General features: G+C 47.2%; 7 protein-coding genes across 15 annotated transcripts; 2 read left to right on the forward strand and 5 right to left on the reverse strand.

Moving 5' to 3' along the window:
* Positions 1–7,155: 7,155 nt before the first annotated feature.
* Positions 7,156–16,964, forward strand: MAFF (MAF bZIP transcription factor F). Its single transcript, XM_073326263.1, has 3 exons — positions 7,156–7,412; positions 13,281–13,350; positions 13,977–16,964. Exons 2-3 carry the CDS (start codon positions 13,315–13,317, stop codon positions 14,388–14,390), a joined length of 450 nt encoding a protein of 149 aa, XP_073182364.1. The 5' UTR covers positions 7,156–7,412; positions 13,281–13,314; the 3' UTR covers positions 14,391–16,964.
* A 5,513-nt stretch (positions 16,965–22,477) lies between these two features.
* TMEM184B (transmembrane protein 184B) lies at positions 22,478–64,196 on the reverse strand. Of its 3 annotated transcripts, XM_073326289.1 has the most exons (12): positions 63,958–64,196; positions 60,138–60,261; positions 47,528–47,654; positions 45,266–45,525; positions 38,531–38,696; positions 35,002–35,092; positions 34,305–34,380; positions 30,583–30,674; positions 30,047–30,216; positions 28,998–29,192; positions 28,016–28,039; positions 22,478–26,031 (listed from the first exon to the last, which is right to left on the reverse strand). In XM_073326289.1, exons 4-12 carry the CDS (start codon positions 45,464–45,466, stop codon positions 25,790–25,792), a joined length of 1,257 nt encoding a protein of 418 aa, XP_073182390.1. In that variant the 5' UTR covers positions 45,467–45,525; positions 47,528–47,654; positions 60,138–60,261; positions 63,958–64,196; the 3' UTR covers positions 22,478–25,789. The 3 variants fall into 3 exon arrangements, with proteins under 3 accessions (XP_073182390.1, XP_073182379.1, XP_073182400.1); XM_073326278.1 differs by lacking the exon at positions 60,138–60,261; XM_073326299.1 differs by lacking the exons at positions 28,016–28,039; positions 60,138–60,261.
* A 6,440-nt stretch (positions 64,197–70,636) lies between these two features.
* Positions 70,637–98,116, reverse strand: CSNK1E (casein kinase 1 epsilon). 3 transcript variants are annotated; one of them, XM_073326320.1, is made up of 12 exons: positions 97,896–98,116; positions 94,608–94,742; positions 93,526–93,613; positions 85,143–85,253; positions 84,166–84,314; positions 83,213–83,441; positions 75,861–76,031; positions 74,924–75,072; positions 73,386–73,578; positions 73,133–73,272; positions 72,655–72,720; positions 70,637–72,016 (listed from the first exon to the last, which is right to left on the reverse strand). In XM_073326320.1, the coding sequence occupies exons 3-11, from the start codon at positions 93,599–93,601 to the stop codon at positions 72,688–72,690; spliced, it is 1,251 nt and encodes a 416-aa protein (XP_073182421.1). In that variant the 5' UTR covers positions 93,602–93,613; positions 94,608–94,742; positions 97,896–98,116; the 3' UTR covers positions 70,637–72,016; positions 72,655–72,687. The 3 variants fall into 3 exon arrangements, with proteins under 3 accessions (XP_073182421.1, XP_073182413.1, XP_073182431.1); XM_073326312.1 differs by lacking the exon at positions 94,608–94,742; XM_073326330.1 differs by lacking the exons at positions 94,608–94,742; positions 97,896–98,116 and adding an exon at positions 93,707–93,856.
* Positions 98,117–123,650: 25,534 nt separating this feature from the next.
* KCNJ4 (potassium inwardly rectifying channel subfamily J member 4) lies at positions 123,651–148,741 on the reverse strand. Of its 4 annotated transcripts, none has more exons than XM_073330446.1 (4): positions 148,378–148,741; positions 147,352–147,570; positions 128,041–128,226; positions 123,651–125,501 (listed from the first exon to the last, which is right to left on the reverse strand). In XM_073330446.1, exons 3-4 carry the CDS (start codon positions 128,076–128,078, stop codon positions 124,172–124,174), a joined length of 1,368 nt encoding a protein of 455 aa, XP_073186547.1. In that variant the 5' UTR covers positions 128,079–128,226; positions 147,352–147,570; positions 148,378–148,741; the 3' UTR covers positions 123,651–124,171. The 4 variants fall into 4 exon arrangements, with proteins under 4 accessions (XP_073186547.1, XP_073186519.1, XP_073186527.1 ...); XM_073330418.1 differs by having other exon boundaries at positions 123,651–125,507; XM_073330426.1 differs by lacking the exon at positions 147,352–147,570 and having other exon boundaries at positions 123,651–125,507.
* LOC140906443 (endosome-associated-trafficking regulator 1-like) lies at positions 131,011–132,165 on the reverse strand. Its single transcript, XM_073330404.1, has one exon. The coding sequence runs from the start codon at positions 132,163–132,165 to the stop codon at positions 131,011–131,013; it is 1,155 nt and encodes a 384-aa protein (XP_073186505.1).
* Positions 148,742–166,626: 17,885 nt separating the features above from the next.
* Positions 166,627–177,959, forward strand: KDELR3 (KDEL endoplasmic reticulum protein retention receptor 3). Its single transcript, XM_073326364.1, has 5 exons — positions 166,627–167,168; positions 169,096–169,196; positions 170,346–170,504; positions 171,250–171,502; positions 175,501–177,959. Exons 1-5 carry the CDS (start codon positions 167,078–167,080, stop codon positions 175,539–175,541), a joined length of 645 nt encoding a protein of 214 aa, XP_073182465.1. The 5' UTR covers positions 166,627–167,077; the 3' UTR covers positions 175,542–177,959.
* Positions 176,606–207,563, reverse strand: DDX17 (DEAD-box helicase 17). 2 transcript variants are annotated; one of them, XM_073326344.1, is made up of 13 exons: positions 207,253–207,563; positions 202,078–202,216; positions 192,492–192,591; positions 192,030–192,163; positions 190,463–190,528; positions 189,990–190,131; positions 186,800–186,960; positions 186,543–186,715; positions 186,072–186,182; positions 185,511–185,572; positions 185,060–185,119; positions 180,623–180,862; positions 176,606–179,874 (listed from the first exon to the last, which is right to left on the reverse strand). In XM_073326344.1, the coding sequence occupies exons 1-13, from the start codon at positions 207,294–207,296 to the stop codon at positions 179,372–179,374; spliced, it is 1,935 nt and encodes a 644-aa protein (XP_073182445.1). In that variant the 5' UTR covers positions 207,297–207,563; the 3' UTR covers positions 176,606–179,371. The 2 variants fall into 2 exon arrangements, with proteins under 2 accessions (XP_073182445.1, XP_073182455.1); XM_073326354.1 differs by lacking the exon at positions 192,030–192,163.
* Positions 207,564–216,579: the final 9,016 nt, after the last annotated feature.

Here is a 216,579-nt window from a genome sequence, read left to right on the forward strand (position 1 = left end):
TTTGATAGAGCCTTCATGACTCTCCCGTTCAGTGGCAGGGGGAGGGCTCTAGATTCTGTGATGGGGAGACCAACCTCCTGCCACCCCTGATTTCTCTGATGGGACAAGAGTCATTGCATGGCAATGGGGGCTGCACAGCACCCCCAGCCCTGCACCCTGATGTGCAAAACGTCCGGGGGAGAATTAATTGTCCTTTCCCACCCAGCTCGAAGCACCGAGACTGGCCTCCTTGCCAGTCTCATGCTTTGAGCTGGGCAGGGCCGGGAAAGGACAATTAATTCTCCCCTGGATGTTTTGCAAATCTGTTTTTTACTTCCTTACAATTTTCTGTGAAAATGTTTCAGTTTTGGGTAAAAAAAATGTCCAGTGTCAGAAAATGTTTCCATCTTAAAACACCCAGAACCGGAAAAACAGGCCCCCTTCCTACCACAGATAGACCTTTCCACTGAACATCTTTCAGGTTTTGTATTTTGTCAACCACAATTAAAATGCTCGTTCTGAGACAAAAGCCCCTGCTCTTTAAAAAAAAAAGGGGGGGGGGAGCAGTTAACTAAAATATTTCAATTACCTTTCCTAAAGTCATAGATTTTAAGGCCAGAAGAGGGGTCATTAGATCATCTTGTCCAGGGGTGGGCAAACTTTTTGGCCTGAGGGCCACATCAGGGTTGCAAAACTGTATGGAGGGCTGGGTAGGGAAGGCTGTGCCTCCCCAAACAGACTGGCCCCGACCCCCTATCCGCCCCCTCCCATTTCCCACCCCCTGACTGCCCCCCTCAGAACCCCCGACCCATCCAACCCCCCCTGCTCCTTGTCCCCTGACCGCCCCCTCCCGGGACCTCCATCCCTAACTGCCCCCCAGGACCCCACCCCCTATCCAACCCCCCCTCCAGCTCCCTGTCCCCCCTCTCCTGGGACCCCCCAACCCCCTGGGACCCTACCCCCATCCAACCCCCCCTGCTCCATCTCCTGACCGCTCCTCCCCCGAACCTCCGCCCCATCCAACCGCCCCCTGTCCCCTGACTGCCACCCCAGGACCTCCTGCCCCTTATTTAACCACCCCTCCCCCCACCCCCTTACCATGCCGGCGGCAGGACAAGCTTATTGGAAAGCTTGGGAGGTGGGTAGGCACAAGCTGCGTTGCCCGTATGGCGGTGTGTCTCGGGAGAGGGGGGACAGCAGAGGAGGGGCTGGGGGCGAGCCACCCCATCCGGGAGCTCAGGGGCCGGGCAGGATGGTCCTGCAGGCCGGAAGTGGCCCGCAGGCTGTAGTTTGCCCACCTCTAATCAAGTCTGACCTCTTGTAGATCACAGGCCATAAAATTTCACCCAGTCACCCCTGTACTGAGCCTAGCAACAGGTGTCTGACTAACGTATATCTTCCAGAAGGACATCCAGTCTAGATTTGAAGATAACAAGAGACGAAGAGCTCTAGTCACTGTGCAACAACATGATGTCCTTTTTACAGAGTTGCCAACTCCCATGATTTTGTCATGAGTCTCAGGATAATTACAGTTTTCCTTAAAGCCCCAGATCCTGTAGTCAGGTGACTATGTGATGATTTCAGCCTTCATTCTAAAAGAAAAAGTAAATTTCTAGCCCTCATGGCTGTGGAGAAAGCTTCAAAATGTGACTCCAGTGCCCCCTAAAGCAGCGGTTCTCAACTAGGGATACGGGTACCCCTGGGGATACACAGAGGTCTTCCAGGGCTACATCAACTCCTCTAGATATTTGCCTAGTTTTACAACAGGCTACATAAAAATCACTAACGAAGTCAGTACAAACTAAAATTTCATACAGTGACTTGTATATACTGATCTGTATCCGATACACTGAAATGGAAGTCCAGTATTTATATCCCAATTGATTTATTTTATAATTATAGGGTAAAAATGAGAAAGTGAAAATTTTTTCAGTAATAGTGGCTGTGATACTTTTGTATTTTTATGTCTGGTTTTGTAAGCAAGTACTTTTTAAGAGAGGTGAAACTTGGTGTATGCAAGACAAATCAGACTCCTGAAGAGGGGTACAGTCGTCTGGAAGATTGAGAGCCACTGCCCTAAAGGCTCAAAAAGCAGAAGGCGAATAAAAACAACACCAAATCTGTTATTGTTACATAATTTCATGATTTTAAAACCAACCTCATGATTTTTGGTGAGCCTGACTCACGATTTTTGAACATTTGGAGTTGGCAAAACTGGACCCATGAACGACAGGACTGGCCTAAAATGAGTGGAAGGATGGCAAATGTTGTCCCTCTTTTTTCCTCAAGGACTGATACCTGCATGAACGCAAAGGAGTCTCAGCAAATGCTATGTCCTGGGGCACAGAAATCACTAGCTATGTAACCCATATGACTGAGTTTCTGGACAAGATGATAGGAAGCTGTGCCCGCAAGGGCTGGGGGGGAAGATACCAGCGAAAGGAGGACACTCAGGCCTAAGAATAGTAAACTATGCTTTATTGAAGGAAGGAAGAACTTACGCTCCAATCTGCGCGGGGAGCCCCTAGGACGCATGGAGGGGTTGCAGGGGACTCTGGCCATTCGGGACAGCTGACCAGGCAGGACTCCGCTGTGGGGGGGAGTCCTCTGCGGCGCTATATTCTCCATGCTTATTTCGGGGTTACATGAGCTCAACAGCCGGTTACATTCTTACATATATAATTTATGCTTATTACATAAACTGACTTGTTTACAGGCAAAAATATGCTGAGCTATGCTACAATATCTTTTGGCAGGGTCTGTCGGATAAAGTTCATTGAAACTGCCTGCATCCTCCGCTTACATCTAGTCACATACTCAGTCCACCACTTAGCTCCTCGCCAATCTTCCGCAACCTTGCCCCTACAGAAGCCCTGGTAAAAAAAGAAACACAATACTACCCTGCAGTCCTGGCCTAACGCTTCAGTAACATCATTGTCATCATTGAATCATTACTACAGGTTAATTTTGTAAAGGAGAGAAAAGCTAAACCATGATGTTCTGATGGCTGAAATTAGCCAGGAATCATCCCCTTTACAGTTCCTTCCTTTCTGTATTTGTCCATGCAGAACTAAATGCTGTGTTGCAATGTTTATCCCCACCCAATGTAACATGACAAGACCCCAAATAAATGCCAAAAGATTCATTCATTGTCCTCTAAACTTGGAGGCAGCAGGCCAGATGTTGGAAAATTGCGACTGCTCAGTAAATTTCAGGCAAGTCGTGTGACCAGATAATCTCAGTACCCCATGACTGGTGCACTAAATGGTAGAAGGAAGGCGTGCTGTTAGAGGCAGTAGGAAATTCCTTTTTATAGTAATCTTAGACATGTCATCCCTATATGATGTGTCTTTCAACACACACAACATATTGATATAACAACTCCAGAAGGGATGGGTGAACCCTTCCATTTTTTGGTATGGATTACGCCTGCCTCTAATTAAAAATACTTTCCTGTCATTATGCAAGGCACTGACTTTAGCCGTATGGAATGGAAATCCACCAACTTCATGAAAAAACTCGTACAGACACAGACAGACATCATCTTCCTTTCCAAATGCAAACAGATGGACATCATACCAAAAGGACTAAAGGTAAAAAATCCATTACAATCTACATATCACATAGACTATGCTGAGAGATTGTGCCACATACTTTCAAAGAAACTGCAAAACCACCTGATCAACATCCTATACAGCAAACAGGGAAAGATTAAGAATGAGCTCTCAAAACTGGATACTCTCATAAAAAAACAACCTTCCACACAAACTTCCACATGGATAGATTTTACAAAAGATAGACAAGCCATTTACAACACAAATTTTGCTTCTCTACAAAGGAAAAAGGACACTAAACTATCTGAACTGCTACATGCCACCAGGAGCCACTACAGTAGTTCCCTTAACCCACCCAACAATATTATTAATCGTTCCAGCTATACTCTTAGCCCGGCAGAAGAGTCTGTCCTATCTCGGGGCCTCTCCTTTTGTCCCTCCAGGCCCACGAATATGATTCAGTTCTGTGGTGACTTAGAATCCTACTTTCGACATCTCTGACTCAAAGAATATTTCCAACACACCTCTGAACAACATACTAACCCACAGAATCCTTCCTACCAACACTACAAAAAGAAGGATTCTGTGTGGACTCCTCCTGAAGGTCGAAACAACAGACTGAACTTCTACATAGAGTGCTTCCGTCGACATGCACAGACTGAAATTGTGGAAAAGCAGCATCACTTGCCCCATAACCTCAGCCGCGCTGAACACAACACCATCAACAGCCTCAGGAACAACTCTGACATCATAATAAAAAAGGCTGACAAAGAAGGTGCTGTCGTCATTATGAAATAAGTTGGTATATGAACACGAGGCTGCTAGGCAGCTCTCTAACTCCACATTCTACAGGCCATTATCCTCTGAGCCCACTGTGGATTACCAAAAGAAACCACACCATCTGCTCAAGAAACTCCCTGAAAAAGCACAGGAACAGATCTGTGCAGACACATGCCTAGAACCCCGACCAGGGGTATTCTATCTGCTACCAAAGATCCATAAATCTGGAAATTCTGGATGCCCCATCATCTCAGGCATTGGCACCCTAACAGCAGGATTGTCTGGCTATGTGGACTCTCTCCTCAGGCCCTACGCTACCAGCACTCCCAGCTATCTTCGAGACACCACTGACTTCCTGAGGAAACTACAATCCACTGGTGATCTTCCAGAAAACACCATCCTAGCCACTATAGATGTAGAAGCCCTCTACACCAACATTCCACACAAAGATGGACTACAAGCTATCACGAACAGTATCCCTGATAATGTCATGGCTAACCTGGTGGCTGACCTTTGTGACTTTGTCCTCACCCACAACTATTTCACATTTGGGGACAATATATACCTTCAAGTCAGCGGCACTGCTATGGGTACCCGCATGGCCCCGTAGTATGCCAACATTTTTATGGCTGACTTAGCACAACACTTCCTTAGCTCTCGTCCCCTAACACCCCTACTCTACTTGCGCTACATTGATGACATCTTCATCATCTGGACCCATGGAAAAGAAGCCCTTGAGGAATTCCACATTGATTTCAACAATTTCCATCCCACCATCAACCTCAGCCTAGACCAATCCACACAAGAGGTCCATTTCCTGGACACTACTGTGCTAATAAGTGATGGTCACATAAACACCACCCTATACCGGAAACCTACTGACCATTATTCTTACTTACATGTCTCCAGCTTCCACCCAGGACACACCACAAGATCCATTGTCTACAGCCAAGCTCTAAGATACAACCGCATTTGCTCCAATCCCTCAGACAGAGACAAACACCTACAAGATCTCTATCAAGCATTCTTAAAACTACAATACCCACCTGCTGAAGTGAAAAAACAGATTGACAGAGCCAGAAGAGTATCCAGAAGTCACCTATTACAGGACAGGCCCAACAAAGAAAAGAACAGAACACCACTAGCCGTCACCTTCAGCCCCCAACTAAAACCTCTCCAGCGCATCATCAAAGATTTACAACCTATCCTAAAAAATGATCCCTCACTCTCACAGATCTTGGGAGACAGACCAGTCCTCGCTTACAGACAGCCCCCCAACCTGAAGCAAATACTCTCCAGCAACCACACACCACACAACAAAAACACTAACCCAGGAACCTATCCTTGCAACAAAGCCTGATGCCAACTCTGACCACATATTTATTCAAGTGACACCATCACAGGACCTAATCACATTAGCCACATCATCAGGGGCTCATTCACCTGCACATCTACCAATGTGATATATGCCATCATGTACCAGCAATGCCCCTCTGCCATGTACATTGGCCAAACCGGACAGTCTCTACTCAAAAGAATAAATGGACACAAATCTGACATCAGGAATCATAACGTTCAAAAACTGGTAGGAGAACACTTCAACCTCTCTAGTCACTCAGTAAAAGACGTAAGGGTGGCAAGTTTGCAACAGAAAAGCTTCAAAAACAGACTCCAACGAGAAACTGCTGAGCTTGAATTAATATGCAAACTAGATACGATTAACTTGGGTTTGAATAGAGACTGGAGTGGCTGGGTCATTACACATATTGAATCTATTTCCCCATGTTAAGTATCCTCACACCTTCTTGTCAACTGTCTAAATGGGCCATCTTGATTATCACTACAAAAGTTTTTTGTCTTCTTCTGCTGATAATAGCTCATCTTAATTAATTAGCCTCTTACAGTTTGCATGGCAACTTCTACCTTCTCTGGATGTATATATGTATCTTCTTACTATATGTTCCATTCTATGCACCCGATGAAGTGGGCTGTAGCCCACGAAAACTTATGCTCTAATAAATTTGTTTGTCTCTAAGGTGCCACAAGTACTCCTGTTCTTTTTTCTTCAAAAAACAAAACAAAACAAAACAAAACAAACCCCCCCACCACCAAGCAACAATGGTTCCCCTTCTTCTCCACTTTTAATATATACTCATCCAACATTTTAAAAGAAGCCATTTAAAATTCATTCCTAATCTTGAGCGCTTTGAAGTCCTCAGATGCAAGACACTGTTAATAACACAATAATAATAATGCCCACTGCTACAGTGCTTTCCACCCAAGGAGATCAATGCACTTTGCACAGGTTAATTAATTTAGCCTTACAAGAAGTCTGGGTGGCAGGGGGAACTATCAATATCCCCAGTTCACAAAGGGGAAACGTGAGAGGCTAAATGGTTTGCCCAAGTGCGACAAGGTGGGTTTGCCCAAGTGCGACAAGGTGAGGTAATGCTGTTAAGTTTCGCTTTTTTTCTTCTTCATGTTGTGGAGTTTCCATTTTGGATGGTAACATTCGATGTCTTCCATTGTTGTATGCAGTGCAGTGCAGCCCTGCTGGTGCCAGGCTATGAGAAAGACAAGGCGGCTGAGGTAATATTGCCCAAACGACAAAGTCAGGACTACCACCTGCATCTTCTGATTCCCAGTGCTATGCTTTAACAGCAACAAAATCATCTCTCCCTAGAAAAGTACACATATCATTATTAATTATTAATGCCAAAAGTCATAATGGTTATTGATACGCAGAAGAACAAAGGGACTTGGCCCTTTAAGATTAATGCCCAGCACCAAGATGGCCGCTTCCTGTCGCTTCCAACGCTTGTGCTGTGCCCTTCGCTAAGATGGGGAGAGAGGGAGGGGAAACAATGATGTCATCGCATGACTGTGTTTTTATGAATGAAAAGAATCCTGTGAGTGAGTAATTCCAGGAAACTCACATTACAACTCAGCAGATCTCAGCCCAGAGCCCAGCTCCTCGCCAGACAACAACTTCAAACAAGCAGGTTACAGAGCAAAACCATAAAGAAAAAGGATCTCCAAGGGGATAAAGAAGGGAGGAGAGCACCAACAAAGACTCGAACCAACGCACGCACGCACGCAGTAAGTGAGAACTCTGCTTATCTCTTTCCCAGCCCTCCATAGGAGGGATGTTTACAGTCTTCAAAGAGCTTGGGGTGGTGTGTTTATGTTCCTGGCTGTGTATGTGTGCATCCCACCAGTGTGGGCTTTTTGTTTTCCTTGTGCCCAGAGAAGGATAAAAAGCCTGAATGATACAGCTCTTCTCTGTGGCGCGTTTATTTTAGGAGTGCGTGTGTACAGCTAAAGGGAGGGTTGATGTCAGCTGAAATCAAGGCGGGCGAAAGTGTGGCTGGTGAAGGACATAGTTTTATCAGGTTGGGATATTAGGGGTTTATCTTCAGAGAAGCATGTGGGGAGAGGTGCACTGGAGAGGATCAGAGTGCTCAAAATGCTCAAAAGCACAGAGTGTCTCTGTGAGTGTGCATTCATGTCTGTTTTATACACACCCATTGCTGAGCTTAGACAGCTGTGAAGGCAGGAAATCTCTCAATAACAGAGAAGTTACTCATGGCGCAAATTAACTGTGTGTGGGGCATGTATGTGTGTGAGTGAAAGAGAGGTACAACTGAGGCCCTGATCTATTGAGAATCCGCTGGCACATTTAATAAGACTAGAGATGTTAGCCCTTCCTTCTACCCTGGCCAAATCTAGGATTGCCGTCTGTCCAGGTTTTCACAGGATGATCCCTTTTTTAAGGTAGTTGTCCTGGGAAATCGGTATGGGTGCTCAGTACACACTGCCCACTGTCCAGTTTTATGGGCTCAGGATCATCCCAGATATCCCATTTTTTTGTACCTCAGAGATACACAATCACAGCCAAATGCCACCTGGGGTAAACCACAAGGACCCCATCTTGTGTTCTTTGCTTCGTCTTGAGCTCCCATTGACTTCAGTGGTAGTGTTAGCTATGCAACAGTTGCAAAATTTAGCCCCTAAATTCCCTTTGAGGTTTCGGTTGGATAGATATTGTTCTTCGTTTGCCTTCTGTCCTGAATTATTGTGTAGTACTGCTGTGCACTGTTGAGCAGCTGCTGTGTTTGGGCCCAGAGGTGACTGCATTTCAGTGGCAGGCGGAGTGATCATCCCTGTGTAAACAGCATAGCTTGGAAATGAATTTACAGAGCACTTTGAATTCTTGGGATAAAAGGCGCTAGTTACATTTGCCAGCAGATGCCATACAAGTACCAGGCTTATTTCTTATTCTAAGGATATCTAGGGGGGAAATGACACTGTCACACATGCCAACATGTGATGACTTGTGGGCAAATGCTGCATTTTTAATGACTATCACTGAGTATACATTAAGCACAGGTCATACTTGTGTGGATATGTGTGTACTGTTTCTTTAAATCTCTAGCAGGAAGCCAGGCAGGAAGGGCAGGGGAAAGTTCGAGGCAGAAATTCTATAGGGAAGCAGAGAGAGTAGCTTAGGATTAATACTTACTTCATGTTCAATGTTAGAATTAAGCGACTCATTATCACATGACAACTATTATATCACATCCCACACAAATACTTGGAGGTAAGGTTGCTAGGCTGTGAATCCTGCTAATACAAGCCATAAAAAGCAAGGAAATAGCAGTTAAGGCAGTCACACCCTCCCACTTCGCTACGCTCATTAGTTCCTCTTCTGAACCTCACGTACCCCCTTCTACCACCCACAGGTCATACACTGGTATCTCCATCCTCCTCCAGTGTTTGGGATGCTGCTTAGCGCCCAACATAATCAACATTGCTGGGATCTGCCTCGACTGAGGTAGGTTGGGGAGGGATTCCCTTTGGAATTCTCCCTCTCCCACAACACTGAATGGAGGTTTCTCCAGGCAGATGCCTCCCTTCAGGTGCAGCTATTGCTCACCCTTCAAAACCTGGTGCAGAGTGAGGGGAAAAGGTCCAGTTTTCCCCTACTAGGACAGTCTAGTGCACCGTCCCAATGGGGAATCACTGCTAGAATTAGATGCTACTCGCAATAGTTTTACCCCATCCCCACACATTTGCCACCATTGCCACCTCCTCCCACGCAGTGTCAACCAGCTTATCTGCCTACTTTTAGTACATCCATCACAATGGTATCGAGGCACCTTTAGGTGCCAGGTCTCTTCTCTCCCCATCAAATCACAGAATTACAACTCTCCCGCCACCTCCAGATGGTAGTAAGGGAAGAGAAGACACTACCTAGGAAACCTCCTTTTCTCTGGGGGGGGACCTTTTTTATTTTTATTTTTTATTGCCTTATCCTAAGACCAGTGGAGCTACATGCGACAATGCTGGGCATGAATCAACAAAGTGAGCCCAGTCTTGTACCCAGTGGAGTCAATGGAAGTTTTGCCCCTGAGTTCAATGGGAGCAGCGTCCAGTTAAGTGGGGTTGCTGCTGGAACCATGAATATTGAAGCATGGGAGTTTGGCAGCTAACTACCTTGGAGGACTAGGCCTGAATTCCCTGTCCCTTGTGTGTGTTAAATCACGCCCCTAAAGCAGGGCAGACAGGAGATAATTTATAGTCATTCCAAGATGTGGGAAAAGTCAGGGACTGAAAAACACTGATCAGCTAAACATGGTGTTTAATGTTCTGCGTTAGCGTGTGAGGCACAATGTAGCTGAGTTAATGCCACTGGGGTACCCAGATAATTGAATTTCCTGATGTGCACGAGGTATCTTAGCTTTAACACCTCACCCAAGCTTCTTAAAGTAGCAGAAGACTGACTCTGGACAGACTCTGATATCCACGAGTGGGGGCCTGCTCCTGGTCTCTGATTCCATCTTCGCCAGATCAGGGAAGTTCTACACCTGTCTCCAACTCCACAGTCTCCTGTCTCTGACAGTGGGCATCTCAAGTTGCGCGTCTCAAGTGACTATTCTTGTGAATCTGAACTAAAGTCCTTTCACTTGTGACAATGGCAGACTGAGCCCGGACAAGCATTTCCGTACTCAGCTGCAATGAACTCAGGTTACATGAGGCTCTGATTTTTTTGTCTTAGTTACTGTAACGTCTTACAGTTTGGCCTCTGCCTCTAACAGTGCCTGCCCCCTCCAGACAATCAAATATTGCACTGTCCACCTCTCCTGTTGCTCTGACCATGTCACCCCATCCATGACCCCCATTTTTAGTGTGTCTCTTATTGTATCTGATGCCAGCTCCTCACCCACATGTCTAGGGGCCCTGCATACTCCACCCCCTGCTTCCAACTCTGCTCTTATTTCCCCTTCGTTCTCCCTCACTCCCTATACTTCTCCCAACCCTTTCTTCCTTAGGGCTCCTTCTCATGCTCTTGTCTCTCCACCTTCCCTTGTTCTGCTCCCTGCGGTTGGAGCAGTCTGCCTCTTCTCAACCATCAGGCAGCCTCTCTCTGCCTTCAAGTCCACCTCTTCCAACACCACCTCCTCTTTCTCTTATCACTAGCCCTCACACCCTTGCTTACCTGGTCTGTCGCCCCTGTCCTGTCTAGCTTACACTGGAAGCTCATTGGGACAGAGAACATGTCTTGCTGGGTGAATTCACAGCGCTGTATGGCTGCTGTTTCATGATAATCATGGTCACATTTCAGCCTTGCAATCCTTCCCCTCCCTTCCACCCTGCCGCAGGGGGAGAATTACGAGAAGGGGGCATGTATAGCCTTGGTGACCTTGCTGCTCTCTATGCTGAATCACAGTGAGATGGCTTTTCTCCCTCCCACACTCCTGCTGCCTCCCTCACTCCTGCTCCTCCTCCTCTGGGACTCTCCAGACATGTGATTCACTCAGCCACAGAGCAGAGGAGTCTTTGCCACCTACCTGTTCTGCGCCAGCCTCCAGCATGGGAGGGTGGGGCAGAAAGCATGGGGTGTCCATGAAATGAGGTGATTCCTGGCTCTGACACTGTTTCGTTTCTTTCCGTGTGTGTTTGAGGATGGGCTTTGTCAGAGCCCCTGGCTTCATGGCTCTGCTCACATTTCACAGGCAGGGCAGGTGGCAAACTTGCGCATGATTGTGCAGGTACATCTGGGCACATCCTTGTTCTGTATTAGACCCATGTGCATGTAGGTGGGACAAAAAAAGTGTCCGTATTTCTAGTGCCTTCTATCCCAAATGCTTTCTAGATAGGGCTCACTCTGCCCCGCCCCCCGAGATGGAAGGTGGCTACTCTGCAGCAGTTTAGGGCAGGTAAAGAGAATGATACCGCTCAGCCAGGTGGAAATCTGGATGGTGTTTCTACATGCAGGCCTACGTGAGCGCCTGTATTTGTATCCTCATGGGGGTGGGGGGGTGTCACAGTCTTACTCTGGTCCCCAGAAGAGGTCCCTGCCTGCCACAGGGCAGTCAGAGCAGCCCCTGAGGGAGCTGTCCCATTCCTGATGTGCCCTGGCAGTTGTTCCTAGCTCAGAACTGCCTCCTCCATTCCCTGTGGCATCTACATGAACCCCTGGGGTGACGTCCTGCTTGCTGCCAGGGCTCCGGTTGGCATTCAGGAGTGAAAGGGACGTGCCTCAGTCCCCTACCACCTCCAGTGCTGGGCCCTTGTGGAGAGTGTTCTCCATGAGCCTGGTTTGCCCAGGTCGTGGGCTCAGTCGAGTATCATGTCTGGGCATGTCTCAGCAGAACAAAGCGAGTGACTCCTGTCCGTGGGAAAGACCCGTGGCTCACCTCTGCCAGCTCAGTCCCCAGAGGGTGGGGGAAGACGGCTCAGAAAGACATGTGCACCCTGAATGGCTCTTGAGGGGTACTGGGGAGGCTGAAAGAGCCCTTTGCGCTGCTTGTGACAGGGACTCCTCTGAAATCCTCTAACTCTAGGGCACAGGACTGGGGTATTTCAGACAAGTTTGTAAGTTTTGAATGGCCGCCTGGTCTCCCCCACTCCTCCTGGCCAGACTCAAACACTGATTTTGGGTCCCCGGCTTGGGTCCCCTGGTGCTTGATCTTTTAGTGGGGCTGCCCTTCAGTTTTGTGGGGGCCTGTGCCACAGCAACACGCACAGCTCCCCCAGTGGATCCCTTCTCTTATGCCTGCCCCCGACCCCCAAACCTGCCTTCATCCATCTGCCTCTTGCCTTTGTCCCCGGCCCTCCCTCTCCTACACTCATCTGTGGGGCTCTGTCAATCTGTCAGCAAAGGTCTCCTTCCCAACTCAAGATCCAGGGAGGGAGTTTAATCTCTTCCAGGGCCCACTGAGCCAGACAGGGCAGGCCAGGTGCCTACAGGTGAGAGGGGGGCCTGGAAGAACAGAGTCCCCAGGCAGTTTTATGGGTTATGCCACAACCCTACCAGCCAAACACCCCTTTCCCCGGCCTCCCTGCTGATCTCTGGTCCTGCTGCCTGTGTTGCTTTTACTTTCCCTTTAGCCCTCCTTTCCAGGCAGGGACATTTCAATGACACTCCCACCAGCTGCCTCCCTACCACGTTTCCTGTCAGTCAGGAAACTTCTTGCCCTCCTGCAGTTTCTGGTGAAGGCAGGGCCCATCTATTTCATGGACGGATGGCGTGGGGCAGAGGGGAACCTGTCTATAACCTGCATTGGTGGGTGGGTGGGGGCTCTCAGAGGGAGCCCTGGGTTCTGGTTGCTGCTGGTCATTTGGGGGAAATAAGGGAGAGGAAGGAATTTTGGAATGTTTTGCTTTTAAAATGAAATAACTGATTAATTCAGTGCTGAGTCTCTGCGGTTCCCTAACCCCCATCTCTCTAGCGGGACAGAGGATGCACCCACACCCCCGTGAACATGTCCTTGGGGAAGGGACCAAGTGATTTATGTTCCAGGCTTGTGGGGCTGGGGCAAGAAATGCTGGGGAGCAAAGAAAGGATGTGGGAGGAATTTGTAGGGCCAGGCTGTCTTCTCCCCTCCCCCTACTAATGGAGCCTGAGGCATGAAATGAACAGGGATAGAGGGAAGTGACATGTTGCCTCTGGCTTGTTTGCAGGGTCCTCGTTTGGGGAGCACGACTGCAGGAGACAATGTCTACAGACAGTTTATCGAGCAAGGCCCTGAAGGTACGAGTGAGTTCGCACCAAAGAGCACAGCCAGCATCACCTCCTCTCTCCCTGCTCCCCCATCCCTATTCCCTCCATTCCTCTCTCCTACCCTCAGGAGCAGAGGAAGGGCCCTAAAAGTGGGGGGGACACTGGCACCTGAACCATGGCCCCAACCCCCACACCACCCCTTCCCTGAGGCCCTGCCCCCACGCCGCCCCTTCTCCCCGAAGCCCTGCCCATGCCCCACCCCTTTTCCCTGAAGCCCCACCCTCACCTTGCCCCTTCTTCCCGAGACCCCGCCCTCACGCCGCCCCTTCTCCCCGAGCCCCTGCCCTCATGCCACCTCTTCTCCCCAAAGCCCTGCCCCCACACTGCGACTTCCCCCAAGGCCTCCTGCGCTGCCTCTCTTCCCCCCCAAGACCTCAGCCCCCTGTTCGCTCCTCTCTGCCCCTCCCCCCATCACTCCCCCTTACAGCCAGTAAAAATGGGGAGGGCATAGCCCTCCCACTTTTAAAAGTGATGGGCCATGGCCCCCTTGTCCCCCCTTCCAGCACCCCTGCCCACCTTGTGCTCTCTTCTGTTCCCCCACCCCTCCCCCTCTCTCCAATGCACTCTTTGCTCACCCGCTGTCCTCTCGTGGCCAGATCAAGCGCGAGCTGGGGGAGAACACGCCCCACCTGTCAGATGAGGAGCTGATGGGGCTGTCAGTGCGGGAACTGAATCACCACCTGCGGGGCCTCTCCAAGGAGGAGGTGGCGCGGCTGAAGCAACGCCGGCGCACACTGAAGAACCGCGGTTACGCAGCCAGCTGCCGGGTCAAGCGGGTCTGCCAGAAGGAGGAGCTGCAGAAGCAGAAGACGGAGCTGGAGCGGGAGGTGGACAAGCTGGCCCGCGAGAACGCTGCCATGCGCCTGGAGCTGGACGCCCTGCGGGGCAAGTACGAGGCGCTGCAGGGCTTTGCCCGCACAGTCGCTGCCCATGGCTCTGCCGCCAAGGTGGCCACCGCCAGCGTCATCACCATTGTCAAATCTGGCACCAACCAGGCCACATACTCCTAGTGCCCACCCGACCCCTCCACGAACTGCGTCCTCCCTCCATGGCTGGGCCCAGCTCTTTACCCAGAATGGACAGCGGCTGCCCTGGCTTCTCCCACAATCCCTGCAGGAGACAGAATTGACTTGAAGACCTTAAAACAAGTGGTCCCTCGATTTCTCCCCACTGCTCCCATCTTCCTTGAACCAAGCAGTAGTTCAGCCCCCCCCATAACTTGGCAAGCTGGGTGAAAATGTGCCAACAGGAATCTCCTAGCTTAAATATTCCCTCCCTGACCAATTATGTACTGTTATAAAAAGTTTCCTCTTAGCTACTCCTGCTCATCGGTGCCTCCTCCCCCCGTATTTACACAAGGGGCTCAGAGACTGCTCCCATTTGTTATTGGTAGGGGTACAGCTCCCACTGACGCCAAGGTCTGTGAGATTGTGCAGGGGGAGAGAATCAGGAGGCAGGCCAAGGACCTGTTCTGCTTTGTCAAGCACAGAGCAGGGGATGGGATACCCATCCAGAGAGTAGCCAGGAATTGCCAAAACCCTGCTGCCCTCTTTCCCTAACCCTGGCCCTTCTATTTCAGATTTTCTGTTGTGGCCTCCCGCGAGGGAGATAAACTGCAACCCTCCCTGCCCCCTTGTCAGTTGCATTCCGGGGGTCTTCACTTCCCCAAGCTGCCACAGAAACCCCTGGATCTCCTCCCCACACCTTTTCAGGAAGGCCCCGAAACAACTGCTATTGAGAGCAAATCGCAAAGGCTCTGCTAGCTGAGTTAAGCCTGTCCTCCAGGGATTGGGTATTAAGAGGAGCTAGGGTAGTGCTGGGGGAAAGAGAGGTTGCAGTTTAATGGAGAGGAGGGGGGGGGAAAGAGAGGACAAGCCTGTGCGTGATGGAGAGACAACAGGCTCTCTGTAGCACGTGTCAGGACTGGCTCAGCTCCTGGCCATTACAACTCAGCTCTGGGCTAGACATCAGGGTGATGAGCACACTAGAAATACAAAGACTCAGCTGCAGGGGTGAATTTAAGTTTAGCAGTGGGGCTAAATTTCCAAGATCTCCTGCACGGCAAGGAAGTGAGTTTTGAGAGAGAGAGACCAGGATGGGAAAAAAAGAGGGCGCGAGAGAGAGAAGGAAAGAGAGGGAGAGTAGAGACACTAGAAAGAGGAACAAAGCAAGTGAGGCAGTTGGATAGCAGCAGCACTAGGTTTGAAATACAGGAGGGAGGAGAGACTGTTTCAATCACGTTTTGTGACCGCAGCATTTAGAAGACCTGAAAAGAACAAAGGAGGCACAGCGCGTTTCGGTCCTGGTTACGTAACTGGGAGCTGGCACAATTGCCAAATGAGCTGCAGAGATAAGCAACGCAGAAGGAAGTTGTAGGATCAATCTGGTTTTTGCTGGGCGGGCTCCATTCATACAAAAACCAGCACAGCCTGAAAAGGCAGATGGAGCCAGTAACCAGTTGAAATGGGTTGGCCGCTCACATTTGATTCTTTAGCTTTAAAGATGGAATTTTAGGGGTGGGGGGAGAGACAGGGGGAGGAGAGCAGTGTCCTTTTATCTCTGCTTACACACATGCTCACACCCTTTCCTTCCAATGGTGACATTTCCTCCATGGCATGGTGGGACTCTTCAAAAGGCCAGCAGGAAGGAAATAAACACAGCTGTAGTGGAGATAAAATTACTAGTTACATGACAGTAGCACCTGGACATCCCCACCAAGACTGGCACCTTGTTGTGCTAGGCACTGTACAAACAGAGGGGGAGCGGGCTCCTGCCCCCAAGAGCGTACCCTCTGGGGGGGAGGGGGGGGAAGGGAGGGAGAAGCAGAGGCACACAGGTGAAGTGACTAGCCCAACGTTACCCAGCAGGTTGGGGGCACGCCTGGGAATTGACAAGCCAAGTCTCCTGACTCCCAGTTCGGTGCCCTTTCCCCGGAGCCAGGCTGGCTCAACCCCTTAGTTGAGGGAAAGCGGGAAGGTGGAGAGCCCAGGTGGTGGCTCAGGGAGCGGGGGATAGTTCCCCGCTCCCTGCCAGTCACGGGCACCTTTTCCAGTATCATTCAAATAGGAGCTTGGGCACAGGAAGGAGGCGGATTCATAAATAAACACAGACAGCATAGAGGTCAGTAAAGGTAATGCCAGGCAGTCGCCATTCTGGCATCTGCTAGGTTAGGTAATTAACCCCTTCATTTCCCCCACATCGGGTTGGTGGTCCCTGCAGCTTGCCCTGCCACCCACCACAGTGCCGCAGCCAGCTCCAGAGAGGTGTGGCCAAACTTTCCCCTCCCCGCCTCAGTGTACTTTGTGAGAGGTTCCATGGTTAGCCTCTCCCTTCCCCTTCCCCACCTTTGGTTTATTTATTGCACGAATGTAAGTTATTTTCACGTCCTCTTTGCCATTCCGCCTCTCGGCACAGCCAGGATGTTGGTACAGAGCCGTACTTTATATTTTATATATGCAAATCACATTTTATCTTATACTTATATAGAGCAAAAAAAAGGTATTTATTTTCTGACGTACAGTAAGTGATCTACCCGACTCCTCTGTATTTTGTAACTTTACAAATAAAGCAAGTTTTTTTCCACAGCGAGGGTGTGAGTTTATTAAGCTGTAGAACAGATCTCTGGCCTTATCAAACTGAATAAGTATTGCCAGCTCTTGTGATGCTCTCGGTTGGCTGTTTTTTGCAAAGCCCTGCTTGTTGGAGTCAAGAGCTTGCGTGGCAGATATCATTTTCATTAAAGAAGTTACTAGCCCTGCCAGTTGGCCAGAAAAGATTTGGTACATGAACCAGCTGCACCCAAAGTGCTCAGAACCTAGAAGATGAATAAAAAGAACTTGGGTTCTGTGCAATCACATGATTTGGGGGTCTGAGGTCTTTTAAAACACTTGGGTTGTAGATACTAGTGAATGTGGATCCTAGTGGCAGGAGTCAGAGTGACTGGCCTCAGGGTGGACTTCACTTTTATACACAGGACAGGTCCAACATGGGAGGCAGCAACACAAATGCACACAATGCCTAGACAACATGTCTCAGCCCTAAGGTTACCACCTGGCTGGTATTCAACCAGCCTGGTCATTTTTTTTTTTTTATGGATTTGCCATTTCCCAGAAAAATAATTTAATCTGTCTTTTTTTTTTTTTTTAATGTGGGTCTAAAGATTTGCATTATCATTGCAATACACTGGGATAGCTGTTAAAAGTTTCTGTGTCTGGCTAAAGATGCGGCAGTGTTCCCACCTCTGCAGTTTAAGTCATAACAGATCAAAACTGGTGAAAATACAGCAGCTGTCTGCCCATCAACATGCAAGCATGCCGCACGTGTGTGCGAGAGAGGGTTTGAGTCACGTGAGAGTGAGGAGACTGGTATGTTATCAATCTCTCCAGACCAGCGGTTCTCAACCCATGTGGCCCAATTAGCTCAATGCTGCGGCCCAGCTGTGTGGTGGGTCTGGGTTCCCAGCTGCCTGATCGCCCAGCGTGGCGGGGGTCCAGGGCTGCCAGCCGTCCCAGGGTGTCCAAGGTCTGGGGCTGCCGCCCGACCCTGTACAGTTTGGGGTTTGAGGTCCAGAGCTGCTGGCCAGCCCTGCTGTGTCTGGGGGCTGCCCCGCGGGGTTGGGGCTGCTGGCTGGCCCTGTGGGGTCAAGGTCCAGCCTGCCACCCGGCCCCACAGAGAGGGACTGGGTCCCTGCCACCGTGCCCAGGGCTCCACTCTGGGCCCCACTCTGTGGAGGGGTCTCTGGGCAGGAGGCGCTGGGCATAGGGGTCCACCTGTGAGGGGAGGAGTGCACTGTGGTTCTCAACCTGAGGTCCAGCGGCCCACAATGTTAAATGTGTTAAGAACCACTGCTCTACACACTGTAAGTGGCAGCTGAAGCGGGATGAGGGCATGTTGCAGAGTTACCTTGGGGATTGGGGTTGCGGCAGGCTTGCCTTTTGTGTGTGGATGGGGGGAGGGGGTGCCTTTTTTAATTTAAAAGTGGTAACCCTACTCAGCCCTGTCCTGCAGCAGCCACCCCTAGGGGCAAGACGACAATTTGGGCTCCTTGCCCCATTCAGTGCCCTTGCCTTCCTGCTGATTGTGCCAATGAAGGGGGCAATTAGTGCCAAGGGCTGCCAGGGTTCTCATCCTGCTAGGGATAGGCTGGAGCCTGATTGCAGCTAGGTAGCCTCTGGAAAATACAATCAGGTCGCAACAACTTTCAGTAGTTTTTGAGGTGGAAGGATCTGGATACTAAGACCATTGGCTGGTGTACATAGAGTCATGGGGGCTGCAGGGAGGGAAACACTGTGGGGTCCATTCTGCTGCCTACACAGGAGCCTTGCAGCCAGGAGACTACACTGCCTTACTAATTGACTAAAGAGTGGGGGGTGGGGATGGGAGAGGGCCCTTCCTGATGGGGAACCTACAAGGAGCTAGGAGGCCCCTGTGGCGGGAATGCAGCAGGAAAAGCAGGTCCAGGATGGAATTCCAGGAATGTTACCTAGAGGTCAATGACTGCTTGGTAGTAGGTCCTACCTGTTCCACATTCCACAGAGCTGCCGTCACCACAGGAAAACAAGGATCCTCTCAACCTACATGGACAAACATGTGATGACTTTTGCTTGCCAGAGCCCAGGTGGGATGGATTACTACAGAGCTTTGCAATGTGCACAGGTAAGTTCCCAGCCTCCAGGCAATGTTGAATCCATACACCTGTTCTGCATTTGACATCCAGTCTCCATCTGCTTCCCACTGCAGCAGCCTCTAGTGCACTCCTGCCAGAATTCATGTTCTCAGCCCCCACCAGCCTACCAGGATCCCTCCTCTAGTGTCGTCTCACTATTGGTTGGGGCTGCTCCAATAAGTAGCATCTTGTTTCTTTGGGGATGCATCCATACGAAGTAGAGAGGGGGCCCCCTGTAACCCAGCTACCACATTTATCACCAATTTCACGCTGGCTAGAAGCGCATGGCAAAAATACATCAGTAAGCCTATAACCAGAGCGCATAGGATTTTAAACTAAACTCAGTTAACCTACTGTAATATGTTGCACTTATATTTCCCTTTTCCCATAAACAGATAATCTCAAAGCGTTTCGCATTATCATCCATTGTACGAACAGGGAAATGGAGGCATCGGAAGGTTAAGAACTATGTTTCCACATAGAAGTGTAGGACTGGAAGGGCTCTTGAGATGTCATCTAATCCAGTCCCCTGCACTCAGGGCAGGACTAGAAGTACTATCTAGAGAAACCATGATTTGAGGACTTCAATAGCTCAGACATAGGTTAGAGGTTTCTCACAGGAGTGGGTGGGTGAGATTCTGTGGCCTGCATTGTGCAGGAGGTCAGACTAGACGATCATAATGGTCCCTTCTGACCTTAAAGTCTATGATTCTATGAAGTCACCATTAAATATATTGCAAGCAACAAAGAGAAACTGAGCGATTCATACCTAATCTCCTCATACTTATACACAACTAGAAAATATTCCCATTAGGTTTGATTTGGTTTTTAATGCAGAGAAGACCTGCAGAAGGAATCAATCAGCTGTTTGTGATACCTTACAGACCATGCAGGCTAGAGATAGTATTTAATAAGGTTAATGAAAAGGGAGAGGCAGGTTAGAGCTGAAGTATTGTTACTCCTGTGAAGCCACAGTTATAGAGGATTAATTTAATAACTACACCTAATGTTGCTTGGTACCTGAATTTAATTAAGGGCCAAACTCTGCTCACAGTTATATGAGTGCATATCTGGAGTAAGTGCATGGGGATCAGTCCTTATCTACAAGGATGTGCCTGAGAGCAGACTTTGGCTGTACGTGAAAATGGCTGTAGGGATTGGACCATGTATCTGCACTAATCATATGCGTCTCAAGGGCAAAGAGAGGTCTGGCCTCTGGTATAGCATAGAAAGCTGGGTGCCGCCTAAAGATCCCACCCTTGGCATGCCCCTCACAAGGGGCTTTCACACAATCCTCCCCTCCCCCAGAGACACACATTACCCCACAGGGGGTAAGGAGGAGGCAGGGCCATGGATCTGACTCCCCGCTGTGCCAGCCTCCCTGGAGTGTAATCCAGCTCACTGCTACCTCTGGGACAGTGCTGCACCTCTGCACCGCCCCCCATAGGGCCCAGTGCCTTGAAGGCACGATGGAGCCCTTGGTACATAAGCAATTTGACAGCAGCTACCTGCCTGAGGACAGTAAGATGCTGTATTCTAGACCATCCCTGACAGGCGTTTGTCTAACCTGCTCTTAAAAATCTCCAATGACAGAGATTTCACGGTCTCCCTAGGCAATTTATTCCAGTGCTTAACCACCCTGACAGTTAGGAAGTTTTTCCTAATGTCCAAACTAAACCACTCTTGCTCCAATTTAAGCCCATTGCTTCTTGTCCTATCCTCAGAGGTTAAGAAGAACAATTTTTCACCCTCCTCCTTGTAACCACCTTTTATGTACTTGAAAACTGTTATGTCCCGTCTCAGTCTTCTCTTCTCCAGACTAAATAAACCCAGTTTTTTCAATCTTCCCTCATAGGTCATGTTTTCTAGACCTTTAACCATTTTTGTTGCTCCTCTCTGGACCTTCTCCAACTTGTCCACATCTTTCCTTGGACACAAAACTCCAGTTGAAGCCTAATCAGTGTGGAGTACAGCAAAATAATTACTTCTCATGTCTTGCTTACAACACTCCTGCTAATACATCCCAGAATGTTTACTTTTTTTTTTGCAACAATGTTACACTGTTCACTCATATTTAGCTTGTGATTCACTTTGCCCCCCAGATCCCTTTCCACAGTACTCCTTCCTATGCAGTCATTTCCCATTTTGTATGTGTGCAACTGATTGTTTCTTCCTAAGTGCAGTACTTTGCATTTGTCCTTATTGAATTTCATCCTATTTACTTCAGATCATTTCTCCAGTTTGTCCAGATCATTTTGAATTTCAATCCTATCCTCAAAGCACTTGCAATCCCTCGCAGCTTGGTATTGGCTGCAAACTTGTTAAGTGTACTCTCTATGCCATTATCTAAATCACTGATGAAGATATTGAACAGAAGTGGACCCAGGACCAATCCCTGCAGGACCCCACTCGATATGCCCTTCCAGCTTGCACCCACCTTATAGTAAGCCTCATCTAGGTTGTATTTCCCTAGTTTGTTTATAAGGTCATGCAAGACAGTACCAAAAGCCTTACTAAAGTCAAGATATACCACATCTACCACTTCCCCCCTATCCACAAGGCTCATTACCCTGTCAAAGAAAATTATTAGGTTGGTTTGACATGATTTGTTCTTGACAAATCCATGCCAACATGTTCACTGATTTTGGGAGCCAGGTCTGGCAGCATGATTCTCAGAAGGGCTGACCTCCTGCAGCCCCCAATGCCTTAAATAGGACCTGTGGGTGCTCAGGATATCTGAAAATCAGATTCCACCTGTTTCACATTGGGCACCCAAAATTAGGGTCCATTTCTATTCCAAATGATTTGCCCAAGGAAACACCAGTCCCAGTGGCAGAGCCAGGAATAGAAAGCAGGTCTTCTACCATCCAGCCCTGTGCTCAGCTTGTTGAGGTACCGCTACTCTTCAGCACTTGTGTTTAGACACACACACATCCCCATCATATCTGGGTGCTGCCAGGAGGAAGCGGAGATGGATGGATGCAGAGAGTGGTGAAGAGCTTTTGTCTTATGAAAGAGACTGACAGGATAGGAACTACTGACTGAGGCCATATCTACATCAGAGAGCTTACAGCTGTACCCCTGCAGCTGCGCCACTGTAAGATTGCTCGTGTAGCTGCTCTATGCTGGCAGGAGACAGCTCTCCTGTTGACATAATAAAATCACCTCCATGAGTGGTGGTAGCAGCTCTCCTGTCACCATAGCACTGTTCACACCGGTGCTTCTGCCAGTGTAACTTATGTCGCCTGGGGTGTGTTTTTTTCACAACCCCAGAGCAACACAAGTTACACCGACAAAAGCGGGAGCGTAGACATGGCCTGAGTGGCTCAGGCCACTGCAAGGGGCAAAAAAGAGGTCACAAGATCAGCGCAGGGAATGAAGGGGGGAAATGGAGGGGGAGGGGTGACTCCACACACCATGAGGCAGAGGCAGTTTAAGTACAATCTATATTATCTATATATTTTTATTTGTCATTGTATTTGCTTGTTTCTGCAGAGTATTATAACATCACGAAGACCAAAATAGAGAGCGGCTTGTTGCTGAGCTCACATCAGTTATACACGATAAGTACAAAACTAGGTGACTCTGTCTTATTTATCATACATTTTCCCCCCAGCCATTTATATACAAAGAACTACTCTATATGGAAAAATAATAAACAAATCCCATGGGTATGTTACATGGTAAAAAAGGGAAGGGGAGAGAGAGCAGGAGAGGGAGAGGGCAGCATTGAGGGCCTACTGATGGGGCTGTCCTGGGTGCTAGGGTTCTGGGCTACCATTAGCTGGATACATGTGATCACTGGGCCAATTAGCCTAGACCTCCAGCACTGAGTTTTATTGAATATTGTTTCTTATTAGCCAGCCAGTCATTGTCACGTTCCGTCACTTGCCCATCTTGAAGGAGAGCAGCAAGCTTTGCAGAGAGGTTTTCGTATAGTGCTAAAAACAGATATATGGCAGCTGGCTGTGAGGTGGCTCAATTGTCTACCAAATTCCTCGTTTTTTTCCAAAGGCGGCTAGTCCCAAAAGTGTTATACTTTAAACCACTAAGCACAGGAAGCTTCAAGAATATCCAGATCCTAAACACAGCATATGCAGCATCCGCTTTAAAATAAAACGAAATAAAAAACCACCTGTCCCCAAAGCTGGAACATCTCAGGGTCAAGGGCACCTCCCCAGGCCACTCCAAACTTCAGCCACCTCCTTCCACCCAAGGGATGGACATCAAGAGACTCACCACAAATAAATTAAAGTGGGATGGGGGGTTGGGGACATGTGGCAGCTGGAAAAAGAGGGACCGGACAGCCCCGCAGAAACAGAGGCGGGGATGTGTGCGCCCAAAAAAGAGTTAATATAAAATAAGTAAGGAGAGAGATGAGGGGTGGCTGTGAAGTGAAGGTCGTTGGAAAGAAGGCCTGTGTGAACTTCAGCCCTGCATGACAGTAGGATTGCAGGTGGAGAAAGGCCTGAAAATTAGTGCGTGTTTTGTTTCAGTTTAGCAATGACTGATTTTTTTTTTTAAAAAAAAGCAGCACACTATATTGCATGGGACTAAAGTTGAGGGGAACCTAGCAGTTACAGAAGCCCATTTGCTTTTAGACCTCCTGTTCCCATCTCCCACCCCCTCAGAGAACCCACCCACCCCACATTGTCCCCAGGCCCTTTGGCAGCTTTGTGGTAGGGGAGCGGAAGGTGTTGCACTGAACAGACCCACCTCTCCTCTAGCATATTCTCAATAGCAAAAAGGGGAGCGCAAACCACCCCTGCATTGACATCCCAAGGAGAAACAGGCTCACCTCCAGCCCGCATCCATTCTCCCCCAACCAGACAGGCCTCTGAATTGGTTGTTTCCGAGGGTGCTGCTGCTGGGGTCTTTGCGTGTGAAAATTAAGGCACAGACGAGAAAGGGAAGCCACATGCAAAAGAAGTCAAGCCCTAGTTCCTCCCATCAGGCCTCTCCAGCTGAGGGGCTAGACACACGATAACAGAGCGGGTGCTTGCTGACCCCAACTAGCCAAGGGGCCTCAAGCCATAATAGCAGCTTAGAACTGGTCCTAGCGATAGCGGAAGGAATGAACAGAGGCCCAGCTGGGAGAAAAGCAGCAGCTTAATGTTAACCTCCTGGTTTCAGTTCCCTTTCGGTGGGCTGTTTTAATGCAGGCACATGTAACCACAGCAGAAGGGAAGTCCAATAAGATGCATTTCTTGGTGCCAGGCAAGATTTTTGGCTCTTCCGGGGGACTTTTTCTCCTCACTCTTGCTGGACCTTTAAGGCCAGAGTCACAGCCCACTGAAGTTAATGGAAAGAATCTCATTGACTTCAATGGAATTTGGCTCAAGCCTTTACTGCATCAGTTACGACAAGGATTATAGCGTGTGCAGTAGCAGCTCCACCCTGAGGGATCATGGGAAACCCAGATGCATGACAGACTGGCCGCAGTGTGTAAACAACTCCAACCAGTCCAGTTAAGCCCTGAACAACAAAGAGGAAGATGAGGAGGGAGTATTTAACATCCCATCCTAGCAGCAACATGCCTTCAATTCACAAGGCAAATCAATGGACAAGATTGGCAGAAGGCTATCTGTAAGAAGAGTGGGGAAGGTGCATGTTCTGGAATTTAACTGGAAGATACAGCTCTGGAAAGAAGAGATGGGGTATCTAAGAGAGAGACTGTTCAGAGTTAAAATATCCCCACTGCACAGAAATCCAAGAGGAGGAAATGAAGGGCCAGAATTCTGCAAATGAATATATTATATTAACTTCTAACCACAAATATTTAACTTCAGTTACTGAGTATGGCTGGTGCTAAGACTCACTAGGAGGGACAGCCAGACACGCCAAGGAGGAATCCTGCTTCTATAATGCAGGAGAGAGAGACGGAAAGCCTGACCATCCATGCGATCGTAGAACCCCTCACCCATAAAAGGAAAAAATGGCTCAAATCAGCCCACCCTGCAGGACTTACTCCCCCCACACCTCTAAAGTACAATATTGCATAATCAGGTGCACTGGGGGATGGGAGGGGGTTCCCTTCTGAGGCCTCCAACAGTGGCCATAGAGAACAGAGAAGCAGATAGGACTGATGGTCTGATACGGTCATCAGGAATTCGTACAGGTGTCTCTCTATCATGCTGCCCAAAGGGTACAGAGAAATTAATATTGAGGAGCTGGTAGAGAGGGGAACAATGGGGGCAGGTTGTGTCCTCATCAACCACTACGGAAAAATGGAGCACAAAGTAATGTCGTTGTTCAGCTAGAAAGAAGCTTTTTTGGCCACTTCTTATTCCAGCCAATCATGTTCCACAAAGCTTGCCCAGTGGTGGGAGGATATGACCTCACTTCCTGGAGTTTTTCCTACACCCCTCCCCCACTCCACAAAAAAGAAAATGAAAACAGGGTCCACTCTTTCATAGGGCTCTGCTCCCCCTTCGCCACGTGTGTTTGGTGCTTTTTAAACACTTATTTGTGAAGGGGAAAAAACCTAGTCCAGTTGATCTTTGCTTTAGAAAATGGTTTGTGAGGATGAAATCCCAGCCAACACCCCCCCTCACCCCCAGTCATGACACTCACACCCACAAAAGCTACTGAGAAGTGGGGAAGTGCCCCATTCTGCACTGAGCACCATTCAGGAAGTGACATGACCTCTGATTCTGGTTCAATAAATAGAAGGAAGGTTCCAGGCTGCGCTGGGGTGGTTACAGCCATTGGCCTCAGGGAGGAACTCCGGGGAGGGGGCCTCTCTTAGAACTCGTCGTCAGAGCTCAGCAGGAGGGTCTTCTCATTGTCCCGGGCACCCGAGCAGCTGTGGGAGCGCGAGATGATGTGGCTGCCATTACGCCAGGGAGGGCCGTGCTCCAGAGTTGACTGCTGGGTGTACTGCTGGTAGGCGGGGGAGAAGTTGTGGATGGCATCTTGGACGATGTCATGAGGGTTCATGGTCTCCTTGAGGCTGCTGGAGATGCTCTTCATGGGGGCGCAGCGACCTGCCGAGTAAGATGGGAGAGTGCAGTGAGAAAAACAAAGCCTTAAACATCAGAGAAGGGAATTTTCACACAGTGACCCACAGCCCCAGACACCCTAGCACCTTTTGCACAGGCTGTCTTCAAGTGGCTTCAAAAGAAGTGCCGTAAAAATGGTACAAGCTTTCAGGGGCATGCCCCCAGCATTTGGAAGAGGATTGGTCACAACTGGCCAAGCAATTCCACTTCAAAACAGCAGACTGGAGACATGCAGTAGGAATGGGCTACATACAAATTGCTGACAATCCTACCTTGCATCCTCACCCTGGCTGGTATGGGGGGTGTGATTGCAAGGCACAGATTGAGAAGCGTTTCTGTAAGGGACTTGGAGACGGCACAAAAGAGCAAGAGGAAGGTTCTAGGAATTCGGGGGAGATATGGGGCTTGCATTTATTAGGAAGGACAGTGGCTGCAGACAGGACTGAGGGTTCACCGCTGTGATGGGAGGCAGAAAATGTTTACAAGGAGAAGGGAGATGGGAAGGCAGGGAGGGAGAAAGCAACAGAGAAGGGCCCTCTGCATGGAGCTAGGGATGTGTGTGTGTCAGACAGCAGCAGTGAGGGAAGCTGCAGCTGGGCCAACTCCATCTGGGAGTCAGTCAGGCCTGAGCTATGTGGGGAAATTACAGGGTGCAAGACAGACAGGTACACAGTGAAGGTGGTTGCCTCCTATCTTGGAATGCTACTAATCCCATTCCTCTCTGAACTGCCAGGGGCGTCAGCACCCACATGAGCTTCTGAATTTGCTCCCTGCCTCAAAGGATGAACTCCCCAAACCACCAAGGCATGATGCTTATTTTTGGCGTTAAAAGGGGGACAGTCTCATATACGTGAGGCTGATTGCTTCAATATACACAGCCCCATTCCCACCCTTAGACCTGTGTACAGAGCACGTGGCATTCTTCACAGGGCCCATGGTTTTAGCTAGACCTAAAACAATTGTTTCAACGTGACTGATAAGACTCTCAACCTGCTAGCCCCACCAAAGGCACTCCAGGCTATGAAGTTATGCCACTGCCCTGTTAGGCGACCTATGATACAGGCAGGGCCGTTTCTACCCATACGCAAAGTACTCAGCTGCGTAGGGCACCAGGAAATTTGGGGCACCACATTTCCTGGTGCCCTACACAGCTGCGTGCTGCTCCAACCACTGATCCTCTTCTTCCCCATGGCCCCCAGCCCTGCCTCTTCCCACCCCTGCTCTGCCCCAGCCCCACCCCCACTCCACCCCTTCCCCAAAGCCCCTGCCCCTGCCTCACCTCTTCCTGCCCCTGCTCTGCCTCCACTCCGCCCCCACTCCAGCCCTTCCCCTGAGGACTGCAGCAGGGGTCAGGCGCCCTGCACTCACCGGGCAGCAGTAAGTGGAGGAGCGACCCAGCCCCTGCCCCTTCTGTGCCGCTGGCTCCCAGCTGCATCTCCGATGAGTGCTGGGGAGGTGGGGGGGAAGAGTTTCCCCTGCCCCACAAGCCTGGGAGCCGGGGGAGCAGAGTTGAGCAGGCTGGGGCTGGGTCACTCCATTCCCACTGCCCCGTGAGTGCAGGGTCAGGCCTGCCCTGAAATCACCAGGCGGCAGGAAGTGGGGAGACCTGGCCCCAATCTGCTATGCTATGCTGGCTCGTACTGCGGGGTGGTTTCCTCCCTGCCCCCCAAGCCTGCTTCTGCCCCCCTGCAGAGGCCTGGGTCCCCACACAGTCCCCCCACGGAGGGGATGCTTAGGGCACCAAAATGGCTAGGGATGGCCCTGGATACAATAATAATAAACAAATTGTCTAACTCTCAAGAAGCTGCATTGAGGAAGGCAAGTTCCAAACACGGGATGGCAGCAGGAATCTGCCAGCTAGTGCTTCGTAGGGAAAGGTTAGCATATTGGTGGAGAGAGGTGGGAAACCAGTCTGAGCAGTATCCCAGATAAGAGTGACTGAAGAATACACAGAGAGCACGGCACCTACCGTATGGCCCATACGATGGAACGGCTGCATCAGAAACCAGTAGCCAAAGCAAGGGAGAGAAAGAGAGAAAGGAAAAAGAGAGAGAGAGACAGAAAGATGGGAAACAACAGGCTGAACAAGCAAGTTATTCTCAGACCCGCCACCAAAACATCCCCACAGTGCTGGGTAGGAATTTAACCATTCATTTAACACATGCAGGCTCTATGGCTGCGGAAGGGCAGGACCCTTCTAATTTCCCCCCCAAGCCCCCCTATTGTTGGAGTGACCTGTCCTACCAGAGCCTCTAGGCTTGCTGGGATGGAGTGGTCATGCCATGACCTTCGCATGCCATCTGTGCATGATGCGGATCCCGTCTCTAAAGGGAAGGAAGCCACACCCCTTTATTTAGGGAAGGAGGGAAAAAACACCATGACAGACTGGTACAGCAGTGGGCACAAGAACATCCTCTCTTTACTGGCCAGCTTCCAAGTCCCTCTGCTGATGCCCTTCCTCTGCCCAAGAGCTGGGTCTCTGACCCCTCTGTCCTCAGAATGTCTCTGCAGGAAGATCCCCCCCCCCTCATGCCAACGGCACACACTTCCATCTCCCTCAGTCTGAGGGAAACAGGAGCTTCCTCAGACCTCTCCCCCGACTCCCTTGTATCTGCTGCCCAACCTGACCATGTGGTGTTCCCGCACAGGAACACAGGAAAGAGGCCACTATGCCATCCTCTGACAGGAGACTAATTCTTACAGCCCTGAAGTCTGCAGCGAGCAGTCCTGGGTGGAGTACTGGGGAACTGAAAAGGAAACACTGAAGATCAAATTATGTTCTGCCCTGTAGGGCCCTTGCACACCGTGTCTGTGCAAATGTAACTGGGGAGAGAATACTTTCCTGAGTATCCAGAGCCTAGGACCCAAAAAAACAGCTAGGGTATTGATTGCCGCCCCCTCCTTGACACCAAAGTGTATGCACGCCCTCCCAGGGAGGCTGACTCCTATACCTTGTGCGTCAAGACGCTTGTCTGCATAGACCTTGTAGGTGAAGGCATGGCGCAGGGCGAGGGCTGCGAAGAACATCTCCACGCAGATGATGAAGTCCTGGTAGCCGGCGGCCACAGTACCTTCGCCCACAGACACATTGGCTGAGTGGATCTTGGGAATGGCACCACACTTCTCAAGAATAGCCAGCAGCATCCCTGAGCAGGGCAACAGATTCAAAAAAAAAGTGAGGGAAAAAAAAAAAAAGCTGACCTCACAACTCCCCACAGAAATAAGCATCGCCAGTTGTCTGTGCACATGTCCAGGCAAACTTGTTCAACAAAATGACTGCTACAGGAAGTTAGCTGGATGCTCCCATTTATCCTGTTTTGTAGTACAAGAGAAAAGCAGCACCTCGTGAAATTAAATAGCAACAAACCTGAGCACAGATAGCACTTAAATAGATACATTTTTCTAATGACAACCTATAAATGAATCGCACAAGCATCGCGCAAGTACATTAATTGAGTTTTCTGCTTTCTCTGTAGCACGTGACAACGTTGCTAATGCCACAGCAATATAGTAGACTACACACACTATTAGTTTGTTCTAATGGAGTATCTCCTTGTTTCTATGTATCTTGCCCTGATCCACTGGGGGTTCTGAAACTACATGACATGTGTTTCAGTTTGTGTGTCATTTAGCAAAAAGGTATAGGAGCTTGTGACTGAAGATTGTTGATAATCTTTAAAGGAGACCCATGATTTCAGGTTTTGTCACAATACAATTGCAATATGCAAATGAACTCATGCCAGCTGCATCTTGCCACTGGCAGAGCTGCCCAAGGCCACCATGAAACAAGCAGCTGGTTTGTGAGGCAGGTGTGTGTCAAAGACAGTGGGGGAGGTACAAAGATGACAAAGGGGGAGAGAGTTTCTCCTGGGACGATCAACAACATACTAAAGGATCACAATAGAGACTCGGTGGCTACTCAACAATTGTTTCATCAGCTTTTACTTCCCCGGGGGCCTCTCTAATGAGATCTGCAGGGTAGGGAGAGGAGGTGCCTCACCTTGCCAGAAGGACAGGAAGATGACGGACTTGACCATGAAGAACTTGAGAACAGGGCTGTAGGGGCTGAGCAGCTCGCGTGTGGCAAAGTAGAAGAGGAAGAGGGCGTAGAGTGCCAGGCTGACTGAAATATTGTAGATGATCGTCACATAGAGGTAGCCGCGGGTGACACTGAAATGAGAGGAAACACAAACCCTCTGCAGTTCACAAATATCCTCCATCCCTCACCTCTTTGAGACAAGGGTACAACCTTCCTCTCCCATCTGGCACCCCCACCCAACTCCCTTCCCTGAGGTAACATGAAACTCATCTGCTCCACTCTTAAATGCCTCTTTTCCCCTCCACGCTGCTCTCCCTCTTCTCATGCACAGCCCAAGAACCCCCTTTCTCCACACATCCCCTCGCCCCACCATGACCCTGTGCAGTCACTCAGGCCCCAAGGCAGCCAGACTCTTTCCTTCACAAACTCATGGAACATCAGGCATATGACAGGCTTGCTTGCTGAAGAAATCCCACGACGATAAACAGTTTGCTTACTCGAAGTCACCATCCCGGTACTTGCCAAAGGCCTGGAGGATGACGGTGCTGATTGCCATAAGGGGCTTCACCACACAGAACTGCAGGGTGGCCTAAGGGAAAGAGGAATGAGATGGAGAAGGAGAGAGAACAAAGTGCCACATACATACACACAGGCTTTGATCCAGAGGCAACCAATACCATACATCAGTCACCATCAGAGCCGTTCAACAGCATAGTGTGGTTCCAGTCCTAACAATTACACTGGTCCCACTGGTCCTTAACTGCAGTTCTCCAGGAGCAGAAGGTGAGAAAGAGTGAGATTGTGTGCATCCATCTGGCTGCCCTTCCTCCTCCACAACAGGTGAAGCCCACCCCCAGGCTGGAGGTGGCAAGAGACTGCTCACTGACGGAGTCAGTTCAGAGGCTGGGTTGCACCAGAGGTAGGGAGACCACCCATCCTGCATTTTAAGTGAAGGTCCTTAACTGGGGCCTAACGTTCCATGACCAAGTCCAATGAGGAGCTACTGAGAAACGTTTGATCAGATAAAAATGCACGTTTCCACGTGATACCCACACATGATCCTACCCTGGGACATGGTACACACACGATTCTGTATAATGAACAAAATGTGTCCTGGGATATAGGCAGGGAGGGGAAGAAAGGACTCTGGTCCATATTTTTCATCACCATATTCTCTGTCTGCTTGCGATGCAGGTGGTCACCTTAGATGGGAAAAAAGAGGAAGCAACTCCAGACTCTTCTTAGAAAGGGATATCTCAGCAAATGAAACTGAGTAAGGTGGTTTCAGATACCACAGTGACGAGGGCTGTCTAAATGCCTAGCTAGGTTAGATTCGTTCTGCTTTCACTCGCACGAGCTTAGAGTCAATCTGGAAGGGAGAATCGCCCTGGAGGCTCTCTAGGACTTGAGAGCAGTTCTGTCTGCTCCATCAGGTGTCCCAGGACTGAGCATGGCCTCTGAACCGCCACCCCCTCATAATTCCCTCCCACCCCAAACCTCACAGTAAGAAACATTTAACTTTGGTGAGAGAGACGAAGCTGAACTTCAAACCGGTCAGAGGTGGGGGGAAAGGGGAAGACCCTAAAATTTTCACTGGAGTCTCCCTAAAATAGACCAGGTAAGAGTTTTGCAAGGTGCTGAGGTGGGTAGAAGGAAGGCAAAACCAAAAGGAAGGTTGCTGTTGGTAAGACACAATTTGCTAGTGGTCATAAGACTTCAAGGAGATAAAAAACCCAACACAAGCCAGTGGGTGAGTCACCAAGATGAGAACTGAAAAAGGTCAAGCTAATTGGTATACAACAAATCTGTGCTTCCTCTCCCTCCAGTCCAGGGATTGTTTAACTATTTCCCTGCAATCCAAACCACACACTTTGTTTTTAGGCACTTCCTGGGGAAGAAAGCATTAAGACATATGGGAAATGCACTAAGGATGCATGACCCAGACATCATGAAGGTCACTGGGCACAAGTCGGGAAAGAACCTCTGCATAATACCCTACTGTGAAGATAAGTGTCTGCCCAGGCTTTTAGACCACACCCACCGCTGTGGCCTCTGAGGGTATCTACAATGCAATACAAAATCCACAGCACCAAGTCTCAGAGGCCAAGTCAACTGATTTAGACTAACGGGACTCAGGCTGCGGGGCTAAAAATTGCAGTGTAGACATTTGGGCTCAGGCTGGAGCCCGGGCTCTGAAACTCCACAAGGGGGGGTGGGTCTCAGAGCCTGGGCTCCAACCCAAATGACTACACTGCAGTTTTTAGCCCCACAGCCTGAGTAAGCTGCATCTGTGCCACAGGTCTTTTATTGCAGTGTAGATGTACCCTGAGTGCTCAAGATACACATGGCTGATACAGACGGATACAGCAGACGCCTGTCTGAGAACAGCCCAGTACAAGAGAGGGGAGGGGAAGGATAGTTGCGCAGTGAAGAGGCCTTCAGCACTAACAAGGCTGACGAGAACCGACAGGGCGACACCACTACCAGACAGGCTCAGAGTGGAGCTGAGAACAGCCAAGGTGTTCCTTTTAACAGGGTTTCCCCTCAGTGGGTCATCAAAGAGATAAACTTGGCAGTCAGGTGGCCCTGGAAGTTTTCCTGCTCCAACCGTGCTGGAATCCCAAGGAGGTCCCAGAGGCTGGGCTTGGTGCCACAGACTGCCCATTGAGCTGCCGTCAGCCCAACTTCCATGGAGTGAGAGGGAAGTGCTTCACATCCCTCTGGCAGGCTAGAAAGCGGTGCCACCAGTTTGCAAAGGGCAGTCTCATCTGGAAGAACTGCTACCACGTTGCGGGGAAGTGAGGGAGCCTAGAAAAATATCCATCCAAGACAGAATTGTCAAATCCTCGGCCCGCTTGATCCATTTGTGAAACCTGCGCAACATACTCAGAGTTTGCAAAATTTCAGCTTTCATTAAACAAACCAAAAAGTTGCTATTCCTCATGGTTGAGAAGAAAACCTTCCAGACATGAGCTGAGTGTTACTCACATAGTGATGTCGGCCTAAGTCTGCAGACGGACTGAAACAATGGCGCTAAGAGGAGTGAACTACCCTATGCCCTATCACTGAGGTGTTACTCGAAAGCCAGTTGAGGACACTTTAAATGTCATTGATCACAGTTTTAATGGGGGAAATGGAGAATGGGGTGGGAGTGAAGCCCAGGTGAGGAAGGACTTAGGAGTTCCTTAGGGAAGGAAAAAACAGAGGGAAGAATGGAAATACATAAAGGCAGGAAAGAGCAAGAGGAACAAATAAAGGAGGATAAGGAAGGAAGAAAATAGCCATAGCCCTAAAGGTCACTAAGCTTCCCAGGGGGTAATGCTGAATGCAATAATCACGCTCTTTTCACTCTTGATCTTAATGCAAACTTTTCTTTGAGATCAGCTGGAGCTCTGGTGTGGAGTAAGGGTAGCAAATGGGCCTAAATTCATAGTGAGACCCGAAGACTATAATTAAAAATGGAATTCAGCCCTTTTTCAGAGAATGAAAGCAATGCCCCAATCTAACCAACCTGTTTCAGTCACTATCTACAGAGAGATCCTGCATGTCACTTTCAGCAGCTTAGCAAATCTCTACCTTTACTGCTACATTGTGACAGCCAGCAGTGACAGCCTCCTGGACCCCATAACCGAACGCATGATGGATTTGTCGTCATTTATATTTCTCTCTCTTCCTGACATAACCACTTCATCATGCACCCCCCCCACAACCCCGGAGTGAGCAATATGCTGGAGAAGTTCCTCCTGCAAAGTGTTGTGTCACGATGATCAGACTCCAGACTCCCACTCCTAACCACACTGACAAAGCTGGGAACTCAAGAGACACTTACACAACTAATGGGGGTGTCTGGGACCCAAGAAGGCACCAAGTTCTCATAGGGGATCTGGGACCTGCCCATCCCAGGAGGGGAAGAGGAAACAAACATCAGCTCCCAGGAATTCCTGGGGCTTGGAGTAGATCCTGTAGAGAAGACATGTCATTTCCCTTGCTAAGAGCCTTTCTAGTTTTTGGGTGGGCAGAGTAACATGGTATATCTGCTTCAGCGCTATTACAACACGATAACAGATTTATTTTCTCCCAGCCTTTCTCAGCTTGATCTCATAAACCCATTGAACAGAGGTCGGCCCAAAGGAACCCTCATCTCAGAAACTCCACGGGCCAGGCATTACTGCCTCCTCTCCCGCTTCTTGCGCACAGCCCAGCTTTCCTCAGCCAGTACCTGTTTGCAGAACCTCAGGAATCCGATGGAATACGTCTTCCCCCACAGGCAGCAAGTCCCATACATGCAACTGGACCTGAAAATGCAACATAGCAGGACAGCCAGAGAAAGAGGAATCAGAGGGCAGAGCTCAGGATATGGCAAGCAGTGAGATGCAGGCCCTTGCCTGCCCATTGTCTTCTGATGAAAATGTAAGAGTCTTCCTTTCACCAGGCCAAATTAGTCATTGCCATAGCGACAACAGCCTTAATCTCCTTCAGAGATGCAGACTGAACAGAGATGTGGTTTTGCACTCCTATCTCTGCCCCCCAAAACCGATTTTTGGCAAGGAAGTCGTTGGCTAGCATGGTACGGCACGAGAAAAGGAGAGCAGGCAGCCACAACCAGCATGGGCTAGAGAAAGGAAACACATACTGGGGGAAGGGGAGAAGAAACTACGGGGGAGCCAGATGAACATGAAAGCTCTACATAGGCTCGGTTCACACGTGATGATCTGAATGACAAGCACCCACTTACACTGGATGAGGCAAGTCCATTTGAGGCTTCTGTGTAATGAGCTAGGTGGTATCATCCAGTTCCAGGGTACACTTGTTGCACCACACAGTTTCCAGTGGCAGGGGTTAAAACAAACCCTGTGACACACAAGCCCCTGGGGAAGGATGGGTTAGAGTGCTGTAAAGAGACTTGGAGTACTCACTCGATAGATTTCCCTCTGATCTCAGACATGATGGAGCTCTCCCCCCCAAGGTACTCATAGCAGAGGCTGAGGAAGTTGTAGATTACGAAGGCTGCAAAGACAGATTAACCAGATCAAAATCTGACACTCACTGAATGGGGACAAGCAGCTGGGGTGCAGGGGAGAAGCAAAGCCAGCAGCAATGACGTTCTGTTTTTACAGGGTGCACTCCTCCTCCTGCTTCAGCAGTTACACAACAATCTGCGTCAAAACCCAGCATGGGCACCCAGGCTAATGCCCCTACTCGTCCCCAGAAAGTGCCATGGGACCTTTAGCCACCATCCCTCTGGTCAAGACCTCTGTTTTATATCTCCTCCAAGACCGGGATAGCTCAGTGGTTTGAGCACTGGCCTGCTAAACCCAAGGTTGTGAGTTCAATCCTTGAGGGGCCATTTAGGGATCTGGGGCAAAAATTGGGGATTGGTCCTGCTTTGAGCAGGGGGTTGGACTAGATGATCTCCTGAGGTCCCTTCCAACCCTCATATTCTATGAGATGCCATTCCCAGACTTGCAGCGCTCCCTCGCACTATTCTGGGGCATGAGCCTAGTACTCACTCACATGGAAAAGCATCCCTAATGAATCATCCATCTCACTTCTTTCCGCACCTTCCATTCACCTGGCTCTCAGGCACCCCTGCCCAGCCTGACTTCTCCATTGCTGCTAGAGCTGGGTGCCTGGCCAGCAGCCGCCAGACTCTCTGCTCTGCCGTCAGAGCTGGGCAGCCAGAGAGCAGCAGCTGCTACGGGGTGGCTACAGAGGGGTAAGTCAAATTTTGGGGGTGGCTATAGCCCCCCACATTCCCCCTCAGCACCGCCCCATAAATGACTGGTAGGGACTTTCATTTATCATAGATAATGTAATAAATAAATACATGACAACCATTTAGCAATGCACATGGTTAGCCTACGTTAACCTGTTCTCATTCCCTTATTCTAGTCCTCCCACCTCTCTACTACTGTTACAGCCACTCTTGTATCCTGATTTAAATTAGACTGTGAGCTCCCTGGGGCAGGGTCTGTCCTACTCTATGTTTGTACAGCACCTAGCACAATGGGGCCCAAATCCTGACTGAATTACGGTAACATCAACTTGCCCTGAACAAATAATAAACTCAGGAGAGAGACACTGTACCCAAGGAATTTCAAGACAAGAACAAAACAAAATCAAATGCATAAAGCCAAGAATCTGACCTCAGCAAGGAGCTGGATACCAGACATCAAGGAGGTTATCCCACTTGAAAAGACATCCATGATCGGAGACAGCTCATGGACTTTTACCTCCTCTGGGCCCTTGTAATCACCCAACTATGCCCTTACACAAAGGGATACACAGATCCCATGAGGAAACACCCCCCAAAGATCTAACAAAAGGATTAGACACAACGGAAGCACTTCCAGACATTTCTAGCACAACAGAATAGCACAGTGCATAAATGGCCATGATCTACTTGCTTCTATTTATACAATAAGGCAAACTTGTATTCCACCTGTAATCCTGGTTATTGAACAGGCCCATTGATTATATTTGGGTATTGGTATCAATGAAATATTAAAAAGACACAACACAAAAAACATTTATTAAAAAAACCTGTGGTAAATTACCTGGTCTGCAAACTTCCTGCATCTTCCTTAACTTTAGGCCTATGGAGGCAGCTCTCAGCTGCTGGGGGAGGAGAAGCTTAGCTTCTCATATTGTTCTCCAGTGGTGCCCTCCACTACTCTCCGATGCAATCACTGCAACACCAGCTGCCCATTCAACAGCGCTGGGCAGGAGATGAAATCAGAGGGAGAAGAATGGGGACATTTGCCCCCACTCTCCCCCTACATTCCCCAAAAGAAACAAGTGCTAATTATTAAAGATGGCTGCGCTAGAATAACAGCGCTTCCCCTCCTAGCTCATATTTGCCTTTGTCATCAAAAGTGCTTATTACACATCACCACAAAAGAACACAAACTCTTATGTCACAGACTGAGGCCCCAGATTTCATGTGTGTGGAGGCAGGATAAAAGAGCAGGACCAAAAAAGTATACCCCACCCGCCAAAAGACATACCACAGAGAACCACCCACGATTGGTACAACACAGATTTGAAGTTTAGTTATGGATTTTTTAATTCGTTACTATTTTTATTGTTTTCAAGTGGAGCTATTCCCCAAGAGTAAAAATCTCCACTGAAAGCGAGAAAGATATCCCTCCCGTCCTCTCCAATCTCCTGCTTTTCCTAGGCATAGTTTTGAAATTGTTCAGAGAATAGACGGGGGCAAGGGACGCACCTCCACACAGCACAACAAGTGGGCCAAGCAGGTGAACTTTAGAATGCAGGCTGACCCCTTGAGCAGATGTTGTGATGTTTGCAAACTCCCTAGGCAAGGCCGAGGGGTAAATAACCGTTGCTAGGAGAAGAGTTTCTCAGAGCAGCAGGCTTCCTGCTAGGCCTTTACACACAAACACAGGGAGAGCAGGGGAGAGAAAAAGTGGCCTCTGGATTGTGTGCATGAGTTTGCCATCTGCTATTGCATCTCAGTGCATTGTCACTGGTCCCTTGAGCAGATTAACTTGTTGACACACTCAGGGGCCTCTCTCCCAGAAACACAGATCTCACTAACAACAAACCCTACAAACAAGGAGCAGTTTAGTCAGGACAGACAGACAGACAAACACACACAATAATAGTGATCCAACACGATATTCTGCCACAGTGTAACACAGGATGCTGTTGGGGGCAGGGGGGAGAGGCTCCTTTTTTGAATGGGGTGAGGGGGCAGATTTTAGGAGAAGTGTTTATTTCAGAGACTGACCGTTTCTTTCTCATATGCCCCAAGGGTGAGTTTTCCTTTGCTAGCCAGGTGGGTCACATCCTTAGAAAAGTGCAATAACTAACCGATACTAATCCTCACTCCTTTCTGCCAGTGGGATCCTAAAGCACATTCCAGCTCTCTCACATACCAGGACCACAGTGGCGACTGTAGTGGAATGCAGCAGCCATTCTGTGCCAGGGAAACGATGCAAACAGTTACCGGATAGGAAGAGAGTAAGTAACATTGCCAACAGAAACTGCCATGGGGATTTAGGGGCCACATGAGGAGGGGCAGCATACAATTGGCCTGCCTGAAGTCTGCTCGGGTGTTTGGGAGACCTTTGGGACCTTTAACATCGATGGGTGTTCAGACCTTCGGCTTTACACCTCCTCTGAAAGAATGAATACAAGTCTGCCACGTGAGAAAATCTCTTCAGAAGCTGCATGTCTTTCTAAACCTATCCTAGGGGAATCCCAATATACCCTGCCACTCCTATAGCAGCCAGGAAGACAGAAGACCTTGTTCCCCAGTCACTAAGCCAGGCTTCAAACCATGGATCTAGTTCGATATCAGAACAAATCATAGACATATGACAGAGGTACGCCCTCCACACTTCCTGTCCACATGCAGGACCAGTCCCTGCACTCCAGCCTGCAGCAGAAAAACCCCATACTCCGCCATCCCCGCCTTACCTTCGTAGCAGTCCCGGACAGTGCCAAAGTAAACATAGTACTGGTCATTGGTGAAGAAAAGGAGGCTGAGCCATGAGTCGAAGGCATAAATGGGCACAATGAAGAGGATCCGGACGATGTAGCGCTGCTCATTGGGGCAGCTGTAACAGCGCAGATGCATGTAGATCTGAATGGGGGAAGATGGAGAACAGGGTCAGTGACAATCAAACAGAGGAAAGGGTGGGACTGGATGGCAGCGGGGGACCGAGAATGGAACACAGAACTCCTCACTGGAGCAGGTGATCTAACGCAGCCTTATGACGGCAGGAATAAAAAATTGTTTCTTTCTTATGGTCACTCGCAGTGGCCTGTGTGAAGTGAATTGGGGGCTGCAGTCCAGTTTCTAATGATATGGGATTAAATTCATTTTTATTATTTTTTGCTAATTACTACCAAGTGTGGCCTCATGTTCTCTTGTTCATACTTAATTCCCAGATAGCAGAATCTTGGGATGGACTATCTCCTTTCAGGCACTTAAGATTCCCAACCCTGCAACCTCCTCTTTTCCTCAACCATACAGAACTGAGCACATCAGGCTGTCACCATGGTTAAGGCCCTCTTTCCTCAGAGCAGTTTTATATACTTTCCCATGACTTTTTCCATGAAAGAACCCCAGAAAATTCATTCATATATGTTTTAAGTAGATGGATAAGCCCCAAACCCCACTGCCTGCTGGCAAGAGTCATACTACTGCTTTAACAGTAAAGCCATAAAATGCCAGCCTCCTGCCCTCCTACCAGAGCAGTACATCTCACAGCTCTGAAATTGGACTCTCTTCTGAGCAATAAAGTCAAAAAACGTGTGCAGCCCGATAACCAATAGAACTGCAAATTTTCTACTCACCCAGGAACATGGGCTGAGACAACTATGATGTCACAATCCTACCCACTCCCTCCAAAAATCAGGGCGCTCATTAATCATCTCAAAATTAAACTGTCATACCCTTAAAAAATTTCTTCCCCAGAATATCCATCTTCTAACAACAAAGTTCACCTTTACCAAAAAATACACACCGGGAACACTGAATTTGTCAACTTGAAATATACAATCAACCTTCCTTAATGGCCAGGACAATTAAAGGACTCCAGGCAAAAGCCTGCATAAAGAAAGAGGCCTGACAGCAAGTCCTGATGGTCAGCGGACACAGGTTTGGTTGAACCAGCAGGGAACATGTTCTCCAGAGGCAAAGTCTTTTACATGTAGTTTTAATTTACACAACAAAAAACAGAACACACAACCAACCGGCGTGATTTTTAATTCTTACAATCCAGTTACACTCCTTCAAATTCCTCTCCTCCCATTCCATATCTCACCCTCTCCAATGTGGCTCCCACCCCTTGCACTCAACTGAAACTGATCTCACCAAAGTTTTTAATGACCTCTTCCTAGCCAAAGCTCAAAATGCATCCTCATTCTCCTTGACCTGTCAGGCACCTTCAACACAGTCAACCACACTCTTCTTGAAATCATGTCCCTTCCTTGGCCCCCGTGACTGTCCTCTCCTGGTTCTCATCCTACCTCTCTAATTGTTCCTTCAGTGTCTCCTCCTCATCCCTCCTTCCAGCTTTCTGTAAGGGTTCCACAGGACTTTGTCCTTGTTCCCATCTCTTCTCCCTTTATACCTTGTCTATAAGCAATCTCAACCAGAAACTCAAACTGAACTACCACTTTCATGCAGCTGATTCATAGATCTACCTCTCTACTCCAGACCTGTCTCCTTCTGTCCAATCAAAAATCTCAGCCTCTCTCTCTGACCTCTCCTCATGGATGACTAGCTGCCAGTTCAAACTCAACAGGGCTAAAAGAGAGTTTTTCATCTTCACCCCCAATCCCTCCTTGCTACCTCCTTTTTGGATGATTGCAGACACCACTACCATGCTGCCCATAACTTGGGTGTCTGTCATCTTTGACTCAGACCAACACCCTCACATCCAGGCTATTTCTAAATCATGCAGATTCTTTCTGCATAACATCTCAGATACGGCCTTTCCTATCTGTCCACATGGCTAAAACTCCTCCACGTTCTCATCACCTCATATCTCAATTACCGCAACACCCTTTTCTCTGGCCTTGACAAATGTAATCTTCCCCATTCATCATGCTGCTGCAAAGATCATTTTCCTAGCTCGTCACTTGGACCACGTCACCTGTCTCCTTGAATCCCTTCCCTGGCTCCCTCTTTTCTACCATATCAAACCATATGCAATTTGCATTCACTTTTGAGGCTCATTTATGACCTAACCCCACCCCACCTATCATCTTTCATTCAGTATCAAAAGGTAAGCTCTCACCTCCAGCCCCCACTTGTTAAATTCTGAAACAAGCACCTTCGTGGCTCTGTGCCTCTCACACTTGGCAGAAGCTGGCCATGAACATTCACAAAGCTACCTTGTTATCCACCTTCAAATCCTTCCTCAAAACTCTCCTCTGCTATGACACCTATCAAATACTTGATGGTGAGGAAGCTGGTGTGCTAAAACCACTGCCTGTCATACTGACCAACATTGTCTCATTGTTTCTTGTACTCCCGTCTCTCATCTTATACTTAGATTGTCAGCTCCTTGGGGCAAGGACCATCTCTTTGTTTGCACAGCACCTGGCACAATGGGGTCCTGGTCCAGGGCTGGGGCTCCTAGGCGCTATGATAATACAAATGATACATAATACCTACCCACCCCCAGGGATACTGAGTGTCACAGTTCAAGTGACTCCAGGTTTCCCTCTCAAAGTTACAGGGATGTCCCTAGAGCCTTTCACTGTGTGCACAATCACAAGACCACATCAGGCAGGGAATGCCATATGGCAGACCAATGACACATTTAATCCAGTCCCCTGCCTCTCACATTTAGCAACACTGGATTCTGAAGAGCAGCAATTCTCAAACTGGGGATCCCTGAGGATACCCCAGGGGGTCTGCAGGCCTCACTGATCAACTCTTTCCCCTCCCTCCACTCCTCCCGCTCCCTCCCAGTGCCTCCTGCATGCTAAAAGTCCGGTGGCACAGCGGGGCTAAGGCAGGCTCCCTACCTGCCCCAGCTCCGTGACATTCCCAGAAACGGCTGGCACATCCCTGTGGGGCAAGGGGTCTTCGCACACTGCCCCTGCCCCAAGTGCCAACTGTGCAGCTCCCATTGGCCACGAACTGCTGCCAATGGGAGCTGCGGGGATGGTACCTGCGGGCAGGGGCAACGCGCGGAGACTCCTTGATCTGCTGCCCACCTAGGAGCCTCTGTCAGAGAGATGTCCTGGTGGGTTTCGGGAGTTGCCCGAGGTAAGCGCCACCTGGCTGGAGCCCACACTCATCACCACCTCCTGCACCCCAACCCCCTGCCCCAGCCCAGAGCCCACACCCAAACTCCCACCCAGAGCCTGCACCCCAACTCTCTCCCACAGCCCACCCCCAAATTCCTTCCCAGAGACTGCACCCGCTCCTGTACCCCAACCCTCTGCCCCAGCCTGGTGAAAGTGAATGAGAGTGGGGGAGAGTGAGACACAGAAGAAGGGGGGGATGGAGTGAGAGGGGATGGGGCCCCAAAGAAGGGCTGGGGCCTCAGGGAAGGGGGCATGGCAAGGGCTGAGTGAGGGCGAGGGGTGGCGCGCTGGGGATCCTCAAATTTTTTTTAATCCAAATAGGGTTCCTCAGGTTGCTAAAAAGTTTGAGAACCGCTGTGGTAGAGAACAGCAGAAAACCCTAGCTGTGCAACGCTATACCAGGGAGAAGAATTTTTCCCTACTCCCAGCAGGTGATCAATGCGCACCCTGAAGCAGGAGGATGATAGCACTTATTGTTCCCTAAGCTAGTGGCACTACAGGTCTTACTCTTATTCATCAGTGACTAATCTCTTTTCAAACCCCCCTAGACTATTTGCCTCTGCAATACACTGTCATTTTCCAACTCCTACTCAGCTCTCTGGAATCCAACAAGACAGAGGTACGGAACACAGGTTGATACATTTCAGGGCATGTATTTCCCACTGTGTTACAGTCCACATGATGATTACATTAGAGAAGAGGATGTTGGATTGGACTTGTGCTGACACCCAGAGAATACTGAATGAGATAGGGTGGCCAGGCGTTGCCCCAGAAAGAAAAGGAGAAAAAGCAAAACAAACATTTCCTGCTACTCCTTTCCGTAGCAGAATTCAGCTAGTGGAATTCACTGGCACGGAAGGTCATCAAGGCAGGTACTGTAGGCTGGATGATTTAAAACAATAAATAGCTGATCATTTAATGAACTAACAGCTGACATAACTATAAAATGGCCAGCTAAGAATAGAGAGTAATTAAGCCTCATAAATCATGGCACAATCTCATCACCTACATACCCTGCCCTGTGATGGGATGTGAACCCCACACTGGCCCTGCAAAAGAGCTGAGTTGGACCCAACCAGCTAATTAGGCATCAAAGGAGGGGGGAGCGTTAGGCTGGAGGCAGCTAATTAGAGAGAAGCTCACCTGTGAGAGACAGGCAGCGTTCTTCCAAAAGACAGGAAAATGGAGACAGAAAGAGCAGTAGGCTACATCACTTTCTGGGAGATGTGTTTGAGTAGCTGCAGAGTTGCCTACAATTACTCCCTGGGAGGAGAAAGTGAAGAGACTGCCAAACCCAGAGGAGTGGGGAGGGCAAGGAGGTAAAGAAGTAGCTCAGGGAATGGACCTTGGCTGCTGGGTAGAGGGTCCCTGAGCAGGAACCTGGAGTAGAGAGTGGGCTGGGGTTTCCTGCCAGCCACTGCAGTAGTGGTACTGTGAGGCAGTGAAGCAGAAGACTGCCTAAGCCTGCTGGAAAGCAGGAACCTTGATGCACTCCACTTGTAGAGGGGAAACCACAATCGTGACCTGACTGGAGGGCTGAGTCAGGAAGAGGACAGCTGTGGCTCCTGGGAGCGAGAGAGGAGCTGAAGAGGAGAAATGGATGGGGGTGTAACAGCTGGAAGGGCCTGACTGAGCTAATCTCCAGAAATTCCAGGAGGTGACAGTATCCAGTGGTGAGCAGAGCCCACTATCACATGCCCCCACCTCCACTTGCAGCACTACTCAAAAGGCCAAGTGTATTCTTGAGGGGGAGGTGGGTGTTCACATGCCTCTGAAAGAACAGGTGTGATGGATTTGGAGCAGCTCTGTAATAACTTACGAAGACCATATGGTGGTCTGGTAATTGGGGTGTTTTCTGTGTGATTATATTGGTTTAACACAATAGAGGCTGTCAGAAAAACAGGCAGGAAGGAAAACAGCAGCTTGGGATAAGCCACCTCTCTGCAAACACTTAAATTGTTAAGGGACAATGGCAGACTACTTGCTTTGACGATTTTGGCTCCTCTCCAGGTAGCCATATAAAACAGGCCTTTTCCTCTCCTGATTCAAGCCAGCAAAACACAGATTGATAGGACTCTAGCAGGTTTAAAAAGGAACACTCGAGAGGGCAGGATTTTGTCCGGCGTCTTAGTCTGTTTCTTCTGAAAAACTGTTGTAGGTGTCTGAAGAAGTGTGGTTTGCAGGAGGTGGCAGGCCAGTAGGTAAGAGATGCATGAAGACTGTTTAAATCCTTGTTCTCTAAATTCCTTTTTCTGTTAAACTAAACAATACCTTCACTTTAAGAAGCTGACTGGTCACAGACTCTCCAAGTGAAGAACTGCAGGTGCCAGAACTCCATCAGACCTCCTAGGCAATAATGGTAAGGAGAACCTTTGGCCTAAGAGTAGGAGAGTTGCAGAATTCCTCTCCGGAACGGGTAAGGCATGAAGGGGTGCACTCAGAGACCAGAAGGGGGACAGATTTGCAGCTATCCCAGTAACTGTGACGACAGGTATTAGCTGCTGCCAAAGGCAGGATACCAGACTGACTGAGCTAATGGCCTTACCTGATACAGCTATCCCCTTGTGCCTCTGCTAATGAGAGCCAGGCAGAAAGGTGCTTGATCCTTTATAATGCCCTCCCTCTCCTCACCTGCCAGTACCCTGGGGCTCCTTGCTAGGCAAAGTTTGATTATTACAAGCCTGAAGACAAAGGGAAAGATGTGACATTGTGTAAGCAGCTAGCTGGCCACTACAATCTTAGGCACAGAATGGTGCCATCTGCACCAAGCCTCAGACTCACATGTTTCTCTTCCCCAAACACACACAAACACTGCTCCTCTCCAGGGAGGTGGAGTTCTGTTTCTCCTGATGCTTCCTCCCTATATATTCGCCTACTCTCAGGGAACAGAGCTGATCATTAAGCAACAAGGAGTAAACCTCTCCACAACTCATACTGCCCTTCTACCAAACCCCTGGATCCACCTGAAGCAAAAGAACCCCTCAAACATTCCCTTGGTACAGTTTTGTGCAGTACTGAGCACAGCTCCCTTTATTGAGTTATAGGTGGTGACTAACTTGCTAGGGTGACCAGACAACAAGTGTGAAAAGTTAGGGGTGGAGGGTAATAGGAGCCTATATAAGAAAAAGACCCTAAAAATCAGGACTGTCCCTACAGAATTGGGACATCTGGTCACCCTACCCCTCTCCAAGATGCAAAATTAGCTCACACTGCAACTCCTCAAAGTGGAGGGGTGAGAGTCATAAGCTGAGCCAGTGACAACAGCAGGAATGATTCTAACAAACCCGCACAGCTGGCAGAGACACCCCTCACACCATGTGTATTCACCCAGTTTGGGGGAGGGGGGTAGACGGTTACAGGGATCAAACACCAAGAGATTCTTACCTGATGGCAGGTGATGAGCAAAGCTGTCCACACAAAGAAACCTGAGATGGCCTGAGCAGCAGTGGTCATTAGGAATATCGGCTGCTCCATAGCCGTGGGGCTGCCATCATCAGACATCCAGGAGAAGTTTGGGGCTGCAACTGGGGTGGTGGCAGTGGAACCCAGCTCGGGCGCTGACATGACTCCAGTCACCACTATCATTGTGCCTTTTGGGAAGCGGTTCCACCTGGGTTAATACAGAGCCGCCTCCAAGCTGAGCCCTGTCAAACCCAAAGGGGAGATACAAAAAGGCAGATTAATCTCAACCAAATGGATGCAAAGGTAAGAACATTCTGCATTTATACCATGCCTTTCACGTGGGATTTTAGAATGCTGTCCAAATAGAACTCGGTTAAGCATTCATAGCACCCTGTGAGCTGGTTAGGTAAGGACACAAGGATCACTCTCACCCACCTGTGAAACACAGCCACCTCTAAGGTGAAACCCAGCAGTTATTTAACAGCACAACACCACCACCCTCCTCCTACAAAGCAGCTTAGGCAGGAAGTGAAGAATACTGCATCCATCGGGCACTACAGAGGAATTCAGGTAGGCAGAATTTAAATTACCCAGGTTGGAATGTGGCCTGGACACCCCAGTTTAACACCCACCCTTTAGAGAGGTGTCTGAGTCCTTTTACAGGGAATGGCCAGAGCCTTAGATTTACATCTGAAACAACACCACAAGCAGCCCAATATGTAGTAATGCAGAGGGGAACTTGTTCAGCACCAGCTCCAAAGGCAAGTGTCCTTTATTAATTACCAACACCACTTGGGGTGTGTGTACACATGCCAAATGCACATACTCCTAGGGTCACATTGCTAAGGCCACACTGCTTCCAAATCAGAGACTTGCATGTGTGACCAATAATGTTCCTGATGTAACCTATGGCAATAATTCTACCTGCTTTCTTCCCACTTTGCAAGGAGAAGGAAAACAAGGTAAGTTGGGGGAACTTTTAATTAGTTTATTCATGAATATAGGTCACCAACATTTGCAGGAACTTTAATTTATTAATCTCTCTAATGAAATGCACCGACCACTGGCTGAGAAGAAAATGTAGTACATGGATCTGCAGAAGGGCTAGAATTTTTTTTTTCCCCCCCTTCTTCCGGTTGCTGCACTTTTTCTGACACATTCCCCTTCTGGGCTGAAATTTTCTATGCTTCGTCTCTGCCCAAGGATTTTTTTTTTTTTTTTAAAAGGGAAAAACAGTTCAGCTATTTTTGAGCATGAGAACATACTGTGTGATTATGCCCATTTATTAAAAAAAGAAATTCTTATTACTTGTTCAAACAACCCTGCAGGAAAAAATGGCCAAAGGTTTGAACACAAACTTGAATGGAAGCTGTCCTCATTAAGCAGCAGGGCCGTTGCTGATTCTGGAGGAAACTGGTTTCGATTTGACAGTGTTCTAAGCCTTTGATAAGCCCATATGAAGACAAGCAATAAATATTTCTACAAAGCTCATAAGGTGCCTATCTAGAAAGGGTTCACAGCAGATGGTTAACTCTGTGAAAAGTCCCATCAGCCATGATATTGCAAATCTGGAGGGACAGAAGGGGCAAGTACTTCTGCAGATGTGAAGGGGTTGAACGAGGGCTCCTGCACACCAGTGCAGTCTACGCTAGGAAACTTGTACCAAAAAACTCCTACCCTAGTTAACACTGATGCAGCTGCACCAGCATTAGCAACACTGGGAATCCTAGTACAGATAAGGTTTTAATCCCCCTCCCCCCCAGCCTTTTAAAAGCCCCATGTCTCCTGCAGGGATCAAGTTTAACCATAATGGTACTAAAAACCATATTGGCAGCCTTAACCACATCCATGCTAGGGATTCCAACATTGCGGCTAACACAAGCTCAGCTGTGTCAGCATTAGCAGTGTGGAAGTTCAGACATTCACCTAGTGTAAAAGGACAACTGCAAAATGAACTAGGACCACAATAAGAACTGCTGCCACCCCTACAGACCTTAAGCCATGCAAGTGTTGAGGGAGGGTCTGTGGACCTCATAAGTTGTGAAGTAGGGATCCTTGTTCCAATGCACCTCATGGGCTCTGCAGATGAGGAAGATGCTAAGCACCCTTCCAACCTACAGCACTCCTAAAGGGCATGGGACTGGCTCTCCATTGTGGACCTTGAGGCATGCAGGAATGGGGGCAGGGGTTTCTATTATCTTACCAAACACAGAACCATTCTGTGATCTGCAACACACTACTTACAATTTTTTGCAAGCCAGCAGAAGTTCAAAGGCCTGGAAAGTGAAAATTCTCCTTTTGATTTCTCTTCCCCCCCCCCAGCCCGCCCTTCTGTAAGGGGGGAGGGAACGGAGTGTTTTCCTCAAATTTCCTATTATAACAGAATATAAAGGTTGTATAGTTAAGCACTCAAAAGTCAGGAAAATGCTCCAGTTGAGGCTGTATGTGCAATCTTAATACTGCCCCCTTGTGATTATACATTACAGCACAGTCTAATTATGATTAGCTACTATTTTTCAAATTGCATTTTGTAATCCTTTTTTCCCTACAGCTTTAAACACATGTAACATTTTGGAGTAGTATGTTCTACTGTGTAGACTAGAGTCCAGGAAAGTCATTTATATGAAAAGTGTGCAGTAAGTTTGAGAACTGACTACAGATTAAGAAATAGTACAATGTTGATTGCACATGTAGGTCCCAAATTTGCAGGTAAATTAGCTTCACAGCTAACTTTATCTCTACTGAAATGCACCAAAGGCAGGCTGTGCTGCTGGTTGAGAAGAAAACATAGCGTATGGATCTTGAAAAATTAACAGAATACATAATTTAGAGGGAAGAAGTTTATCCTAACTTAGTAAAGGTATAGAGGATTGTTACAATGACATTAGCATGAATAGAAAAGAATGAGAAAACCACTATCAGTCTGACGCACATATTTGCTTGTAGCAAAAATTGATTACATTGTGTTTGAGAAGTAGGAGGTGATCATGTAATTCAAGACTTAATTGTAATGTATACATGAGGGGGCAATCTTAACTTTGGAACTACTTCCAAAGTCTGCTCACTCTTCTGCTCTTCTCTGCCCATCCTTCTGTAACTCTCAATCACTCTGGGGTGAAGGGGGGCAGATCTGCTCTTGTATATTCTGGTCCACCTATCAGGAATTCTCCCCCATTTCCTGCCTCCGAGTCACTTCCCCTCTTTAAATTTCACCATAAAATCTTCTCTGTTTTCAATTCACAGCTACACTCTCCCTGGAAAGTGTCTTTGCAATACAATGCATGATGAACACTATAGAAAAATATGTACATTTCCTGGTGAATGGAAAATCCAATTTCTTTAACAAGAATTCATCTAGGTGGATGTGTGGGCCTCAGTCTAACAGGGATGTAATCTATAATTCCTAACCCTCATACAGGATTCTTCAGACAACTGCTCTGAGACTCACTGCCACGTAACTATCTAGGAAATCTCTCAAGCAGCACAAGGGGGGGGGGGGGGGAAGGAGTAGGATGTTCTCTCCTGGACACCATTGCCCTCTACCCACTAATGTATTCTTTACAATGGGATAGGAACCATTTCACTTCTCAGGCACTGGTTTAGATACAAACCAAATTGGTAGTGCCTGAAGTTATCATCTAACATCTACATGAAGTCAGTTTGGGAATATCTGGCTATGCCTTCACTAAAGGAAAAGTGGGTTTGCATCAATCTCACTGTAAAATCCTACTGGAAACAATGCAGTGTAGTTTTACCTGCATGCAGCTAACAAAGGTAAATCCCAGGGTGTGTGTGTGTGTGTGTAAATATAGGGGTAGAAGGGATCTTGAGAAGTGATCAAATCCAGCCCCCTGTGCTGAGGTAGAACCAAGTAAACCTAGACCATCCCTGTCAGATGTGTGTCCAACCTGTTCTTAAAAACCTCTAGTAATAGCAATTCCACAACCTCCCTTGGAAGCACGTTCCAAAGCTTACCTGCCTTTATAATCAAAGTTTTTCCTAATATCTAACCAATTTAAAGCAAGAAAGCTTTAAGTCCATTAATTCTTGTCCTGCCCTCAGTAGACATGGAAAACTATTGATCCCTGGGGTCTTTATGATATCCCTTAACATAGTTGAAGACTCATCAGGTCCCCCCGCCTCAGTCTTCTTTTCTCAAGACTAAACATGCCCAGGGTTTTTGTTTTTTTAATAGGTCTTTTTTTAATACCTTTTATCATTTTTGTTGCTCAAGGGTTGACTTTGACTGACTACACGGAGGTAAAACTACCTGTTCCCATCTACACTAGGATTTTACATCAGGATAACATGTCAGGGCTTAGGAACATATACGCTTTGCTACTGTCAATCCCACACCATTTCTGGAAACAAGGGGGGCCTTCACTCTAACACCATTAAACCAGCATCTTTCACCAAATGCAAGTTTAGAATTCAAAACAGTTAACTAAAAGGGGCATTCATTACACAAAGCGCACTTCTAGTGCAGCAGCCTAGCAAAACAAGTGCAACAGGAAGGAGGAATCTGAGCTCAGACACACGTCACCCAGCAGACTTCCTCAAGCCAACCAGGCATTCACAGGGTCCTGCAGAACTTAACTCTGTCCTTGTAAGTATCTATGTCCCATTTGCCCTGCTCTGAACTGGACACAGTTTGTACCAAGAGTAGCTGTATTCTGATCACCATGGAGAGCTAACTTTGCCCCTGAAGTAATTAGAAAAAAGGGAACAGGGAATTATATGTGGTTCTTTGCCAACTGCAAATGCAATCTGTGTTTTTAAAATAGATAGTCTCAGCTGAGGTTAAAGCACTTCCCCCTCAAGGAGCGATATTCAAAGCTAGGCTGAAAAGGGAATGCATTAGCTAAGCCTCCTTCCAGCAAGCGAAACTTGATCTAACAAGATACTCCCACCCCATCAATATTATTATCCTGGAAACTCTATATGGGATTCCTTGTGGGTCAAATTCCACATTTCAATCTTGCCCATATTATAAATTTGGGCATGTCTGAGTATACACACAAACACCTGTGGTGATGTTGAGGGGACAAACAGAACCTCTCATGCACTTGTCTCACCTGTCCTCTGCCCACTAATCCATCTCCACAGCATTCCAAACTTCTAAGCAGCTTCAAACCACCATCACATTTAATTTTTGTTTAAATTCACCTGCCACAAAAAATGTTTCCTTCCCTCTCTCCTTCCCGCCCCAGCTAGTGGGATTTCTCCCTAAAATTACCCTGGTCAGTGGCCCAGGAGAGACCATACTCAGTCCAAGGTCTGAATTCTTGCAATTAACCTAAAACTGAGAACTTTATACCACTGGAAAAGGGTGCTTTACAGCTTCCCAATGGGGAGAGTGGATTGAGTTACATCAGGGTGATTTAAATCACTGATTTAAAAATTATCAAGTGGAAAGCCTTGATTAAAACTGATGATTTAAGTCAACTTTTCCATTTGTACTTCAGTTACCTTAAAAGGTGCATTCTCATTAGTTGATATAACCGTTAAAACATGTTGATTTATAGTCAAATACACCTTTTATTTGAGAATTGATACACCTTTCTGCTAGGAGGGTACATTAAAGATATACATTTGAGCAATTTTATAGCTTAATATTTTCAGATTCTTATTAATTGCACATTTTAGTATGTTAGAAAATGGTGAATGATACATTGCTTATTTACTAGATCATTTTTGCTCGTGATTTGTGTCAAGCTGCATTAGGATGGTAGCTAGAATTTAATTAAACACACAACAGCATACATTTATTTTTATTAAACAAAACGAGCTCTTAATACATAACATGACCTACTGTGCCAAATTTATAAAGCTTGATCTCAAAAGTTAGTTGCATCCCTTCCCCGATTCTTTCTTTATACAGAAAAACAGCCTTTAACTCAGTTTTTGATAAAGCCTTATGGATTTAGCATTTTTAAAATTTAAATGTTTCAAGAGAGTACGTTTAGCCTTAATGTATTTTATATTATATTCAGATTTCATTTCAAACAGATTTAAAAAAAAATTTTTTTAATCTACCCTGCCAATGGGTCACACAATCCACTTTTACCTCTGGATGATCCTCAGAATTTGGAATTTAAAAAGATTATTTTTATATAAATAATTAACTTCTAAAAATTACCTAAGAGGTATTTTTATTTTCATTATAGTAGTTGCCTAGAGTTGCCCACGGGTATCAGGGCCTCATTGTGCTAAGTACTGTACAAATACAGAGTAAATGACAGTCTTTGTCCCAAACAGCTTACACTTTAAAAAGACAAGACATAATCAGTGGATCAGACAAATGAGCAGACCGGAAGGAGGGAGGAAAACATAACAAGAGGAGGTTTTAGTACAAACTAGCTGTGTGTACATTTCATAGGCGGAGGCCTTGTCTACATGGCAAGTTCCTGTATTGCTAGCCAAGGTGTGAATCTATAATATACCTGCTTGCCACGCAGTAACGGCTGGGACTTTCACTGTGCAGTGTCAGTGTCCACATGGGATGTTTACTGCAAGGCAAGCTGGTACACTGTAGATTCACCCTCATAGACTTCAAGGTCAGGAGGGACCATTATGATCATATTGTCTGACCTCTTCCATGTTACAGGCCACAAAACCTCGCCCTCCCACTCCTGTAATAGATCTAGGCTGACCAGATGTTCCCTGTAGACAAGCCCAGAGTCAGCCAAATAGATAGCAGCAATCAAAGAAATCAAGAGTTTTAAACTTTACTAGTTTTAATTTTTCTCCCTCTGAGACCTGTACAACTGGACTCACAACAAAAGCACCTGGCTTTACAAGTGGTGAGATACAAGACAGTCTCAATAATATTACTTAAAACTCTCTAAAATAGTGTCAGTTAAATATATGGTCTATGCAGACTACTTGATCGCATGGTATAAAAGTTTGATTGGGATGACCCATGTAACTCAGTCATTGATTCACCACTCACAAGAAATAAAGCCATTCGAACCTCAGGCCAATAAGAGTCATACCACATCATCTATTACACATACTTTGGAATTCACAGGTGTCCGAAAATTCAACACACACACACACTGAACTCCACCCAAGCATATGTACTTAAATACATAACTTGCATAAACATATAAGAATTCTGTGGTTCCAAACTGCTTAACAAATAGATGTCCAAATGTGGCTTTTTACATTGTTAGCACTCTGGGAGACTGAACAGTCTGAATTCTCATGAGATTCTGTCCATTCATCATTTCCTTTCTAAACAGCTATCAGTACATGCAGTAAAACAAAAGACAGAAAATACATGGTTGGAACATGAGCATTTTTTCTGTAAGGGTGAGATGAATGAGCAAAACATTAACCTTAGCAGAGAGAACATACAACTGTTCAGTCCTCTAAATGCCAGACTTCAGGTAGGTTTCAGAGTAACAGCCGTGTTAGTCTGTATTCGCAAAAAGAAAAGGAGTACTTGTGGCACCTTAGAGACTAACCAATTTATTTGAGCATGAGCTTTCGTGAGCTACAGCTCACTTCATCGGATGCATGCCGTGGAAACTGCAGCAGACTTTATTTATACACAGAGAATATGAAAAAATACCTCCTCCCACTCCACTCTCCTGCTGGTAATAGCTTATCTAAAGTGATCATCAGGTGGGCCATTTCCAGCACAAATCCAGGTTTTCTCACCCTCCACCCCCCACACAAATTCACTCTCCTGCTGGTGATAGCCCATCCAAAGTGACAACTCTTTACACAATGTGCATGATAATAAAGTTGGGCCATTTCCTGCACAAATCCAGGTTCTCTCACCCCCTCACCCCCCTCCCAAAAACCACACACACAAACTCACTATCCTGCTGGTAATAGCTCATCCAAAGTGACCATTCTCCCTACAATGTGCATAATTAAGGTGGGTCATTTCCAGCACAAATCCAGGTTTTCTCACATCCCCCCCACCCCCATACACACACAAACTCACTCTCCTGCTGGTAATAGCTCATCCAAACTGACCACTCTCCAAGTTTAAATCCAAGTTAAACCAGAACATCGGGGGGGTGGGGTAGGAAAAAACAAGAGGAAATAGGCTACCTTGCATAATGACTTAGCCACTCCCAGTCTCTATTTAAGCCTAAATTAATAGTATCCAATTTGCAAATGAATTCCAATTCAGCAGTTTCTCGCTGGAGTCTGGATTTGAAGTTTTTTTGTTTTAAGATAGCGACCTTCATGTCTGTGATTGCGTGACCAGAGAGATTGAAGTGTTCTCCGACTGGTTTATGAATGTTATAATTCTTGACATCTGATTTGTGTCCATTTATTCTTTTACGTAGAGACTGTCCAGTTTGACCAATGTACATGGCAGAGGGGCATTGCTGGCACATGATGGCATATATCACATTGGTGGATGTGCAGGTATACGAGCCTCTGATAGTGTGGCTGATGTTATTAGGCCCTGTGATGGTGTCCCCTGAATAGATATGTGGGCACAATTGGCAACGGGCTTTGTTGCAAGGATAAGTTCCTGGGTTAGTGGTTCTGTTGTGTGGTATGTGGTTGTTGGTGAGTATTTGCTTCAGGTTGCGGGGCTGTCTGTAGGCAAGGACTGGCCTGTCTCCCAAGATTTGTGAGAGACAGGTAGTGGCATTATTCCCGCTAAATGCACATTCACGGGATGTTCCCATGGCTATGCACATAAACCTAGTACATTGTACACAAACAATTTAATCTTCTACAAAGTGACAAGCAAATCCTACCTCCCTCCACCTAACACACTAAAGTCCCCCCCCCCCATTTGCCTACCCTATTGGTCGTACCTCAATTACTCTTTCTGCTATTAATCTCCCCCCACTTCTTACTAATCAAATACACAGTCATCCTGAAAAAGAGCTCCCACTACTCCCACCTCAGAAACTCAGGATCGACAATAAATCCCTTTTACCCGAAGCCACGCTCTCATCCTCCCACAGAGTTTTTTCTGCTCTATTAATTTCTGTTGTCTCTCTCCCTGCCTTTTTTTTTTTGGTGGACTGACCCACATTATAATAGGTCAGCATCCCACAACCAGTCCCCTTTTTGGAAGGAGACAGGAAACAAGAGAGGAGGAGGAGGAGGGGATATTCCCGCAGCCTTCCAGTCCCTGTTTTCAAACGCGATAAAAACCACATTTGTGTGGTTCGGATATCCCCCCAGCCCCAACCCACATATACACTCCAGTCCTGTCCTCTCCCCCCGACCCCCACAAGGAGACAACAAAGTGGAGGTTCCATGATAGCAGGTGGGAAGACTGAATTCAAGAGGGTGGTATTTGAAATGAGTATTTACAAAACATGACAGGAAGTTTCTGTTCAATTTTCCAAATTCTCACAAACAAAAGATGTGACAGGAACTTGTAATCCAGATTTCCTTTCACTTGTATCATATCCCCTTCCACCTTGCTCCCATTCATTTCTGAGAAGCAAGATGAAGGGACCGGGGAGAAGGTTGAATAAAATGGTCAACTGCATTTAAACAGGCTAGTGCACTATCAAAAGTGAAACCGTTCAGCAGCACGCAACTAGCGGCAGCCACACATCAAGTTGCACAAGGCAGTAACTTTTTCATACTAGACCAGGCGTTTACTCCAATTGCCACACAGGATCTGCCATATGAGATCCAGCCATCATTTTATCAAACAGCTTCCGATGCCTCAGAACAAGCTGGACACCTCATTATGCACCTAGTCAACTGTGTAGTGATGTACATGGAGGAGAGCAGGGGCACGAACACCCCTTCTGACTTCTGTGGCATGAGATTCCCTGATGCAAAGATGCTCAGATACTATAGTGATATGCACTATAAACATACCTACAAATAAATTCAAATGCCCTTTTCTTAGCACACATAGCTTCAAACATTACTACTAACCATAAAATCATCTTGTTGTTTTTAATTCAGCATTTGAGGTGGTTGAGCTCTGTTGTCCTAAAGTCCTCAAGAGAAGAGTACATCCACTCGGTAATTCCCAGGAACACTGGGCTCCACCAATTTCTTCAGTCCTGTCCCCCCCTCCTCCGTCTCTCCCTCACTTGATCAAGAGCAATGAAAAAGATCAAATTGTATTATAATCCATGTAAGTTTCTAATAGCAGAATCAGGACTCACTGGGCTCTTAGACGGGGAGTTCTTTCCCCTTAGAGATGAACAAGGCTAGATGTGTCTGTGACACTTTAGCTATTTAAAAGATAAGCCAGTGGCCCGTCACTGTAGGAGGTCATCCTTTAAATACTTAAGTTCAGATGTTCAAAAACAGAACAACTCTTGAAGGCAGAAGCTATTCTCATATCTCAACAAGGAAAACAGAGAAAGACAGCACCAGTGGGCCAACCACAGCCAAACATTCAACAAAAAGTCCTAGGCCCAACCCCTCCTTCCCAGGGCTACTTGTGCTGTCTGAGTGGCTAGAAGCAATTTAATCTTTCCTGCCAGCCACAGCACGGGAGACTAGAGAGGTTGCAGATCTGTGAAAAAGTCAAACATATTGTTTTTCAAGCTGACAGACACCAACAGATAGAGTAATATATTCCAAAGCAATTCTACATCCCCCACTATGCCAGACTTAAGTAATAATAATCCATTTGCTAGCCACAGAAACTATATGCTGGGACGGGGAGACATTTAAAAAAAAATTAAGTTCAACATTTTCAAACATGGGTGCCTGATCAGACCCCCCCCCCTTTGATGTATGCACCTAAACAGGAATTTAAGTGACTAACTTTAGGCAGTCAAATTTGAAAATTTCAGCCTAAAGTTATTGCCATTTGATAGTCTGAGCGAAAGTAGCAGGGCAGGTGGCCACATGTCTAAACAACCCTCACAATTAGCATTAACTTATACCCTTGTTGACAAAGGCAAACAGAGGCAACAAGGACTGGATAGGCCATGAAGTCAGAAACACCTGCCTCATCTGTCATAGGAAATGCTTCATCCAGAGCCATTTGAGGTGCACTGGCTGGAGGCAACTTGGGCGTAGCTTACAGATAAACAGACAACTGCCACTGTAGACTTTTGAGCAATCAACCCAGCAGCTTCAAACAGTGCTAATTTCAAGTTTTTAAAACCCCACAAGTGGAGCGGAGGGCATCAGTCCTTAAGAAGGAGAAGGGGCTGACCAACATCCTAAGGCTTTACTGCAACTCTAGACAACACACTGCAATTATTCATTCATTCCTAAACTGTGAAGACTGCCCTTTGCCACCAAATCCAGGTGGGGATGCTATAACAACAACATCCCTAGAAGGAGGGGAGTCTCTTTAGCTTGGAATCAGGAAGTCGAGACAATGACACCGTCACTCCGTGCTCTTGGTCACCTTCTGTTATTCAGCAGTTCCTGCTGGCTGATCATAGAAAGGTCATCTACTCCACCTTCCCCTTTCTCACCCCCACATGCTGAAGCAGGACCAAGTAAACCTAGACCATCCCTGACAGGTGTTTGTCTAACCTGTTCTTAAAAACCTCCAGTGATGAAGATTCCACAATCTCCCTTGGTAACCTCTTCCAATACTTACCTAACCTTACAGCTGGAAAGTTTTTCCTAATATTTAACCTACCTCTCCCTTATTGCCAGGGTGGATTGATTTAAATCACTAAGAGGCAAGCCTCAAGTTAAAATCAATTGTAATAAACTTTTCTATTTGTACTCATTTTCTAAGAAAGGTGCATTTTCATTGGTTGATATAACCATTAAAACTTGATGATTTACATTAAAGAGAGCCTTTTAACTAGATTTTGTAGATCTTTTTGCTATCTCAAAGGGGTAGCTAAATATAACTGTTTAAATAAACGTATAGCTTAATATTTTCAGATTCTTATTAATGGTACATTTTAGTATGTTAGAAAATAGTGAAAGATATATTGCTTATTTACTAGATAATTTTTGCTCATGATTTGTGTCAAGCTGCACTGGGAACATAACTGGAATTTAATTAAATATTATATGTTACAGTATTTAATTTGTTTTTTTTATTAAATGAAACAACCTTAAATGTTTTAGCTACATACACTTCTCTTATGAAAAGATGTTCCACATTTACAAATAAATGATTTATTAAAGGAACACAGGGATTAACTGTAGTCCATGAATTAAACTGATTATTTCAGGTCATCATGGGAAAATTTTCATATATATCTAAGTGAAACTGACTGGAGTTTAAGTTCCTACTTGCCTATATCTCTTGAAAATGAGACAGTCTCCCGAATTACTTACGCTATCCTTCAAACTTTAAAAACTAACAGATCTCATTCCCTCCCGCCTCATTTTTATTCATTTTAAACAGGTCTACTTTTAAAACAGAAAAAATTATAATTTAAACAATAAAAAGATTGATTTTTATCCACTCTGATTAATATTAAGCCAACTGCTTCTAGTAATACCTTCTGTGGAAATGAAGAACAACTGATCCTGTCCTCTTTATAATAGATCTTAACATATTTGAAGACTTATCGAGTTCCCTGCCTCAGCCTTCTTTTCAAGACTAAATGTGCCCAGTTTTTTTAACCTTTCCTCACAGGTTAGGTTTTCTAAACCTTTTATCATTTTTGTTGCTCTCCTCTGGAGTCTCTGCAATTTGCTCACATCTTTCTTAAAGTGTGGGGCTCAGAACGGGACACAGTACTCCACTGAAGTCTCACCAGTGCCAAGCAGAGTGGGACAACTACCTCCCATGTCTTACATAGCACACTCCTGGTCCCTCAAATATTGCTGCTGTCACTGCTGAGTGACAGCCTTGAGTGTGTGTGGCGGGGGAGGAGACAGGGAGAAATAAAAATTCAACACCACCCATTGTGTGGCTTAAAGAACATTCGATGCTGCAGGCAGAATGTGTTAGTTATTCTCCCTTTCAAGTTTCCTGTAAATTATGCACCTCAGGGGTTAAAAAGGCATTGTCATGCCCAGCTGCAGTGAGGTTCTCAGAGACTTGTCTGCACAATGCATCATCCCTGGATACAGGTTGCTCCATTGCCTACTCAGCCACTTCACTTGCACTATAATAAAAAACATACAAACAAAAAAACCTAGTTGGTTTTTAAATAGTGAAAGACCTAGATATAACCAAGATCTTCTCCTTGAACCTCATCCCAACTGATACTGGAGGGTGTTATGAAACACTGCTTACTTTTCAGAAGTCCCACTATCATTGCTTAAACTGATTGAGTTCATGCTGCAATGACCTTCAGGGGGTGGAACATGCAGCATCTAGATATGGGCCTCAAATTCTCCCTCCCAATTTTTAGACTATAACTGGAAAAGCTTTACTAAGTGATGGTTTTTAGTCACAACTGCTGTTTTGTTTTAATGGCTATTTTAGCTAAATATTTTGTTTAACCTATGTTATGACTATAATCAGTTTCAGATTACTGTAACCAAGTCCCAAGTGCTTTGGCAGAACGCTGGTCTTCTAGCACAGGGCTCATGAGAGACGAGATGTAGCACCTAAAGTCAACACAAAAGGTAAAACCAATGGGTGGGCAAGACAGTAGAACACGACTCTCTAGAACACCCAGACCTTCAAGAGGCTGATATCAGAGTGCAGTCACTATAGCCCTCAAGAGGCAAAGAGGCTTTCGTTTCTAAACCTCCACGTACAATTACACACAGAAGCTTCGTTATAAGAGTAGTCAGTGGTGTTCATATGCACAAGCAAGCTTCTATAGCAGGAGTGGCCAAACTGTGGCTCCCAAGCCACATGTGACTCTTTTACTGTTAAAGTTCAGCTCACGGCGCTCCCCACATTCTCCACCCACCAGGTGGGGAGCGGGGGGTGAGCTTGGGACCTCTGCCTTGCAGTGGGGTGGTGAGGTAGGGGCTTCTGCCCTGCAGGCAGCGGGGGTCTCAGGGCTCCTGCCCCGCAGGGTGCACCTGCCAGGGCTCGGGGCTTCAGCACGAACAGGGCTGAAGCCCTGAGGCCCATCAGGTGCCTCCCACGGGGCTGAGGCTCCAAGCCCCAGCAATGCACCCTGGCTTTCGAACTTTTTAAGATCGTTGTATGCGGCTCGAAGGCTCAGTAAGTTTGGCCACCCCTATTCTATAGCACAGCAGCAAAGTACAATTACTCAGTGAGGGGATGCTATGTAATCCATGCTTGCACAGACCAAACTGAAGCCTCAGACAAGAGAAATAGGTAGTGCTTCATAGCCTCAGTGCTATGAAACATTCACAGAGCAGTCAGAAAGGAGGTGAAGGGCAGCGGGAGTGGAAAAGCAGCATTCACATTTCACTTTTTGAAAGGTCGTCTTCGTCATGCCACTTTTCCTGGTGGGGGTCGCGGCAACAGCATGGAGTTGGAAGGAACAGACCTCCCTTACGTCCGCAACAGGTTCCAGCTCCTCCTGGGGCACTCTCAGGCCAGCTGGGAGATATAATCCCTCTGGCGAGTCCTGGGTCAGCCTCGGGGCCTTCTCCCAGTGGGACGTGCCCAGTAGAGTTCCAAAAGAAGCCTCCTTGTCAGGTACCGGAGCCACCTCAGATGGCTCCTCTCACTCCGGAGGAGTATGGGCTCTACTCCAGGCTCTCCCGAACAGCCGAGCCCCTCACCCTGTCTCGGAGAATAAGCCCAGCCACTCTGTGGAGAAACCTCATTTCCACCATTTGTACCTGCAATCTCATTCTTTAAGTCATTACCCAAAGTTCATGACCACAGTTGAGGATGGGGACATAGACTGGCCTGTCAACAGAGAGCTTCGGCCAAGAGTTTCTACTTTACCACCACAGATCAGTACAGCGCCTGCATCATTGCTGCCACTGCAGCAATCCGCCAGTCAATCTCCCATTCCCGATCACTTGTGAACAAGACTCCTAGATTCCTGAACTCTTCCACTAAGGGCAGTTGCTCCCCACTCACCTGGAGAGAACAGTCCACTTTCTTCCGAGAGAGGACCAAGACCTCTGATTTGGAGGTACTGATTCTCACTCCAGCAGCTTCACACTCAGCAGTTAAATGTCCTAACTTTAAATGAAACAGATTCCTTAAAAAAAAAAAAAAAATCACAGGTAGGTGGGAAAAGGCCGATTGTCAGTGTGTCATTTTACCCCCCCTCCCACACACATACCTAACTGTTCCATGCAGCACATTCTCCAGTGCTCAGTCTAGTCTTAATGACTTAAAAGACATTTGAGAAGCAGCCACAGTAGATTCCTGCATACCTGACATGTGAGAATGCTTGTCTTACCTGACTTCAATATATAACCATTACAAGGATAGGGTTGTGGGTTATGGCACTGACCAGAGACTTGGGACACCTGAGTTTAATTCTCTGCTTTGCCACAGACTTCCTGTGTGATCCTGGTCAAGTCACTTAGGGCTTCTCTATACGAAGAATTAATGCGCAGCAAGCTGGGGTATAAATCTTCCTCACACTAGTCTGCTGTGCACCGTCAGTGTGGACCTTGCTGCCATGCACTAAAAGCTCTGGAATATGCTTTGCTCTACTCCACTTCGAAAAGTGCACAGGCAGAGGGTGGCTATGGCTAGAGGCGGCTCAGCCCTCCCCAATCAATCTCTGCATTGCCATTTTCTGACCCACCCAGGTTGGCAGACGAAGTCCCACATCTGGTGATGCCAGAGCCAGGAAGGGGGCAGAGTGGGATGGGGCAGTGGTTCTCAACTAGGGGTCCATGGCACCCTGGGGGGCTGTGAGCAGGGTTCAGGGGGCCCATCAAGCAGGGTCAGCATCAGACTCACTGGGGCCCAGGGCAGAAAGCCAAATCCTCACTGTATGGAGCTGAAGCCCTGGGCCCTGAGCCCTGTCACCTGGGGCTGAAGCTGAAGCCTGAGCAGCTTAGCTTCATGGGACTCCCTGTGGCATGGGTCCCCAAGCAATTTCCCTGTTTGCTATGCCCTAACGCCGGCCCTGGCTTTTATATGCAGAAAATCAGTTGTTGTGACGACACATGTGGGCCGTGGAGGTTTTATAGCATGCTGGGGGGGCCCTCAGAAAGAAAAAGGTTGAGAACCCTCAGGATGGAGCATTGCAAAGGGAGGGCCCTGCCTGTGGGCTGGACTGCCAGCGAGTTCAGCTCGATACCTCAATCCCAACAGGGGGTGCTGGCTCCTGGCTCTCAGCAGCACTTCCCTGGAAGGTTGAAGTTTCAAGAGTGCCATTTGCAGAAGGCTCTGACAGGCAGGGAGGCTCAGGAGCAGTGTCTGGATCAGACCAGGAGGAAGAGGAACTGTGGTGTCTGGGGAGCCGCGGCAGGTGAGCCGGAGAGACCTGTGCAATGGGATCCTGGGAGGGGGGGCAGGGTTCAAAGAAGAGGAATTGGGGGTTGGCGTGGAGTAGAGTCCCCTGTTGAGGACTGGAATGAGGTTTGCTGTGACAACGCAAGAGTCCCACGGGAAGAGGAAATCTGAGGCCCCACATTCACCAGCAGGACCAGGGTGAAAGGGGCAAGGTGGGTGGGATATTGCTGGGGAGGGGTTCTGCCTGCATGCAAATTGCACGTCAAGTGACACTGTTAGGCTCTTTCAAACTTGCGAGCAGTGAGAGCCAATGGGTTGAAACGGGGAGCTGGACCCAGCCCTGTGGGACAGGAGCTGCCACTGTGGGTGAGTGCAGGCAGGCAGGAAGCCTCCACCAAAAAAATATTTTCACAAGCTGCCTATGGAAACTGGAGTAGATCAAAGCGCACTAGAGAACTTTTAGTGTTCAGCAGCAGGGTTCATACAGTCAGTCACTGCATGGCAGGCCAGCATGATGTAGATTTACATCCCAGCTTGCCGTGCACTAACTGTTCATGTAGACAAGCCCTTACCCTGCTGTACGTTAGTTCCCCATCTGTAAATGGGGATACTCACTCTCACCAGTCTTGTGTATTTAGACTGTATACTCTTCTGGGCAGGGACTCTCTCCCTTGCTATGTGTTTGTGCAGCTCCTAGCAGTGGGATCCTGAACTAAGCTGGTGCTAATAGCAATAAAAATGCAAAATAAAATTCATTTCTCCTACCAGCAATTTCTGTCACTAGCAAGAGCTTTATGACTTCCTTTGAACTGCTGGGAATAGAAACAGACCTCTCTACTAAGAGGAATATGCAGGTAAAGAAAGGGGCCCATCTCCATATCCATCAGTGCAAATATAAACTATTTAAAATGAGGACATGAAATGAAAGAAGAATAAGCCCCCCAATCACAGAACTCAAAAGGCCACTGGTTTCAGACTAGCATAGCTAGTAAAGTGCTTTTCTAAATCAACAAAGAAGAACGGGGCGGAGAAAGGTAATTCCACTTCACAGAGGACTAGCATCTTGAAATTTGGTTTTATTCTGATTAGGAAACAAATATTTCAAAATTCTCTGCAAAAGGGAAAGAAATCCTGGCCCTGTAGTAGTCTGCGTGGCAGGCAGCTCCAGTGCCATAGACCCTGGAAAGCCCAGGCTCCCCACACTGCTAGGCAGGTTGCAGAATAGCTGGACAGGCCGACTGGCAGAAAATTTGGTGAAACTGAACCGTCTCCACAGTGTGTTTTGATTTTTCCAGCCAGCTCCACACACATCATTTTCATTGCTCCTCTCTTGAGTCCCCTCTATTTTTACTGTGTCCTTTTGTTAGTATTCCATATGATCACGTATATTGATTTATACCAGCACTACATTTTCAATGTTTTTCTTAGTTATCCCAGCTTGCCTTCTTCCCACACCTGTTTTGCTGCATGCAGACTAGAGGTTTTTATGGAGCTGTCCACAGTGCTCAGCTCCTTTTCCTGAGTTACAGTTAACACATGAGTTTTTCAAATTATTCCTTCCAAAGTACATCACCTTGCATCGGCCAGCACTGAATTTCATCTTACACAGGAACCGAAGTCCTAAGAACACAGTAGTGCTCCACTAGATTTGTTACGTTACACAGGCAATATGAGTACCATTACCATAGGTCCATACTACTGTTTCTCTAACTGCATGCTATAGACCAGACAGCACACATACAATGCATTCTCCAATGTTTGTCACATTGTATATCACCCCCATATGCCACAAGCACACCTCACACTGTATAGTGTACACTACATAAGCTACATACATACACAGCCCCCTTATTGTTCTAAATACACACCTTCTAAATCTACAACTCATCATATAAACATACACGTGACTAATAATACAGTTTACATCCTGTTCCACAGACCCCTCCGCGTGGTCATGCCACACTGCCCCATGCCTCTAGACACAACTCAGTGCATTTCAGAACCAAGCTGTGCCACAGAGCACCGTGCTATGTAATTCAGTGTCACCCCGCACCACGCCATGGGTCACCCCACGGGCCAATCGCTGCCACTCAGGGCCAACCCAGTACCACACACACCGTGCCACCCAGCCCCTGAGCATCCAACACCACGTTTTGCAACTCAGCACCCTGCGCCACACCAACCACTACCACACTGTAGCCCCCAGCACCACTTCACACGTACTGTTCCGTACCATGCCACACCACGCCATCCTGCGCCACCCAGCACCATGCCAATCGGTGCTACACAGCACCACCCTGTACTACCCAGCAGCTTACCAGCCAGCACCCGATTGTGCCACGCAACACCACTCTACCCCGTGCCAATCAGCCCCGCTCTACACCCCCCAGCGCCCCGCCACAGCGTAGCGCCCAGCCCCGTGCTACCCGGTGCCCTATGGTGCCAGCCGGCGCCGCGTCCCGCCCGCAGCGCCCCGGCTCACCGTGCGGCGGGGCCGAGCTCCCTCCGGCGCCGCCGCGCCCCGCGGGGCCGCTCTGTCCCGCTCGCTGGCTCGCTCGGGCGGGGGGGCGGGGAGGGAGGGGAGGGGCCCTCACGAGCCCATGCCGCGGCCGCGCGCCCCCGGTAGGTCCCCGGCTGCCCCTGGCGCTGCCCGGCGTCCGTGTCTGTGTCTGCGCCGCAGCCCGGGGGAAGGTGGGAACCGGGTCTCTCGGGGAGGCAACACGGCGCAAGCGCAGAGAGCGCGCGAGGCCCCGCCCAGCCCGGGGGGGGCGGAGCGAAAGGATGACCTAACCAGCGCGCTCTTAAAGGGGCAGCGCCTCCTTCCCCGCGCTCTCTTTCCCCTCTCCTCCCCACCCGGGGGCTCTTAAAGGGGCAGCGCCTCGTTCCCCTGCGCTACCCCCCCCCCACAGCCCCCCAGCTAGCGGCGCGAAGTGATGGGGCCCCCTGCCTTCCTGACAGAGGCGGGACGGGTTTGTGTTCACACGCCCAGGGCGAGTAAAGGAGGATCCCAAGGTTCGAGCCCGACCCCTGGGAGGCTGGGCCGGGCCACCCCTGCCCTGCCCCCCCAGGGGAGCCTCACGCGGCTGCAGGTCGCGCTCCGAGCATCCCCCCCCCAGCCCCGGCGCTGGGCCAGCCCGGGCTGCCCGCTCTCTCGCGCCAGAGAACCCGACCCCTTGGCCCGCCCCGAGGCTCTCTTTGGTGCAGGACACGAGAGCGGGCAGCAAAAGAGGCCAAAGGGGTCATTTAAAAAAAAAAAAAAATTTCACACAGCTTTTTAGGATTCTTTCCCCTCCCCTCTTCCCATTTTTCATAACCAGCTTCATGGTTTTTGCTCACGAAAGTTATTGTAATTGTAGGTGGGCTGGAGGGGGAAGAAGATGGGGCTGGGGGTAGAGGGGAGAGGAGGGGGAGGGAAAGAGGCCAAGGCCAAGAGCAGGGTGAGGAAGGGGGTAGGGAAGGAGAAGGGGTGCAGTGAGGGGGATGGGAGTGCAGGGGGTTGGGACAGGGAGGGATGCAGTGAGGGGGGTGGGGGGGGGTGCAGCTCCATTCCCAGCACTGGACGACAGGGATACACATACCTCCAACTCCTGGGTGCCAGCGATGGGGCGACAGGCCGCGGTTCACAGCGGGGCACAGGCCGCAGCTCGAGCCCAGGCCCCGCGAGGAGCATAGGGCCGGGCAGCAGCAGGAGATGCACCCCTCAATAGCTGCCTGCTGAGTGCTTGCCTGTGGCTCTAGTTCCTCCCCTGCCCTGGCCCAGCCCCTGGAAGCTGTGCCTGAGGGCAGGGCAGCATGCAGCCCCCCTGGCAGCTCCTAAGGCTAGCAGCCGGACGTGCTGTCTGCTTCCAGATTTGGGAGCAGCGGCACGGGGCACGGTACTAGTAGGGAGCCCGCCAGCCCCACTGTGGCACCGCAAACTGGTCATTCAATGGCCTAGTCAGCAATGCTGACCAGAGCAGTCAGGATTCCTTTTCAAGTGGGTGGTCCAGTTGAAGCATCACCAGGACAAAACCGGACACCTGGTCACCCTAGGTCCAGCAGCCCTCACTCCAGCAGCTTATTTGCAAGCCACCAGTCACATACTGGTTTCCAGCCACCTTGGTTACTAGTTGCAGGGTTATTTCAATGTACTGTCACGACTGGATTTTCCCCAGCCCTCTTCTGGACGGTCTGGATATATTAGGTCTGTTATTCCTAAAGGAGTCAATATACAAACAGTCTGCTACCCTAAGTGGAGTTACCCACATAATTCTACATTTGTAAATTCAACTTTCATGACAAAGAGATTTCACTACAGTACTTGTATTAGGTGAAAAATACTATTTCTTTTGGTTTATTACAGTGCAAATATTTGTAATAAAAATATAAAGTGAGCACTGTACACTTTGTATTCTGTGTTGTAACTGAAATTAATACATTTGAAAATATAGAAAATATCCAAACTATTTAAATAAATGGTATTCTATTATTAATAGCACGATTAAGCAAGATTAATTTTTTTTAAATCGCTTGACAGCCCTAAATTAGATACAGGTTAATACAAAAATGCCAAGAATTTCAAGCAGTCTGACTAAGATTCCCTACCTCTCATCATAGCTGTTTTAACTCTTAACTCTTGAGATATCATTGCACTACTTCTGTCAAGTTAATTGTCCATCCTGACCAGGAGCTGAATTTCTAATATAAAACAAGCAATCGATAAATTAAAAACCCTTCTAGTTTCTATATTTCATAAAGTACAAGCCCAACTTTTTGTAAGTTTTATCTTTAAAGAGGCAGTTCCTCCTCATGCCCTGGGCAACCAGATGACCACAACTGCTGCTTAAGAGGGACATCCCCCTAAGTACACCCTGCAACCAGATGTCACCAGTGGCTTCACTATAAAAGGAAGTTACCCCAATAACTCTCTCTCTCCAGAATCAGCCGAGCTATTATTTGACTACACCTTGGTACCTCTCTCCCTGCAAAAGCAGGCAGCCACTACTTAAAGAGCCAGTTCACCAATTCCTATTTTAAGAGGTACCCTTCCTAATCCATTCAGCTGTAAACAGGCACTTCTTAAAAGGATAGCATACCCTTCTCCCAAGACTACAATACACGAAATACCTCTAGAGTTATTTTATCCAAACTTGTCCAGATATCAACACCATCCTCCGCCTGCTGAAAACATGTTTGGTCCCTTATCTATTTCTGTTCATGTCTCTCCCTTTGACAAAGTATTTTGAGATAATTTAACTCTGTACAAATTTTTTTTTTTTAATATAAAACAGCTGTGTCTCAAGAGACAATAGGATCCCCACTAACCAAATACTCCCTCCAATCCACGCACACATAACTAGCTGATCTTTAATAAGGCGGTGCACGCACCTCTATTTTTTTATTTTTTTTTTCCATATTCACCAACCAGAGAAGGAATGTGCAAGAAATACCTAAAGAGAAACTCAGCCATGCTGGACACAGAGCAAGAATGCAGTAGTCTCCCAACCACTACAGCATCAAAGGCAGAGGGAACAAGCAGAGCACAAGCTGCTGGGCCTGAAGATTTTGGGAAGGGAACATTTAGCTTCATGGTCTGAAATCAGCATTGGTTATAGCATGTGCAACTGAATCAAGCATCACCTAGATGTTGGATTCTTTTGAGATGTGTGTGTTTTAATGTCTAGAAAGTGTGTAAAGTGTTTTGGGATTCTCCAGAAAGAGACTGGATTTCCAATACGTCATGCCCAAGCTCTTAGCATATAGATCCTCTCTTTTCCCACCCCACCCAATCTAACGAAGATTTACTTCCAGAATAATCCATCAGAATACCTACTGCTGGATTACTGGGATAGCACAGGCATCAAAATACACATACATGAAGGATGTGACAGCGTATACAATTTCTATAAAAGAATGTAAATAGTGTGCGTGTGTGTGCACGCACACACACACTTACTTCAGATGCTCTTTACACATACCATCAAGTAATAGAATTACTTCATGGAACTCCTTACTAGCCTATAATAAACCTGTGGAACTCACCACCACATGAAATTATTGAAGTAGGATTCTAACAAGGATTAGTTGTTTCTTTGACTAAGAATAGCATTGGCAATGATACATGACAGGATAGCAATTACAAAGGCTATTAATCCACCCATTCCATGGCATACACTGATGAGCAGCTGATGTCAGGAAGAAACTCACCTCCTCCACTTCAGCAATATAACATTGCCCTTTTAGGTGTGTGGAGACTGGAAGTAATTTTCCTCTGAAGCAGTCTGCATTGTCATCATCAGAGACAGGCCAGTGGACTAGAAAGATCATTGGTTTGGTCTCATGTGGTGTTCCCTATGTTCCTAATAAACTTTAAAAATTAAAGCTAATGTTTAAAATCAAGTTTACACAAGTTAAAAAGGAAGGTACTATACATCTGGGATCAGGCTTGAGTTATAAGAGATTACAAGTATCAGTTACAAGGTTCACAAGATACATACATAGTACATAAGCAGCATAGACCTAGCTTAGGGTGGGTGCTGGAGTTTACTACACAAATGGGAGACCATTTGCCTGTCTCGCCATCTTAGCCTTCCCCTGCCACCTTCAGTTGTTTTTACTCTTAATACATAACAAAGAAAAGGAATAAATACTGTCTCACCACTAAGCCCTGCCCTCCCTGATTTCCCTGCACACATGTGAATTTTTAGTTAGAAATAGCAGGTCTTCCTTCCTGTTTGCTAGAGGACCTTGGGGATATTATTGGAGGACCTAGATTGTGAGGCCGCAACGTGAACCACAGCTCTTGCACTACAACCAAAGACTCAGCATCTGCTCATAGCTCAGTGGTTTGAGCATTGGCCTGCTAAAGCCAGGGTTGTGAGTTCAATCCTTGAGGTGTCCATTCAGGTCAAAAATTGGGGATTGGTCCTGCTTTGAGGAGGGGGTTGGACTAGATGACCTCCAGAGGTCCCTTCCAACCCTGATATTCTATGATTTTATGATTCTGCCCTCAGCTAGGAGAGTGGCAGCTTCACTCCAGGGGCAGCCTTGGGCCAAACCACTATTCTCGTCCTCTAAGGATCTGACCAAGGTCCTTCCGGCAAAGAGAGGGATACAAGAACCCCACTGTGGAATTCTACATCTTTACAGAAACAGTAAGAGAAAACGTTTTTTTCTTTGCACTTAACCTTTAACACTTTCCGCAAGTTCTCCACTAACAGAGAGAACCAAACCCAGCCTAGCTGTTCCCTTACACCAAATTGCAGGGCAAAAGCCAAAGCTGATTAGCTGTGCTTTATTGCTGGCGAGAGCAAACAACCCCAGTTCTAACCTAGTCCTCTAACAAGGATGATAGATCCCTAAGCAAATACTGTGGCTGTGTTTATTTTTGATTTTAAATTGCAAATTGGTAAGCAATTCAGGGCAGCAGCTGGCCCTCAGCTCCCTACTGTCACAGAACTCTCTCAGCTCTTTTGTACAGCGGGTGACTACTACAGACATCTAGGTAATTTTAATTAAACATCTGTAAAATTTACTAGCATTTATTACACTGCTCTAAGTTTCAGTTACATTAAGAACGGCAACCTCTGAGTGAGACCTTCCCATTTGCGTCAGATTAATTCTTTCCACGAGCAGGTGGGAGTGGGCAAATCTGAAAGACAAAGTTATAAGAGAACAGTAGGAAAAGAGGATCCTCCACCCAAGCGATAAACACATTTTGATCCATCCCTGTGGGAAAAAATAAACGTTGCTGGGCCCCAGGACTGGACTAGCAGGAAGTGCTCCACGTCAGGACTGAGGTGCAGTGACAGTGCTTTCTGCTGCTGCTTTTAAAGATTGGTCCTTGTCACCAGCAAGACAGAGGTGAACTTTACAGATATATTCTTATTCTCCAAATAATTATCTGAAAATTGGAAGTGCCCCCACAGAATGAGAATTGTGATTATCCAAGCTGCGGCACTGCCCTCCAAGCCATTCAGACAAGATGTACCACCACATGTCCAGGTACTGCTTTTCATCGGTAGATCAAGGGACTTCACTGAGGGAGGCAAATATCATTATCCCCACACAGCCTCAGTTTTCAGGAATAGAGGACACGCAGAAAGGCAGCAGTCTAGGGCTAAGTTACTTCTAAGCCCCCACCGGCCTTCCACAGGAAACAGAAGGTAGAAAAAGAAGGAGACAAGTTTCACTCCATTACCTTGGAAAGCACAGGGAGGGATGCTACAGGGGTTCCAAAACACACTTGTGAGTCTCCTGATTTTGGGGATGGGTTCTAACACTCCATGGCTACCATGCACAGACGCTGTCGGAGCAGGCTACTACATGGCCCAACAAATTACAGGCTTTTAAGTTGAAGGTGCAGCTGTCTTCACACGGCTAACAGATGAAGCTGGAAGGATTCATGAGTTGACAGTCATTTATTCCCAGGTTTGTTATTTTAAAAAAAAAAAATTTAAAAAGTTTTATGACTAGCAGGAAATTGAACTCTCATCTGGTTGTTTATTCAGAACGGTGTAACTGTAGGAGTCAGTACTTAGAAATAAAATATTTCAATATTAAAATTGACTCACAGGGAGAGCACCACAGAGACCAGATGAAGACATGGAAGAATGAACTTCAAGAGCAGTTAGTCCCACTTACACCAGGTCCAAATTTGGATCTCAGTTGTCTGGAACTACAACATGGACTTTCCCCTTCCCCATACATTTATATTTATGACAACATTTTTCAGGCTGGAGGGAGAAACTGACAGATTATCGACAGAATGATTTGATTTTGATGGATCAAAGCCTTGACAGAGACAAATCATGTTTAAACAGGGGACAAAAATGTGTACATAACTGCACAAGGTGGAAACCTCGCTATCTTTCTTTCCTGGAGTCAGTCAATCACGCCCTCCCCTGCAAACTTCTTCAGTCCAGGCATCAAAAGACCCCCCGAATCATATTTCTCACAGCTCTCCCAACACCAAGGCCACAGTGCTGGCTGCACCATGACTCTGAAGACCAGATCAGCTTTATTTTTAGGTGCTCCAACCATGTGCTTTTTTTCCAGTAATTCTAATCAAACATGTTCCTGGAACTTGGGAACATAACCAGCAGCAAGATGACACTTCCTGTCTGTATATCACATCACCAGAAAAGCAGTGGGGAGGACAGAAGAAAGGACAGATACTTGCATCACTTTATCATTTTCTACTTTATTACTTCAAATTAACAACCACGATAAAGCTCAAAAAAGTCCAATATTTACACAGGAAAAAAGTACAAAATCCCCCCCCACCCCCAAAGTTCTTCAGGTTTTTTTTTTTCTTCTTCAGTTTTTTTAAATTACAAAGTAATAAAAAGTTTTGCTCTTTAATTAAAAAAAGAGAGTAAGAGGGGTAAATAAATTAGGGAAAAAAAACCAGTGTTAAATAGAAAGGAATAAAACCAAAAATGAACCCCCACCACCCCCCCACCGGCTCCACATTAGTGTCAGTGCGCCAGCTACAGGCCATACGTCGCAGCGGTGATCATCGCATTTTAAAACCCAAGAACCATGTGGTGTCTTGAGTATTCCTAAAATACATTTAAAACAACTAAAGTGGGGGGAAAAGGAGGTGGTCAGGGATTGTGCATACGCACTGGGATATCAGATCTTTTATTTGGGGCGGGGGGGGAGCTGGAAGAGGAAAGCCATCCCCTAAGTTTCTGCACACCCCTCTCTTCTCCTCAGATCCCACACTTTCCCCTCAGTAATTAAAACAAAACAAAAACAAAACCTAACATCACATGCAGCCTGATGTAAAAGACCCCACCTCCAGTATGGGAAGCGGATTACAATCTCCCTGTCCTTCAGCTTCACTTTCACCTCCTCCGCTCAACCGTGCACCCCCTCTGAAAAGAAACCCTTGGCATGCCAGGACCATGTCTTATTTATCCATGCCTGGTGCGTCCGCTACCTCCCCACATGGTGTGGAGGTGCCACTGGGGAAAAAGGATGCCTGAATAAGTGGCAGGCCTTTCCCGTGACTCCTCTCACGGCTTGCTATTCATTTCTTTTAATGCTTGTAAACACACAATTTCTACCACCAGCCATGACTGGAATAAGGGATTTCCTACCTGCCCAGGAGATTCCTGCAAAACAAGTGCAACCCCTCCCTCAAAAAGAATTTAAAAAAATTGCATTAGAAACCACTTGATCTTAAAATCAACCAAAATTTTAAAAAGACAGGAAGTTGTTTTAAAAACAAAAAACAAAAACAAGAGCAGAGTTGAGGGAAGGTGGGGTGCAGTCAGCCAGGAAGACGGTGGGCTTGGGGGAAAGCTGCACAAAGGCAGCAGAGGCATTTCTGCAGGGTTCCCGCGTCGTCGGCTTCTCGTAGGCGCTCGTGTTGGGGAACACAGGCGGCGAGCTCAGAAACGTTTCATGCCGGCACGGGGGGCAGCTCATCTCCTCAGTGTTGGCAAAAAAAACAAACAAAAAAAAGCTGTTTTGTGGGGTTTTTTAAGTTTTTTGTTGTTGTTGTTTTTGGGGTTTTTTTGTTTGTTTTTTAAAAGAAAAATACAGTGAAGACACTAAAAGAAAGAGGGGGAAGAGAGTGTTAAAGAAAGGAGGGCTCCCTGGCCATCTCCTATGACGAGAGCTTGATACCCCAAATTACAAATTTCTTTTTCCCTCTCCCCATCCTATAGAGAAGCCCTCAGAACTATTTCCCATTTAAAGATACACGCACCGGTTTCAAAAAAAAGAAAAGAAAAGTCTACAAACAGATCTTGCCTCTTACAGTGCATACCCTTCCTACATCCCCACTCAGCACTATCACACTGCCTCAAAGATGAATCAGGAGAGCACGAACTGGAAAGCAACAAAATGGCTTTATGGACTTACAGCCTCCCCCCCAACCCAGGCACGGGGAAGTGGCTTTTACAGCATTCCCACCCCCCAGGAGCAATGGAATGAACTTCCAAAACCCACACCGCCACCAAGCGCTGCCACTGAACCAGCCGTATGGATCGGAGCACCACAGTGTTGCTCTCCATCCCCAGCCAACGAAGCTCAAGCATCCCATCCCCAAGACCAAAGGGCATCCCCCCAAAGATAAGAGAGGGAAGGGAAGTGCACTGACCCACTACAGCGGCACTCAGGCTTCAGGCCAACAGCTGGCACCAGAGTCTCAGGGCACCAGCAACCGGGCATTGGGGAGAGCACTCACCTAAGCAAACACTGGTCCGGGGGCATCTTCTCCTCACTTCCCAAGGTGATCAAATGGCACGCTCGTCTGGGAAAGAGCAAGAGAGTATGAGTGGACACAGGAGGCAGAACCAGAGACAGGGTTGGGGAGAAAGCAGGAGACAAACGTTCCCCTACCTCGATGTGTTTGTTGGTTCCCGCCTCCCTCGAAACCATTATTGCCCAGGAGCCAGCCTGAAGGACACTTGCTCCAAGGGAATCCTGAAAGCTGGGCTAGGAAGATTTCATCAAGTACTAGGCTCTGGAACCACAGGGGGCAGGGCAGGGGCCTTACATAACAGTGTCCTTCTTGTGGGAGTAGAACAACCCCTTAGTGGCTGAAATCCAGCTCAAGAGTTCAGCCAGCAGCTCCCGTGGCCCCTTTTGGGTCACTAGAACTGCAGGTGATCTGGGGCACGGTGTGGACAGGCCGAAGCCATGTGCAACAGGCAGGGACTCACCTGTGACGCTGAAATCCGTGACACCTCTTGCCGCCCTGTGAGGTCGGAGGAAGAGACGTTGGCAGGAGCTCCCCTGTGTAACCTCATGCTGACCTTCCGCTCCCTGTCCACCCGTGAGATCGCCCTGGGGGACGTGTTTCCTGTCAGAGGGAAAGAAGTAGAAAATAAGAGAAATGCGTTCAGCACCCTCAGCTTCCAGTTGCTCCCAACACACCCTGGGTTCGCACGCGCCTTGGCTCCCTGCCCCACTCACCGGACTGTTGGATTCGGGCAGCGGGCGTGGAGGCCATGGGCTCGGCAACGTTGCGAAGGCGGTTGGCTGTGGCTCCAGCAGGGGGGCCGGGTGGCAGCGCCCGTGTGGCGGAACCCCGGAGTTGCCCCATCCTCTCTTCTCGCTCATGCTCTCGCCGCTCCCGATCCATGTCCTCAGGATTTCGGGCTGCTCCCTGAAAGACAGATACCGCCCCCCCCCACCGCAACAAGCTCAGCCTTCAGGGCAAGTCGGAAAACCCTGTGCCCACCCATGCCAAGAAACAGGCCTGGCCCAGGGACTAGCCAAAGAAACAGAGGGGATCCCATCTCTCTAGAACCTTCCATCCCATGGGGAGGAGGCTTCTATCTCCTCCTTAAGGAAGCGAGCGAGGGGGAGATGCGTGTTACTGTTTAGACTGCAGTAGCAGCTACAAGGTGCTAGGTCAGAGGTGGGCAAACTTCAGCCTGCGGGCCGCATCTGGCCTGCCAGCTGTTTTAAGCCAGTCCTCGAGCTCCTGCTGGGGAGCGGGTTCTGGGGCCTGCCCAGCTCCAGTGCTCTAGCCAGGGCGCAAGGTCAGGGGCCGCTCCACACAGCTCCTGGAAGCTGTAGCATGGCCCCCCTCCGGCTCCTATGCACTCCAATGGCTCCACTCCAGCGGGAGCTGCAGGGGCGGTGCCTGCGGATGGGACAGTGTGCAGAGCCACCTGGCCACGCCTCCGCATAGGAGTCTGAGAAGGGACATGCCACTGCTTCTGGGAGCCACTTGAGGTAAGCGCTGCCCAGAGCCTGCACCACTGAGACTTTCCCCACACCCCAACCCCCTGCCCCAGCCCTGATCCTCCTCCCACTCTCCGAACCCCTTGATCCCAGCCCGGAACACCCTCCTGCACCAAAAACCCCTCAACCCCAGCCCCACCCCAGAGCCTGCACCCCAACCCCTTGCTCCAGCCCCAATCCCCCTCCCACCTGCCGAACCCATCAGTCCCAGTCCAGAGCACCCCCCTACACCCCAAACTCTTCATCCTCAGCCCCACTCCAGAGGCCGCACCCCCAGCCGGAGCCCCCACTCCCCCTCCCCAGCCTGGAGCCCCCTCCCATACCCTGAGCTCCTCATTTCTGGCCCCACCCCAGAGCCTGCACCCCCAGCCAGAGCCCTCACCCCATCCTGCACCCCAACCCCAATTTTGTGAGCATTCATGGCCCACCGTACAATTTCTATTCCCAGATGTGGCCCTTGGGCCAAAAGTTTGCCCACCCCTCTGCTAGGTACTTGCCAAACACAGACAGAGCCAGAGTCCCAGCCCCGAAGAACGTACAAGGCTGCAATGGGAGTATCAGACCTGATGCCCCAGGGATAGCAGTAGTGATTCCCAATTAATGCTGCTGAGCGCCCCTCCTGCTACCCAGGCTGCACGCCTGTCCCACTTACTGCTCACTAGGGACGAGCACCTGATGTGCTCTCAGCGAGCGCCGTCAGCTTCTGTCCCCTGCCCTCCCCAGGGAGTACCATGCCCCTCGCAAAGGCCTGTGCCACTCACAAATTTGAGCATGTTCCAGTCAAAGACATAGTCGTAGGAGAAGCCCTGGCGGTGGAAGAGGTTACGGAAGAGCTGCCGCAGGTACGAGTAGTCAGGTTTGTCATCAAACCGCAGTGAGCGGCAAAAATTGAGGTAGGTGGAGAACTCAGCTGGAGAGAGAGAGAGAGAGAGATAATGACTGATTGTTAAACAACTCCACCCTGACGAGGCACCTCCATTCCCCCACTCCGCTCTCCCTGCAGCAAGCCTCAGGTACAGCCACAGGACTAGGGCCACCCCCCAAAAGCATTGCTTCAGACCAGAGGGGCATCAGTGCAGAGCCACACAATATGCACCTTCTCTGCTAAGGAACGCTCTGCTTTGGCCATGGAGGACAGCCAACCAATCCTTCAGGGGGAAATCCTTGCTCGCCTCCCCTCTTTGGCTGCTTTTCAAGCCAGAGGTAGCATGCAGGTTGTATGGGATCCCCAGAGGGGAGAACAAAATAGGCAGAACGGAAATTTGGGAAGCAGGTCCCATGTGGGGAAAAAGTGGCCACAGCAGTCCAGAGCAGCATGGGCTGCACACTGGCATCAGTATCCCCCACAGATCCAAACACCTCAGTGTCACTAGACATCAACAGCATGAGCCCCGAACCTTCTTCTCATCGCAGCCTGCCTCTAAACTGGGCCACCTCAAAAATACCAAGACCACCCAAACCCAGCTCCCTAGGGATTTCTGTGCCAGGACTGCAGTGCCACAGTTCTCTCATCCCTTCCAACTGTTACCATTAGCAATGCGCCGGGTTCCTTCCCCGCCACCCCCTGTACTGCAGTGACATGTGCCATGCCTCCCGCTGCTATAGGGGGTCAGATTCTGTAGGGTTCCAGCAGGAGACGAGGAGCATACATGCACAGGTGTATTATGAAAGTACCCATCAGGAGCGCACAGCACTTACAAGGGTACCCTTTGCAGAGCACCTCAATGGGTGTTGACATCTTCTTCTCACTGATACGCTCATACTTTTGGCGCTTGGTGGCAGCCTTGAGGCCCTGCCAGGGCAGCGAACCCAGGTTGAAGTACATGAGCACGTAGCCCAAGCTCTCCAGGTCATCACGGCGACTTTGTTCTGAAGGAGGAGAAGGAGAAGAGAGTTACACATGGGCAGGGAAGTGAGATGTGCCTGGAGTTGCTTAATTAGTCCCTGTGGTCAGGGGCAAGTAAGAGGAAACAACAGACCACCTCCTTTTCGCTTCCAATACACAACCAATTGCCCACCTGCTTCAGGCTCAATTTTCTGTGGAAAGTTTAACCAAAATGGTTCAGTCACTTCAGAGAAGGAGCTTAGGGCAAACCACCACATTATGTATTTTTTTTAAAACAAGAGCAAAACCACCTTCCAAGCACTTTTTCTGAGAAGCCTCCATAATTCAGAGCAGGGACCTGAAATTTGGTATTGGCGGGGGAGGTTCACCCTGGTGTCAAGGATGTGCCTCTTGCCATCCCATGACAATTTGCCCAAGTTTTCCAAGTTATAAGCCTCTGAATAACTGCAGTTCACACATTCTCAGTAGAGACCTGGTAGAGTTTGGCAGCTAAATTCTCAGAAGATTCTCTGCACTGAGCAGGTTCCTAACCCTGGGCTGCTGGAGTGGAACAGGACTTTCCCTTCGATGGCTCCTCTCGGCAGCTGGGGACCACTGTGGCATCAGGCACAGTAACTGAAAGTGGTGAGACCACCTCTCCTAGGCTCTCGATCCCTGGCTGTCAGCAGCGAGAGCAATGAGGAAGAGAAGGCAAAAGTGGGCCAACTAGAACGTGGCGAGGTGAGGAATGGAGGGGTGGGTGGAGAGGGACACAGGGAACAGAGTCAGGCTAGGAACAGAAGGGTCTGTAATCACTGACGCACACGCCCCCACAGTACCCGCAACAGAACCCTGGAACCCTCAGACTCTACATTTCTCCGCTGTCGGGAAGTAGCTGTGAAACTCACTGGCAGGGTGTCTCTCATCCCCCACTAGTGGGTGGTCCGCACAGAGGATAAGAACCTACTACTGCTACTATTTACTCTGAGAGTTCAAGTGGTGGAGGTCTGGGTTGTGGATCTAAACCCTGCTGATGAGCCAAGCTGGGTGTCAATATGGTAACATGGATGGAATTCCTGGTTTTTCAATTTGTTTAAAACAAAACACCATGTTAAAAAGATCTAAAATAGAAGAACATTAAGGTTGCAAAATCAAGCTCTCAGGCATTAAGAAATATCAGAATTAAGGTTGCCTGTACAACTTTAATTTGGTCCTCTTTGAGTATGCCTTAGCAGACCATCTTTAATGACATGATCACATACTGCTTTTTGCACAGGGCCCCTGCCCAATTCAATGTTTATTTTTGATCCTCTACATTTAACATGCAGCCCAGGCCTTACTGGCTTACTTACACAGCATTCAAACCTTACAAAGTTATTTGTTTCCTTATAGGCATTTCTATGGTGTTCTCTCCATGGTATCTGAGTATTTCGCAAACATAAATGCATTTATCTTCAAAAACGCTCCTGAGAGATTAGATGGTATTATGCCTATTTTTGTGTGTGTGGGAAACTGAGGCGGAGAAAGAGTAAGGCCCAAAACTTTTTCAGAGTACTTCACGCCTTATATGTTCGAAACACAGCTCCCATTGATTTGCAGGAGTGCAGAGTGCTCACAGCTACAAGTGAAATCAGGCCTCAGCTATCTTTGGTTGGGCACTCAGAAAATGAGAAACACACAATACGTGACCACCTGTGAAAAATTTGGTTTAACAATCACTTGCCCAGTATTTCATAGAAACTGTGGGTCAGAGGCAGAACTAATTTTCCCAGGGTGGCATTCAACTGTCTAGCACATGATTCCATCCTCTCTTCCTGAAATCCCCAGCTTAGTTCACTGCACACCTTCCAACTTCAGCAACAAATTAAGCAGGTGAACTACTGACCAAGCCTCCTTCCCTACAATTCTGATTCCTCCTCAGAACAGATCTATCCTGTGCACTGAGGGGGGCGGTGGTGTCCTCAGGAAAAACTATAATACAGTCTCTAATTATATGATCATATACTAATGCGGACATACCAAGGACTGAATTAAGGTTGCACAGGTAATCTTAATACTGGAAATTCTCAACTCTTGAGTGCCTGACTTTGCAACTTTCACATTAAGAGAAAAAAACAACAAAAAAGCTACATTATTTTTAAATTGGCCATGTGAAGTGAGGCCCACGCACCGCTTGATGGCATTTAACTTTTGTTCAGATGCAGCGTTCAAGTCCAAAATTTCAGGGAATGTTCTAAGCATCACTGGACACAATCTTGTTGGTTTTGGTGTGTGTAAAAATCAAAAAAACCCAAAAGGGAGAAATGGAGGACACATGGAGACCACTGTTCCCTCTAAGCTGTGCGTGCGCACACACAGATCATAGAATATCAGGGTTGGAAGGGACCTCAGGAGGTCATCTAGTCCAACCCCCTGCTCAAAGCAGGACCAATCCCCAATTTTTGCCCTGATCCCTAAATGGCCCCCTCAAGGATTGAACTCACCATCCTGGGTATAGCAGGCCAATGCTCAAACCACTGAGCTATCCCTCCCCCAAATCCTTAACCCAGTGCACACGGTGAAACACCGCATGCACAAAAATTTGCACAGAAGAAATTTTTTGCACACACAGCCTGTCAGAAATTAGAGGGAACATTGATGGAGACCCTGGCACATGGTTAGAAGAGCCAGCAGCTTCAACCACCTCTGAAAAGGTCTATAGCTCCAACAGATTGATGGCTGCCATTAAAACATCTTCCAGGATATTGGTACCTCCTCCCACCAACGCACAGTCTTGGCTATGCCCGTACAATTTAAAATGTTGACCTCCTGAATTACTTAAATAGTAATGGGGAGGAAATAAATGAGGGTTCACAGAGCCCCTGGCATGGGGGCAGAGAATGGAATATATAAAACCCTGGCATAAGAAGAAGGGGCAGGGAGTCTACATAGGAGGATGGGAGAGAGTGGTAAGGAGCCCCCGGTGAGTGCAATGAGCTAGGCCTTTCAAAGCAACGAAGTGTGCAAACCTCTAGTATCTATTATACCAATGCATCCCCTGCCCCCTTAACCCTGCCCTGAAGGGGCACCATGATTGGGAGAAGTGGACGGAGGGCAATATGAAAAAAAGTCTGATTTGTCTTTAGAAAACAGTTTAATTTAATTTGGATCCATAAACACTAAAACCACCGTAATCATAATGGTGGGATTATTTTTTGCGTGGTGTCACCAGAGGGCAGAAGAACAAATTTTCAGTTATGAAGAACAATGGAGAAGTGACCATTAATCCTTAAAAGTACACCTGTATCACTTTAAAGCCTGTGCACAACATTTCGGTGAGTTTTAATTCCATGGGAAGTTTGAAGAGGCTGACAGGGCAGCCCTAAGGTTGTTTTGGTGCCCTGACCGCATTTCAGTAACTTAACATGTTTAGATTTCTTTTAAGTGTAACTTAACTGTGAGCTTCCTGGGTTTATAACTCTTGGTTGTGGGATAATTACAACAGCCCTATAATGTATATCACCCTAAACTGACAAGTACTCTCAACGTTAACAGTTTCTGCCTGGGAATATATATTAAAAGAACAAATAAAATATAAATAAGATTGAACAGTACATCAATCTGACAATATAAGACAGCTTCAACCTTCGCAATATCCTCATTCATCCTAGCCAACTGAGGACATGGGGGGAGGGATAGCTCAGTGGTTTGAGCATTGGCCTGCTAAACCCAGGGTTGTGAGTTCAATCCTTGAGGGGGCCATTTAGGGAACTGGGGCAAAAATTGGGGCTTGGTCCTGCTTTGAGTAGGCGGTTGGACTAGATACCTCCTGAGGTCCCTTCCAACCCTGATATTCTATGATTCTACACACTCTCAGGAACATTTCTTAGCAGGCACACTTTTAGTGTTTACAATAGTCACTTCAGCCTCACAAGATTCTTGAGAGGTAGAAAAAAAAATCACATCTCCGTTTTACAGGCAGGAAGCAGTGGAAGAGAAGGATTTACTCATGGTCTCAGAGGGAATCAGTGTCAGAGCTCACATCATAACTCAGGAGTTCCTGGTTCCCAGTCCTGTGTTTAGCCTACTACATCACACTTCCTCTCTGTGTTTTACTCATCTTCAGCTCCTCAGTCTTCCCTTGGACACCTGGAACAGCATCCACACACTCTCCAACCTACTGATCCTCTTCCTCTCTACAAAATAACCTCTTCCCCACACCCCCAGAAAGCCCCCAAAGCCAATCTGTACCTTGGAATGAAATATTCTTTCCGTTCCCATTTCTAAGATTGCTATCCTACTTCCATGCCAATTCCCTCCCCCTCACAGACACAGGCTCCTAGTCACTCCTTCCCTCCCCGAGATGGTGCCCAGACAAAGGCTGGGTCAGGAATTGACAGCAGGGAGACCAAGTGCCTGAGCAGAGGGAGGCTATTTAGGACTTGCAGCAGATAAGATTCATGAGCTGACCTGCTTCCCTGCAGCCACAGAGGCTCCCCAATTCCCAGCACACTGCTACTCACCTGACTCTTCCAAAAGCTATGCTACTTCCATGCGTTTGTGACTGGGATAATCCTTGGGAAGGGAGCCAGACTCCCCCCAACCCCTGTTCATTCCTCACCAAATTATGTTCTGATTACAAATTTGTATCAGATTTTGTGAACTCTGAGGTTGCACAGCCCAGAACTAGTGTCTTTAATAGTGCATGAAGCTGGAAATAGTGCCAAGGACAGAACCAGCAGAAAAACAGGGCCCAGTCTGATGTCATCTATAAAAGGAATTTAGGGTGGTGGCGGGGAGAGTTATTACTCTCATGCTTCCCATACTCACTATTCAGACAGAATATGCTAGGCCCCTTCTGTGTCTGTCTCCTGGGCACCCTGGGTGTCTATTTCAGACGTTACACGCTCTGACGGGCACAGGGGATTCTCATCCCCAGAGCATGTGAAAATTGATTGGAATGTATGAGCCAAGGGCCACATAGTCAAACGACTCCCCTGGTAACCGTGGAAAACCTCCCAGATCTCCCCACCCACGTTTTCACCCCTAGTCTCTGGGAAGGAAAGGGGAAAAAAAAAAAAAAAAAAAAAGCACTCCATACACTGGAATGTATGATCCTTAGCTTGCAGAGTCAAATATAAGGCTCTCATTTGATTGCTATTCCACTCAAGGGTTCCTCCCTTGCCTCTCAACTACATGAAGGCAATGGTAAGACCAAGTATTTAGTAACCGAAACAGTCAAATTTCAGAGTGAACCCCTGGCAATACTGTTAACTCAGAAACATATGTCAGTTGTCCAGTGGAGAGGTCTCATGGACTGGGCACAGCACTGGGAGCCAGGAAGTGCAGAGTTTTGATTGTTGTTCCGACACCAACTTCCCAGGCAACCTTGGGCATGTCACTTACCCTCTCTGCAACTCCACTTGTAAAATGGACAGTGATTCTGGGAGTTGTTGCAAGGATTAATGTTTTCAGCTTCAACATTTTGTGCAGAGTGCTGTGTGAGAGTTACAAGTTTATAGCATATGCAATCTGCCCTTTGAAGAGCAAACAAGATCTAAACATTCAGCAGGATAGGCAAGCCAGACTCAAGAATCAAAGGCTAAAGATTTAAGACCATGGTGGAAAATTAAATAAGCAAAACAGACATATTAGTCCCACATTCACTCAAGTCTGACAGAGCAGCCCAAAAACCCAGTCCCTGACAGACACAGTACATGAAGCACACATGAAGTAATCCCAGTGTGGCAGTTACCCTGGTTGTGGGAACCCTGAGTAAGCAGCACACTGAAATTATATCACACACACGCACACACACACACACAGGTGGCCAAAATATGGTCCATAGGGTTCTACCAGGCTGGCTATATTTTTAATATGGAGCGGAAGCCAGGAGAGACCTTCATACTCCCAGCTATGGCAATGCTCTCTGTTTTGATACATAGCCTTCAAAGGCTGCAGCTACATATTATTAAAGATGAAGGCAATCAGAACCTCCTCTATTTCTGCAGAATAGGTCCAGACTCTATGGCTTCTAGAAAATCAGTGCCAGTGGAGAGGGGAAAGCTTTCCCCGATGACTTTGGGGGCCCAAGCCTTCAGTTTCTGGAGGATTTAAGTTCTTAGCTCATAAAAAACTGGAGAAAACCTTCCAAATATGAATCAAATGTAGCCAACAGCTGCCTTCCCGAGCCTGCAGACAGATAGCTTCAATGCTTCTGTTGCTCACAGCTTTGCCAAGCAGCATCAGCATAGTTAAACAAGAGTCTGATCATTTTTATTGCGGGTATTCAGAATTCCATGGCCAGCTGTGAAACTGTCAAAGAATCATGTCAATTTCACTCTGCTATTGACTGACAAAGTTATGCCTAAGGCTGCAAGTCTGTCATGGAGGTCACAGAAGTCACAGGTTCCATGACTTTCCGGGACCTCTGTGATTTCTGCATCAGCCAGTGCAGCCTGAGCAGCCCCCTGGGGCCAGCTGCACCAATCGCTGCTGGGAAGGTCTTGCGCCACCACGCCCCTCTCCCACCACCACCAGCAGGAGTTTGGGCTGAAACAGGGGGGTTGGGGGGTGCGGAAAGGGGTGAGAGCGCTGGGCTGCGCTTACCTCAGCAGGTTCTCCCTGGAAGCGGCAACATCCCGTTGGCTCCTAGGTGGAGGCTCAGTGCGCTGTTTCTGCCCGCAGGTACTGCCCCCGCAGCTCCCACTGGCTGCAGTTCTTGGCCAATGGGAGCTGTGGAGCAAGTACTCGGGAAGGGGCAGTGCCTGGAGCCCCGGTGACCATGCCTCCGCTTAGGGGCTGCAGGGACATGCCGGGAGCCACATGGAGCTGGGTAGGGAGCCTGCCAGCCTGACCAGCAGGGGCCCTGGGCTGCACAGCCCCCCCTCCCCTCCCCCAGCAGCAGCAGGGGTCCTGGGCCACCCATGTGTCGTTCCCCGCCCCCCCGCCAAGCACCCAAGTTTTAGTCAGGGGTATATAGTACAAGTCATGGACAGGTCACAGGCAGTGAATTTTTGTTTACTGCCCGTGACCTGTCCATGACTTTTACTAAAAAATACCCGTGACTAAAACGTAGCCTTAATTATGAGCAACTGAAATCCAGGGATTAGGAAGGAAACCACTATGCAACCTTCACTATGGCACCTGCTGCCCCTCCCACGATATTGCAACCTACAGCACATGGCACACACAAAAAGACATGCAGAATCCCCACAGACATGGGCACATGCCACAGCAGGCTCACCAATTCCCAAGTGGGTGTTGATGGAGGCGTAGCGGGCCGTGCCAGTCAGGTTCTTGTTTTCCCGGTAGGGGATGTGCTGGTGGGTCCGGGCGTCTCGGTACTTCTTGGCCAGGCCAAAGTCGATTATGTACACAAGGTTGCCCTTTTTGCCAAGCCCCATGAGGAAATTGTCTGGCTTCACATCCCGGTGGATGAAGTTCTTGGAATGAATGTACTCTATACGGCTGATCTGGAGCGGGAGGGTGAACACAGCAGGAGAAGTGGGAAAGAAGCTTGTTATGACTGTATGAGTTATAACCCTCACCCTTAAAAGAGAGCATGGTCAGATGGGCCTGGCAAGTATCAGCCATGGGAGTGGGCTTGAACTGCTAGCTTTCTGGTGCTCTGCAATGAGGGTCACTGCCCAAGAAAGGACTCTTCTCCCCAACTCCTGGGAACTGAAAAGCAGCTGAATTTGGAAACATCCATTCCCACCAATGCTCCCCCCCTTCCTCAGAGGGGAAGTTGCCATTAACACTCCAGGGAGGGAAGGGAAGAGAGTTTGGCAGGAATATTAAGCTTCAGGGCATTGAGCCAATCTTTAACTATTCAAGACCAGGATGAGACCTAACTGGATGGTGAGGGGCATAGATTATCCTACATCTGCCTATTTGAGGGTCTTAACCTTCCTCTGGGACTTCTGGTGCCGACCACTGCCAGAGGCAGGATACTCAGCTAGATGGACCTCAGGTTTGATCCAGTCTGGCAACTCCTATGAGTGGGTGGCCTGGTTCTCCATCCTCTTCAAGAGCAAACACCCTGGAAGCCACTTGAGCTCCCTCTCCATCTTCACTCAGACAAATAGCCCGGGGGTACAGCAGCTCAGAACTGCTACCGAGTGGAGTGGGCAGGAAAAGCCAAAAGTAAGGTATGGGGATGGAGCTGAGGTGCTGACACCTTTGGAAGAAACTCACCATCTGGTCTGCCAGGAGCAGAACAGTCTTGAGACTGAACTTGCGGGAGCAGAAATTGAAGAGATCCTCCAGGCTGGGTCCCAGGAGTTCCATCACCATCACATTATAGTCACCCTCTGCCCCACACCATTTAATGGAGGGAATACCCACTGCGGAAAGAGAGACCAACCCCATGAATAAGAGGTAGACAAGAGACATCCAGTGATTCCCCACCTCCCAGAGTATTCCTTGCTGAGAAGGGCATATCCAACACTGAAGTACCCAGCAATAATTTCTCTCCCTCCTCCCAAAAATACCCTGGAACAATTTCTGCTTTTACTTTCTTTCTAATTCAGCTGTTTTTTGCTTTTCCAGCAATCGAATGTCTGCTAGTTTCTGTTCATGCTCAAGTTGCAGTTTATTTGCTGCCTTTTGCATTCTAATTTTTTCTGCATCTTCTGTAGCCTCAGGTAGGGCTGCGCTCCTGCCTCCTGATCACTGGCCATTAACAGATCTCTCAGTTCTTGATTTGTAGCTTTCTTTCTAAAGCTTATCCCCTTTTCTGAACACAAATCTTCCAGGGCTTTTTTTGGTAAGGCCCTCATATGCTCTTCGCTCACCCATTGCAACTGCTCTTTAATAAACCAAACTCTCACTACCAAAATTCAAATTTGGATAGCGTGGGGTTCTGACCCAAAGTTTAATTGACCTGGTTCTGTGGATCCTTGCACAACTATGCTACTGTGATGGTGCTGCCTGTGGGAGCCAGCTGAGGTCACTCAACCAGGGTGAGCTGCAAACAGAAGGGGCAAACAAACCCCAAACACTGGTGGATATTCCAGTACTTAGATTTACCAAGTCAGCACAAAACAGCTTCTATTGTACCTCACTGGTTACTCAGAAGTCCAAATAATGCAGTTCCCTTAAAGTACCCAGCCTCAGACCTCCATCCAGACATGCATGTCAAACACTAGGCATGGCAACCTCGCTGATCTCACCTCCTCCCTGCATCATCTTGTAGAACTTGCTCTCGATGTGGAGCTGGGGGTGCTTGGTTTTAACACATTCCAATTTGATGGCAACTTCTTCCCCAGTGGCAATATTGGCACCTGGCATAGGAAAAAGGGCAAAAAGCTTAGAAACATGCTTGGAATTAAGTGAGACACCCATGATGAGCTTTATGCAAATTCTACGCTGCCACCACTGCAGAATTTGTCCTGGAATCTACTCTTTGACACAGAATTGTGTGCCACAGTTTAAACTTTCATTTTAAAAATTACAGAGTGTCTAGCTCTTATGTTTGCAAAGAAAATTTTAAGGTGACAAAATAAAAGGAAGCCAGTGCCGACAGCCTGGAACAGCAGTTCTGAAAAGTGCAAACTGCCTCACTGTATCAGCAGGTTAAGTCTACAGTGACAACGTGTAGGTCAACATGGTTAAAACAATCGAGACTGAAATAATTAAACATCCAACTAATGTGCATATCCCACAATTCCAAACCGCCTATCAGCCCAGGTGACCCCCCCCCACACTCCACAGTGTAATTATTGTTCACCAATACAATTTGGGATATGTCAAAGACTTTTTCATAAGTGTGAAGAAATAAAAGGAATGCAATAGCAAAATAAACCACACAGGGACTCCTATATTGAGGGTATTTCTATATTTCTGATGTAAATAATTTTTAAAAACACTGTATTTTTAAATTGAGGCTAGCTGCCACAGAATACAGGAATCTTGCTGCGGAGTACACCGGGCCATCAGCTGAGATGGATTTTCTGTTGGCTGTGGGAGGAGGACTGAAGGGGAGAGGGACATTCCACCCCTTCCACATATTAACAGAGGAGGGGTTCCATTTGTTTCCTGCCATCCTACAATGGCAAGAACTGAAAGAACTGTGCATAGGCCACAAGAATGACACCCCAGACCTCTCTCTAATCCCAACCCACCCCTGCACTGGAATTAGGGACTACTAAAATTTACACAAACTAACTGCCAGTTGCACAGGGGACTGGCAGTCAAAACTTTCGTAGTGATAATCAATGGGGTTTTTTTCCTCCTGCTGATAATAACCCATCTTAATTGATTAGTCTTGTTACAGTTGGTATGGCAACACCCATTTTTTCATGTTCTCCGCGTATATACATCTTCCTACTGTATTTTCCATTGCATGCATCCGATGAAGTGGGTTTTAGCCCACAAAAGCTTATGCCCAAATAAATTTGTTAGTCTCTAAGGTGCCACAAGCACTCCTTGTTTGTTTGGTTTTGGGTTTTTTTGCTGATGCAGACTAACACGGCTTCTACTCTGAAATCAGACGATGGAGTCAGAAGGAAAGGGATGGTAGGGGGAATTTATTCAGCCATAGGAATAGAAGAGACATGGACAAGATAGTATACCAAGTTGGGGCACAGCAAAAAAACAACCCAAACAAACCTCTGGCCTTAAAGCTAGTCTTGGCAGATAAAATTAATTCTTGCCCTCCACTCCAGGCTTCAGAAAATACAAAGTCCCTGGTGAGGGACACAGAAAGAGCACCTTTTATCTATCCATCCACCCGTCGCCACCCCTCATCCGAAACTGGGACCAAGTAGGGAGAAAATGGTCGAGAGAAAAAAGCACCACTTGATTTCCTCTCCCATCCTAGATCCACAAGATAAAGCAAATGCCTCCAGAGTCCATTCCCTTTGGGGCAGTTGTGGAGAACACCAATTAGCTTGAGGCAGCCTGTTAGCAGAAAGGTGTCGCCGAGACACTACAGTATCAGGGCTGAGACAGACAAGTTGGTAGGAATTTGTGAGAGACACAAATGTCATTAGGGGCCAGGAGGGACAGATTTATGAAGAACAATTAAAAAGAGCTAAATACATATCTTGTCAGAGACAACTAAGCAGGGTGGGGAGGGAGAACGGGACATGACAACAGCCTGCAAATATTTGCAGACTGTAAACACCAAGGAGAGCGAGGAATTATTTCTGGTGCTCTGAGGGAGTGGAAATAGGATCAACAGGATGAAATTAAGAAATATTTGTACTCAATATCAGGGGTTGGGGGTGTCGGAGGAGAGGCCTTCTTGAGACTCATTCGGCCAAGGGTCATTTTTGGACACAGACAAATTCCATGTTTAAATTATGGTCTGTGAGCCAGGTGTAAGTTTAGGACCACGTACTCCCTACACTTCACAATGGAACCCCTCCTACTAATTTCAGTGGGGAGTTTGCTCAAAGATCAAGGTTACAGCATAACTGTTGCATAGTCACTAAGGCCTTGTCTACCCTTCAGATACTGCAGCAGTGCATCTGTACCCCTGCAGTGCTTCAGTGAAGACATTACCTACACTGATGGGAGGGATCGTCCCATGGGGTAGGTGATCCACCTCCCTGAGAGGCAGTAGATAGGTCAACTCGAGAATTCTCCCATCAACCTAGCACTGTCTAGGGTGTTAGGTGGGTTTAGCTGCATTGCTCAGGGTGTGGAAGTTTCACACCGATGTAGTTATACCAACCTAATTTCCTAGTGTAGACCAGGCTTCAGCTTTTAATTAGTCATTGCTTGTTCAGTCACTTAAGGCTTGTCTACGCTACCAAGTTTTGTTGACAAATCTTATGTCGACACCCAAAAGTCGACAAAACAAAAATCGCCAAAGGGTGTTGACAGTTGCTCCCTCTGTTGACAGACCGTGTCCACATTGGGGACACCATCATCAACAGGGTGAGCAATGCTCTGTGGGTATGTATCCCACCGTGCGGTATTGTGGGAAGGAAGAGCTGATCGCTGCGCATCTTGGGAGGATTCTCTCCCAGTTCTCCCACAGCCCCCTCAGCTGCCAAGAGCAGCATCACAAGGAGCTCGGTGAGCTCTCCGTGCTGAGGAAAGGCAAAGCAGCACAGCAGCCGTCTGCCTGCTGCTGTGTTCCTAGTGCCGGGCAGAACAGGAGCATGCCAATGATTTGCTCTTTGTCTGTCCCCCAAACCAAGCAGCACACAGATACTTCCCGCAGCTTTGAAAGGGGAGGGGCACATCCCAGCAGGGCAGCAGAGATCAAAACACTGAGCAGAGCAGTCAGGCATTGTGGGATACTGGCAGAAGCCAGTTCTGTGGACAAAACAATTAGCAGCGTCTACACTGGCTTTGTGTCGACAATAAAGGGAGGGGAAAAGATAAGTCTCTCGTAGGGGTGGAAGGTTTGTGTCGCCAAAGCCGGACGTTTTTCGCGACAAAAGCCTATTGGAGTGTGTATGCTCTTGCTGTTTTGTTGCCAAAAGGCAGTTTTTGGTGACAAAACTTGCCAGTGTAGACAAGCCCTGGCAGATTCATTATTACCCAACGGGAAAACACTTAAGGCTATTTCCAATTTGTCTCTCTCTGCCTTCACCTCAACTCTCTTCCTTTCATTCCTCTCCATTTCATTCCCTGCAGCAACTCCCTGTTCCCTCCCAACTCCACCCACTAACACAACGAACTATGAAAGTTAATGCTGACACTTTAAAAAAAAAAAAAAAAAACATGACAGCTTAGATTCTGCAAAACCTGGACATGCCAGTTAGGCAAACATCTCAAGAGGGCCATACCTGGCCTTCAGGCCCAATGTTTTCTAAAGACTGCTCCAGAGGTGTCAGTCTCCCATGGGAAGTAGAAGCAGCACCACTGCTTGGGGCATTTTAGAACTAGACTGGACAAAACACTGGAAAACGTGCAGCAGGGAATAATCCTTTACTGATCAGGATGACTGATTAAACGCTTTTCACTCAGAGCCCTGTACATCTTCATAGCACTCTGTAGGCATTGGCTGATAATCCTCACTGCTGAAGTAGATGCATATCCTTTCCCAGACACAGGCATGGAGAGGCTACATTACTTGCTCAATGCTAGAGAGGGAGTCAGCGACAGACTCAGGAGAAGAATTCAGGAGTTCCTGGCCCTTTGCTCCATGCATTAACCATGCACCCTCTTTTACTATCTGATAGACTTGTGGAAGTTGCAGGCTGCTGACATCTCTGATTCTACTCCTTCCCCAGAGGTTGCTCCTAGTGTTTCAGACACAAATGCTATTTAGACTTCTAGCTTCAGCCATCAGAGAGATTTAGGAATTATCCACAATCCTACATAACATCCACCCCCAGTCTCGCTCAGCTGTAGGGGCTGTCTGAATTCAGAATTCATTTGTCTTGAGCTTTTTAAACTGGGTAGGGAGGGGGGAGACATCACCTGCAGAACAAGGAGACATTCTCCACAAGGGGTCCTTTTAGAGAAGGAACAGATGTAAAGAACTAAGATACAACGCCCATTGAGGATGGTGTTTATTAGCTACATTCTTCCCTCTCCCCACATCCTTCCCCTTCCACCACCTTCTTTCTTGCCAGCTTAGGGTGGGAAGAAAGGATGGCCGCTGAACAGATGGGAGAAGTCAGCTAGGGCAAGAGAGAGTTAACAGGCTGCGAAACAAAGGGAACTCCCTCCATGCGAAGGAGGGGCATGCAACCAGGAACTGTCCAAGCACACACCACCAGTGTCCCAGCATGCTTTGCCTGCCAGTCAATCCTCAGCTCATACTCCTTTCTATGGTTCCTCTCTGAAGCAATCCAGTCCCTTCACCACCACAATCTCACTGCTGACTTGCGATAGCTCCTGTATTCCAGTCCTGGGCCCCCAACCCCAGTTCTGCTAATGCATCTCACTTCTGACTCATACAATCAAAACCACTTCCTCACCAAGCCCATTAAAAAGCAAACTGCACGTTCTGCAGAAACGTTTACACACCCATTGAATTACAGAACCATGGAAAATAGTTAAGGCCCACTGGATTGTCTGGGCCATCTCCAGCCAATGTAGTGCTGTTCCCCATGTCCTCAAGATGGGGAAGGGGGCACCATCATTTGAAATCACTCAGTTTAAGATATATGTATGTGCAAGAGGAAAAAAATATTGCCCCTCTTCCAAAAAGTGATCCATGAAGTGCATTTCCCACAGCACCATTGCTTAGGAGAAAACACACTGCTGCACGTGTGGTCAGGTGAAAGGGGAGAGGTCAGGAGTTTAGCTGTACAAACCCAGGCTCTTCATCTCACACCAAGACAAAGTTTATTTGTTTCACTTCATTCCCTCTATCTCCAGGCCACAAAAGAGAAATATTAGGCGAATCTAGTGCAGCACTGACAGAGATATTCGTTCATGAGGGGAGGGCCTGGGTACACTACAGCATGCCTGATCCCAAGTGGAGGGATCACCTAGGCTCCAACACAGCCAGCTAACACTGCTTAGTGTTAAGCAACTTGATTGAGTGAAAAACAAATTTAAAAACCATTCCCCTTTTGCCTATCAAGACAGGGCATCACAGCCTCCACTGCCTTGCCTAGCTGTTACCACTCAGAACAGAGATCTTGGAGTCATCGTTTTCAGTGAACTATCCACATCTGCTCAATGTGCAGCAGCAGTAAAAAAAAAAAACAAAAAAAAAAACAAAAACCACCTAACAAAACGTTAGGAACCATGATGAAAGGGATAGATAATAAGACAAAGTATCATAATATCAATATTTCAATCCATGGTACGCCCACACCTTGAATACTGCATGCAGTTCTAGTCACCTGGTCTCAAAAAAGATATTAAAAATGGAAAAGGTTCAGAGAAGGGAAACAAAAACGATTAGGACTATGGAACAGCTTCCATATGTGGAGAGATTAAAAAGACTGAGACTGTCCATCTTGGAAGAGAGACACCTCAGGGGGTATTATAGAGGTCTATAAAATCATGAATGGTGTAGAGCAGTGGTGCTCAAACTGTGGGTTGGAACCCCAACGGGACCCATTTTAAGGGGTTCGCCAGGGCTGGTGTTAGACTTGCTGGGGTCCAGGGCCGAAGCCTGAGCCCCACTGCCTGGGGCCAAAGCCCATGGGCTTCAGTCCTGAGTGGCAGGGCTCAGGCTTCCGCTTCAGCCCTGGGCTGCGGGGCTCAGGTTACAGCCCTGAAGCCCTTGTGGTTTGGCTTTGGCCCCCTGGCCAGGGACAGCAGGGCTTGGGCGGGCTCAGGCTTCAGTCCCCCATTCTGGAGCATGTAGTAATTTTTGTTGTCAGAAGGGGGTCGTGGCACAATGAAGTTTGAGAACCCAGGTGCAAAGAAAGTAAATAGGAAAGTGTTATTTATCCCTTTACATAACACGAGAACCAAGAGTCACCCAACAAAATGAATAGGCAGCACATTGAAAAAAAACAAAAAACAAAAAAAGGGAAGTACTTCACACAACACACAGTCAACTGTGGCTCTTGTTGCCGGGGATACTGCGAAGGCCAAAGTATAACGGGACTCAAAAGAATTAGGTTAGTTCATGGAGGAAATAACCATCAATGGCTATTAGCCAAGATGGTCAGGGATGCAACCCCACGCTCTGGGTGTCCCTAAGCCTCTGACTGCCAGAAACGGGGATAGAACAAAAGTCACTCAATTGCCCTGTTCTGTTCATTCCCTCTGAAGCATCTGGCACTGGTGGAAGACAGGATGCTGGGCTAGATGGACCATTGATCTGACCCAGTATGGCTGTTCTTATGTTAGTCACTTACGCCTTGCAAAGTGGGCGTGCAACAATTCCAGAATGTTTTACACTCACTTTGCACAGGTGCAGGTGACTACACGAACTCCAAGGGAGTGAAGGATCAGAACCATTATCTCTCTGTATCGTCATCTCCTCACCCACATACACACACGCTCCTGATCTACAGCAGGAAGTACTTACCTAACGCAAAGGGGAGGTTTAGATTGTGTAACATGCTTGAAGGCAAAAGGTATTATTGCCCCTTGTTCCCTGCTTCACTTGGTTACCAACACCATCACCTGAGTTGGCAGCTAACTAGAGGACCACAAACAAATGACATACAGCCATATATTGAGGGGGAGGTAGTGTGCAGGGGGATACAGCAGGGAATCTTACTTTGCTTTTACCCATCATCTTTATTAGAGACCTGGGCAAAGGCAGTAAATAGCCATTCGTGACATTCACAAGACACTACACATGGAGGAGTTGCAAACACCCATGAGGACAGAGAAAATAATAAAAAGGGAATGGAAACATGGGCAGAATATAAAAACTGAGATTCATCTTGGAAAAAGGAGCTGAACACAATATTCAACAGGAGGAACTGAGGAGCAGTAAAGCGGAGAGTGATCCTGTGGCAATAGTGGACAGCAAGTTAGAGCGGAGTTTGCAATGTGATACAGTAGTGGTAGTGCGGGGGGAAGCCAAGGAGATCCAAGGAAGCCCTCTATGCAGAGGCATCACATTACAGAGCACTCATGAGGAGAGCCCTTTGCTCGACCACATCTAGAATACTGTACTGGTTTCTGGACATCTCAGCAGGTCAACAAAATGGAAGGAATTCACAGAACAGCAACAATACCGACAAGTGGCTAGGTGGACTGATTTATGAGGAAAGCTGGAAAGAGCTAAACATGTATCACCTGGCAACATGACAATTAAGGGAGCGCATGATAATCACTTACGAAGTATCTGAAGGGTGTAAATATCAAGAGGGAGGGGAATTGTTTAGGGTGGTCTCTAGAGGGTCTATAACTCGAAGTAATGAGAGAAAAACTGAGCAAAGGGTAAATTATGGCAGTTCTGAAGAAGTTTTTTTTTTTTTTATCAGAGGGGCTCTATTAAACTGTGGAATAGACTCGCAAACAAATCCCTATTGTTTGGGCCACTAAAAACGGAAGTGGACTGGGGGCAGCATAAGAGTTTGGGAGAAGAATAGACAAGACGTAAGCTAGTATTGGAGGGTCTCTCTTCTTCTTGGGACCCCTCCCCGCCTTCGTCCCTGAGCGACAACAGCAGGAATCATAGCACCGCCTGGAGGTCTTCCTGGTGGCCCTGAACAGCTCTGTGCTCCGACACCCCAGCTGGCGACTGGAGTTATAAGTATCTTTCTACTCAACATGGAGCCAGCAAACCTCCACTAAAGAGATTTTACCAGATCAGTCTCTCTGTCCTGGTATAACAGACCATCCCTTCGCCAAACCACCGCTCCCACAACCAACAATCCCCACAGGTTAACAGACACAAGCTTGTGAGAGGAGAAGGGAATGGGGTGGGAGTCTGACAAACACGATCGATACAGCCCACTTCGTAGCCAGTCTGGCCAGAGACCCAGTTCCTTTCACCACTCCCTAGCCTGAACTGGCTCTTGGCACATCTCAGCATCCTCACTTAAGGAGACCGCCAGTAGCAGGGAAGGCCAGAGAAGCAGCCAGTATCCGCAGCATAATCCTTGAGGATCGCCCTCAGAACCTTCCCCACACAAGCCAGCTTTGCCCCATTAGCAGGGAAGGAGCATCACAGAGTTTAGAAGATACATCTTGATGGCTAGACGGGCTAACAGAGAGACTCACCCAGGTAAATGTCTCCAAAGGAGCCACTGCCAATCTTTCGGCCTAGCCGATACTTGTTCCCCACTCGGAGCTCCATGGTTCAGTCGCACTGGGGAGGAAGCAAAGGAAATGCAGAGTCAGAGCAGAAACAGGAACTTAATCTGTACCCCACATGCAACTGCACAGGAGATCTGGAGCTTACTGGCAGGTCCCTTTCCCCAGGGCTGCAAGTTCTGCAGGGGGTCAGGCTTGGTGCCCTAGGGTTTAGTCTCCTGAATTGCCACGTAGGAAAACGGGGATCCATTTCCTGTCCCAGCCCATTGGCTGTCCAAGGCCAGCAGAGCCAGGAATGCTGCAGGGACAAGACCCAAACCCATTTACTTTAGCAATCTGCACAGCCATGTGGGAGAACCAGAGTGAATCCCTGCTCCATCATTTCTTCAGAGATGTGGGGGGGGAGGGAGGGAGGAGGGGGGAAGGGAACGACACTGGAGTGTTTAATGGTGTGGAGAGGTACCCCAGAGAAGCAGCATTAGCACCAGGACCAGCCTCACACATGGCAGCCTAAAGTAACCTGAACCTGGAAGAGTTCTGGTCTCCAGCATCAGAGACCAAGCTGGCTAGGTACGAATCCCATAGCAAGGAGTCCAAGCTGAGCAAGGAATGGGACCAGCACCCCTGTGGCAGGTGTACTTTGGAACGTACAGCTCTGAGAGACCGACCCACTATTACTAGCAAGTTGTTCCACAGGGGGCTGGGGAAGGAGGAAAATAAATAAATAAAGGAAACGTTCCATTAAAATGATGTCAATCTATGCATTACTTTCCTATTTTAGTGCACTTCAAGGACAGACTGCAGCCTCCATTGCCCTATTGGCTCCCTCTGTCTGCACTACAATACGCCACAGTGGGTGTCCTTTACTGCTCCCTCCTCCCCCTCACCACCTTGGCATGGTCTAGGAACACAAGGCTTTTACCTGCTACCTCTATAAATGCACAGCAGGACACCAGACTCAACCTAGTCACTTTCCTTATACTTCGCTCTAGGTGGAAGGCCCACAACCATGGCACTCATTCCCACCAGAGATCCAGCCTGAGCCTTACCACCTTTAGGGTGCACTGCAGGACCCATCTCTTTGCGCAGGCCTTTGCCAAATGGAGTTCTGGAGGCTCCCCGGCAATGTCACCCTGGATGGCCACCACCTCGAGCTTTCCCCTGTTCAAGTAATGTGGCTCTGTCTAAAGGAGGGGAGGAGAGAATGTGGCTCCTTTTAGAGGATTCTGCTGTACAGTTAGTTGACGTAATGCCATATTATTAGTGTACAGAACGCAAGACGCTGGGTGTATTGGGGATGGGCACCTTGGAAAGGGAGGGAATGAGTCAGATGTTCAGAACAAGGTAAGAGGAAACTTCCTGTGCATTGTGCCCCAGCAAAGGAAAGATCTTCGAGAGGGGAATGTCTCCTCTGGCAGAGACGAAAAATAATGCCAGTGACAGGGGTTCTCGGCACATGATAGACCCCAACCCAGAGTTGTTTCTCCCACCCCGGGAGAAGGGATTACAGAAAGAGTAATGGATGAGCTGCATTGACCCACAGGAAAAGTTGTCCCACCAAGGCATTCAGGGGGCATCACAAATCCTGAGAGTGCAGCCACTAGAAACCACACACAAACACCAGGAGGTGGAGTCCTCTTGCCTAATATTTACCTAGGTGCCTGGGCTTCTTTATGCTTAGAGACTACAAAGCCCCATTACTATTGAAAACTTCTGCTGAATGAGAAATAGGCACAGCCCTGGGAACAGACCTGCGAGGCAGGTCTGCCTGCGCAAGGGCACAACACCAGCCTCGGTTTTATCCACTGCCTGCTATTCCGAGACTATGACCACAGGTACATACACCTGACTCACCCTCCTGCTCCAGTATAGGAGCAAAGGCACAAACTGCACTAATGACACCGTGGCACGCTGAACCCAGCATCCACTGAGGCCGAGCTTGGCCAGGCCTGGTGCCACGAAGGGTTAGCGCTCTGCTCAGGTCCTGTTCCCAGCGCTGGTCAGCAGGCCCTACGAACACTGCAGAGGCTGGGCCCCATGTCTTAGTGTGTGGAGCACCACCTACTATGCAGGAGACCCAGGTTCCAGTCCCTGGCTCAGACACTGGCAGCTTACCAAAGGCTGTGCCCAGCGGTTTGTGCCCATGCTCAGTTGTGGTTCCTCACTTCCTTGGACAGACAGGGGCAAAGTTCAGGGTCTATTGCACACAAGTGTGCAACAACCCCCGTGCTGACTAAGGAACAGGGTCAACAGTCTCTAAAAGGGAATCCAAGAAGGAAGAATGGAGGCACCCACGGGGGCTTGGGGGAGGGAGGGTGTAGGGAGAGCAAAGAAGGATGGATATTTCCTCCTGTAAATGCATCCCTTCCCTTCCCCCCCCCCCCCACTGCAGCATTGGAAACAGAGTCTTACATGGAGGGTACACTGCAGATGGGTACACAGACGGTAGCAGGATGAACTCATGCCAAGGGCAAAAACATACACTCACCCCCTGGAACTGCTCCAGGGGTTAGAAGATTTACTAGCTCACCCCCACACGCCCTACAGTTTCCACTTTCTTTTGTAGTCTGGCCTCCAGATCTGTCATAAAAAGACACCTTTGCCCCTTTCCCTCCACCCTGCCAGCACTCTCCAATCAAAGCAATATTCCCAAGGTCCAGAGGACAACCATTTAGTTCTCCATTTAATTCACAGCCCCTTCCCCATAAAAACTTAAAGCAAGTATGCACTCTGCATGAGTGAATGTGTAGAACATATTAATATCCTCATTACACACATACACCTACAGCACACTATACAACCCTAGAAATACTATATTCCCCTCAGTGTTGCATACCCACAGATAGGTTCCAATCCCATTTATGTAATATAAATACACATGTACATACACACACAGGACATTATGTAAACACATGATATGCACACACAAGCTGCAGACCCCTCCCCCCCCCACTTACATGTCAGGACAGGCTATCAGGAAGCACACAAGCCATTTACAAATAAAACAGATAAATAAAAATGACACTACCCCCACCCCACCTGAACAGCTAGGAGACCCGAATGTACCCAGGGATACCACAGGCCAGAGAATATTAAACACACAGTGAGAGTTGACCACTACATAATGGAGGCTGCTAGGCTGAATCTGGCATTAAGGGGAAACTGGGGGGGGGGGGGGGGGAGAGAAGAGAAGAGAAGCTGGCTAGTACACAGATCATAAAGGCTTTACATAGCTTTTTCTTAAAAGGGAGGGGGGATAAGGAGAGAGGCAGAGAGAAAATAGAATTTAAATAGGAAAAAATGACATTTTTCTTTGCATACAAAATGTCAAATATAAATACAGGTCCCTCTGGCCCCCTTTCACAGTTACAAAAAAAAAAAGCAAGAGGGAGATGGAAGAAAACACAACAAATACAGGCATTAAAATAAAATAATAATAAAGGGAGAAAGAAATAAACAAGGTAGAAAAATTCCTTGTCATGGTTCTCCACAGGCAAAATACTAAATTAAGTCAGATTCTAACACTGGATTTTTTTTAAAGGCACCAGCCAATTAAAAATGATAACAAAGTAATATTTTCTATCCATTCCTAGCCATGTTCATTTCAGAAGGTGAAATAATTCCAGATAAACAGTTTCTCCCCCTTCCCTCCCCCACGAATCTTTTCAGTGCACAAAAGGAAATACTTATTTTCCCAGCTGATTCTCAGCACCATTCCCCCTCCAACCTCAAAAACACACCCTGTTTGTCAGACATAATACTTTATAAATATACAATGCAGGGGCCACCACTATAGTTTATGGCCACCCCTAAAATAAATAACACCCAGAAAAGCAAGAAGAAGTATCAGTTACTCAGGGCAAAATGTTTTAAAATTATGGACAGATGTTATTAAGAGAAGTAGAAATGAGCAGATTTCCTTGCCCCCTTCCCCAAATACAACAGCCTAGTAACATACAAAGATCTAATCCCACCCCCCCACACACAAAAAAACCCAACAAAAGAGAATAAATTAGAGCCACTTCAACATGCAGAGAGCAAAAAAACCCCTTCACAGCTCTGAAAGGGGGAGATCAGGGCCCCTAAAATGCCCTTGCAAAAGTGGGGAGCAGGGGGCTCTGTTGGGTGTCCCCCCTCGCTTTGTCTCCGTAAAAACGCTTTTGTCCTCCTTTCTTCCAGTTTGTCTTATTTGCCTGTGACACATTCCCCCAGCCCTGTCTCCCTCCCCTCCCCCAGCCTCCTCCTCCTCCTCTCTCAGCAAAAACAAAGAGCCAGAGGGGCTGCCTTTCCCCCCGGATTTGCACCCCAAGATAGATACAGATGCTTGCAATATTTACCCTGTCTGGAAGGGGCCTGTGTCCGGCTGCTGCTCCGCTGGCTGTCAGGAAGGCAGGTGGCTGGGATGGGAAGGATGAAGGAGGATTGGGACAGGGTGTTCGCGGCTGTCCCCGGCTCCAAGCCCGGAGCTCCCTCCTTGTCTCTCCGCTCTGCCTGCCGAGCGCCCCCCTCCCTCTCGCCTGCCCCTTCAGCCTGTGTACGCTGAGTGCTCGCGTCTCTCATTGAGTTTCCATTGAGGCTCAGGGCCAAACCCACTGATGTCATCCTGCGAAGCTCGGGCCCGCCCTGTGAGATTTAAAGGGGCAACGCCGCGTTTTCCCGGCGGGGTCTGGGTTTCTGCACGAAGTAACACGCGCACCCGCCAACGCAAATAGACGAGAGCACACACACCGTACCGTAGACCCCAATGTGCAAACACAGCTGACGCGCACACTCAAATAAACACGCGCATCTTTCTACACACCAACATCCACAGTAGCACACATACCCACCCGGATACATTTAACACTTTTCAGCGACAGCTCTCATTTTACAGACTCTGTGCACTTGTGCTGGTGTACATGACTCCACAAGGCACAGAGTAATGAAAAAACAGACTCCCTGGGGCCTGGGCCTGGGGCCTATGTACTGCAACCCACTGTCTTTCATAACACATACACACAAATCCGAAATATAAACAAAGCTGCACAAACACTGACCCAAATATACAAATAAATACATATATACAAGCATGCATGCATTCAAAGAAACACAAACACAAATAAAAGTACACACACACATATACAAGCTCACATAACCATACACTTAGATAGATGGTAACAGAGACTCTCTCTGTAGCGGTAGGCATCTGGTTTTTGGAGTCAGAGGATCTAAGTCCCATCCTTGCTACTGTGAAGCTCCAACACACCATGGCATGCAGAGCAGTGACAGATGTGAAGTTCTGCCAAGACCATGGATTTACAAGATAGTTACAAATATTTACTCTTAACCATAAACATTAGGGCTGTCGAGCAATTAAAAAAATGAATCGCGATTAATCGCACTGTTGAACAATAATAGAATACCATTTATTTAAATATTTTTGAATGTTTTCTACATTTTCAAATATATTGATTTCAATTAGAACACAGAATACAAAGTGTACAGTGCTCATTTTATCTTTATTTTTTATTACAACCTAATACAAGTACTGTAACGCAATCTCTTTAAAATTAAAGTTGAACTTACAAATGTAGACTTATGTACAAAAAATAACTGCATTCAAAAATAAAACAATGTAAAACTTTAGAACCTACAAGTCCACTCAGTCCTACTTCAGCCTATCTCTCAGACAAAAAAGTTTGGTTACAATTTGCAGGAGATAATGCTGCCCACGTCTTTTTTACAGTGTCACCTGAAAGTAAGAACAGGCTTTCACGTGGCACTGTGGTAACCGGCATCGCAAGATATTTACATGCCAGATGCACTCAAGATTCATGTGTCCCTTCATGCCTCAACCACCATTCCAGAGGACATGCATCCATGCTGATGATGGGTTCTGCTTGATAACAATCCAAAGCAGTCCAGACCGATACATGTTCACGTTCATCATCTGAGTCAGATGCCACCAGCAGAAGGTGGATTTTCTTTTTTGGTGGTTCGGGTTCTGTAGTTTCCGCATCGAAGTGTTGCTCTTTTAAGACATCTGAAAGCATTCTCCACACCTCCTCCCTCTCAGATTTTGGACGGCACTTCAGATTCTTAAACTTTGGGTCGAGTGCTGTAGCTATCCTTAGAAATCTCACATTGGTACCTTCTTTGTGTTTTGTCAAATCTGCTGTGAAAGTGTTCTTAAAACGAACATGTGCTGGGTCATCATCCAAGACTGATAGAACATGAAATACAGAATGTGGGTAAAACAGAACAGGAGACATACAATTCTCCCCCAAGGAGTTCAGACACAAATTTAATTAACGCATTTTTTTTTAATGAGCATCATCAACACAGAAGCATGTCCTCTGGGGTGGTGGCCGAAGCACGAAGAGGCATATGAATGTTTAACATATCTGGCACCTAAATACCTTGCAATGCCGGCTACCAAAGTGCCGTGTGAATGCCTGTTCTCACTTTCAGGTGACATTGTAAATAAGAAGAGGTTTCAGATTAGGAGCCGTGTTAGTCTGTATCCGCGAAAAGAACAGGAGTACTTGTGGCACCTCAGAGACTCACAAATTTATTTGAGCATAAGCTTTCGTGAGCTACAGCTCACTTCATCGGATGCACACAGTGGAAAATATAGTAGGAATATTTTATATACCATTGTTTCATGTTCTCTGTGTATATAAAATCTTCCTACTATATTTTCCACTGCGTGCATCCGATGAAGTGGGCTGTAGCCCACGAAAGCTTATGCTCAAATAAATTTGTGAGTCTCTAAGGTGCCCAAGTACTCCTGTTCTTTTTGTAAATAAGAAGCAGTCAGCAGTATCTCCCATAAATTTAAACAAACTTGTTTGTCTTAGCAATTGGCTGAACAAGAAGTAGGACTGAGTAGACTTGTAGGCTCTAAAGTTTTACATTGTTTTGTTTTTGGGTGCAGTTATGTAAGAAAAAAATCTACATTTGTAAGGGCTAGTCTACACTGGCAACATTTTAACGTTCCTCGTGGGGTTGTGGTGCAGTGCTGGGAGAGAGCTCTCCCAGTGCTTTAAAGAAACCACCTCCACAAGGGGCTGGTGCACTGTCTACACGGGCACTTTACAGCGCTGAAACTTGCCACGCTCAGGGGGGTGTTTTTTCACCCCCCTGAGCGAGAAAGTTGCAGCGCTGTAAAGTGCCAGTGTAGACAAGCCCTAAGTTACACTTTCACGATAAAGAGATCGCACTACAGTACTTGTATGAGGTGAATTGAAAAATACTGTTTCTTTTGTTTATCGTTTTTACAGTGCAAATATTTGTAATAAAAATAATAATATAAGTAAGCACTATACGCTTTGTATTCTGTGTTGTAATAGAAATCAATAGATTTGAAAATGTAGAAAAACATCCAAAAATGTTTAATACATTTCAATTGGTATGCTATTGTTTAACCGTGCGATTAATCGCAATTAATTTTTTTAATCGCAGTTAATTTTTTTGAGTTAATCGCGTGAGTTAACGGTGATTAATTGACAGCCCTAATAAACATACAAAAAACCTCACATAAATACACACCAATATAGTCCCACAAACATGTCACAATAACATTTTACAAAGCACAAAGAAACATGTACACAAATGCAATCCTTCTCTCCTGCTTTACTTTATTTACTTGGCATCCAAACCCTGTAATCACAAAAATCAGTCAGAATACCTCCACCCACTGCAAAAGGGAACCCAGAGGTATTCTGTAAGGGTGGAGGGTAGCTGTAGGACAGGAATACCAGGAGGAGCTATGTGCTAGAACTGAGGAGCGCTGGAAGAGCTGAGTGTTAATTTCAGGTTTGTGATAGCAGAGACCGGAGAAGGAAACTTCTGAGGTGGCTTGGCAGAACTACTGTGTAGGGGCCACAGGAGTGGAAGACCAGGGGTATTTCAGATCAACATTGGATTGCAATAGCAGAACTGTGTGGGCTATTCTAGGGCTAGAATAGAAGGGATTGTACAGATAAGACTTGAGGTGCATTGGAAGAGGAGTGGGGGGGTCGAGACTGGAAAATGGCAAGGAGTATGACTGCAGGGAAGGACTGAAGTGCAACGGTAGATTGGTGTGGGGAGGCAGGACTAGACTAAGAAGGGGTGTTGCAGACAAGGACTGAAGTATTTTGCTAGAGCGGTAAGATTTGAGGACAGGAATATTAAGCCAAATGAGGAGTCAGGTGCTTCGGCAGAGCGACCCAATAGTTGCATGCGTGGAAGTGCATGGGAACAGGTGTGTTGAGTACCAATACAGTGCTCACTTGGATTTTCTTTACAAGGCGGAACTTCTATTAAACACAAGAAGAAAGACTCCCAAGGAATCTTAAAGAATAAAGAGCAGCCTCTGTTACCAGCACCTCCTGCACCTATGCATGCAGCCTATCCCAGACTCAGACTAAATTACTTGTACACACAACTGCGGACTAGAACATGCTGTAACACCGCACTGTGTTACCCTTGAGTACTCCCAACCCCCTGTCACCAATAGGAACATAGGAACTCACACAAACTCTGCAACTCATTTAACCCTTTCATTATTGGACTAAAGCATTGTGCAAAATACCTGTCTGACGAGGTGCGTCACTAGAGCTATGCGGCTGCGCCAGGACTGATAGACGCAGTGTTGCAGGTCCGGATTGAGGCGCATTATCAATGCGTGAGTCAGCAGGACTGGACTGGCAAGGGGCGATGTCGGTAAGAATTCAGGTGCACAGGCAGAACGGTGTGAGGTCCCAGTGTTCTGGTTTTGAAAGGTCAGACTGAGGTATATTTATAGAGGTGGTCAGAGGGCCCAGGAAGGGAATAGCACTGTGGGCTGCAAAAGAACTGAGGTGCATCAGTGGAAGTACAGGAGGGTGCAGGGGGTCAGCAGAGAGGTGTGTTAGCAGAGGTGTGGGAAGGGCTGGCGTAGACGTGCTGCAGATCAGGTTTGAGATGCATCAGCCGGTGCAGATGGCTAGGGGCCTTAGAACAGCACGTTCACATTAGGATTGAGCTGCATGAGCAGAACTACCTGGGAAGCAGCGGACTGGAATTGTGGGGAGGGTCAGATTTTAGGGTGACTGGGCCAGGGCCTACTGCTTTCAGGCTAATTTAATCTCTGAATTTTTTCTCTGCGCTTAGACATTAAACATGTTTTGTTTTTATATTGATGGCAGTTTTTAAATAGCTTTACTGAACATTGACAGTTTTATGGCTAATGTAACAGTAAATGGATGGAAATGCAAATTATAAAATGTATAGCTCCATGCAAAAGCCTGGGGGCTCAACTCAACCCAGGGTATTCCCCAATAGTTTGAAGTTCCTGGCAGAAGAAAGTTAGCCGGGGTGAAGCTGCAGGAGCTTAAAATAGCTACAACTGCCCCTTTGCTGGGAAGCTTGAAGAAGGCCAGCACAGACAAAAAAAAGTGGGTGGCACTGAGTAGAAAGGGGATGGGGCCAGGGAACAACCTGATTCATATCCCAGCAGATTCTAAAGCTGCCCATGCAGGAAAGCAAGCAGTGTGAGTATCATTAGGGAATTCTCCGACCCGTGCGGCTCTGTCGGTGCCAATGGCAGGCGGAGTGCTGGTGTTTCTCTCAGGTTCAGACAACTCTGTTGCATGCGTGCTCTGAGCAGGGTTGGAGGACGCTGCAGCTAACTTGCCTACAGTCTGTCTACATTAGCTCTTTCACTGTCACAAGCACTGGTGGCGTGGAGGCAGTGCTAGAGCAACCGGGGGAGAATATGAAGAAATCCTAAGTGTAGACGCAGCCCATTGGGGAGAATCCCCCTCCAACGCTGAGAACCAGAGGGATGTAATTTACCCTGTGTCAAGTTCAGTGAATCTGGCCCTAAATCTTTCACGTTAATTAAAGATAATGCAATCCATACGTGTGTGCGGACACTTCAGTGCTTTTATTTTAAAGGCTTGAAATAAATGCTTTAATTTTTAAAAAAATCCTCTAATTGAATCATAATCAAGCTGTGCATGCAAACCCTGTGATCTGATCACTGCTGCCCTCATTCTCCCACCCCTGCTCTCTCCTATGTATCTGTCTGCTACACCTACTTGTTGCATCCTGACTTAGATTGCAGTGTTAGTTCCTCTGGGCAGGGACCGTATCTTGATTTGTACTTGTTCCACACCCAGTACAATGGGGACCCTCTCTTGATTGGGGCTTTAATTGCTACAGTAATATACATAATAATAAAAGGAGGACTTGTGGCACCTTAGAGACTAACCAATTTATTTGAGCATAAGCTTTCGTGAGCTACAGCTCACTTCATCGGATGCATACGAAAGCTTATGCTCAAATAAATTGGTTAGTCTCTAAGGTGCCACAAGTACTCCTTTTCTTTTTGTGAATACAGACTAACATGGCTGCTACTCTGAAACCATACATAATAATAATAATTAATAATTAATGGCTGCCCCAGTGTCTAAAATAAAGAGGCACCTGAATAAAGGCAGCTTCTCAAGCTGAACCCACGCTAGATGGGCATGATAGTTATAGAGAAAGGGAAGCGTTTAAAAGAACTGGCAGAATCCATGACCACATCCTCTAGCAGGGGCATCTCCACTTCCCCCCAGTTGTCAAACTGGGGCTCAGTCTTGTAGACCTATTTCACTCATCACTAAAGAATGGCACCTAAAGACTAATGGTGACCAGAAATGTATTTTGCCATGTACACAACCCTCCAAGGATACTTGGATCCCCAAGGACACCGGGACAGCTTGCACAGGTTTAAAACAAACAAAAAGAAGTATTTTTTCACACAACGCACAGTCAACCTGTGGAACTTCTTGCCAGAGGATGTTGTGAAGGCCAAGACTATAACAGGGTTCAAAAAAGAACTAGATAAGTTCATGGAGGATAAGTCCATCAATGGCTATTAGCCAGGATGGGCAGGGATGGTGTCCCTAGCCTTTGTTTGCCAGAAGCTGGGAATGGTCAACAGGGAATGGATCACTTGATGATTACCTGTTCTGTTCATTCCCTCTGAAGCACCTGGTATTGGCCACTCTTGGAAGACAGGATACTGGGCTAGATGGACCTTTGGTATGACCCAGTATGGCCATTCTTATGTTCTTATGCCCAAAGTGCATCTCTCAGCCACTTGGGGAAGGATCTGGGATATACAGGAGGTCAGTCAAGATGATCCGGTGGTCCCTTCTGGACTTAAACTCTATGCCATTTTTGGAAGAGGCTCCCCAGCTATGGAACCCTCTACCACCTGAGATCAGGATGATCCCATGTCTCTCCTCTGTTAGGCCTGGTCCAAAACCCATTGAAATCATTTAAAAGACTCTCATTGCCTACAATATGCTGTGGATCATGCTCTCAGAACAAAATGCAAAACACACTTTTCCTTCTCTGGAGGAGTCAGCACACACACACTCAATTCTGTTCCCTCCCTCTGGATACTGACACGCACAAGATGCCATAGATGTTTCATATATTCTCTCCATCCTGTGGGAACAGCAGAGTTAATGGCCTGTTTGCAGACTAGCAACTACCAATTCTTTATAATTACTTTTTAATTTTGGCTGTCTTATTTATGCAGAGTAGCATGTTATTCCACCCGTGGCCCCATTGGAGCCAGTGAGACCACCTGTGGAGTAAGGTGCTATTCAGAATTCAAGAAATCTGGTCCTGTATCAGATGCCAAGATATTATGATGAAGGGCACATTAAAAGTCCTAAAATAGATAGACAGAGTGCAGTTGTTGAATGCAGTTAGCGGGAGGATGGGAGGAGAGAGGTCTGTGTGGATGTGTTGATCTGCTTCTTATTTTCATGGGAATGTCTTCAGAAAGAGACCAGTATTTATACTCTGAAGGGTGTAGATTAAACCTAGGATGTCTACCTGGACTGGGCCAGGTGAGAATGTACTTAAATAGAACATTCTTATGAATGAGAACAGCTCAACCTCTTCTTTTAGAATGGAGTTAAATGATGTATGAAGGGCAGGGACAACTAATTTTCTTTTCAATTTTTCTCCTTCTGGGATAAAATGAGTTTCTTAGAAAAAGCCAATGCTGTTGGAAGAATATTAGATCATTCACAGGAATTATTTAAACCTCTCACATTCCAAAAGACAAATTCAGAGAGATCCATCAGGTAGTGAAATTAAGAAGTCTAACCGGGTTGTCTCCGTTTAATTTTGGAGGCACGATTGCATAAGAAGGAGCTACAGGATGATCAAGCACAAGCAGGGCTTAGATTGCATTGGTACGTGGCAGTACAGCATGTAAAATATGGCTGCTATCTTGTTCTCCACAATCTCAACTTTCATTTTTAAAAAGAGTAAGGCTCTAGGTGTTATGGTTGCAAAGAAAACCTCAACAACGTGACTCAATGCGGACGTGTCTAGCTGAGAAGCAAGCCTGGAACAATAGCTCTGAGAAGTGTGAGCTGCCCTATTCATCTCAGCGAGGTGTTAACACATATGCCCAGTGAGTCATTCTTCATGTAAGGAAGGAGAGGGAAGCTCACAGATCTGCACAAGTTACTGTCAGTGCCACAAGTTAGTGGCATTTGGGAGATATCAATTATCTTTTTTCCCCAATCAAGCAGGATCTAAGCCCAAGAAGCCTAGCGGCGCCGATGAATATATTCAGGCCACAGTGAGGGTGAGCCAAGCTTAAGGAGCTTGATATTAGTACAGATCAGAGTGCTGCAAAATCATATTTTGAACAGCTGCATAATCTACAACGAGCAGCATCCCATTTCATCCACTCTCTTGGGAGCTTGGAAGAGTAGCACCACCTGTTTTCCCCCAATTTGACCCCTGAGTGAAGGAGAATTCAGTGTAGAAAGTATGAGAAATAGAATGGAAAACTTCAGAATACGTTGTGAGAGACTGATAAAGAGTAGATTTAAGTGATAAGGATGTTAAGTGAGATGAATCATAGACTTTAAGGTCAGAAGGGACCATTATGATTGTCTAGTCTGACCTCCTGCACAACGCAGGCCACAGAATCTCACCCACCCACTCCTGTAACAAACCCCTAACTTATGTCTGAGCTATTGAAGTCCTCAAATTGTGGTTTAAAGACTTTGAGGTGCAGAGAATCCTCCAGCAAGTGACCCGTGCCCCACACTGCAGAGGAAGGCGAAAAAACCCCAGGGCCTCTGCCAATCTGCCCTGGAGGAAAATTCCTTCCCCACCCCAAATATGGCGATCAGCTAAACCCTGAGCATGTGGGCAAGACTCACCAGCCAGACACCCAGCAAAGAATTCTCTGTAGTAACTCAGATCCCACCCCATCTAACATCCCATCACAGGCCATTGGGTATATCTACCGCTAATAGTTGAAGATCAATTAATTGCCAAAATTAGGTTATCCCACCATATCATCTCCTCCATAAATTTATCAAGCTTAGTCTTGAAACCAGATATGTCTTTTGCCCCCACTGCTTCCCTTGGAAGGCTGTTCCAGAACTTCACTCCTCTGATGGTTAGAAACCTTCGTCTAATTTCAAGTCTAAACTTCCTGATGGCCAGTTTATATCCATTTGTTCTTGTGTCCACATTGGTACTGAGCCTTAAATAATTAATGAAATAGACATGCCAGAGTGAATTCAAGAAGAGAGGTTCCCAAAGAGGCACAATAGCCTAGACCTCTCCCACCGAGGGCTGCAGAGCAAGATAAACATTTAGGAATGACAAAAGAGGTGACTGAAGTCAAGCCTTTGCAGTTTCACTGATATATGCCTGCTCAGGATATGGCTCTGACTCAAGGTCATCAGCAGTATATCGGATTACAATTTTGGATCAGACTCCCATCACAAACTTTGTAGAAATGGTGTTGTCCACTAAAAATCCAGCTTTGGGAGATTTAATTTATCCCTATTTAAGGACACAATATTCATACAAACAATTTCAAAGATCGTCTCAGACTACACATAATTCATCAAAGGCTCTCATGGGAAGCTCTCAAAGCCACTATCAGAGGGATGTACATTAGTTCAGTACACACAATACCAGAAAGAAGCAAACCAGTCTTCTCCAGCAGACAAACTTGGGGAATGAGATTAAATCTGTGGAGACCCAGACAATGACCACCTGCAAAACAGCTTAGTAAAACTGAACTATGATTTAAACTCCCTTTTATCCTCCAAAAGTGAGCGCTATATAAAAATGATATAACAAAACTGTTCCACATATGGGCAAAGAGCACGCAAACAGGATTGAAAAGCAGCAGACTGTTTCCATGATTACTTCAATCCTCACTCATCAAAGGCCTTAAAAGACATTGCCAAAGCCTTTGAAAACAATTTACTGGTCCTGAGATGAAATGCTTACCTGCTGTCCATTGGCAGCAAGAAGGCATTTCACGGAGTCAGGAGGCTGTGCCTACTTATTACCCTAAAGGAGTTTGGATTTGGTCAGACCTTTTTCAAATAGGTTTCAATAATCTATAACTAACAGCTAAGACACTGTTTCTCAAAGGGAGGTGCATGTCCTCCCTCCGCTCCCCCACCCAGGAGTGGGATAGTGCCGGACAAAGCTCTGTTGTCCTCTCGAATCTCAGCTTTCATTTAAAAAAAGGGTCTAGCTGGTATGGTTACGAAGAAAACCTTCCAAACACGAAGCAAAATGTCGGGCTTAGTGTGCAGAGCACCTGAGACTATAGCTCTGAGATGTAAACTGCCCTGGTCATTTCAATGGATGTTAACTCAGACGCCTGCTCCTCATCTAACATCCCACTTTAGAATAACAAGGCAAACGGATGCTACTCTAACTTAACTACACTAATTCATAATATACATTGCTTAGGGGACATGTTTACAGAAACCAAACTCGAGGGCTCTCATGCAAGTGAATGAAAAATATCAGCTCCATGACTCACATCTCCTGTTTGTCAAGTATTACAGCCATTTATAGAATCAAATCTTGGAAATCAGCTTATCTTTAGAAGACATGGCTGCCAGTTTTGGGGACTCAGTCAACTCATTTTGTTGACAACTTCTACCTTTGGCTCGATAATTACAGAATATGAACTTACCCCAATCCAGAGAAAAATGAGATGCAAAATGTAGCCTTATTGTGCCAGAAGATTGGGCTAAGATATTGTGAAAGACTCTCACTCTCTCTCTCTCTCTCCTTATTCCAAAACTAAATTTTAGAAAGATATTGTCAGATTTCAGCAAGCTTATCTTGTTGTCAGCTAAGCTAATAATCTATGCAAACTGTTAGAGATGACAGCACTCCCTACCATCTCGTTCACAGGATGGCCAGGTGTCTGGTTTTTGACTAGAAAGTCCAGATCTACTGACCGGACACCCAAAGTACGGTTACTGTGGGTAGGGGAGGCGCCAAGTCATCACCTGCGCCAGCCCCTACTCAGCCAGGGTCACCTCCTACCTACGTCAAGCAGCTGCAGCTCCCAGCCCTGGCTCTGCAGACGACCCAGGCCGGCAGTGGGAGAAAGAGGAGCGAATAGGGGGCAGATCCTCAGGAGGAAGAGGCGGGGCAGGAGTGGGGCCTGGGGGGGCGGGAGGGGAAGAAGGGGAGATTCTAGCACTCCTGCTGGAGTGTCCTTTTTTAAAATATTACAAAGTTGGAAACCCTACTTGTTCATTATGTGACCGGCTCTGTGACAAAGATATCTCTGGGATATATAAGAGAGTTAATCTGATGCATCTTCAGAAGAGCTCCATCCTGAATGTGGTTTATTTACCTTTTCCTTGCCCTTTGTGCTCTGCACACAGGTCTTAGGGATTGTGTCTGGCCCTTACAGTTCGGGAGATTGCCAAATAGAAAGCAGCCAACACAGAAAGAGAGCTTTTCGAGGTGGAGCCAGGGAGGCCAGATCTACAGTATCAGAGACTGAGGCCTCATCCAGCAGACAAAATTGCTCACTTCTCGCATGAAATCTGTAACCTTTCATCTGAAGAGCTAAACTCTCCCACCACACCACAGCCCATGCTGTTGGAGGCCTAAGTGCAGACATCCCTACTCCAGAATAGGGGTTCTCACCCTTTTTCAGAATGTGGATTACCTCATAAAAACAGCTTGTTATGTTCCGCTCCTCCATGAGGTACTTCATTTAGGAAGATCCAGGCTCTGACCTCACAAGTGGCTTAAGTCCCAATGGTAACTCCTGGCGCTTCTCCTGCTGGTGGACATTGACTTATCTCCCCAATCCTTCTTTAAGGGCTAGTCTACGCTTGAAATGCTACTGTAGCACTTCAGTGTAGCCACCATTACAGCGACGGGAGGGGTTTTCCCGTCGACATAGGTAATCTACCTCCCTGAGCAGTGGTAGCTAGGTCGATGCAAGAATTCTTCCACTGTCTACGTGCCGGGGGTTAGGTCGACTTAACTGCATCACTCATTGCTGTGGATTTTTCATACCCCTGCATGACATAGCTGAATTGACTCAACATTTGAGTGTAGACCTGGCCTTAGTTGCTGGAGCCCTTAGTGGAGGCTGCTAGCACCTCACCTGCTTCTACAGCCAACCAAACTCTTTGGCCAAAATTTTCAAAAGTAGCCTCAGATTTCGGTTGCCTCCCTTTTGAGTGCTCAGCTTGAGACACTTTGTGCCGGTCTTTCTGAGGCCCTGAGCACCCACAGCTCCCATTGATTTCAGGTAGAGCTGCAGGTGCCCGCTGCATCTAAAAATCTGGTCAAAGGTGTCTCGTCTGGGAACCAAACCACTAAAAACCCCAGAACGAGTGGCTTTGATGAAGTTCCTGGATGCTTGCAGGGGCAGCTGTAAAAGGTAGAGTCTCCTTCACATGACTCATACGTGCACTCTGCCAGTGTGGGTTACACAAATGCTCCACAGACTACCAGTGGACTGTGGACCAGAGTTAGGACCACTGTCTTAGAAAACCAGCCTTAAACCTTCCTATGCCTCTGGAAAAACAAGATCCTCCCTTTTATGTGAATGGGAGTAAGTCCTCACCTCAACATTCATCATGAAGAAGATTACTTTTTCAGAGACCATTCTGGATCAATTTTTTGTCTCAGAGTGCGTCATGCACATATAGTACATTTGTGAGGAATGTGTCTTGTAAGTTTGTGGTGAGTGTGTCATTTGTACGTGTGGTGTATTTGTGAGGACTTGGTGTAGTAAGTTTGCAGTGAGTGTGTGTACATGTGGTATATTGGTGAGGAACGTGCTTGTCCTGAGTACGTGTGGTATATTGGTGAGAAGTGTGCATATCATGTCTGGGTATATATGTGTGGTGTATTGGTGGTGAATGTGCTTGTGAGTTTGCAGGGAATATGTGTATCGTGTGAGTTCTGTGTGAGCACGTGGGTACGGTGACTAAATATGTGTGCCATGTGCAGGTACTGTGTAGGGGTGCTGCTGTACATGTCGTGTGTGCTGTGTTTGCTTGAGCTTGTTTTTCACACCATGCTCAATGCGGTTGGCCTTAATCCTGGAAAGACTTCAGTGTGTGTGCTGCCCCCATGCGGCCTGAGGAGGACAGGCGGTTATGAAACCAGCTTTCTCAGGATAATTCACATACTGTACCTCCTCCGTGGGAGGGGCAGGAGCGATAAACAACACGTGGAGAGAAGGGAGGGCAGAGAGAACAGCTTTAATATGCGGCTTCCCACCATGCCCCAATGGATTAGTTCAACATCTCAAGCCAGCTTCACTTTAATACTTATACAAGGGGCTTCTCCGGCAGGGACAGCTTGTCCTGGCCAGCCAAATGCCAGGCACGGGGCACCGATTAAGAAAGGGCATCTCAACAGCCTGCTCACACAGCACAGGGTGGGAGGTGGCAGGGAATTACTTCCTGCAATAGCTCAGGAGGGTGGGTTTTTTTGCTCAGCTAACACGCCTTTTGAATGACCAGTTCCCAAAATAGAAACACATGGAGGCCTTCCCCTAGTTGTGCCGAATAGGCCCCGGTCAACTCCAGGACTAACCTTGGATTAGTGCAGTCCTCCCTACAGGGGCCTGCGCTTGGCCACTCAGAAGCCCAGTGTAGATTGCAGCTGCCTCCTTGCGTTGTGCTGTCAATCAGGAAACATACCCGACCTGTTCTCCAGAGGCTGCAATGGCCTCCTGTTCACTTCTAGATATAATGCAAGGTGTTGATTTTTATCTCTAAAGTCCTATATGGTCAGATGGCTGATGGAAACCTCCTCTCTTCTCAAGAGCAGCTGAGGTATTTTAGCTAACAGTCCCTGGATCTGAATGGCTGCAGGCAGGGCATTCTCAGCACAGGGTCTCAGCCTCTGGAATATGTGCCTCGCCTTTGGTTCATCAAAGCTTGTTTGGTTATCTAGTTAGGGGCTAAAATACTATAATGTAAGGCTCACCTTTTCCTTGAAGCTTTTGATTGAAGGGAGGGCCGAAAACTATATTTTGGAGGAGGGGGCACTTAATTAGTATTCATGAGTTATTATTTTATATTTCTTGACGTGTGTATAGTTTGTTGGATAAACTCAGGTAGACTGAGACTCAGGAGACCTGGGTTCAGTTCCTGGCTTTACCACTGACCTGCAGCAAGTCACTTCACTTCACCGTGCCTCTGTTTCCCCTCACATCCGTTGCCTGTCTTGTCTATTTAGATCAGGGTGGGCAAACTTTTTGGCCTGAGGGCCAAAATTGTATGGAGGGCCGGTTAGGGGAGGCTGTGCCTCCCCAAACAGCCAGGCGTGGGCTGGCCCCCGACCCCTATCCAACCTCCCCTGCTTCTCGCCCCCTGACAGCCCCCCCCGGGACTCCTACCCCATCCAACCCACCCTGTTCCCTGATGCCCCCCCCCGTTCCCTGACGCCCCCCCCCAGGACTCCTGCTCCATCCACCACCCCCTGCTCCCTGTCCCCTGACCGCCCCTGGACCTTCTGCCCCTGACTGCCCCCCACCGCCCCATCCAACCCCTCCTCTCATTCCTGACTGCCCCCGCAGGACCTCTGCCCCATCCAACCACCCCTTTTCCCTGTCCCCTGGCCACGCCCGGAACCCCCGCCCCTGACTGCCCCCTGCTGCCCCATCCAACCCCCCTCTCCTTCCTGACTGTCCCCCCTGGAACCCCTACCCTCATTCAATCCCCTATTCCCTGCCTTCTGACCGCCCTGACCCCTGACCACCCCCTCGAACTCCCTTGCCCTCTATCCAACCCCCACGGCTCCCTGCCCCCTTACCGCGCTGCCTGGAGCACCAGTGGCTGGCAGTGCTACAGCCATGCCGCCCAGAGCACCAGGTCAGCCCGCGGCTCTGCAGCTGCGTTGCCCAGCCACCCAGTGGCGCGGAGAGCTGAGGCTGTGGGGGAGGGGGAACAGCAGGGGAGGGGCTGGGGGCTAGCCTCCAGGGCCAGGAGCTCAGGGGCCGGGCAAGAGGGTCCCGCGGGCCGGATGTGGTCCACGGGCCATAGTCTGCCCACCTCTGATTTAGACTGTAAGTTCTTTGGGGCAGGGACTGTCTCTGATTATGTGATTGTACAATAGCTAGCACAACGGAGCCTCAGTCATGGCTGGGGCCTTTAGGTGCTATCATAATATAAATTAATAGTGTAAATAAATAAACATGTGAGCCTGGAAAATTCTGTGGGTGGCACAGACTTGTTCCTTCTTTTTTAGAAAGTGCTACGCATTTAGAACTTCAATGTGATAATGTCAATGCTGCAGAATAGACAGAATCTGAAACAGAGCAGACAAGGACCATGCATTTCCCCCCTTGCACCACACAATCCTGCCAATGCCCCTCACTCCTGATCTGCAGCAATCTCAGCTATTGTAGCCCAGGGAACCTCTAATAGCTCTACCAACATGCCTCAATCAAGGATAAAAAAAATTTCACTGGGATAGCATTCCCAGACTTGCTATTTTAAGTCCTGGGATGGAGCCAGAATAGTCCTGCTAGTTCAAGGGGCCAGTGACTATTTTAACATCCAATGTCTCACAACTATTCCACTGGAGCATTCATTTCCATCCTGGATTTCATCACAAAGTACAGGGCACTGAACTCACATCATTCCAGTTAGCAATGTGCCTTGCCTCCTCCTCGGATTCTGCCCTGATTTTAGTAGCTGCTATCCTGACATCTGTTTGATTGAGAGTTAAGACTGTACCTTCTCAAAGCTTGCAAGCTGATATCTCGAAGAGAATATAGCCCTCTAGGGGGTATTGAGACTATTTGTTGCTATAATAATGTACAAATTAAAGTATGGGCATGAAGCAAAACTGTAATCAAAATGACTTGACTTTAAACCCCATGTTTCTCCATTTACTTCATTGGTCTTCTCTTGAACGTGGACACATTCAAGCATGAGGCTGAAACTGCTTCTCAGACTCACCTGAGAGAAGGAACCAAGTGGAAGTACAAACATTAACTTGTTAAAAGTTACTTTTACTTTGTTAGTGAAACTTTGCTTTAGGTTTTTGCTGCAGATGCATGGACGTGATTGGAGCTACGTACAAACTTCCGGTATCCTGATCTGAATGATCTCCCATTTGCCCTTTTGTCAAGTCACGCTGTTAAGCACATTGAAATAGTAGCCATATAATAAAAGTATTAATTTTAAATAAGCCAATCTGGTAAAAAAATCAATCCCAAAATGTCAGTGTTTAAAGGTCTAAAGTGTAAAAGAACAGTGACTTCATTTAAATATGGATGGCTGGATGAGACTATAGAGATGATTACACCGAAGTCACATAGTGTTAAACTTTGTGAAATATTCACATATGATGAGGACAACAGAGTGGTTTGTGTATATTGTCGAGATGCCAGAGCTTTGGGAGAATTTTCAACAGGAAGAATGTGGAATGATGTATGGAAGTTGGATTTCTTAAAGCGTCATCTGTCAAATCCCTATGTTCAAAATACAAGACTTCCTTGCTGAAGAGATTGTTATAGTCAGCCAGTACAATGACTTCAAGTTTGCAGTAGCCGAAAGAATCAAAAGCCAATTGGTTTTAAGTATCCCGGAAATGGTGACATTTGCTCACCAGAACGAACAGTTTCAGGATCTTGCGAAGTTGATGGATATGGGAGGAACATTCCTAGTATCAAGTGCAGACTATGAGCGTGGCTTTAGCTTAATGAACACTCTAAAAAACAAACTACGGAATCGTTTACAAGTAAAGTAGATTATATGGACATGCTGATGTGTATTAAGAGTTACCAGCTGGATGGAGGACTGATAGATCTGGACTGAGTTTATATTGAATGGGCAAATGAAAAAGATCGTAGGGAAAAATAGTAAGGTTAGTTTAGCAGTCTTTGACATTTCGACCAATAAGGAAATTAAAATGCATTTTTAATTACATATCTTATTCTTGGCTGATAATCATTTAAATTTAAAACACAAACTCTTGTTTTTCTTTTTTTACTTATGATGTCTCTATCTGAAAACCCATATAAATTGACATAATGGCATACTTATTAAATTGTCTTTATTCTATGTTTATCAAAATCTTTTCAGACATGTGTATAGAATGAAAGGTGAAAGCGGACACCAACGGGCAGAAGCCTATGGACTGATAATGATCATGATTAATATGTGCTTGATATATGCTCGTGATTGTCTATAAAAAAGATCATAAAACATAATGCTTAAAACTAACTTCTGCTTCATGAAGAATGGTTAAATTTCCTTTTTCTAAGTATTTAAAAATGACATTTATAAAATAACATGGTGTAAAACTATTATCACAAATTGTAAATTAAAACTTTTTAAATGTATAAGCATTTTACTCGCTTGGGCGCATTTGCCTCATGGCACACAAATTTGAACTCTGCTTCAAAAATTTGCACAGAATAAATTTTTTGTGCACACAGCCTGTCAAGCAGTTCAAATCTTTGCAGTCAAGAAGGCACGGAAAGCACCACTCTGATTATTCAAACAGATAAAAATGCCAGTGTTTACTATGCAGACAAGAAGAGTTACATTTGCTGTTCAGGCATTTGAAAGTTACATGATACTTAAAATTTTTGAACAAGGCATTTTAAGTTGTTAGTTCTCCTTTATTGGGGTAGGTAGCAGAGCAGTACCATGAGTAGAACAGGAAGATGGCAGAATTGAGACCTTTCAAAGTTTTGGCCCAAGCGAGGGGGCATGGGGGCATCATTTGAGCTCCCTGCCTCAGGTGCCAAAATATTGTGGGCTGGCCCTGCTCTTAAGGTCTCTTCCAGTCCTATGATTCTACGGTTTTGAGCTGCACTCTACCCTTTGGTCCCTAGGTGGTGCTCTTAGGACAAACAATGGGCCAGGTTTCTTCAGTAAAGTGTTCCAGTCAAACCTCATTGTAGTTTCTCTCCCCTCAGGGTGTGATTTAGTCTCCTGGGAGTGGGGAAAGCAAGAAGCAGCATCTAACTGTAAGGGTGATTTCTGCCTTGCTAATGAATTTGGCATCTACGTGAGCAGGGATAGAAATTTAGGTTGGAATGGAGAAGGCAATGGGCTGAGTGAGCTGAGGTTGTCAATAGTAAAAGCCAGGATACAATGTTCACCCCTCCATACCCAGGGTTCTTCCCACCTCTTGCTTATTTCCATTTCCTTACTGGAATTTTTAGAAACACCCATTGGCACTGGGAGATCACTGCATAGATCTCTGGCTCTAGGAGGGTTCCTTCCTGCAACGCATCCTCCCTACTGGGCGTTTTCTTATCTCCTCCTCCACACCCGCCCCCCCAACCCCTCCATCCCATTCAACTGAGTAGCAACACGGACTGGAGCCCTTTGCAATGCTGTAACAGTCTGACCAAGGCCATCTCCAGGCCTGAATGAGGAATTCAACTCCCCAGTGCCAGATTCCTCCCTAGCTTAATCCCCCCTCCACAGTCTGGAATAGTTAATCCCAACTTCACAGATTCAGTGCACAGTTGGTGCCCTGTGGGCTTTTCCAATGCTGTCACTATTAGTGGCAGTCCATTAGGGCCTAATTCTGCTCTTCCTGAAGTCAGTGGCAAAACTCCCATTGACTTTAATGGGAGCAGGAGCAAGCCCTTAATAGCTTGTGAAGGCAGGTTCACTCTTTCCCTGGCCCCTATAACCATGGCCACCTAGTATTTCACATGGACAAGTAATGAGAGAACTCAAGACCTCTGCTGCAAAAATACAGGATCTCTGGAAGACCTGAAGACCCGCTGTAGAAGGCAGCGACCTACACCAGTACAACGTGTTAACAGCCCCTGCCCAGACGTGACCCAATCAGGGGCTGGTTGACAAAATAGTACATTTGCTTTTCAGTGTGAAAGAAGTCAAATGTGTTTCCATTTTGCAGAATTCAAATTGGACCCATTTTTTTCACTATTTTGAACCTTTATGCAAAAAATGTTTTTTAGTCAACACTTTTCATTTGCCGGGCTTTTGGTAAATTGCAAAATGCTGAGAGTGGTTTCAACAAAAAAAAGATGTTTTTTTTTTTTCATTTTGGCGGAAAAAAGACCGTTTCTCAAAAATGAAAAAATGTTCCTTCAGCAAATGTCAGCGAAGGCAGTGATGCAGCTGTTACAGCAATTTTCCTTAAGCTGTGGGGTTGGGCCCTGAGTCTTGATCATGAGGTTAAAGGTAGGATGAAGCCCTTTGTTTGCTCCCTGGGCCCAGTGTGGAGGGGCTTAACAGTAAGTTAAAAGAGGATGGGGGAAGTACCCACAGAACGGGGGTGGGGGGGGTGGCGGCAAGCAAAGAGAGGGAGAAACCCTCCAGAGCACTGGGGCTTTAAGAGATCCTGCCGAAGGGAAGAAGTCCAATATTGTGCCCTAGGAGGTAGTAGGACCAATCTGCTTTAGTCAAAGCTGGGGTGAGGTGGTGCGGAGTCTGTTATGGAGAAGCAGGTGTAGTGCTCTGAATGTCACATACACAGCACCATCAGCACAACTCCACGTGTGTTGAGTGTATCTATGAAGTTTGACTAGGTGGCATCTGTGGTGTGTGGGTACGTCTGCGATGGGAGTGCGCGTGTGTTAGGAGTTTGTGGTGTGTATGGGGACGCTGGGTGGTTTATGACAGGTTTCAGAGTAGCAGCCGTGTTAGTCTGTATTCGCAAAAAGAAAAGGAGGACTTGTGGCACCTTAGACCTTAACTAAATTGGTTAGTCTCTAAGAGCCACAAGTCCTCCTTTTCTTTGTGTGGTTTATGTATTCGTGGTGGGTGTGTGTATGCTAGGAGGCTATGAAAGGGTAGTTTGTGTTTATATCTCTAATTTATGTAGCTGATAGGTGTTGCAGTTGGGCACCAGTCCCCTTAGCTAAGGGGGCGGAATCACTGAGCCCAGGTTACTAGTGATTACAGGGGCCAACAAAAGAGAAAACAGGAGTAGAAATGGAGTAAAGGTTAATAACGAGGGATCCTGAGGGGGATACCGAGGAGAGCCCCTCAGATGACACCCACTGCTACACAAAGGCATCTAAGCAGTCAGCGGACACCATCCAGAGGAACTCTGCCCAGAGACATGATGTGAGAAGGGAACAGAAAGGGGCCCCACTGTCACAGAGCGCCCCACCCCACCCAGCTTCCTCCTGATGGACAGCCGAGTCGGCCAGCCCCAGGAGGCAGTTGCTGAGGAGGTCTCGCAACTTTGTGGGGCCACCGATGGGGCGTGGGTAGAGCAGGAGCTGTGGGGAGAAGTGCAGCCAGAACCGCAGTTGGAGGTTCTGAAGGAGCCGGAGGAGGGGCTGCAATCTGATGCACTCGACGTAGAGATGCGCTTGTCCTCTTACCGCAAAAAGGGACAAGTGTTTGTGAGCCATGCCCATGCTCATGGCTCCGTGAAGGACCAGAGTGGAGTACAGACTGGCCTGCCGGGGTTCCTCACCCTCCTCAGGTGGCAGCAGGTCCCACCACCTGGTGTCAGGGCAGGACATGAGGGCAAGGAAGCGGATGGTGTGAAGCACAAGCACATACAGATGTTTCCTGGGTGCAGTTCAGAGGCAGACCATCTGTTTCTTGTGTAGCCAATTTAGGTTGCATGTAAGGGGCAGCCGGGGAGGCTCGCAGGACGGGCCCAATGACAAAGTCTAGAGGGCCAGAGATGAGAGGCAGGTGGGAAGCACTCTCCTGTGGGACCTGCTTCAGGAAAGCAAGCATCCTGGAGCATATGACAGGGGACATGTGGGCTGGACAGCCCCATGTGCTGTATAGTAGTGTATGCAGAGGAGATTGTGGTGTCTGCATGTGTAGGGAGCGTTTGTGTCTCGGTGTTTATATGTCTGTGGGGAATTGGCAGTGTGTGCGTGTGCTGTGGGAGTGGATTTGTTCTAGGTGATTATACATGGTGTGAGTGATGTATCTTTGTGGAGCTTATGGTGACAGTATGTTTGTGGGAAGAGGTTGTGGTATGCCTGGGATGTGTTAATGTATGTGTAGAGTAAGTGAGTGTGGTGTACAAGTGTTTGTGTGTGGGAGAGTATGTTCCAGCAGGCTTTGGCTTGTCCTCTCCTTCTTCACCTGTGGTTTTGCTGCTAGGTGCCTGGGGAAGGCTGCTGTGAGGACTTGGCTGGAGAGCTGGGGAAGGGCTTCACAGGGAGTCCTCTTTGCAGAGGGGAAGGGAGCAATGTGTGACAGGTATGCTAGGGGGGATACATTGTTCCTAAAGTGCACACACTCCCAGCCACACCAGCCTGTCCTGAATATCACCCACTCAGGCGGCCAGTCTGCAGGCGTTACACAAATCACTACCAGACAGTTTTTGTACAGGCAACAGGGACAAGCCGTGAAAGCAACTCCAAGCATGGAAGTAGCATGAGTCAGGCCCCACAACATCTGAAGATTTAAAAAAATAATAAATATTGGAGATCTTTTTATTTGCCATCTTGTTTCTGAGTCTCTAGTTTTCAAGCTTTTCTTTGCAACTATGCGGGATAGAAACGTACTGTACTTTGTTTTTAAAATGAAAGCAGAGACTCTCAGGTATTCACAAGACTCCAGGAGCTGGGGGTTTAAGAAATACAACAAATTGTGGGAGTTGGCTGCAACCCTGGGTGACCAGGGCAAGGCCTGGAAACAGGCACCCTCCTCATTTTTAGGGACATATGGGAGCCCTTCTCAAGGGTGTCATGCCCTGGTCTAAGAGTTCTCCAGGGAAATAATAACAACTCAGTAAGGTTTTGGTTTCCATGGCAACACCATAGGCCAGACTGCAGGGTTTCCATATATTTACCAGGCCACAGGGCTTCAATGATGCCATTTTCACTGGCTTTGCACTCCCAGAGTTGAAGTTGAGTTGTGACTGTGGTTATAGTGTTTGGGGGTTAGGGGGCAGCAGATCTTATTTCTGTCTTAACTCCATATCACTCCACCAGAGAGAGCACTCACCTCACCATTGGGCATTCAGTTTCCCTTTTTTCCCCGAGAGAAGCACTCCCTCCCGTGGTGCAATGGAGGGGCTGGAGCAAGGCAGGGTGTCATGTGAAAGCAAAGGGAAAGAGAGGAAGAATTAGGAGCTCATTCTCCTCCTTTCATCTCTCTACCATTCCTTCCATCTGTCTCCCTCAGCTTTCTCTTCTGTTCTTTCTGTACGTGTGGCAATGTTGCCAGCTCTCACAGTTTGATTGCGAGTCTCTCAATATTTGGTGTTTTTTTCCTTAAAGCCCCAGCTGCTCGGATCATGTGATTCAATGAGACTCTCAGCTTTCATTTTTTAAAAAGTATATTTCTAGTCCTCCTGGTTACAGAGAAAATATAAAAACAGAAACCAGAAGACAAATAAAATGATCCCCAAACCTACTATTTTTTAAAAGTCTCACGATTTGTAGCCGATCTTATGATATTTTTGAGGCCATACTCCCAATACCTGAATGCTATGAGTTGTCAATTCGGGTGTAGAGCCTTGTTTACCTACCCCATCTCTACATGTTTGCTTGTACACACCTCTGCCTCTGCGTGCTTGCACATTTATTGCATTGTACACACCTCATCTTTACACATCAGAGTATTGCACACTTTCCCCATCTCTATACATTTGCACACATAGACCTTTGTGTGCATGCTTTCTCTGTATGTGTGCACATGGATAGCTGTGTGCACAGGCCCAAACCAATGTTTGCTCAAGCTGAGTCCTGTGCAAAGAGCACAGGGCCCCATATTGATGTATTTGCCCACGTAGACCATTTTCACATTCCCCTAAGGCTGCATGTCTGCATGCACTGAGCATTGTACACACACTCATGTCACCATGTTTGCATGTGTACGTATTTGTGCACATCCTTATGTCTGCATGTGCAGAGTCTTGTGCACATGCAGACACATGACGATCTTGTGAGCATCCTGTGTCTGCACACTCACTGCCTTATCTCTGGTGTACACTGCTACATGGCACACAGGTGCACAGCTGTGTGGGTTCCTCTCCCTGTGTACACCTCCCCAGTCTGTGGATGTGTGTCCTGGATTTCTGTGTCCTCACACAGGGAGTCCTTCCTTCTCGGTCCATTAGTTGTTTCCAGTACAGTGCCCCAGCGACAGGCACAAGCCTCTGAAAGCTATATTAAAAGCCAGGTCAATACTGAGCCTTGTTTATGCCCTCAAGGGGAAAAACAAACAAACAAACCCCTTCATTAATTAGCAGCTGGGAGAGAAGAGAGGAGAAGTAGGGACAGGGACACACATGGATCAGCAAGTGGTACATGAGGGTGCATGTCATGCTAGCGATGGGAAAATCCATTAGAGACACAATAATCTATGTGGCTCCTACGCACATTTACTAATATGTACCTTCCAAGGGGGGAGGTATGAATGAATCATTGCTGACCTATTTAGGAAGGTGGGTGAAGGACCATTTACACATCTACCCTCGTTCCTCCTCCTCATTCCTGGCGGTTCTCACCTACTCCCCCTTCCTTTCTCCTCCTCCTAACTCTCCTTTACCTATTCCCTGATCCCCTCACAACCTCGCTCCCTTCATCTTTCTTATTCCTTCATCCCCCCCACTTTCACTTCATCCTTCTCCTACTCTTGCTCCCTAAGCTTCTCCTTCTCATCCCCTCCTCCTAATCTCCTCTCTTCTACTCCCTGTGCTATCCATTCCCTCCTTCCCTTCCCCCATTTTGTACCAGTTACAAATGTTGTCATGCTACGTGTGTATTTTGTTCCAGTTTCCTTGTGTCATAGGTGCCCCAGGAGATGGGGTGGGAGGTCATTCTCTCATGTAAAGCAGCTGCTCTCCCATGGGGTTTAGCTGTATGGACCAAGAGCAGCTATTCCGTCAATCTGGTTGTTTTTTCTCTCTTGTATTTTTTCTCTGTAGTTTTGAAGGACTGTCTCCACGGCTTCCATTTCCTGGGTGGAAAGCATCTCCATAGTTCCCGTAGGCCACACTGAACCACTAAGCGGCAGTGCAGGGCACTCACAGATTCCTCACTCCCCACCCCCCCTTCTCTGCACATATTTTATATGCCCACTAATGGAGGAGTTTTTGCTATTGTTAATAAAACCTACCAATAGTTGCTGTAAACCCCATTTCTTCACCTACCTAGTAAGCATGCCTGTAATATAACTGGTGACCTGGAACCCTTTCTCAGGCAAAACTCCCCTTGACTTCAGTGAGAATCTTATCTGAGCAAAACTTGAGTAATGACTTCAGGCTCTGGCCTAGTGAGAAGAGGAAAATACATCTCCTTGGGCTGGGAAGCTAGTGAATGCTTAGAACCAAGGAAGAGACAATTAGTAAGGGGAGGATTTCCCTGGCTTCCTCCTGTATAAATAAATCACTGGGTGGCAGTAGTGGGATAACTTCCAAGACAGTCTCTTTTAGACCTTGTCTTCACGACCAAAAAAAGGTGTGTTTGAGTTAATGAACTTGAGATAAAATCCTAGTGAAGACAAAGCAGTTTGTAGTCTTCTTCCAAGTTTGCAGGTTGAATTAAAGAGTATGGCAGGGGTGGGCTTTAACTCAACCTGCCAATGTGTGTGACAACTATAAAGTGCCTTGTGTTCACTAGGATTATACGTCCAGTTAGCTAACTCAAGTTAAGAGCACACCACTTTACTGAAGTAAGAGAAAGCTTTAGATAGATCTGGTGCTTTGGCCTGCTGCTCACTAAGGTTCTAATTCTGCTGCTGTTGACGTCGCTGGCAGAACTCCCATTGGCTTCAACAAGAGCAGGATTGATCTCCTCATGGGCATAGCTGACACTTCACGTATCATAATTTTTAAGCAAAGGTATGTACATGTATAATACAATGAATACATCTGTAACCCTGGGTGGGCTATTGGCAATATGATTGAACCTGGGACCTGTGGTTCTTAATGCATGAACCTCTCCTGCCTGAGCTAAAAGACCCCGCTCTCCCCTAGGAGGCTCATCAACCTCTAGGTGGCCTTGCCCCCATCCGAAGGGCACCGAGTGCTATACCAAGTGGATATGTTTATGTGTATATAACGGGTGGTATCCCTGTCCCAACACTTTTCATATGCCACTTGTGTTCTTAGACTGCAAACTCTTTAGGGTAGGGTCCATCTTCGTATGGGCATCTCCAGGACCTAGGCCAATGTGGCCCTGATTGGGGCTCCCGGGCATTACTGCAATATAAATATCAAATAGATCCTAGCAGTAATAATACTGCACACTACCTCAGCCATGGGGTCTCTTTCTCTCTCTTCTTTCCAGACTTCCCCTGGGGCATTATACTTTATTAAAAATAAATAGGTTTCAGAATAGCAGCCATGTTAGTCTGTATTCACAAAAAGAAAAGGAGTACTTGTGGCACCTTAGAGACTAACCAATTTATCTGAGCATAGGCTTTTGTGAGCTACAGCTCATGTGAGCTCTAGCTCACGAAAGCCTATGCTCAGATAAATTGGTTAGTCTCTAAGGTGCCACAAGTACTCCTTTTCTTTTTAAAAATAAATAGTTACAGCTGTTGTACAGCAGTTGTACAGCTGCTCACAGAGGGAGGAGGACAGAGGAGGTGGAAAGAGTTTGTGGAGGAACCACTGTCCTGAACGAGTCATTTGTCTGTCATCCAGACACTGCCCTAGTTAACATTTCCTCTGCACACACAGAGCTCTGCCTCCTCTGGTGGGTGTCTCTGGGAAAAGTCGGGAATAGTTTTTAAAAAGAACCAAGGGAGACTTGGGATGGGTAGGTGGAGTCAACCTGCCTCTGAGAGTCAAGGATGCCAAGGGCCAGAGAGAGAGTCAAGAGGGCTACTGAGTCCTTGACTCCTGATCTAGGATTTTAAATGGAAGAATATGGATTTTGGTTCTTGATCTGTTTTATATACAATAATATCATGTACAACAAGCAAAAAACATGCAAAATACACCCCACTTCCCGGATCCTTTTTACTCTTTCCCCATGACCCCCAGATTCTCCTGGCCTCCCAGTTTGGTTGGCATTTATAGCCTACTTCGACCCTGGTAACAAGCTGGACCCATTTAGTGGCCAACGGTTGTACTGAGGTGATTGCTTTGGGTCCAAGCCTGTCTTCCCATGGTTCCAGCCCCAAACAGTGGTGGGGCTTGTGGGGGCATTCCCTCACATCAGCTGTCAATGTGGGAGTTCAAAATACACATATTGCTCTCCCATCTGGTTGCAAGAAGTCTGTTCCAGTGTGGGTTGTGCCCACTGGAAACATGAACATGTCTCACACTGTACATGCTCAGGGGCTGAGACATAGGCAAAGGAGGTTCTCTGGGGAATAGTTCAATTAAGCACTGGAATGAAAGGGAGAAGGAGATGGTGGGCAATAGATGTGGAATGGAAAGGCAGGAGGAGTCAGATGGCTGACTCTCTGCGGTAGGAGATGGTGTCCAGGGGGATGGTAGCCTGTAGCCGTTCCAGATCCAAATGACTCCCAAATTCCGTCATCTGGATGACTCCTCCATCCTTCTTGGTGCTTCCTCCTAACCCAGGCCCCACTTCCACCTCATCCTCATCCTCATCTTCATCTTGGCTGACTAAGGCCAACTCGTTCTCATAACAGAAGGCACTAGGAGGTGGCGGAGAAGACAGGATAGTGATCTTGCTCTCTTGCAGCTCCCGGGCTGAGCAGCAAGGGGTGCCAGCCACCTCGTAGGTCTTGTGGAAGTGTGAGTAGTCCACTTTGTAGCGGTTCTTCTCCTCAAAGACCACAGGCTCGAAACGGTGGCCCCAGAGGATCTCACTGGCCAGGTAGGAGCTGCGAGCCTGGGTGGTCATGGCTGTGGCCTCCACCATCCCCTCCAGGATGACAACAATCTCAAAGTCCTCCATCTCAAGCTCCTCCTTGCCCATTCCATAGAGTGGGCTCTCCTCATCAATCTCATGGACAATGATAATGGGGGACACCAGGAATATGCGGTCAAGGCCTATGTCATAGCCCACGTTGAGGTCCCGCTGGTCCAGTGGGAGGTACTCACCTTCCTGTGTCATGTAGGGCTTGATGAGCTGAGCCCGGACATGAGCCTCCACAATGTGACTCCTCCGCAAGTTTCCCACTCGCCACATGAGGCACAGTTTGCCATCGCGCACAGAGATGACAGCATGATGGCTGAAAAGGAGGGTCTGGGCCCGTTTCTTGGGCCGCGCCATCTTGGCCATGATGGTGCCGATCATGAAGGAGTCGATGACACAGCCGACGATGGACTGGACCACTACTGCCATAATGGCCAGCGGGCACTCCTCAGTCACACAACGGAACCCATACCCAATGGTGGTCTGTGTCTCCACCGAGAAGAGAAAGGCTCCTAGGAAGCCATTGACATGAAGGATGCAGGGTTTTGCAGTACTGGGGACACTGCCCACCCCAGTGGCACCCAGATCACCATGGAAGAAAGCAATACACCAGAAGAGGAAGCCGAAGAAGAGCCAGGAGACCAGGAAGGCTGCTGAGAAGATCATAAACATGTAGCGCCAGCGAGTGTCCACACATGTGGTGAAGATGTCGGCCATGTAGCGTTGAGACTTGTTGCTCAGGTTGGCAAAGTACACGTTGCACTGGCCATTCTTCTTCACAAAACGGTTACGGCGTTTCCGCCTGGGGACATGTCCTTTCCCATTCCAGCTGTGCCCATTCATGTTGCCCAGAGCAGAGACCTTGTGCCCATCCTCTTCAGTTGAGACAATGCTGTACCTTTCAGAGAAAAAAAACTGCTGAGGTATAAACAAAAAGAGTGTGTGGGGGGGGGAACCTGAGCACGTACAGGGTCACTGGCTCCCCAGGAGGAAGCTCATGCTCTCAGAGACAAAGCCCTGCTGTGAAGAAGTGGAAACAACTGGAGTTGTGGCTAGCTGGGCACTGCCAAGGGAAAGCTCTGAGGAAGAGCACGAGTCCTCCTCTGGCACTGTCTGGGTCCTCTGTGGCATTATCAGGATGCTGCTGTGAGGAAGTGTTAGAGTCCTGACAGGGCACTGTCATGAGGAAGTTCACAACACTGGATTCCCCAGCTGGTTCTACCAAGACACGGCAGTAAGACTGGTAGAGCCCTGCAAATCCACAAGTTTCTGCTTTATGTCCATGGACAGCAGCGCGGATGTGGATGCAAATGTATCCACAAAGGGCTCTGACGGTAAGAGCCGGGCGAGCAGCTGTGAGGAACTGAGTGCAGGGTCTGGGGGGCAGGGACCGGGTGCTGCTCAGGCCCCCCACCCAGGGCAGGTGGAAGGTCCTCTGCGGCTGCCCCCCTGGCTCTTACTGTGGCTGGGCTGCGGTTCTGAGGCCCCCCGCCCGTTCCCCCACTGGAGCCCGGTCTGGAAGAGCCACACGGGCAGCTGTGGGGAACCTGGGTTGCCCCACCTGTCCTGGGCGGGAGGCCTGCGGGGCAGGGACAGGGGCTGGGGGCTGCTTGGGCCCCTCGCCCGGGGCAGGTGGAGGGAGTCAGCTGCCAGCTCAGCTCTCTGGCTCCGGCCAGCTCGGAGCAGCAGCCCGGCCACAGTCAGAGCCAGGCGGGGAGCTGCGGGAAGCTGCGGCGGATCCTCCACCTGCCCTGGGCTGGGGGCCCGAGCACCCCTCGGACAGCTCCCCAGGTCACCCCCCTCCCCAGGCCAGGCCGCGTGAAGCCCAACTGGGGAGCCGTGGCGGACCCTCCACCTGCCTGTGATGCGGGGGGGACCTAAGAGCAGCTCCCGGCTGTGGCCCCGCCCCTCAGACTCCCCGCCTGGCCAAGGGCAGGTGGAGGGTCCACAACTCCAGGCGGGCTCCTCACAGCTGCCTGCGCGGCTCTCCCCGACTGGGCTCCGGTGGGGCGGGGGGGTGCGGTACCTCAGAGCCTCAGCCCGGCCCCCGGTGTAGAGACCTGCAAATCTGCGGATATCCGCAGATAAATTGTGCGGGTCACAGCTTGGATGCAGATACACGTGTTTGTATCCACGCAGGGCTCTAAAGATTGGTGGATCCCTGGTTGGACATTTTGCAGAGCATTGCTGCAAGGAAACTCATTCTACCCAAGTCCTGACTGAACTCCACTGTGAGGAAGCTCACAACACTGAAATCTTGACTTGCCTTAACTCTGAGAAAATACCTCAAAGCCCCGCGAGTCTTAATTTACAATGAGGTGCAGATGCAGCCAGCAGAGAAGACTAAGCACAAGGGCCTGGGATCTTATAACATTTTGGCCCTGAATTATATAAGGTTGGAAGTTTCTATTTTCTGTTGCCTTCTCCTCACTGATCTAATTGTGCATCTGTGACAATGTTTATACACTTCCTGAGTTCAGGACAATTCTGTTGCCACAGCAACGAACATGGCTCCCAGCATCCTGTATCCAGAGCCAAAGGTGTAATTTAGAGATCAATAACAGCCAAAGTGCTGGCAGATTCCCTGTGAGAAACTCCCTCTCTCTGAGAGCTGCTTGTCCCGCTCTCACGCTCCCCTCTCCCTCAGAATATCCCAACCACTTCCCTGCTCCCTGTCAGGAAGAAAGCTGCTACTGTTAGGTCACATAAGGCTCTCTATGACATCACAGTTGTTCCCTGATCCCATAATCAGAGTGGATGCTCTGACCATTGGTAGAATTAAGTTGATAGACTTTCAGGAGGAGGGAGCCCACAGGGGGCATCCTGGCTTTCAGTGCCTCTCCTTCAAGGACCGTCTCTGTACTCCATTGATCTCCCTAGGTTAGCATACCATCTGGAGTTCTCCAAGATGGCTTCCTTGACCCTGTCTCTAACTGTTCCTGAGATGCCGCATGAATCAAACATGGGGGTCTCTTCAAGGCGATAATAATCATCTCCCAAATCATTCACCCTCTTCCGTTCATTTGGGAAGGGCAAAGTGAGGTCTAAGGAAGGTGGGCATTATCTCCTGATGATTACAGGCAGAAATCTGTAATTCATCTCCCCTCTTGCTGGGCAACTGCCTCAGCCCGTCACCTTCCCCTCATCTGCTTCCCCTTTCCACTAAAGGGACTGATCTGGCTGAGAACTGGTAACTCCTCACATATGTGTGGCACATTCCTAATAAGGTGGGAGCAGGGGAAAAGGGCCATAAACTTGGAGAGGAGAAGCAGAGCAGGTGTGGCCTGGCAGCCATTGACACTGTGGGGAGTGATGAGGTGTAGTTTGGAATAGATTTAAAGAGACACACATGCCGCTGAGGGGAGAAGGGGTTGGGCAAGGAATCCCATAATCCCAAGGATGATGACAGCCTTTGAGAAAGGGTCACTCACCTGTTAACTCGGACGCTACCCATGGCTCGCTTTATCATCAGGGTATCTCAGATCGTGAAATGCAGTGGGAGTTGTACGTGTCACGAGTCTCAAACAGCGGAGCTCACATGGGACCAGGTGAGGCTGGGACCCACCCCTGATGAGCTGTGGCTCCAGCCATACCTGTGATTGGTGCTGAGCACACACCTTAGAGACAAACAACAAAGGAAAATCCCATCAACATGACAACCAAAAAGAGCAGTCCCTGGCCAAGCGAGCAGAGCATGGAGTTCCCAGGTCTCTGTGATCACTCAGGAGAGGCCTCATAATGTTGCTCTATCTCGCCAAGACTTGGTCTCAATCCACTAGTTGTAAAAACAGGTATAAAGAACTGATTTATACAGACAGTACAGCAGTTCCCAGCAATCACCATACTGCAGCCCCCTTTGCCATACCACAGCCCCCAAGGCTCCCGTGTACCTAACCCAGTCTCCCCTCCCAGTTAGCAATATGGGAAGGGCAGGTCAGTCATAACTCCCAGGTCAAGAACCCACGATTTAGCACTTTTCTAAGGCACCTAGCATTATGTACTACAGTAACATAAAAGCTTACATGGTGATTAGAGATCAGATGGTCAGAATACACCAAAAACAAGGGCTAAAGGAGCTCAGAAGCCTTCAGGCAAACCACCTCCACCACCCCAGGCAAAAGGGAACGCTTCCTAGTGAACACACCCCAAAGACAGAGAAGGAAAGTGGTTAACGGATACAAAAAAGCAAAGTGATACGCAGGAGGTACCCAGAGATAGGGACAAGGCTGCAGTAATAAACAGGCCTTACAACATGCCCCCAAAGCAGCCAAGGAAGGACTCTGGTAGACAACCAGCTGCAGAGGGTTCAGTGGACTGAGAAAGCCATGCCCCTGGCCTGGTCTTGATTAAACCAAAGAACCATGAACCCGAAGGACCAAGAATCAACTTGTCCTGGCTGACTGGAGCTGCAGTAACATACTGCAAGGGGTGATGACTCTTAGATGAGGAAGGGCTTTGTGGACCAGTGCTAATCCTGCACTGTACTCTTTGGGTTCCTGGCAGCCATTGCAGAATGCAGGCATAACCAGCCCACTCCCATCATCAGGAGCAAGTAAGCAACCATTTTTCCAGGGCAAATTCAAGGAAAGCGCGATTAGGAACACATTACAGTGGACTAGCCTGGATGTGAGAAAGGCATGGTGGATGATTTGGTCACGGTCTAAGTCTAAGCGAAACATCTGGGTTTCTAAGCCAGGGACAGTAATAGCCGCTTCTGATCACTGGTGCAAAATGGAGTTCCACGCTGCTAAGGGTGATCCCCAGGTTCTGCTTCTGGCTAACTAGTGGTGGACACACTCCCTGAATAATGAACATGGACAAACCACAAGCCAGCTCCTCAAAACACTTCCTCCTACCTCTGGCTTGGCTGGGCTGAGTTTCAACCAGCTGCCTCACAGCCAGATAAAAATGTTGCTCAGGCACTTTGGTATCTGAGACCATCCATACATGGCCACTTGAAGAGGAGCATGGACAGAATGGAATCATGAGTGAACAGCAGTGAAGACATGATAGAACCTTGGGTACTCTACTGGCTGGGCTCAAGGTGAAGACAAATAATTGTCCATAATTACCCTCTTAGCCTACCTGGGCAGAAATAAACACAGCCACTTGAGAGCCACCCCACCCAGCTCCATCAGGGGCTGGAGACTTGCCACCCTTCCCTGGTGGCCAAGAGCATTAAAGGCTGTTGAGAAAATTCTAGTAAAATAGATGAGGCCCTCTGTGTAAAATGCAATTGTGCAGTTGCATAAATTGCAGCAGAATTGTGGTTGATAATCTAAGCCTAACAGAAAAGCTAAAGGGTGATGGAGACTATCCCCCCTCATCCCTGGAGATGGTCCCACCAGAGCAAGGACAAGACTGCCTGTGCTGTATATTCTTTAGCAAACTGCAATAGGTAGGAGATTCAGAGTTAGGGTTGCCACATCAACACACGCTGGTCTAGCAGTGGGAGGAGGAGCATCCCCTTCTTGAGATAGTACAGCTACCGTGATGGCTAAATCTCAGCACTTTCCCTTTCTGCCATGGGACAAGGACATGGAAATCAAAGCATTTTCACACACAATTAGGCCGCACTGGAGCTAGTAGTGTGAAGAAAGGGACATTGTCTCAGCTCACACTTGGATATTTAACAAATTCATAAAGGTTACTGAGCAAGTCTCTCTCGTCCTTATCCATGCATGGATGTAAAGGTTCCAGGGAGAGGAACCCTCTGCATCTAAAGGGACAGACTGTGATTGACCCTGAGTTCAAGGGAAGTGCTAAGAGGGTATAAGGAGCTTTCCCTTTGTTGTAACCCTATGCAAACGCCCAGAACTCTGGTTCCTTCCATTCCCCAAGCCACCAACGGGGGCAGGGGGAGAGGGACAGGTGAGATGTGCACAGAGTTGAGGCCCAGCCACCTTCTGTGCCAGCCAGCACAAATAAGCCAGGTGGGAGTGTAGATTGCTATCTGATAAAGGATAACACAGCCCCCTCTGGCGTGCTCTGCCCCAGCTCCCGTGAAAGAACTCTGGTTGAGTTAGCCAGTGCATCTGCAGGGCCTTCTGCTGGTACCGAGCCTCTGTGCCACCACCTTCCCAATGTGGGCTCTGGTTTGTAGCCCAAAGCCTGTAAAATACCTCGACACGGGACCTCTGTCGAGGACAGAACAAAGAGCTGGTTCTCCCAGCCTGTAGCACTGCACTGTTGAAACAGAGCACCGGAGGCTAACACTCCATTAGTACATGAAATTCATATTTAATTACAATAAAAGTACTTCTGGGAAGGATAAAGGCCGCCTATTTGAAGACACGCAACATTTCAGCATGTGAAAGCAAACATTGCATTACTGATTGCAGTCTGGGAACAATGTGATCTCAGTCTATACACTCACAAGTGGGAGCACCCTAAGTGCTGTTTCATGCATCATCTTCCTTTTTGACTTCAGAAATCTTGTCTATGGATTTCAGGAGGTCAGCCACAAAATGCAGCATTTCCGTTCCTGAGACCAGCTGTTTGATTGACAAGTGTGCATTGGCTATAACCTGGCAGAGGTTCTGCAAGGCAACGTCTACATTTTGTTGCACTGCCCCCAGGCTGGCAGACTGGCCTGCACGCAGCACATCATTCTCTGCCTTGAAGCTCTCCAGCTCCACCTGGAGAAGGGACATCTCCTGCTTCAGCTTTGCAGCCTTACTTTCTGCCTTCAGGGCCCGTTGGGCCATCCCCTGCAGATTCCGTTCTGCCTGATGGACAATGGATTCTAAACCCTGAGCCTCTTTTTCCTCTTTGACCACACTGGCTCTCAGTCTTCTCTCCAGGTTTCTCACCATGCGTGTCTGACTTGCTGAGAAGCTCTGGATACTTTTGATCTTCCTCCTGAGCATGGAATTCTCCTCTCTGAGTTCTTCATAGCTCAGCTGCAGAGATGGATACTCCCTGTCTCCTATGGATTCTTCATGAAGAGCACAACTTTCAGGTGCCTTGTCATGAGCTGTGCAGGAAACATACAAGTTGCTGGGATGGAGGCAGGGAGCAAATGTCTCAATTCCCAACTGTCTGGCTGTGTTGTGATATAAAGAATCATGCGGGCTACAAGGTGACATGCTGGCAAACCTGGACTTACGGGCTTTTTCAAGGGCAGGGTGATGATAGCTCCCACCCCAGTCATCATCCTCATCATCTGATAAGGTATCACACATCTCCAGGTCTTTGTAAAATGGTTCCTGAAATTCCAAGCTCAAGCCCAGTGCTTCTGGAGATAAGGAGTCATCTTCAAGGCCTAGATTGTGTCTGGCCAATTTCTTTGCGAACATTCTATTTTTCGACTCTTCTTCTTTTGCTGTGCCACGAGTTTTCGTTTTTACAAATCCCTTTAAGGAAAATGGAATGGCTCCCTCTGGATCTTCCAGATGATTGTCCCCTGGGCTGATGAGGCTCTTAGTATGGTCTGGAGGAGGTGGCGGGTGATGCGGGTAACAGCATATGGGTTCCTCCTCCTCCTCATTAGCTAGGCCTTGGGACTGTGGACAGGCCCTCTCCAATGTTCCTGAGGGGAAAAGCGGCCGTGGCATTTTTGAAGTGCTGTAGACTCCAACAGAAGTGGCAGTCTGCAAATTAGCTCCAACACAGGTCACATCTCTTCTGTGACAGGGCTGTCTGAGCCGTCCACTGTTGTGCCATCCTCTGTAGCAGTTGTCTTAGCCTAGGCACCATTCAAAGTGTGACAGTGAGTTACAGAAGTATCTGTACTTAAATCATCTCTGGGTGTACATGTGTCTGTAGCTTTAATAATGGAGGGAGCAGAAGTCACCTAGGTTTGTGATGTCATCAGACAACTGCATTTTATGTTGTGACTTCGCAGCCAGGGGAAAGAGAAACAGCCAGATCAATGTTCACAGCATTTCAGCCAATGAGACTGAACTATACAAATAACTGTCAAGCGTAGGATAGGCCAGGTCAGTTCTGATATCCCAGTCCCATACTCTGGGCCTCACAGCCATGGGGTTGTTCATTAATAGCCTTGACATGCAAATGAGTTTATGCAAAGCAATCTGAAATCATAAGAACATAAGAATGGCCATACTGGGTCAGACCAAAGGTCCATCTAGCCCAGTATCCTGTCTTCTGGCAGTGGCCAGTGCCAGGTGCCTCAGAGGGAATGAACAGAACAGGTAATCATCAAATGATCCATCTCCTGTTTTGGGATCAGGGCAGGGGGAATAGAGTAACGGGGAGGAGGAATTCAAAGCAGGAGCCTTAAGGCAGAGGGGATCATGTCAATGGGCTATTGGCAAGACTAAGGGTTAGCCAGGGGATCATTGCAGAAGGATCTCATGGCAGGAAGATAAGGTCACTAAAGGGTACATAGCATGGGAATTTGGACCAGTAGGATTCATGCCAGGGTTGTAAGGCATTAGGTGAGGATGTTCATGGTAAAGGAATAAGGCCACAATGGTGGGGAGGGAGGTTCATGAGGATCAGGGCCAGGGGAAGAATTTGGATCTGATTTTAATAAAAACATGCATTGTGTCAAAATCTGGTGATGAAAACCTTCTGTTATAAACAACCACAATCCCAGGAAACTGTGATTGACTCAATTTATCTCTCCCAAGGCTCAGGTGAGCTGAGCTTTGTTCTCAGGATTACAGGATGTCACCAGAAACCCTCAATGTGTGTGGATAGCTCAATCACCCGTGTCTAAGGTTGCCAACATTTATGTAAAAAATAAGGGACTGTTTTCTTAGCACCCCCACCCCACCTCCCAATATTAATTATTATCATCATTATTAATAATAAATATGCAGTCCTCACCTACATTCGCCAGGCATATTTCTTGCTGCTTTTGTAGCACCCAGCAACTCCTGATCTTGTTGTATGGAAATTAAGTACAGGACAGGCAATTATCTATTTAAATAAGGGACATCCCTTGTAATACGGGATTGTTGAAAACCCTACATGCGTCCTAGGCTTAACACACCGGGTGTGTCATTGTCCGTTGATAGGATTTCATTGGTTTACTGGGACAACTCGTCTAAATGCATTTATGATGCTGCTTCCTCTGAGGGGGCAGGGACCGTGTCTTGGGCCAGCCCAGAGGACCAGAGAGGAGACCGAGTGGATTGCCAGAGTGCTATGTGACTGCATGACCCACTGAGAGGCTGGCCAGGATAGGCCCAGAGAGGTGGTGTGGCAGTCTGAATCAGCACTCCCCTGACTGGAAAAGGGAAGCCGTAGAATCACAAAACCCGGAGCTACCCAAATCAGGAGCAAGACAGAAATAAACTCGTTAGCTGTTTCCATCTGGATATGCCCCCCCAACGTCTATCATAACCTGGAAGAGAAAGAAACATACCAGCGACTAGTCCAGGGATGGGAGGCAGCTGTCGCTCAGTGCCTTGTTGCAGGTGCTGCTTCAGAGTCTGCCATGACACTACCCCGTGGTCAATGACCAGCTTCTCTATGTCAGGGCCACCTCAGAGATCTCTGTCTTGTCTTCAGAAAGCACCATGTGATCCACTTTAATCTGAATCTCATGGGCATTATCAGATCTACGATTTATTTTTAATGGTATTACAGTAGCAGAAGAAAGAGCCAAATGGTTCCCTGGAGACAAAAATATAGTACATTTAATCTCTAAAGGCTTTATAGCTCGGCAGAACCACCGAACCGCAGTCATCTCTGGTGTAGGAGGGTGGTAGCCAGCTGGCGTGCAGTGCGCTGCACCACAGTGAAGGAGAGGGCATACTGCCTGCGGGCACAGACACTGAAGTCTACTCATGCAAAAAGTGCCAAGGGGTTTACTGCCCATGGAGAGGAAACAGGAAGGTCTCATCTAAAACACTGCCCCGCCTCCCCCCATCTATCCATACACACCCACCCACACAGGGTTTATTTACCTCAGAAAGATGAAGGGCTGACTCTAGCCTGATAGGATTCAAACCAACGGTTATGGAGGGAAAATCTAGGAGATTCATACCTGATGCCTCTGAGAAAGACAGCAATCTCCTCTCTGCTAGTGGGGATTATAGACTTTGCTGCTTGGGGCTGCTCATCTTAAGCCTTTGAGGGCTATAGAAGTTCAAGCTCCACATTGGGCATTGCTCTTGTAACCTTCCCTATAGGAATGGGTTACAAGAGCAATGTTACCTCAGCCAGGTATGAGCCCTAGGCCTTCAGCACCTAAAAGCATGATCTGCTACCATGTGAGCTATAGGACTGACTCCCCGGATTTAGCTGACCCACTAACCTCTCACGTGTGCCATCCATCAGAGGGGGACAAAGACCTCACTCTCCTAGTGTGGATAACACTTAAACCACTAAGTCACCCTCTCTAGCCCTGATTTCATCAGCAGCCTGAAACACGCCCCCCCCCGCAGCTCTTCAAGTTAATCCTCTCCCTCCTAGGCCTTGTATTTGGTGATGCCAATAATGTTGTAACAAATCTGTGGCCACCAAGGATTTCCTGGTTGCCATTTTGCTGTGCACTTTGGCTATGCCTGCGCAAGGAAACTTCATAGCTATAATTCACCACTGGTGCACCTCCATCAGTGACTGCAATGGTGACAGCACAAGTGTGTACACGGCCCAGACATTTTCACCACTGTGTTGTCTAACTCTGCTCTGAGCCCTGCATTCCATAGTACTCCTGCCATTGCTACCACGGCTGGAGCTGCACAGCAGGTGAATTACGGATATAGAATTTGATCATGTGGAAAAGATCTATGGTTCTTTCGACCGTCACAGAAACAGCGGGCATAGAACTTTGGAACTGCACATAGAACTCAGATCCCTTAGTATTATTTATTATTTGATCCATAAATGATCTGGGAAAAGAGGTAAACAGTGAGGTGGCAAATTTTGCTGATGACACAAAATTCCTCAACAAAGTTAAGTCCCAAGCAGACTGCAAAGAGTTACAAAGGGGTCTCACACAAAACTGGGTGACTGGGCAACAAACTGGCATATGAAATTCAATGTTGATCAATGCAAAGTAATGTACACTGGAAAACATAATCCCAACTATCCATACAAAATGATGGGGTCTAAATTAGCTGTTACCACTCAAGAAAGAGATCTTGGAGTCATTGTGGAGAGTTCTCTGAAAACATCCACTCAGTGTGCAGCGTCAGGGTTACGCAAGACCTGACGTCAGGGTCAGGGTTACGCAAGACCTGACGTACGCAAATCTGCATTTACGGAAAATGTTCCATAAGCTAGAAATAGGAGTTTGGTTTTTTGGGGTTTTTTTTTGCGTAATGGTCGGGTATACGTTTCCGACTTACGCAAAATTCGAATTACGCAAAGCGTTCCAGAACGGAACGATTGCGTAAGTCGGGGAGCATCTGTATCATAATGCCACTTTATAAATCCATGGTGCACCCCCAACTTGAATACTGCAGGCAGTTCTGGTCGCCCCATCTCAAAAAAGATAGATTAGAAATGGAAAAGGTACAAAGAAGGACAATAAAAATGATTAGGGGTATGGAACAGCTTCCAGGTGTGCAGAGATTAAAAAGACTCGGACTGTTCAACTTAGAAAAGAGACGACTAAGTGAAGATATGATAGAGGTCTCTAAAATCATGAAGGGTGTGGAGAAAGTGACTAAGGAAGTGTTATTTACCTCTTCACATAACACAAGAACCAGGAGGTCACCCAATGAAATTAATAGGCAGCAGGTTTAAAACAAACAAAAAGGAAGTACTTTTTCACACTGTCAACCTGTGGAACTCATTGCCAGGGGCTGCTGTGAAGGCCAAAACTATAATGGGGTTCAAAAAAGAATTAGATAAGTTCATGGAGGATTGGTCCATCAATGGCTATTAGCCAAGATGGGCAGGGATGCAACCTTGTGCTCTGGGCATCCCTAGGCCTCTGACTGCCAGAACCTGGGACTGGATGACAGGGGATGGACCACTTGATAATTGCCCTGTTCTGTTCATTCCCTATGAAGCATCTGGCATTGGCCATTGTTAGAAGATAGAATACTGGGTTAGATGGATCGCTGGTCTGACCTGGTATGGCTATTTTTACATTATGTTGTTCTTATATATCACAGTCGCACACAGAGGTCCCATTGTGCTAGGTGCTGTACAAAACACAAGCAAAGACACTCCCTACCCCAAACATCTTACAATCCAAGAAGAAAAGTGACAGGTGGAAGGTAAGCGGAGGAAGCTGCAATCAACTGTGCACTATTTTTACACATGCACGTATGCCTTTTCTTTCCATCATTATAAATAGATGCCTGCAATCCCCATCCGTCCCCCAAACCCTCATTAATCGACTGATTTCTTTAGGCATCCCATTCTCTGGCACCCAAATAGAGATTTTATTGACATACTTTTGCCTGAGTTATATTGCGGGGTAGTGTGAGAGGGGGAACTTTTTTTCTTTGAAGTCCCGGGGATGGGGAATATGAAAACAAAACAAAATGATCTGATGTGAAACCAGCTCTGTGCGTGTGACTCAGAGCTATTCATAGCTCCCTGAAGCCAGCTGCAGCAACAGAGCCAGAAGGGCTCTGCCTGTATTATTATTCCAATTACCATCTGAATTAAAAGTTTGAGCAGCGATCAGCCCACATGCTGAGGGAGGGAGAGGAAGAAAACACAGCTAGAAAGGGATGTACACAAAGATCCCCTGGATGACAAAGTCAGAGGGAAAGATGCAAAAAGGTTAAGCATTCTCAGCCACCTCTGGCTTCTGCCAGCTCCCTCCCACCCCAACACACACAACCCATGTCAACTGAGGCACCATTTGCAAGGGTCATGCAAAGATCACTCTGAAACAACTAGACACATACTCTAGTGCTCCCTGCGTCTCTCTGCTGAGAGGAAAGAGAATATGCCACTGTGCATCATGGTTGAGAGAGGGTATGTGGCAGGTATTGGGGCAAATGTTAAAAAGCTAACTTCTTCCAAAATTGGGGGAGAGAGAGAGAGCAAGCAAGACATCAGGGAAGGCTAGGGTCAGGAGAGAGAGGTAAGCTGGGGAGAAAGAGATGGAGAAAGGAGTACAAAGGGCAAAGAGAGAGAGGGAGTTATGGGAAGAGAACAGAGAATACATGTCTTTCACTCTGTGTATATAGAGCACCTAGCATAACAGAGCCCTGATCACTGATCATCAATTACTAATAAGTATGTTTATTGGGTAGGTAATTACAAAAAAGACATTCATCTCACTCTTCCACACTGCTAAGAAAGGGTACCTCCTATCCTGGGCAGTCATGGTTTGCAGCACTGGTACTAGATCACAGCCTGATATGACAGGATTAGTCGCAAAACATCAGCAAAGGAAAAGTGACTTTTAAGCAGGCCCTAGCAGTACCATTGTTCATGTGATATGAACGTAACCCCTCCTCCATGCTGCAGTGCAATAAGAAATGGGAAAGTTACTTCCGCCAAGTTGCCCCACACCTCAAAAATCATCATAAGCAGTGTCACTGGGAGGCTGCAGAACTGCCCATTTATAAACAAGGGATTGATGATTTAGAGCAAGCAGCTATCTAATGATGACAGGCTGCTCAATCCAGCTAAACTAATATCACTAAATAATGTTACAGCATGGAAGAGTTGGCGTTTGCTGAGGGCAGATCACTACCACCTCTGTCTAGAATGTGTATGTCGTGGGCTATGTCCTATCCGATGGAACTGAGTGTGTTCACTATGGATGGGGGAGCGCAATGCCCCTTGTCCCTTTTCCTGCTACTCTCCGAATTGATGCTCCACCACTGAAATGCAGCCACCTCTGGGCTGGAATGCAGCAGACATTCAGATTGCATGTAACCCTACTGTGGATTTCCAACACGATAGGGATCACTGAGCCTACAGTTCCAGACTCAGCAAGAACAGACATGCACAGCAAAATCAGCAGTGATACTGTAGATGCACCCATGTTAGGAACAGCACATAGTAGCAATGTTTGTACACCTATGATTTACCTCCACTGTGATGTTTTATTATAATCTCTCCTGGGATTCTGGGCTGCATTCCTATTTTCTACACATTTATTGCCTTTGTACCTAGTTGTGCCAATAGTATCACCTCCTACGACCTCTGTGCTATGCATAACATTTGAGCTGATTGCTATGTTTGCTGGCAATGTGATGTGTGTTGGGTCTCCAGAAACCATAAAAGAGGGTGCTTTCAGGATACATAAGCAAATGCTGTCTCACCTTAACTGTCACATCTTCATGGAAATACAACCCCAGGCTGCTGCTCACTTGGGAAACTCACACAGATAATGGGGGCAGATTATACTTTCCTATTTTGGTGTAATTTTTAGAATGCCTTTTCCAGAAACACTCTCCTTTACTCCAAAGGGGATGGTCTAACACACAAGGGGATAGGAAACTAAGAATAGAGAAAAAAGAAGCAATGACTGTTGATGGAAAGAAAGACAACGTGGATGAAGTAATATCCTTTGTTGGACTAACTTCTGTTGGTGAAAGAGACAAGCTTTTGATCTACAGAGAGCTCTTCTTTAGAGTACTCAAGAATGTTGCAGCAAAATACAAGGTAGAACAGATTGTTACGCATATGGAGTTTACACACATTGCAAGAGGCCGTTGAATGTGAAGTGGGCAACTTGTCTCTTTCACCAACAGAAGTTGGTCCAACCAAAGAGATTACCTCACCCACCTTGTGTCTGTAATAGCCTGGGACCAACACGGCTACAACTACACTGAAAAGAAAAGAAAAGAAAAGAAAAGAAAAGAAAAGAAAAGAAAAGAAAAGAAAAAGTTTGACTAACTCTTAAAATGTGGTTAAGATCAGATTCTATAAAAAACTAGGAGTATTTGTGGACTAACAAATTTATTTGGGCGTAAGCTTTCGTGGGCTAAAACCCACTTCATCGGATGCATGCAGTGGAAAATACAGTAGGAAGAGATATATATATACAGAGAACATGAAAAAATGGGTGTTGCCATACACACTGTAACAAGACTAATCTATTAAGGTGAGCTATTATCAGCAGGAGAAAAAAAGCTTTTGAAGTGATAATCAGGATGGCCCATTTCCAACAGTTGACAAGAAGATGTAAGTAACAGTAGGGGAAAAATTAGCATGGGGAAATAGTTTTTACTTTGTGTAATGACCCATCAACTCCCAGTCTTTATTCAAGCCTAATTTAATGGTGTCCAGTTTGCAAATTAATTCCACTTCTACAGTTTCTCATTGGAATCTGTTTTTGAAGTTTTTTTGTTGGAGAATTGCAACTTTTAGGTCTGAAATTGAGTGACCAGGGAGATTGAAGTGTTCTCTGACTGGTTTTTGAATGTTATAATTTTTGATGTCTGATTTGTGTCCATTTATTCTTTTGCGTAGAGACTATCCGGTTTGGCCAATGTACATGGCAGAGGGGTATTGCTGGCACATGATGGCATGTATCACATTGGCAGATGTGCAACAAAAACACTAACCCAGGAACCTATCCTTTCAACAAAACTGTCAAGGTTCCTCCCCCACTCTGAACTCTAGGGTACAGATGTGGGGACCTGCATGAAAACCTCCTAAGCTTACTTTTACCAGCTTAGGTTAAAACTTCCCCAAGGTACAAATTAATTTTACCCTTTGCCCTTGGAATTTCCACTGCCACCACCAAACTTTAATTGGGTTTACTGGGAAACGTAGTTTGGACACGTCTTTCCCCCCAAAATCCTCCCAACCCTTGCACCCCATTTCCTGGGGAAGGTTTGGTAAAAATCCTCACCAATTTGCATAGGTGACCACAGACCCAAACCCTTGGATCTTAGAACAATGAAAAAACAAGAAGGCTTTTAATAGAAGTAAAGGAATCACCTCTGTAAAATCCGGATGGTAGATACTTTACAGGGTAATTAGATTCAAAACATAGAGAATCCCTCTAGGCAAAACCTTAAGTTACAAAAAAGACACACAGACAGGAATAGTCATTCTATTCAGCACAGTTCTTTTCTCAGCCATTTAAAGAAATCATAATCTAACACATACCTAGCTAGATTATTTACTAAAAGTTCTAAGACTCCATTCCTGTTCTGTCCCTGGCAAAAGCAGCATACAGACAGACACAGACCCTTTGTTTCTCTCCCTCCTCCCAGCTTTTGAAAGTATCTTGTCTCCTCATTAGTCATTTTGGTCAGGTGCCAGCGAGGTTACCTTTAGCTTCTTAACCCTTTACGGATGAGAGGATTTTTCCTCTGGCCAGGAGGGATTTTAAAGGGGTTTACCCTTCCCTTTATATTTATGACAAAAGCCCGTTGCCAACTCTGTCCACATATCTATTCCAAGGACACCATCATAGGACCTAATCACATCAGCCACACTATCAGAGGCTCGTTCACCTGCACATCTGCCAATGTGATACATGCCATCATGTGCCAGCAATGCCCCTCTGCCATGTACATTGGCCAAACTGGACAGTCTCTACGTAAAAGAATAAATGGACACAAATCAGACATCAAGAATTATAACATTCAAAAACCAGTCAGAGAACACTTCAATCTCTCTGGTCACTCAATTTCAGACCTAAAAGTTGCAATTCTCCAACAAAAACAGACTCCAAAGAGAAACTGCAGATTGAAATTAATTTGCAAACTGGACACCATTAAATTGGGGGGAGGGATAGCTCAGTGGTTTGAGCATTGGCCTGCTAAACCCAGGGTTGTGAGTTCAATCCTTGAGGGGGCCATTTAGGGATCTGGGGCAAAAATTGGGGATTGGTCCTGCTTTGAGCAGAGGGTTGGACTAGATGACCTCCTGAGGTCCCTTCCAACCCTCATATTCTATGAAATTAGGCTTGAATAAAGACTGGGAGTGGATGAGTCATTACACAAAGTAAAACTATTTTCCCATGCTAATTTTTCCCCTACTGTTACTCACACCTTCTTGTCAACTGTTGGAAATGGACCATCCTGATTATCACTACAAAAGCTTTTTTTCTCCTGCTGATAATAGCCCACCTTAATTGATTAGTCTTGTTACAGTTGATATGGCAACACCCATTTTTTCTTGTTCTCTGTATATATATCTATATCTTCCTACTGTATTTTCCACTGCATGCATCCGATGAAGTGGGTTTTAGCCCACGAAAGCTTATGCCCAAATACATTTGTTAGTCTTTAAGGTGCTACAAGGACTCCTCGGTTTTTTTGCTGATACAGACTAACATGGCACCACTCTGAAACCTATCAGATTCTATGACATAACCAAACTCTGAACTACTCAGTTGTCAGCCCCAGTTTCAAAAGCAGCCTCTTCATTCTGCTATCAATGGGAAAGAATAAACAAAGAAAGAAACCTTCACCCTTGATCCCCTCTGTGCACGTGGGCCACTTGCAATGGCTGTGAAGTGGTAGGGAGTGAAAGAGAGAGAATAATGTAGATAGAGAGAAAGCCAGGGAAAGAGAGTGGAAGTGAGATGGAAAAGTAGAGTGGGCTGGCACATCCATGCACAGGAAGGGAAAGGGAAGAGGTGAAACTGACAGGACGTTTGACTGTGTTAAACTCCACCCTGCACCAGTAATGATCTCTCTTGCATCAGGGCTGGGAATGTCACAGCACCCATTAAGTGGCTTGCACATTCTGAGGTTGGCTGCCCATCGCCTCTGTGCTACATCCCATTGTCAGGAGTGCGGGGGTTACAGGCCAGTTTTTATAAGGGGGTGGGGAGGGGGAAGTTGCCTTTTTCATGTTGACACCAGAATTATTTGATCTGTGAAACATTTCAGGGGACATGTTGCCACAGAAATAAAACTGCAGTGCAGAGTCACAGGGGCAGCTCCTCAGCTCCTCACCCATTTACAACTGATGGGGAGCTGGATTGTGGTTTCGAAACATTTGACCTTTTTAGTTTGGTGGCAGGATTCCTTGCCACTCTGTGTTTTCACACAGTCATAGATTCCAAGGCCAGGGACACTGTGACCCTCTGGCTGACCTCCCACATAACACAAGCCATAGAATTTCAGCCAATGATTCCTATGTCAAATTCAACAACTGGCGTTTGAACTAGAGCAGATGTTTTCAGACTGTGGGGCACTCCCTCCTGGGGAGCTGTGACAAGGTTATCAGCTGTGGGGAGGGGAGCACAGGTGGTCTCAGCTGCTGGGAACAGGCTCTATGCCCATCTGCCACAGCCACCAACTGGCAGCTACCTTCCTCTGCTGGGGAGGCCAGTGGGGACACTGTGAGCAAAAGCCAAAGGATGCATCTCGGGAGCGCTGACCCTGCTGCCAGACAGAACCTCTCCCAGACCCTGGCCCTTCAGCACAGATCCCTGTCAGACAGGGTCCCCTCCTGACTGCGGCCTTTCAGCGCAACCCCTGGCACAGAGCCTCTGTCAGACAGAGACAGTGCAGGGGAAGTGGATGGACAGTGCTGAAGGGTCGGGGGCATTGGCAGGGGGATGTCACTGGCAGGGAGGCAGTACTCATGGGTACAGCCTTCTGCTCCCCTCCTGACCCCGGCCCTTCAGCATGGCCCCTTTTGCTTCCTACCTGGGGCAGGGAGCAAGACAGGCAGAGACGGGTCCTGGCAGCTGAGACCACCTGACTGTTGCAGAGAGTGGAAGACTTCCTCAACTGACACATGGTGAATACTCCCTCCATCCCTATGGGTACCGGGCATTCTTGCCCCCAACCTGTCACCCCCTGTGAATATAGGGCACCCCTTCCCCTGAGAGAGGTGGTGCCGACGGGACATAAATCTCCAAATGGGTGCTCAGCAAAAAAGTTTGGGAATCTCTGTACTAGAGCATATCTTTTGAAAAGACCTCCTGTTTTGATTTACCATCTTCAAGTGATGGAGAAGCCTCTGCATTCCTTGGTAATCTGTGTCACTGGTTAATTACCCTTCCCGGGAAAGATCTGCACCTTTTTTCCCAGTTTGAATTTGTCTAATTCCAACTTCCAGCCATAGGATCTTGCTCAGCCTTCATGTGCAAAATCAAAGAGCCCTCCACTACCTTTAAGCATGCACAGTCAGTATATTCTAATGCTGTTAACCTGTTGTCAGATAGTTTTGCAGGGCTGTGAGGAATGGGGAAATTGCTTCCCCTCAATTTTTACCTTTCACAGAAAATAAGTGCTAGCAGGAGGCCGGGAAGCTACACATTTATGAATAAGGGATTGATCACTAAGACACAAGCAGCCATCTATTGATCACAGGCTGCTCCATTTGATTAAACTAATACAACTAAATAACGTCACAACACTGAAGAATTGGAACTTGCTGAGGTCAGACTCCTATTAACCAGTCTAGAATGTGTATGCATAAGGCTATGTGCCATGAGTGTAGGTCACAGGGGAGCACAGTGTCAATTGCTATGTCCTTCTCCCAATTCCTGGTACCCTCCAAAGTGATCTCACCACTGAAATGCAGCTGCCTCTGAGATGGAATGCAGCAGATACTTTGTACCTGTCACCCCATGCACCATAGTCATAGGGGGAGAAGTGAAGAATAATTTCTCCATGTGAAACTGCAGAATGATTTACAGTAGCTATTAGCCAAAAGGGAGTGGATCCATAAGGAGTACATTGGCAGAGTAATAACCTGGGGCCCTGGAAGAGATGCATGAAGGATCCCCCAGGACTGGAATAAGAACATAAGAACAGCCATACTGGGTCAGACTAAAGGCTCGTCTAGACCAGTATCCTTTCTTCTGACAGTGGCCAATACCAGGTGCTTCAGAGGGAATGAACAGACCAGGTAATAATCAAGTGATCCATCCCCTGTTTCCCATTCCCAGCTTCTGGCACACAGAGGTTAGGGATAATATCCCTGCCCATCCTGGCTAATAGTCATTGATGGACCTATCCTCCATAAACTTTATCTAGTTCTTTTTTGAACCGTTATAGTCTTAGCCTTCACAACATCCTCTGGCAAGGAGTTCCACAGGTTGACTGTGTGCTGTGTGAAAAAATATTTCCTTTTGTTTGTTTTAAACAAACAGGAGTTGTGAGGCAAAGCTGAGGAGCACTCACAGAGCTGTAGGGCAGGGTGGGGAGGAAGAAAGACTGAGGTGCATTGGCAAAGTGTGGTGCAAGGGGTTTGCACTGTGCAGTAGCCTCTTGTTTTCCTGAGCACCTCACACATTTTACAGAAGATAGTTTTGATTTGAAAAAAGTCAGTTTTCCTTGCAAATTACATGACGATGCTGTAAGGGGTGGGGTTTGCCGCCTCTGCTAGTCTCAGAATTGAAACAACTGATCACACCAGTCAGTTTTGGCCTCCAAAAAGGAGAGGAGAGGAGAGGAGAGGAGGGACAAAGAGAGGAGAAGGAAATAGAGCTCCTCCTTTCCAGCTCAACCCCTTCTCCTCCCTCTGTCTCCTTCCTCTCTATCTCCTCCCGTTCTCTCGCCTTCCTCTTCCCCTCCTATCCCCACCAGAACAGCTCTCTCTTTAAAGAATGTGTGTCCCCTGTACGATTATTATTGTCAACAGCTACATGCAGTAGGCTGCATGTTTCGATCACTCATCCCTTGTGGGGGCGCCATTTCCACTTACTAAATCAACAGCGGGGCACATTTCAATTCCTTCTGTGACAGCCAAACTCAGTATTAAGGAACCCCCTATTTAGGAAACATTTATTAAAACCTGGAACCCCATATTCCACTGGATCTCAAGGGGGCAGAACCCCCTACCACTTACTCCATGTTATCACATAGTTCCCTCACAATGCAGCCAATCCTTCTAGCTCCCACCACATGGGCAGGGTGGACAAGGCCTCATAAAACAGGGAAACCAAATGGATTTTGATTTCTGTGTTTGTACAGCCCCTAGCACCACGGAGCCCTGATTCATAATTAGCCCCGCTGGGAGCTATAGTAATGCAAATAATAAATAATATATGTACAAGAATGGGGATGTTGCTTTCTTTGTCCAGCACCAGGGCCCATCCAGATAGATCTACGCAGCATTTTAGACAGGAACCTGAGGAATGGAGGTTCCTGTGTGAGTAGGGTGGGGAGAACGGGAGCTTAGCTGAGTTTTCCCATCTCTCCATCCTGAGCTTGCTCCCAACCGTGATCTCCTCAGCAGAAAAACCTAAGGGGAGCAGAGAGCTAGGAGCTCCATTAGCATGATGAGGACCGTGCTCAGGTCTCGTCAGTCACGCCCCTGCAGCATACCAAAACCGCCCCGTTTTCACTCTGCCCCCTTGCAAGGGAGACAGATGGTGTGCAGGCTTCATACAGCACAGAGGCCAATATTTATTGCTTAACCTTACTTGCACCCAGGCATCGCTCGCTTCTGCTCACAATCAGGCTGGTGCACAATAACTTGGCACACTGTGCTGGGCAAGGACTGGCAGTGTCTAGGCAAAGCTTGCGTTTAGACAAGCAAACACGTTTGCACTCAGTTTGCACCAAATGGGCTTGACGCACATCAACTCTGTCCCTTGTGCACAAAAAGTGCAGGGGCCCAAATGGGCTTTGAGGAGGGGAGGGGCAGACAGCAAGGCCCTCACTTGGGTAATGATGCAGTGAGAATAGAGCCTCCCCCCAATATCCACACACAGACTTCAAACAAGAGGAAATCAGAGCCCACCCCTCTCAGAGCATGGTGTCCCAGGAAGCCTTCTTCCAAAGTCAGGAGCCTTGAGACCACACAGCCCCGAGAATCTGCAATATAATGACACTGTACACGTGCATGGACATAGATAGGTAAATCTAACCATTCTCCCCTCCACCCTTGGAAGCCATGGGGAGGATATATGTGCACAAGGAAGAAACAAGTTGACTGTCACTGCCACTGGCCTCTGGGCCCTTTCAGCCGCTGGCCCTGGTTCTCTCCCTCACCTGACCACACGGAACACCAGTTTTGACATCCATAGAACATAGAGAGGTAAGGCTGGAAGGGACCTTGAGAGGTCATCAAGTCCAGCTCCCTGTGCTGAGACAGAACCAAGTAAACGTAGAGCATCCCTGACAGGTGTTTGTCCAGGGTGGTCTGAAAAAACCCTCCAATGATGGGGATTCCAGCATAGATTGCCACCCTCCTTCCATGGATTGTTGCCCATTTGAGAGGGTGAGAACACATTCCATTTTTGATCAAATGAAAAAAAATTACTCAATGGGATTTCAAGAGAAAACCCCAAAGGTTAATTCCTATATCCAGTCCCATCTGCTTTACACCTCAGAACACAGCAGGTGAAGAGCAGATCCTGAAGGGAAACTATTCTCTTTCCATCCTCCCAGCAAGGCCAGGGCGATTCAAAGGGCCCCCGTTCATTTTAGCACCCATGTTAGCACTGTGCCCCATGGATTGGAAGGGGATGGCTTTGTTTGCCATATGTCACCCATTCAAATACATTTCGGGCCAAACCCTACTCTCCTTGCACACTGACGTCACTATCTCCTCACTGAAGTCAATGGGGCTGCTCAGCTGAGTAAAGCGAATGGGATTTGGCTCTATAAGGTCGGCAATGCAGTTTTTGTGCTGCTATATCTGATCACTCAGTACAACCCCTAGTGCGGATACAGCTGCACCAGTATAAAGGTACCTTATACCACTGTCGCTTGCTTTGGTAAATTTCCAGAAATAAGCTATACCAGCGTAAGCAATTTTATACCAGAATAATTGTGCCCATGGTAGGAATGGGGGTCCCACTGATCTAATTACATCAGTTTCTCAACAGATACCACAGCACAAAACCTGTGCATAGACCAGCCCTTAGATGTCTCTCCTACTAGCCATTTGGGTCATTCATTACCAGTGCTTCCTGGGTATGTTACAATGGAATAATCTAACTGGGACATCAACCCATGGCTGTCACCTCCTACCTCCATCAAGTGATGTGGGAATGGATGGACTCTGGCGATGGAATACGTCAGCTTCCTAGCAGAGGGAGCCCCTCTGAAATTTGCCCACTAATGAGGATGCAGTGTCCAATGTGTACAGGAGGGACCTCCACGGTGGGGGGTGGCAGCAGGAGTTCACATGAGACATGCCAGGTTCACCCACACGCTCTGACAACACAATGCACTGTAGTGATGGATGCACTAGAAACACAGGGAAAGGGAGAGATTAGATGGAGCAGAGACTTTCCCTGGCATTTTGCTGGCTGCTTCCTCAGCTTCAAAGAAACTCAAGAGTTTGAAGCCTCTTTAGACTGCTTATTTGGGCTTCATTTCTGCCAATTAGATCAGCAACACAGACAATCAGTGACCTAGAAGAGGTTGGACAGAGGGGTGTGGGGTATTGATTATCGATTCTGACAAGCTTCACAGAGAGAGAACCGGCATGTGCCCCAAAGTGCCCGAGTTTTTGAGCACATCCACAAGGAATCCAGCTCCTCATCTCTAGACTTGATTAGGGAAATGGATTGGAGAGGCACACAGAAGAAGTGGAGGGTGCCAGCAATTGGGGGTGAGAGACAGAGAAAACAAAAAACAACTTGTAAAGGGGAGCCGTCAAAAAATTATTTGCGGCTAACAATAAAAAGTCACATAAATGTAACCAAAGTTGACATTCCAGGTCAAAAAAGGAGGGAAAGTTATGGAGCTTTAACTATATGTGTGTGTGTGTATATATATCTATCTGTCTATCTAACTATACACACACACACTCACTCTTACACTTTATTTTATATATGCACACACACTGTTTATTATATATATTTATATATGCACACACAACCTCCCTCACACACACACACACATATATGCAGACATAAATACATGTATATACACACACACATACTTATTATTATATATTTGCATCGATAATTCATATGAAATTATGCATTATTAGCATAGCAAAAATCCTGGAAAATTATAATGAGGCTAATAACCATAATAATTTCTTACCCAGGTCCTGTGTTATTCCCTGTTTGAGTCCTGGAGAGCCAAAAGTCAGGGAAAGGGAAAAGAGGGAGATTTCTTCATCCCACCATGAAATCTGTCACCGAGCCTGGATTTAAGGAATCTGGGGGTCTCTCTCCTTTTAGTCCCTTTTTCTGTCTACTCACTATTTTTCAAGTAGTTAGTTCTTCCTCCTAAGAATTTCCTCTGGCATGCTCTAACTTTCCCTTATTTGTTTCTATCTCCTTCTCTTTCCTGCACTTTGTATCTCCCCCTTTTTAGCATTTTTTGTTTTGAGGAATTTCCATCCTTCATAAGCTTTATTTGTCTGCAGCTTGTCGATGAGTTCTTGAACCGGTTTCTCCCTTCTGTCTGTTTATCACCCTCTTTCTCTTTTTTTGTCTGGTTGTCACTTTCCCCGCCCCCCACTCCCACCCCCCTCAGTTTGTCTCTATTTTACAATTTCTCCAGTCGCTCTTTTCCTCCATTCTATTTTTTCCTCTCTCCTTCCTCCCTCTCATTCTCTCTTAGATTGCTATACAGTCTGTAGCTAAGAAGTCAGTAACTCTCTGGTAGAATCCAACAGCTTTCCGCTACTTTAGCCCACCCTCACATGTGATCTCAGAGCCATGGATACACACTGCAGATGCAGAGAAGGGGAGAGATGAGAGTGCAACCAAAAGCAATGGAAACAGGAATGGGAACACATGCAGCTGGCACTCAGATGCCCCAGGCACGTTTGCATGGAGCACAGTAGCCTGTAGAGGCTCGCCACACAGTCTGTACCAGAAGGCATAGAAATCCAGGCCCTTTTTTCCCCTTCTTCCCAGATGCGGCACCCAACATCTAATCCAGGGAGGTACAGAAATCTCCCTCTAATTCACCAGCTATCGCACTCTTCCAGAACTTTCTCCAAAGGTGCCGTGTGTCATCACTGTTCTTGCTTGTCATTGGATTTGAAGCAGTTCCCAGTACTGGGTGATCCTACTATAGATTTACAAAGAATGTCCTTGCAAGGGCCTTCTGAGGATCCCTGTGGAGTTAGTTCAGGGCCTGCTGTGACCCTCACCTGCTGAGAGATTCAGCCAGGAAAACATTCTCTGGGTCTCACCTCCTGGAAATGTTTCAGCTATTTTTCACAGGGCTGCTCCTCTAGCAGGCACAGGGGCTTTGTATCAGAGGAAAGCACAGGCGGTGTCCCTCATTTTCGTATGAGAACAAGGTACAGGTAACAGGGCTCTCCCTTTAACTACTCAGTATCCCTTAGGCACCTAACCGTTGGGCTTCAGGGCCAGTCATTGGGAGGTTATGGTTTCATTGGATTTCCTCAGCCAGAGGTTCCTAAACCCTTTCAGAACATGGATCACATCCTAATAAAACACTGCCTTGTGGACACCTCACCTCCCATGCGTAATCCCATGGACCACCTCCCCCTCACTGGTGATCAAACCCCATCCCTGTGGCAGCCACAGCAAGTGCTTACATGGAACAGCAGTATAGGGAAAGAGATGTGGTCTTAGCGTCTTTCAGTGCAGTTTAGCAGCAGTAAAGAAGAAGAGCCAGCACCATGCAACCAGCTTGCTCTTTGCAGCCCATAGTGCACAGTTCGCTTAGCCCTTGGATGGGAGACCTCCAAGGCACCTCAGGTGATGCAGGAGCTGGCGTCAGTCAGTAGGGGGTGCTCTTCCCTCTGACTCAGTACTGAACTCACATCAGCAGCGTGCTAGGAGCCTGTTGTGCAGCTGTAAACACCACCTTTCAAATGAGACATACTGTCAAACCACGATTTGTGGCCGTAAAGGTCCCAAGACCCTTTCCCCAAGAGCTTTAGGTGCTGTCATAGTCCAATTCCAGTTTGGGTAATTATATTCTTGCTACCTAATATCCCCTCTGAAGCTTCAGTTATAGATGGTTGTCTTCCCCTCCTGAAAACTGTTGTGTTGTTGTGCACTGCTCCAGCTCAGAGGCAGCTATGCTTCAGTGTCCCAGCCTAGGAGAGAAAGTACTTTGGGACCCTTCAGGAGTCAAGGCACTAGAAATGTGAATGGTGGAATTATTTCGATGATCAGGCCCTGTCTTCACTCAGAACAGCTCTCCAGGTGCTTCCTTCACAGCAAGGCAACCAGAAAGGAAGTCTGGGCTTGAGCTGGGGTGGGATTCAGGAGCACTTGGCTCTGCCACCAATTCCCTCTGTGACCTCGGGCAAGTAACTTCACCTCGCTGTGCCTCAATGCCCCATTTCTAGCATGAAGACAATTCTTCCCAGACTCATGGGAAGGGGTGAGAGGATAAAACGCTTTAGTACTCGTGAGGCGCTCAGCTACTACAGTGATGGGAGCCATACAAAAACCCCCAATAGAATGAGAAGGCAAAATTCTTTTTTTTCTTTAAGGGGGGCAGAAGATGAATCTTCTATGATACCTTGTTCTCCCCCTCCCTGGACATGACTCCCCCCAAAATGCTGTCACTGCCAATCTGACCTCAGCCATAGGCCAGGAATGGTGGGTAAAGAAAGGACGAGACATGAGGCACGAACTCTTCCCCCTCATCTCTCGAACAAGCGGCTGATTGTGCCTCCTCGGCCATTCTCTATAAAGTTAGCATGGCAGGACAGAAGGACTATCGCCAGCAGGGGGCGTTGGGTGTTTTCTATAGAGAACTTCACTGACCCACAATGGAGACAGTCTTCATTTAAATACACCTGGTTCACTTTCACCGTCTCCAGCCAGGGTCGGCTGTACCCACGCTGCCAGCAGCAAACTACTGGGTGAGGCAGCGGATGGCTACCTCTCCCCATCCCTGCCACTCTCCCCCAGCTGCTTTCTTTAATAAGCCGCACAGAATATTTTAGCACCTATGGAAAAACCACCACAGACGGTGGTGGCAGCCGTTGCCAGGGAGATGCTCCCAAAATAGCCCCACTCCACCAACCTTTCCTGCTGCTGCTGTGGGGATGGGGGAAGCGAAGGGAGGGAGGGACGAGGACGCGGCGCTCCCTGGAATGTGAGCTAACACACGGCTTGGCCCAAGCTGAAGTTAACAGCCACGCTTCCCAAAGTGGCCTCTGATTTTGGGTGCTGTGGCCAGGCTCCTCTTTCGCCATGTCAGCCTCTGGTGGAGGGGGTGGTTGGAGTACGTTTCTCCTCCCTATAATGGAAGAGCCCTCCACCTAGGAGAAGCCTTTTCTCCCTGCTGCTCCATCCCTGTTGTCACTTGTTTTTTTCTCTCTCCTCTCCCTCTAGCAACAGGTTATTAAAGGTGGCCCTGAATTGGACTCAGGTGTCTCTAATTAACCTGAGGTAACCCCATTTCAGTTCATAGGGAAAAGAGCCTTCACCATTATAGGACAGATACACCTGCCTTCCACCACTCGCTTATAGCTGCTCCGACTTAGTCACATCTTGGCCCCCCAACTCCGGCTCAGCATTAGGGACTTCGGCTACATGGGCCAGGAAACAGCGTACTCATGACAGGCCATCTGTGTTGTCATGCTTGATTCCTGCCCTGTGCTGCGCCCTGATGTGGGAGGGTTGTAGTGACAGGACCCATCTTGTTACGCTTCCATTTTTTAATTTGTTCTGGTGCATCCACTTCAGGGGAGCATGGTCCATAATGAGGGTAAACCTCCGTCCGAGCCAGTAGTACCACAGGGTTTCCCTGGCCCACTTTACCATAAGACATTCCTTCTCCACCACGCCATACTTTTGTTCTCTGGGAAGGAATTTTCTACTGAAGTACAAGACTGGGTGTTCTTCCTCTCCTACTATTTGAGAGAAGCATGGCTCCTAACCCTACCTCGGAGGCATCCATTTGTAGTATGACCTTTTCAAAGTCTGTGGCTGCTAGAACTGGATGAGTGTAGAGGGCTGTCCTCAGATTCACAAAATGGATCTTCAGCCACACTATTATTATACTATATCATTATACTATATCTGGGTCTCTGGCCTTTATCAGATCTCTCAGAGGGTATGCCCTCCGGGCAAAGTGAGGAATGAATCACCTGTAATACCTCCACTATCCCCAGGAATGCTCTCACCTGTTTCTTCACGATCGGTCGAGAGCAACTTTGTATTGTCTCTACCTTGTTCAGTTGGGGTTTCACTACGCCTCTCCCCATGATGTATCAGAGGTATTTGGCTTCTACTACCAATATTGCATATTTGGATGGCTTAGTGGTGAGACTTGCTTTCCTTGGGGTATCCAGTACTGCTTCCACCTTTTCCAGATGTATCCCCCAGTCTTGGCTGTGAATGATCACATTATCCAAGTAAACAGCTGCATACTTGGCATGTTGACATACTAGCTTATTGATGAGGCATTGGAAGGTTGCTGGAGCCCCATGTAATCCAAAAGGGAGGACCGTGTTCTGGAATAGGATCTCTGACATAACAAAGACAATCTTCTCTTTGGCCACCTCTGCCAGAGGGATTTGCCAATATCCTTTGGTCAGGTTGATGGTAGACAAAAATCTTGCTTTTCTCAACTGGTCTATTAGCCTATTTGAGGAATTGGTAAGCACTGAACTGGGACACTTTATTTAATTTTCAGAAGTCACTGCAGAACCTCATAGTACCATCTGGTTTAGATACCAGAATGATTGGACTGGGCCACTGACTATAGGACTCTTTGATGACTCCCAGTTCCAGCATCCTCAACTTCTGTACTGACCTTTTCGCCACGGGGATTTGGTATGGTTCATTCTTCACCTTTACTTCTGGATCCATGATGACGTGGTGATGAGCTTCCATGGTTCTGCCTGGCTTCCCTGAGGACACATTGTGATTTCGCTTGATCTGGACGACTTCTGTACATTGTTCAGGGTTCAATTTGGGGCATATTTTACACATCCCTAAGGTTTTATCTTCCTGGAGTGGAATCATATAGGGCAACCATATAAGCTCCTCTGTCTTCCCAGGGCTTTAACAGGTTGACGTGGTAGATTTGCTCCTGCTTTCAGTGATCAGGTTGTCAAATCTTATAGTCAACCTCCCCTCTATTACTTTGTATGATCCCTGCCATCTGGCCAAGAGCTTGTTTTCCGCAGTGGGCACCAGCACCATTATCCAATCCCCTATCTGGAATTTCCAAACCTTCACTTGACAATTATAATAGGCCTGTTGGGCCTTTTGTGCTTCTCCCCCCTCCCCATCTTACACTATGGGAGTGACTTTGGGCTATTCTGTCCTGCATCTGTATCACATGTTCAATTACATTCATTCCTTAACTAGTCTGTTCCACCCAGTCATCTCTGGCAATGTTCAAAATGCCCCAGGGATGGTGACCATATAGCAACTTGATGGGAGAAAATGCATGTGGAAGCCAGGGGAACCTCCCTTATAGCAAACATCAGGTAGGATAGCAAGTTATCCCAATTTCTTCCATCTTGACTCAGTACTTTCCATATCATGCTCTTCAGTGTTCTGTTAAAACATTGGACCAGGCCATCAGTCTGTGGATGGTAGGCCAAGGACATCAACTTTGACAAGAAGGGAGTCCCTTGATCAATCAGAATCTCCTTAGGTATGCCTACCTGAGATAAAATTCGGATTAACTCCTTTGCTATCCTCTTGGACATTGTGTTTCACAGGGGTACAGCTTCCGGGTACCAGGCAGCGTAGTCCAGAATCACAAGCATAGCAAGATGACCTTGGAGTGACTTCTTCAGCAGACCTATCAGGTCCACTATCCTCTCAAATAGGACTTCAATAATTGGTAGGGGGACTAAAAGGGCCCTTGTATGAGATTGTGGGCTGTGCAATTGGCATTTAGGGCAGGAGGTGCAATAGCATTGAACCTCCGTATAGATTCCCGGCCAAAAAAACCTTCATGGGATTCTATCCAGTGTTTTATCCACCCCAAAATGTCCCCTGAACAAGTGACTATGGGCTAGGTCTAATACGGCCTTTCTGCGTCCTCAGGGTACTAAAAGCTGCTGCAGTTCTTGGTCCTGTAGTCAGACTAGTTTATATATCAGGTCCTTTTTTTAAATCACAAAGTAAGGCCCTGCACCTTTGAGTTTCTCCTGTACTGGGACCACATTTACCTCACCTAGTTCTTTTCTAATATTTCAGTATACAGGATCATTGGTCTGATCCTGCCCAAAATGTCCAACTCAAGGAAGTCTATTTTATTTTCACCCCCAGGATTGGTCTCTGTGGAAGTTGGCCCAACCTCCAGTTTAATAACTGTCCAACTTGCCTCCCCACACGCTAAATGAGATCAGTTACTTACAAGCACCACCTTTTGATTCTGGGCCAATATTTTGGCCCCCAGCCATTTGTCTGCTCTCTTTTCTCTTTTAGTCTTCCAGGATTTACCAGATGCTGAAAACACATCTGGGGCTGATTCAGAGAAGATGGAAGGTGGTCTATTTACTGGAGTCATGATATCAGCAGAGGGCTACTACTTTCCCCCAATCCATCCACTGGGAGTAGATTTCCAGAGCCTGGGAAGTCTCATCCTATGAGCATTCGGTATAGAAGTTTAGGGATTACAACTGTTGTCAGCCTCGTTGTGCTTCCCTGAACCTCTATTTGTATAGGAATGGCTGGGTAATAACTAATTGTCCCATGTAAGTAGGTTATTCCTGTGTGTTTGGCCTGAGACATAGGTTCCATCCCACCAATGTCCCAGAGACCAGTGTGGCTGCATTTCCCGAGTCCACTAAAGCAACACTATACCATTCAGCCTGACTGGCCACATATATCTACGTGGAGTCATAGTTACACCTACAAGAGTGTTTAATCCACATAGACGCTCACTATCCCCCAAGTTGCACTGCATGAGCTCCTCACAGTTTGGATACTGAACAGCTATATGCCCTAGTTCTCCATAAGCATGACACGTTTGTGTAGTCCTGTATATTCCCCTATTCTTTAGGCTACTAGGCCTTACCCCATGGCCTTCTTTCCCCAGTTCCCCAAGTCCCTTCACAACCTCAGGCCCCTCTTCAGAATTCCTCCTCCCCAGTATAGGCCTACCTGAACTCTCAAAGGTACGGACCTTCAGGACTGAGGCTGGTTTCCTGATCTGGTGCATCTCTTCTCTGGTAGTCTGAGAAAGCTCTCTGGCCATTAAGTGTCTGTCTGTGAGGGTGACCAAATCATTGTAAGCGGGCGCTGTCATTTCAGCAAACTCACCCTCACAGGTCTGGCAGCAGGTCCTCTCAGGAATCTGTCCAAAACCAAGAGTTCTATTATATTTATATATTAGCACAGTGTGGGTCTCGGGACTCAGCTACTTCTGTGTTAGATGGATCAGGTAGAACAGTTGTGGTCTTGGTGCTTTTGCTCTCTTGGAACCTCCACTCATGGACTCTCTGGGCCCTTACGACTGTAGTTACTCTGGATCTCCCCAGGATCGCAGTTTCCAACTGGCCGTAATCTTTAGCAGTTTACGCTGCCATATCATAGTAGGCCTTCTGGGCCTCACCACACAGGAAGGGAGCAAGGATACTTGACAACTCCAGGCCTCACACAGGGCTGTTCTTTCAAATGCGAGGAGATAAAACCTCAACATCTACTCTGTTGTCATCTTTTGTAGGTAACTGCTGGCCTTTAAGGATCGTGTTCCATTGTGGCCATCTCTCAGAGGAATCAGGGCTTTCAATTATCTCACTACTTCCTGTAGGGTGGCTCACTCCTGTGCCACTGGGTTCATCAGCAGTTGAATTGTCTCTTGTATTTGTACAGACTCCTGCTGAGTGGCCGTCTGGACTCTGATAGCCTCTTATTGTGCCATAGTGGCCTGCAACAACATCCTCACACATGGTCCATGCTCAAGAATGATCTACCTTGTCCCCAGGGTACTCCACTCTGTCAAATCCCACCTCTAACACTACATGTGACTAGGTACCTCTTTTGTCCCATCAGCCTCAATGTTTCTTCCACTGGCGGCGGGGCTGGAGTTAATCAGTCCTACTCTGGAGGTTTTTAATTCTTAACTTTGGTTTATTCACGGTATTTAAAGGTGGGCCTCAGGGTAGGCCCGAGCAGTTCTCTTAAGCAAAAATACCCACAACATAAAAGAAATACCTCTCCTTACCTCCACCAGAAAATTGACTTATTAATGCTGGCTTCTGGTCATCAGCCCCTCCCCAAACAGAAATAAACTCAGCCTTTCCTCTGTTGGGAGGAGAGCAGCCCTCCAGCTAGGAGAACCCTTTTCTCCCTGCAGCAACTTGTTGTTGTTGTTGTTTCTTCTTCTTCCTCCTCCTCCCTCTCTCTCTCTCTCATTGGAATCGGGGGGGGACGATGGGGGGTGTGTGTTAAAAGGTCCCCAGCAGCTCTTAATTGGACACAGGTGTCTCTAATTAACCTGAGGTAACCTCTTTTCAGTTAATAGGGAAAAGTGTATTCAGCCTTCCACCACTCCCTTTCACCCTCTTCCACCTCTTGTTGAGGTTCTGGAGGCACTTTTCCCTGCACCTTTTTATATATGTACATCCTATCCATGGCCTCACAAAGATGTGGGACCACCTTGTCAACCTCCTCCTAGCCATGGCCAAAGTGGCCATTTATAACACCAGGGAGAGGGGGTTGGCTGGTGAGGGAGGGCTGCGACTGTGGGGCCTGTTTTCGTTCTTTCATCCATTCACGGGCGGAGTGCCTCTGGGCGGCCTTCGCTGGTTCCTTGGACACTTTTGAGGAACAGTAGGCGCGGTCCAGAGTTCTCTGCTCTGTGTCCCCTTCCAATTCCCTAGTTTTGGCCCTCTGACCCCCACACCTGTTCCTGTTTTTTTTCTTTGTTGCCCCCCGTGTTTAGTTGACCACTGGGTTCAGTAGCTCCTTCCCAGGCTGGGGAAGGGGCCTTTAGCAGTGGGTGGGCTTGCACCCACCCACTTCACGGCACTCAATATGACCACTCCCTTCCAGCTCTTGTCACAGTGCCCAAACTTGACACAGCGTGGTTCTGAGTTTCAGAGGGGTCAACTGAAGTCAATGGGAGCTGTGCGTGCTCAGCTTCCCGGTGAAAAATCAGGCTTTCAATGTCTGAAGTTTTTGACCAAGACAGCAGTAGCCTGGGCCATCCCATGGTTATGCTCTATGCTAGGAAGAAGGCTCAATCACTGGAGTTTCTCCCTGACACTTTTCCCCGCTCCCTGATTGTACTCTCCTGCCTTGGCCTGTTTCTCACACACGTCAGGTCAGTTCTTGCCTGACAGGCTTACAGTATTAGCGAGAAGGTGGGTGAGGTAATATCTTTTATTGGACCAACTTCTGTGAAGCTGGCAAGCTTACACAGAGCTTTTCCTCAGGTTTCTCTAATATTCTGAGACTAACACAGCTACAACACTGCATACAACAATGGGGTGGGTGGGGGAAGGTTTACAGTATGGCATTCCCTGGGGCATGGGTGGCATGTGAACCACCCATTCAGGGAGGCTAGCCTCCAGCCCCACCCTTTCCACCCCCATCCCCTACCAGAGCCCCAAGCCCCCCATGCCCTGTAGCACCATGCAGGCGGCCCAAGCAACGGTCCCAGCCACCTTGAGTCCCGGGCCACAGGCTGGCCCACCCTAACTCCAGCCCCAGTCCCCATCCGCTTCAGAGAAGAGGAGCATCCTGGGCTGGGGCCATGGGGGAAGAGCAGGAAGGAGCCTCAGGCAGAGCATGGCCCAGGCCCCAACTGGCTGTCTGGGAGGCTTAGCCTGCGGGGAACAGTAGCTTGAGGAGGGGGAATACCATGTGCTGTGGGAGCGGGCAGGAGGGAAGCTACTTGTTGCTGGAAGTATCAACCAGTCTTAGCTTTTTCCCCTAGATAGGAGGGTCACATTGTCTTTGCCCAAGACCCAGTGGTACCAGCTCTGTATCAGGCTGTGATGATTGGGGAATTTGTCTATACAGCTTATGACTTCTGGTTGATATTAAGTTATCATAAAGTGCTACTAGCAAAACTGCTGTATCCTGAATGCTTTCCCCAGATTTGAAAAAGAGCTCTGTGGAGCTCAAAAGCATGTCTCCTTCACCAACAGCAGGTTTCAGAGTAACAGCCGTGTTAGTCTGTATTCGCAAAAAGAAAAGGAGTACTTGTGGCACCTTAGAGAATTTGAGAAATTGGTTAGTCTCTAAGGTGTCACAAGTACTCCTTTTCTTTTCACCAACAGCAGTTGATCCAACATATTACCTCACCTACCTTGTCTCTCTGTACATGTATCCGCCACTGTCTTCCCAGCCTGAAAAGCATGTTTCCCCCAGACTGAGAACAAAAGGAAGGTACTTAACTTTTAACAATGTACTTTAGTAACAATAGGTATGCTAAAAAGTAGTTTCCTTCTTGGAAAAGCAGTTTTATATTATCCTGGGGGCGGCGGGGGGGGAAGGGGGAGTGAGTGGAAAGTTACCCAACAGACAAAAAAAAGGAATCCAGAATTTGGAAAGTTGAGGGTTAAATAGAAAGCAACACAGGAACAGAAGTGAAGAAGGAAGGGGTCAGCAAGCCATGCCCTGAACTAGAAGGCTCTGACCTTGGGGTGAGGACTGGAGTTCTGCAAGAGGGTATGTTTAAATACGGAGTTGTCTAGAGGTATTTCTATGTTGCACTGTCAGCCCAGGTTTTGTACTCAGGCTCAAGCCTAACCCCCTTTCTATCTATGCATACATCATGCTAATCCAGGGCTCGGATCCAGGGTCTTAGAATCCCACAGGAGTGGACGGTCTGAGCCTGAGTCAAGCCAGGATTCAAACCCTATTGTTATGCAGTGTAGACACAGCCCCACAGCATCTGCCAATATCAGGTAACAATGCCAGCCTGAGACGTGGTGATCTGCTCATGGGGCTGAATCCAGACAAGGCAGCGACCACCTTGAATCCTCCACCTTCTGGCATCAGAGTTGTCAGCATATACAACCCAGAGATGGGAAGAGGTTGGCAAGGGGAATGGGGCAGCATGTTGGGACATGCCTATTTCACCAGGCAAGAGACACCCCTAGATCTAGCCCCTTGGCTGGCTGAGGTGCTGGCAATGGAGATCAAGAGAGAGACTGGAGGCTCTGGTTTTTCCCTGCTGCACGGATCAAAAATCCCTCCACTCTCCTTTCAACTCTTGGGGGTTCTGTTGGCAGCAGGCTGAGGGGAGCTTACCAGGGCTTTGCAGCAGCTCAGCCAGTGTGGTGGGGTTGGCATTCAGCATAGACACAGACCAAAAGAAAATGGAGGTGGATGATCAGGGTGAGGAGGGGGACTGCCTGGTTAAGTGGACAGCTGCCCATTGGGGAGGCACAGCAGCCTTGCTCTGGTGGGTGTGGCAGGAAGGAGAGAGTATGTCTACCCTGCAACAAAAGGTGTGCTCTCAACTTGGGTTAGTTAGTTAACTCAGCCTAAAACAGCAGCCGCGTCATTGCTTTCAACCCCAGCCTTCCCTCTGGGCTTTAACTCGAGCTGCAAACTCAAGTTAGCAACACACCTTTCGCACCCCCCGTTACCACATCATGGAATGATTCTGATAAGGAAAGGGCCTGTGATGAAAAACTGTTCTCCAAAAAGTTACTACCCTCACCCCAGAAGGAGGGGAAAACAAGGCCCCCAAACTAGCAAATGGAGAGAAAATAAATAGAATCCAAAAAACTTCCAGTTTCAACTGCCAAATCCCAGCTTCCTCTCCTTGTCACCCTGGCGACATGGCTTGCAGTCACCATGGAAACCCAAGGCATGGAGAGAGAGCATCATAGTGAAAGACAGTGGCAGTGTCTTGGATTATTTTGGGAGGCAGGGAGACACCTGGTGTGAGGCTTTCAAGCTTATTTAGTGGCAGGGAAGGAGGTGGGGGGGGGGAGAGGAGGTTTATTTTTAGGTGTTCCCACTTCATGTGCCAATTTTCTTTTTTTAAGAATTCCAAGTTTGGATGCCTCTTCCTCCTCCTCCAGGCCCTTCCTCCCTCACCTCCCTCTCAGCCGTCTTGGTGGCATGGGGATCCCACAGTTGACAATCAGAGCTCCCCTTGCTCACTTCCCAGCCTGCTCCTTTGCATCAAGGCCCAGCCAGTAACAGAGAAGAATGGATGCAGTGTCACTGTCAAGGCATTTCCTCACTTGCTCCGGGGCATCGCTGCCATAACGCCACTCCGAGGCCATGACACCCAGTCAGTGCCACATCCATGGAATGCCTCCGACTGGCCTGTCCGTGCCAGCCCTATGAAGTCAGCAGGATGCTCAGCCCCAGCAATGGACAGAACTCACCATTTGGGGAGGGAGTGTCACTGGTGATGATCAGATCCTGTGAAGTCAGAGGTTCAAAAGAACAAGCCTCTGCCACAGGAAATGGCATTACCATTTCCCTTCTGCTTGCTACCGTGAAGCTGCACCTCATAAGAGGAACAGCTGTATTCAAAGAGCATCAAAATGGGGGGGAGGGGGGGGACACTGACAGCTCTTAAAAACAGCAAGACTGAGTTGGTATCAGAGAGCCAGGAAGGGATTGATGAGGGCTGGGGTGAAACATGGCACCTCGAGACAGGGACAATTTATCACTATTCCATTGCCCTTGTCCTGATTAATTTATTTATAGGCATCTGCTGCACTCATCTCACTGAAGTAGGGGAGCACCCTCCGAGATTAGAGCTAGAATATGTCCCTCTGAAGGAAGAGCTCGCCTAGTAAGCTGATTTCCAGTCTGAGTAGGAGCGAGTAGTTGACTCAGTCTGTCTGAGGTGTTTTGTGCTACGGCTTTTGGAGGCAATGCAAGCTTTGAACAGGTATGTCATAAGGCATGATTTAAAGGTAGAGATATTCAAGATCAGTATTCTGTAGGGCATCACTGAGTCACATAAATGTACTCCTTCCCCTGAGAATGCCCTGCTTCCCACATCACAAGCTCCAACATGGTTTCTGTCGACCAAAATGAGCCCGCAGAATATAGCAGAGCAGGTAGAGAGGCAGTCATTGAGAAAACAGGGCCTAAGAAAAAGGACCTTGAAATGGACCCAGAATTTGGCACCACCTCAGGGTGTGAAGGTCTGATGGGAGGAAGGCCCAATACCTTTAGTGTCAATCCAAGATGGAGTGTGTTACAATGGGGGAGACAAAGGCATGAGTCACTGTTGCTAGTCTGCATTGGACTGGAATAGGCAGAGCGATTCAGCTAGTCAGAGGTGATACTAGACACTTCTTGCCAATTTGCTGAGCATCTGGGACAAGCGTGGAGAGGAGCAGGACCCTGAAACTGCATAATAATTTCACTAGAGGTCAGCCACACTCAATGCAGGAATAAGAACCCTTTTTAGCCAGATCCACAGTGTTTTCCCTTTCCAATGATATCATTGCCATCTTGCCTGAGTCAGCATTTAGCCAGTTGCTCTTCGTCCAGCCCCTCACAGGCACTGCCTCTCGAGGGGGACAGGGGTGGACACGTTTGTTCACGAGGCACAGAACTGGGCACTAATGGCATCTTAAAGTTTGTAGTGTGTTCTGACAATTTCCCCTTGTGGCTTCATACTGGTGTTGAATGAGATGATAGATTCCTGGGAACAGAAGCAGCTGCTATTAGTTATTATTTATTTGTATTACTGTAGCACCATGACTCTCTGGGACCTGTCTGAAACGGACAACCTACGCCCCCCAGGTCCTGCAGATGGGTGGGCAATTCTTCCCGAGGGCTGCCAAATGCTGTCAAAAGCTCTAGCAGAACTAATTTTGTTCTCTAACCATTGCCATGACTAGACCAGATGATCAGGGCCCTACCAAATTCATGGCCATGAAAAAAGCATCACGGACTGTGAAATCTGGTCTCCCCCCATGAAAGTGGCTCTTTTGTGTGCTTTTATCCTATACGATACAGATTTCACGGGGGAGAGCAGCGTGTCTCAAATTGAGGGTCCTGATCCAAAAGGGAAGTGGGGGGTAAGGGTTGCAAGGTTATTTGGTGGGGGGGGGTTGCAGTATTGCCACCCTTACTTCTTTGCTGCCTCCAGAACTGGGCAGCCGGAGAGCGGTGGCTGTTAGCCAGGTGCCCAGCTCTGAAGGCAGCACCCTGCCAGCAGCAGCACTGAAGTAAGGGTAGCAGTACCATACTATGCCACCACTGGGCCGCTGCCTTCAGAGCTGGGTAGCCAGAGAGTGGCGGCTGCTGACTGAGGGCCCAGCTCTGCAGGCAACAGTGCAGAAGTCAGGGTGGGAATACCACACCATGCCATCCTTCCTTCTGCGCTGCTGCTGACGGCGGCGCTGCCTTCAGAGCCGGGCTCCCGGCCGGCAGCTGCCGCTCTCCAGCTGCCCGGCTCTGAAGGCAGCGCCGCCACCAGCAGCAGCGCAGAAGTAAGAGTAGCAGCACCGCAACCCCCCCCTACAATGACCTTGCGACCCCCCACCCCTCCTTTTTGGGTCAGGACCCCTACAATTACAACACTGTGAAATTTCAGATTTAAATAGCTGAAATCATGAAATTTACCATTTTTAAAATCCTATGACTGTGAAATTTACCAAAATGGCCCATGAATTTAGTAGAGCCCCACAGATGATCTATCAATCCAAAGAGCGCAGCCATGATGGCACATTCACACCTAAAACCTGGCAGGAAGAGATCCGCAATATCCGAGGCAGGCAGATAATGCTGGAGATTTTCCACCATGTCTTTCTCAATGACTTCCCTGGAGTGAAGGGCCCAAGCCCAGACAGTAGCAGGTGAGCTCACTACTGCTGTTGGTTCCTTCAGCACAGGCCAACTGGTGTGTTGAGGGGCTGACAGCATCTGACTTCTCTCAGGGGGGCACTGGTGATCTCTGAACAAAGTGGGCTCAGATACTCTGCTGCTCATCAGTGGGGAAAAGTTAAGCCACCAACTTCAATGCTGTGTGGGCACGGGTGGGTTTCATTCCTTGTGGCTGCCTCATTCACACAGACTACCTGTCCAGTCAGTTCAAGCTCTTGCGAAAGGAAATGTGATTGTAACCTGCCTGTTCACACTAGGCTGTGCTTCTGGAAAATTGAGGTTGGCGGGCAAAGAGAGGACTAGCAAGATAGAAATGGGGGAGGGTATAAACCCTATTGAACTCATTCTGGAAAACATAGGCAGGGTTGTCATAGTTCAGATAACTGCACCTTCTAAGCAAGCACATTTAATTCTTAAGATGGAAGCATCACAGAGAAAAATGTATTAACAGTAAAGGAACCTACACACATGCTAAAACGATTAGCAGAGGGTCATCCCAACTCCAACCTTGGGCTCTGGTCAGCGTCAACCCTTCCAATCCAGGATTGGGCCACGCCCTTTTGGACAGAAGGTCCTGTCTGTTTGCTGGATCAGAAAGTCCTGAGTCAGTTAAACTTGAGCTATTTATCCAAAAATCCGTTGTCTGTTGGTCTCTGGAGAATCCAGTTTGAACTAGTACCTGTAAGGGTCCCCAGGAGGTAGTACCTCTCTGGTGGGGTTACAACCTGCCTGATTTGCCTTAATTACCACCCACTGGTTTTAGTTCCTGGGGGAGCCATGGCAGCCCTTCCCCATGGGAGTAGAATACCATTGTACATGAACCACTAATTTAAAGCAATGTACCCCGAAGAGACAAACTTAATTCAATAAGCTCTCCTGAGGATATGCAGGAAATTGCTGTATGTGTCACAGGGGTCTTGTCTGACAACACTACAGTGGGGCTGGGACATCACTGACTTAGCTCAGAGAAAGCTAAACAACCCATTGGATAGGCCAGTTTGGTGCTAACGACCATGCCTACCACACTGAAGGAAGATGTGTACATGGGAAGAGGCTATTATATTGTATAGGAGGGAAAAGTGCTATGTATGGCTGAGTGTGGGAGGGTCTAGCATCAGGGAGCGGGAAGCTCTGGGTGTGTCTGGAGGAGGGGCTTTTATATGGGGGAGAGAGCTCTCTATGTCTGTGTGTGTGCACACAGATGCTCACACAGCTACAAAAGAAAATGGAGCTCTCTGTGTGCGTGAGTATGGAGAGATGTGTTAAATGGCAGAGGGAAGCCTATGACCTCTTCTGTGATGCTCCCCACTGGCATCCTTAGAGGATTTCCTAGCTATTCAAAGGGCAAGAGTTCCTCACAATTTCTTTCTTTACTGACTTATTCCCAACTCCACCCCACCCCACCCTCTTGGGGGTGATGTGCTGAATTTAGAAATGGGGAGCGCCCTGGCAAATACATCATGTCAGATTGGAGGGAGGTCTCATGGGGTTCCTCAGGGATCTGTTCCGAGTCTGGTGTTTAACATCCTTATTAATAACCTGGATGTAGGAATAGAGAGCGTACTGATCAAATTTGCAGATGAGACAACGCTGGGGGGTTGCCAACACTTTGGAGGATATTGCTAGAGTTCAGAGGGATCTTGATAAATTGGAGAACTGGGCAATAGACAACAAAATGAAATTCAACAAAGACAAATGTAAAGTGCTACACTTAGGGAAGAAAATACAAATGTACAAATACAGACTGGGGGAAATCTGGCTTGGCAGCAACACTGCTGAGAAGAATCTGGGAGTTGTCATAGATCACAGCCTCAACATGAGTCAGCAATGTGATGCTGTTGCAAAAAAAAGCAAATGCAATTTTAGGTTGCAGTAACAGAGGCATAGCATGTAAGACACGGGAGGTGATAGTACCGCTCTACATGGTGTTGGTTAGGCCTCAGCTGGAGTACTGTGTCCAATTTTGATCACCAATGTGTAGAAAGGATGGAGAGAAACTGGAAAGGACCCAGAGGCAGGCAACAAAGATGATCAAAGAGATGGAATGCAAGCCATATAAGCAAAGGCTGGAGGAACTGGGTATGTTCAGATTGGAAAAGAGGAGATTAAGGGGGGGAATATGATGGTGGTCTTCAAATACTTGAAAGGCTGCCATGAAAAAAGATGGAGAAAAGTTGTTCTGTCTTGCCACAGACAGCAAGACAAGAGGCCATTGGTTCACACTACAGCATAGCAGATTTAGATTAAATCTCAATGTCGTGTGGTATACACCCCCCGTCCTCCTTTGGGGTGGGGCGGGGTCATGATACCACCATGGTTACACTCTACCAGACTTCCCTTGTGTTGAAAGTGGCACGGCCTAGCGGCCAGAGCCAATTACAGCGGCCCTCAGGCACCAGGAGGTATGGGCCTTCCGACTCCACTGGGCCCCAATCCAGGGCCCTAACAGTGGCAGAGTGGTCCACCACCTGGTCAGGGGGGAATCCTACTGAAACACACTGACCTCATGCAGGTGGGAGATACCACTCGCTCACCCTCCCTGGGTGACTTCCTAGCATTCTTCCTGAAGCTGTAGTCCATGGGGCATTGAGGTCTCCATGCTCCTCAGCGCAGGTAATTCCCTGGAGCTCTGTTGGCCAGAGATCTTTTCAAGACCTAATCTCAGGATCTCCGGCTCCTGCAGGCAAGGACTGTGGCATCTGTTCAGCTGGAGCCTTTTCCACAGGACCTTCCTCTCCGGCAGTCAGCCTAGAATGAGCTGGGCTGCTCCCTTTTATACTGAGGCAGCAGTTGGAGCATGCCCAGCACAGTCTACGGGGTGGGACTTCCGCCGCCCATAGCATGGGTTAACCTTTTCTTGGCCAGTGTGGGGTATGCACACCCTGTCACACCCAGGAAACACTTCCTAAGTGTAATCTTAGTAGGACAATGGAACAGACTGCCCAGGGAGGTTGTGGAAGCTCCTTCACTGGATGTTTTCAAAAGGAGGCTGGATTGCGGTCAGTCTTGAATGGTTCAGACTCAACAAATCCTGCATCTTGGCAGTAGGTTAGACTAGATGACCCTTACAGTCCCTTCTAACCCTGTGATTCTATGAGGAGAGGCAGCACCAGGGCAGGAGAGGAAATAGAGCAGGAGGTTTCAATGAGATGCAATAAACAAACAACCAGGCACTTGTCATCTTCTAAACACTCTACCCACAAGTGACTAAAGAGACAAAATTGAGCAAAGGGGGATTATGCATGAATATCAAGAAATATTTCCCACCTGCAACGTCTGTTAGAGGGGGGAATCAGGCAAGACCCACCTCTGCAGGCCTTTAAAACAGGACTGAACAAAGCCTCAGGGACTATACTGCAGGAAACAACCTGCCCTGCTCAGACCAGGGCAGGAACATGATGTGACCTACTGGATCTCTTCCATCGCTAAAGGCTCCATGCCTCTGACAAGGGCTGATCATTTCCATGTGCCTTTTCCCCTTTAAGGGCACTTCGGGCTGTAACTTGAGAAGACCAAGTGGGGAAAAAGAAAGAAAGAAACTCGGCTGAGTTTCTCCCTCCTCCTCCGCCCTTCCCATGCAGGCAGCAGCCACGTCACCCAGCCTGCACTGGGACAGCTAAGCAAGCTCAGACTGGGAGGGACATTCTGGGGGACAATCCCCTACTTTGCACTGGCACACAGGGGAGGAAGAGGGCCGTAGGCAGATCATAGAGTAGGTAGAAATTGTGTCTGATAGAACAGAGATTAAATATACCAGGAGGAGGAGTGAGGGGACCAGTTTATTCTGGAGGTAAGAATATCACGGGAGAAAGTTTTTATACTAGGAAAGAGAGTTTACTCATCTGCTAGGAGACAGGAACAGGGGACTCCATACTCACAGAGAAAGAAAGTTTAATTGGGAGAGAGAGTTTAACTGATCCGGGACAGGAAAGGGAAAAGATTCACTGCAGAGTTTTACCAGGTAACAGAGAGAATCTCTTGGGAGAAACCAAGAGAACTCCCCAAGCCTTCCCTCCTCTTCAAAACTGCACTGATTCATTTGCCACGGGGAAGTTCTTGGAGCAATGAATATATTCCGGATCCTGGGAGATGTCTCCCATTTGCTGGCTATGATCATATTGCTGGTCAAGATCTGGAGATCCAAGTCCTGTGCTGGTGAGTTTTCTCCCTGACAATTTGTGTGTGTGTGAGTGAGTGTGAGAGTGAGAGAGAGAGACCGTGACGAGATGAGGCAGGGGCAGTGAGTGGGGAAAATCAATGGCTTGCAAGTTAGTGACACTCTGTGCCCTCCCTAACTGGGTTTCTAGGGAGAATTAAATCTCACTCTCTCCATCGCACCCACTCTGCCATCTCACTACCTCTTCCCCATCCTCCTCCTTCCCCACTTGTGGGTCCCCCACTTTTTTGGTGGGCCGCCCTGCTGGGACCCTTCCACACATACACAAAGGGGCCAACAAAGCCATCCTGGCTCAACGTTATTTCCATCAGAGGGCGGGACAGGGATGTGATTGGGAGGAGGGTGTTGGGACGTGGCAAAAAGCATCAGCTTTTAGCACAGGTGCTTATCTTGGGGTGGCGATAACATGGGAGCTGTTCCTGGGGGTGGAGAATGGCAGGGAGGGATTAGCAAGTGTGCAGCTGTAAAAACTTTTCCAGGCGAAAGAAACAAAGAGAGGCTATGAGGCATCCCTGCTAAAGGTGTGTAACATTACAGGAGATAAATGGCTGTCCCTCCCCTTAGGCCGCATCTGCTGGCCAGATGATGCAGAGGAGCTGTAATAATACTTTGCACCTTCTCAGCATCTCAAAACACTTTACAAACTTTCCTTTAGCCTCAACCCCCTGTGGGGAAGAAGGAGGGTTATCCTCATTTTACAAATGAGGAAACCCAGGCAGAAAGGGATGAAGTCATTTGGCCAAGGTCACCAAGTGAGTCAGTGACCGAGCTGGGAACAGAACTCAGCTGTAGAGTCCTTTCCCCTTCTCCAAGTGCTAGGCTATGGGAGGTAATAGGGAAAGAGGCTGAACTGAGAGCCCCGTCACCTGGAGTCTTTTTTTCATTATCCTTCACAGCAGGGACATCATAGGTGGAAATAATGCCAGTTTCCCTCCCTACCCCAGCCTCTTCATCAGTGTACCTCAACTTTGCCCCAAGTTCCCTGGTGACTGAAAGCTATTACCATCTGCGGGCTGGGACCCAATCTCTCAGCCAGTTTGCTACCAAAGCAGACATTGCACAAAATATTACCAGTGCGAACAAGATGGAGGGGGAGAGAAGGGCATGCTCAGAAGAACCAGGATTGAATGAGGCATGAAAAAGGACCATCCTCTCACCCCAGAGCTGTGCCCTGCAAGGCAAGCCTGTGAGGTGGTGTCAGGGGAATCCTGCACTGCCACTGCCCACGCAAGACCTGTTCTGTCAATCTGGCTCGTTTTGCCCATGCCAAGCTCACTTAACACATCCCAAGATAAATGGTTTTAAACACATTGGCTCTATTGCAACAAAATCCTCCCACCATCTCTTCTCCCTATTTATTCCATGTATCTCTGCCCCTGCACTGCTCTGATCTAGCACAAGGTGGTTAATGATGCTCTGAGCACTCCCCTAGTTCAGGAAAGATATAGGTCAGGGCAAAGTGGCCAGTCACTGAGCCATGAATGGCCCAGCCAACCATGAGCTCCAGCATGCTAGTTAGGCAGAGAGGGAAGACATGGATCTGGTAGGATATTAATAGCAATAGCTATTTAGTGTCCAAATCAATTTTGCATTTTAGTTCAGTGAACTAATTTGACTGCATGTGTAGCTGCTTTCCCAGGTATCACAGGGGCAGCAGGTGGGGATCCCTCTCACTGGAAGGAGTGGCTGACCACCCACTTTGTATAACAGCTATTGTCCTACAAACACACCAACAGAACCAGATAACAAGGCTGAAGGATTTTTTTGTCCTGAACTGTTACTTAGCACAGAAGATACCTTGATACAAGATAAGGGGGCATGTGCATGGGGAGTTTTCAACAGCCGTGTCTTCAAACCTTTCCTCTCTTACCTGTCTTATCTCCCATTGCTTCCCCTGATGTGTAGGTATCTCCGGGAAGAGCCAGATCCTTTTCACCCTTGTCTTCACGACCCGCTATCTTGACCTGTTCACCACCTTCATCTCAGTCTATAACACCGTGATGAAGGTAACGGCAGGGAGACACTGCAGGAGCCCCACTGCAAGAAACTCCATAGGTTCCTCATTGTAGTTACTTGGGGGAGGTGATAGACCAGAGGTGGACAAACGTTTTGGCCTGAAGGCCACATTGGGGTTGCAAAACTGTATGGAGGGCCAGATAGGAAAGGCTGTGCCTCCCCAAACAGCCAGGCCCCCCCGCTCCTGCAACCCCAGCCCCTATCCAACCCCCCCTGCTCCCTGTCCCCTAACGGCCCCTCCCAGGACCCCCTGCCCCTAACCTCCCCTCTGGGGCCCCACCCCCTATCCATCCGTCCCTGTTCCCTGTCCTCTGACTGCCCCCTGGGAGTCCCTGACCTGTATCCAACTCCCCTGCTCCCCACCCCTTTACCATGCCACTCATAGCGTCAGGACTGGCAGCCACGCTGCCCGGCCACAGCCAGCCATGCTGCTGTGTTGCCCGCGCAGGGGAGAGGGAAGAGCGGGGGAGGGGCCGAGGGCTAGCCTCCCTGGCTGGGAGCTCAGGGGCCAGGCAGGACAGTCCCACGGGCCGGATGTGGCCTGCAGTTTGCCCACCTTTGTGATAGACATTCACCAAATCGGGATTTTAAATTTTGGAGGGAGCTTCCTACAAGACCCCCAAAATTACAGTAAACGTCCCTTTGGCAGGGGAGGGATAAAACTGTCCTTTAGATAGACTATTCCTCCAATGACCAGAGACAAACGACAACAGCCCACTCACCACAGCAGCTCCAACAAGCGGATTCCACTGCCCCACTAGTGCCTACCAAATCCAGAATCAGGAGATCGGGATTCAAACCTGGGCGTCCTGCACAGTAGGAGTATTAATACCTTGGAGCACCAGGCCAACACCTCCTGTCAAGCCTAAAGTAGCAAGAGAAAAGACCTGGCGGTACAGGAGCAATAACTCCTAGGGTCACGTGGCCTAGCCATTGCAGCATCCCCAGGAGGGAGAGCAGCAGAGATGGGAATCAATCCTGGGTCTTCCAGAGGGCAGTCCAGAGCAGTAACTTCCCTACCACCAGCAACTTAAAAGAAGGACTTGAATTAGGCAAACAAGCAAGTCAGTCCCTTTTAACTGGAGAAGACAATGGGATGTAAGACAAATGTCTTTCAAAAGAACTTTCCTCCTCTGCAGGTCATTTTCTTGGTGTGTGCCTACATCACAGTGTATATGATCTATGTGAAGTTCCAGAAAACATTTGACAGAGAGCATGACTCCTTCCGTCTGGAATTCCTCTTGGTCCCTGTCACAGGCTTGTCATTTCTGGAGAACCACAGCTTTACCCCCTTAGAGGTAAGGAAGTATAAAAATGGAAGAGACAGGAGGGGGAAAAAAGAAGGTGATAACCACTTAGTGAAAACTAGTTGGGATTTAGTATGATCAATGGAGCATGGAAGTAAATTTTGTGAAGAAAGGGGCCAGACTGGCAGTCTTTGGAGACAGACTCTTTGACAGACAAGACAAACAGCTGTTCAAGTTTCTGCAGCCTCATCTCACTCATGGCTCAGTCCTGACCTAGAGGTGCTACACCTATAGGTTCATTCTCCATGACTCAATCCAATTTTCGGTCTTTCAGCTATTACTACTAACAAGGAAACCAACAAAACCAACGAGTATAGTGGTTTGCAGGATTGAGCCTCCCCCTTCACAAAGAAATGAATTGAGAGTGGCACCTGCATTCAACAGGGCACATTTGATTAGGTAAAGGGCCAGTAGGAACAGCTGAGTTATGTATTTAAACGCTCTCCTTCTCCCACCTCAAGATCTAAATGATTCAGAACCATCAAATTGGGCATTGTCGGCCTACGCAAACAGAGTAGCACTGTTCCCCTCATCCTCCCTTTCCCCCTATTATTTGCTTTGCTTACTTGTTGCTTCTGGTCTTAAAATAGGTTGAAAGCTCTTTGGGGAAGCCACAGTTTGTACCATGCATCTGATTGTGCTGATGAGGCTCTGATTCCAGATTGAAGCCTTTGAGGGCTATTGAAATTAATTGGCCCATAAGAGTCTCCTGTGAATTGTTTCCTTCTTCCCACAGATCCTCTGGACTTTCTCCATCTACCTGGAATCAGTGGCCATCCTTCCTCAGCTCTTCATGATCAGTAAGACAGGGGAGGCAGAGACCATCACGACCCACTACCTCTTCTTCCTGGGTCTCTATCGTGCACTCTACCTTGCCAACTGGATCTGGCGCTACCATGCAGAGAATTTCTATGACCAGATTGCTGTGGTTTCTGGGGTGGTGCAGACCATCTTCTACTGTGATTTCTTCTATCTCTACGTCACTAAAGGTAGGTAGGGAGTGGGACTGACGGTGAAAGCAGGAAGAAAACAAACATACAAAACAATACAATACATACAAAACAATATTTAAAATATTATGGTTGCAAAGTCAAGCACCCCAAAAAAAATCAGAAATGCCAGAATGAAGTTTGCTTGTGCAACCTAATTCAACCCCCTTGTGCAAATTCATTGCAACAGTCTTTAATTACCTGAGCACATGCTCTTCCCCTCCCCCCACGCCCAATGTAGGACCTCTCTCTGAGTGAGTGCAAAAGGAGGGATAGTGCTCATTGAAAGAGCAACTATTCACTATTTTGTTTGCTCCTCCTCACATAGTATGTGGCTCCAGGCCCTACTTACAGTACATCAGTGGTTGTTTTCATGCACAAAACTTTTTGAATTTAAGTGCAACCCAGGATCTACCCTTCCCCTTCCCTGTGGCCCTACTGCTTTCCCAAATAACCCCTGACCCGCCCACTCCATTCCCCCCTCCCTCTATCACTCGCTGTCCACCACCCTCAGTCACTTTCACTGGGCTGGGGAGAGGGGTTAGGGTGCAGGCTCTGGGATGGGGCCAAGGGGTTCGGAATGTGGGAGGGGGCTCCAGGCTGAGCCCGGAGCAGGAGGTTGCGGTATAGGAGGGGGTAAGGGGTGCAAGCTTTGGGAAGGAGTTTGGGTACAGGAGGGCGCTCCAGCCTGGGGCAGAGTGTTGGGGTGCAGGAAGGGGTGTGGAGTGTGGGCTCTGGGAGGGGGCTCAGGGATGGGGCAGGGAATTGAGGTGCGGGACAGCACTTACCTCCAGCAGCTCCCAGTCAACGGTGCAGTAGGGCTAAGGCCAGCTCCCTGCCTGCCCTGGCCCCACACTGCTCCCAGAAGCAGCCAGCATACCCCTGTGGCCACTGGGGAGGGGGCCCATGGCTCTGTGTGCTGCTCCTGCCCACAAGCACTGCCCCTGCAGCGCCCACTGGCTGCAGTTCCCCATTCCTGGCCAATGGGAGCTGTGAGGGTGGTGATTTCTGGGAGCAGCATGGGGCCAGTGCAGGCAGGGAGCCTACCTTACCCGCACTGGACTTCTAGTGATCGACTGTCAGAGGCTCCAGAATCGACCAGTCGATCACGATCAACTGGTTGGTGACCACTGCTGTACTTTGTCCAAAGCCTGCTCTGCATATGCAATTAATGTCCTCATGGACTTTTCTATGATGTTCATTGCTGCAATATTTAAGTGCTTCACAAACATTATCTTCAACTCCCCTATGAGGGGGGCAAGTATCTCCATTTCAAACATGGGGAAAATGAGGCACAGAAAGATTAAGGCCAAAATTGTTACATGTCCACTAATGTTGGGTTCCTACACGGAGGTGCTTCTGGCCTGACTTTTCAAAGGACTCTGCATTTTTATAGCACGTTATGTTCAGAGCAGAGTTAGCACTGGCTTCAGTAGGGTTGTGAATGATGAATACTTTTGCAAAGCAGAACCAAAAGTCTCTAGCTGGGCTGATAAGAAACACAAGCAGTGGCCACCTGAAATGCAGTTTAAGTGGCCTGCCTGACATCATATAGGAACTCTGGCAGAGGCAGGGATAGAATCCAACCATCCAGGTGTCACTTAACTGCCTAAACCAGAAGACCATCCTTTCTCTTGCTCATTTCTTGCCTGATTAATCCTGTACCTTCCAAGTACTGCAACAAATGAGGCAGGGGTCCTGCAAGCCCACAGCCTCCTTCACAACCCTGGTTCCTTCCCAGAGTAGGTCCATCCTGTGTACTGAGGCAGGGGCCCTGTGGAAAAAGAATACCTGTATGTGATCATGTGCACAAGGTGGGCAAATTAAAGTTGTATAGAGAACTAAATCAGGTATTTCTTAACTTTTGAGTGCTTGACTTTGCAACCTCAAGGTGTAGTTTCCTAAGTTTTTTGGGGGGGGAGGGGGAAAAAGAGGAGAAGAATTTATATGGAACCATGCTGACCTGTGTCATCAGCAAGGGAGAGACCTTTGAATCCACAGCAAATTCTGCCTGTTGTTGTTTTATGAGGTCAAGCCACTAGAGGGGGATGAGACACAGTGCCAGTGAGTTTCACAGATATTTGTTAAACAGCAGAGGAACGTTGAGACTCTCCAATGGTGGGTTCCATTCCAGGATTTGGAAGAGTATATTCAGTGGTTTCAGGCCCCTTTTTCACCATCCCCTCCTTCTGCCCATTCCATTACAGCCTTTCTGTTCCCTACTGCAGTCTCTGCCCCCCTGCCTTGATTCCTCCATCCTCTGTTTCAATCAGGCTGTTTCTTCTTCTCCACACTGTTCAGGTATCAGCAGAGGAAATACAAAAGCATAAGGCCAGGTCTACACTATAAACTGTCATGGATATAACTATCACTCAGAGCTGTGAAAAATCCACCCCTTTGAGCAACGCAGTTATATGAACCTAACCCACGGCGTACACAGCACTATGTCGACAGGAGGGCTTTTCCTGTCGACATAGCTACTGCCTCTCACGGAGGTGGATTAACTACCTTGGCGTATATCTTCACTGAAGCACTACAGCAACACAGCTGCACCGTGACAGTGTTTTAAGTGTAGACTTGCCCTAAGAGAGAGTCTCCCATATCTCAGTGCAGAAACACCTCCCCACAACTTTTAATTGCAGGGAAGGTCCTGCTCAGCTCCTGGGGAATGCCCAGTAGACTGAATCTTCAGAGAGTTTAACTGTAAAACTCTTACCAAGTCTCTACAGAGCATATGGAAACAGATTTTCAGACAGACTCTCAAACTCAGTCAAATGTGGGTGGATTTTCATGGAAACAGCAAAAAGCACATCCCTTACACAAAGGCAACCAATGCTTTTGCCAATTTTCAAGTCCCTGCACCAGAACATGGAGACAGCAGAGATTCTCAATTAAATAGCTGCAAGAATTTGTTTTAAATTAAGCATGGGCAAAACAATGCACTTTCTCCAAATCTCTTCAGAAATATCTGAAGTGTTTTCACTGAAACATTCCCAAAAGTCAGCCTAAGGCATGGAAACCTCCAGCTTGAATTAGTTTTGGAAACTTCTGAAAACAGGGTTTTTACAAAGGAAAGTGTCAGGCAACCTTAACCAAGTGTCCAGCACCAGCTCTCCCTTTAATATATGCTATCACCACACTTGTACCTCGAGTGGAGGACAGCCAGCCACAATAATCCAGTTTCACTGTCCAACTCAAGAGATGGCAAACCCGAACTGATGCAGCACATTTAGACACAAGTTGTGAAATACTTGGTCCTTGTGTTCTTAGCAGACACACTTTTTGGTAGAGTTCAGGCTACAGTCCCAGGAGCACCACTCAGTGGTCCAAAGTGTGACCTCTGACCACATATTACGTGGTTTTACACTAATTGAGAGAAATTAAGGATTTTGTAAGCAAAGAAAGTGAACCCACACGACCCAGATGGCTATGAAAGGAGATAAGGTTAATTTAGAATGACTCATTTTCATCAAGAGCATTCCTCCATTTCTAGGGCCCCCTGCCCATGTTGCAGCAGCTGTTTTCAACCAAGAACTGAATATGAATGACTCCCTCCTCTTCCCAAAGCTCCTCAGTTTTGCACACATTAATCCCACTAAGCCTGCACAATTCTTCAAGACCCTGAGGAAGGGTGACATCCAAGAACTTGGCAATAAAGGTTATATCCTCTGGTGGTGTTAGCATTTGGCACTAGACTCAGGACAAGGCATTTGGCTCTTGAAGACAAGCATGCTCTACAGCTGTCCTAGTGAATAACTAACAAGGTGATGTTAAGGATGCTCTACCTGCAATAGTCCTGTGAGGCTTAAAAGTAACTCTCTCCTTGACACACCTCTGCCACCAATAATCTCTTGGTGACACCCATTCTAATTAGTTGTGAGCTGTTAACCTTGCAGATGACAATGTTATGCTTTAGAGAGTAGGCACAGGGACTTTACTGGGAAACGGTGAATTTCCTCACATTTCATTCATTATGCTTTCTTCCTCTCCTTGCACAGTCCTGAAGGGAAAGAAGCTAAGTCTCCCAATGCCAGTCTGAAAACAGCACCACACAACACAAGAAGTTCCTGCAGATGCAGTTCCAAGGTCACAGCTTTCTTCTTCTGCCCCATCGACAAAAATGGCTCAGCTAAGAATCTCAACTCAGCGCCAGTAATATAGTGAGGCTTGGATGGCTGATAAGCTCTTGATCTGCTTAGGGCTTTTCCTTAAAATGTCTGCTAGTGTTTTTGCTTAAGTGAATTTTGTACTGGTGAATGGTTCTGGCTAGTGACTGAAGTCCTCTATCCTCAGTTTTCAGAGTAACAGCTGTTAGTTAGTCTGTATTCGCAAAAAGAAAAGGAGTACTTGTGGCACCTTAGAGGATGTAGTGCATCCGATGAAGTGAGCTGTAGCTCACGAAAGCTTATGCTCAAATAAATTGGTTAGTCTCTAAGGTGCCACAAGTACTCCTTTTCTTTATCCTCATAGTAGATCCATAAGTGCAAGCTTTATTCTCTCTCCTCTCTTTTCCTCCCCCCAGCCACTTCCAAAATCTGCCTCAAACCTGACCCTTTAAGGGATCACCTCAAGGAGTGAAAGTTTGTTTTCCACAGCTATTTTTCAGTCTTTCCAAGACTGCCAGCTGTAAAACAGTTGCTCAGTTCTTAGCGAACAGGTACCCAAAACACCAAAAAACCACCAGTCGATTTCATACTGGGAAACCAGGGGCAGACAGACCACTTGCAATTACTGCGATTTGTTTGCAGTGTTCTTGCAGCCATGTGATTATTGACACTTAAGCCACTATGAACTGGCAATCAAGAGGTGCAAGTGCCCATATCCCAGTCTATCCAGGCCCTGTAATATTTTTAAGGGAACATCCTTCCATTAAAACGGCAAGGATTACATCTGAAGATCTTTCAATATTGTAAATATTCAAACATTCTGCTCTAATCAACCCCTTTCGATCACAATCCCTGATGTTCTACAGATAGCGAGCATTTTTATTAAAATATATTTGGTTGCTGACAGACATGACTATTCCCTGGATTATTTTTTGTTATATAAAAGAGAGGTAAGTGGCGAATGGGGGTAAAACCATTTATGGTCTAGAAACAAAAATAAGTGCTCATATTTTATTGACAGTGTTTTTATTTATACCTACAAAAGAAAACAAGATGGTATCAAAAGGACAATTTACAAACTAAGAATAGTAACATAGCTCTTAGCATCCTGTCTGAACATCACAAATTTATGAATCTCTCAATTCAAGTCTTCGTTAATACAACAGGAATGTGTCCAGAGACCAGCAAAGGTGTGAAACAGAGCACTGATCCCCCACAAAAGCCACTAACCCTTCAGTTGTTGAGAGAAATCCACACAGTACTGTTGTTTCAGGAAGTGGGAAGGGAGGAGATGCCAGACTCATCTGACACTCCCACAAACACTTACAGATTGAGAACAATGCAAACATTAATAGATGTTAACACTGTATCAACAAGGGCTCTTTAGCTGGTATATGGAACAGAACAGCAAGCACCAGGTGAGACAGGGGGCAGGCACATGCTACTGTGCATTCAACAATCAAGTTAACATTCAAGTTGGGCATGAGAGAGACTGGACTGCAGCTGACAAAGTTACAATAAAGAATTGCAAGACCTCAGGATAGCTGTTTTACATCTACCCAAGTCCCTGAAGGAAAAAGTGAAAGCTACAGCACACCACAAGGCAGTTTTGGCTTTCCAGAGACCCTTTTTAAAGCCAGCTAGGCAGTGTGTCCCACCCCATGCCCTTCCACGCCCACAGAAACTCACAAATGAAGAATAGCTCCACGCTTGCTTGTGGGGGAGATAAAAGACAACAGATCAGTCAGTGCTGGGACAGTAAGAGTTCATTTGTGGCCATCATTTAAACACACAAGCACATTTCTTGCCAAAGTACTAGTTAATTTTTTAAAATAGCCTCAACGTAAGAAAGATGGGGGTGTTAAGGGAGTTAGCTGTCCCCCTGACATTGTGCTGATAACCTACCTGTATGCTGTACACAAACCATATATTCATCCCACCCCTCATACTATGTCCTAAGGGGAAGATGTCTTAAAAAAAAAAAGCTTTTTTTAAGCAAGCCCTCTCTCCCGCAGCCATCAAATGTTCTGCTCTCCTACAGAAGGTTTGGGCTGCCTTTCAGAAGGGTTGAGATGCCTTGTTTGTGACTACTACAGACTCCCGCAATAGAAAATAAAATCGCAACAAACTCTTGTAACGCAAGGATTATGCCTTGCAACATCGGTATATGGCTCTGATTTCCTGCCAAGTTAACCGAATACAAGAGCAGCCAACTCTCACTATGATCTACTGCCCCAGAACCGTCTCCTCATGGCAATCACAAAGTAGACACACTTTACTATTTAAAGGGGAACACCCCCACACCTACCTTAGCCTGTAGAATAAACAAGATTGAATTAAAATGTTTACTAAATTTCCACTTTTTTCTAACATTTCCTAGAATGCTACCTACCTGCAAGGGCTGAGCTCAAAAGGGACTGCCGGGGCAGGGGAAATGCCAGGGAAAGCACTAGGCAGTCCAGCGTATGAAGGAAAAGCAGCTTCAGAATCAGGACACTAACCAGCTCTCTCCTCACCTCATGAAGAGGGGTTTCCAGTTGCGCCTCCCCCCACCCCACAAATCCCAGTAAGTTTTAAGTGGGAAAACTTTGCTACATTTCACTCAGCACAGCGGCATTCTGAACACTCCCCATGACCAGGTGCTTTGCTCACTAAGAATATACACAAACAGTACTGAACATCATCTTAATTCTGGTCAGTGTTTCTGTGCCTTCTACTGAATAGTTATCTTGGTGATCCCAGCAATGGAAATTTGAGGGCAGAAGCTGATTTAAGAAGTCAGTAACCAGCTTCCATCCATCTGCAGATTCCATCCATTCCTGCAATTTAACAATCATTGGGAAAGTACTTCAATGGTAAATATTTCAAATAGATGTTATATTTTAACAGAAGTTCTTACAGTGATTAGATCTGGGGTTTGAGACACCAAATGAAAAGAGGTTTCTGGTCTCTGACACTGGGGCTTTATTCCCCTTCTCCTTACCACAGATCATAGAACTTACTTCAGAAGGAAGCTGCTGCAATCAGGAGCTACAAAAATGCCAACCAGAACAGTTTTACACTATCTGTGGGGCAACATTCAGAATGCCTCCAAACTGAGCCAAACAAGCAAGAGTTTTCCTTAGAAGTTTACTTATGCCAGAGTACAAGCATCAATATTCAGTTATTTAAAAAAAAATCTCAAATCTAGAAAACAAATGAACACTGCTCCCTTGGATTTATTATGTTAAAGGAAGCGTGCCTTGAATCCCCAGAATTCCCCACCTCTCAATACCTCCCGAAATTAAGTTAGCATGTTATAGTACAGAGGCCTCCCCGGCTCTGCAGTAAGTTTTCACACACAAACCTCAGACACCAAAAAGATTGGGCTGGGACTTATCTGCTTTATATCTATTTTCTTTTAAGAGAAAATAAAAAGTCGTTCCAATTTCCTCAACATGCAAGACAAAAAAAAACCCAAACAAAAAAAAACCAACAAAAAAAAACCAAAAAAAAAAACCAACCCCCCCCCCCCAAAATTTCCAGTCAATTGTGTGTGTTTCTCTGTGTGTGTATGTATAGATATATATATAGTTAAAAACCCACAAGATAAGTAATTGTGGACTGGGGGGCCATTTTTGGTGGGAAGGAGGAATTGGGATGGTGAATGCTAAATCTAACCTGCTTGAGAAAGACGACAAAGTGGGGGAAGAAAGAAAGAGAAGAAAGAAAAGTTTCCTTTAAATGCAAGAAGTCTAGACTGGTCACCAGCAGCCAAGTGGTCTCATTTGCGTGAAGGAGGAGGGGGTGGAGGGGGGGGTGGATACTGGTATGTGGCAGTCTGTCCCATGTAGCCTATCATGTTAGTGGCCGGAGGCTGAGGAAACTGTTGTGACATGAGAGGCTGCGGCTGCTGGCCTGAGCGAGCTATCCCTGCATACTGTGGCTGGGCGGCGGTTTGAGCGGTTCTCCCAGCGGTGGCAGTGCTAGTGGCAGCATAGCCAGTAGCATTGTATTCGGCGGTGCCATAACCACTTGTGCCATAGGCAGCTGCTCCATAGCTCCCTTGGGCGTAGCCATATTGGCTCTGCTGCGCCCCAAAGGTGGAATTCGGACTTCCATAAGCACTGCCATAGGTTTTGTTGGCTCCATTGGCAAAACTGTCGCCACGGTCACGGTCTCTCCGGCCATCTTTTACTCCCCGGAGCCTCCGTTCACACTCATCCTGGTACATCAGGTTAGGATTGTTGGCTGAACTGGCAGCAGTACGGTAACGAGAACGACCTCCTGGTAGTGAATACAGTGGGGTTCAGTACTGTTGGTAACTCAAATAAGAAAGGTCTATAAAGCACTGAATTCTCGCAATGGTTTTAATTACTCCCTCACCACTAAAGTCAACAGTCCCATGACAACAGGGCCAGAAGCCGTAAGTAACAACATTTTCAATTGACTGGGTTGCAAATATTCCTGCACAACTTTGCCTTCTTTTTTCCCAACTGTGGATACTAAATCCAAATCCTGATCTACCCCAAGATATGAGAGAGAGCAGAACAGAAACACACTGGAAGAAATATAGCACTGACTTAAAACTGACTTGGTCAAATTTCATTTGTTTCCTTGTGGGCTGGGAGGCAGTACTCCACCCTGTAAGAAGGGAGAATGTATCAGACTACTAACAGTGGTTCAATTAGGTGGGAAGCAGGACATGGCTACAGGAAATAAAACTATTTTACCAATTCACAGAGGCCATTCTCTGCAGGACACTGTTGCTGAGGAAAGAAATCCTATGGCTATGATTAAAACACTGAACGGCCTCCTTCAGTTAGCTAGAAGGACCCTAAGTTGGGTATGTATGCCCCAAATTAATAGATTTTATATCAAATATTACTGTAAATCTACATATAAGCCAGACAGCAGCAGTCTGATGTTGAGATGGTTTAATTATGAAGGTGTTTTGCTCTGCCTCTTTACACCTATCCTCCTTCAAGATGGAGCACCTATTCCATCTTTCTAACCCCTTCCCATTTGCCTTTACCTCCACCACCACCACCACCTCCTCTGTGGTCCACGAGCTGCATCAGTTTCGGATTGATGGCCTGGTTGGCTTCCTCCAACACTTTGATCAGCTCCCTGGCCTGTTTCAGGTTCCCCGGTGTGAAGAATGTGTAGGCAGTGCCCTTGTTGGTGCTACGGGCAGTGCGGCCGATTCGGTGCACATAATCCTCAGAGCTGTTTGGATAGTCGTAGTTTATCACGAACTTAACGTCTTCCACATCTTGCGAGGTGCCCAGGTAGCGAAGCACAGTGAGGGGGTAGGTGGAGGAAAGGGGAGAGGAAGAGAGAAGGACGTGCCAACGAAAGGTGGGGAGCACGAATGCAGGTGACAGTAATAAGAGAAAAAAACAAGTTAGTAACGGAATGGAATAAAAACAAGAGACTCATCCCAAAAGAGTAGAAGGTTTAAATTTGAGCCATGCATGGATCAAAGGCCAATGACCTGAAAACTGATGGCAAGTCTTAAAGCAGTTCTCTCCATTCAAATTCACCCTTCCCTTGTACATCTTTGTGCCACGTGAGAGGTTCTTTACACAATACCATCTGAATTTTTTACTGACTTTAGTCCCCTCTCCTTCAGAGGAACATGAACTGGAACAAATAAAAATGCCACCTTTGTTGTGGACACAGCAAGCTAGGGTGGAAGAGGGAGAGATCTGCGACAAGGAGGCTTTTACTCTGTTGGGAGAAGCCTATTAAAGACTAACTGCAATAAGATCACTTACCTTCCAACCAAGCACATGAAAATTAAAAATGAAAGGCTTTTACTTCACTATGAGTTTTAAGGACTATAAAATATACTGAATGACTTCCCCCATCTTAGAATTTAAGGCATCCCAGTTACACCACATAAGTCAAATCCTGCCAACTTATTTTAAAAAAATTTATCAAACCACAACTAAGACATTTTACCTGCCTTCTTAGTTATTATGAGAATGCGTTGCACTAACATTTCACCATGCTACTAAGCCCAGTGTTAGCAAACTTTTGAATTTTAGTCATAGAATTTAAGATTGTCCAAGTCAAAACTTCAAATGTTAGACTGAACTGGGTAACTGTGCTCAAAAAGACAAAACAGCTGTATCTTTTGCAGAAATGCCATTAAACCCAAGGAGATATCAAAATATTCTGTTCTGTGTTGGGAAATCAGATTTTGTAAATTTATGGGGCAGAAACTAAGTAAATGTTAGTGTAACGTTTTAGTTAAAACACCTACAGTAGAAGAAATATTTGCTATGATAAGCAATGTTAAAACAGAATGGTATTACAATAAAAAATGTCCTTACAGTTCATGAAAAAAAAATCTGTATTTTAAGAAGAATATACAGAAAATATCCAAGATAAAACACAGATTTTTGTAATTTTTTTTTTTTTTTTTAAAAGAGAGAAACATTCTCTGTTTGTTACCAGACCGATGCACACTCCCTCCTCCTGTGGGAAACCGCTGCAGCCGATCCCGTCTCTTTGCCTTTTATTTTTGGCGGCCTCCTTTCGAAAACTCCGCCCTCTGACACGGGACCACTGGAGCGCGGGGAGCATGCATCAAGGGTCCATGGCAGCGAGAAGTCCCCACATACGCTCGCTCTGTGAACTGGCTTAGATGCTTCTCTGTAGCCCCATTTGGTTGTGAAGTGCCGGAGAACCTGGGTTCAGGTAAAAATTTCAGGTCCTCCAACGCTTTTTGGCCCCACCCGGGGTTAATAGGGGCGAATGTCAAAAAAATGAAGATACAAAAATTATATCCAAAGGGTCAGACTGCATCTATAGCCCAGACTTCATCAATTTCAAAGAGGGGACAGGGAGAAAATAAAAACAAGGGGTCTGTAGTGGCAAGAGGGGACTTTATGTCTGTTTCTTATTACAGCAAAGGGGTCTCCTTAGTCTTTGCTGACTCCAAAGTCCTGAATCACACCAAAAAGGGAGTGAGAAGGCAGATTTCACAGGGGGCTGCGCGAGTCTCCAACTAGGGTCCTTGGTGCAATAAGAGACTATTTTAATGGGAAAAGTGTACGGTAAGGGAGGGGAAAATATGATAGCCACAATCACATCTTCACAGCCAGAGTTTAACTAGAGTCTGACAAGCAGCAGGCTACATGATCCTTAGCCAATCCCATTCCGCACATCCATGAGCAGCAAAGCGAGTTGAATTATCAAGCGGGTACAGGGAAGTGCTTTCCTGGCAGAAAGCACCCAGAATTGTAGCTAATAGCACAGACACTACTGACTTGATTTTTTTTGAGGGGAAGGCCAGAAAAGGCAGGGGATGTTCTCCAGATTAAAAAGGTGGTCCTGTATGTGCACATATCAGGCTGAAGAAAGATCAGAGCAAGTACAAGATTTGGTTTCTCCAGTCTAGCATGCTCCAATGTATTTGTGCACAGTCACAATCTTCCTGCGCTTTTAGAAGATACCGTAGCAAGATCAAGAACAAATTGTAAAAGTGATCTGGCCAGCTGCCTGGGACACATACCCTCTGTCAGACAACCAAAATACCCTATGGCACAGATTGAGTCTCTGACTGTTAATCAGGAGTGATATAAACTAGCAGACATGCTCGTCTAGAGAGCTGCTTCGACCACCAGTGTAGATATGCCCCCGACCCTGCACTGAGAATGATCTGCAGCTGATATCAAAGCTTCTGTTAAAGAAAACAAAACAAAAGAAATTCAATGTTTTTAGTTTAACAGAGTGAAGAGTAACAAAAAAAAATCAGTGCAGAGGGAGGACCTCTCTTCTGGAGATTATCACAAAGAAGTCATTATGGGACCCAGAACTTACCTGGAAGGAGCTTTTTGGAAACCAATAATCCATTGGGATGAGGGAAAGCCCTGGTGACTCAGCCAAAAAGCGCGCACCCCTGTTTTAAGTTATTTATGTAGTAGCCTTCACTTTCCAGGATCTTGGAGGAAGTCGTCCAGAAGTTTGCCAGTTAAGTGACTTTATTTTAAAAAGCAGCAAACTCAGGGCCCCAAAACAAGCAGCGATGTTGTTTAGTAACAAGAAACAGACGATGGCACCTTTCCCCCACAGCTTGGGTGAAGTGGGGTGGGGGGGGAACAGGAAGTGTTTTCTCAAGACATATCCAATTGAGTTGTTTTGGGGGAGCATTTTTGGGGGTGGGGCTGTTTTAAATGTCTAGGCAAGATGCACAAAGAAGCTACCAGCACATAGCAAGCCTGTTTAAAAACCACTGCTACAGAAAGCAGCTCTCTTTCATATAAACTAGTTTCCGGCCTCAGTCCCTTCTCCCAACAGGCCCAAGTTCTAACTGCACAGGTCCAGACATGACCCTAGAGGGCAGAGACTGAAGTCCATTTAATCACCTCTTATAGGAAGTATTGGACAATTTTGGGGGTGGGGGTGGGGTGAAGGTTATGTGAATGAAGGCTGCCAAGTCTAACACTAGTTTGCCAACATTTAAATGACCTTGAGATGCACAGTGCAGCCACCCTTTCAGAATATAAAAAAGGGTTTCAAATAACTAAAACTCTTCTGTAATCACAGAATTTTCCCTCTGTGCTTCTTCATGGATCACTTGCAATAGTTTTACTTAAGATTTGCCACAATGGAACAGACCACTGAGGCACTAACTCTGGTATATGGCCCTCAATTAGTGGTCTTTGCCAAGTCTGGAAAGTGTAAGAATGCAGAAGGACCAAAAATGCTTTAGAATATTTCTAAACTTACACTGGGCAAATGTATAAGGGAGAAAGGTTAATGTTTAAATACAAAGGTTTCATACTACAAATATACTTATTAAAAGGGGGTGTTTTAACTTATGCATCCAGAAAGATCATTTTCACATCAGTGAAATAAACTATGTAATTCTGATCCAACACCACACTTGGACAGTATATGTTGAAGGCATAGAAGAGAACCTGCCTACAACTAACACAGAGCTGGGAAGGCTATTTGTGAAAACAGAAAATCTGGAGAAACGCTTTCCCAGATCTGAGCACATCTGATGGGGAAATTATGTGTATGAAGGGATTTATTTGTATATATCATCTATATATTGTTAATTATTTTATGTTGAACTACTCTTCCACACAACTCTCTATTTCAACTTTTATCTGATCCCCTCTGTAAATTGGGAGCAATCCAGCCCTAGCCATCCAGCCGCAAAAAGCTGGAATTGGGGAGGAAGTGGGAGCAGTGGAAGGATTGGGTAGCATAATTGGACGTCTCTTCTCCCTCTTGGCGATCGATTAGTCATGCCTAGGCCTTGCTGCAGACCAAAGCCTGTTCATTAGGAGCAGGAAGAGACTTTGAATATGAAAGAAAAAAAAGAGTAATGTTAAAAAAAGATATTTCACATGTGGGGGAAAATCACGCTTTGAATTTTTTAAGAAAATATTTTTGAGTTCAAAGAAGAAAAATATGGAGCAGCAGGCAAGAGAGGCCTGTATGTACAAACCTAGCCCACGAGATGCAACATCTGTAGCGATGAGGATAGGAGCCTTTCCAGAACGGAATTCTGCAAGACAAGAATCCACTGTGAAAACAGACTCGGAGTCACAAACTATGCTGAAGCCTGTGGATTTAACTCATGTATGTCCTCTCCAGAATCCAAACAGAATGGGAATTTTTTTGAGAGAGAAACATGGGAAGCACACAAAGACTGCCTAGAAGTTGTCAAATCCTTTTGGGCTAGACACAGAGGAGTGGTTCTTTGCAACAACCTCCCAGTACTGAAATTAACAAGTACAAAGGCTAAACAAAAACCATTTTAGGACTACAGGCAAATTAATTAACACAGATAGTGTGTGCATCTCAGAGAAAGACAACACAGGGGGAAATGTGTTTGCCTAAATCAAGCAGAAGATCTTCAATAGTTCAAGTTATCAGCTCTCCCAGACACTACTCACCATTAAGTACCCAGTCTCTTTCTGGCTGACTCTTATCTCCATGGATACACATAGCTGGCCAGCTGCCAAATGGAAGATACACATTATTTTAGAGAGGTAACAAGAAGCTTTATTAATGTTAAGAGAAAACAGGCAAGGATTAAAATCATTAAGAAATACTTATGCATTCCTTCCCTCCTTTGTCAGTTCTCTACTTAAAATGTAAACTATTCAGGAGGGATCTGTTTCTGTACAGGCTGAAAGCACCCATCATTCTTACAGGTACTAATAACTAGTGCTTAATCCAATCATGCCTACTATACTGAGAAAATCCCTTTGCCATGACAGTCTCATACACATTGCAGCATTCATTATGTCCCAAGTAGGCCAGCACGCTGTCCCTCTTATATAGTGCTTCAATGTGATGGAACCTTCCAGGGGCCCCAGTACTGCATCTGGCTATAGGGTTGAAGGGAAAGACCACTTCCAAGTCTAGCAACATAAGCATTGCCCCCCCTTTCTCCCCATACTACAGTTTAGGGATTCCTAATGGGAAATAAAAACCGTAAACAAGATACTCACCCATCCCTGCGCATTCTTCGGGTGAGGTCATCACATCGCCTTTTTGTCTCAACAAATATGATAGTTTTGTTCTCTTTCTCAGCCATGATTTCTTCCATCAGTTGAATTAGTCTAAAACAAAAGGAAGAGCCAAGATGTATTTACAAGAACACAGGAGAGAGCTTTCAACAAATTATTTTGAGAGAACGCCTGTAATAAGCAACCACTTAATAGAAAACTGGTTTAGTACTATTTATGAAGAGTTAAATTATCTTACTATTTAATAACATTAGTAAACAGCTATAAGCAACTAGATGACAAGGGGATTAAACTAGTTGGCAAGTTTTAGTAGTGAAAAATTACACGACTGCAAGTAACTGCAGTGGACTGATCATTTTTAAAAATACTCCTGTGCAATGAAGATTTTAAGCCTCCTTCCTCCTCCACTCCACCCCCCCCCCAAAAACTGGGATAGCAGAACAACGGCCATACTTATGGTCCTTCTCACTCTCCATGCATACGTCCACTATTTGCAGGATGTTGTGGTTAGCACTCAGCTCCAGGTTGCCCACATTGATTTGAACATAGTCACGCAGAAAATCCTCAGCAAGCTGGCGCACTTCCTTTGGCCAAGTGGCACTCCACATTAGAGTTTGCCGGTCAGGCTAAAAGAAAGGGAAAAGATGTTATTTGGATGATATATTTTGAGTGGGAGTTTGAAGGAAACTATAAATCAGAGGTTCACGTACCCTTATCTGGTCAACAATTTTACGAATTTGGGGTTCAAAGCCCATATCCAACATCCTATCCGCTTCATCCAGCACAAGGTACGTACATCGACGAAGATTGGTCTTTCCTGCCTCCAGGAAGTCAATCAAGCGGCCAGGTGTGGCAATGCAGATCTCAACGCCTTCAACACACAAGAGGGAGGGGCTTATATTTCTAGTGTCATAAAAAAACACTTTTGGCAGTAAATTTGTTACAACACTCCCCTTATATGTGTGCGTTAGACTGAGTCACTACTATTTTACCAGGAACTCTAGACATCCTTAATCATTTTATTAGCCATTCTGAAGTTACTGTTACACTACCATTAGAACCTTGAATACAGTCCAGGAGCAGACAGCTTCCTCCCAGAAATTACACGGAAGAGGAAATGTAAAGACTCAACAATAGTAGAAAAGGTAAAATGAACCAATGCTTCTAGTCCAGCTGAATCCCCCTCATCCAAAGATATTAACTCTAGAGAGCTTAGTTTGTAGAGGAATAAAAGTTTAAGTCCCAGCTAAGTTTCCAATACTGTATCTAATCAGCCCCTTCGTAGTAACACAGGAAGCCACACCCTATTCAACAGCTACTAGATAGCTCAACCTTTCATTTTCTTAGATGGCTTTGTATACAGAAAGAGGAAGTGTTGTACAGTATTGTTTAAATTAGGTAATTATTGTGGAAGATGGGCATCTGTTTTCCTCTGTAGCATCTGCTACTATTCAAGATATAAGCCTAAACAGACTAATGGTCAAGTATGACAATTCTCATGTTCCTAAAAAGGAGACATTATTTCCACTTGAGTCTCACAGTTAAGCCCTCCAAACTCATGGAGCTGTCCAGTGAGCAGTTTAGAGACTGAGGAAGGTAGAATTTTCCTCTCTGAGGAAACTCCATATCCAACAGTCTCCCTGGCTGCTGGTGGCAGACCAAATCTTTTAGTTCTAGGCCAGAACTTCTTGGAATTTGGTCTGAACAACAGCTTCTAAAGCTGGAGGAAAAAATATTAATATACTTAAGGGCAACATACAGAACAAACATTTGTAACAGAGCATTGAGTCCAAGGTCAAAGTAGAGACTTAAGAGAAAGACTCCTCTTAGATCCACTGTATTTAACACACACAGATGTTAATTCATTCCTCCACAGCAGTGTAAACAGGTGGTCATAAAAGAATCCCAAAAAGAAAATTTATAGCTGAAAAAAGTTTTTCTTTCTCTATACTCTCTATATTTGACAGCGTTTACAGTGAGAAGAGGATTCTCACCAACTATTTACACAAAAAGGAGGGCAATCTGAAAGACTAAGGGCAACATATTCTTTAGCACTTCCCAATCAAATGCTACACTCCTAGAGGAGAGGATGTCTACTTTGTAACACCTGGAGAAAGCATGACAAGGGACCAAGCTGTGGCTCCACAGATCTCTTCATGAGTTCTGACCTCTCTACCCAGGAAGTCACTGCTTCTCTAGTGGATTGTGTGAAGATTTTCTTGGGTGGGGCTGCACCTTTGGTCTTTTAGGCTTCTGCTATGCATGCCTTTATCTATGGGAATACTGAAGCTTTGGAACAGGTCTTTTCTTTGACTACAGGGATGTATAAGAGAAACTTGGATTTCCTGAAGAGGTCTGTACAGTTTAGATATACCTTGACAGACCCTCCTCCCATCTTTCTCACGCCATTCTATTATGTTATGATTCTTTGGTTTGGGGCAGAATGAAATTAACCCTACATTCTCGGATCAATGAAGTTGCCCTTGGGGAGACTGGGTGACTCTAGGGCACTATTTTATCTTGGTGGCCCACACAGAACTGTGGCTCTCTGGACAGCATGCTTAACTCTGAACCATCCTTATGGAAGAGATGGCAGTTAGAAAGGGTATGTTGACTATGCATAGGAAGAAAAGCTCCCTGGTTGCTGTGCAGGGGATTTGGCCTTAAGTGCTTCAGAGGACACCTCATCTTTCAGAGGCCCATGCAGCCTGTGCATTCTTGCATCCAAGGACTGCTTCAGAAGGGTGAGAAACAGTAGGGCATTTATTCTTTCCCCTTGGTGTCACTATTTTTGAGGAGAAATAGGGTAGAGAAGCTCATGCTGTAGGGTATGTCTAGACTTAACATGCTACAGCTGCACAGCTGCGAAGTGTAGCGCTTCAGTGTAGGCAAAACGTATACTGACGGCAAAGGTTCTCCCAATGGCGTAGATAATACACCTCCCTGAGAGGCAGTAGCTAGGTTGACGGAAGAATTCTTCTGTAGACAGGGCAAGGTCAACACAGGGACTTAGGTCAGCTTAACTATGTTGTTCAGGGGTGTGGATTTTTCACAACCCTGAACAGGAGTTATGCCAACCTAATTTCTAGTATAAATCACACTCCAGAAATCATGCCAATTCTCCCCCACTCCAACTGAAGATACAGTTTATGAAGGCAAACCTCTGAGAACAAAAAAGTCTGAAGGAAACTTGTAGATATTTTTAAAAAAAGTTCTGCTATATACTAAGAAATTGACGTTGACCCTTTAAACAACTTTGGAGGCAGAATGCTTGGAGTTCAACCTGAGGGACAGTCAATCCTAAACCTTGACCCACAGTCAATAAATGTGGTCTCTTCCCAACAAACAGGGAGAAGCGGACACTTAGGGTGACCAGGTGTCCAGTTTTCGACCGGCTGTTAAAAGTCCAGTAGGCAGAGCGGCAGGTGTAAGGCAGGCTAGCCCCTACCTGTCCTGGCTCTGTGCTGAACCCTGGAAGCAGCCAGCAGGTCTGGCTCCTAGGCATGGGGGGCCACAGGGGAAGGGGGTGTGGCCTCAGTGAAGGGGCAGGGGTAAGGTGTTCAGTTTTGTGCGATTAGAAAGTTGGCAACTGTATAGACTGTCATATGGGGAGGGTGCACAGAGAAAAGAGGGGAGGAAAAAGAGCTATCTAAATAAGCTGCAAGACAAATGTGGATGACTGGTACTGTTGTATGCACACCATGGCTCTGACTGGAGGTACAACTGCAGTGAATTGTAGCAGTAGATGGGGCTGTGATCATGCTTAGCACCTTCCCAAACAGGCTTTTTTTAAAAAAGAAAATCACTTCTTACTATATATTTTACAGTATCATATTTTCCTGCTACCTTAAGCACAGCTCCTGCAACAGTGAATTTGTAAACACACAAGAATACCATTACCTCTCTCCAGGTCTCGAATCTGGGGACCTTTGGGTGCTCCTCCATATATACAGGTACTCTTAAGTCTTGAGCATTTGCCATAATCATCAGCCACCTGCTGGACTTGCTGGGCCAGCTCTCGGGTAGGAGCTAGAACCAAACACTGCGGAGAGAAAAAAAAAAAAGAACCCGTCCAGGATAGCTGAGTGGAGAACACTGTTTCAAACTAAGATAATTAATTATTTCTGTTCAGATCTCAGAGGCAGAATTGACTAGATTGTCAGCATGCAATTACCTAGAAAACAACTAACAGCAGCACTAGTACATGCGGATAATCATCACTGGGCTTTTGATACACTGAACGTGCTACCCACACTGCTACAATGAACAGTTCTCAACTTCCTCTCTATGGCACTGTGGTGCAAAATTAATCTACACATTTCTCTTAACTGCGTATTATACATGTAAAAAGGAAAAAACCGAGGACCACTTACAATTGGACCGTCTCCCCTCTCCAAATATGGCTGGTGGTTAATGTGAACAATTGCAGGCAGCAAGTACTGAAATAGAAGAAAATTAATGAAAATTAAGAGACAAGGGTTTTCCATATTAGATCATGCCAATGATTATCATATTGGATCCTGGCAATGCTGAATTTAGCTTAACATCTTTCCTCAAGCAGTGACAAACACCACATGCTTTAGTGTCCGCAAAATAAAGCTTTCAAACTTGGATGTCTACATTTAGGTACATAATAGAAGACAGCCTGACTTTCTGAATTACTGAGCACCTACAACCTAAGTTCCCTCTAAGCTGCGCGGCCCCGCAGCAGCCTATTAAGCACCACGCAGGCAACTCAGGGCTGCAGTGGGGAGAGATTCTTCTCCCCCAGCCCCGGACCCAACCCAGCCCAGCCACAGACCTGTTGCGGCTGGGGGAGAGGCATCGTGGGCGGGGGAGAGGCATCTCTCCCATGGCCCCAACCCAGCCTGTCCTGGAGCTGCCGTGGAGCGCCTTGTTCAGCCAAAACGTGTTTCCAAGCCCTGTTCACGCCAAGGCTTTGGCACAGTGGCAGCAAGGCGACTCAAACACGCCATGCGTGAAACGGGAGGAGCGTCTCTTTGCCATTATGTCCCATGCAGCGGCTCAAAGTGCTCCCCCAGGCAACAGCCAGGGAGTCACCTAATGTGTAGCGAGCGCTGGGTGTGCTCTGGGCCGCAGTGGGGGGAGGTGCCTGTCCCACAGCAACTCTGGGCCAGGCTGGGTTGTGGCTGGGGTGCTTCTCCCATGGCCGCGGCAGCTCCAGGCCAGGCTGGGTTGGGTCCAGGGTCGTGGTGCCCCTCCCATGGCCCCAACCCAGCCCGGACCTGCCGGGGCCGTGCAACAGGCGCCTCTCCTCCCCAGCCCAGGTGCTCCTGAGGGGGGAGAGAGAGCTGGAGGGAGTCCTCTCTCCTTGTCACAGCCTGCACCTCAAACCCCTCGTCCCTGGCCCCACCCCATAGTCCACAGCCCCAGACGGAGCCTTCACCCCCCCTCCCCCAAACTCCAACCCTCCGCCCCAGCACTGAGCCCTTTCCCACACACCGAACCCCTTGACCCCACCCCCGCCACATGAATTTTGTTATGTGCACCAATATGGAGATTGTCACACATCACCACAAATTCATTCTGCACATGGGTGGGAAAAATTAGAGGGAACATGCCTACTACTCCTGCCTATGTCAGTTGGAAGTACGAGCCTGTATTAGCCTTTGTGGTTTTAACTTGTGTAACTAAGTCAACCAGTAAGTGAGGTCCATTTAAAAAAAACAAACATATGCTCCCCTCTAAAAAATGGAAACATTGGCTGTGTGACAGCCAAGCAGAAAATAGACAAGATCAGGCACACAAAACAAACCACGTGCTCGTTACTATTTAACTATCCCACCTACAACACAGACAGAACATATTTTAAAACGCTATCACCCTTCCTTTGCACATGTCTGAATGACCAACCAAGAGATGCAAAGCAAGAAGAAACTCATACAAAGCAACTAAGAGGAAATGGTCACAAACACGTACTGCCAATGTCTTCCCGGAGCCTGTCTGAGCGATGCCCACCATGTCTCGGCCACTGAGGGCCAATGGGAAGCCCTGGCACTGAATTGGAGTGGGTTCTGTGAAATTCTGATCGATCAAGACATCCATTACATACTCTGCAAGTTAAACAAAAAAAGTGAAGAATACAAACTATGTACATCTTAGTAAAAGCCATCAGTTCGAAGACAGAAGTGCTGGGGAAATTTTCCTACAGAACCCAGTTTGGGAGCAATTTCAAGTTTCTCACTTTGAGAGTCTCGGGTATGACAAGCAGGAGGATTCCTTAAAGGTTAACTTTTCTGATGAAGATCTCTAAAGCTACAGTAGATCTGACAAAATCTTTCTAGAACCAAAACAGGGTCTGATCAGAAGGGTGTTATCCCAGCACTCCTCCCTTACTCCAACAACAAAGCTGATCAGCATCTTGAATGACACAATACTCACGTGGGAAGTTAGCATGGTGGAAGGCAAACACAGGTTTGGGGCAAGCATCTGTCCCCCTAACTGTAATCTCTTTCTTTCGTCGCAGTTCTTCAACTTCATACTAGTTAGGTAGAGGGGAAAAAAAACAAAAACACAAAGTTCCAGGTTGTCAGAAGCGACTTAATACACGTTTCTGATGTCAACTATTAATAAATTCCACAAATGCTTTAGCTGACAGCCTGGTTGAGAGGTCTGATTGTGTAAGGAAGCAAAACAGATTTCTACTCACTAAGGATGAAGCAGGGCGGTCCATCTCTTTCCATCAATGCCATTAAATGGGAGCTACATGCAGAGCTCCGTGCTATAGCAGCCATCACCTAGAACTGCTGCTCAGAACCACTTGTGAACATTTCCTTTCTTGTTGAAAACATTACTCAGAAACATAGCAATGATAAATTAAGTCCCAATTATTTTTGAAGTAGGACACTGACAACATTTTCTAAAACATTTGTACCTCTTTAATTGTTATAAGTAACATCCCAGGTTAGCTTAACTGAAGAATTAGGAAAAATATTTCTCTACGCTTCCAGTTTACTTTGCACATTTCACAGCACTTTGTGCAAAGTCAGTTTCACTATTTCCCCAGTATTGGGCCTAATCCAAAACCTAGGGAAGTCAATGGAAAGACTCCCATTAATGCATGTTTTGGATTAAACCTATGTTACTTTCCCATTTGTGAGACCCCTTCACATAGACACAGAAGAGGAAAAACATTCTGAAAATACAAACATGGGATTGTAAAACAACAGAAATTAACAGGGACCTTCAAGTGCAGTATAGTACTTACAACTAATGAAATTCGTTGTGTGGTTTTTTTTTTAATGAGTTAAAGTTGATATCCCTTTGCATTGTGTAAATAAGGTAATTAAGGAAAGATTACTTATCTTTCAGTAACTTGAGTTCAAGACGTTTTGTCCCCAGGGATGCATCATCATAGGATGCGCATACCCCCACATGTGCTCGACTGGAGATCTGAATCAGCTGTGTCCACCCACACAATACAAAGCCTCTTATTTCCAAGCGAGGATGTATATGGAGGCATAGATTTACTGATGCTCCAGGTCCTTCTCAACCACAGAGCCAAAGACTCCACAGCAGAGCAGAAGGAGGGCAAGAGGTAGAGCACCCACAGGAACAAAACATCAAGGAACTCAAGTTACTGAAAGGTAAGTAACTTTTGCTCCTCCAAATCTATATCCCTATGGGTGCTCCACCACAGGAGGCTCACAAGCAGTAAGTCAGCAAAGAAGTGGGTGCTGAGGAAGTGGATCCAGGACAGTTTGGAGAACTGCGTAGCCAAAGGATGCATTCATCTTGGACATGGGTAGGATAGCATAACGTTTAGAAAACATGTGAACAGGGGATCAGGTTGTGGTCCTGCAAATTTTTACGATGGGAATATCTTTGAGAAGGGCAAAAGAAGCAGACTGAGCCCTGGTGGAGCAGGCTGTAAGCTGGAGGTGGGAATTGTACCCTGACAGCCTAACAGCAAGCTAAGATATAACCTGAAACTCACTTTGACAGTCTGAATGGCAACAGATGGTCCTTTCATTCTTTCAGAGGTTACTAGCAGTCCTAAGGACATCTGAAAGGATCTAGTCCTGCCCAGATAGATGATTTGGGGCCTCAAAACATCTAAACATGTGGTGGCAAGCCTCTTCCCTCAAGGGGAGAGATTTGGGAAAGAATACTGGTAGACTGATATCCTGACCTTCGGCAGGAAATGAAGACGAGGACATAATATGACCTTGTCACAACAGAAGGCAGTGTACAGCAGATCAGCTTCCAGCTGAGACAATAGCTACTGAGACAATAGCTACCAGGAATGAGGTCTTGACAGAGAGATGAAGGAATGAGCAGGTGGCCATAGGTTGGAAAGGAGAGTTTAAGGCACAGAGGACCAAATTAAAGTCCTCAAGCATGGGGTTCCAGATATGAGGAAAAGTTGGACAGATCCTTGAAGTATCTGGCCATCCTAGGGTGAGCAAAAACAAAAAAATCTTTCAAGAGACAAATGGAAGGCCATAGTAGCAGCTAGGTGCACCCGGAGAGAAAACTCAGGTAAAAAGATGGGATCTACTTCTAACCAGCAGCCAAGGATCCTTGAGAGAGTAGCTTCAGAAATGGATATGGAGTGACAGGAACATCAGGAAAGAAAGTGTTTCCACTTCTGCAGGTATGTCTTACATGTGGAAGGCTTCCTACTATTCAAAAGTACAGCCTGAACCTAAACCAGGCAGTCCCATTCTAAAATTTGAGACCCACTGAGAGCCAGTGCCTTGAAGTTCAGATAAACACCTCTATTTATTGGGGCTGGGGTGTCAGGAGCTCCCATCTAAGGGGGAGGTGTTGAGATATCCCTCCAGAAAAGTGGAGTAGATATGAGTACCACACTTGTCTGGGCCAAGATGGCACTATTAAGAAGACCCTCACTTGCTCCTGCCTCAATCTGACTAAAGTGCTGGGGATTAGAGGTGCTGGAGAGTAGGCACAGCGAACAGCACAGGGCCAGGGGACTAGAATGGTTCTCCCCTAAAGAGTTGCAGCTGCATGCCATTTTGGAGCAGAAGATTTGGCATTTCATACTCGTCAGGGTTGCAAAGAGATCCACTATGGGGGGCCCTATGCTTCACAGTTGCTGTGGCAGATCAGATTGAGCTCCCACACATGGTCCTGATTGAAGTTTCTGCTTAGGGCGTCCGCCACTGTGTTCTGGAGGCCACATAGGTAAACTGTGGAGATCTCTATGTGGTAGGCAATGCACCAGTTCCATAGTTTTAGTAATTCTATGCACAAAAACTGGGATTTTGCATCCTCTTACCCCCCGATTTATACAGTACACGTCCACCCGGTTGTCTATCCATTACTCTAGTAGTGTGACCCTGAATGTTGTGGGAAAAATGCTGGCACGTGTAACAAACTCCCCTGATTTCAAGAACATTTCTTTGTGAAACCTGTTCTTAAACCCAGTGCAAACTTCGCATTTGGATGCGACATTAGTACCCCTGGGACACTGGAGACAGCTAGAAAACCTGTTGCCTTTGGGGGGAAAAAACGTATTGCAGCTCTGGCAGGATTTGAATTCTGAGGCCTTTGGCATACTTCAGAAATTAGGCTGAAGAGAAAGGCCAACGAAACATTCCCAGGAAACTGGGATGGTGGAATCCCCCTCCCGCCAAAGCACAATCTTGTGCAAAGCAAGAGGAAATAAGTACAATACAGGCTGGAAAGAGCTTCTAGGAAGCAGTGGACATGCATCTGCTCTGTCTAGAGCTGCAGGTGTTTGAAAAGGAACTGCAGCAGCAGCTTAGCTGTGCCTCCCTACATACCCTCGCTTGAGATTGCACAGTGTGAAGATGAGGACCTTGCTGATTCAATGGTCCGACTGAGCACACAGGCATGTGCATCCTACAACTGAGCACCTATATGAACATATGGTCAAAGAACTATTTCCTATGGAGGGTGTATGGAATTTGCCAAGAAAGGAGATTAAAAAGATAATTCAGTTTATTACACAACTTTTATTTTCTGTATATAGAGGGGGTCTAAAGGAAAAAACCAGGAAGATGGGATTAAAAATAAATGATGAAAAGGGCAACGGACTGTTCCTAAAATTTCTCATCCATTAGCAGCAGCATCTGTGATTCAAACAGACTATTTTGTTTTGTTTTCCGTCAACTGTCCAATTTGTTCAAAAACTTTCCTGATGTAGTGTAGCTCATATCCACTATAATAAATCATGGCATCAGATATGCCTCACTGATAGAGCCAGACAGGTCAAGCAAGGAGATGATGGATTAGAAAAGAATTATATTTTAAGTTTTGTATTTAAAATCCAATTTTAACAATGGGGGAAAAGGAAATTCAGAAGCACATAGGACAGATGAAAAAGGCTGGTATAAAGGATTCCGCCAACCCACAGCTCCCTCAGTTCCTTCTCACCAGCTAACGCCAACAGAGGGACAGGCGGGGGGGTTGGAATGGACATGAGTAACACATCTCGAAGAACAGTTATGAAAGGTTAGTAACCATTTTTTCTTCAAGGGCTCTCTAATATGCGGATTGTAACACCACTTGGCCAAACCCAGCATCATCTCTAGCCTGCTGGGTTATGGTGTAGTGAGACACGAAAGTGTGAACTGATGACACGATGCCACTCTACAAACATCCTGGATAGGAACTTAAGCCATAAATGCTGCCAAAGATGCTTGGGCCCTTGTGGAATGCACCATCAGGGCAGGAGGAGTGGCGACTTTTACCACATCTTAGCAAGTATGGATACAGGAGGAGATCCATGATGAGATTTTCTGGGCTGAGACAGGAAGACCATTCATCCTGTCTACAATAGCTACAAATAGCTGAATAGATTTCCAAAATGATGTAGTCCTTTCTACGTTGAAGGCTAGTGCATGTCTGATGTCCAGCAAGTGGAGCCTCTGTTCCTCCCTATTGGCATGAGTTTTCGGAAAGGCCAGTAGGAAGATATCCCAGTTACTATGGAATTGTAAAACCACCATAGGGAGGAAGGCCGGATACAGACGCAACTGGACCTTGCCCCTGAACAATATCGTATGGAGTGGTTCTGAAGTGAAGGCCCGGATCTCTGAGACACTCCTGGCAGAAGTAATGTCCACCAGGAAGGCCTCCTTCCAGAACAGGTAGAGCAGAGAGCATGTTGCCAATGGTTCAAAAGGGGTACTGTTAGCCTTACCAACACCAAGTTGAGATCCCAGGGAGAGACTGGTTGCCATACATGGGAATACAATCTCTCAAGGCGCTAAAGTAATCAACTGCAAATGGAGTCTGAGAAAACAGAACAGCCGTTCACCCATGGGTAAAAGGCCAAGAATGCAGCTAGATGGACCCTAATAGATGACATGGTTAGGCCTTCCTGTTTCAAGTGCAGCAAGCAATCTAGAACGAATGTAATGTTAACTGTGTAGCTGTAGCACCTTTCTTCGTAGACCAGATTGAGAATCTTTTCCACTCTGCCAGTAAGTGGCTCTAGTGGAGGATCTTCTGCTCTCTATAAGCACCTTGTGAACCAGCGCTGAGCACGCTAGCTCTACGAGGTTCAGCCATAGAGCTTCCAGGCCATGAGAAAAAGGGACTTGAAGTTTGGATGACCTAGATGGCCATGATCCTGGAAGATGAGGTCTGGAAACGGTGGCAGATGGATTGGCGTTTCCACCAAGAGGTCTAGGAGCATGGTGAACCAGTGCAGACATGGCCAGGCCGGGGCTATAAGGATAAGACTCGCTTTGTCCCTTTTGACTCTCAGCAAGGCCTTGTGTACGAGACGAATGGAAGGGAATGTGTAGAAAAGATGGCCCATCCAAGGGAGAAGAGAGGCATCTGCGAGCAACTGCGGACTGTGAACCAGGAAGGAGCAGAACCGGATACACTTCCTGTTGTGCTTCATCATGAACAGATCTATCTGGGTGGGGAGTCCCCCACTTCTGGAAAATGCCTTTCACAACATCTGGACGGATGGACCGCTTGTGATGGTTGGAGAAGGATCAGCTACGGTAGACCGCTAACTTGTTCTGCAACCCCGAGAGATAGGAGGCTTTGAGGTGGATTGAGTGGGCTATGCAGAATTTCCACAAGCAAAGTGCTTCTTGGCACAGGTGAGAAGAGCATGCTCCACCCTGCATGTTGCTATAGAACATCACTGTTGTGTTGTTTGTGGGAACTGACATGCACTTGCCCACCATGTGGGGTTGGAATGCTTGGCAGTCCAGGCGAAAGTTCCCTGATGATGTGTAGTGAGCTCTTTTGGAGACCAGAGGTTCTGAGGGACCCCAAGTGAGCTCCCAAGCCCATCCCAGAAGCATCTGTGATGAGACACTCTGATGGTTGGGGTCCTGAAAATGGGACTCCTGCAAACATTGCCAACCACCAAAGAAGGGAGGTGATCACTGATGAGGGAAGTGTGATAACCATGAGGTTGGCCCACTAAGTATATAGATGCCAGCCACGCTTGAAGATGTGCTGTGGTGATGGGGTGATTTCTGAGGCTCTCTATAAGCATCCCTATCGCTGGGAATCAAGCTTCTGGGAGGAAGGCTTTGGCTGGGACCAAGCTGAGGATCGCCCCAATTAATTCTATTCTTTGAACCAGGGAGAGAGTAGACTTCTGCACATTTATTAGCAGACCTAATTCCTAGAAAGTTGACTGTATTAACGTTATATCGGATTCCAACTGGGCCTTGTTCTGATCAGCCAGTCGTTGAGGTAAGGGTAGACCTGAACCCCTTGTCTCATCAGGAAGGCTGCCGTAACTGCCATGCACTTCATGAACATCTGAGGGGACTGATCCGATAGGCTGAACGGGAGCTCATCCTTCACAATAAATCTGAGGAACCTTCTGTGTCCCTGAAAGATTGAAATATGAAAAAGCATCCTTAAATCGAGAGTGGCGTACCAGTGCCCTGGATCCAGGGAGAGGATGATGGAGACCAAGGAAACTATGCGGAACTTGAACTCTTTCATACATCAATTGTGGTTTCACAGGTCCAGAATCGGTCTGAGACTGCCACTGGCTGTAGGGATTAGGGAATAATGGGAGTAGAGCCCCCGGCCCCTTAACTCCTGTGGAACCTCCTCCCCTGCTCTCACCCTTAGGAGCAACTGCACCTCTTGGGCTAGAAGTTGTTTGTGAGAAGGGTGCCTGAAGAGGGAAAGGGAGAGGGGTTGGAAGGAACTGAATGGAAGGGTGTGTCCCAGTGCTATTTTGCGTAGCACCCTAAGATCCAAAGTAATACAGGCCCACACCTGATAGAAGTGGGATAATCGGTTCACAAAAAATGAGGAAAATGGATCCACAAATTTTTCTGGTACATCATCCCCAAGTGTCCTATCAAAAGGCCTGCTTAGACCCTGCCAGGTGTCAAGAAGGGGTGGGGAGGCAGTACACCCTTAGACTGGGGTGGAGATCTTCTCCTATAGCCCCTGCTCCTCCCTCTTATTATAGTCTTACCTGTTAGAAACCAGTAGCTGGGTGGGGCTTGAAGTATTTCCTAGAGGGAACTGGGGTATGAAGCCCTAGAAACTTGAGTGTGGCTCTCAAGTCCTTCAGGCTGTGCAGTTTGGAGTCTGCCGTCTCAAAAAAGAGTGATGTACCCTGGTAAGGGGGTCCTGCAATGTCTGCTGCATCTTGTGGGGTAGGCCCGAGGACTGAAGCCAGGAGCTTCTCCACACTGCCACCACTGAGACCACAGATCAGGCTGCAGAGTCTGCCGCACCCAAGACTGCCTGTAGGGACACCCTTGCCATGGATTTTCCCTCTAGGGCTGCAAATTCGCATCTGGACTCCTATGGTAATAATTCTTTACATTTTGCCACACAGTCCCAGGAATTAAAATCATAGTTGCTCAGGTGCACTTGCTGATTTGCGATCCTGAGCTGGAGGCTGCCAGCTGAATAGACCTTTTTGTCAAAAAGGTCTAGTTTTTTGGCATCCTTGGCCTTGGACCTTCTGGATCCTGTCACTCCTGCTCGTTGGCTGCTGATACTATACCAATGAGCCCGTTGGTGGATGAGCGTACAGGAGTTCAAACCCTTTAGCTGGAAAAAAGTACTTTTTCTCCATCCTTTTTGCCATCGGCTGACAGGATGCTGTGGTCTGCCATAAGGCCTTGATGGGGTCCATAATAGCCTCATTGAAGGGCAAAGTCTCTCTTGAGGGGTCCAGTGCAGCTAGAATATCCACCAGAGCATGGCAGGACTCCTTTATCTCCTCTAACCGAGGTTTTGTGCTACTCTTTTGAGGAGCTACTTATGCGCCCTGTAATTAACCTGGGAGGACACAATGTCCATTCCCGTCACCGCCTCATCTGGAGAGGAGGAAGAGAAAACCTGCATATGCAGGGAGCACTGCTCCTTGCTCTCAGCACAGGACAGGTCTCACGGTACCAGGTCTTGATATTCAGCCCCAGGCTCAGTACCAAAACCTGGGTTCTGCTCCGAGGAGGTCATTGGGGTGCTCTAGACTCTGATACAATAGAGTAACACCTTATGGACTATGACCCCTGGACTGGAGGAAAAGCCCAGGGGTTCCAGAATGGCCACCACAGTGGCACTTGCCACTGTGCTTGAGGCCAAATCGCAGGTGGGGTGGCCTGGCCCAGGTCTGCCAACGGATGATGTTGGCTAGAGTGTTGATGCCGGCTTCTGTAGGAGACTTATGACTCCACCTCTCAGTCAGTCTCCAAATATTCCCTTCTAGGCAACCAGAGTGGAGTGGTGCCGGCAAAGAGTGCCAGGAGAGACTGGGGCTGCCCCATGATGACCGGTTTCCCTTATGAAGGCACCTGGGGCCTTGGTGCCAGGGGAGCTCTCGCCACCACTGACATCTCCCATACGGCAGGGGGTGGTGGTACCAAGAGAGATAGTAAATGTCTCGTGGCCTCAAAAGCCTCTGGCACAGATGGTATTGCCAGGGCAGCAGAGCTCCGACGGCTCTCGTATGGTGAGGAGTCCATCGGTGCCAGCCTCAAAGGTGTCCATTCTGGGGCCAATGTCAACGGCACCAGGTGAGTTGCAAGGGTCTGAGTGGCCCAGCAAGGGTCGCACTGTTAGTGTCTCTTTGCCTCACAACTTCGGAGTTAGGGATCACACCCTGTCCGTCGACTTCTATTTCTTTCTCAACACCGGCAATGGAGAACGATGCCGAAAGTCCCTTGCCGGAGTGATCTTCTTTGGCACCTAGGATGATGGATGGTGCTGGGAGTCCCAAGAAGCAGAAGCGTCCTTCTTCAGCACCAGAAATGTGGAATGGCACTGAATCTTCCTAACAGAAGCCAGGGTGCTTCTTATTGAGGCTGAAGTACTCGGCGCCAAGTCGGAGTGACTACGCTCTGAAGGAGGGCAAAGTGCTGCCTCCATGTGGAGGAACCTAACCCTGGTGTCCGTTTCTGTTTTGGTGTGGGGCTTGAAGTCTCTGCAGATTTTGAAGTGCTCCCACATGTGAGAGTACCCCAGGCACTTAAGGCAGCTAGAATGGGGATCACTGACAGGCTTCAGTTTGTGGCACAAAGCACAAGGCATTCCCCAGTGCCAGGAGGGACTAGCTCCACTGAGCGGGGTTTGCTAATCTAACTAATTTAACAACTGAAACATAACTACTACGAATAAAGATAACTATGTACAATCAAAGTCCACTGAGAGGAGTACTTGTGGAAAAAGCAAGAATGAACTGACGTTCCAGCAAACGCAACAGGCAGTAAAAAGGAACCACGGGGGTTGCAGGTCAGCAGAACCTTTATACTGGCACTATGAGCGCACAACTCCAGGGGGCACCAGCGCCAACCCAACAGATACCACCAAAGGAAAAGCTTTCCAGTGGCAGTGCTCGGGGTGAGCACACACCTACATTGGAATGAACATGAGCAAGCACTCGAAATACCTTTCTGCAAAGTGTATATACAAAACAATATAGGGAAAGGGAGAGTATAAGTAGAATACAGTCTGCATATCCCGTTTTCCCACTTTTAAAGATTCTCTGGTGCACTGAAAATGGCAAGAACAGGAGAAGGAAACTTACAGGAGTAAGCCTGGCCACTTCTGGATGTTCCACATAAAAGTTCTTCTCAAATTTGGGCAGCTCATTTAGGTCCCACTTCTTTTTGCGTAGACGCTCCCCTGGATTACCAAATTTCTTTGGAGGCAGAGGACTACCAAACCTGGGGGTATCAACATAAGTTTTTTAAAAAGCAATTTATAAAAGGATTTCACAGCTCTGGCATTTGTAGATTCCTCCGATGTTTTCACGGTTATCTTTAAGCTAAAACAAACACTGAAGTTTTAGTTACTCTGAAAATCCCCTTAAAACATAGCTAGACACAAGGGTTGGGAAGGTCTTCTGTATTCTTGCTCCCTTCTGTAAAGTCTATCACGCAATTACCACTACTCCAACGACACTGTTACTTTTAATGTAGAATCTAACTATTTCACAATTCCTTTCACCTTTTCTTTCCCTCCTTATCAATACGCCCCAGTCAACGTACAAATAAAGCACAGAGAAAAGTTGACGTCCATATCAAAGTTTTTGCTAAGCAGATCTGAAGCAATTACAAAGCAGCCACAATTTTTACCAGGGTCACAGCAGAAGTATTTGGATGGGTGGAAAAAAAACGAGTCCCATTTCTTAGACACTTCTGAGAAAGTCTCGAGAGAAAATAAATGTCAGTTTTTATTCTTTAATACCTGGCAAAGCTACTCAGAAATTAGTACAATGTATCCTCCATATAAGGAATACACTCCACCCTGCTTTTAATTTTTATTTGTTTATTTTTAAAAGAGGTGGGGATTTATATGTAATGATTCATTTATCCAAAGGAGAATAAACATGGTTTTTCTGGCCTACAGCACAGTTGGGAAGTACTGAAAACTGAAGCACAAATTGGCATGAAGAGTTTAGCTATTATAATTATAAATGTTCACTTAATAGTACATCTTTTAAATAGTTCTTTGAAAAACCTGTTATTGTTTCACTATTGTGCCAGATTTCAATAGAAGCTGCTATTTTAAATGATGTCAGGTCAAACACTACTCTAACTTCAGATATGATAAAGAATAAGCTTTTGAAAAATCTACAGGCAAGAAAGTGTGTCTGATTTTTTTAAAAACTCCAGTTGAATAAAGACTTCTGAAGTATTTCCACTGAAACAGAACATTATGCTAATGCATGAGTACCAGAAAATGAAACTAATTAGAAACTATCAACAAAAAAGGTTTACAATACCCAAGCTGAGACAAATTTTAAAATGTACCCTCTGGTCAAAACTAAATTAGATTTAAGCGTTTTTGTTTTAATAATCCATGGTTTTATTTGCAATATTGGCAAGGAAATGTTTTAAATGTTAAATAAGTGTTCTCTGAAAGTTATTTCCCAAGAGAAGCTAGAGTGACAATAAAGAGTAGAACTCAGAGAAAGCAGAACAGGAAAGGGGATTACACTTGTAGAATGCAAGGTAAATTTATAATTAATTTGATGCTGGTTAAAACACTTAAGTTATAGGTTCAAAAATGTTGGTTAAGCTGCAGTCTTGACAGCCCTTTTCTCCTTTCTATAAATGTAGTTCTATTCTGTATCAGATTGCTAAAACGGGTGCTTATTTACTTTTATCACATTTAACACTATAAAACATATAAAAGTAATTTACAACCCACCCGTAAATAAAAATAGTGACTTGAATCTTTTATGATTTCTTAGGGCTGTCAATGCAAGTTACTAGTTACTGGAGCATCTCACAATCGAATACATTCTTCAGACTATGCTAGTTTAGAACCCTGAAGGTGTGCACCTGAGTAATTTTACTGACAAAGGCAATAGGAGTACATAGGTGAGTAAAAATTAAATATATGCATGAATGTTTTGCAAATTCGGGGCCTTAGATATTTGGACATTGAGTGTTTGCTTTATTGCCATCAACATAAAAATACAATGCAGTTCACAGAATTTCAGTTCCATGTTGCTCTGCGTACACACAATACAGCTTTAGATTGGCTTTCCAAAAAGTGAGTCTTTTAGAATTTATAATACCCCAATATGTGTCATATTTCATTCACTGATCCTGACTTAATTGACATTTTACATACTGATATGGAACAGATTACAATTCCAGTTACACTGGTGTAAATCTAGAGTAATTCTATTTAATTGCATAGAGTTATTTAGTTTTCCCTGGTTCAGTGGTGACTGAATCCAGATTGGTCTTAGATATTCAGTGATCACTTCATCAGCAACTGAAATGCAGCCACTTCCAGAACTGAATGCAACAGCAGCTTATTCAAGTGGCGAAGTAAAACTGCACCATCCCAGTCCTAAAAAGTCATCTCCAACTCATTCAGGACAAGAAGCAAAGAAAAATTCCAGATCTAGTTGGCCCTACAACAGGAATGGACAGTAAACAGAATGTAAACATACAACTGGAGTTTGTCCAGCACACTGGGTGGAGTACCCAACTGTTTTTCAAATACCATCGTACAATTTTTGATGACTGCAATCATTGGAAACATTGTTTTACATCTCAGAAATGATTTTTTTAAGAAGAGTCATGATGTGCTGAACTTCTGGTATATAACTGTCCATGTATAGAGTTTTCAATATCAAAACAAATTTACAATATAGATATACACATGTGCAACGCAGTTTTTGATATTACAGAAACTAAGTTTTGTGAGATTTTTGTAGCAGTTTATAAAGATATGCAACAAAGCAAAGTATTACTTGGAATGAGATCAGGGTCAAAGCCCGTTACTTATGCCTTTATGTGAATTAAACTTTTTTTTTTTTAAAAAAAAGATCCATTGTCAAGTAGTTTCCCTATTCCTGATTCTGTCCTTTTCTATTTGACTAAAATATTTTTCTCCCACCTTCATTTAGCATGGAGATGAAATAAGATTTTTAATTCGTTTCCTGTGGTCACTCTAAACCAGGGGTGGGCAAACTTTCTGGCCCGAGGGCTACACTGGGGTTGCAAAACTGTATGGAGGGCCAGGTAGGGAAGGCTGCGCCTCCCCAAACAGCTTGGTCCCCACCCCCTCCCACTTTCCACCCCGACTGCTCCCCTCAGAACTCCCGACCCATCCAACCCCCCCCCCCGCTCCTCGTCCCCTAACTGCCCCCTCCCGGGACCCCCCCCATCACACCCCCGCCCACTGACAGCCCTCCCCCCGACCCTCCCCATCTAATGCCCCTTGTTCCCCGCCCCCTGACCCCTTCCCCACCCCTGACAGGGCCCCCAGACCCCACACCTATCCAACCCCCCCCTTCCCCATCCCCTGACCGCCCTCCCCCTGCTCCCTGACTGCCCCCTGGGACCCCCGCCCCTTATCCAACCCCCCCCCCTTTACCATGCGGCTCAGAGCAGCATGCCTGGCAGCAGCACCAGCCAGAGCTAGCTTCTGCTGCTCTGCTAGACAGGAGCTTGCAGCCCTGCAGATCTGCAGCACGGTGAGCTGAGGCTGCGGAGGAGGGACCACAGCGGGGGAGGGGCTGGGGACTAGCCTCCCTGGCCAGGAGCGCAAGGGTCCAGCAGGACAGTCACGCAGGCCATAGTTTGCCCACCTCTGCCTTAAAGCCTGTCATAATACATTTTGATGGTGCAAGATTTATCAACGATATCACCATAATTCTAAAGAGAACAAAGTATTGTGCTTTTGTAGGTTCTAAACCAATGATGGCTTAAAATCTGAAAGCCAAGTTCTTAAAAAGAAAAAACATCTCTTTACTCCAAATGAGATCATGTAAATGTCAAGGCAGGTCAAATGCTCATGCCTTAAAATCTGGCTAGTGCCCCTTTAAGTACCTGTGTACAGTGGGGCCCTCTTCTCTGCAATATAACTGACAGGATCTTTTTATTTCATAAGGGGGTTGTTTGTATGTATGTAGGATACAAATATAAAATTAGAGTGGAACTCTTAGCCTCTCCTGCTCTATTGGGAAAGATGTTAACAAGTACTTTCGTGTGCAAGGAAAACATTCTTGAACTTCACCTGAGTAAAGGAGGAAATAAATTTAAATGTGAGAAGCTGGCACTTTTCCTGACTCAAAAAAATCAAAGAAGAAATAAGAGGAACAAGTATATTTTATTATTTGCTCTCTCTCACTCAGGGCCTGATTCCTCCTGTTTAATCCCCAGTACTTGTCTTTTCCAGGAAAAACTTGGGGTACTGCCATTACTTAACCCCCTTCTACAAAAAAGAACAACACTCAAACAACAACCCTGGACCATTCACGTGCTTTCTATCAAGCATTTTATGATATTAGATGCTTTCTTATACTTTTGTTTTGTTCCACAACATCAGAGCTCAACTGAACCTGATTCTCCTAAACAGAATGAGGCCCCATAATGAGTGATACTAAGAATAATCAAAAGAGCAGGAAACCAAATTGTTAGGCCTTTGCACAGTAATATGGAAGATTGTGGTTTGATTGCAGATCCGCCCCCCCCCCCCCAACCCTGGACAGACTCCTGAGGCTTAATCCAGGGCCCTGAGATCAGGGCTCCACTACTACACAAGAGGCCCACGTTCAATTTCCAGGTCCAATTCCACTCTCTCCATCAGCAGGGGCCGGGAATACTGCAGAGATATGCACGGTTATTTAAGAGCAATCTTTCTGATCATATGAATGGTAAGGACATTCAAAGGAGGAGTCAGGTCCAGTCCACTCTACAAGTTACGTGTGTCCTCCACGGTGAGCAAGGGCTTCTGAAGCGAGGTTAGCAGCGGGAGGGAGAGGGATCCTTATAGCTCAAAGCGGGAACAGTGCGGAGGACGGAAAGGCAAAGTGAAGTCAGGCCTAGTGACAGGTAAAGCCTATCCTGCCAGCCACCGGAGAAACTTCCCTGTCTTCTCGCACCAGACACCGCCGAGCAGGGAGAACGGCGTGCGGGGGCGATTCCTTCCAAACCTTGCGGCTACCTAGGGCCCCTCACTTTCCACCCCAGGGATCCACCGGGCTCCTCCCCTCGGGGGCACCCCAGCTCCGGGGTCCCAGCCCGTCACTCAGCTCCTCACAGGCCGGACCCCGCCCTACTCCGGAACCTTCCCGTGGCCCTAGGACGCGACCCTGACCCCAAGGCCCCGACCTAGGCCCCCCGCCGCCGGGGATCGGGATCGAGCCGCCCCCCCGCCCCCGTCTTGGGGCCTTGCCTGGCTACTCCGCCCCGCCCCTCCCCCACACCGGGCTTCCGCACCCCCGCCCTCTTACCCGCCGCGGTCGCGGTCGCGGCCCCGGTCTCCGAAGCCTCGCATGCTCCCGTCGAGGGGGGCACCGAGGGGCGCGAGCTGGGGGTGGCGCCGGGCGGGGGGGCTCGACCGGCGGCGGCTGTTGTGTCCCGGTGGAGTCGCCCGTAACCGCCTCGCTTCCCGGGGGAGGGAGCGGGGAGGCTAGAGATCCGGTCGCGATTGGTGTGCGGGGCCGAGAGCGGCTCAGTTAGCTTCAGGGCCCGTCGGGCGCGGAGACAAAACAGCGTCCTCTTCCTCCGGGTTCCCGGCACAAAATGGCCGCCGCCACCCCAGCCCGCTCTACTTACGTTAAGGACGGCTTGAACGTTGCGTAAACTCCGTCCCTGAATAGCCGGGGGGAGGGGGACGTGAATGCCGCTGCGCCTATTCTCGAAATCCGGGTACGTACGAGACCGAGGCCAGAAAACCGAACCCAAACCGAGCAGTGTACGCAAATTGAGTAGTGCCCAAGAGCTGAGTCGGCTTTTTGCGTGTGGAGACAACGCTCTCCCTATTCCCGAAATTCGACTGCGAAAAATGCCAATCATGTAACCCACCTACGAACTGCGAGGAAAACCCTGGCCAAGCAGCATATTAACTAAATATTATACGGAAGTTTCGTAGCTCTCCCTTGTTCTATGGTGGGTTTAGCGTAAGTAGGGGAAGGAAGAGCCTTCCATTTTGCGTAAAATTCTTCAGTTGCTTTTTGCTCAGCTGGGGGGAGGGGTGTGTGCAAGATTACAGGCATTCTGTAACGTATTGTGTTTGGAGAATACAGGAAAGCCTTTTGCCTTAGCAGCAACTGCATGTGTGGGAGGTGGCAATAGGCTGGAAAGACAATACTTCTCTGTGGCAAGCTGCAGAGTTTAGGGCCTTAGTGTGCAATTAATCTTCGCTGTCCAAGGAATCTTCCTCCTGCTGCCCCCTTTGCAGGAAACACCCTCAGACACAACATTTAAGCTCAGTGTCTGCTGGAGCACACAAGGGGTTGCGGTTGAACAGATGCCATAAAAGCGATCTTGCCGCAGTGCACACACAGCACAGGCTCAGTAGCAGTAGCCGCCATGATATTTACTCTCTCCTTATTTCCAGTAAATGGAAGGGGAAAGGATATTTAGCTAAATTACTGTAATTATTTGCGTGAAGTAGTTACAGCTCCTTCAATAGGAAAGAGATTCCTTGTGACCTGTGCAAAAACCCAAACTACAGAAGCATTTAAAGCACTTCTACTGCCCAGACTTGACGAAGAGCTCTGTGGAGCTTGAAAGTTTGTCTTACACCAACAGAAGCTGGTCCAAACAAGATATTACCTCACCCTGTCTCTCAGGACAACACGGCTACAACAACAGGGCAAACAATGTTATTTTGTGTGATAGTATATTGTGTGCTTTAAAGTGTTCTGTTGCAATTAAAAAGTTTACATTTTAAAAAGTATGAATAAGGACAATATTTTAAAGCGTTCCACAACCCTGTAATAATAATTGGCAAAATTCTGCCTTCTATTACATCTATGTAACTCCACTAGTATCAATAGGATTTCATAGGTTTGTAAATGTGAAATGAATTTGGCTCTGTATATTGTATTCCTCTGCTCCTCTTATGCTGAAGGATTCCTAAGTACTTTACATGGTCCAAATCTTTTCTATGCTTCCACAAGTGGAAGGCATGAAACTCCACTGATCTGAGCAGTGGGGGAAGTTGAAAGAGATAAGGTAATGTCAGCTCTGCAGTGTCATTCCAATCCTTTAGAAACACTGACTGAGGGCAGGGTGCAGGGCTAGCAGTTGTCTGTGCTCTGCAGCAGCATCACCCCACAACACCTCAACTGTGAACAGAAGCTCCAAAGGGGAAACCTTGCATAATTTTGGTGCCCTGCGCAAGCTTTTTCCCCTCACAGAGGAGGGGAAAACTATATTCAGGCATCACAATTCATACACCTTTCAAATGCCGTCACCTCTGGTGAAGAAACACAGCTTGTATTTTTATACAGTTAAATAAACTTTCAGATGGAATGTAAATAAAAATGTGTCCACTTGAAACTACAGGGGAACTTCACCTATCCACCTGATTTAGAATATGGCCAAAACACTGGGATTACTACCATTACCTTTGTGAAAATGGACAAGGGATGCTGCATGCACACAGTCATTTTTACGCAGTGGCTGAATATACAAATACAGGTTAAAAATGTTTCCATTTCCTGTTTAACACTTAAACTAATTTCAACTCTGTTTAATAAACAAGAGTTCATTCAATCTGAACACCATTTTAATGTTTTTTATTATTATTATTATTTTATTTGGAGTGCCTGGAAGCCCTAGCTGTGCTCCTGGACCCCGACCCCATTGTGCCAGGTGGGAGTTGACATCTTGATAGTGAATGTGTGATAATAGGTAGCTTGGGCATATATAGGCTGGGAGGGCCTTGAAAGTAAAATACAAGTACTTTATGTTTTTGAAGTAATAGAGAGAGAGTGCGCTCCTGTGGAAGGACACAAAGATAGGGGTGACATAGTCAAAGCAACAGGCTAGGAATTTTTTTTTTTTTTTTTTTTTTTTTGCAGCAGCATTCTGAATGGATGTGAGCAGGGCAAAGCTCCATTTGTCAATGCTAGAGAGAACGATGTTGCAGTAATCAAAATGTGAGATGAGAGCCTACAGGAGAGTTTTAGCTGTGTGGATAGTAGGAAAAGCTATATCTTAGAGATGTTAGACAGAAAGAAGCTGCAATATTTAGACATAGCTTGGATGTGAGAATCTAGAGAGAGGTCCCAAGGTTATGGACCTGAGTGAAAGGCAGGATGGTGGGGTTGTCCACAATGATCAAGATCCATCACTCCCTTTGTGGGCTATGGAAGGAACAGGAAATTCTTTGTTGTTTTCAACATGCTCAATAACATTTGAAATTCTGCATTAAGACAATTACTATAATCACATCTCATGCTTCAGGGCTTCAGCTGATCACCTTCAGGGGCCAGAAAGCATTTTTTCCCCTGATGCACAATTGGTCAGATGTGTTCGGGGGTTTCTGTTTTCCCCCCCACCTTTCTCTGAAGTATCCAGTATTGGCCAGCTGGAGAGAGGCACCAGACAGAAAGGACCAATGCCCTGTGGTGGTACAGAGAATCTTCTTTCCCAAAGTATGTTTATACTGCAATCCAAGGTGTGATTGCAACTCAGGAAGACATACCCATGCGAACATGGCTAAAAATAGCAGAGCAGATGTAGCGGCATAGGTTTCAGTGCAGGCTAGCAATACGAGTAGGTCCCCAGGGTTCTTGTGTAGCCTGTGCTGAAGCCTCCACCAGCACATCTATACTGCTATTTTTAGCCATACTAGCATCAGCATTTTTACCTGTGCTGCAATCACACCTTAGACTGCAGTGTAGACATGCCCTTAAATGCTTGTCTGGTGAGTCTTGCTCACATGCTCAGAATCTAATTGATCCCCGATTTGGGGTTGGGAAGGAATTTTCCTCTAGGTCGGATTGGCGGGGACCTTGGAGTTTTTTTTGTTTTGCCTTCCTCTGTAGCATGGAGTACAGATAACCTGCTATGATCATCTGGTCTTATCTAATCAATTCTCAGTTGGATGGGCCTTGGTCATTGGTGGCCCCTTGATCTCTCCTATTCTCTGTCTGTGGTAGTTAACAACGTTGTCTCCTGAGGATTGAAATACTTCAGTCTAATACAGATTATTGTTTTCCAAAAAGGGGTAATTGGATGTAATATAAGGGGCTGTGATATACAGGTCAGATTAGATGATCTAGTGGTTCCTTCTTGCCTTAAACTCTATTAAATCTATAGAATCTACCAGGAAGGTCGGGGGGGGGGGGGGAGGGAATAGTGAGATTAAGAGCTCTGTTTTAACCATGTTGAGCTTGAGTTGACAGCTAGGCACCCATGACAAGATGTCAGAGACAGCCAAAATTTTCATTTGGACAGAATGAGCCAGGTGTGGAGCAGAGAAGATGACCTGTGAGTTGCCACCATAGAGATGGTAGTTGAATCTGTGTCTGTGGATGAGAGAACCTAGATATAAAATGCAGAGAGGGGAAAAAGGAAACCAAGGATAGAGCCCTGTGGAAGAAACGGTTACTTACTGTAACTGGTTCTTCTGTGTTCTTCTACTGGATCTAAGTTTTGGCTAGGAAGAGGTCATTAAGAGGTCATTTGTCATAGATCAGTGGTTTGAGCATTGGCCTGCTAAACCCAGAGGTGTGAGTTCAATCCTTGAGGGGGCTATTTTGGGATCGGGGCAAAAATTGGGGATTGGTCCTGCTTTGAGGTTGGACTAGAGGACCTCCTGAGGTCCCTTCCAACCCTGATATTCTATGATTCTATGATTAGAGACTTTAGTGAGAGTGGTTTCAGTGGAATGCAAGGGGTTAAAGCAGGGGTCTCAAACTCCTGGCCCGTGGGCCATCTGCGGCCTGCGAACCTCCGCAATGTGGCCAGTGGGGTTCCACCAGTTTTGGGGCTGGGTCTCTCCCTTGGCCTCACCTGCCGCCCCCGGGCGCTTCGCCCCTCGTGGCGATTTAAAATGGTCCAGGGCCCTGGCAGCACAGCGGAGCTGAGCGGTCTCTGCCTGCTCGCTCCACGTGTCTGCTGGACCTGCCCTGTGGCCCCGGGGCAGGGCGGGGCTGCACCTCCATGCGCTGCCCTCACCCCGAGCGCCCCTGTGGCCAATGGGAAGCTTTGGGGACAGCAGCACGCAGAAGGCCCCTGGCCCACCCCGCCTTGGAGCCTCAGGTAAGTGCCACACCCCCCGACCCCCTCCCAGAGCTTGCACCCCCACCAGCCCCCAAACTCCCTCCCAGAGCCTGTACTCCCTCCCCACACACCCCCAGCTCCCAAACTCCCTCCCAGAGCCTGTACCCCTCCCCCTCCTCCCTCCCAAAGCCTGCAACCCCACCACCTCCTACTGCACCCCTGCCCCAGCCCAGAGCCTGCACCCAGCACCCAAACTCCATTCCAGAGCCTGCATCCCAGACCCCCTCCCCAATCCAAACTCCTTCCCAGAGCCCAACCTGTCACCCCTTCTGCACCCAAACTCCCTCCCAGAGCCTGCGCCCCAATCCCCTACCCCAGACCTCCTCCCACACCGAAACTCCCTCCCAGAGCCTTAGGCAGGTGGGGGGCGGAGTTTTGGGGGGCAGGTTCTGGGCGGCATGAGTGACATTATTGGCCCCCTGGGAGGATCTGAGGACTTGCACTGGCCCTAAGGTAAATTGAGATTGAGACCCCTGGGTTAAAGCCAGTCTAGAATAGAAGTTGAGGAGAGGAAGAAATGGTTACTTACTGTAATTGTGGTCCTTCAAAATGTGATGCAGAAGTGTATTCCACTTAGGTGTGTGCATGCACAGCATGCTGGAGACTTCTAGCTAGCAGTACACATAGAAGGGCAGCGCTCATGCCTCGTGGCTGTGTGAGGCGGTGCCCCACCACCCTGACCCCCCACAGTTCCTTTGCACCAAAAGCCCATTAGAGGAGACTCTGTTGCAGAGGGGATGGAGAGTGGGGGGTGGAATACATGTCATCACATCTCAAAGAACCACAGTTACTGTAAGTGACAATTTCTTCTTCTTCAAGTTGATGCCAATGTGTATTCCACTTTGGTGACTTACAAGCTACCCCATTCAGAAAGGGGGCTCAAAGTCTACTGAAATAGGGATTGCAGAACCACCTTTTCGAGGCCTGAGTCCGCTCTGGAAGATACAGTAATAGCATAATGGTCTGTAAATGTATGTATGGACCACATGGCCACCCAGCCAATGTCCAATATGGGAATGTCACTGAGGACTGCTATTGACATTGCGTGCACTCTTTCGAATGCAATCATATCCGCTGAGGAGGCATAGCTGAAGCTATCTCATATGCAGTCTTGATACAGGATATTATCCATCTAGAGATGGTATGTGCAAAGACCGCTTGTCTCTTCATGCGGTCCGCATAAGACATGAACAGACGAGGCAAAACATGAAACAGTTCAATCCTATCCAGATACAAGGCTAGATAGTGCCTGACATCCAAAGTTTGGAGGTGCTGTTTCTCAGGGGATGAATGCGGCTTAGGGAAAAACACAGGTAAATACACCACCTGGTTCAGATGAAATTGACAGACCAATCTGGATAAAAACTTTGTTATAAAGTTACTTTGTCTTTGAAGGACTGTGTGCAAGGAGGCCCTGCCATCAGAGCCTGCAATTCAAACACCCTCCTTGCAGACATAATGGCTACCAAGAATGCGGGTTTCTGACACAAGAGGGGCAGTGGACACTACAGGACGTATGGGGCTCGAATGGAGGGCCCATTAGGGCCACCAAAACTATGTTTAGATCCCACAAAGGGACTGGTTCTCAGATCAGAGGGTATAAACAGAGAAGCCCTTTTAGAAATCTTGTCACCATAGCATTGGCAAAAACCGATTTTTTCCCCCTAAATAGGGGGATGATACTGCAGTCCAATGCACCCTCAGTGAACTGAGTGCACATCCAGATATCTGAAGATGTCCTGAATGGAAGTCCACGTTGGTTGGTTCCTGCGAGCCAAGGACCACACCAGAAACCTTTTACACTTCGCTAAGTAGACCATCCTGGTAGAGGACTTTCTACTGTTGAGTAGGACTTGTTGGACAGCCGCTGAACAATGCTCTTCTTCATTAAACCGTGCAGCAGCCATGCCATGAGGTGCAGGGAGTGCAGCATGGCAAATGCAGCCGTGGTTCTGAGTAAGCAGGTTGAGATGGGGAGGAAATGGTATGGGAGGCTGAATCGACAGCACAAGAAGGTCGGAGAACCAGCACTGTTTTGGCCACACCAGGACTATGAGGATAAGCTTGGCCCAATCTGCTTTGAGCTTGAGGATGATCTATGTAACCTCACAACCTTGCAATCAGTATTAGAGTTAAGGGTTTAGTGTTAGTTAGTTCTAGTAGTCGTTCCCACCCCCACCCCTCCGCCCCCGTGATGCCTTCAGTGCAGTTCAAACACTGTCCTTCATGTGTGGGAGTGATTCCTAACAGCAATCCCCACACACACCGCCTGCTTTGGAGCTCAAACTCCAGCTACAGGTGGTAAGAAGGAACAGAGGAGAGTCAGGGCCACGCCACCTGATCTAGCCAAGGGAGGGGCCACAGTCACTAGATGCAGGTACCACACCTTTACAGGTACTGCTAGGCAAAAGTCTCTGGGTCCAGTGCATTGGGCACACACACCTAACTGGAATATGTCTGCATCTACTTGAAGAACTGCAGACACCAACTGTAGAAAGCACACTCAGTGAGCTTGGAGATGAAAGGAAGGAGGTGTGACACTGTATGGAATATGAGAGACACTTTATGATATTATTGATATCCATATTATAATCTTACCAGATATACCATGTAAGGTATTAAGTATGATAATCTTTTTTATGTTTGTATCATCTTTGTATTGTAAGTTATAAATATGTGTGGTATATTTGTATTTCAAACTTGTGCTGTGTATCTGGGTGACACTGCCAGACAGAAATGCATCAGCACTGCCTAGCCTGTTCAATGGCCCATCAAGGGCAATCAGTGACAGTGAACCCATTGAAGGAAGCCAGAGGCTACACCTTATGAATCAACAAGACTTGTAGGGGCATGCCTGTGAACAGAGAACTCTAAGGCTTTTCCATACCATGTGCTGTGAAGCTTGTGTTTGGGACAAAGGATGTACAAGCCACATGGCAAAAGATATGAAAAGGAAGCTGCATCATTCTCCATTTTGTCTTCAATCCTGCTTCTTACCTCTGGAGTAACTTCTCTACAAACTGAAGCTCTGAACAAAGGACTGAATGACCTATGCAAGCTTTGGATGTGTTCCAGAGGGACTTTCAAGTCAACAAACTCACCAGTACTGCTAAGAAACAGATATATGGATCTGGAGACTTATATATGTGTCTGATTGCTTTACTATTTACCAATTCTCTTCTTGTTCTTGTTCTTGCCTTTTCTTTTCTAATAAACCTTTAGTTTTAGATACTAAAGGATTGGCTGGCAGCGGAGTATTTTGGGTAAGACCCAAACTAATACTGACCTGGCAATGTGAACTCTGTGGGGTTCAGAAGAACATTTTATATAGTGGGCAGAGTTTTTAAATAACTCCTGACCTTACTGGACCTATGTGCTAGTTGGGAGCCAGAGAACTGGAATGTAATAAAGAGGATTGTGTGATTTCTTTTTTCAGCTTCTTGTTAACCAGTATGGGGGATCAGGAGCACAATTTTTGACTGGTTGGTGAGTCTAACTTCAGTGTTAACCACCCACTTTGGGAGAATCTGCTCTCCTTTTTGCAGCCTGCCCTGATCTTGGCATTTTCAGTGAGGTCTAGCCTAGGCACACTGGGTCACAGAAGGGAAATGGGGCAGTAGATGGAGAGGTAAATTGGGTCAAGGGTGGGTTTGTTTAAGATGGAAGAGACTAAAGTATGTTAGTATTGTGAGAGGAAAAAGCCAGAGGAGAGAAAGAAGTTAAGAGTAAGGGAGGGGATGTGTATAGGCAGGAGGGAGATCAGAAGATGTGACTGCATCCAGTCACTAGGGCAAGTGGACTAGTTAAAGGAGGAAAGTGGACAAGAAACTTCTGCATCCCTTACAGGGAAGAAGCAGAAGAGAATAGTAGGAGGGGAGAGATGAAGAGAATGCAAGCCAAGGGGAGGGGGAAGGTCATATCATATTTTGTCAATTTCCTCTTAGAAGAATGTGTTGATGATGTGTGTTCTTTGTAGGCCATCCATGAGACTGTGAGAAAATATTATTTTCTCGTGTATTGAAGCTTCTTTCATTGCTTGTTTATGCACTATAAATGAATTGCCTGCTTTGCATTTAAGTTTATACTTTAACAGATACATTTAATTAGGCTGATCATCTAGAGTTTCATGTGGATATCAAGAGCTTATATTTTGCCAACCTTTGATCCAAACACAGGACCAAACCCTGTAGTCTAGTGGCTCTCAAATTTTTTCCTGTTTTGGTTGACATCTTAAGAGAGAGAGTGTCTAGAGTGGACTCTCCGCAGCTTTGTGCTCAAGGTGGTGTCCCATAGGCTTCATGGAGTCTTCTATCTTGTGTTTCATGAGATTTGTTATCACTAACTCATCACCTGGTGCTGAGTCTCTTCCTTGTATTGTATTGAAAGGTGGTAAAAAATATATATAACATCCTAATATTTTCTAAGAGAGCAATTGCTGTTATGGCCACAGGGATATTATGTGATTGTGAATGGAAAGGAGGTGGTCCACAAAATAATCTTGCTTATTAACATGTTCTTTACTCTGAAAAAGTTTGGAA

This window comes from Lepidochelys kempii, chromosome 1 (genome assembly GCF_965140265.1).
Source record: "Lepidochelys kempii isolate rLepKem1 chromosome 1, rLepKem1.hap2, whole genome shotgun sequence".
Taxonomy (NCBI): domain Eukaryota; kingdom Metazoa; phylum Chordata; order Testudines; family Cheloniidae; genus Lepidochelys; species Lepidochelys kempii.

Coding starts and splice junctions, on each gene's coding strand:
- DDX17 (XM_073326344.1), bottom strand. CDS start 207,296: ATGCGAGGCTTCGGAGACCGGGGCCGCGACCGCGACCGCGGCGG. Junction 185,573..186,071: donor CGAAGAATGCGCAGGGATGG/GTGAGTATCTTG, acceptor TCCATTTGGCAG/CTGGCCAGCTATGTGTATCC. Junction 185,120..185,510: donor AAGAGACTGGGTACTTAATG/GTGAGTAGTGTC, acceptor CTTGTCTTGCAG/AATTCCGTTCTGGAAAGGCT.
- KCNJ4 (XM_073330426.1), bottom strand. CDS start 128,078: ATGATAAAGCGAGCCATGGGTAGCGTCCGAGTTAACAG. Junction 125,508..128,040: donor GGTAGCGTCCGAGTTAACAG/GTGAGTGACCCT, acceptor TTTCTCTGAAAG/GTACAGCATTGTCTCAACTG.
- KDELR3 (XM_073326364.1), top strand. CDS start 167,078: ATGAATATATTCCGGATCCTGGGAGATGTCTCCCATTTGCTGGCTATG. Junction 169,197..170,345: donor TCTATAACACCGTGATGAAG/GTAACGGCAGGG, acceptor CCTCCTCTGCAG/GTCATTTTCTTGGTGTGTGC. Junction 170,505..171,249: donor ACAGCTTTACCCCCTTAGAG/GTAAGGAAGTAT, acceptor TTCTTCCCACAG/ATCCTCTGGACTTTCTCCAT.
- MAFF (XM_073326263.1), top strand. CDS start 13,315: ATGTCTACAGACAGTTTATCGAGCAAGGCCCTGAAG. Junction 13,351..13,976: donor TATCGAGCAAGGCCCTGAAG/GTACGAGTGAGT, acceptor TCTCGTGGCCAG/ATCAAGCGCGAGCTGGGGGA.
- CSNK1E (XM_073326312.1), bottom strand. CDS start 93,601: ATGGAGCTCCGAGTGGGGAACAAGTATCGGCTAGGCCGAAAGATTGGC. Junction 85,254..93,525: donor CTTTGGAGACATTTACCTGG/GTGAGTCTCTCT, acceptor TTCCTATGCCAG/GTGCCAATATTGCCACTGGG. Junction 84,315..85,142: donor CAAGATGATGCAGGGAGGAG/GTGAGATCAGCG, acceptor CTCTTTCCGCAG/TGGGTATTCCCTCCATTAAA.
- TMEM184B (XM_073326278.1), bottom strand. CDS start 45,466: ATGATAGTGGTGACTGGAGTCATGTCAGCGCCCGAGCTGGGTTCCACT. Junction 30,217..30,582: donor TACCGGGATGGTGACTTCGA/GTAAGCAAACTG, acceptor CTCTCATTTCAG/TGTCACCCGCGGCTACCTCT. Junction 29,193..30,046: donor CTTCCTGTCCTTCTGGCAAG/GTGAGGCACCTC, acceptor TGCCCTGCTCAG/GGATGCTGCTGGCTATTCTT.
- LOC140906443 (XM_073330404.1), bottom strand. CDS start 132,165: ATGCCACGGCCGCTTTTCCCCTCAGGAACATTGGAGAGGGCCTGTCCA.